This window comes from Schistocerca nitens, chromosome 2 (genome assembly GCF_023898315.1).
Source record: "Schistocerca nitens isolate TAMUIC-IGC-003100 chromosome 2, iqSchNite1.1, whole genome shotgun sequence".
In the NCBI taxonomy this organism is placed as follows: domain Eukaryota; kingdom Metazoa; phylum Arthropoda; class Insecta; order Orthoptera; family Acrididae; genus Schistocerca; species Schistocerca nitens.
The window spans coordinates 459,563,967-459,852,324 of NC_064615.1; the positions used below are offsets into that span (position 1 = coordinate 459,563,967).

At 39.5% G+C, this 288,358-nt stretch overlaps 1 protein-coding gene across 2 annotated transcripts; it reads right to left on the minus strand.

Annotated features, from left to right (window-relative positions):
• Positions 1–42,606: 42,606 nt before the first annotated feature.
• On the minus strand, positions 42,607–211,337 carry LOC126236348 (transcription elongation factor B polypeptide 3). 2 transcript variants are annotated; one of them, XR_007544898.1, is made up of 10 exons: positions 211,056–211,337; positions 205,185–206,484; positions 164,833–165,026; positions 160,248–160,438; positions 144,866–144,963; positions 130,557–130,756; positions 106,814–106,960; positions 67,191–67,335; positions 61,837–62,036; positions 42,607–43,644 (listed from the first exon to the last, which is right to left on the minus strand). XR_007544898.1 is itself a non-coding variant. In XM_049945580.1 (9 exons), exons 1-9 carry the CDS (start codon positions 211,122–211,124, stop codon positions 43,571–43,573), a joined length of 2,418 nt encoding a protein of 805 aa, XP_049801537.1. In that variant the 5' UTR covers positions 211,125–211,337; the 3' UTR covers positions 42,607–43,570. The 2 variants fall into 2 exon arrangements, 1 of the variants encoding a protein (XP_049801537.1); XM_049945580.1 differs by lacking the exon at positions 61,837–62,036.
• Between the last annotated feature and the right edge of the window lie 77,021 nt (positions 211,338–288,358).

Genomic DNA, 288,358 nt, shown 5'->3' on the forward strand with positions numbered 1-288,358 from the left:
ATGGGTCACATGGAGAATGACCTCCAACTATAACTCAGATTGCTCTGCGCATGCGCGAATCAGGCAGCTTGGGCGCGCCAGAAAAATTTTTCTGGGTAGCATCTGGCTACTTGCTGCTACTGCTCGTACTGCAAACAGCCAGATGTGGGAGAAGGCACTGCTCACACGTGAATTCAGCTCTGTGGATGCGCATGAGCCCGCTGGCAACTGCTCAAATGAAACTCTTGGCTTATTCAGTTCGATGTGTGACTTGCTGTAATGTGGATGTTTGTACTTACTGATATGAAATATATCGAGTCTTACAGTATTAAGTGTGTTTTCATTGGGCTACAACCCAACCATATTCTCACAGTTTTGATCCCAAGTAAGAATTCAGGCACCATTTCCTCGTAGTGCAAGTATTTTCACGTCTACTATGCTGGCTTTGTTTATGCCTTCATTCGTTCCACTTGGAAATGTATCCTGCCACGCAGTGAGTGGATATCAAAGCTCCTGCATCTACAATGCAACATTTTGTCACTTCATCACCACCTAGATTCTACAGCAAGTTTCCTGCAGTTTTGTCACCTCAACGTGTTTGCCACTCAACAGTGCAACATGAGACTGTAGACGCAGACTTTGCCTCTCCAGCGAGTGTGCATCAACACGTGCATTTTGAAAATGATAATGAGGCAAGCAAATTTTCTGCATTTCATCATGCTAACATGCATTCTGCATTTCATGCACAAACTATGTATTCGATGCCGGCCTCCCAAGCAACTGTTACAACAGTGCCGTGTGCAACCTCTCCTTTGTTAGGACAGACGACATGTACCGATTGTGTTTCCATGATGCCAGAGTGCTTTACCACTTCATTGGTTTACAAAGTGGACAACACCCAGTGTATATCATGGACATTTCCAGGTATGTTTCCACGCCCAGTGATCGTTGAGCCCTTCAGTGCACTTTACAGGCCCCCACCTGATGTGAATAATGTGCCATGTACTGACACTAACTGTGGTTTCTGAACCTCCGAACAGCCTGGTGGGAACATTTAAGTGTGCTCTCTGCGTGCGTCCGCACCCCCCCCCCCCCCTCCCTTCCCCGCCGCCACAAGTAAACTTTCAGGGTTTTTGGCTACAGCTGTTCACCTGCTCACTTTTCACAAGGCGCTGGCCATGCCTTCTGCATCAGACATCTGCGCCACAAACGTTGCATTGGACAGCTCTACAGCATCATTTCCTAGTGGTTTGGTGCCGTTCTCATCCTCTCTGACAGACTGCTTGCTCGCACCCTATGCAGTGCCGTCTGTGTTGACCGTGCCTGTCCAGCATTCACATCATACAAGTGATATGAGGGACTCAGATACAGAACTAGCTGTGCCCTTGTTTCCACCACCAGGCTGCTTACCAACCCTGCCCCTGCTATCCAAGGACAACCTAGCAACATGGTTTGCAGTGGTGGAGAACTTGTTTGAAATGTACCACGTCTCTTATGATAATTCAAAATTCCTGAGTGTCATGACTCATCTGCACGGGTGCACAGACCTGATCTGTGACCTACTTCTGATGCTGCCGCTAACTTTGATTTCGCAAAACTATCACCAAGTGCCTCTCGCGTTCCCCAAGGTTATTCTGCGAATACTGTACAAGGAACATCTCAGCGAACGCACCCCTCCCGAGCTTTGGCACTGGCTACACTTCCTGGTCAGCGAGCAGATGATGCCAGACGAAACTCTGGTCGGTGTGATTGTGAATACTGCCTTCAGAACTCCCGGTTCATCTCCTTCCCCATGCCCTGGAATCCATCGGTTCGCATGTGCAGATGGCTGACCAGGTCTATTTGCTCAGACACCAGTGCCACAGCAGGAGCTCATGCAACAGGTTCGCACTCCTGTACAAGTACTTCACCTGGCCACTGGCAGGGGCAGGCCTGCTCCGCTCCTCAGACTGCTGCACCACCTGGCACCTAACGCATGCACTCTCCACCTGCCAAGCTGCTGCATATCGTGCCTGCACTGTACGCCCTGGCATATGAACCCGAACACATTGAGGATGATCAGCCACCTCCTCTCTCAACGTACCCACACTGTTGGTACCACACCATATTCGGTGCAGCCCTCTTTGCGAGCATCTGAAAAGCCAATTGTCCGATAAGCACCAACCCACACTACATTCCATCCACATCTATGTCCAATCAAACTGCTGCCTTTATGTCAAAGACTATTCTTCAAGCCGCAACTTCCTTGTGGACACCAGGGCTGACATCTCTATTGTACCTAAGTTAATGGTCACATGCCCTCTCACATGCACACGCTCTCTCCTGTGAGTCGTGAACTCATTTACACTCCAGACCTGCAGAACTGTCGAGCTTTATCTCCACCTCTCTAATGGCCTCTCTCTCCTGTGGATCTTCCACTTGGTGGACATCGCAGAACTGATCCTGGGAATCGACTTCTTATCACACCACCACCTGTCTCCAAATGTTGTGTCGAGGTTCTCTGTTTCACCACACCTCTAACTCTCACATCCTATGTGTACATGCTCCGCCACCTTCTCCAAGTGTAAATGCCTTTAACTATTTAGTGCATCAGTACGCAATTCTCATGAGCAGGACTCGTGCAACCATGGATCACATCCTGGCGGAAAGTATCAAGCATTCACCCTCCGATGTGAGAACGCCATTTTGGAATATCGTATTGCACACGCCAAGGACGAGCTTGCCATGATCACCACCCACATCAATTCACACCACTCGGCAGTGCGAACACCCGAGCCTTCATCTGCTGCACCTGACAGCTTCACCGTCAACTGCACACAGGTTAGCAACACCCAACCTATCTGGTGTGACTCCAGTCTCAACTGCACAGTGTTACCCCCACCTCTCCCACCACCATCAAGTGTGTTCCGCTCAATGTCTCTCTCACCTGCTTCGCAAACTGACACTCGCACACCTCATGACAATCCAGCTGTCTGGGCTCCGACCACGCCCCATGCCACCATGCATGCACCTGCCCATTGTGTTGATAAACATTCCTCCTTCTCGCGCCTTCTCGCATGGCTCACTCAAGAGCTCCACATGTGCCAGCAATGCCACCACCGTTGAGTGCACCTCTCTCTCACACTATAGACAATAGAGTCTCTACGCCCACGCACATGTCTGCCACGTGCTTGGCATTTGCAAACTGTGAATTTTTCGCTGCCATTCCCCTCTAAAGCAGACAAGTACACTGCTCCCAAGCCCAGTGTCCCTAAAAATTCAACCCACACTGTGCCCCACCCGGGTGCAGTCATCGGACATTCAGTTCCCACCGTCAAGAAAGAAACTGTTCACCCCATCGTCATGTCTGAAGACTCACCTATTTGCCACAAGGCTCACCGCCTTAACTGACTCAAGTTAGGCTTGGCTCAGCAGAAAATACAGGAACTTCTTGAGGTAGGAATTTACAGCCCTCCTATAGTAACTGGTCACCACCCATACACCTCAACCCTAAACAGAACGGCTCCTTTCGTATATGTGGCAACTACAGATGCTTGAACACTAGAACTGTGAAGGACAATTATTCTGTACTGAATATTTCTAACTTCACCCACCTTCTCGTGGGTGCTACAATTTTCAACATTGTTGTTGTTGTTATTGTGGTCTTCAGTCCAGAGGCTGGTTTGATGCAGCTCTCCATGCTACTCTATCCTGTGCAAGCTTCTTCATCTCCCAGTACCTACTGCAACCTACATCCTTCTGAATCTGTTTAGTGTATTCATATCTTGATCTCCCACTACTATTTTTACACTCCACGCTGCCCTCCAACACTAAATTGGTGATCCCTTGATGTCTCAGAATATGTCCTACCAACCTATCCCTTCTTATAGTCAAGTTGTGCCACAAATTTCTCTTCTCCCCAATTTTATTCAGTGCCTCCTCATTGGTTACGTGATCTATCCATCTAATCTTCAGCATTCTTCTGTAGCACCACATTTCGAAAGTCTCTATTCTTTTCTTGTCTAAACTATTTATCATCTACATTTCACTTCCATATATGGCTACACTCCATACAAATACTTTCAGAAAGGACTTCCTGACACTTAAATCTATACTCGATGTTAACAAATTTCTCTTCTTCAGAAACGCTTTCCTTGCCATTGCCAGTCTACATTTTATATCCTCTCTACTTTGACCATCATCAGTTATTTTGCTCCCCAAATAGCAAAACTCATTTACTACTTTAAGTGTCTCATTTCCTAATCTAATTCCCTCCGCATCACCCAACTTAATTCGACTACATTCCATTATCCTCATTTTGCTTTTGTTGATGTTCATCTTATATCCTCCTTTCAAGACACTGTCCATTCCATTCAACTGCTCTTCCAAGTCCTTTGCTGTCTCTGACAGAATTACAACATCATCAGCAAACCTCAAAGTTTTTATTTCTTCTCCAGTGATTTTAATTCCTATCCGAATTTTTCTTTTGTTTCCTTTACTGCTTGCTCAATATACAGATTGAATAACATTGGGGATAGGCTAAAAACCTGGCTCACTCCCTTCCCAACCACTGCTTCCCTTTCATGCCCCTCGACTCTTATAATGCCATCTGGTTTATGTACAAATTGTAAATAGCCCTTCGCTCTCTGTATTTTACCCCTGCCATCTTTAGAATTTGAAAGAGAGTATTCCAGTTAACATTGTCAAAAGCTTTCTCTAAGTCTACAAATGCTAGAAACATACGTTTGCCTTTCCTTAATCTATTTTCTAAGATAAGTCGTAGGATAAGTATTGCCTCACATGTTCCAACATTTCTACGGTATCCATACTGATCTTCCCCTAGGTCGGCTTCTACCAGTTTTTCCATTTGTCTCTAAAGAATTCGTGTTAGTATTTTGCAGCCGTGGCTTATTAAACTGATAGTTCGGTAATTTTCACATCTGTCAACACCTGCTTTCTTTGGGATTGTAATTATTATATTCTTCTTGAAGTCTGAGGGTATTTCGCCTGTCACATACATCTTGCTCAGTAGTTCTAATGGAATGTTGTCTACTCCCGGGGCCTTGTTTTGACTTAGGTGTCTCAGTGCTCTGTCAAACTCTTCACGCAATATCATATCTCCCATTTCATCCTCATCTACATCCTGTTCCATTTCCATAATATTGTCCTCAAGGACATCGCCCTTGTATAGATCCTCTATATACTCTTTCCACCTTTCTGCTTTCCCTTCTTTGCTTGGAACTGGGTTTCCATCTGAGCTCTTGATATTCATGCAAGTGGTTCTCTTTTCATCAAAGGTCTCTTTAATTTTCCTGTATGCAGTATCTATCTTACCCACAGTGATATACGCCTCTACATCCTTACATTTGTCCTCTAGCTATTCTTGCTTAGTCATTTTGCACTTCCTGTCGATGTCATTTTTGAGACATTTGTATTCCTTTTTGCCTGCTTCATTTAGGATTGCAAACACGCCTATCACCAAATACCAGTCGCACCTGAGGACATTCCGAAAATGACAATTATCACCCCTGTCGCGTTGTACGAGTACTATTTCATGCCATTTGTATTAAAAAACACTGCCCAGATTTGGCAACAGTTTATTGACTCTCTCTTCCTCCAGTTCGACTTCTGTTTTGTGTATCTAGACGATATCCTGATCTTTAGCAAGTCCACACAAGAACACGAATGCCACATCACAATAGTAAAGGACACTCTCTCATCTAATGGAGTTGAGATTAACACTGACAGACTGCAACTACACCAACAATCTGTCCAATTCTTAGTGTGAACAATTTTGGCTGCCAGTGTACACCTCCCTGAATCGAAGGTGCAATCAGTCTTATTTCCACTGCTTACCACATACAAAGAGCTCCGTCGGTTCCTGGGAACAATAAACTGCTACCATTGTCATTTGCCTGCAACAGCCGACATCCAGACCACCCTCACTAATGTCCCTGCCAGCAAGCAAACTTCAGGGATCAACCCTTTCCATGGACCGAACCATTGCGAGCAGCCTTCCAGGCCCTGAAAGACTTTCTTGCATGAGCTGTCACCCTCACTTATCCAAACTCGGATGCTGAACTCTTCATCACCATGGATGCCAGTGACTCCATGGCAGGCATGGTCCTACAACAGCATATTGACATGGTCATGCCACATAAGTTCTTTTCGAAGAAGCTCTCACGCGCCTAACAAAAATACTCTGCCTTCCACTGCGAACATTTAGCAGGTTATGAGGTGGTGAAACACTTCCATCCCCCACCTCGAGGGCAGACCTTTTCACATCCTGACTGACCAAAAACCAGTAACAGATGCCATATGCCACCCCCCTCTTGACCCTCCTTACCGTCGCTTTCGGCATTTTGATTTCATCTCTCAGTTCTCAAGTGACGTCCACCATATCAAAGGCACCAACAACATTGTTGCAATTACCTTTTCTGCATTGGCACCATGTCAACGGTCATTGACCTTTCCGACCTTGCATGCCTATAGAACAAGGACGAGGATACACAGCAGCTCCTTAACAGCACCTTCTCTTTGCTGTCTTTCACCAAAGCAAAATTTGCTGGCGTCCGAGAGGAGGTCTCGCGCGATTCCTCCACCAGCACCCTCTGCACCCTCATCCCTACCCCCCTACACCGTTTAGTGTTTGAAACACAACATTCTCTAGCAACCCCAGCATCAAGTCATTGACATGCCTCGTGTCCGTATAGTTTGTGTGGTGAGACATGAAGTGCAATTGTGAGACCTGGGCCCGAAATGGCATCATCTGCTAGGGCAACAAAGTCATCAGGCACGCTGTTCCACCTCTCCACAAATTCGAGATCCCATCTGGCCTCTTTCGCCACATACACCTGGACCTCATCGGATCCCTTCCCCCCTCAGAGGGCTTCCGTTCACTTAGGTTGCCCTGCTACCATCACCACCGACCATGGCCAGCAGTGTGAATCAGCACTCTTCGCCGAACTGTTCCAGATGTGTGGTATAAACAAATGTTGCACGACTGCCTAACACCCCAAATGAAATGGACTGGTAGAACGGTGGCATTGCACTTTCAAGACAGCACCGTGGTCTCATGACAGTCTTTGGAGTGAGGCCCTCCCGTGGGTACTACTTAGCCTACGGTTGTTGTACAAACCAGATATCAAGGGCACCATGAGTGAGTTCTTACAACTATATGGTGAAAACCCTGACCTCCATGGGGAGCTGTTACAACCTACCCCCTCTGATGCCCCCACCGCACTTCCCGACTTCGTAAGCTGTATCCAAATGCTGGACTGCAGACCACAACAACAATTCCTTGTTTTAAGAGAAAGGTTATACTGAAGATCCTTGGAATTCTTTGTACATTTTGTTTACTGTCAATATTATTTTACTGTCAGAAATCAGAGTTGTAAACTTAATAATGTTCTCCAGTGCTTGTTATCAGAGTTCGTTTAAAGTTTTCTGAACTGACCATCTGCTTGTTTAAAACTTTGAAGAGACTAACAATAAATCTGTTTTTAAGGTATGTTTATAAAGTGACTTGGCACCTTACCACTCCCCTCCCACTCCTATCGTTTGTGATAGGCTGAAATTATACCAAGGCCCATGGCATGAATGATTATAAACTACTACAGTCCTTCTCAATAGAAGAAACATTCAAGAAACACAGTATTATGTTTACTACAAAATAAACCAAATCTATTATGACACAAGGCACTAGTAGAGTTCTGTGGCAACTAAATTTCAAAATTATCTTTTTTATACCTTCTGACTGTCTGCATGAATTTAAAATTGCCTATGGACAACTCTGCTCCTATCTCTGTCAAAAGCAAATTAATCATTGTATGTCATGTTTCGTATCCATGTATCATGTTGTTGTTGTTGTGGTCTTTAGTCCAGAGACTGGTTTGATGCAGCTCTCCATGCTACTCTATCCTGTGCAAGGTTCTTCATCTCCCAGTACTTACTGCAATCTACATCCTTCTGAATCTGCTTAGTGTATTCATCTCTTGGTCTCCCTCTATGATTTTTACCCTCCACACTGCCCTCCAATGCTAAATTTGTGATCCCCTGATGCCTCAGAACATGTCCTACCAACCGCTCCCTTCTTCTTGTCAAGTTGTGCCACAAACTCCTCTTCTCCCCAATTCTGTTAAATACCCTCTCATTAGTTACGTGATCTACCCATCTACTCTTCAGCATTCTTCTTTAGCACCACATTTCGAAAGCTTCTATTCTCTTCTTGTCCAAACTATTTATCATCAATGTTTCACTTCCATATATGGCTACACTCCATACAAATACTTTCAAAAACGTCTTCCTGACACTTAAATCGATACTCGATGTTAGAAAATTTCTCTTCTTCAGAAACACTTTCCTTGCCATTACCTGTCTACATTTTATATCCTGTCTACTTCGACCATCATCATTTACTTTGCTCCCCAAATAGCAAAACTCGTTTACTACTTTAAGTGTCTCATTTCCTAATCTAATTCCCTCAGCATCACCTGACTTAATTTGACTACCTTCCATTATTCTCGTTATGCTTTTGTTGATGTTCATCTTATATCCTTCTTTCAAGACACTGTCCATTCCATTCAACTGCTCTTCCAAGTCCTTTGCTGTCTCTGACAGAATTGCAATGTCATTAGCGAACCTCAAAGTTTTTATTTCTTCTCCCTGGATTTTAATACCTACTCTGAATTTTCCTTTTGTTTCCTTTACTGCTTGTTCAATATACAGATTGAATAACATTGGGAAGAGGCTACAACCCCATCTCACTCCCTTCCCAACCACTGCTTCCTTTTTGTGCCCCTCGACTCTCATAACTGCCATCTGGTTACTGTACAAATTGTAAATAGCCTTTCACTCCCTGTATTTTACCCCTGCCACATTTAGAATTTGAAAGAGAGTATTCCAGTCAACATTTTCAAAAGCTTTCTCTATGTCTAAAAATGCTACAAATGTAGGTTTGCCTTTCCTTAATCTTTCTTCTAAGATAAGTCGTAAGGTCAGTATTGCCTCACGTGTTCCAACATTTCTACGGAATCCATACTGATCTTCCCCGAGGTCGGCTTCTACCAGTTTTTCCATTTGTCTGTAAAGAATTCATGTTAGTATTTTGCAGCCATGGCTTATTAAACTGATAGTTCGGTAATTTTCACATCTATCATCAACTGCTTTCTTTGGGATTGTAATTATTATATTCTTCTTGAAGTCTGAGGGTATTTCGCCTGTCTCATACATCTTGCTCATCAGATGGTAGAGTTTTGTCAGGACTGGCTCTCCCAAGGCCGTCAGTAGTTCTAATGGAATGTTGTCTACTCCTGGGGCCTTGTTTTGACTCAGGACTTTCTGTGCTTTGTCAAACTCTTCACGCAGTATTGTATCTCCCATTTAATCTTCATCTACATCCCCTTCCATTTCCATAATATTGTCTTCAAGTACATCACCCTTGTATAGACCCTCTATATACTCCTTCCACCTTTCTGCTTTCCTTTCTTTGCTTAGAATTGGGTTTCCATCTGAGCTCTTGACATTCATACAAGTGGCTCTCTTCTCTCCAAAGGTCTCTTTAATTTTCCTGTAGGCAGTATCTATCTTACCCCTAGTGAGACAAGCCTCTACATCCTTACATTTGTCCTCTAGCCATCCCTGCTTAGCCATTTTGCACTTCCTGTCGATGTCATTTTTGAGACGTTTGTATTCCTTTTTGCCTGCCCCATTTACTGCATTTTTATATTTTCTCCTTTCATCAATTAAATTCAATATTTCTTCTGTTACCCAAGGATTTCTACTAGCCCTTGTCTTTTTACCTACTTGATCCTCTGCTGCCTTCACTACTTCATCCCTCAGAGCTACCCATTCTTCTTCTATTGTATTTCTTTCCCCCATTCCTGTCAATTGTTCCCTGATGCTGTCCCTGAACCTCTGTACAACCTCTGGTTTAGTCAGTTTATCCAGGTCCCATCTCCTTAAATTCCCACCATTTTGCAGTTTCTTCAGTTTTAATTTACAGTTCATAACCAATAGATTGTGGTCAGAGTCCACATCTGCCCCTGGAAATGTCTTACAATTTAAAACCTGATTCCTAAATCTCTGTCTTACCATTATATAATCTATCCAATACCTTCTAGTATCTCCAGGATTCTTCCATGTATACAACCTTCTTTTATGATTCTTGAACCAAGTATTAGCTATGATTAAGTTATGCTCTGTGCAAAATTCTACCAGACGGCTTCCTCTTTCATTTCTTTCCCCCAATCCATGTTCACCTACTATGTTTCCTTCTCTCCCTTTTCCTACTCTCGAATTCCAGTCACCTATGACTATTAAATTTTTGTCTCCCTTCACTACCTGAGTAATTTCTTTTATCTCATCATACATTTCATTAATTTCTTCATCATCTGCAAAGCTAGTTGTCATATAAACTTGTACTACTGTAGTAGGCATGGGCTTCGTGTCTATCTTGGTCACAATAATGCGTTCACTATGCTGTTTGTAGTAGCTTACCCGCACTCCTATTTTTTTATTCATTATTAAACCTACTCCTGCATTACCCCTATTTGATTTTCTATTTATAACCCTGTATTCACCTGACCAAAAGTCTTGTTCCTCCTGCCACCGAACTTCACTAATTCCCACTATATTTAACTTTAACCTATCCATTTCTCTTTTTAAATTTTCTAACCTACCTGCCCGATTAAGGGATCTGACATTCCACACTCCGATCCGTAGAACGCCAGTTTTCTTTCTCGTGGTAACAACGTCCTCTTGAGTAGTCCACACCCGGAGATCCGAATGGGGGACTATTTTACCTCCGGAATATTTTACCCAAGAGGACGCCATCATTATTTAACCATACAGTAAAGTTGCATGCCCTCAGGAAAAATTACGGCTGTAGTTTCCTCCTGCATTCACCCGTTCGCAGTACCAGCACAGCAAGGACGTTTTGGTTAGTGTTACAAGGCCAGATCAGTCAATCATTCAGACTGTTGTCCCTGCAACTACTGAAAAGGCTGCTGCCCCTCTTCAACCTCCCCACCAACAGCAAGATCCATGGTTCATGTATCATAGATTCCACATTTGCATAGGAAATACTTTACAATACAGAGCTATTTCATCCATATGCTGAGTGCAAGATCTAAAAATTTTTTCAACTAGTTTTATCATGGAAAAAGGATAAGAGAATTTCTGAATTAGATTTTCAAGCATTCCCATAAATCATATCAGATAAAGATTGAAATTGTACCTTAAATATTTCACGGTTAATTATCTCACCATCATTGAGGCGTTAACTAACATGTCATATCTATTGAGGTGGATGTCAACAGGACCTTCTAAGCTTTCATCCATCTTCAGCATAAAAAATATTAATGGTTATAATGGAAGGAGATAACTAATTAGTTTATAGTTAAAGATGTTGTGCAATTGCAAGCACATAAACAGGACTGAAAATGTTGTTAAGATTTCATACAATGTTCTCCTTCAGAACTAAATAACAAAAAATACAAACAATGGAAAGTCCAGGATGGAGTAACAACAATATGAAGAGGATAGATTGCTATTCACCAGCAGAGGATTTGTTGAGTCGCAAAGAGGAACAATGCAGAAGATGGTTAAACACTTAAGCATTACTGAAAAAGTAGAAAAGCAAAATTATTTTGGAAGATTTGATTGATTTGATTTGATTTGATTTATTTCGTGTTCCATAGGTCCAACTGTGTTGGATACACAAGGACGTGGAACGAGTCAGTTTTTTACAAATACAATCTGATAATCTAATAGCATATACAGAAATTTGAGTACATAATTATATAAAAATTTATACAGTAAATTCTTTGGGCAGCAATACAGAAAAAGAAAATACATATTTTCTTAGAATCATTAAAACACTACAGAACACAGATACGGAGAACACACAGTTACAGAGCTCAGGTTAAATAAAATTCATAGTGGCATTATGTCAACTTGTATTATATAATATTAAAATATTAACAATTTATTTAGTTAAAAATTCATCTAGACTGTAAAAAGCTTTTTCTAGCAAAAATATTTTTAGTGCTTTCTTAAACTCACTCTTGTTATGAATCTCTGTCTTTATTTTGGGAGGAAGAGCATTGAAGAGTTTTGCTCCAGTGTAGTGGACACCCTTTTGTGCCAAGCTCAAATTTCTGAGTTCACTGTGTATGTCATTCTTCCTCCGTGTATTATGCTCGTGATAATTACTGTTTGGTTGAAATATCTCTATATTTTTACAAACAAAACACATGAGAGAAAAAATATATTGGCATGTAGTTGTGTATATTTTAAGATTACGAAAACTATTTCTACAAGAGTCTCTTGGGCGCAATCCACATATAATTCTTAAAGCTCGCTTCTGTGCAATGAACACTTTCCTTGCTAATGGCTGGTTGCCCCAAAAAATAATTCCGTACTCAATGAGACAATGAAAATAGCCATAATATGCCACTTTTGCAGTGTTAGGTTCAACACATGTAGTGACAACCCGTAAAGCATAGGTAGCAGAGCTAAGCCTCTTACAGAGGTCAATAATATGTGAAGACCAGTTCATTTTCTTGTCAATGTGCACTCCAAGAAATTTTGTTGTTTCCATTCTAACTATTGGTTGATTACCACATGTCACACTTATCTCTCTCTCTTTTTCTGTTTTTGTACAGAATTGAATAAAGCTGGTCTTACTGGAATTTAATGAGAGACCATTCACCTTGAACCAATTAACTATATCTGAGAGTATGTGATTAATGAGTTCCTCAAGATTGTTGTCTGTTCTACTGCTCATAAAAATTGTGGTATCATCAGCAAATAATGTAAATTTACACGGCAGGCTTGTACATGATGGTAGATCATTTATAAAAATCAGGAATAATAGTGGCCCAAGAATTGAGCCCTGGGGCACTCCACATGTAATGGAACTCCATTCAGAATCTGAGGAAGTGTCACATACTCCACCCGAGCTATTCAACACAACTTTTTGTTTCCTGTCTTGGAGGTACGATTGTAGCCAATTGCCTGCAACACCACTTATTCCTACTAATTTTGCTTTTTGCAAGAGAATCTGGTGATCAACACAGTCAAACGCTTTGGATAAATCACAGAAGACACCAAGTGCTAGCATTTTTTCATTAAGAGTTTCTAGGACTTCATTTGCAAGTGCGTAGACTGCATCTTCTGTTGAACGGCCCTTTTGAAAGCCAAACTGGCTCTTACTGAGAACTTCGTTCTTCATGAGATGAACAGTAATTCTTACATGTATTAGCTTTTCTAGAATTTTGGAGAAAGCTGTCAGCAAAGAGATAGGTCGATAGTTAGTTAGTTCAGCTTTATCACCCTTTTTGTACAGGGGCTTCACAATGGCATACTTAAGTCTACTGGGAACAACACCTTTCTGAAGGGAAGCATTGAAAATATGACAGAGAATGTCCCTTATCCACACACAGGAATATTTCAATAAATTACTAGATATATTATCAACCCCTGCAGAATTCGTACTTTTTAGAGACATGATGATTTTTTGAATTTCTTCTACAGTAACAGGATTAAGGTGCATTTCTGAAATTTTGTTTGAATATACGGCTTGACAAAGAGTTACAGCTTCGTCAACATCGGGCTTGCAACCAATCTGTTGAGTTACTGATAGGAAGTGTTTATTAAAAATCTCAGCCACCGTTTTGGGGTTATCTACTAGGATACCTTCATATCTGATATTATTTATATCTTCTTTACTTGTTGTATCTCTTCCTGTCTCTTTTTTTACAATGTTCCAAATTGCTTTTATTTTATTATTAGAATTATCTATTTTCTTCTCATAATAAAGGGCTTTTGATTTCTGTATTAGTTTCTTCAAAATTTTACAGTATATTCTATAGTGTTCCCATTTTTCTACATCTTTACAGAATCTTATTGCAGCATAAGTTTCCCTTTTGGTTTTACATGACTGTTTTATACCTTTTGTAATCCAAGGCTTGCTTACAGAATTGGAGGCCCTGTTTCTGACCCATTTCTTGGGAAATATTTCTTCAAAAAGAGCACAGAATTCATTTATAAAACAGTTAAATTTAGTATCAACATCATCATGGCTATATACTAAAGACCAATCCATTTGCTGCAACCTGTGGTTGAAAGTTTCTTTCGCCTCTTCATTAATTACTCTTATGAATTTCCATCGAGGAAATTCTTTTTTGAACAGATTAACGTCATAAATAGTGAGAATTTGTCCATCATGATCTGAAAGCCCACTTATAACCTGCCTGACAATATAATTCTGATGTCTATTTACATCTAAAAAAATGTTGTCTATCATAGTTTGGCACTCGGATGTAATTCTTGTTGGGAAGTTTATTACTGATGTCAGATTGTGTAAGGTCATCACAATCTCAAAGTCTATTTTATTCTTATTTTCTGTCAAAAAGTTTATATTGAAATCACCTAATACTACAATATCCTTCGCTTTTGAATGTAACCATGACAGTAGTAGTTCCATTGAATGCAGAAAAGTTTTTATGTCACCTGAAGGAGCCCTGTAGACAGCCAACACTATTATTGGGTAGAATTTAGTTGTTATTTCTGTGGCACATGCCTCAAATTGTTGTTCCGCACAATATTCCTTAATATCTATAGCTTTGTATGCTACACTATCCTTAACATAAATTGCTACTCCACCTTTATCTTTACTTTCCCTACAATAGTATGTTACTAAAGTATAACTTACTATAGATGGCAAGGCACATTTATCAGTAACATGGTGCTCAGTTAAGCACAAAATCTGGGCATTATTTATACTGTCCTTTTCACTAATGTTAATAAGGAGTTGGTCTGTTTTGTTTAAGAGGCCCCTTATGTTTTGATGAAAGAAAGAGATGCCTTCCTCTTGCTTTTTTATTCTATTAGTGCTGTTACCTGACTGAGAATCCATTGGAGTCTGCCTTGAGACAGGAGAGAGGAGACACCTGACACTACCTACTGTTGTCCCTTCTTTTTCTTCAGGCCCACACATAAAAAATCGTTGAGATGAGAAGGAGGCTCAGCATTTCTTCTGTCCAACAGCCTTCTATTTGTTGTTGTTGATGGTGGTGCTGTTTCTGACACTTCAAATGTTGGTTCTACCACTGCTGCTGTGTTTCCTTGTGAACTTGGAGTCTTCTCGTTTTTGTTATTTTCGTCTAAAATAATACTTGGCTGATGAGGAACAGTAGTTCCTTTGTTGTTGAAATCGATGTCCACTGTTATTTCTGTTAAAATTTGATCTTTTTTTACATGTTTTGCTGCTGCTGATGAAGTTTCTAATGAATTTTTTTGAGGCGTCTTCGTTGTGGAGTCAGGCGATGGCAATGCAATTATCGTTTTGGTTTTGAATTTATTTTGATGGTTTTTTATTACCCTGGTTATCAGGCTTGTCAGATATTCTTTCCCCAAGCCATTCAGGTGAAGTCCGTGTTGGGTGTGGAATCTACGTCCAATACTGCTTATATCAACGCATTCCACGTTTTTAAAATGTCTGCAGATTTTTGCAAACTGACTGTTGGCACTTTCTATTTCTCTGTTAACACATGACCATCTTACAAGATCATAGCGATGCGGAATATTGACAAGTATTACGTTAGTGTGAGTGAGGTTCCTCAGACACTGTTTAAGATCGCGCGTTGCACTCGCTGTCTCATTTTTGTAGACATCGTTTGCGCCTCCCATAAGTACAACGAAGTCTTTATCATGCAGATTTTTTGCCTCTGCGGATTCGGTCATTTTTTTAATTTCGCTAAGTGGGGCTCCCGGTTTCACTATACCACACGAAAATGTTTTAGTTGTTTCTTTTAGTTTACTCGGAAGTCCACGACCATGGCTGTCAGAAAACACAAACAGTTTCCTGTTATTGGAGTTCACAATTTGCGAATCGTTATGTATTGTTTTACTACACACTTCGACACAATTTTTGGTCGGCACATTTATATTGACCTCCTTCACAGTTGTTTGCTTCAGTAAATTTTCTTCTCTTACCTTATTCCCCAAAGTGCCTTTTTGCTTTTCCCATCGTTCATGCGAACTGAAAGTTGCATTTTCACTATCGGCGATCGAAAGTACTTGAAATGTGTTTTCGTGCACAAAGCTTGCGTAACTTTCGCAGGTTTTCCGAATTTGCACTTTGGACTTACTGTTCTTGCACTTTACATTAGACCACTTTTCCGTAACGGACGAACTATCTCGCACAAGTTTTAGCGTGTTCAGTTCACTATTTTCTTGTTGTATTTTCGAAACGTCCGTTTTCAAACTGCCGATTATGAACTGTAAGCTCGTTATGCGTTCGTTCAGTTTCTTGATTTCGTCTTTGCAATTTTCACACGATTTCTTTTTTACGGCAAAATTTAAGTTTTTCTGGAAGGACACTTGCTTAACTTTTACTGTAGCCGCCATCTTGTTGGATTTTTTCATCTGAAGGTTTAAATACACACACACACACACACACACACACACACGAACATGCATAGCTGCATTGCCCAAGCCAACTACATTTTCCTGGTGTTGCAGCTATGTACATATGATTTTTGTTTGTTAGCTGTCAATCACCATATCCACAGAAGACGAAGAAGAAGAATATTTGAAATATGCTTCTACTGAAGAACGTTAAAAATAAATGGACACATAAAGTACACAAACAGGGGTTTCCATAAGTTAATTTATCTCCAGCTTTGCTGTCTTGTAGCAGCTATCTCCATGGAACTACATAGGTGCCACATTGTTCCTAGTGACTGTTAATGCTGCTAGTACAAGGAATTATTGCTGGGTGGCAGATATCTCACATTTTTTGTTACACCAACATATTAATAACTAAAATATTAACCAAATCATCATTAGTCAATCTGGATAGCATTAAAAATCCAGTGACTACTATTGCTCAAATTCTTTACATAACCGTTACTCAAATAATTTCATTTACTGACATTATTTCATATGAAATTAGCACCTGGAAAAATGTAGAATTATAATGACTTCTTTTGCAGCAACAAAAATGGTAATTTATGATAGATATTTCCCACATGCAATAAACAATATTCAACATGTTTTCAATAAAGAGCTCTGTGTTATTTGTACGCCCATTACTTCAATATGAAGCACTTCCTTAAACACGGTTACCGTTTATTATTCTCTCACATTTGACAGTTTCCTGTCATTATCTGACTCTAGCCAATGAGTTGCAGAACTTGTCACTAGAAACAGTGCCCAGAGAATGTGAATGACTTACCAAATAAATTATGTAAATAATGCAGAGGGAACTGATGAAATGTGCATTCATTTTTAATTATTGTGACAACAAATCATGAAATAATGCTTTATAGGAAACTGAAAGAAAATTATGCAGTGGGGGCCACTAACCAACTGACACACAAGTGCCACTGCATTAGAGGCATCTGTTGTGTTGGTGAGGAGGAGCACCACAGTGGCCTGTCATGGACTAGGATGTCATGGGACCTTGTACTGGCTGTTTAGCACAGAGCGAGCAAAATTTGCAGTATCAGCTAATTTGGTCACAGCTGGATTGGGTGTTCTAGATTTGGACTCTCCATCTCTGAAATTTGAGATCATTCAACATTTTTATATGCGTATCAAGAAGGTAATGTGAGCCTCTTTTTGGAGGAAACTGTGTCACTAAAGAAAATTGATGTGCACAATGGTCTGTTGATTTCTGGCATTACCATTGATTATCAAAACTTCCATTGATGGATAGACAGAGCTACAGTGTAGCAAATCACTCACTAATTCAGTCCTGGAGAGCAACAACTGATAAGCAGCCAAACAATTCATAACAACATTTTTGCTGTAATTACACTGGTCAACAAATTGAAATTTTTTTCTGCACTTGATTTCTAGATCGGAAGATTTATGTAATTCTGGGATGCTGGATTCAGAGATGGAATTTTCTGCATTGTGTTGTATTTCCAATCAATAATAATAATAATAATAATAATAATAATAAAATAACATCAGTTTTAATGGTGAACACAGATAAAACAAATGTATGACACACATAATACAAAAATTATTCCAACACTTACATTAACTTCCAAACAATAATAATATTACACAGAAAGTCACATATAGCACCAAAACAGCAATCATAATCAAAAATGATACTGTATTACTTAATTTAAGGTCAGTTTATTTGGAGAAATGGGATGAGGATGTTTTTCTTTTGTAAGATGTCTGCCTCTGCACCAAACTATACTCAAACCAGGACCAGCAGGATAATGAACAGCTTCTTACTGGCCATAGCCACACTCACTAACTGGGCATATGCTTCCCAGTGAAATCCTGGCCTGAAAGTGATATAAGCCCATTTTATTTAGTGCAGATCAGCTGAAGCTGTCTCAGTATTTTTCAAGGAACATTACTTTTCTGTCAGGAACCAAATGGTCACCTAATCATATATACAGTGATTCACAGAATTGTATAGCCTAGGCAAGCAGTACCAGTACCAGATCAAATCAGAACAGTGGACTGCAAAATGACATATGCAAATAGCATAATTCAGCATGGAATAATATTCAGCACTTCCCAAATGAAGCTTTCCACAGGAGAGTGCTAATACTTGCTAACCTGTTACTGTTGGAGGTGCTGGCAGCAAGAAACATATTCAAAGCTGCCATCCAGGCTGACATAAAACTGAATTGATCTTGGAAGTAGCAGTTTTTTACAAGCAGAAATCATTAGCAGAGCCCAGAACACCCTGTGCAGTGGGATTAAATACAAAAACAGTGTTAACTCATGTTGCAACTATTATTCATTCACAGTCACGATGACTGCTTATATTGGAAGGCATTTTATATATTTTGTGCCATAGAGAGCACTAGTTGTCTGTCAGCATAAGGAAACACCACAGGCAGGGTTGGTCAAATAACATCAAACCAACTGTGATGAATATGGTTGATGACATAAACACTGTTTTTCAGCTTCAAGCTACATATTCACATTTCTCTGTATTCAGTGAAAGAGTAAGTGTGTGTGTGGTTTAAGGATCTTATGGGTGCCAAATGGCAAGGTTATCAGTGCCCTAACAATGATTAAAATAAACAAATGTGGATAAGAATGAAAACTGTCATACACACATGCACACGAAATGAACACACAGTTACTCTATCACACAGGCACTCTCACATGCACTAAAACCAATGAGGAGACAAGATAGCTAATCAATAAATTAAAACAGAGGGTACACAAGACACAGAAGAGCTAAAAGAATAGCACAGGGAAATGTGGCTGGCTGACCACTTACAAAAAACTTGGGTGAGCCAGCCACCCTGTTAACACATTAAAAACATCTCCCCAAAATCTTGTTAAAAATGTGGGACAATTCACAAAACTTTAAAATGTGAACCACATTTGTTTGATCATCGCATAAAATAGACTGCAGATCCACCGGCAAATCCGCTGCAGTTTTCTGGTCAGAAAATAAAATGTGGTCCAATAAAATGTGGTGCACCATGATCTGCACGCCACAAGCACCACACATCGGAGGGTCCTCTCACCGGAGTAAAAATCCATGCGTCATAGGGCTGGGGCCAATGCGAAGATGAGAATGGAACCTCATCCCAGCAATGTGGCTGGAAGGAAGTATGCCACGGCCAAGTTGTGGGCTCTTGATGACACAGAGCTTGTTGTCAGTCACTTCTAGCGACACAGGACTTTATACCACAACGGCAAGGTGAGGGCATGCAGGGGGATAGCACACTAAAAGACCTGTTGGTCATGACATGCCTCCTTGGTCAGCCCTTTCATTCCCCACAATTCCCATATGCCCTGGTACCTAGCAGAAAGACATCCCCTTCCCCAGTCACTGTAGTTGGAGGAGGGTGTCCTGGATAGTCTGGGTTACTTTATCTGCTGCATACAAACGCTGGAGAGAGTAAAAGGCACTCAAAGAATCTGTACAGATGAGAAATCTCACACTGGGAGATATGTCTCATCTGTGCCAGTGCCCGCAAGATTGCATATAATTTTGCGTCAAAGATGGTAAATTCGGGAGGCAGTTTGACCTTGAGGACATGATCCGGGAAGACGACAGAGCAACCAACAGAGTCACCCTGCTTAGACCCATCCATAAAAACAACTGCATGGTTGTGGTGCTCAGATAAAATGGCAGAAAGGACCGCATTAAAAACAGAAGTGGGAGTGCTCTCTCTCTCTCTCCTGTACTGCACCAAATCTAAAATCACTTTTGGCCACTCCTGTAACCAGGGTGACAGACGGTTAAAACCCTGGACTTGGGGTCACACTGGCACCACACTGAGTGACTCCATCATATGCTGCACATGGATCCCAAATGGCATCGTGGCTTGTGGACAGCTGGAAAAAAAGTGCTCTGTCAGGTTTATATGGGTGCCACCACTTCATTTGTAAACCTCTCCGCATGTCTACCAATGACCATTGCCAGGCAAGCTTTGTGTTGTCCTCAGTGTTGCCAAATGATAAGAGGTTCACAGACATGAGGGTACTTGGGTAGCCCCCACTCCCACTACCCCTTCCAACTATAACCCTATAGATGCACACGAATCAAAGCCACTCTGACCAAACTCTTTGTGTTGTGAATGGCAGTCAGCTGAGCAGATGGCTACCCAGCATTTGTGCAAAGACTCATGGAATACTTCATCTATACACCACAAGCCACCTTACTGCATGTCGTGGAGTGTTCTTTGTGTACCACTGTCACTTCCCCGTTTCCCTGTTCCAGTCATGGATGGTTCCCAGGAAGAATGATTGCTGATAAACCTCTGTATGATCTTTAATCTCTCTGATTTACCTTCATGGGCTTTTCACAAGATATACGTAAAAGGAAGCAATATATTGCTTGACTCTTCTAGAAATGAATGCTCTCAAAACTTTAACATTAACCAACACCATGATGCAGAAAGCATCTCTTGCAGCATCTGCCACTGGAGTTTGATAAGCATCTTTGTGACACTGTCATGCTTACTAAATGAATCCGTAGGGAAATACACTGCTTTACTTTGGATCTTCCTTATTTTCTCTGTCAGTCCTATCTGATACAGATCCCACACTGACGATCAACGTTCAAATACTAGTATAGTGCCCGCTACTTCACTCACATAAAAGACAGTATTGTCTGGATGGATTTAAAAAAAAAAAAAAATTAATCGAATTTTTATGTTCATAATTGCAGCATCATCTAAACTTTTCACACTGATTAAGGCTGTAGAACATGGTCTTTTCAGAACTTACTTCTGACCAAAAAGTAATTCTGGTAACTGGAGTCCGTTTTTGTTAATCATGCTTTTAGCGCTCCTATGGTGATATTTCCACAGATAGTTTCATCTCCTAACACATACTTTTTTATATTTAACCGGGAAGTGAAATACCATTTCCATTGATTTAGCTTTACAATTTTTTTTTTTTTAATATAATGAAATAGTTTCTTAAAAATTTTCATCCCTTATTTCACCCACCTTAAGGGCTGAATTTTCAAAAACAGTGATCACATATTTTTTTATTTCTAATAGAGAATCCAAATTCAAATTTTGATAGATTAGCTTTTAAAATGCTTTCATAATTAACTATTTCATAAAACATTTCATTCCCTATTTCACCCTCTTGGGGCTTGAACTTGCAACAACTCTGAAATAAGTTGTTGTTTAGGGCCTACTTATTTATTTTTTAATTTGTAGACAAGAAGTCAAACACCAATTTTCATAGTAGTTCTTTAATAATGATTCTTTTTAAGAGAAACATTCACTCACTATTTCATCCCCATAGGTTTTAAATTAAAAAAAAAAAAAAAAAATGCCGAAACACACAATTCTTCAGTTCTGATGGAGAAACCAAATACCAATTTTTGTTGGTCTAGTTTCTAAATTGCATTAATAGTGACATATTTTGAAAAAAAACTTTTTATCCCCTACACACTCCCTCCTCCCTCCGTCTCAGGAGGGAATTTCAAAAAGTTCATTTCTTAAATGACACCTATAGCACAATATCAACACCCTCTCCAAGTATGAAGTTGCTGTGCTTAGTGGTTTGGGTTGGGCGATAATGAGTTCAATGTGTCAGGACATGGGCTTTTATATATAAATTAGTTTAGCACCCATTTCCTTGCTCATGTAGACTGTGCAACCTGCACAGATTTCCCTTGTTATTCTTTAATCAAATTTTTACACTGTCACAAACTGAAATACATTTTAAACTTTTCATGTGAATTAAGGCTATAGATGTCTAGTCTTTTCTAAATGCATTTTTGACCAAAAAAGTGATTCTGGTAGCTGGAGTCAAAGGTTTTTGTTAATTACACTTTTTGTGTTGATAATCAGTGGAAACTTTCATCCCACAACATACATTTCTTTATATCTAAGCTAGAAGTGAGATTAAGCTTTAAAAAAAAATTTAATTTAACAAAATATTTTCTTAAAGATTTTTGTCCACTGTTTCTCCTCGTTATTGGTTGCGTTTCCAAAAACAATGAAACACAAATTTTTTATTTCTAACAGAGAAGCCAAATACAAATTTCATAGATTTCACTTTTAAAATGCTTTCATAATGAAATTATTTCATAAAACTATTTATACCCTTTTGTAACAGATGTAGCTGTAAAAATGCTTAGTAGTTGCTTAATAATGATTTTATTTTCAAATCAAACTTTCACCTTATATCTTATCACCTTAGTGGCTGAATTTCCAAAAATGCTGACACATGAATTTATATCTGACTGAGAAACCAAGTACCAATTTTTGTACTTCTAGATTCAAATTTGCATAATAGCAACATGTTTTTAAAAAGCATTCCATCCCCTATTTCACTCCTCTAGGAATGGAACTTCTAACAATCTCTACTTAAACGATGCATACAGTATAAGTTCTACACCCTCTCCAAATTTCTATCTGTAACTGTTTGGGCTGGCCCTAATTGCTCCCCTTAGGAACTGAATTTCCAAAGACAGGGAAACATGTATTTTTTTAAATTTCCAACTGAGAAGCCAAACTGAAATTTTCATAGATTTAGTTTTAAAAATGTTTTCATAATGAAATATTTCATAAAATATTTGATCTCCCATTCGAACTCCTTGAGGGTTGAATTTCCAAAATCATGGAAACATGTAATATATATATATATATATATATATATATATATATATATATATATATATATATATATATATATATATATATTTTAACCGAGACATCAAATACCAGTTTTCATAGATGTAGCTTTAAAAATACTTAAGTAGTTCTTTAACAAGTATTAAAGAAAACTGTCACCCACTATTTCATCCCCATAGGGGGTAAATTTCCAAAAGTGCCGAAAAATATATATCTTTATTTCTGACTCAGGAAACAAACACCAGTCCACCTTCAAAATTGCCATAATAGTGACATAATTAAAAAACACCTCTCATTTGATACCACAATGCCAGGTCTTGTAGGCGATGACATCTCAATCAGCAAAGGATTCAAGCCCTGGAAGTGAGGCATTTTCACATTGAACAATGGCTAGGGTAAACCATCCACTACCAGAATTACCAGTATCGACGTCGAGCATAAAATTAACCCTGGAGCCACGGAAAAATATAGGTCCATTTAATATAATTGTTTGGGCTGTTCCATTTACAGCAAGCTGCGTTACGTAACAAAGGTCGTTCGCTCCATATATAAGCGGGCAGTGCACGCCAGCAGAACCATTCCACTGTGAGCTCTATCTGCAACAGCATTGAAGCACTATGCCCCATCGACGTGTGTATCATCAACGCCGCCACCGCATGCTTGTCTACAAGACTCTGCAGGCACCCACAGGAGAGAGTTATCCCGTACAGGTGCTGTAGTAACACTCGCAGCACGCGTACCCTGGTGAGCCGCGCCAAGTCGTGCAGGTTGCATCACTGACTCGCTAGGCGCTCACTTTATTAATAATTGTAGTACAAAGTAATATCTTCAGTTACAGTTACATTTTCAGCAAGTACACCAAGTCCTTTCATCCATACATGTATTTTTTTGTCATTACTAACTTTTCTACAGGAGCGTATATACAATGTAAATGGCATATTACTATAGGTCCATTTAATATAATTGTTTGGGTTGTTCCATTTACACCAAGTTTATACACTGCCCGCTTATATAGGGAGCAAACGACCTCATTCAACCCAGAGGTCACTCATTCACAGAAGGGTGCATACCTGCAAGAAAATCATATGAACATTGCTGAGTGTAGTATGATTCATGTGGATCCTAGGGTCGTTGCTACTCAACAGCCTTAGGGGTGGAATATTGAGAAACCCCTTCTTAAATGAAGCCTACAGTGCAAGATCAATATACTCTCCAAATTTCAAGTTTCTAGCCTTTGGTCCTTTTGTGAATGGACTACACTTCCTGAGGATTCTTCCACTGAATCTCGATCTGGCGTCTGTCTTGCCTGCAATTAGTTTTATGTGGTTATTCCGCTGTATATTGCTCCAAATGCACACTTCTACATATTTTATGGAAGTGACTGCATCCAGTGATTGTTCTGAAGTCACAATATACAATAATTGGCCTTTCTGCTTATTAATGCACAATATCTTACAACTGTTTATGTTTAGATTCAAATACTAATCCCCCAACAAGCTTCTATCCTCTGCATGTCTTCAGCACTTTGGTACAGTTTTCTAGTGTTGCAACTTTTATGTATCAAACATCACAGTCAGCAAGAAGTTTCAGTGAACTTCCTATTGCATTTTGTTACAGTTTCTACTGCTGGAACTTCTCTGTATACAGCATCATAATCAACAAAAAGTCTCATTGAACTTCCAATATTATCAATATACATCTTCATACATACTCCACTAGCCACTGTGTGGTGCACGGTGGAGGATACATTATACCACTACTAGCGATTTCCTTACCTCTTCCACTCCCAACTGGAGCAAGGGAAAAATGACCATGCTTCTGTGCAAGCCCTAATTTCTCTTATCTTATCTTTGTGGTCCATGTACGGAACGTACATTTGTGGCAGTAAAATCATTCTGCAGTCAGCCTCAATTACCGGTTCTCTAAATTTTCTCAATAGTGCCTCATGAAAAGAACGTTGTTTTCCTCCAGGATTCCCATTTGAGTTCACAAACTACAGGGTTATTACAAATGATTGAAGCGATTTCACAGCTCTACAATAACTTTATTATTTGAGATATTTTCACAATGCTTTGCACACATATACAAAAACTCAAAAAGTTGTTTTAGGCATTCACAAATGTTCGATATGTGCCCCTTTAGTGATTCGGCAGACATCAAGCCCATAATCAAGTTCCTCCCACACTCCGCACAGCATGTCCCCATCAATGAGTTCGAAAGCATCGTTCATGCGAGCTCGCAGTTCTGGCACGTTTCTTGGTAGAGGAGGTTTAAACACTGAATCTTTCACATAACCCCACAGAAAGAAATCGCATGGGGTTAAGTCGGGAGAGCGTGGAGGCCATGACATGAATTGCTGATCGTGATCTCCACCACGACCGATCCATCGGTTTTCCAAACTCCTGTTTAAGAAATGCCGAACATCATGATGGAATGCGGTGGAGCACCATCCTGTTGAAAGATGAAGTCGGCGCTGTCGGTCTCCAGTTGTGGCATGAGCCAATTTTCCAGCATGTCCAGATACACGTGTCCTGTAACGTTTTTTTCACAGAAGAAAAAGGGGCCGTAAACTTTAAACTGTGAGATTGCACAAAACACGTTAACTTTTGGTGAATTGCAAATTTGCTGCACGAATGCGTGAGGATTCTCTACCGCCCAGATTCGCACAATGTGTCTGTTCACTTCACCATTAAGAAAAAATGTTGCTTCATCACTGAAAACAAGTTTCGTACTGAATGCATCCTCTTCCATGAGCTGTTGCAACCGCGCCGAAAATTCAAAGCGTTTGACTTTGTCATCGGGTGTCAGGGCTTGTAGCAATTGTAAACGGTAAGGCTTCTGCTTTAGCCTTTTCCGTACGATTTTCCAAACCGTCGGCTGTGTTACGTTTAGCTCCCTGCTTGCTTTATTCGTCGACTTCCGCGGACTACGCGTGAAACTTGCCCGCACGCGTTCAACTGTTTCTTCGCTCACTGCAGGCCAACACATTGATTTCCCCTTACAGAGGCATCCAGAAGCTTTAAACTGCGCATACCATCGCCGAATGGAGTTAGCAGTTGGTGGATCTTTGTTGAACTTCATCCTGAAGGGTCGTTGCACTGTTATGACTGACTGATGTGAGTGCATCTCAAGCACGACATACGCTTTCTTGGCTCCTGTCGCCATTTTGTCTCACTGCGCTCTCGAGTACTCTGGCGGCAGAAACCTGAAGTGCGGCTTCAGCCGAACAAAACTTTATGACTTTTTCTACGTATCTGTTGTGTGTCGTGACCATATGTCAATGAATGGAGCTACAGTGAATTTATGAAATCGCTTCAATCATTTGTAATAGCCCTGTATATCTGTAATACTTGCTGCATGTTGATCAAACCTACCGATAACAAATCTAGCAGCAAGCCTTTGAATTGCTTCAATGTCTTCAGTTAATCCGGCCTGGTGGGAATTCCACAAACTTGAGCAGTACTCAAGAATGGGTCCCACTAGTGTTCTGTACACTGCCTCCTTTATAGATGAACCACACTTCCCTAAAATTCTCCCAATAAAATGAAGTCTACCATTCACCTTTCCAACTACTGTCCTTACATGCATGTTCCATTTAATGTTGTGCTCCAAGTTATGCCTAGTATTTAATTATGCAGCATTCTACTCATGATGTATTTGAATATCAAGGGATTGTTTTCCTATGCACCTGCATTAACTTAAATTTTTCTATATTTAGAACAAGCTGCACTCATAACACCAACTAGAAATTTTGTCTACGTGATCTTGTATCCTCCTACAGACACTCAACAATGATCCCTTTCTGTACACCACAGAATCATTAGCAAACAGCACAGATTGCTACTAGTCCTGCCCATCAGATCATTTATGTATATAGAGAATAAGCAGTCCTGTAACACTTCCCTGGGGCACTCCTGACGATATCCTTGTCTCTGATGAATACTTGCCATCAAGGAAAACATACTGAGTTCTATTACATAAGAAGTCTTTGAGCCAATCTCATATCTAGGAGCCTATTCCATATGCTCATACCTTTGTTAACAATCTGCAATGGGACACCATGTCAAATGCTTTCTGGAAATCAAGGAATATGGAATATGACTGTTGCCCTTCATCAATAGTTTGTAGGATGTCATGCGAGAAAAGGACAAGTTGAGTTTTGCATGAGCAATGCTTCCTAAATCCATGCTGATATGTGAACAGAAGCTTCTCTGTCTCGAGGAAATTTATATTTGAATTTAAAATATGTAAAAAAACTCTGCAGTAAACTGATGTTAATGACACCTGTCCATTCTTTTACCCTTCTTATACCTGGGAGTCTATCGTGCTTTTTCCAATCATTCGTGACTTTGCACTAATTTGTGATAAATGCAAGCTAAATAAGGGACCAATGCTACAGCATATACTCTGTAAAATGGAACTGGTATTCCATCTGGACCTGACAACTTATTTGTTTTCAATTCCTTCAGTTGCTTCTTTACACCAGGGATGCCTACTATTATGTCCTCCATATGGGAATCTGTGCAACGGTAAGTTTATTCAATCCTCCTGTGTGAATTCTTTCTTAAACATGAAATTTAAAACTTAAACTTTCTTTTTTGTTGCCTTCTACTAACACATCAGACTGGTTTATGAGTAACTGGATAAAAGCCTTCAATCTGCTGAGCAATTTTATGTATGACCAGAATTTTCTTGGGTTCCTGGCAAGATCTTTCACTAACGTATGACAATGGAAGTAGTTGCATGCTTCACGCATTGATCTTCTTAGACGCACAAATTTTTGCTAACTTCTGCCTGTTGAAATTAGCGTGTTCTTTTTTTAAACTGAGAATGCAACAAACGCTGCTACCTCAGCAGTTTTCAAATTTTATTTTTAACCACAGTGGGTATTTACCACCCTCATTCCATTTACTCAGTACAATAAGTCCATGGCACAATTTATAATCAGTTTAAACTTTTCCCATAATTCACCTACGTCCATCGTACTTGAACTAAATGATGGCAATTTGTTTTCTAAGTGGGATGCAAACAACTGCTTATCTGCTCTTCCTAGTAAAATTACTCTCCTGTCCTTTCTGATGAATTACTTAACTTTAGCAACCATTGTCACTACAATGGTATCATTACCACTAATTCCTGTCTCTATACTTTCAATATGCTCAGACCAGTTTGTAGCTACAGGGTCTAAAATAAATCAATTGCAAGTAGGTTGTATAACTAGCTGTTCAAGGTAGTTTTCAGAAAAATCTGTTCAAAAAAACTTCCACACAGCTCTCTACCTGTACCTGCAATAGACAGCCCAATAAGTAGTGGGTATTTTTGTGCTACTGACTGTAGACTCTCTTTGAATGATTCTACATCTGTTATGGGAGCATTGGATAGCCAGTCAAAAGTTCTGATAATTACCTTCAGTACATCTATGCCTGCTACTCGCTTCCATAACTTTGCAGTCAGACTCAATTTTGACCTCAGTACACACAATATTTTTGTCAACAGCAATGAATGCCTTCCTGTGGCATCCAATCTGTCCTTTTGATAAATCTTCCATGTCTTGCTAAATATTTCAGTAGTAGTGGTAGTAGTAGCTTTATTCATCTATAGATCTCTTTTTACAAGGATATAGGACATGTCAAAGTATTTACAAAGTTAGATCGATTTAAAATAAGCTAATTCGTATACACATTTATTTACAGACTTCTAGTTAGAGACAATCATTAGATTTTCTCCTGGTATACAATACTTTCTTTACAAATAACTTATTAAATAATGTAATGCCATACTGTTCACTCATATCTCACTATCAGTCACTGCACACACATTGTTTCAGAACACTTCACTCACCACACACACACACACACTCTGGGCCATTTTCTGTACCACAACTTCCCATTTGCTATGCTGAAAAACTGAGTCAGCATCCCTCCATAATGAGTGTGATTGTTGGGCTCAGAGAGAGAGGAAGGCGTTAGTATTGTGATATGCATAGCTTGGGGGTAAGTATTTCTAGAAAGGAAAAAAAAAAAAAAGAAACATAAAGCGAAGGTGTTATGTGGAGTGTTGGATATTTTATAATCATTATTATTTATTTGTATAACATTTTTTATCAAATCCCTACTTTGTTTTAGCTAAGTAATCCTTCAATGTATTACATGCATTGCGTAACAGGTACTTTTTAGCTGCCTTTTTTTAATAAGTGTATTTTTGCTATTTCTTTAATCTCTTTTGGTAATTTATTGGACAGTTTTATTCCTTGGTAGAAAATGCTGTTTTGAGTTTTTGTTTATTTTTTCTTGGTAAATGTAAGCTGAGTCTATCTCTTGTTGCATGGTCATGGACAGAGCTGTTTGTGCAGTAATTACCAATGTCATTTTTGATGTGTACAACTGACTGGTAAATGTATTCACATACAGCAGTTAAAATCCCCAGTGTTTTGAACAAATCTTTACAATGAGCTCGACTAGTATTTTTGGTTATTATTCTTATGGCTCTTTTCTGGAGTTTGAAAATTGTGTTCATATTTTGTGCATTTGTTCCCCAAAAAAGAATGCCATAGCTAAGAATTGAGTGTACATATGAATAATATGTAACTAAAAGACACTGCATGTCACACACTAATGATGACATTCTGTTTGCAAGTACCCTTGTGTTTTCACACCACTTCAACTGAGAATAAATATTCATTCCTAGAAATTTTCCATTTGTTACATAGACTATAGAGGTGCCATCTACATTTAATTTAACATTGTCATTTTTCCTCTTCAAACTGAAATTCATGGCATTAGTTTTGTTTATGTTCAATGTCACTTTATTGCTTATTGACCAATCATAAACTTCCTTGAGAGTTTCATTTGCTTTCTCGGCAAGGAGTTCTCTTGTTTTCTCAGTGACTATAATATTGCTGTCATCAGCGTAGAGAATTTTTTCACCATGAGTGACACTACTGGGAAAGTCATTGGTGTATATCAGGAACAGTATTGTTTATAATATGCTACCTTGCGGAACTCCTATATTAATGTATTTTGGTTCTGATAAATGTTTTACTAAATTTGTAGGGAGCACATTGTGCTCATGTGGGAGTGATCTAAATGCTTGTAAAACAATAAACTGGTAGCCAAGATTGCAGGAATTCTTTTTATTCCATGATTACCGGTTTCCGCGAAACTAAAGCCGTCATCATCGGATCTTAGGACACATACAGGTTACAACATCAAGGCAAACAATGGTGATATTAATAGTTGCCTATAACACACGGGTCTTACAAAATTGTCATAAGTAGCACATAGGCATCCAAGAGAGATGACATTATGTCCTAAGATCCGATGATGGCGGCTTTAGTTTTGCCAAAACCGGTAATCATGGAATAAAAAGAATTCTTGCAATCTTGGCTACCAGTTTATTGTTTTACTAAATGTTTAGATCTATTTTAAGTATGTGTTATCTCTACTCTTTGTACCCTATCTGTTAGGTATGATTGAAACCAGTCATTACCTACCCCTCTTATTCCTAATGCTTCTAATTTATTTAATAGTATCTTGTGGTCGACTGTCTCAAACACCTTAGAAAGGTCCAAAAATGTGCTCGCAAGACACTCATTTTATCAAGGGCATCAAGTACAACTTTTGTGAATTCTACTATGGCTGACTCCGTATTTTTGCCATTTTGGAAAACAAACTGTGATTCGCTTAAAAGATTGTATTTATTCAGGTAATTCATCAACCTGTCTTTCGTAATTGCTTCTATTATTTTTGAGAATGGCGACAGCAGGGAAATAGGCCGGTAATTTTCTATGTCTTCTGCATTACCTTTCTTAAGCAAAGGTACAACTCTTGCCTGTTTTAACTGCTCTGGAAATGTCCCTGATGTGAAGGATTCATTTATTATATTTGTTAAGGGGCCTTGTATAATCCCTATGCATTGTTTCAGTACACACATTGGTACTTAATCTAAGCCTACTGACTTTTTATTTTTTGAACAGTTTTATTGGCTTCATTCTCTGTGGTTGGAAGAGGAAATGGGCGTTTGGCGTCATTGGCTGGGAGGCTCCTTGTGGGGCACGTCCGGGCGCCTTGGTGCAGGTCTTATTACATTCGATGCCACATTGGTCAACCTGTGCACCAGAGGGGTGAAATGGTGATGAAGACAGCACAACACCCAGTTCCTGAGCGGAGAAAATTTCTGGCGCAGCCGGGAATCGAACCTGGGCCCTTAGGACAGCAATCTGTCATGCTGACAACTCAACTATCAGACAGACTGGTTGGAAGTAACACCATTGTATTTAGTGCAACATTATTTACAGGTGTTATATTTGTTTGGGGGAATTTTTGCTGTAACTTCTCTGCAATACTTGAAAAATGCTCGTTTACATAGTTTGTTAAGTGTTGTGGGTCATTTATTACCTTATCCCCCTCTTTTAGCATTATGTTATTCTGCATTTGTTTGCCTCTCCCCATTTCCTTCTTTATAACATCCCAGACTGCTTTGCTTTTATTCTCTGCATTATATATTATTTTGGCATTAAATGACTTTTTGCAGCAATCAGCACCTTCCTATAGATCTTTTTGTGTCTATGATAGAAATTTAAGAATTCTGGATCAGTGTGAATCTTTTTCATGGAACTGAGGTGTTTAAGTGTTTGAAAGGACTTTTTAATACCTGCTGTTATCCATCTGTTTTTGTGAGATGTTGACACAGGCATGCATACTTTTGGAAATGCCTTTCCATAGTTCAATTTAAACAATGTGGAGAATTTCATATTCACTTTAGTTTCCTTACACCATTCATCCCAGTTTTGTTTTTCTAGTTCTTTTTAAAAATCTGTTATTTCGATTTCTGACAGATGACAGATGTCATGACAGATGTGGTTGTAGTTTAGGGAATGATTCAATGCCTGATTTTACTGTTGTTATTTGACTGAGATGGTCTAATAGTCCAAGATCTTTCACAGCTACATCTCATTTTTCCCTGTCCATATGGCCAATTACTGATGAAGTCGTCATAGTAACCCTAGTTGCACTATTGACCAATAGGGACATGAAGGTGCTGCTGGATTCATTTATGATATTAGTGTGGATTTTAATGCCCCCACACAGAATTATGTTGACTTTTGTATTTGAGAATTTATCTACAACTTCTGTTAACTTATTGAAAAAAGTGTCCACACTACCACTAGGAGCTCTATACATACAAAATGATTAAGTGGTGATATCAAGCCCTGTTAATTCAATAGGTGATATTTCAAAGTGTTTGTCTTCACTTAGAGGTCATGTCTTGATTTGAACTGTGTTCCTTTTCTGATATAAATGCATGATTCTCCACCCCTAGAAGTAGTTCTGCAGTAAGAGTTTGCCTTTTCATACAATGATAATACTAATGTGCAATTCAAAGATTAGAGCTTAACTTCTAATAGTTGTATTTTATTTTTTATTGATTGCATGTTTTGATGGAGGATTGTTAAGTGTGTGAAATGCCCCATGTTACTCCTTCCCATGGTTTGTTTTTCTTTGTGACATTTGAGGTGTTTAAATCTGTCTTGTGAGTGATTATTTCAGTATTTTTTAAAGTGCTGGAGATACTGTTTAGGCAGGGGAACCTGTTGTCTTGATTTATCCTAAAAAAAGATCTACTTTTCCTACCTATGACAAGAGGTATTTGACCATGTGTGGCCCAAGATCCACCCCATATACTTTCATGAATCAGCTGTACCAATCTTCCCTTCTCAGTCCTGCTTAGGTGTAGGCCATGCCTAGTGAAACCCCATCTGTTGACAGTCCTGACGGACGCCAGCGAAACATGAGCAAAGTTAACTTCCTCAGAGCCATCCATAACCCCACATTGATTTGCCTCACAGCTCCATCAAGGTGTGGTCAATCATGATGCCGGAACAGATCAACAAAGTGTACGTTGGTGCTATGAGTCGGGAAGCTATCTTGTCCAGGTCATCACTTATGTCATCTGCCTCATCCCTGTCCAAACTGTTGTTGCCGCACCAGCTATCACTACATGCTCCTCTTTTGTAAAGTCCTTACATAAAGACCCTAGGTCCTCTCACACGACTTGGCCCTGCATTTGGCTTGAAGATATTGGTGGCCTGGTACACTGCCCCTAAACTTTCCAGTAACTGAGGGCCTACACCTCGCCTATGTCTACTACCTAGCAGCAGCACTTTCTTCTTCCTAAGATTTTGTACATTCCTAGGCTTCTTGGTCTTGGTTGAAGAATGCTGCACATGTCCTGCTCCTCGTTCTACCTGAGGCTCTTTTCCACTTAGCTCTGGCAGTGGTAGATAACTGTTTTTGGTGTTGATGATGAAACTGTCAGATTGTGTTCTCTTTCTTCCTATCCTCCTACCAGCTGCCAGTTCCCAACCACCTTCCTCCCCCCTATCTCCCTTGATCGTTAAGAGTTCCTTCCTTGCTTCCTCCAACTGTGCCCCAATCAATATGTTCCTACTGCATATTCTGCAGTTCCTGGAGAGAGCCTCTTCTGTTCTCCCAACATTCTCCCCACTGCATCCTCCCCAGTGAAAATATTTCCTACAACATTGGCAACAAATCCTTCTACTCACTACCCTATAACAGCTCCCACATTTCTCACTCATGGTCAGTTTCGAAAGAATAATTAAGTTTAAAGAATGTTTTAAATTTGTCAAGGATGCGAGATTGGCTGTGTGTAAGCAAAAAAGACTCAAAGGTTTTATGTATGGTGGTTGTTGTTTTTGTACTGATTTAGAGATACAATGACAGAAGAAGAGCTTTCTACTTTGGGTTTCAGTCAGCTCTTGGTTCAGAGAATAATTTGAGCATGACATGACCACTTTCCTGGAGGGCAGTAACTTTGTTATAGATACTTCAACAATTAACTGTTACTATTTTGACAATCGATGTGTCTTTACTCCATATGCAATTGGATTTGGCTCTATGGATATTGACTGCCAAGCACTCCCCTGAGTATCTCAAACTGCCACCTAGTCTAAAAAAAAGCCAATGTACACTTTAGAAGTACTCTGTTACCCAAGTAGCTGCTTTCTATGTTTAGTGCGTCCATGACCTATCAAGGGGAGTCCTACAATTCTCCACCCCAAAACCCAAGTCTAGAAATTTGCAGCCAAGACCATCACAGGATCAACGGAGCCTTTGGTTAAGACCCTTCACTCGGCTCCAAATCAAAGGTCCCCAATCAATTCTAGGAACGTTGCTGCAAATTGTGAGCTCTGCTTGAACCCCACATGTGAGGCCAACAGTCTTCAATACACCTGCCAGTAAATCGTACGAATTGAGGAGAGCATCAGAATCCACATACAGATACGAATTGAGGAGAGCATCAGAATCCACATACAGACATCATTGGTGCCAACATGAGCCACAACTTGCTGATGACAGCAGCCTGCACAATCAACAGCCGCATGTAAGTGCTCCCCCCCCCCTCCCCCCCCGCCCCCACCCCAACAGACATACCGAGTTTTCTTTCCATCACCGAATGCAATTTCCCTAAGGGGCTCTTTAACATGCCCAGTATTGGGGCTCACGATAACTAGTAAACTTCTCCATCCCATGTGCCTGCTCAGACCCTGCTGAAGAAGCAGCCACCAGTACACTCACAAGGTGAATGGGCGAGGTCAGGTGTCCAGCCCGCAGTTTGACTTTCTGCCAGAGTGCTGCGAGCATATGTCACAACCTGACATTCACCCTGTGGTAAGTGTGAATTCCCTGCAACAGGTACACGGCAAGGTGCCACAGCAGCTGAGCCCGTGGGTGCAACAAGCGACACCTGAAGTGCCCCGTGTGCAGCGCTAGATACTTTGCCATCGTTACACCCTGCAGACAGCTGACCATGGCCGTAATTGTCTTCAGTTGCTTGTGACATGCAGCCAATTCCTTCTGCATCCACACACAGCATGCACACGCCCTATCCCTCCTACGGTTACTAACTTAATAATTAAAATATGAAAACAAAAAGAAAAAACTAAATATGTAACTTGCTACTCTCCTGGTGTGTCACCAGCAGAGGTTGGTGGTTGAATGCTGTGATCAATGGGCACTTACCCTTCAAAACAAATGACAAATGCACTACAGATTGCCCAAATGTACACTATACAGATGCTAAATCACGAGACTACCTTCTCAAATACAGAAACATACAACGAATTTAAGAATTAAACTATACAAGCAAACAAAAACATGCCAGGAATTTAAAAATTAAACTCTGTAAACATACAACAGTAGCTAAATATGTGACTTGCAACCCTCCTGGCAAGTCACCAAAAGAGGATGGCCATGTCCTTTACATATATTGTGAAAAGTAGTGGTCCTATCACACTCCATTTGGGTATGTTTGATGTTACTTTTACGCCTGAGGCATCATGCTATGATGTGTGTCTGTCATTATGGTGATGTGCAGTATTGCAAACTACCGATCGTAAGATGAGGTTTTTCCCAAAATCATCATTTGAAAAATACGGTCATCTTGTATTTGCAGATTAAACTATTTCTGCTGAGGTTAACATTTTTACATTGTTTAATGGATTACTTAGTGGTCATCTTTCCTTTACAGATGAAACTTCAGATATTGGTGTCACACGCAGGTTTATTTTGAATAATTCAGTATGGCAGTACTAGGCAAACGATACTCGTTCGGACAGGTTTATGGTTTCTTGAAACACTGGAGTGCTTGATACAGAATCAACATTGCTCAAACTATCACATGATCTCTGACTTGGGTGGCCCTAGAGCAAGGGATATGCAAAAAAATTATGAACTACCCACTACAACAATCTAATGCTCTGCTTAAAATTTGACAATTTTGTGAAACTTACAAAATGTCTGCTTGTGTCTCTGTATGTGTGGATGGATATGTGTGTGTGTGCGAGTGTATACCCGTCCTTTTTTCCCCCTAAGGTAAGTCTTTCCACTCCCGGGATTGGAATGACTCCTTACCCTCTCCCTTAAAACCCACATCCTTTCGTCTTTCCCTCTCCTTCCCTCTTTCCTGACGAAGCAACCGTTGGTTGCGAAAGCTAGAATTTCGTGTGTATGTTTGTTTGTGTGTCTATCGACGTTGCCAGCACTTTCGTTCGGTAAGTCACATCATCTTTGTTTTTAGATATATTTTTCCCACGTGGAATGTTTCCCTCTATTATAACCTAAGGATATCACACACAGCCATGCCCGAGGCAGGATTCGAACCTGTGACCGCAGCGGTCGCGCGGTTCCAGACTGTAGCGCCTAGAACCGCTCGGCCACCCTGGCCGGCAAAGGTTCTCATAAATCTATGGATACCGAGTACAAAAATTAATGTTCCTTTTTATGTAAAGATAACATTCAAAAATGGAAACATTGTCCTTCAAAAAACATTACTTGATCCTGAATCCAGATCAATATTTTACTGATTATTAGAGACTGTAAGGACTTACTACGTGGATTGCAAATGAGAAACTCAGTCACTGTTCACATATTAGAATATCAGATAAACATGATGATGACATTCAGATGAAACAAGAAGGAAAATTGATCCAGACAGAAATGTCTAACAAACAACATCCCTCGTATTAAAATGACTATAATTGCTGTGGGAATAAATTAAAGCGGAAAGATCCATTGTCGAGATAGTACCAACAGATGTCAGTATCATGGGAGGGGTGAAAGTTCAAGAATTGAACTGCGATCTTTTATTTATGTATTAGTTGCTCTTCCTACATGACTTACACTGTAGAATATATAGCAGTCCTTGTTTCACCAACATGGATAATTGGCAGGGCTAACTGGGTGCAGCTCAGCCAGTTGGTTGTGTTTGAACACCATGGCAGCCCCCAGGAATGGGTGGACCACATAATGTGTGAGATCCATCATGCCACAGACCTGTCCCTACCACAGTCCTCTCAGGAGGTGATCTGTATCACGATGGACAGAAGACTACCACTTGTCACTGGACAACCTCACAGCCTTTTGAGTTGCAAGAGCCAAGGAGAGCAAGAAAATGGTCATAGCAAGCATTCCTAGACTCCATAAACCATTCCATCAGTTCGACAAAAGTATGGGAAGCTATCTGGAGGATTTATGGTAAAGTCGTTTACCAATAGCTACAGTGCTGAATCAGAGGAGGAAAAGGAGGAGGAGATTAGCATTTAACGTCCCGTCGACAATGAGGTCATTAGAGATGGAGCACAAGTTCGGATTAGGGAAAGAAATCGGCCATGTCTTTTCAAAGGAACCATCTTGGCATTTGCCTGAAGCGATTTAGGTAAATCAAGGAAAACTTAAATCTGGATGGCGGATGCGGGTTTGAACTGTCGTCCTCTCGAATGTGAGTACAGTGTGCTAACCACTGTCCCACCTTGCTCGATCAGTGCTGAAACAGGGATGTCTCTAAACAATGCCCAGAGACATTGCTCAGATGATGGCCGAATGGCCAAAAGTTTTGCCAAAACTACAGCTGATGCAAGCTAGGGCCCGGCATTTTGTTGCTACTGTGCAACAGCAGAGAGAAGAAAGTTGGACTTTAGACCCAATGATTCTGAAACATACAACTACCCTTTCTACATGTGGGAGCTGGAATCAGCTCTGTCTGAGACTTGTGATACTACACCGTGTCATGACCAGATCCAGTACTGCATGCTTAGATATTTCGCAGCAGCGTCAACATAAATCCTCCTTCAATGTTTTATATGGCAGACAGGCAACTTCATCACTCGTGGAGGGAGCCAGCTCTGATACCTTTCCTGAAACCGGGAAAGTACACTAGTTGCAGGAGTATTGCCTTAATGAGCTTTGTAGGAAAGACCCACGAACGAATGGTTAACTATCATCTGTTCTAGTTGTGAGAGGCCAGACAACTGCTTAGCCACTCTCAGTGTGGATTATGGAGATTTCAGGCCACTGTCGACAACCTGAACCTGCTAGAGGCAGCTATTCAGCAGTCTTTTCTATGCAACCATCACTGTATTGGTATATTCTTCGATATCAGTAAGGCATACGATACTACTTGGAGACTATGTATTCTTGCACAACTGCATCAATGGGGCTTTTGTGACTACATCCCCATCTTCATACAAGTCTTTCCTGTCTTAACAGTTTTTTCAGGCCTGAGTTGGTGACACGCTGTCAGCTCATTTTGAGCAGGGTAGTGTTTTAAGTGTTATCCTCTTTGCGATAACCACAAACTGTATCACTTCTATGACAAGGAGTCTCTTAAAGTGCTCCTTATTTGTGGATGATTTTGCTGTTTTCTGTTCCTCCTCCAGTGTTGCAACAGCAAGCCGTCAATTGCAACTTACAATGTGGAGGTTGGAGTGGGCTGCAATGACGAGTTTTCAGTTTTCTGCAGATGAGTGTGTGTCTGTCTTCAGTTTAATCGTTCTTGTTGTATTTTTATTTTTCCTGTTTTGTCTATGGGGGACACCATCCTACATTTTAGAAACTTAGAGCAGTTTGTGGGCCTCATTTTTGACTCAAAAATGCTGTAGTTGCCAACCTGAGAGACCTGAAAGCCTGAATCATAAAGACACTGCAACTCTTAAAGTACCTTAGCCCAAGTCTTGGGGAGCAGACAGGACATGTCTCCTTCAGTTTTATATGGCTCTTGTGTGTTTTTGACTGGACTATGGTTGAACAGTATATGGATCAGTGAGGCCTTCTTATTTGAAGATCACTGACACTGTCCACCATGGGGGGATTCAGCTGATCACGGGTGCTTACAGGACCAATTCCCATACCCAGCCTCTGCGCTGAGGCCAGTAAACTGCCACTTACCATCTGGCAGCAGCTCCTCATGGTGCATGAGGCATGTAGGATCCTTGCAGCTCCGACTTCATCCACACAGCATACTGCTGCTTGTCTGCTTCCAGAACACCTCTTCTCCAACCATCTACGAGCCACAATGCTGTATGGGATCCACATGCAGCATATGCTGGTGTCTCTTGGTGTTGAGCAAGTACAACCCCAGATCCAGGGATCTAACCATCTGCCACCCTTGTTACTGCAGAGGCCCAGCGCCATTTTAGATTTAGTGCAGTACGGGAGAAGTTGTCCTCCTGCTTCTGTTTTTAGTGCCACATTTTCAGACATTTTGTATCATCACCAGATTTATGTTGCTGTCTTTACGGACAGGTTTAAGCAGGGGGCTTCACTGGTTGCTCTGTCATTTTTCCGGATCTTGTCCTCAAGGTCCAGTTGCCTGTCCTCAAGGTCCAATTGCCTCACGAATTTACTATCTTCAACACAGAATTGTATGCGATCTTGTCTGTTCAGATTCTCTGAGTGCTATTCACTCTGTCCAACGTTTGTACCCAGCAGATAGTCATCCAGGATGTCCTCCTCCAACTACAACGACTAGGGAAGGAGGTGTCTTTCTGCTGGGTACCAGGGCACATAGGAATGGTGGGGACTGAAAGGGTGGATTGAGAAGCCAAGGAGACATGTCGTGACCCTTTGGTATTTCAGTGTGTCATCCCCTTCACGCTATCGCGCCACACTGTTGAGGTACAAAGTCCTGCGTCAATGGGAAAACGAGTGACTGGAAGTGACTGACAACAAGCTCCATGTAGTAAAGCCCACAATTAAGCCATGGCATACTTCTTTCCAGCCACATCGATGGGACAACATCCTTCTTACTCGTCTTCACATAGGCCACAGCTCCATGACACATGGATTCTTACTCCAGTAAGAGGACCCACCAAAGTGTCATGCTTGTGGTGTACAGATCACTTTGTGTAACATTTTGCTGGACTGTGCTTTATTTTCCAACCAGCAGACTGTGGCAGATCTCCCATCTATTTTAAGCAACGTTCAAACGAATATCATTCAAGTTTTAAAGTTTTGTGAATCACCCAACATTTTTAACATGATTTTTAGGGAGATGTTTTTAATGTGTCAACATGGTGGCTGGATCACCCAAGTTTTTTGTAAGTGGTCAGCCATCACATTTCCTTGCACTTTTCTTTTAGCTCTTCAGTGTTTTGTTTTCTCTGTGCTTTAATTTCATGTATAGCTACTAATTGGTTTCAGGGCACATGAGAGAGAGTGACTTTGTGGTCATTTCGAATGCATGAGTGTACAACGATTTTAGTTTCTCCCCACATTCGTTTGTATTGTTAAGTGTAAGGGCACTGATGACATCGCCATTGGGCACCCATAAGATCCACGCACATACACATGTTTCATAGTTGCACAAACACGGCACTACAGAAAGAACTAGATCAGTGCTAGAAGCGGAACAGTGAGCGCGCAGCAAATAATGTTATGTTGTTAACCATGTGAAAGTATACTGCATACTTTGGCTGTTCTGCATAAACAGTAAAAGTCGAGGTAGGGGCCAGTGGCTTACTTAGGTTTTTCGTGCTACAAAGTCGTTGACACTCGCTGTGATGTATGGCTGGAATGAAAGGAGGTGTGTCAGCTACTAGTTTTACGCAGCCAATGAGAGAGTGGCAGGCAGATGATATGTTTGGAAGCAAGTGACTTTGTAATATTCTCACGTCAGCACAGACAAAAAATCCGATATGAATTCAGATACAAATAGTTGTGTTCTTAGGTTCCCGAGTAACCACAACTTTAGAAATTGCAACATATTCACAAGAAACAGCCAAATATTGTGACAACAAAGACATAAATTTCACAGCTGTGCCATTATGATTATGATGATGACAATTATTATTATTATTATTATTATTATTAATATTATTATTAAAAATAGTGACACCACAGATGGCAGGGCTGGTAAGTGCAGAAGTAGAAAAGAAAACAGCCTGCAAATTAATGCAAACCATTTTTTTTCATTTATTTTATTCCTGCTTGGTTTATCAAAATGTGGAAAACCATAAATTTAGAATAGGTATAATGTTAACCTTTAGGCAGATATTTTATGTCAATAAAACAGATTGTTATTCTGATTAGTCAGAATATATTAAAAACAAATTTATTTCAGTAAGTCTCTTGGAGAGAGGGGGGGGGGGAGGAAGGGGTGGGGGGAAAAAGAGGGATCATTTTATAATTAGGGTCATTTTATAGTCGGGTAAATATGATACTAGATAGGTGTCTAATACAGCATAGTTTTAAAGTTATATTCGTATCTCAAGGAACTCTTCCTCCTAGTTGAAGTGCATACCCTCAAATCACTACATGGAGAATGGAAGTTCTGTAAAATGAAACCTTGGGAAATTTGTTTGGGATCCCTTTGAAGGTGGAGGCAGTCACATGCAAAGACTCGTTTAAGCATGGGGCCAAAACTGAATATACTGTGCATGCAAATGTGTATGAAATGAGGATTCTTCATAAAATATTTTTGATTTATCACCTAGTGAGTAAGTGTTTTGTCACAATGGAGCAAGGTGCTTCCTACGTTAACATAATATGTCCATGGTTCTTGCTTTCTTGGTCTCTTTCAGTCAAACACAACTGGAAAATATTCAAACACATGATCAGCATCAGTACTAAAGGCCTCAGTATTGTGCACTCAAATTCATCATTCGTTCAAATGTATTACCTTAAACCACGATAAAATTAGTTCTGCCATGTTTTGTGGTTAGTATTAGTTACAGTACTGAATACTGCTTTTGACCTGCTGTAAAAAAAAATATATATATATATATATATATATATATATATATATTAATACATTACCAAATATGCTACTCAATTAATGGGTTGGTATTCACAGTCTGGAAACCATTCTTTTATGAGGTAAGCAATTACACAAGACAATGAAAAAATCTAGAGTAAATTTAATGCATTTAAAGGTGCACTAAGCATCTTTTTCAGTCATTTTGTGAGCACAAAATATCTTCTTCAGTAAAAGAACCAAGTTCCATTTTTGTGTGTGAGACCACAGAAGAGGGCTAACCTCCAGACACCAATATATTCTCAAAAGGCACTGAGTCTCACACAAATTAAATCTGAAATTATGTAAAATTATTACACACAAATGTTGGTGTTTCAGCTTGATTGTTAGCTGATTGATTACTGTACAGAGCACTATAAAGCTCCTTCCACACGGCTAACAGATGTATCGTTGAAACTTGCAACAACTGCCTGATTACATGTTATCATCATGAATGATTCTTTAAAGTGAACAGTGGACTGGAAATCAGTCTTTGTCAGAAATTTAAATGTAATGCTACTGTACACTTTTTTTTAAATAAACTAAGACTCCAACTATAATAAAATGTCTATAACAGCTAGAGTGACTATTACAATGAACAATGTTAAAATATATTAGGATACAAGCTGGTATATGAAAAATGAGTTTTTTCCTTAAACGTGGTGTTCCAATTGACCATTCTTACTTAGTTTACCAGTCAATAAGCAATCCAATGGTTGTGGAGATCTGAAGATATGAACTGATTGAGAAACAAATAAGTTCTGACATGCCATGTCTCCTCAGTTTTTATCCTCCTGGTCATTACATTAACCAACAATTAAAATTACTTTTTTCTGTTTACTTTTGTTAACAGCTGTAACATTAGAAAATTTCAGAATGTATACATATGACAATATTAAAGGGACCAGTAAAAGCCATCATTCTTTTGAGTACACACACAGGATATTACCATTAAAAATTACAGTTGGCTGAGGCTTTTATTTTTCTCACACATTTTTTTCTTTGCATTTATCAACACAATAGCAATCACAACGGTAGTCTCTCCTAGAAGTGACTATTAAAAATAAATTATCCAACAAGTACGCATTGGAAGAAAACAAGGTAATATTTTTAGATGTCCATTCTGTTCATTTCCTGACTTTCAGTCAATGCATGAGATGATTGTGAGTACTCACATCACAAAAGTATCTTTATTTTAAACAACACTAAAATTACATAATGGTTATATTTATTTCATTGGTCAAATAAAGATAGCTCAGCATAAGCAAGATACTGACAGAAGTCATCAACAACAAACCCAACGACTCTTTTGTTTCAGCAAAAGAGATAACTGATAAATCCATTAGCAACAGAATACATCTGGGTGCTTTATAAATTAAAATAATAAAATTTTAACAATAAGAACACATCACAACTTGATACCAATTGTGCAGGCTATCTATTTTTTATAGGAACTAAATAACTTGCTAAAAATGCAAAATTCATTGTTCTTAGAGTTCAGTTCACCTACTCAACTGAAAAATAGTCCTGCTATACAATACACAGCTTTTTCCAGATGCTTCACAAACACAGTAAGTCACATACTTATTCCTCCTATAAATATATATCTAATATATATATATCCTCCATAAGTCATTTACTTTTGATTATTTCACATTTAAAAAGATTAAAATTATATGCACATCATTGGAGTCCGGATCAGATTGCATCCCGCTGTCAAAGAAGTGGAGATGTAAAGGAAAGAGGTCATAATTTCTTTGTATAACACATCACAGAAGCACATTACTCTTCCACACTGGTTCAACGTATTTAGAATATTTTCTTTGTAAAACTCAATTAGAATCATCGATAAAACTCACAGATGCTAAACGAAAATAACAATGATCAGCCATCCATGAAATATTCTCTAAATACAAGAATCATCATCTTTTGAAGCTCTTCACAAGTTTCATTGTCTTCTGCATCAAAGGTGCCATCCGAGGTTTGACTTTGGCAGCTGCAAACAAAACAAGGTACAAAAAGATTGGTAAGATAGTACAGTGTAAAAATTTGTGCTATACCACTAATAATGGTAATATTAACGTACTTCTGTAACAAAAAATATAAATTTAAAGTTACAAAATATTAAGATATCATGAGGTTACCATCTTGTTGAATTTTTGGCAGAATGAATTACTGCTAAATTCTAAGGTTTCCAGTACTTTGCAAATGGCAAAGGTTATCTGCTGTTTTCTTAAGAATGAAATAATGAAAATTCTATGCTTTTTTAGATAAATGTAAGACTCAAAACCTGTTATTGTTATATTAACTTTACTTCCACCCTCTATTTTTCTTTCTGTAAGCTGGCACTATGCTAACTGTTTAGAAAGCAAACTACTTTAACTTAAATGCCATATCACAACTATCGTGAAAGATTACAGGCTTTCTGAGTTGCTGCTGTCATTTCCAAGAAATAAGGTCAGTTGCGACTTTGACTACTATAATTCACACTAGTTTCAGCTTGCTGGTGCTACTGAGTGGCCCCCTAGTATTTTTCATTCTGTCACATCAGCTGAACTGTCTCTAGAAACCCTCTCCATGGATGAAGCATACCTACAGAACTCCTTAGGAGAAGTCTTTAGCAAGTTATCTGAATGGTTGCTTGGGCGCACAGAACTTTTGGGAGAGTAAGTCTTTTCAAAAGGACTTAAACATTTGATTTCAAAACATGATGAAACAGTTTCAAGCCTTGTCCCTTGTATTTTTAGTTTTATGCTTTATCGGGACTCAAATGTTTCTATAAATGAGTTGCTTCTTCCTAGGTTACACAACTGTTGTAATCCTACAGATGGTAACTTTTTTCTTCACTTACATTCAATAAAATTCCATAAAGTGATGGTCAGAAGGCTAGTTACCGAAGATGAACGATATGGCAACTAGTAGTAGCATCAGCCAACATTATATGAGAACAACATGTCCTAACTAGAATATGTATAATCATATGAGAAAAGGAAACTACTCACGGTATAGAAGTGCCAAGTAGGAAATACATAGATCAATTAAGTGTTGGAACTGTATCTACATCTACATCTACATCTACATTTATACTCCGCAAGCCACCCAACGGTGTGTGGCGGAGGGCACTTTACGTGCCACTGTCATTACCTCCCTTTTTGTTCCAGTCGCGTATGGTTCGCGGGAAGAACGACTGTCTGAAAGCCTCCATGTGCGCTCTAATCTCTCTAATTTTACATTCGTGATCTCCTCGGGAGGTATAAGTAGAGGGAAGCAATATATTCGATACTTCATCCAGAAACGCACCCTCTCGAAACCTGGCGAGCAAGCTACACCGCGATGCAGAGCGCCTCTCTTGCAGAGTCTGCCACTTGAGTTTATTAAACATCTCCGTAACGCTATCACGGTTACCAAATAACCCTGTGATGAAACGCGCCGCTCTTCTTTGGATCTTCTCTATCTCCTCCGTCAACCCGATCTGGTAAGGATCCCACACTGATGAGCAATACTCAAGTATAGGTCGAACGAGTGTTTTGTAAGCCACCTCCTTTGTTGATGGACTAAATTTTCTAAGCACTCTCCCAATGAATCTCAACCTGGTACCCGCCTTACCAACAATTAATTTTATATGATCATTCCACTTCAAATCGTTCCGCACGCATACTCCCAGATATTTTACAGAAGTAACTGCTACCAGTGTTTGTTCTGCTATCATATAATCATACAATAAAGGATCCTTCTTTCTATGTATTCACAATACATTACATTTGTCTATGTTAAGGGACAGTTGCCACTCCCTGCACCAAGTGCCTATCCGCTGCAGATCTTCCTGCATTTCGCTGCAATTTTCTAATGCTGCAACTTCTCTGTATACTACAGCATCATCCGCGAAAAGCCGCATGGAACTTCCGACACTATCTACTAGGTCATTTATATATATTGTGAAAAGCAATGGTCCCATAACACTCCCCTGTGGCACGCCAGAAGTTACTTTAACGTCTGTAGACGTCTCTCCATTGATAACAACATGCTGTGTTCTGTTTGCTAAAAACTCTTCAATCCAGCCACACAGCTGGTCTGATATTCCGTAGGCTCTTACTTTGTTTATCAGGCGACAGTGCGGAACTGTATCGAACGCCTTCCGGAAGTCAAGAAAAATAGCATCTACCTGGGAGCCTGTATCTAATATTTTCTGGGTCTCATGAACAAATAACGCGAGTTGGGTCTCACATGATCGCTGTTTCTGGAATCCATGTTGATTCCTACATAGTAGATTCTGGGTTTCCAAAAACGACATGATACTCGAGCAAAAAACATGTTCTAAAATTCTACAACAGATCGACGTCAGAGATATAGGTCTATAGTTTTGCGCATCTGCTCGATGACCCTTCTTGAAGACTGGAACTACCTGTGCTCTTTTCCAATCATTTGGAACCCTCCGTTCGTCTAGAGACTTGCGGTACACGGCTGTTAGAAGGGGGGCAAGTTCTTTCGCGTACTCTGTGTAGAATCGAATTGGTATCCCGTCAGGTCCAGTGGACTTTCCTCTGTTGAGTGATTCCAGTTGATTTTCTATTCCTTGGACACTTATTTCGATGTCAGCCATTTTTTCGTTTGTGCGAGGATTTAGAGAAGGAACTGCAGTGCGGTCTTCCTCTGTGAAACAGCTTTGGAAAAAGGTGTTTAGTACTTCAGCTTTACGCGTGTCATCCTCTGTTTCAATGCCATCATCATCCCGGAGTGTCTGGATACGCTGTTTCGAGCCAATTACTGATTTAACGTAAGACCAGAACTTCCTAGGATTTTCTGTCAAGTCGGTACATAGAATTTTACTTTCGATCTCAGTCTGGTTAAAAAAGAATGTGTGTTTGAAAGCTGAGCTAAAGCTTTCAGCATCCTTTTTACACTCATATCTGGAACTCCAACTATTTTCATATAATAAATGGTTTTCTACTCTCATACAACAGTTAGAACTAAAAGTAAGTCATCATGCAACAGTGAAATACCCTCAGCATGACTGAATGTGATCAACATATAACATTATCATTTACTAGGACTGCTTACAAATGAAGTGAATGAACAGCAATTCAATTGTCATGACATTTTCATACGCATGACACTATGATGAATCTGTCTGGGATTTGACTGGTTCCTACTTGAATCATATATTTTGGTCCACTGGTTCTGCTTCACAATACAGCGCAGTGACGATTGTCATTTTTTATTCAATATATATATTTTCCAAAAGATTAAGGCAACAGAACAGGTGAGAGGAACCAGGTATTATTTTTCTGTTTTTGTAAGGGGATACGCAGGGTATCACTCTCAACAACCTGCTATCCATACACAAAGTTTTGAAAGAATTCTGAAATTGCAATACAGTGGTTTGGCTTCTGAAGCTGCACAGGATCATATTTCTGGAAAGGAAACTACAAACAGAACAAATTGCAGTACCTCGTCGTGGTCATAATGCAACTTCATTATGGAACAAACTTTTTCAATACATAAATGGCTTTCTCCATCCACCTTTCAAGATGCATCCATGAGATGGTTCTTTGAGATAAGAATTTGCAGTTCATTCAGAAACTATCAATATAATCTGCAACATAAATATAAGAGATCTTTTTCCAAAATGTTTTCAATCAAAACACATGCCTGCCTAAAAACAGTCATATTTTATGGAGTTGTGATGGAAAAGAATGATTTAACTAAAAAGCCATTCAGTGAGAGTTTCATGGGCAACTTTTTCCTACCCTATTCCATATTAAGTTCAATAACCGAAAAGGCATAAAATTATCAGCCCTGAACTAGCAGTGAATTTCTCTTTTGTTTTCAAACACTTTCGAGTGTGAAATTTATATTTTAAGTACATTAGTACAAATTTATTCAATTGCTGAATTTCTTATTCATTTCACTGTCATCTGGTAATGGCTACCTGTGCCAGCTCAGTTCTCTTCACAGCTAACAGATGATTGACTCCATGCATGAACCTTGGGGGCTCTTTCTGTTTATGACTGATGAAAAATTGGTATTCTTTTTTGACTATAAAGCTATTCAAAGCAATGACGTGTGCTATATCATCGAGGTTTTGAAAAAAAACTTGTTTCTTTTCAGTTAAGATGATCTCTCAGAATTTTTATGTAGCTGCCCCCATTGCTGATACAAAGTTTCTGATATTAGTAAACAATTTCTCAGCTGCCTTGTCGAAAATCATGGTCCCCCCCCCCCCCCCCCCCCTCCTCAAAGAAATCTTGACTTGCCAGACTGATAGTATGGCACCTTGATGTTTGGTTAATTTACATACATACATATTTTAAAAGAAACTATTAATGTTGGTTTGACACATGACAGTTCACTTCCAGCTGTTTCATGCTAATTATTCAAATGCAAATATATCTTATTTCCTGTAAATCAACTGAAAATGAAGACGTTGTACTTGCTATGACTATGAGCTTCCCTTGAAAGTGAATAGCAACATCAGTGGTCTGTGCCAGGTTGTAAACACGTTCTGTAATCCATACTTCTGTTCAGCCTGTCGCTGTCTGTCACATTAGCCAAAAATTTGATGTTTTCTAAGGATGCATTCAGCTAAGAAAATAAAAGTAAACATTGTGTCTACATACAGTAATCAATGAATGCGTGTGTGTGTGTGTGTGTGTGTGTGTGTGTGTGTGTGTGTGTGTGTGTGCATACATGCATGCGCGCAAGTGCACACTCAACGTTGAGGTCATCAGCACCCTTACACAAATTAAAAGAAACAAATGTACATAAAAGATCAAAAATGTTAACTTATGCACTAAGACAACTAAGAAACCCTAAAATGTGCTATACAGCAGATTAAAACACAAGTAAATTGACAGAGGAGCTAAAAGAAAGACAGACAAAGGAAATATTGTCGCACTGTGGTGTAGTGGTTATTGATGCTAAACTGTTGCATGGAGGGTCGAGAGTTCAAAACTCACCTGGACTGTACAATTTTAATTTCTATATTCGGTTCAAGTACATTCTAGAAGTATCCACAAATATTATTAATCATTGTGCTGAAATGTTCTGTAGCTGTATATATACTGTATGTGTTCTGGCCAGAGGCAGTTAGCTCCACGCTCTTGTATGTGCAAGTGCTGAATAAACCTTCGTTAAGTGAAGTTAGTGTTCGTCATTCATCTAATTACACCTTCTTCTACATGACAATATGACTGGCTGACCACTTACAAAAAGCACGGGTGAGCCAGTCACACTGTCAACATTCCCCTAAAATCTTGGGAAAAATATTGGAAAATTCACAAACGTTTAAAACTTGGATCACATTCATTTAAAATATACTTAAAATACAGGGCAGATACATTGAAAAATAAGCCGTGGCCTGCTGGTCAGAAAATAAAACATAGTCCAATAAAATATGGCACTCAGTGATCTGTACGCCAAAAGCTCCAAACAATGGAGGGTCCTCTCGCCGGAGCAAGAAGTCCTGCATTAGAGGGCTGTGGCCTATGAGGAGATGAGTAAGGAGGACCTCAACCTGCTGACACGGCTGGGAGAGGTACGCCACGGCTGCACTGCGGGATTTACTAGATGGAGCTTATTGTCCATCACTTCCAGCCACGCATCCTCACACTGATGCAAGACTTTAGATCTCAAGAGCAAGGCTATAGCATGCAGGGGGATGGCACACTGAAATAACTAAGGATCACAACATGCCTCCTTGGCTTCTAGATCTACCCTTTCATTCCCTGTGATACTCGCGTGCCCTTGTATCCAGGGAAAAAACACCTCCTTAACTAGTCATTGCACCTTGAAGAGAGCACCCTGGATATTCTAGACTACTTTATCAGCTGTCTACAAACACTGTATTCAGCAAAAGGCACTCAGAGAATAAGAAGAGACAAGACATTTAGCACTGGAAGAAAGTCTAATCTTCTTCAGTGCCTGCAAGGTCACATGTAATTCTGAATTGAACACAGTAATGTCTTCAGGCAGTCAGACCTATAGGACATGATATGAGAAATCAAAAGAGCAACCAACTGAGACCCCTGTTTGGACTCATCTGTAAAGACTGCTACATAGTTGTGGTGCTCAGACAAAATGTCAGAAAACATCACATCAAAAACAGAAGCAGGTGTATAATCTCTTCTTTACTATACGAAATCTAAAATTAATCTGGGCCTCTCCAGTAACCACAGCAGCAGGTGGTTAAAACCCTGGACTTGAGATTGTACTTCCTCCACACCAAGTGACTTCAGCACACACTGCACACGGATTCCAAATGGCATCGTAGCTTATTGACGGTTGGAGAAAAGACGTTCCAGTGGTGGACGAGCAACAGTATGGTATGCGGGCGAAGTTGGGGCTGCAAAGAACTTGCATGGCTGACACACCATGAGGACCTGCTGCCGGGTGGTGAGCAGTAGTTCCCTGGCCTCAGCACAGAGACTGGGTATGGGTCTGGTCCTATAAGCACTCAGGGCCAGCCGAAGCCCCTCATGGTGGACAGCATCAATGATCAATTAAGAAGGCTTCACAGGTCCATACACCATGAAACTATAGTCCAGCCGCGAAAGCATGAAAGCCCTATAAAACTGGAGCAGACGTGCCCTGCCTGCTCCCCACGACCTGTGGCTAAGGCACTTTTTGATGTTAAGTGCCTTGAGGGTTCTGGCTTTCAGGTCTCTCGGGTACGGCAGCCACGACAATCTGGAGTCAAAAATGAGGCCCAAAACCTCAATGAGTCTCTAAACTGTAAGATGGTGTCCACAAGTCGGGCAGATTAAAAATACGATGAGATTGATTAAAATGCATGCATGCCCATGCGCACGTGCACACACACACACTTATGTGCAGGAAACTGAAAACCCATATTTGCTGTACACTCCTCAAACCTCCACACTGTAAGCTGCAACTGACAGGTCGCTGTTGCAACACTGGAGGAGCAACAGAGAACAACAAAATCATCCACAAATAAGAAGCACTGTACAGGACTCCTCCCGTAGATGTGATACTCTTTACGGCTATGGCAAACAGGTAACAATTAAAACACAGCCCTGAGGGACACCATTATCCTGCTCAAAACAATCCGACAGCCTGTCACCAGCTTGGGTCCTAAAAAACTGCTGAGACAGGAAAGACCTTATGAAGATGGGAAGGTGGCCACAAAAGCCCCATTGATGGAGTTGTGTGAGAATACTATGTCTCCAAGTAGTATTGTATGCCTTACTGATATCGAAGAATATGCTGATACAGTGATGTTTACAGAGGAAAGCCTGCTGAATAGTTGCCTCTAGCAGGGTCAGGTTGTTGACAGTTGACCTAAATCTCTGGAATCCACACTGAGGGTGGCTAAGGAGTTGTCTGATCTGTAACAACCAGATGACGGATAACAATTCGCTCCAAGGTCTTTCCTACACAGTTCATTAAGGTGATATTCCTGTAACTTTCCTGGTTTGAGGAGAGATATCAGAATTGCCTCCCTCCACAAGTTGAGGAAGTTGCCTGTGTGCCATTTAAGATTAAAAGAGTTGACGAGGATTTTCTTTGATACTGGTGGCAAATGTCGAAGCATGCAGTACTTGATTTGATCATGACTGGGTGCAGTGTTACACATCTCAGACAGGACCAATTCCAGCTTCCACATGGAGAAAAGGTAGTTGTAGAGCCCAGATAACTGTTGGCTCCAAAGTCTAATTTGCCCCTTGCTACAAATGCACAGTAGTGATGGAACGCCAGATACTGGTTGGAATGGGTAGTAGCTTTGCAAAATGCTCTGCCAGCATCTCAGCAATGTCTCTGAGCATCGTTTGGAGACTGCTGCTATTGGTAAACGCCTGTGTTTACTGGAAATCTTCCAGATGGTTTTCCATACTTATGTAGAACAAGTGGAATGGGTGACAGAGTCTAGGAACGTTTTCCACGACCTTTCCTACTCTCCTTAATTACGCTTCAACCCTTGGCTGTGAGGCTGTCTGGAGTTGGGTGGTATTTAAATCGTCAAAGAGCTGCATGCCTATCCTGGATCACTAAAAAGCACTCCTCAGACCACCAAGGTAGAGGTTGCCTCCTAAGGTGACCTGTAGACTATTGGATAGATAAGTCAGCGGCATGATGGATTACTTGTGTGATGTGGTCCACCCATTCCTGGTGGGATCAATGAACTTAACATGTAGAAGTAATACTTTGTGCATACTTGATATTTTTTCTGGAAATTGATCTAAAATACATGTAGCTTGCTGAATTAGATACAAAATGAATGTGTAAAAATGAACGGTTCCAAAAAGGAACGATCACCAATGAATTAATTCCCAAAGATGAACAAGTTGGCCCATCTCTAAGGTGGACATTTGTTTAAATATCTGGGGATTCCTCAATTTCTCTCTTATATTTCTAGTCACCTTGTTAATGATTTTGGCATCAGAATACATAATTCAGTTTTGAACTGGGGAAAATAATGCAATGTGAGTATAGATATTGTTTACTTATTATTTTATTTCAGTAATTATCTTTACAAGATACGACAAAGACAGCGGCAGCAGGGGGGGGGGGGGGGGGGGGGTAGTGGTAGAGGTAGAGGTAGTGGTAGTGGTGGCAACAACAAGGAAAGAAAACCTGCCAATATATTTACCTACCTCATGTACTTAGGAAAAGGAGGAATCCATCTTTCCCAAGTCAAATAAAACGATGGGTGAAAGAGAAACAATATCACTTAAGTCTTGATCTAAGTGACTTGACTGCTAGCACTATGTGAGGACCCTGGTGTTGCACTCAAAATGGGATATAGTTCTGCAAGTAGAAGAGGATTTTTGGACCCAAATGATAGATAAGGTGGAGCACCTATTGTCATCCAGCAGCATCTATACTTCATTTAGAAAGCTGCAAAAGTAATCCGTATTCCAGAAGAGCGGCATGAATTAAGGAACTTTCTTAAGATAGTGGTCTAAATTTCATAGGGTGGAAATGAATGCTTCTGGATTTGGTTTAAACAACTACCAGATTTGGAAGTTCCAGTCCTCATGATCACACTGTCAAGAAAGCTGGGCACTTTAATATGGAAGAGAAGTGTCAAAGTGCAACTGAGCAATCAGAGGGCCTTAGAACCCTACAAAACACACAAACACTATTACTGTGTAACAAAGGAACCTTAAATATAAACTGAATCTTGAGAATAGCCAGACTAATAGATGAAAACAAACTGAAGAGCTGCTTATACAATAGACAATGTATTTTTAACGAGGATGCAGCGCAAGCAAACACACATGATATTTGCAACAGTGAGTCAGAAAAAATGAAGGAAGAAATGGCTTGATACTAAGACACTTTAAAATCATACCTGTACATGTAAAATACATAGGTTATTATTTTCTGTTGCCATGCCCTCAAAAATTATAACAACAGGTGGAAATGAGTCAAAGAAATGTAGGCTAGCTTATGTGATGAACTACTACATATTTTTTTTGATTGACCATAAAAATTCAAACATGAGGGGGTAGGTTTCTGATTATTTAATTCCTCAATACTTTCAATGCTGCTGACATTCCCTGATAATTGGAAACACGCTTACATGGCAAACAATACTTTTCCTTCTTAATTCAGGGTGTATATGGGGACAAGGAAAAAAATTCCCAGATTTCCTGGTTAAAAATACACTTTCTCCTGGGTGAAAATACACCTTTTCTGTGTTAAGTGACAGTATACTTTTCCTCAGAACTGTAAAACTTATCAATCCTTTGAATGGTTATGGTTTTATGCATCTGCATAGAATATCCCAGCACTTTAGAAAACGAAACTCAGGGAAAAAATATGGTTTCAAAAGATCTACAATGTCCAGCAACATCTACACTGCCTATTTTTGTATTACAAAAGTATAAATTTGAATTCCACCAAACACCGCATGTTACTTTCCGAGACATTGAAATCGAGACTGCGATGTGCTTTTGTAAGCCAGTCATAGCTCATGTCACGTGATCTCACCACCCGATGACAACGGATAGTCAGAGCATAGAACATGTGATGTAGTCAGCCAATAGCAACATCACTGTTAAGCAGTGTGAACACAGAAACAGGAAAAGTTAATGGTTTAAATTAATATACATAGTGTTGCTACAAGAAAAAAAACTTTCACATATAATGTTGGTCTCTAAGACTAATAAGCTGCAAGAGAAGCTAAACTTTCACAAATAATGTTGATCTTTGTGTGTGTTACACTATAAGATACATCACACAAATGTGCCAGTAAAATTTTCTAGCAACATCATAAATGTCTGATCTTCTGGGTTCAAAATTATTCTAAATGGTCATCCCCAAGAGTTGATTTTTAAATGAGAGTCACACCCTCTGTGACTTAAGAAATTCATCATACATTTTTGCAATAGTTCCTCTTGCGTAAGAGGAAATTTACTTTGAAGGTAACACTTTTCAAACAACCATTCGCAATATTTTCCCGCAAAATGTTGGAAATAGATTTGTTTCAGCACATGCCAGAGAGAGCTAGGTAACAGATGTCTCCGTACTTGTGCAGCTATGATGACACAGGAAGCCCGTATGTTCGTACGTGTGAAACATTAAAAGACCTTACATTATGTCATAAAAGAAACAAGACATTGGAGGATACTCAAAGAGCATCAAAATTTTGTGAACTACTAAAATGCATAATTCGGCATAAAGTGCACATTTGTATGTCCAGATTCTGACAAATTTTCTTGGAGTACCAGTACTGTATTATCTCATGTATGGATCTTTATTATGGCATAATGCCATACCTGCTAGAAGATGAAAACATGCAGTTGCAACGCAGTGAACAGTTGAAAGTAGCCAATAGTGTGGAATTAAAATTTCAAATAAATTGATTGCTTCAGTGGAAAGAATAATAAAAGCCAAATTTCTTTAGCAAACCGACAAAAATACCTTCATTGTTCTGCAAGGCAATTAATGACTGTCAGAAAGGTGGAAATAAAATAAAATCTGAAACTAACAACATATTTTAGCCTTCCGTAACTATGTGAATGTATTTTGAATATAATAGGGAAACATTCCACGTGGGAAAAATATATCTAAAAACAAAGATGATGTGACTTACCAAATGAAAGCGCTGGCAGGTCGATAGACACACAAACAAACACAAACATACACACAAAATTCAAGCTTTCGCAACCAACGGTTGCTTCGTCAGGAAAGAAGGAAGGCGAGGGAAAGACGAAAGGATGTGGGTTTTAAGGGAGAGGGTAAGGAGTCATTCCAATCCTGGGAGCAGAAAGACTTACCTTAGGGGGAAAAAAGGACGGGTATACACTCGCACACACACACATATCCATCCACACATATACAGACACAAGCAGACATATTCAAAGGCAAAGAGTTTGGGCAGAGATCTTTGTTTTTAGATATGTGAATGTATTTTAATTCACTTGGTAGCTGGGGCCACAGAAATCAGTTTTGTTTTCATCTGACATGAGAGCAATAAACAAAAAGGAAAATGCAGAATCACTAAACTTAAACACGAGATCCGGCGGAGGCTACCCACCTCCCTACTACAACACAGTCTGCTCTGTGCATCAGCCCTGGATCTACGATATTTCCAAATTTGAGCAATTCTAGATAGAGACACCACCCCCACCCCCCACCACCACCATTTCGCCCCAAAGCATTTGCCGTTGTTGTTGTTGTTGTGGTCTTCAGTCCTGAGACTGGTTTGATGCAGCTCTCCATGCTACTCTATCCTGTGCAAGCTTCTTCATCTCCGAGTACCTACTGCAGCCTACATCCTTCTGAACCTGCTTAAGTGTATTCATCTCTTGGTCTCCCTCTATGATTTTTACCCTCCACGCTGCCCTCCAGTACCAAATTGGTGATCCCTTGATGCCTCAGAACATGTCCTACCAACCGATCCCTTCTTCTAGTCAAGTTGTGCCACAAACTCCTCTTCTACCCAATTCTACTCAATACTTCCTCATTAGTTATGTGATCTACCCATCTAATCTTCAGCAGTCTTCTGTAGCACCACATTTCGAAAGCTTCTATTCTCTTCCTGTCTAAACTATTTATTGTCCATGTTTCACTTCCATACATGGCTACACTCCATACAAATACCTTCAGAAACGACTTCCAGACACTTACATCAATACTCTATGTTAACAAATTTCTCTTCTTCAGAAACGCTTTCCTTGCCATTGCCAGCCTACATTTCATATCCTCTATACTTCGACCACCATCAGTTATTTTGCTCCCCAAATAGCAAAACTCCTTTACTACTTTAAGTGTCTCATTTCCTAATCTAATTCCCTCAGCATCACCCGATTTAATTCGACTACATTCCATTATCCTCGATTTGCTTTTGTTGATGTTCATCTTATACCCTCCTTTCAAGACACTGTCCATTCCATTCAACGGCTCTTCCAATTCCTTTGCTGTCTCTGACAGAATTACAATGTCATCGGCAAACCTCAAAGTTTCTATTTCTTCTCCATGGATTTTAATACCTACTCCGAACTTTTCTTTTGTTTCCTTTACTGCTTGCTCAATATATAGATTGAACAGCATCGGGGAGAGGCTACAACCCTGTCTCACCCTTCCCAACCACTGCTTCCCTTTCATGTCCCTCGACTCGTCTGTAAAGAATTCGCATTAGTATTTTGCAGCTGTGACTTATTAAACTGATAGTTCGGTAATTTTCACATCTGTCAACACCTGCTTTCTTTGGGATTGGAATTACTATATTCTGCTTGAAGTTTGAGGGAATTTCGCCTGTCTCATGTATCTTGCTCACCAGATGGTAGAGTTTTGTGAGGACTGGCTCTCCCAAGGCTGTCAGTAGTTCTAATGGAATGTTGTCTACTCCTGGGGCCTTGTTTCGACTTAGGTATTTCAGTGCTCTGTCAAACTCTTCACGCAGTATCATATCTCCCATTTCATCTTCATCTACCTCCTCTTCCATTTCCATAATATTGTCCTCAAGAACATCGCCCATGTATAGACCCTCTATATACTCCTTCCACCTTTCTGCTTTCCCTTCTTTACTTAGAACTGGGTTTCCATCTGAGCTCTTGATATTCATACAAGTGGTTCTCTTTTCTCCAAAGGTCTTTTTAATTTTCCTGTAGGCTGTATCTATCTTACCCCTCGTGAGATAAGCCTCTACATCCTTACATTTGTCCTCTAGCCATCCCTGCTTAGCCATTTTGCACTTCCTATCGATCTCATTTTTGAGATGTTTGTATTCCTTTTTGCCTGCTTCACTAACTGCATTTTTTTTGTTTTCTTCTTTCAACAATTAAATTCAGTATGTGTTCTGTTACCCAAGGATTTCTACTTGCCCTCGTCTATTTACCTACTTGATCCTCTGCTGCTGTCACTACTTCATTCCTCAAAGCTACCCATTCTTCTTCTACTGTATTTCTTTCCCCCATTCCTGTCAATTGTTCTCTTATGCTCTCCCCGAAACTCTGTACAACCTCTGGTTTAGTCAGTTTATCCAGGTTCCATCTCCTTAAATTACCACCTTTTTGCAGTTTCTTCAGTTTTATTCTACAGTTCATAACCAATAGATTGTGGTCAGAGTCCACATCTGCCCCTGGAAATGTCTTACAATTTAAAATCTGGTTCCTAAATCTCTGTCTTACCATTATATAATCCATCTGAAACCTTTTAGTATCTCCAGGGTTCTTCCATGTATACAACCTTCTTTCATGATTCTTGAACCAAGTGTTAGCTATGATTAAGTTATGCTCTGTGCAAAATTCTACCAGATGGCTTCCTCTACGTTTTCTTCTCTTCCTTTTCCTACTTCCGAATTCCAGTCACCCATGACTTAAATTTTCATCTCCCTTCACTACCTGAATAATTTCTTTTATCTCATCATACATTTCATCAATTTCTTCATCATCTGCAGAGCTAGTTGGCATATAAACTTGCACTACTGTAGTAGGTGTGGGCTTCGTATCTATCTTGGCCACAATAATGCGTTCACTATGCTGTTTGTAGTAGATTACCCGCACTCCTATTTTTTATTCATTATATAAACCTACTCCTGCATTACCCCTATTTGATTTTGTGTTTATAACCCTGTATTCACCTGACCAAAAGTCTTGTTCCTCCTGCCACCGAACTTCACTAATTCCCACTATATCTAACTTTAACCTATCCATTTCCCTTTTTAAATTTTCTAACCTACCTGCCCGATTAAGGGATCTGACATTCCACACTCCGATCCGTAGAACACCAGTTTTCTTTCTCTTGATAACGACGTCCTCTTGATTAGTCCCCGCCCGGAGATCCGAATGGGGGACTATTTTACCTCCGGAATATTTTACGTAAGAGGACGCCATCATCATTTAATCATAAAGTAAAGCTGCATCCCCTTGGGAAAAATTACGGCTGTAGTTTCCCCTTGCTTTCAGCCATTCGCAGTACCACAACAGCAAGGCCGTTTTGGTTAGTGTTACAGGGCCAGATCAGTCAATCATCCAGACTGTTACCCCTGCAACTACTGAAAAGGCTGCTGCCCCTCTTCAGGAAACACACGTTTGTCTGGCCTCTCAACAGATACCCCTCCGTTGTGGTTGCACCTACGGTATGGCTATCTGTGTCGTTGAGGCACGCAAGCCTCCCCACCAATATACGTAGAACGCAAAAAAATTAAAAAACCAATTTTTCAAAAAGATGTTCATTTTGTAGCGCACATCTTTCTGAAGAGTCTCATACATAAAACGTACGTGTTTGAGGAAATGTAAGACATGTTATTTGGTCTTAAGTGTGCCACTCCTCTTCACACAGCATTCATTTATCACACGTCACCGTATTTCTCTCTGTGGAATTCAAACGTGTAATATTTTATAATGGATGCCATCGAACTATGTTCAGGACAGTGGCAATTAAACTGACCTGTTCTGCCTTTCCTGCTCCCAGTCAGCTGGTTTGACATCTCTTAAGAAAAACTTGCAATTAATACTGAATGGGAATTTTTGTAACCAGAAGAACAAGAACTCTTCCGAAAATTTGCACTCTTTATTGTCGATTAGCTAATAGCTTCTGTTTTGTGTGACATAAAATTAAATATAGGATACATAAAACCAGTAAAGACAAGAGACAAGCACGACAGTACACATTTCTTCAATCCTTCAGTCTTGGAATTTTTTTTCTCGCTAATGTTGCTACAGCTTTACATGACATGCTTTCCTTTCTGTGAAAGAATCTATTACCTTATCAAAGTTCATCAAACGTTTTGCTACATGAAAAAACAAAATGTCACTGTCTAATACTGAAACAGCCGTTAATAAAAATAGTACCCAAGACTGGCGTCATTTCTCGATCTGATTACGTGTATTTTGTCACTGACTGCTAGATAAAATGAAATAGGCATGCCTAATATTGCAGCAATTGTAACACAAGCCAAATAAATGAGACTGTTTTAGCACAAATGGTCATTTTTAAACATGACGGAATATAATTCCCGAAGTACCAATATCAAATGCCTATTAGCCGACTACAAGCAAAAAGCTTTATTTTAGGAAATAGTTTCACATTTCATTCATGCACTTCAACTTCTCAGTACAGAATTTTTATACAATTTTGAATCTCATATTCTTCCATAGTTTGTGTGATGTCTCCATTTCTTCCCCTTCCTCAGTCTAATAAACAATCTTGTCATCACCAATTCTGTAATTATTCCTGCCAGTGTCAAAACTTATTCTCTGATTAACTTCACTAACCCTGTCACAATCACCAGTTTAGTTGTCCCGCGTTTATTCTCCGGTTAGGCGTTATTAAGAGTTCGTACAGCTCCTTTTCCGCACTATTCTGAGAATAGAACTTAAAGCGGCAGCAAATCAGGGACGGTACAACTGGCCCTCAATAGTGTAGCAATCAGGCAAAAATTTTCTGTCAAAATTTCACTTTCTTGGATACACCGAGAATATAATATGTACTCTTTCTTACCTGTTATTCCTGTTACTCGTTAATTTCCGCTCTAGTAGCCTGAATCTATGGATTTCACTAGTAATTATAACAACAATGATCATTCACAAAACCAGTCAACCATATAAACAGCAATTGGCATTCACCCATTCGGCTTTATTCCACTCAGCTCGTATAGCACCGTCCCCTTTTGTCTGCAGAAAAGTTTAATTCTAGATGCGACGGCATTTCCCTTGCAGAGACATCACGTACACTATGTAAGAATCCAATAATCAACTTACGATTCATTCACAAATCAACTCAAAATGTGTTAAAAATGTTCTAAAACCAACAAGGATGCATTTCAATATTACATGAATAATCGATAAACCAACGTGCGCTGGATGCTAGGCGCTTTGTGAAACAAGGCTTTTTCCTCAAGAATATGAATTTGGCGCGTGCCCCCCTCCCCCGACAATGCCGCCCTGGGTAGATACACCAGTTTGCCCCCCCACCCCCTAGATCCGGAACTGTTGCATACGCCTAAATCTGGCAGCTTGGGCACGGCAGTAAAATTTTTCTGGGTAGCATATGGCTGTTTGTTTCTTGCTGCTTATACAGCTAACAGCCTAACTTTTGTAGCCATAAACGGCAGAAGGTACAACCCATATGTGACCCTACTGCGCATGCGCATGAGCTCGCTCACAACTGCTTAAATGAATCTAATGTAAACAGTTGTGACGTCACGCTCATCAGAGGCAATTGGTTGTTATGAAGCATTGCATAGTCTTTCTAAAACCTTTGACACATTTTGCTGTTGGCAGACACTTGTATAAGCACTGTATTTTGTCATTGTATATGGCACATTTCCTTTGCAACTTAAGTTTTTGTTATAACCTTTAATCAAATGGTTCAAATGGCTCTGAGCACTATGGGACTCAACTGCTGAGGTCATTAGTCCCCTAGAACTTAGAACTAGTTAAACCTAACTAACCTAAGGACATCACAAACATCTATGCCCGAGGCAGGATTCGAACCTGCGACCGTAGCGGTCCTGCGGTTCCAGACTGCAGCGCCTTTAACCGCACGGCCACTTCGGCCGGCTAACCTTTAATCACTAATAAATTGCGTGGATATACAAACATAGAACACTAGCAGGTTACATGCTACCTACTCCGAATCTGTCATTAGACTGCCGTGCTGTGACATGCGGCCGGCGCCATTCATAGCTAGGTGGCGCTCCCGCGCTCAGCCGAGTTGCGGAGCGCCTCTATCGCCGTGTTCGCATACTGACGTAGCAGCACTTTTAAATATCGTGGCACTGTCACAAGTTTTATTTTGTTTTTTTCCTCTCGTTTGTGTTTTATTGCTGCAGTATTATTCTTTAGTAGTGAGATACAGTAACATCCATTGTTTTGAGTATTGGTTCTTAGCAGTCAAATTCACAAAAATTTAACTGAAAACTAAAATAATGAAAAATTCCCGGAATTCTAAAAGATTCCCGGGTTTTTCCCAGTTTTCTCCCGGATGAAAAAATTCCAGGGTTTTTCCAGGATCTCCCAGTTGTCCCAGGTCACATACATCCTGTAATTACACTACTGTAGTATGTAGTCACTGAAGCAAAATAAAATCATGACTGTATCAATAATGATGAGAGTGGCCCTGTTAAAACCTATCAGTATTTGAAAAAGAAACCCCTCAAAAAAGTCTGCATATTTCACTGTACAGCAGGTTGGGACTGCGTAAGAATGGCATGTATCACAAGTTTTCAGTAATGTATGTGAGATCTGAAGATTATCAGTACACTAAATATGCAGAGGGATTAAAGGTGAAAGAGAGCACACTCACTATTTAATTTTGTATTCACTGTATCATCCATTTTTAGTGAAGGTACAATTTTTCCAGTGTAAGTCTCATCATTGGTATCTGGCCTGAAGTAAACTACATGAAGCAGATTAATGTATTCAAACATCTGCCAAAACTACAGCTCAATTTCATCCTGGGTTTTGCATTATTCAATGGAAGTGTTATGGTGGCTTCCTGCCAGAGAGGGCTGTTTTTTTTTGCGCTTAAGCAATTTTTTCACAGTAGTATTTAAAAATCTTAAAAGGGTGATGGCATCAAATCAGCATATTGAGTGTCAAAGTACTGAATCCTCACTATGGCAGATGGTGAAGTTTTTTGGTGATGGTTATAGTAAAGTTTGTCATCTTGTTCAAGCAAGTTATCAACATTCTAAGGTTTGTGGACAGTTAGTCACATTTCCATTTCACTATTAAATTATAAACAGATCGTCTAGGTATTAAATACAGACACTTACTTTCCATACCACAGGCCTCCTGTAACAAACGCTGGACATCTGAGAACTCTACAAAATGTTTCTTTCTGGGTGCTTGCACTATGCTCCTCCTGTGGGGGACAAGATGGAAATTCTTGTGGGGGCAGTGAAAGACAATATGTGCCTTTTCAAATGTTTTCCCACTGCGGAGAATCCATACCTGAAATGTGATTCTGGAAAGTCTGCAAAATACCCAGCAAAGGATGTCATAATCTCTTCAATGGATTCAACATATTTATCAGCATGAAATTACTTTCCATGTGGGAATAGGTAGAAGTCAGAGGGTTCAACTCTAGGAAATAGGCAGGACCCTCTTTTTCACCCATACAGTCAAGACGACTTATGTATTATTCATCAGTTAAAAGCTTTGCCCTTTCCAAGGTAATCAATAACAATCTTCCCAGAAATCACAGGCCACAGCTTTAATTTTTCAAGGAACTCCTCAACAGAATAGAAGGAGTGATCCATGAGGAAACTCTTCAGTTTTGATTTGAAAGTGTGTGGTTTACTGCTAAGATTTTTTAATTCTAGTGTTAGCTTATTGAAAATGGGTGCAGCAGTATACTGCACATGTTTCTGCACAAGAGTTAAGGAAGTCAGATCCAAATGCAGGTTTGATTTTGCCGAGTATTAACTGAGTGAAAGCTGCTTATTCTTGGGCATAAGCTAATATTGTTAACAAGAAATGACAGTAAGGAAAATATATGTAAATATATTGAGAGGCCAATGTCAAAATACCCAGACTTGTGAACAGGGGTCAACAAGAGGTTCGTGAATTTACACCACTTATTGCCCAAACTGCCCATTTCCGAGCCAAAAATATCCTTTTAGAATGGGAAGAGAGGTCCCAAAATACAATACCATATGACATAAGCAAAGTAGACCAATTTTTATGTCAAATGATCACTCACTTCAGATACTGTTTGAATAGTCAAAATGGCAGCATTAAGTCTTTCAACAAGATCCCGAACGTGGGCTTTCCACGACAGTTTACTTCCTATCTGAATACTTAGAAATTTGAACTGTTCAGCTACACTAATCAAATGCCTATTCTGTGAAATTAAAATGCCAGGTTTTGTTGAACTGTATGATAGACACTGTAAAAACTGAGTCTTACCGTGATTCAGCGTTAGTTTATTTTCTACTAGCCATGAACTTATGTCATGAACTGCACTATTTGAAACTGAGCCAATGTTGCACACAACATCCTTTACTACCACACTAGTGTCATCAGCAAACAGAAATATCTTAGAGTTACCTCTAATACCAGAGGGTATACCATTTACATAAATAAGGAACAGGAGTGGTCCAAACACTGGTCCCTGGGGCACCCCCTGACCGTACCCCATTCAGACCCCACATCACAGCCATTCTCAATACCGTGAATAATGACCTTTTGCTGTCTGTTGCTAAAGTAAGAGGTGAACCAATTGTGAGCTACTCCCCGTATTCCGTAATGGTTCAACTTCTGGAGCAATATTTTGTGATCAACACAATCAAACGCCTTAGTTAAATAAAAAAATACTCCCAGCTTTCAAAACCTTATGTTTCACCCATCCAGTACCTCACAAGGGAAAGAGAATACAGCATTTTCAGTTGATAAACGGCTTCTAAAGCCAAACTGTACATTTGATAGCAAATCGTGTGATATAAAATGATCAATTATCTTTACATACACAGCCTTTTCAATAACTTTAGCAAACACTGATGGCATAGAAATAGGTCTAAAATTGTCTACATTATCCCTTTCTCCCTTTTTATAAAGCGGCTTTTCTACTGAGTACTTTAATCATTCAGGAAATTGACCATTCCTAAAGGAAAAATTACAAATATGGTTAAATACTGGGCTAACATGTGCAGCACAGCACTTTTATTCTGCTAGGCACCCCATCATATCCATAAGAATCCTTAGTCTTCAATGATTTAATTATTGACTAAATCTCCCCCTTGTCTGTATCACAGATGAGTATTTCAGACATCAACCTCGGAAAGGCATTTTCCCAAGAGAGTTATATGGTTCCCTGTAGAAACTAAATTTTTATTTTATTCACCAGAAATGCTCAGAAAACGATTGTTAAATACTGTTCATATATCTGATTTAACAGTAACAAAAATATTTTTACTATGAACTGACTTTATATTGTCGGCTTTGTGCTGCTGACCAGACACTTCCTTCACAACGGACAATATGGTTTTAATTTTATCCTGTGAATTAGCTATTCTATTTGCATACCACATACTTTTTGTCTTCCTAGTAACATTTTTAAGCACCTTACAGTACTGTTTGTAATGGGCTATTGTAGCTTGATTGTGACTACTTCTAACATTTTGATATACGAGGTGCACAATAAAGTACTGAGACTGATTTTCATTGCAAGATGTGGCAACCCTGCAGGCTTGCGTAGGCACAATACCTTTGACCTTGGTCTATAAGCTGCTTCTAGTCCAAGCGGCACATCGATGCAACTCCTCAGTCATGAGTTGTGCTGTAATAAGTTAACACATGTTTGTGTCTCTCGTTACAGAAATGGAACTGCATAATATTGCGCAACCGTATGCCATTTCTTTTTGCGTTAAACTGGGTGGAAATGCGACGACAGCTTAAGGTAAGCTTCAGAAGGCTTTTGGAGAGGAGGTTATGTCAAGAGCTCAAGTTTTTCGTTGGCATAAAATGTTTAGTGAAGGCAGAATGAATGTTGAAGATGAAGACCACAGTGGACGACCATCAACCTCACGGACGGATGTCAATTTGGCCAGGGTGTGTGATCTCGTACAATCTGATCAAAGGTAATCTGTGAAAATGATTGCAGAAGAACTGAACATCAATCGAGAAACAGTTTGTCTAATAATAGCTGGAGATCTTGGTATGAGAAAGAATTGTGCAAAAATCACGATAATGCGCCATCACATACTGCTCTGCCAGAACAGCAATTTTTAACCTCAAAACAAATTTCAGTACTACCACAGCCACTTTATTCACCAGATATTGCTCTGTGCGACTTTTTTCTATTTCCTAGAGTCAAAACGGTGGTCAAGGGACACCATTTTCAAACAACACAAGATGTCCAAAAAGCTGTGACAAGGGTCTTGGAGGATATTACCGAAGATGAGTTCCAGAAATGTTACCACCAATGGCAGAAGCACTGGAAAAAGTGTGTACAATCAGAAGGGAACTACTTTGAAGGAGACAACACTAAACTTGACTAAAACGGTAAGCAACATTTTCTTTCACATCAGTCTCATTGTTTTATTGTCGCACCTCGTAATTCCCGTTTTGTTCTACATACTAGCACAGGAGACTGGTTGGATTCTTTATAAAATAGTTGCAACATTTCTGAGAAATATGTTTTCACTTCTTTTTTTGTCAGACTACAACAGATACAGCACCCATATTACACACAACTTTCTTGCAGATAATTCTTTACATAAAATGTCTGATACTCTTTCTCCTGATATATCTATGGCATTCACCCTATCAGCAATGCCATACGGTATACGAGGGGCATTTAAAAAGTCCATGCAAAAATAAAAACTACTTACGTCTTTGGGGTAAACCTTTTCATTTTTTGATTTAGTCTCCTTTTAGACTTATAAACTTCGTCCAATGCTGTTCTAATTTGTTGATCCCTTCCGAATAATAGGAATTGTCCAAGCCTGCAAAATAGCTATTAGTTGCTGCAATCACCTCCTCGTCTTTATCCCACCAGCCATTTCTTCAAATTGGGGAACAACAGGAGTCCAAGGGAGCCAAGTCTGGGGAATGGGGGGAATGTGAAATGAGTTGTAATCCTATTTCCATTAATTTTGCTACGACAACTGCTGAGGTGTGCGCTGGTGCATTGTCGTGGTGGAAAAGGACATTTTGCAGTCCAATCGTTGGCGTTTTTCTTGTAGCTCGGTTTTCAAATGGTCCAATAACGATGAATAACATGCGCTTGCAATAGTTTTACCCTTTTCCAGATAGTAGATGAGGATTATCCCCTGCAAATCCCAAAAGACAGTTGCCATAACCATTCCGGCCGAAGGAATGGTCTTCACCTTTTTTGGTGCAGATTCTCCCTTGGTAACCCATTATTAAGATTGTTCTTTGGTCTCAGGAGGATAGTAATGTATCCATGTTTCATCCACAGTGCAGAAATAATGCTTAAAGCCCTCTGGATTCTTCCTGCACAGCTGAAAACCATCCTTGCAACACTTCACATGATTCCGTTTTTGGTCAAGCATGAGCAATCGCGGAACCCATCTTGTGGATAGCTTTCTCATGTCCAAATGTTTATGCAAAATATTATGTACCCGTTCATTCGAGATGCCCACAGCACTAGCAATATCATGGATTTTATCAATAATTTTTGGAGTCGTAACCTCCACAGGGCGTCCAGAACGTTCAGCATCACTTGTGTCCATATGGCCACTCCAAAAATTTTGAAACCACTTATAAACTGTTCTAATTGAAGGTGCAGAGCCACCGTAATGTTTATCAAGCTTCTCTTTAGTCTCCTGAGGCGTTTTGCCTTTCATAAAATAAAGTGTAATTATCACATGAAATTCTTTTTCGTTCATTTTTTGACAATCACTCAACTTCCTTGATTCACACAAAAGCCAAACACAAAGAAATAGACCAATATGGCTGAAATTGGTGTGCGTTCTTTCCAAAGATGCTACTAACTAAACATGACATCGATACACGCCGGTGGAGCTATCTCTCAGACTTTGCATGGACTTTTCATACGCCCCTCGTACTTAATCAATATTTTCAAAAGTGGTTGCAACTCTAGCCTGTTATTCATATGGATCATCTTTGGGACAAGTAACACTAAACTTGAACTCAATCATCCATTTTTAACTACTGAAAATATACAGGATACCTTATGAGTCTCCACCAACTTTGCATGAATTCTAGTTGGCAATAAGCCATAAATGACAGTTTTTCAACATGATATTATTCATTTGCATCTACTTGAACACAAAATGAACAACACTATTCCTTTAAAAAGCTGCACAAATAAAAGCTGCTCCATATATCAGTTTTACACCTGAATTACATTACAGTACAACTTTATGATAACTGATATCAACATTCTTTCTATGCCAGGACAAGAACTTTATATTGTCCCCTTCACAGTGTAAATGTTATCCAAATTTTCCTAGGTACTGGCTTTATCATTGCATCTGCAACATCCCTCTCAGTTAATGTGTAGATGCTTTTATTCACAGACTGTGGCTAACTTGCTTCAATCAATCAATAGCTAGAGTTATACATATATCATTTGTGTTCCCTCCAAATGAGTAGCTATTTTGAAACAAGTGATTTGTTTTATATGGCTATGATACTCAACCTGATTGCACACTCCTTGGTGGGGGAACAGGTACAGGAGCCGCTGATGTGCTAGGACCAGAATTCTGTCTCCCCATGCCTGTCTTTGCTCCTTTAACTGGGCTTCCTTTGCTAATGACAACAGGTCCAGCAGTGCCATATTTTGCCTGAAAGGAAAGATAACAGTTCAAAACAGTTTTAGCAACATTTGTAAATTCTTACGTATCTTAAATCTTTTAATGGAAAGTCTTGGTGGAATGTAAATAACTGAAGGAGTAAAGGTAAGAGCTCACTGAATACTGTAAATGCTGAGTAATTGAGAGGCATGTAAACCAAACTGAGAACTTTGCTAACTTTTGGATGCCTTTTTTTTTCCTAACTATAGAGAATACACACACACACACACACACACACACACACACACACACACACACACATATATATATATATATATATATACACACACACATTGTGCCCCCTGCTTATATCATTCTGGCACAGCAGCTCAACAGGGGTGACGGGTTATGCTGGTTATAGTGGGTTAGTGAAGAATAGGTAGGTAGTGGGAGGGAAAGTTGGTGTAGGACTGTTGACAGTTGGGACACGAATGTGGGAGGAAGAGAGAATAACTGCACAGGAGATAAATGCAGCACTGGGAATGGTGATTCAGTCTGGCTCCAGGTAGGTTACAGTATGAGTGAAACTGAGGTCCTGGGGCAGCCGTTGAGCTGTGTGTGAGGCACGGAGCTAGTAGAGTGTTACGACCTGAGCCATGGACGTGTTGTTATCAGGAGGTAACAAAGAGCAGAGATGAATGATTCTGTGGAACATGGAGTGCTAATGAAACATCATTCAATTAACAATCCTTAATTGGCAAACATTTTACAATCACACTGTCTTCTTCCCAGCAATGCTTAGCAGCAACTATGTTACTTGAAAGTGTGAGGAACTTGCTGAGCACAGGTCCTGACAGTGTCTGTAGTCATTGCTGTGGCTAGTGAGAGGGTGCAGTGTTACTCATCTTCACAGCCTAGTGTGACTGTGAATGCCTGCCAGAGCCTCAGCACTCTCGATGAATGAAGCTGTGCTTACACTTGATCCCAGACTACTGCATATCCCTGTAGTTGGTTATTGACATGATGTGAAGACAGAAGACTCAGCAGCAACATGAAAGTCAGCCTGAGTGGTGGTCCCAGCATATACCTGGTAAGGTAGTATTTGTAATGCACCAGTAGTCACAACACAGACACCCAGCACCCAAGCTGAACAGCTTTGAGATGGACAGATCAGTTTGTCATCTGCAGAAGATCACCCCGCTTCCATCCTCAGTCCATCACCATAATGACTGGCAGTACTGTGCCTTGCAGATCATAAGTCCCATCCACGGTTGATGGACTTAAAGCCGTGGGCTCCAAATTGACAGCAGATCTTGTAGTCAATTATTTAATTCACCAGAGCATCCTGCAACTTAATAGAGCTGGTCTGCCTTTGGTATCCGTGATGTAGCTGGAACAGTCTCACTCTGAGAATGAATAGGAGGGGGAGGTGGAGGGTGTGGAGGTTTTACAGCAGGCCATGACATGATTCCCCCCACCCACTAGTGACTGAATGTGTTCTCACTTCTGAGCCTGTCAGCACTCTTGACTGCTTTGACTTCAGGGTTTCAGAGCATTCCTTTATGTTTGCATCCCAAAAGGCATTCTTGTGACATCGCAAGATGAAGTTAATACATTTAGCCTCGTTACAGTAGAGCATTTGTCTGCCCTGCACTGTTGTAAAAGTGCTGACTCAACTGTTCTTGGCTTCTCGCACACACAGTTTCATAGTCTGATAAAAGAAGCTGCCAGCTTGTTGGTACTTTGTTCCCCTCATGTTAGTATTTGGTTACAAAACTATGTGTAGCCGGCAGATGTGCCTCACTTAACAACATCTCAGTTGGTTTCCAATAAAATTTTACTTCTGCACTTACTTACTATTCTACTGAGCAACATTCCCCAATCCTTTATCAGATACGTCCCAAATTTTCACACCTTTCTACTATTCTGTATGTCTTATTAATCTGTCCTTCATGGAATATCCCTGTTACAAAAATCAAAGTAAATCTCACAAATCTTAATGCTCTTGAAATACAGCACTATTTCATAATCACTTCCTTACTCCTACTTCCTGGTGATTAGATTTATGATTCACTCTTAACTACTCGGTAGTATTTTCTGTCACATTGTCAAACCAAGCAATGGGTAATCCATGCACAGATAATTCTGGGTGTTCTATTGTTTTTCCTAGTAGAAAGTGTAAATTACACAAATGACAACTAGAACCCCTATAGTACTTATGTTCCTAACCTAATTATGCTGCCTCTCACAGTACTGTTGGATGTGTTGTAACATCTGTTCTGTGGAAATCTCTCTCTTCTGTAATGCTATTAGCTGCTGAGTGAAGATATCTGGGTTCAGGGTATCATTTAAAAATAGTAGGTTTTGGCAGTGTCTCTAATGACTTCTCTGGCCAAAACAGCAATGGGTGTTTCAAGTCTGTTGTATTTGTAACACTTGCTGGTAAGCAAAAAGTTGTTCCAGGTGTATCACAAACTGTTCCAGTTCTTAAGATTCCACTATTTTTTACCTCCATTTTGGACATACCCGGTGCTTTCCTTTTTTGTAACAATTCTTTTTTATGATTTCTGGAGTACATAACAAATATATCCACTGTGCGGCCATTCTTTGGAAATGCAGATAAGGTGTTAATACTTCCCTCTGAAACTCTGTTTCTTCACATTTCACCAGGAACAATTGTTACTTACAGGCATGCATGTCAGTTCGGACCACTCTGGTTGGACACAGCGTATTACTCTCCAACTGGGAATCCCATAACTTCTTCGTCATCATAAGCACATATGTTTCCCTGTTTTTTGAAATTATCAGTACTTCACTAGTGTGTACTTGTGGCCATTTTCCTACTGTGTCCCATTTCACAGAATAAGCATGTATAATAAAACACTGATATTGGCTGTTTAAACCTACTACAAGAAAAGTATTGACACATGTAGTTGCGCTCCATCTGTTCTCACAACTACTGACATGTGGAAAAATAATGCTAAGTTGTCCTGAGTTGGTTACACTATATGCCGCAACTCAGTTATAAAATCCTTTTGCGCTTTTCATATTCCTGCGACGAACTGCTGAAGTGGCAACAGTGTAGCACTTAGCTGCCCAAGTATGGCATGAAAAAATAGATTCCTGCAATGTTACTGCCTCCAGTCTCACGTCACCGACACTATCCATTAAAATCCGTAACAGTCTGGCTACAGCTATTTGCCCATCTACTGTGTTTTACGGACTATAAGACACACTTTTTTCTTTGAAAAATTGCCTCCAAAATTCAGGTGTGTCTTATATTTGAAATTAATATAAAAATTTCAGTGTTTGATTTAAAATTCATGACAGTCTTAAAAATGACCATACATTCGAAGTTGCGGGAAACCTATCTCTATCTGACAACACCAGATTTAACTGGTAGCAACAGTGCATTGATGTCATGAATGTAAGTTGTGAGTATTCATAAGCTTGCTAACACTGCTTGCCTCCTGCCCCACCATCACAAACCCAGACTACGATGCGTCACTGCACTCAACAGTGCTGGTGAACTTGAAATGAAAATGATTTGTGTTTCGGTAACAGTACAATATTCTTGTTAGTAGCTATTTTTCTAGTGAAAAAATAAATAAATAAATAAATAAAAGGTATTCATATGATGCACGCTGTAAATGGAAAGTAATAGCAAATTTATAACAACATGGAAACAGAGAAGCTGAATAGCATTTCAGCACTCCACAACAGAAAAAACCATTCACGATTGGCAGGCTAGTAATGAACTGAAAAAAGTCAGGAAGACTGCATGAGCAAATACAGGACTGAATGCAAAATGGCCAACTAGAAGATGACATTTTTCAGGGATTTTAAGGTCAGTTCAGTTTTATAAACTGGCTTTGCAATCTAATAATAAAAATGGTAAAAATATCATTAAAAATGCTTAAAAATTAAGGTGCATCTTACAGTCTTTAAAATATAGTATTTCATGTAGTTATTTCTGGACCCTTTTAAGATCTTCATTTATAATCTACTTATTGCTTTTAGTGTACTGCATCAAATCCATTGCCAGTTCCCATACCACTCTTGTGTTATTTAGTACAGCATGTTCCATTTTCATCATCTGGCTGGTATGCCATTCCGGCTTACACCTCAAAGTCTGCTGCTGCTTGTACCTGACCTTGAATGTTATTTATATTTTGAGATCTTCATCATCTGCTTTTCCAAACAATGTCTTCAAAATTTTGCACCTGTGTTTATCCATCCTCTCTTCTTTGAATCAATGTCTTTGGCAGCAGGTTGATTACCTGCTTCAAATGTTCTATTGAGTGTTCTTGTAAGAGTGTTGCAATCCACGTATTTCCCTCTATTCTACTGGAATTCCCTCTTTTCCTGCTTCTTCCTGCAATTCCCCAAAGGTAACTTCTACCCCATGCACCTCATTTCTTATCTTCCAAACATTCAGCGTTACATCAAGTGTCCACCGATGACTGGTTAACAGGACACTGGATTGTTTTATGAACACAACTCCAGATTCAAGAGGCTGATGCCATAATTCGCTTATGTATGAGGCAGCAGCAAAATTACAGTATTATTTCTGGCTGCCCATATTGGCATGCTTCCTGAGAGAAAGGAATTTCTCATCATTTTCCCTCCGGAAAAGTTTCAATGCACAACAAAATACACAAATCAAAAAAAGTTTTGCATCACCCTGGTTTTCCACAACTCCTGAAGATAGACGTTGACTGTGGATATTGTATTACAGAGAAAGTCTCTTTGATTGTTCAGAGATGTCACTAAACCCACGCAAAGATATAAACATCCATGCATGAGCAGTGCCTATTAGGCAGAAGGGGTCCGACAGCCGATCAGTTCCAGTTGTTCCACCAAGGAGGAGATACACAGCCAGTGTTTCTGTAGTTCAACCATGCCTGGACGGTCAATACCGCGGTTCGATTGTGTCCGCATTATTACTTTGTGCCAGGAAGGGTTCTCAACAAGGGAAGTGTCCAGGCATCTCGGAGTGAACCAAAGTGATGTTGTTTGGACATGGAGGAGATAGAGAGAGAAAGGAACTGTCGATGACATGCCTCACTCAGACCACCCAAGGGCTACTACTGCAGTGGATGACCACTACCTACAGATTATGGTTCGGAGGAACCCTGACAGCAACGCCATAATGTTGAATAATGCTTTTCGTGTAGCCACAGGACGTCGTGTTACAAATCAAACTGTCCGCAATAGGCTGCATGATGCGCAACTTCACTCCCAACGTCCATGGCGAGGTGCACCTTTGCAACCATGACATCATGCAGTGTGGTATAAATGGGCCCAATAACATGCCGAATGGACCGCTCAGTACTGGCATCACGTTCTCATCACTGATGAGTGTTGCATATGGATACAACCAGACAATAGTCAGAGACATGTTTGGAGGTAACCCAGTCAGGCTGAACAACTTAGGCACATTGTCCAGCGAGTGTAGTAAGGTGGAGGTCCCCTTCTGGTTTGGGGTGGCATTACGTGGGGCTGACGTATGCTGCTGTTGGTCATGGAAGGCACAGTAATGGCTGTACGATATGTGAATGCCATCCTCCGCCCGATAGTGCAACCATATCGGCAGCATATTGGCGAGACATTCGTCTTCATGGACGACCATTCATGACCCATTGTGCATATCTTGTGAATGACTTCCTTCAACATAATGACATCGCTCGACTAGAATGACCAGCCATGCTCTTCCGACATGAACACTAAAGAACATGCTTGAATTTTGAAAATGATGATGGTGTTCCTCATACTATAACAACAAATCAGGGTACAAATTTTATGTTAGACATTTTTGAAGCAGTTGTGTCGGCTGCTTGTGTCTGGAAACTTCACATTAGTCCTTTCTGCTCACAAGCCAACGCTCATACTGGATGGATTCACTGTACAATTTCGAAGATCTTAAGCTGTCAGGGTTCCTCCAAGCCATAATCCATAAGTAGTGGTCATCCACTGCAGTAGTAGCCCTTGGGCAGTCTGAGCAATGCATGTCATGGACAGTTACTGTGTCTCTGTATCTCCTCCATGTCCGAACAGCATTGAAAAGGGCTGTTTATGGATGACGTGACCCGCCAACCACTCTGAGGAATCACTCTACGCTGAATCGCCATTGAGGAGTGGGACAATCTGGACCAACAATGCATTGATGAACTTGTGGATAGTATGCCCACAATGAATACAGGCATGTATCAATGCAAGAGGATGTGCTACTGGGTGTAAGAGGTACCAGTGTGTACAGCAATCTGGACCACCACCTCTTAAGGCCTCGCTGTACGATGGTACAACATGCAATGTGTGGTTTTCATGAGCAATAAAAAGGGTGGAAATGATGTTTATGTTGATCTTTATTCCAGTTTTCGGTGCAGGATCCGGAACTCTTGGAACCAAGGTGACGCAAAACTTTTTTTGATGTGTGTACTACTGAATACTATGCAATACAAACTCATTTAACCACCCAGAACTAAATCCCCAAAACGAAACAAAAAAACCCTAGTGGTTGAGTGGGAAAAAAGTACATAATTAACAAAAGGAAACTAAACACTTGTTTTTAATGTGTAGGTTATGCTACGTGAATTGCGAAAAAATTCTAACTACTGGCTTCTTTGTCTTCCTAGAGTTTTTATTCTGTACCACCTCTGTTGTTGGAATCTGCAGCAAAGTGTCTACCACTCTAGTGATATTTCTAACTAAGCTTGCATGAATAATTGATGTTTTCATTGGAAACTATACCTTCACCTTCACTAGCAATGTCACATCTTTCACCTGATATGGATCCTGATACGTAGTTAAAGAGTTGTTAGTTTTTTGTGTTGGTGTGTATGGGTTAGTTACCTAGACTCACAAACCTACTCGATATTGCAGCAATTATCCCATACACTAACCCTTCTTTTCTTGGAGTTCAAGTGCTTTTGAATTTGTTCGTTTGACCTTCCACCAAACTTTTCTTATCTGTACCACGAACTTTTTCATTGACTCTTCATTAATTTCAGAACCTCGAAAGGAAGTGGAACATTTCCACCATATACGACATTGCATACTGAAAGACCTGTAATCTGTGTATTTTTTAATTATATACTAAGACAAATATTGTACATATATATTCCAGTTATTATAATGGTTTAACATCTTCGAAATTGTATGGTGAATCCATCCAGTATGACCGTTGGCTTGTGAGCAGAAAGGACTAGTGCAAAGTTTCCGGACACAAGCAGCCAACACAATTGCTTCAAAAATGTCTGACATAAAATTTGTACCCTGATTTGTTGTTATAGTATGAGGAACACCAAATGTTAGCATTCATGACTGTGCTTACTCACTGGTCCGGAATTGCTATCATTGCTATGAACCAGGAAAAATGAACCATTATCATTACCAGCTGCTGTCCAATGAAAAGGTCCAAGAATATCTCAACCAAACATTTCAAAAGGTTTTGTCACTTCTGATAATCTTTGCAATGGCACACATCACACAATCTGCACATGTCACACAGTCTTTCATGTCTTGGTCAACATCTTCCTTTTTGTTTCTCCACCAAAACTTTTGTGCTATGTGTCTATCTGTCATTCTACATCCTCCATGACCAACCAATAAGTGATCATGAGCCTGTTGCAACACTTCACTTCTAAATATTGCACAAACCACCATGAGTGGTCCATACTTCAAATTTCTGTACAGCAAAACATGATGTGATACCAACTGTGGCTTTGACCTAGAAGCACAAGTCCGTTGTCTGCACTTTCTGTCATTCTGACAGCTTTTGCCTAGTTCTTGCAGAGCTCTCAATTTTTCTACTTGGCATGTCTGCATTAGTATGTGCTTTCTCAGGTTTATGCACTACCTCATAATTAAACTCATTTAATTTAAGTGCCCCCCATATTAATCTACTAGATGGATCTTTCGATCCCAACAGCCACTTAAGCAAAGCAAAAGTCACTGCCTTAAATTATGTCTGTACAAACAACAGCAAAAGGGTGTAACACAATAAATAACAGTTAACGTCCTTTGTACTTTTGGTGAATAATTGCATCCCCCTCTACTTACCTGTCTCAGTGCATAAGCCCATGATTCGGCTCAAAACACAACCAATTGTGATCCTGCTTGTGTTGCAGGATAGGATGAACTCTAAAGTTTGGAGTTACCAACACAGGACTGGATGCTAAAGCATGCTTCAGTTTCTTGAATGTGGCTTGACACACTACTGACCGCTCATATTTTACTCCTTTTCTTAAAAGGCAATTCAAGGGCTCACCAATTTGTGCAAAAACAATTATGTATTTCCTATAATAATTACAGAAGCCTAAAGCAAATTGTGTATTGCCATCTGTGGTGGTACAAATCATGAACTGTTGATATTAAATGTGGATCAATCTTTACTCCTTCCTGGCTAATTATGAGGTCCCAAACAGTTTACTTCTGTTTGAGCATAATGGCATTTATTGGCACTGAGTGTTAAGTGTACTGTCCATAGTCATTTAAAGACATCTTCCAATCATTTCACGTATTGTTCTGTATCCTTTGCAAATAGAATTATGTCATCAAGATAAACCATGCATTTATTAGGTTTTAATCTGTGAAGCACTCCATTTAAGTCTCTGAAAAGTAGCAAGTATATTTTTTAGTCCAAACAGCATTGTAAAATACTGGTTATGTCCCCTTGGTGTGAAAAAAGCTGTCTCTGGCTGGTCTTCTGGAACTACTTAAAGCTGGTGGTAACCACTCTTCAAATTCATAGATAAGAAGTATTTACACTGACACAGACTGTAGTGTGTGTGTGATGTTCAGGATGGGATACACATCAGTGACACTTTTTGCATTTCAAAAGCGATAATTGCAACAGAACCTATATTTTTCAGCTAAGATTTGATGAATTTTTGGCCACAATGGAATGTTCGCACTCCCTCTAAGGACTATAATTATCCTCAATGATTCAATCAGCCAGCTGCTGGTCAATGAATTCATCTATTAGCTCTTGTAATTGCTTTGGGACTCGGTATGGTTTCTTATACATCGGAGCATTATTGCCTGTTAGTATTTTCTACTGTATAATCAGTGTCACTGGTGTCCGTCCCGGGTAGCTGAGTGGTCAGCGCAACAGAATGTCAATGCTAAGGGCCTGGGTTCGATTCCCGGCTGGGTCAGAGATTTTTTTTCTGATCAGGGTCTGGGTGTTGTGTTGTCGTAATCATCATTTCATCCCCATCGAAGCGCAAGTTGTCGAAGTGGCATCAAATTTAAAGACTTGCACCCGGCGAATGGTCTACCTGACAGGAGACCCTAGTCACACGACAGCTGTAGTAGTAATAGTAGTAGTAGTAGTGGTGTCACTAGTAACGGATCCACTAAACTGAACAAATCGGCAAACCTAACCAATAAAGCTTTCATTACTTCCCTATCTTTCCCTAGCAGGTGTTGAACTTTATCATGTAATGCAGAACTGTTAATGGTGTACTTGTGGCTGTGGTCATCACCCGACCTGTCAATACTGTCTTCCTCCAATACACTCAAACTGGCTACCATTACGTCCTTTGGCAAACTCATCTCATCCATGCCAAATTGTCTAAATTCATGGGAACCATAAATTCTCCGTCTACATCTGCAATGCATACTAAACTCCTGTGCACCACACAAAGCAACTTATGTAATTCTCTGCGGCATGTCATTGGTTCTACCATGCATAACAATTCTCTCAGTAAGTCTATACCTACACTAACCCAGATCAGTTTTCCTGTATCTGCTGGTACATTAGCCTACAAATTAACCATTAATGTATGTGCACACATTTCATGACAGGCACACCTTGCGATATTGTTTCACTAGCCGCTATCTCCCATAATGGATACAAAGTTGCATCAAGTTTGATTATACACTGTGCAAGATCAATTAGTGCACAATGTTAGGCAGAAAATCAAGTTCCATAACTGCACAGTACCCTTCACTAATGTGTGGCAACACCTCCATGTACTGCTTAAAATTTTCAGGCCCAACTCTAACAGTGAGCAGCATTGTCCTCAACGATTCTGTCTAATTGTTACCCTAACAATGTAACCTGTACTGTGGAGACTGAAGTATCCTCTTGCTTAAGAGTTCCAGATTAACAACTGACACATGTGCCTCCAATATCCACCAAGAATTTAGGCTCCTTGTTCCCTACTGTGCCAAACAAGCAACAAGCTGTCTCTGCACTTGTAATTGCTGTTTACTGTTATATTGGGAATGACTTCCTATGGCCAAGGAACCTCTGCTTGCAATTAACAAACACTACTTATTATTGCTCTTTTCCTGGTTACTATTTCTGCAGCCAACACCTAATGTACAACCCTACCACATTCAAATCATTGTGGCTGGCAACACTGCCTCTTCATGTGGCCCATTTGTCCATATCTATAACATTAATATCAGAGAAGACACCTTGGCATTCTGTATGGCAATTCTCATAGCACAGGACAAATAACTAAGATTCTCCATTCTTACCCTTCACGACAGTTCCACTGGAGTAGCTCTCATGAATACGTCCAAGGGCCTATTCTCTGCTTTCCACAAGAACTTTCTGTCTGCCTCTGCCTTGTGTGTTAATTCTGTAAGTTCGGCTTACAAATCCTATCAGAGAATGCCTCTTCTGATTCACTATGTTTCTGAATTAAACACATGAGCTTTTCTCTGAAAAATCTAGCACTATTGTGCTTAAAATAGTATTGGGTTAGTTCTTCAGCTAGCTGCTTACACATCTGTGCCTCACCAAGTGTTTCATTGTATGTGACATATTTTAGTGTAACTTGTTAACCATAACTTAACCACAGAATGACATACTGCATCAGGTGAGTTCCCTAACCAGGCTGCTTCGTTAACATCATCCAGAAAAGCTGACACATCCTAATATGTTTTCCCATGAAAAGTTGTTATGAGATTAGCTGGCATAGTACCAACAGATATAACAAGTACATTAACTATCGCATTAGTAGCCCCTCCTTGTTCTTGCATCAGCTCAGTTGCTGCATGTAATGCTTCTAGTTGCTTTGCATTTCTTTGCTAGCTTGGCTCCATTTTGTTTCATCCTGGAGCAATGTGGCTACCTGCTTTTTCAAAACTTCAACAGTTTCACTTAAAGTTACCGAATGCATTTCTTGTCACAGTGTAACCTCCATTTTGAACTTCACTTCAGAACAAGTGGACTTCCTTTACACTAACACAACATTAAACAGAAATAACTATACTAATCTTTTCTCCATATCATAGGCCAGTGGGACTCAGGGCACTGCTGTGCTTCATAGCCAAATCATCTACAAGTTATGCACATGTTACGTACTCGAAAAGTTGTTATTGTGTTTTGTGGAAGAAATCCTCTTTTCAAGGTGCCCCACTCACTTTTAATTACATGTAGTCCTGCAATTGTAATAATTTATTTGCGTGGCAAAAAATGTTCCACATAATTGATTAGATTATTCCATCTGTTTTGCTTAATTACTATCGCTTACTTTTGTTTTGTATGGTCGCACTGATATTTTATTTTAATGTACTATTATTATCATATTTAAATGAAAATCAAGCACACAAACTTTAACCAGTAAATGTACATACTCACCAAACATTAGGGGCTCTTGAGTCACTGAAAGACACTTAAGCAAAACTGTGAACTTTTCTAGCTTTTGGACAGATCCTTTTTTGGAGCTATAGTGTACACACCCATATCTGCACGCGCGCACACACACACACACACACACACACACACACACACACACACAAAACTGTGAGGCCAGAATTATCACAGGATTGAAGGACTCATTCTCTTGTTGCGCAGTAGAATAGTAAATAAATGCAGCAATAAAATTTTGTTAGAAACCAGAATTATCACAGGATTGAAGGACTCACACTCTTGTTGCACAGTAGAATAGTCAATTAATGCAGCAATAAAATTTTGTTAGAAACCAACCGAGATGTCATTGCTGCTAAGTGGGGCATGTCTGCCAGCTACACAACAGTGTATTAACGTAATGTTAACACAGGACACCCGAAGTACAAACAAGCTGAACCAGGATGCAAACTTCACATTAAGAAATGTTCTGAAAACCTGAACTTAAACATCAGAGCAGCTGAGAGAGCTGACAGGCCCAAAAAAATGAGAGCACATCAATACCAGCAGGAGGTGATCACATTATCGCCTGCTATAAAACCTCTGCATTCCTCAAACTCATTCTCAGAGTGAGGCCATTCCATCTTAATCACGGATGCCAATGAAAGACCAGCTCTATGAAGCTGCAGGATGCTCTAGCGAATTCAACAAGTGTCTTCATGCTCCCACCAATTTGGAGTTCATTGCTACAAGTCTACACCCATCCAGAATTGGAGGGAACTTATCTCATGGAAGCTGGAGTCCTGCCGATTGCAATGGTGACTGACTGAGGATGGGGGCTGGGCATCTTCCATGGATGAAGAACCAATCTGCCCACCTACAAGCTGTTCCATCTTCAACACTGGGCATCCGTTTCACCATTAGAGGGCAGTATAAGTATCATGTTACCGGCAGTATGTTGGGACTGCCGCTCATGCTGTCCTTCATGTTACTGCTGAGTCTTCCGCCTTCATGCCATCTCAGCAACTGATTACAGGGGTACGCAGTATTCTGGAATCAAGCCTACACACAGCTTCACTCAATGAAAGGGCTGAGGCTCCGACAGATGTCCACAGCCACGCTGGGTTGCAGCGATGCGTGGCTGCCATACCATCCTATGGGCCGTGACACTGAATGCCACCTCGCGCTTTCAAGCAGAGTGGACTCAGCACAGCTCCAAGAAGAAGACAGAGTGACTGCAAACTCTCACCAATAAATGATTGCTCATTAAATGATGTTTCAGTAGTGCCCCAGCACTCCACAGGATCACTCACCCACACACTTTGCCTGACCTCCTGATAACAACATGGCCCTGGTTCGGATCATAATATTGGTGTCAAACAGTGGAGCTAACATGTAACATTAGTGTCAGCAGTGGTTCTGACACATTACATTCACATTAAAGAGTTGTTCTGAAATGCTGTGTGGTGCCAGCAGAACTTGCATTCCTCCATGTTGGGCACCTAATGTGCCGATGTTGGCTTTTCACCACTATTGGTGAGCCACACCTGCGCATCAGCAGCTGTTGGCATCTATCAGCATGTGGTGCATTGTGTGACCAATTTTGTTGCCTATTTCCTTTTGTTTTGGGGCCATATGGAGTTGAAACGATATGCATGGTAACTTGAAAGTGATATTCTATAAGCCACAAGAGCCTTCAGACCTGTCTTAGTTCTGAGGTAGCTGTAGGTAAGAGTATTTACACCCGACCTGGTGCCAGTTTTGTAATTAATCAGGCCACGCATACATAACCAAACTCTCCCAAAACTCAGTGTTTAATTCAAGGAATACTGAATGTAGCAAGAAACTGTATATTGTCGAATCATAGGACATGTAAATGAGAGGATCCTACTATGAGAAACAAGTCATTACAAAGATGCTACTGGTCACATTGACAGAACATATAGTCATGTTTATTGTTAGTGTTTATATCTTACCATCTAATCTTTTTAAAAATCTTAAGAAAGTACTGAAATAATCCCAACAATATCCGTTATGTAGAAGGAAAACTAATTTTAAATTGAATTGTTGCCTTTAATCCAAACTCTCTCAGGTTTTCAGGCTTCATTACAATAACAACAGTTATTTAGGAACAATTAGCATAAGCATCACAATTAGCTTTAAGATACATAATATATTACTAACATATAAAAAACTGATCACAGCTGGGTCAATTCATATGAAGTGGTCCAGTGATAGTTGCTCGACAATTTTTAAATATGAAATATTTACAGTACGTTGCTACCATACAGGTGTACAAACTGTGCAAAAATCATATTTTTGTATTCAGTCCCATCTGAGATACAGTACGTTGCTATCATACTGGTGTACAAACTGTGCAAAAATCATATTTTTATAGTCAGCCCCACCTGACATAACTAACCCCAAACTTAACAAAAAATGAAAATTTCAAACTTCAAAAATTCATACAAAATTAAGTGTTCTTGTTCTATATGAGGCTAGTAGTGTATGATATCTAACTATAGGAAAAAATAGACTCTCATAAATCACTCCTTATTTGTTATTTTTGGGCCCACAAAGTGGATTTTAGAAAATCTGGATACCAAACTTGGGAGGTCATTTTTACTGGTTATTTTTGAATTTAGGGTATTTTGTGTGATAGACAATGTTGTAGAAGACACTTTAACTAAACCCAGTGAAGAGATATTCATATTTTTTCTAATGTCTCTAAACTGAAACACTGTTGTGTGCTTACAAACAAAGATTGCCGCCATTCAGTGAAGGTGAAAGGTAAAATTATTAAAAAAAAAAACTGTTTTGAACTTCTTAATATAGGGTAACCACATATAAAAAATTAAAATATTTAAAAATGGTCAAGCAACCAACTTAATTTTTATTGGACCACTCCATTTGGACTGACCCAACTTCTTCTTCTTCCCCTCCTCTCTCTCTCTCTCTCTCTCTCTCTCTCTCTCTCTACCTTCAGCTATGTCCTTTCTACATCTACATTTATACTCCGCAAGCCACCCAACGGTGTGTGGCGGAGGGCACTTTACGTGCCACTGTCATTACCTCCCTTTTCTGTTCCAGTCACGTATGGTTCGCGGGAAGAACGACTGTCTGAAAGCCTCCGTGCGCGCTCGAATCTCTCTAATTTTACATTCGAGATCTCCTCGGGAGGTATAAGTAGGGGGAAGCAATATATTCGATACCTCATCCAGAAACGCACCCTCTCAAAACCTGGCGAGCAAGCTACACTGCGATGCAGAGTGCCTCTCTTGCAGAGTCTGCCACTTGAGTTGGCTAAACATCTCCGTTTAACGCTATCACGCTTACCAAATAACCCTGTGACGAAACGCGCCGCTCTTCTTTGGATCTTCTCTATCTCCTCCGTCAATGCGATCTGGTACTGATCCCACACTGATGAGCAGTACTCAAGTATAGATTGAACGAGTGTTCTGTAAGCCACCTCCTTTGTTGATGGACTATGTTTTCTAAGGACTCTCCCAATGAATCTCAACCTGGCACCCACCTTACCGACAATTAATTTTATATGATCATTCCACTTCAAATCGTTCCGCACGCATACTCCCAGATATTTTACAGAAGTTACTGCTACCAGTGTTTGTTCCACTATCATATAATCATACAATAAAGGATCCTTCTTTCTATGTACTCTCAATACATTACATTTGTCTATGTCAGTTGCCACTCCCTGCACCAAGTGCCTATCCGCTACAGATCTTCCTGCATTTCACTACAATTTTCTAATGCTGCAACTTCTCTGTATACTACAGCATCATCCGCGAAAAGCCGCATGGAACTTCCAACACTATCTACTAGGTCATTTATATATATTGTGAAAAGCAATGGTCCCATAACACTCCCCTGTGGCACGCCAGAGGTAACTTTAATGTCTGTAGACGTTTCTCCATTGATAACAACATGCTGTGTTCTGTTTGCTAAAAACTCTTCAATCCAGCCACACAGCTAGTCCGATACTCCGTAGGCTCTTACTTTATCAGGTGACAGTGCGGAACTGTTTCGAACACCTTCCAGAAGTCAAGGAAAATAGCATCTACCTGGGAGCCTGTATCTAATATTTTCTGGGTCTCATGAACAAATAAAGCGAGTTGGGTCTCATACGATCACTGTTTCCGGAATCCATGTTGATTCCTACAGAGTAGATTCTGGGTTTCCAAAAACGACATGATACTCGAGTAAAAAACATGTCCTAAAATTCTTCAACAGATCGACGTCAGAGATATAGGTCTATTAGTTTTGCGCATCTGCTCGACGACCCTTCTTGAAGACTGGGACTACCTGTGCTCTTTTCCAATCATTTGGAAACTTCCGTTCCTCTAGAGCAGGGCTTAACAACTGGCCGGTTTTGAGCGCGAGTACTCGCGTCTGCTCAGGAACGTGCTTGCGAGCAGCTGCAAGGTCGTGGAGTAGGGAGGGAGGGGAGGGAGGGGAAATGCGCGCGCACGTTTGAATAGGGCGGCAGCGTGCCTATTGAATTCGCGCCGGCTGTGTAACGTTTAAAGTACTACGATCAGCTCTTAACAGTCACTTCGCTGGTTAAGAATCATCTGAAGTCGTCGTTGTGTAACCCCAACCATGCTTTCGCAGTTCAACCCCCATTGGGGGGAATTGTATCTGTTTACAGAAAAAGATGGTGTTGCAAAATGTTTAGTATGTCACAAAACGCTGAATTCTTTTACGAAATTTAATTTGCAGCGACATTATATGTCGTACCACGCGAAAGACTACGGACGTGGAAAATGTGATTGACCAGATCGTGCACAGGAAGTTATTAAACTTAAAAGGAAGCTATCCGAAGAAGATCTGGACGACGAAGAAAAATCAACTGAGGCAGCTCTCAGAGTGGGTTACAAAATTGCTTTGCTTTTAGCAAAATCCCTGCGCCCCTTACCTGATGGCGATTTAATAAAGGAATGTTTGGTAGTTGCAGCGGAACATTTGTGTGCATCTCAAGTTGAACAGTTTCGGATTGTGCCATTATCTAACATGACCATTATGCGTCGCATACAGGACATGGCAGACGACGTCCAGAGCCAGCTTGCAAATATCGGTAAAGATTTTATGGCGTATTCTCTAGCTCTGGACGAAAGTGTTGATATCACTGGAACAGCGCAGCTTGCCATATTTATTAGAGGTGTTAATAGAGATCTTCAGGTGAGGGAGGAGCTCCTCGATGTAGTAGCCATGAAGAACACTACAACCGGAGGTGATATTTTAAGTAGTGTTGAAGAAAGTGTTGAAAATATAGGATTGTCGTGGAATTCTTTAGTTTCAGTGTCTACAGATGGTAGAGGCATACACTTTGCTCATAAAATTATGTGGCAGTGTACATTCTCCTTTATTTGTTTCATTTGTCGCAGTAATAATTCATGAGAGATATCCCTGCAGGTGGCCACGGATTTACATTGACTGGCGGCAGCTGTTGTGTACCCCATGTGACTCTCCCCACTCTCCGCTCTGGTCCGGTAGTGGGGGTAGCGTGCTCGCGCTGCTCCGTGCTCGCGCCTTGCTGCTCACAGCTTGCTCCGCGAGCACGTATGTTGTGATGCCCTGCTCTAGAGACTTGCGGTACACGGCTGTTGGAAGGGGGGAAAGTTCTTTCGCGTACTCTGTGTAGAATCGAATTGGTGTCCCGTCAGGTCCAGTGGACTTTCCGCTGTTGAGTGATTCCAGTTGCTTTTCTATTCCTTGGACACTTATTTCGATGTCAGCCATTTTTTCGTTTGTGCGAGGATTTAGAGAAGGAACTGCAGTGCGGTCTTCCTCTGTGAAACAGCTTTGGAAAAATGTATTTAGTATTTCAGCTTTACGCGTGTCATCCTCTGTTTCAATGCCATCATCATCCCGGAGTGTCTGGATATGCTGTTTTGAGCCACTTACTGATTTAACATAAGGCCAGAACTTCCTAGGATTTTCTGTCAAGTCGGTACATAGAATTTTACTTTCGAATTCACTGAACGCTTCACGCATAGCCCTCCTTACGCTAACTTTGACATCGTTTAGCTTCTGTTTGTCTGAGAGGTTTTTGTTGCATTTACACTTGGAGTGAAGCTCTCTCTGCTTTCACAGTAGTTTCCTAACTTTGTTGTTGAACCACGGTGGGTTTTTCCCGTCCCTCACAGTTTTACTCGGCACGTACCAGTCTAAAACGCATTTTACGATTGCCTTGAACTTTTTCCATAAACACTCAACATTGTCAGTGTCGGAACAGAAATTTTTGTTTTGATCTGTTAGGTAGTCTGAAATCTGCCTTCTATTACTCTTGCTAAACAGATAAACCTTCCTCCCTTTTTTATATTCCTATTAACTTCCATATTCAGGGATGCTGCAACGGCCTTATGATCACTGGTTCCCTGTTCTGCACTTACAGAGTCGAAAAGTTCAGGTCTGTTTGTTATCAGTAGGTCCAAGAGTCGGTTCTCTGTTTAATTGCTCGAGGTAATTTTGGGATAGTGCACTCAGTATAATGTCACTCGATGCTCTGTCCCTACCACCCATCCTAAACATCTGAGTGTCCCAGTCTATATCTGGTAAATTGAAATCTCCCCCTAAGACTATAACATGCTGAGAAAATTTATGTGAAATGTATTCCAAATTTTCTCTCAGCTGTTCTGCCACTAATGCTGCTGGGTCGGGAGGTTGGTAAAAGGAGCCAATTATCAACCTAGCTCGGTTGTTGAGTGTAACCTCCACCCATAATAATTCACAGGAACTATCCAATTCTACTTCACTACAGGATAAACTACTACTAACAGCGACAAACGCACCACCACCGGTTGCATGCAATCTATCCCTTCTAAACACCGTCTGTGCCTTTGTAAAAATTTTGGCAGAATTTATCTCTGGCTTCAGCCAGCTTTCTGTACCTATAACGATTTCAGCTGCGGTGCTTTCTATCAGCGCTTGGAGTTTCGGTACTTTACTAATGCAGCTTCGACAGTTTACAATTACAATAACAATTGCTGCTTGGTCCCCGCATGTCCTGACTTTGCCCCGCACCCTTTGAGGCTGTTGCCCTTTCTGCACTTGCCCGAGGCCATCTAACCTAAAAAACCGCCCAGTCCAAGCCCTACAACCCCTGCTACCCGTGTAGCCGCTTGCAGCATGTGGTGGACTCCTGACCTATCCAGCGGAACCTGAAACCCCACCACCCTGTGGCGCAAGTCGAGGAATCTGCAGCCCACATGGTCGCAGAACCATCTCAGCCTCTGATTCAGACTCTCCACTTGGCTCTGTACCAAAGGTCTGCAGTCAGTCCTGTCGCCGATGCTGCAGATGGTGAGCTCTGCTTTCATCCCGCTAGCGAGACTGGCAGTCTTCACCAAATCAGATAGCCGCCGGAAGCCAGAGAGGATTTCCTCCAATCCATAGCGACACACATCATTGGTGCCGACATGAGCGATGACCTGCAGATGGGTGCACCCTGTACCCTTCATGGCATCCGGAAGGACCCTTTCCCCCCGGTATGCACACGGAGTGCACATTGGTTTTCTTCCCCTCTCTTGCTGCCATATCCCTAAGGGGCCCCATTACGTGCCTGGCATTGGAGCTCCCAACTACCAGTAAGCCCACCCTCTGCGACCGCCCGGATCTTGCAGACTGAGGGGCAACCTCTGGAACAGGACAAGCAGCCATGTCCAGCCGAAGATCAGTATCAGCCGGAGACAGAGCCTGAAACCGGTTCGTCAGACAAACTGGAGAGGCCTTCCGTTCAGCCCTCCGGAATGTCTTTCGCCCCCTGCCACACCTCGAGACGACCTCCCACTCTACCACAGGTGAGGGATCAGCCTCAATGTGGGCAGTATCCCGGGCAGCCACAGTCGTAGTCTGATCGGGGGATGCGTGGGACGAGCTGGCCATCCCCGACAAACCCCCATCCGGACCCCCACAGTGATGCCCATTGGCAACAGCCTCAAGCTGTGTGACCGAAGCCAACACTGCCTGAAGCTGGGAGCGAAGGGATGCCAACTCAGCCTGCATCCAAACACAGCAGTTGCAGTCTCTATCCGTGCTAAAAACTGTTGTGCAAAGAACGTCTGAACTAATCTACAGAGAGCACAAACAATTCGACACAAAATTTAAATGGTTATTAAAATACAAGACTGCCTAGTAAATGCAGTAATGCTGCTACTTGCGCACTGCTGACACACTGCTCGGCGGCAGAAGGAGACTACGCGATTTTACACTATTCAGGTACTAAAACGCGATGCTACAACTCTCAAATACTATATTACGCCCGAAATTTATGAATTAAACAATGCAAGTACCAAAAACATGCAAAGAAATTAAGAATTAAACTATGTAACAAATAAGTAAGCTACAGGTATACGACTGTGTGATTTTCGTTAAAATCAATTACCAAAATGTCAGTGCATGAGCAGTTTTCTACAAATGAGTTATTATACTTCACTGAAAAATGTCCTGTATGAGGTATGACACAAAAGAAACCAGAATGAAGTTATAAATTTATATGGTTACTGAAGAATATAAATACAAATAACTGCAACCAGCTACAGATGCATGTATTTTTTATTCAATTAATAGACAGTCACATGTTCTACAGTATGAGCTTAATCTTACAAAGTATGTTCAATAAGAGTACAGATAATTTGAGTCAAAACACACTACTTTCATCCCTTATTCTACTAAAAAACCACACACACACACACACACACACACACACACAGAGAGAGAGAGAGAGAGCAGCAACACATGTGAGAATTGGAGGTAGAGAGGACCGACATTCCCCTCACCATTGCAGTCCAAACTGTCATGTATGAGATTTTTTGTCTAAGCCTTCCATAGATAACAATGTTTGGACTAAGTTACAAAACTAAATCAAGTATCACTTAATTAGACTCTAGACCTAATAACAAAATTTACTTTAAATCAAGCAGGGAAAATTGAGTTCTGATAGAAGCACTTCCAAACTGAACTTTCACTGTTTAGAAATCACTTGCATTATAACCATAAAAATTGTCCATGGTGTACTTTTGTTGTCTATTTCTTGTGTCTGTTGTACAATTAGCTGTCAAGGAAATTATATAGTAGGTAAAGTAATGACAATTATGAGAATAGCATATGCACAAGAATAAACTATTCAGGGAGTTTAGGATATCGTAAATATGAATTTTGGGATGCAGACTGAGTCACGGCCCAGTGACATATTTTATGACTCCATCTTGATAGTGTGAAGCTCTATAGTACCTTCATTTATTCCCATATAACAGGGCCATACTGAAATAAGAATACAACTCTTGTTTTTGGTAGTGAGACTAACCATTCAAACTAATTATATATTCAATGAGCATCAAATCACATGATCTGAACATGAAAGAATGATTATGAGTTTTGGTGGACACCAATAGAAATGTGGAACTGTGCTCTTATTTAAGTATCATAATTCCAAAAATTATGCAACACTGAGTGTGAGAGACGTGATGATTATGTCACTTCTCATACACTTAGTATCTTACATCATACCATTACTAACAGGCTGCTAAAGCCACAAAGTAGCAGTTCCCAGCTTGGCACCTCGCTCAGCTGCTAACCTTGCACGTCTCCTACGTCGTCTCTGTACAAGAGCAGTGATGTACTCTTATTTATGAACAGTACTTTTAGTTGAGCACTCTTAATTTCATAAATAATACAAGACAAAATAAATGTTTCACACCATAAGAAAACAGAAAATAAGAAGAAAAAAAAGGAAGAAATATACACACACAATAATAATTTGTTGAATTTGGTTCTGCAATAAATTTGGAAGACTAGGTGAGAAAAGTATTGGTCCCAAGAAAATGTTTGTGTCAACAAAATTTTGATCAATAACTGAATATGATACATGTTCAAATTTTCAGGTTCAATACCAGTATAAAAATTAGTAATGAAATGAAATAAAAATTGAGGAATATGTGACTAAATAAGATGACGTTTAACTCTGTGAATGAACCAATAGCAGACAGACCAAGATGTTGAATTAAAATGCCTTTCCTCTAAAATATAAAAGAAACAATAGGTTGCATGGAAGTATACCCACAATTCCATGGGTAAAGATTCTGTTTCATTAACTTATTCCTTAGTCCTTTCACTTTTCGCTGCAGTCCACTCTTCCCATTATCTCCTGTTACAAGATCTTTATACAGATCCTGCTGAATTAGTATAATGTAAGAAAACAAATGCAGAAATTCTTGTAATGTAACCTGCATGCACAGATAAGTACAGTACAATAAACATTTTTCTTGCTTTGACAAACATTTTACTCAGCAACTGTTGGTAAGAATCTTTCCTTCTTTTAAAAATGTAATCTAAGAATAAACCCCCCCCCCCCCTGTAGTAAAAGATTCCCCCACAGTCAATTTCCAGCTTCAATCCTAGCATCTCCTGCCCAACTACCCCCTAGTAACTTTCCAGCATTTCCTCACTTTCAATCTTCCTGACCTTGCTCTCTGGTCAATTCCTGCCCAATAAACTCCTCATAACCTTCCATGAATGCCTCACCATGCCCTTGCTGCATCTGGAATCTTTGCCCTTCCACAAAATTTTTTCCCCCCTATTCTGCTCCCCCAAATGCAGATTTGACTATCCAATGGCTCTTTGCTCCAAAATAATAGAAACAAAAAATTAACTCAAGCACGGCTGATCCTGCAATAGTAGTAATGAGGCATCAATCCAGTAGTTCCTTCTTCATTAGTAACATGCTGTTTCATAACATGGCTAAAATGAAGCACAGAAAATACACTGATGGAAAAGAAAATTGCAACACCAAAAAAATAATTAATGTAGAACCATGAAATTTTAGGAATATATTTGTCTAGGTAACCTTGATTAACATTGCAACATTACAGGTTTATGTAAGTGCAATGCAAGCCACTGCAAATGTGAAATGCTGGTACATTAATAACCCGTGTAATCACCAGAATGTTGAATGCAAGGATGTAAAAGTGCATGCATTGTGTTGCACAAGGCCAAATGTCAGTTTGTGGGATGGAGTTCCATATCTGTTACACTTGGTCAGTCAATACAGGGTGGTTAATGCTGGCTGTGGATGATGCTGGAGTTGTCATCTGATGATTGGAGGCAGATCTGTTGATCAAGTAGGCCAAGGCAACATGTCCAAATACTGTAGAGCATGTTACGTTGTAATAGCAATATGTGGGTGGGAGTTATCCTATCACAAAACACTCCTTGGTATGCTGTTCATGAAAGGCAGCACAACAGGTCAGTTCATCAGACTGACAAACAAATTTGTAGTCAGTGTGCATGAGATAACAACGAGAGTGCTCCTGCTGTCATATGTAATTGTACCCTAGACCATAGCTCCAGGGGTAGATCCAGTATGTCTCCCATGCAGACAAGTTGGTTGCAGACCCTGAACTGGCCCCCTTCTAACCAACACACAGTAGTCACTGACATTGAGGCAGAACCACCTTTCATCAGAAAAACCAATAGTCCTCCACCTTGCCCTCCAATGAGCTCTCGCTTGACACCACTGAGGTCGCAAATGGTGGTGGTTTGCGGTCAGTGGAATGCATGCTACAGGGCGTCTGGCTCAGAGCTGTCCTTCAACTAACCAATTTGCAACAGTTTGTCATGTCACTGTGGTTCCAACTGTCGCTCAAATTGCTGCTGCAGATGCAGTACATACCATACCACATGCTAAACATGACGGTCTTTCCTCTCGGTAGTGGCATGTGACTGTCCAGAGCCCAGTCTTCTTGTGACAGTATATTCTCATGACCACCTGTGCCAGCAATCTTGTGCAGTGGCTACATTCCTGCCAAGTCTTTCTGCAGTATCGCAGAAGGAACACCCAGCGTTTCATAGCTCTACTAAATGACCTCATTAAAACTCAGTGAATTATTGTCACATTAAAGGCACTCTTGACTAACATCAATTCATCACAGCCAGTATCAAAGGTAACTAACACTCACAGTTGTTACAGTGTGTACTTGAAGTAAACTTGATTTGCTTCCTCATAGTGGTGCTACTACCATCATTCTTATGTGATTGGTGCAAAATCTGAATAGGCATCATCTTTCAGATGTAGAAATTCCTACCAACTTTCGTTTATGTCCCACAACTCTTTCTTGGTATTGTGATTTTTTTTTCTGTCAGTGTAGTTGACACTCCACTATTCTTTATATTTGTTCACAGATTGTTTTGTGGCACTGTATCATAGGCCTTTCACGAATCCATGAAGACTAAATGGGTCTCTATCCCCAGGTCTCTATCCCACTGACAGTTCTCTTCCCTATTAGATTCCGTGATGTGAATATTCCATTGATGCACGAGCCCTCTGGTCTAGAACCATTCTGTTCTTCAGATATAATGGCCTACATCTCCATTCTTTCTTTTGAGATTAAACTGCATAACTGCACTAGTGAGGCATCACACTTATGCCTCATTAATTTCCGCAGCCCTTTTTGTTTTCCTTCTGATACACTGAAGTATAACTGATTTCTCCTATTCCTAGAGGTATCTGGTCCCCTTCCAAACACTTATTATACAAGTATGCCAAGATATCATATATGACCACAGAAGCTGCCTTTATGTTTATTTCACCCAGACCCAGTGATTTATCATTTTTCATATGCTTCACAGCTTTGCAAATTTCTCACGAGCTTGTGGGTCATGCACATGGATGTTTATCTTCTTCCATCAAATTTAACATTCCTTTTATACATATCTTTCTCTTCTCAGTGAGTAGGGCTAGGTAATACTTTAACCACTACTCCATGCTTATTAGAGTAATCGCAGCACTATCTTTGTTTTCAGTTCTCATCGTCATAAGTATTTTCCACACTCTCTTGTAACCACAAAAGGGAACTGTATCTAACAACAAGAAAGAGTAATGACTCAGAAACAAACAAATATTATAAAAACTACTGTGCTACATTAAGAAAGGTTATTAAAAAGTCCAGAAGCGTGTGCATCATGTCTGAGATTAATACCTCTGATAACAAAATCAAAACAATTTGGAATATTATTACAAGGGAGACAGGACAACCAAGAGTACAGGATGACGGCATCACCATCAAAGCGAATGGAAACTAGATAAACAACAAGCCGGAAGTCGAAAACATTTTCAATAATCATTTTTTAAATGTTGTAGAGAAAATAGGATCTAAATGTACATTAGAAGAAGCAAGGCAGTTAATGGAAGAGGCCTTACCCATACCATTGATACAATTGAAATTCCAGCCACCTCTCCATCTGAAATTAGGAAGATAATAGACTCTCTCGAGAATAAAAGCTCACATGGGATTGATGGCATTTCCAGCAGGATAGTAAAAGCTTGTTCCCAAGAAGTAAGTGGGATTCTTAGCCACATATGTAATAGCTCTCTGAAGCAGAATATTTTCCCAGGTAGACTGAAGTATGCCATTGTTATACCACTGCATAAAAAAGGGGATACGTCTGATGTCAACAACTACTGCCCAATCTCTCTTCTGACTGCCTTATCCAAAATTCTTGAAAAAGTAATGTATTGTAGAGTAGCTTCACACCTTTGTAAAAACAAAGTTTTAACAAAATGTCAGTTTGGTTACCAGAAGGGTTTTTCAACAGAAAATGCTATATATACTTTCACTAATGAAATATTAAATGCTCTGAGTAACCGGAAGTCACCCATTGGGATTTTTTGTGATCTATTAAAGGCTTTTGATTGTGTAAATCATGGAATACTTCTAGATAAGCTCAAGTACTGTGGTATGAATGGAACAGTGCTCAAATGGTTTAAATCATACCTAACTGGAAGAGTGCAGAAAGTTGAAATAAACAGTTCACATAATATGCAAAAAACTGGTGATTTCTCAAACTGGGGAACAATCAAGAATGGGGTGCTGCAAGGTCCGGTCTTGGGTCCTCTGCTGTTCTTAATATATATTAATGACTTGCCATTCTATATTCACGAAGATGCAAAGCTGGTACTTTTTGCCGATGATACAAGTATAGCTATCACACCCGACAGACAAGAATTAACTGGTGAAATTGTAAACGATGTTTTTCAGAAAATCATTAAGTGGTTCTTTGCAAATGGGCTCTCATTAAACTATGACAAAACACAGTATCTACAGTTCCACACAGTAAATGGAATGACCCCATTAATAAATATAGACTTCGATCAGAAATCGGTAGCTAAGGTAGAATATTCAAAATTTCTAGGTGTATGCATTGATGAGGGGTTAAACTGGAAAAAAACACACTGAGGATCTGCTGAAACGTTTGAGTTCAGCTACTTATGCTATTAGGGTCTTTGCAAATTTTGGCGATATACATCTGAGTAAATTACCTTACCATGCCTATTTTCATTCTCTGCTTTTGTATGGCATCATATTCTGGGGTAACTCATCATTGGGTAAAAGAGTGTTCATTGCACAAAAGCGTGTAATCAGAAAAATTGCTGGAGCTCATCCAAAATCATCCTGCAGACACTTATTTAAAGAGCTAGAAATCTTCACTGTAGCCTCACAATATATATATTCACTTATGAAATTTGTTATTAACAATCCGAACGAATTCAAAAGTAATAGCAGTGTACATGGCTACAACACTAGGAAAAAGGATGATCTTCACTACTCAAGGTTAAATCTAACTTTGGCTCAGAAGGGGGTAAATTATGCTGCCACAAAAGTCTTTGGTCACTTACCTAATAGCATCAAAAGTCTGACAAGATAGCCATATAGCATTTAAAAGGAAATTAAAAGAATTTCTTAATGGCAACTCCTTCTACTCATTAGATGAATTTTTGGATATAGTAAGTGGGTAATTTCCCAACCTCCACAAAAAAAATTATTGAGTGTCATGTAATATGTTGTCTAATGTAATATCTTGTATAGACACATTTTATTAACCTGACATGTTCCACATCATTACAAAGTGTCGTATTTGTGATCTATGGAACAAGTACTAATCTAATATAATCTAAACTCTCCTTACACTAGTACTAGCAAAGTATTTTTTTTTCTATTTATTAATCAGACTTTTTCTTACACCTCATATTTAACTCTAGTAATGACCCTTTGTGCTGCTTTCTGTTTAGATCCATATGCTATGGTTTTCATCCACCTGAGTGCTCAACCATTTATTATAGGCCTCCCCTTTCGTCTTCACAAGTTTCTCTACTTCCTCATTCTACCATGCAATCCTCCTCTCTTTTTTTTCAGTTTGTTTTCCCCTGCTTTAACAGACTGAAACATATCCTCTACAGTTTCATTTCTGATATGTAATGCCTTGGCTGCCAGTAGAGGATGTGTGTTGAATCCTCCTGCAAACTTAACAGATTCTACTGGACCTCCGAAGACTTCAAACTGCCAACTCTCTGTCTTCGCAACCAGCATATTACTGCCTCTGATGCAAAAGGTTGTGGGTTCAAACTTCTTCAGGGACTTTATTTTTATTTTTTTAAAATCTTTATCAAAGTAACACTGGTCTTTACTTTTATTCAGTTAATTGATTTAAATGTGTTCTTTATTTCTATTGCTTTGTCATATTATTTTAATCACCATGTTAATTTTTCATTTCTTATCATTTCTCTTCCTATTGTTCCTTTTCCATGTGCAATCTTTGTTCATGCGATTTCAATTCATTTTATTTATTAACTTCGATTTAACTTCTTTCATTTTATCATCCTATATTTTTGTCCATATTACTGCATTCATTATTTCCATACCTCATATTGCTTGAATGTCATTTTATTTATAATCACTTCTTTCATTTAAATGTTCATTTGTGTTACTTTGCCCATTGTGCAATAAGAGTTTATGTTTTAAATTTTTGTATGATGATTACCATCCAAAACAATGGACATCTTGCAATGAAAAATACATTTTTGACACCATTGCACAGACAGTATAAATAGATTTTGTATTTTGTTTTTTAATCCATACATTATCATTCAAATGTTAACATATTACAATAGATAAATAAAAAGAATTAAACTCACATGCACATATATTCCAAGTGAAAAGGGAATGACAGGAAGAAGAAATGAGAGAGAAAGTTATTAAAATGATGATGTCGATGATGAGTTCGGTTTGTGGGGTGCTCAACTCTGCAGTCATCAGTGCCCATAATTGAAATGATGTGACAAAGGAACAGGAATAAAAAAATTACACTTCCTGGCAGATTAAAACTGTGTGCCAGACCGAGCCTCGAACTTGGGACCTTTGCCTTTCGCGGGCAAGTACTCTACCAACTGAGCTACCCAAGCACGACTCACGACCCTTCCTCACAGCTTTAATTCCACCAGTGCCTCATCTCCTACCTTCCAAACTTCACAGAAGCTATTCTGTGAACCTTGCAGAACTAGCACTCCTGGAAGAAAGGATATCGCGGAGACATGGCTTAGCCACAGCCTGGGGGAGTTTCCAGAATGAGATTTTTCACTTTGCAGTGGAGTGTGCGTTGATATGAAACTTCCTGGCAGATTAAAACTGTGTGCCGGACTGAGACCCGAACTCGGAACTACCAGGAGTACTAGTTCTGGAAGGTTTGAGAAGAGCTTTTGTGATGTTTGGAAGGTGGAAGATGAAGTACTGGCAGAATTAAAGCTGTGAGGATGGGTCGTGAGTCGTGCTTGGGTAGCTCAGTTGGTAGAGCACTTGCCCGTGAAAGGCAAAAGTCCCGAGTTGAAGTCTTGGTTCGGCACACAGTTTTAATTTGCCAGGAAGTTTCATATCAGCGCACACTCGACTGCAGAGTGAAAATCTCACTCTGGAAACATTCCCCAGGCTGTCGCTAAGCCATGTTTCCGCAATATCCTTTCTTCCACGTGTGTGAGTTCTGCAAGGTTCGCAGAAGAGCTTCTGTGAAGTTTGGAAGGTGGAAGATGAAGTACTGGCAGAATTAAAGCTGTGAGGATGGGTCGTGAGTCGTGCTTGGGTAGCTCAGTTGGTAGAGCACTTGCCTGCGAAAGGCAAAGGTCCCGAGTTCACACCTCGGTCCGGCATACAGTTTTAATCTGCCAGGAAGTTTCATATAAGTGCACACTCCGCTGCAGAGTGAAAGTCTCATTCTGGAAACATCCCCCAGGCTGTGGCTAAGCCATGTCTCAGCAATATCCTTTCTTCCAGGAGTGCTAGTTCTGCAAGGTTTGCAGAAGAGCTTCTGTGAAGTTTGGAAGGTAGGAGATGAGGTACTGGCAGAATTAAAGCTGTGAGGATGGGTCGTGAGTCATGCTTGGGTAGCTCAGTTGGTAGAGCACTTGCCTGTGAAAGGCAAAGGTCCTGAGTTCGAGTCTCGGTCCAGCATACAGTTTTAGTCTGCCACAGCGCACACTCCTCTGCAGAGTGAAAATCTAATTCTAAAAATATTACATTTAACCCAAGTAACTGAATAAAAATAATAACCATAGTTACTTCAATAAAGATTTAAAAATATAAAAATTTGAAGAAACTGACGAGATCTGCACACAAAGCCTTTTGCGTGTACGGCATGTACCTTAACCGTTACACTGAATGAGCAATCAGTTACACATCTCTTTTCAAGTATCACACAAAATTTTGAAACTTTTTTCATTGATTACTCACAAATGAAGGCACACCAGGGTGAATGGCTGCAAGGTGTGATAACTGGGATCCTAAACCTACATCACTGTACAGATAGTTTCAGAAAGTTGATCCTACTGCTGGGGACCTCTCTTTGTAAGTTACAATTGGCTGTGTCACCTTTGATCATGGAGTTACATTCTGAGATTTTTAAAAAATATGACTTAGTGACAAATACAGTTTATAAAAAAATTAGAGATGGAAATACAGATATAAAATAGATTAGAGATTTAATTGAACAGGAATTTACAAAGGTACATTAACAAAATTCAGACGGTAATGCCAGTGTTGATATTCCAAAACAAGATACAGATTTAAGTACAGTAGACATTTTCTTTTCCACTTTGGCAACTTTGTAGTAGTGTAGTACTTGATTTATTTGAACTACAGTGTCAAGAGCATGCTGTGTTCACTATTAACACTCACCAGGTATGGTAACTAGTCAAACTATTTGGGAAAGATTAATTGATTTTAATGCATGGTCACAATTAAACTGATGGAACACTTACGGTATCTGACCGATCTTAGTCAACAATTATGAAATAATTGCAGATTTGAATCAGAAATTAGCTTTTGGTGTTCATGTACATGATGTGCAAGATATTTTATAAGATTTAGTACAAGTGACTTACTTACGAATAGTTCAGATTGAAGTTCAGTATTCATTTAAGTTTGAAGCTTATGTGATGTGAAATAGTGAAACTAAGTATTTTAGGAGAATTAAAAAAAAGGGAGATTTCAGGTGGAATTGAGACAGCCTTGTGCCTATATTAAGCAAACTGAGGTGTGTGGGTTGATGGATGTATTCAGAAATATATCTTGTGATACATTTTTTGACACTACATGTATGCACATATGATAGTTGTGTGATTTCATCTCAGGAGAGTTCACTGCCTGCGTCAATTTTGGAGGATGACAACTACAAGACCTCAGTTGTCTGTTACAGTACTTCTTTAACATAATGCGCATACAATGTGTTAAATGTTATATAGTTGTGATTCCCTTGTAACCTTCAGCATGGGAAATTTTGAAAGAAACTCAACCACAAAGTGACTTGTTTTCCCTCTTATAAGAGAACCATACTTATATGAAAGACATATATGTAAATAAAGGATGCTGTTGTGTCTTTACTATCAACTTAGCTATGTAATACTCACAGGTAACAATTTTCTGCATATCATCTCACTAGCTATACTTAAGTAGCCATATGATACAGTATTTCACTTACAACTGAGAGACTACTAGTTCCTTTTGGACATTCTCATAATTAATCTTAGCATAAACAGTTGCAGAATGCTTATGTTTACGATAAGCATTTGGTTGAAAGGGCTGAAATGTATGGACAGGTAATGCTACTATGAAATCAGAGGAAATGTACATTACATAAGCAATCTTTTTTGTCCAAATTCCCATATATGGATGCTGGATGTTAGTGTCTTCAGGCCAAAGAGGGGAAGAGCAGAAAGAATGAAAGGCACCCTTACACAGAAGCTGACTGACATGCTGACACCTAAGTGAGATCCACATAGGGTCATTAAGATCCACAGCAACACAATTAGCTTTAAATAACCAAAAATATGGCATGGTCATCCTTTTTGAAAATGTAGGTGTAGGGTAGGTGTACCAAGGAGAGACCTGCACCTAAATGGAAGAAAATAGTACTATGAAAATCTGCGTAGTTGCTATGCAGTATTCTTCTGATGAAGGAAAAGATGAACATCAGTAAAAGAAAAACAAGGATAATGGAATGCAATTGAGTTACATCACATGATACTAAGGGAATTAGATTAGGAAATGAGATACTTAAAGTGGTAGATGAGTTCTACTATTTGGGCAGCAAAATAAATAATGATGGCCAAAGTAGAGAGGATATAAAATGTAGACTGGCAATGGCAAGAAAAGTGTTTCTGAAGAAGAGAAATTTGTTAACATCAAATACAGATTTAAGTGTTAGGAAATTATTTCTGAATGTATTTGAATGTATCTGTATGGAGTGTAGCCATATATGAAAATGAAAAATTATCGATAAACAGCTTAGACAAGAAGAAAATAGAAGCTTTTGAGATGTGGTGCCACAGAAGAATGCTGAAGATTAGATGGGTAGATCACGTAACTAATGGGGAGGTATTGAACAGAACTGGGGAGAAGAGAACTTTGTGGTACAGCCTGACTAGAAGAAGAGACCAGTTGGCAGGACACATTCTGAGGCATCAAGGGAACTCCAATTTAGTACTGGAGGGAAGTGTGGGGGGTAAAAATCGTAGAGGCAGACCAAGAGATAAATGCAGTAAGCAGATTCAGAAGGATGGAGCTTACAGTAGTTATTCAGAGATGAAGACGCTTGCACAGGATAGAGGAGCATGGAGAACTGCATCAAACCTATCTTCGGACTGAAGACCACAACAACAACTTGAAGACCACGACAACAACACCCTTTAGAGACAGGAGGTTTAATTGATAACTTCTAACGAAATAGAATAGGGTTGGTTTTGAGGTTTACTCCGAAGTTGCCAAGTAGGGGAACCTCCCTAAGTTGTAGTGGTCCAGTTAATATACCAGATTAATAAGTGAATAATAAGAAAGCAGCTGTCTGAGCTTTGTCTGCTGTTTTTAATGTAGGCAATGTCCGACCCCGGCAGCTGAGTGGTTAGCGCGACAGACTGTCAATCCAAAGGGCCCGAGTTTGATTCCCGGCTGGGTCAGAGATTTTCTTCACTCAGGGACTGGGTGTTGTGTTGTCCTAATCATCATCATTTCATCCCCATTGGCGCGCAAGTCGACGAAGTGGCGTCAAATCGAAAGACTTGCACCCAGCAAACGGTCTACCCTACGGGAGGCCCTAGTCACATGATATTTACATTTTAATGTATGCAATAATAAGAAAGTATAGTAGGCTACAAAAAGTCATCCTTGGCCTTAAGAATGTAATTCCTCTTGCTAAATTATGACAATGAATAAGTATGTGTTGTAATCATTATGGTGGCATAATTTGCAAGTATACCATGGATTATTTTGTAAGGATAGCTTGGTTTAAATTAGTGTCAGTAATCAAGCTAATAGCTTACTCTGATTTGCCAAAAGGATTTACGATGAAGAGAGAGGTGCACCTGACTAATCTGCTCTCTCTGTAGCGTAGTCCCCATGTGTGGACAAAATGAAACAATAAATAGGTAACTTCCAGAAGAAGTAAAGCAGTGCACATTCAGGACAGGAAATGATCATTACTCGATGTTCCTTAGAATAATTATGCAAGAAATGCTTATTCTTAGTTAAATATGAAACTACAGAGTAAGCTAGAGGTATAAACTGGCTTGCCAGATCTTGTTGTGGTAATGATTATGGATGAGCCAAGTTAGAGCTGTGAAATATTTAGTGATTCAAAGTTTGATTATATGAGTTGATACTTGGTGGAGAGATTCCACTTAACGTAGCTTAAAATTTGAAAATGTAACAACAACTAGTTACTCTGCACTTTTTTACAATACGAATGGGATTTCATACTTACAAATACTATCCATGTACACTATATTATAGTGGCAACATCATTTGTCTAATGGTGGAGATACATGGAGTAAAGTGATGTGTTACCCAACGTCCGCCTAAGTGACAAACGATGATTGCAACAGTTAAAAACTATTTTATTAGTTAAGTAAATTAGAATCATAAACTGCCTGGAAGTTTTGTTACTGTTTACGCATGTAAATGGGTACGGATGGCTCTCAAGTGCCTTCAAGGTGGGATGATGAGGACAGTTTTACTACACTTCACAGTGCCTGTTGGCTTGGCAGTTATTCCATGCTACGATACCCTGTCTTGGATAAACAGGGCACACTATCAAATAAATGACAATGGCGCTGATATCACAGAAGACAGGTGGTGCTTAGTTAGCTGTCAGACCATAAAGAACTGTCATCTGTTAATGCCAAACAGAATTAATGCAGTGTCATATCACATGTACGAACATTAACAGAATATGAAGTGTTAACTTACATATTCCAACTGTAATGGAAGGAGCAATATAACAGAATTTTAGAAGAAGTACTTTCTATTCTTTAGTATGAAGTTGAAAATTTATGAAAGCTCCCAGATTCCAGTTTCCTATTGCAACAGTGAAGCAGTCCAAGTTAACCCTTTACACTCCATAATGCAGACACAGGGCATCTCCATGCAATCTTATTTACAAGGGTGAAGCAAATATAAACCATTTTTTTTTAATTAAGCTTCAGAAAAATTCATACATAGGAACTTATTTTTCTATATAGTCTCTTGAACAGGAAATACATTTTGCCCAGCAGATAAGCTGTTTCTTGATCTTGTTTTCATAAAATGAGTGTGGCTGTGGCAGCAGCCAGTTTTCCACAAACACCTCTGAAAGCACCATCATCATCAAATCTATGTCCTCTGACTGCTTCCTTTAGTAGTTCAAACAAGTGATATTTGCAAGGCGATACGTCTGAACTGTAGGGAGGATGAAAGCACCATCATCATCAAATCTATGTCCTTGGACTGCTTCCTTTAGTAGTTCGAACAAGTGAAAATTGCAGGGCGATACATCCGAACTGTAGGGAGGATGTTCTAGCGTGGTCCGGAACAAGTCCTGAATTTTCTGTTGAGCTCAGGCAGCTGTGTGGATCTGTGTGCTATCATGAAGGACTGTCCCATCCCAGATTCAAAATGCACACCTTTTCTGATGATATGCATATTTTATATCTAAAAACGAAGATGATGTGACTTACCATACGAAAGCGCTGGCAGGTCGATAGACACACAAACAAACACAATCATACACACAAAATTCTAGCTTTTGCAACCAATGGTTGCTTCATCAGGAAAGAGGGAAGGAGAGGGAAAGACAAAAGGATGTGGGTTTTAAGGGAGAGGGTAAGGAGTCATTCCAATCCCAGGTGCAGAAAGACTTACCTTAGGGGGAAAAAAGGACAGGTATACACTCGCACACACACCCATATCCAACCACACATACACAGACACAAGCAGACATTTGTAAAGGCAAAGAGATTCGGCAGAGATGTCAGTCGAGGCAGAAGTACAGAGGCAAAGATGTTGTTGAAAGACAGGTGAGGTATGAGCGGCGGCAACTTGAAATTAGCGGAGGTTGAGGCCTGGCGGATAACGAGAAGAGAGGATATACTGAAGGGCAAGTTCCCATCTCCGGAGTTCTGACAGGTTGGTGTTAGTGGGAAGTATCCAGATAACCCGGACGGTGTAACACTGTGCCAAGATGTGCTGGCCGTGCACCAAGGCATGTTTAGCCACAGGGTGATCCTCATTACCAACAAACACTGTCTGCCTGTGTCCATTCATGAGAATGGACAGTTTGTTGCTGGTCATTCCCACATAGAAAGCTTCACAGTGTAGGCAGGTCAGTTGGTAAATCACGTGGGTGCTTTCACACGTGGCTCTGCCTTTGACTGTGTACACCTTCCGGGTTACAGGACTGGAGTAGGTGGTGGTGGGAGGGTGCATGGGACAGGTTTTACACCGGGGGCGGTTACAAGGGTAGGAGCCAGAGGGTAGCGAAGGTGGTTTGGGGATTTCATTGGGATGAACTAAGAGGTTACGAAGGTTAGGTGGACGGCGGAAAGACACTCTTGGTGGAGTGGGGAGGATTTCATTAAGGATGGATCTCATTTCAAGGCAGGATTTGGGGAAGTCGTATCCCTGCTGTAGAGCCACATTCAGAGTCTGATCCAGTCCCGGAAAGTATCCTGTCACAAGTGGGGCACTTTTGTGGTTCTTCTGTCGCAGATTCTGGGTTTGAGGGGATGAGGAAGTGGCTCTGGTTATTTGCTTCTGTACCAGGTCGGGAGGGTAGTTGTGGGATGCGAAAGCTGTTTTCAGGTTGTTGGTGTAATGGTTCAGGGATTCCAGACTGGAGCAGATTCGTTTGGTTGCGAAAGCTAGAATTTTGTGTGTATGATTGTGTTTGTTTGTGTGTCTATCGACCTGCCAGCGCTTTCGTATGGTAAGTCACATCATCTTTGTTTTTAGATATATTTTTCCTGTGTGGAAAGTTTCCCTCTATTATATTCATATCATTGATATGCATATTTTGTTTGACCTAAAAGCTGACAATAGTATGCGGTGTTCTCACTATACAACGTTCATGAAGAAAATCAATGAGAGGAACTCCTTTAAAATAAAAAATCAGTCACGCTTGTCCTCAAGCGACATCAGATAGCTACGTTCTTACCTGTTTCCTGTCCTTAAAAAAATTGATTGTGCCATATGTAGCACAAGTATTTTCAAAATTCTGAATAGTTTCATGCCCTCTATTGTGAGAAACTTGATTATAATGCACTGTGCAACAATGATGATTCCTATTGCTCTGACATTGCGATTATGACTAAAGAAACAGTACAACAACATTCTAGCTATCAAGAACAATCACTGGAAACGAAAGCAACAATTAGCAAGTATTACACTGCTCTCCATTTACAAAAGGGCACATAAACGAAAATTATGGTTTATATTTGATTGACCCTTTAAAAGTAACAATCCTCCCAATCTGGACACACAGATTTCTCACAGACTACAGTGTATAACACTTCAATATGCACTGTTCATTAGTTCCTCTATTTGGTGACTTTCCTTAAACAAAGTTTTAGTCTCTTGCTTGTTCTTGTGTTTGAACTGTACTTTATTCTACACTCTCTCAGTTGATGAATCAATGGTGTTTTATCTATTGAGACTTTGTACAAAACATTTAGACATTCACTTGGAAATAGTTTATAACATTGTCATGCACATAATTTACACAGTGGCTGACCCTGACATGTCAGTGTGAACATTTTATAAGGGCGCCAGGTAACAGCATATGTGAAAGATTAAGGAAGAGTATTTGCTAATGAAATTGTCCAGAAAGTAACTTCAATAGAGATTCTGCACATGCAAATTGTAATGTAATCGAGATGTATTGAATGAAGATAAACTAAGTGACTACCTATGTAATTATATCCATTGCAGATATTGAACTGTGACTGTAAATAGTGGATTATGTAGATTATATGCAACCATTTGTTTTTTGAATTCGATATGATTTATTGCACCATTTACGATAACATAATTTTCAAGCCACTGCAGGCTCATTCATCAGACGGAGGTGTTCAAGCAACATTATTTTCAGAACCATGTGTAACTACTAACTTATGGTATCGACTACAAAATAATCCCAATATGATATTTCACCCAGCTTACACACACACACACACACAGTACTATCTGGACTCAATATTATTGCACTTGGCCTCCCACAGATATTACCAGGAACACATGGTGACCTTACAATAAGCATGTACAGTGATGACTAAAAAAATTGTATCGCACTGTCAATTATGTCAAGATAGTTATGCATATACTATCAAGTGGTTCAGTGTGTCCCCATGGAATATCAAATTAAAAACTCATGATAAACCACACAAAGCGCCCTCACTCCCACACACAATAGAAGTGTGATCATCTAATACTTAGGTGCACTTGGTTCCACAGTAAACAACCACTGTGCTTTTGTTTACATTCACAATCTTGTCTTCTACTCCTATCTACTCCCTGATTTATTTGTTTTACTGTCTCTCTTTTACAATAAATGCAAATATAGATGCAAATTCTACCTTCAAAATGTGAAATTACCTACCAAATGCTAGCGCATTTTCATAGCGCAATTGTATCTGGATGAATTGCTTTATCAATAGCTTTATTTTCTGCATATAAACGTAATCCATTTTTGGTTACCTGTATTGTGTGTCAACTGGCAAAACCCAATTTGGAAAGATAATGTGTATAAGAGTGTGTTTGAAAAACAAAAAGTGGATGACTGCAATGATGTGTTAGTGTGTTCAATGCTCTGGTGCCATGCCAACAGTGGACAATCAAATGGTGTGTCCAAGATAAACCCCACGTAATGCAACATACGACTTAGCCATGGAACCTAGTAACATAGGACAAAGAAATGCATACATTTGTCTGGTAGCTAAAGTTGAAAAGTTGATCTAACGCAGGTACTTTTAACATGACAGTTTTAGGTTGCAGGTGGTTTGAATTGTGATTCGTAAAATACTGGTAGAGGTCAGGCCTAAACTATCTCATTTACAACATTGCCAAGATCAGCAACATCTGCCTTATAGTCACTGCCCAATCATTTGGGTTGCATGTTAATCATCATTCCTGCATTTTGAAACGAGTGAAGAGACTAATGCTAGTCAATCACGAAGTTCAATTATGAAGCTCACAACACCAGGAGGTATTGGTAATCCCTATGACCATGCACAAGTTCTGCTTTCACAGGAACATAGAACACCGGTGTAGAATCGTTACCCTGAGAGGAGGCGGCACCACTCCTATGTCCTCTGTCAGTCACAATTTTAGTTTATTTACGCTCGTGGCCAACTAGCAGCTACAGAAACTGGTTGGAAAAGGAAAAACAAAACCAGAGAATGTATTTCTACTACACCAAAACTCTTCCTCTAACATGCAAATAGAGTTATTTTCAGTTCTACTTCTATGCTAAATTCCTTGTCAGTTCTCTCTATTGTGCTGTGAAGTATCTGGTCAAATGGCTATGAATGCTCATAGAATTTTGAAACCATGCAGCAAAATTAGAAGAACACACAGATGTAAAATTTCCTTTTCAACCCACTGGATGCTTAGTTTAGGACACCCTACTTTCTTTACCAAAGGAGGCCGAAGTGGCCGTGCGGTTAAAGGCGCTGCAGTCTGGAACCACAGGACCGCTACGGTCGCAGGTTCGAATCCTGCCTCGGGCATGGATGTTTGTGTTGTCCTTAGGTTAGTTAGGTTTAACTAGTTCTAAGTTCTAGGGGACTAATGACCTCAGAAGTTGAGTCCCATAGTGCTCAGAGCCATTTTACCAAAGGCATACCAGTTTGTTTTTACTTTTCTGTTTATTTCTTTTCCTGTTCATCCTGTATTTGTCTTTAATTCTTCTAAATTCAAAAATTTGACTCATTGTATGATGCTATTATAGTCTTATTACACGAGGAGACTTCAACAAGTCACACATTATTGTAGCAGGCAAAGTGACTTTTATTGAAAGCTGTGGTACACTACAGAGTGACTCAGATGTGTGACACTACTTTTCAACATAATCAGCAAGTCTTTGTAAACACCCATCAGAATGTTCTACCAATAATTCAGTTCCTTAACAACAGAAATCCTTAGTGACAGAACCACTCATGAACTGTTGTTTGAACTTCCTCATTGTTAAAAAAATTCTTATCCCTAAGATTTTCTCGCAGCTTGCAGGAAAGACAGAAGTCACTTGATGCAAGATACGCACTTCCCTATCAGCATCACCCATGTCTGTGTAGACTTCTTCAAACTGTTGGCACCATTTCACTATGGCTGGACATGACATTGCATCTGATTCATATATCGCCTCAATTTAAGAGTGACTCAGTGTACAATTTAGATGTTATTCCCATGAGGATAATACTGTCCTGCATACATCAACTTTGCAGTACGTTTTCTGTTGCCATGTCCTCTGACTCTGACACTATGATGCACCTATTATTTATACTGTAGCAAAAATGTGTCTGCTGGAAGCCTGGAACATGTACTCTTTTCCGACAATGTGCCACTCTTGTTGCACAATGGTCTTAATGTGGGACGATGTGTGTAACTTACTTTCTGAAGTTTCTACATAGTTTTATTAGAAGACACGTGAAAAAGTTTCTGAATATTGGCAAGAGAATTAAAGTTTTCTGAGATGGTAATGCTCACTTCCTCACGAGTTACAAAATCAACATGCCAAACCTTCACACTCTTTTATAAAAGAAAGTCTTAAAGCTTTTCTAAAATTTCAATAACAATCATTATATGTGGCTGTTACAGTCACACACGTCATATAATCCCTACTGTCTTATAAAACAGATCACTGATTTCCAGTGTCACAAGGTCTTATTCCCATTACTCCCTATCTACTTATTACACCAATCGCTCCCCAAGTGGTGTTAAGTTCCATACCAAATACAGATATAAACCCTTTTCACCAAGTGTACTGTTTATTAACAAATAACATATTAGCATAATGATTATGTACAGCAGTGCACAGTGATGTCTCTCAAAACAATCCACTACTTTTGTGTGAGCTGAGGTTTCAATGGCTATTTCAATAAAACTGTTTTGAGTATGCAACCATGACATTCTGTTCTTGTACAGACCTACGTTTCAGCCACATGCAACCACGGCCAAAAGATTGATCTATACAATATATGACCGCACTCACCTATGCTGAATAGTTTTACCAAATAACCCACTATTTATTAACTTATTTCACTATAGATAAAAAGCAAACAAAAAACAGTAATATTCTTACCTGTTGCTTTGCCACATTCCGTGGCGGTTTGGCAATACTGTCAACATATGCCAACTTTGTTTGTCGAATTGGTGTTGATTTTGCAATAGACTGTTGTATGTTGGATGTCAATGCCTTCAGTTTAGCCTCTTGTTCCTCTACACAGCGCTGTAAAGAGAAAATAAGGAATACAGATATTTAATAACATAACAAAATATGTTACATCAAACCACTGTCTGTAAACTTTTGCTAGGGTACTCTGCACACTCATTTGAACTTGACTGGGGTTGAAAGACATGGCACATTACAGGTGTTTTGTATCCACAGTCAGCTTTCACAATACAACAATAACACGTGTAATAACACTATAGTGACCACTGCTAAAGACATTGTACTATGTCTGGCCGGTTTCTTGCAAAAGTAATCTCACAACCTCTTGAAGGTAGATACTTGACATGAGGCATAAAGCATAGGTATAGCAACTGCACAGCATGAGCAATGCTGGGCCTCTTCCATCTGCATTCTATTTTCACCTTGTAGTCTACATATTAAGCATACATCACTTCTGCGTGCCCTGCATCTCCCTCTATTATTGTTGAAGGTTAAAATTTACAAGCAGTATGAGGCTGTTCTTATTTTACATGATAAAATATGTACAGCTGTATTCAAAATCCTTATTAATTTTTCAGTTGCTGTGAAACAGAATATTTGCAACATAGTTAGAAGTATATCTCCTAGCAGACATTTTTAATAATGTGTAATGCTGCATATATTCAGTCACAAAACGTCTTGATGTATGTACTAACTACACAAAAGTTCCCACACAGGTGAGTGTATTCATGTTGTTGGAGCCAATCTGAATCATGCTTTCACCTGCACAGCTTCCTCCATTCACTCCCCAGAGGTAAAAAGAAATATGAATTACACATTTTACCATGCCCACATAGTTCAAGGAACAGAAATGGTATTGGTCCACCTGTGTGTGTACCGATAACCTATTTTTATTACTGGACATAGAAAACTCACATGGTTGAGGATTAGTCTCTTCACTCACTTCAAAATACAAAAACAATGATTAATGAGCAACCTAAATCAATGGGCAATGGCTATAAGGCAATTACTAGCTGATGTTGAAAATTCTGTAAATGAATAGTTTAGGTCTGACCTCTACCAGTATTTGTTGCAATTTCATGAAAGCTGCTTCAAAAGTGAGGTTAATTTTGGCCAACTTTGCTGATAGGTCTACATGTTTGTTTGACAATGCCATACATAGAAAACAGAGAATTTGATAAATAAGTTTGATCAATCACAGGACCTTTTTATAGAGCAATTCAAAATTCCTATTATGGGCTTCTAGAGGCTTTAGAGGCTATAGCAAATGAAGTTCTGATAAGGAACCCATGTCCAGAAATGTATCGTTTGGATATAAAATGGGTTTGAAAAGCATATCAGTTTCAAATCTCCCAGTTCACAGTACAGACACAAGCTGAGAAGAGGACATTGTTGTCAGCCACTGTTTTAATTATGACATCACATAACACGTTCACCCTACCACAATAACAGCTGCAAGAAAATGGTACATTTGAAACTATGAGGGTTGGGTATCATGCTCTGTGGACATGCTGCACTGTAGACCTTGAAGAGGACATCCGTTGTCACACAGAAGAGGACCTGAGAACATGTACTCAAAACATTGTACATGCCGTGTGCTTCTACAGCATACAGGTCAGATCAGATCTCATTGTCTCTGGTGTGTGTGTACCATGGAGCAGGAGATTTGAAAGTGATTACGTTATACAGTAACATACTGTGATATTTCTGTTCACCTGCAAGACATTTTGGCACCCAGTTTGCACACAATTATATATGGGGTTCCAGCATAGTTGCTAAGAAAAATATTTATTTGTTCTTTCCTCTAATCATTGTAATGCTCCATCTGTGAGATGACATGCTCAAGCATTTCTTTCTTCCTGGACAACTACGTTCACTACAATTAGACCTTTGTGGCTGAATTTATTTGTCTATTTAAAACCTTTATCTACTACAGCAATAGACATGTATGTGCACATTATTTGCACGGTTTCAATTTTTACTTTTAACCACACAGGGTCCCCCCTGCAAGAAGTTGGTGCATAATGAAACACCAAATTATTTATGCTTTATACCTGGAAATGTATTACTTTCGTTTTTCAGCCAAACCATGTTCAGTTCCTGTCTTCATCTTTTCTCACTTCTTTTTCCCATGACATACAAGTAAATGACAACAATTTACATTAATACCTTGCTTCTACAAGACACAATTCTGCACAACTGGATGCTTGTAAATGTTCAAAGATAATGAAATTAACACAACAACAAAGCATCCTAACAATATGCCATTGGTAACACTGTGTCTATGACAAGGGCTCAAAAAACATCCCATTGTGTCACACTGATATCTTGTTCAGTTCATCAGAAACTGTTATTTGAGTGAAATGTGGTACAGCATTCATGGTAATTTTTGCAATGCCTCATTTATGGGAGCAAAATGCAATGTGAAATCTTACCTGATAATTGAGAAAACATTTATAGGATAGTCAGGATAGTCCACATGTGAGCTTACAGTATCTAACAAGTTTGACTTGTAACCTGAAGGAGGAGGGGAAAAATCTCCTCCAGCTGTAGGTCACAGGAGGGTACATCAGACTTCTAGCAAAGAAACTAATTGTAAGTTGGCACAAAAAGGGAGTAGGAACACGAGGGTAATCCCAAAAGTAAGGTCTCCTATTTTTTTTATAAGAACATAGACCTGTTTATTTCTACAATGGTTTACATCAGTTTACAGCTTGAACATTTAGCTATTTTGTGACATAATCACCATTTCTGTCTGTGCATTTTTGTATACGCTGTGGCAGTTTTTGTATGCCCATGTCATACAGGCTCGCTCCCATGCTGTTCAGAAAGTTATGAACCTCTTCTTTCACCTCATCGTCGGAGCTGAATCGCTGGGACCACAATTAATGCTGACAGGTACTGTGAGACTCCGAAAAAACTCAAATAGGGAATTCAGAACTGGGGAAGAGGAGTGTTGAGCAAGGGCGTACACGTTCTCCATGACAACGCTTGCCCACACATCACTCAGCGAACCGTTGCTCTCCTGCAACAGTTTCAGTGGAACATAATCACCCACCCACCCTATTGTCCTAACTTGGCGCCCAGTGACTATCACCTGTTCCCTAGGTTAAAAGAACATTTGACCAGAAAGCGATTCAGCTCTGACGACGAGACGAAAGAAGAGTTTCATAACTTTCTGAACAGCATGCCGGCGAGCTCGTACGACATGGACGTACAAAAACTGCCACAGTGTCTACAAAAATGCATCGACAGAAATGGTGAATATGTCAAAAAATAGCTAAATGTTCAAGCTGTAAACTGATGTAAACCATTGGAGAAATAAACAGGTATATGTACTTATAAAAAAATAAGAGACCTTCTTTTTAGGATTACCATCGTAAAAGATTGTTGCTGCTAGATGGTAAAGGATAAATTAGGAACAGGGTAACAGGTCACAAGTATTGTGAAGGCAAATGCTAGCCTCAGCCAGGTGACATCAGACGTAGGGAATTTGTGAAAAGATTTTGAAAAAGAGGATTAGGTCATTGTTGTAGGTGAAGCAGGAAACAGCCAGAGTAAGAAAATTAATTATCACATTAGGGGTGATCCGTATGAAGCAATAGTAGCAACTACACACACAAATGTGAGTTCCGTGAAGGTCCTGCAGTGCCATGACCAGCCCTGAGTTGACACTGTTGTGAGCCTTGTCAACACTTGAGTTGAAAAGGCTGCCACTGACTGAAATGAAACCTGACATTTTGTAGTGAATAATTTAGGGTAAGCTGTAAATGATTTAATTAGTAATCGTCGTCCTTTACCACAAGCTTGTTTCGGCTACAGCACCACACTCAAGAAAACCTGTAGATGTCACATTTGGTGAATATACTTACATTTATAAATGTTGCACAGAAAGCTCACATTGCAAACATACTTACATCTAGTTGGAATAGATGCCCATACTGCATCAATGATTAAACCGATGACTGTTTATATGCTAGAGCGTAAGTTTTGTCTGTATAGAATATTTCACAAAATACTTTCGACATTTGGGATGGCAGCTTATTCTTGTTGATGCTGTATCTACACAGTGCAATCTTTGCTAGTCAGTGATGTTAGTAGTGTTTCATTAATATTATAATTTTGTTATCATTTGTAACTACAACAATCTTTGGTTTTCTGTTTAGTGTGATTTTTATTTATTCTTGTGTTTCAAAATGTCAGTAAAATTTTTAGATAATTTCTGTGTTTCTACATCTACATCTACATGACTACTCTGCAATTCACATTTAAGTGCTTGGCAGAGGGTTCGTCAAACCACAATCATACTATCTCTCTACCATTCCACTCCCGAACAGTGCGCGGGAAAAAGGAACACCTAAACCTTTCTGTTCGAGCTCTGATTTCTCTTATTTTATTTTGATGATCATTCCTACCTATGTAGGTTGGGCTCAACAAAATATTTTCGCATTCGGAAGAGAAAGTTGGTGACAGAAATTTCGGAAGTAGACCTCGCCGCGACGAAAAATGTTGAGGTTGATCTGTTCATTAAGGAGATCATTTGGATAATTTTTTGTGTGGGTATATATTTCCAATTCTTCCAAGCTGCCCATGGTATGTCCATTTGGTATTCTGTGTAGAACCTGTTATGCATTTTTTATATGTTCTGCTTTGTGGTTTTGGTTTCTGAGAAGCTGGAAAAAGCTTCATAGACTGCTGTTGGAATTTTTTTGTGTGTTCTTTGAAACCAATGTTAAAATTTCTTCCTCTTTGACAGATACAGAATTTTGCACAGTAGTAGTAGTAATAGTAGTAGTAGTAGTAGTAGTAATAGTAGTAGTAGTAGTTGTTGTTGTTGTCTTCAGTCCAGAGACTGGTTTTATGCAGCTCTCCATGCTACCCTATCCTGTACAAGCTTATTCATCTGTGAGTAACTACTGCAACCTACATCCTTCTGAATCTTCTTAGTGTATTCATCTCTTGGTCTCCCTCTATGATTTTTACCTCCCATGCTAAATTGGTTATCCCTTAATGCCCGGAACGTATCCTACCAACCAATCCGTTCATCTAGTCAAGTTGTGCCACAAATTTCTCCTCTCCCCAATTCTATTCAGTACCTCCTCATTAGTTATCTGATTTACCCATCTAATCTTCAGCATTCTTCTATAGCACCACATTTCAAAAGCTTCTATTCTCTTCTTGTCCAAACTATTTATCGTCCACTCTATACTCAATGTTAACAAATTTCTCTCCTTCAGAAACACTTTCATTGCCATAGCCAGTCAACATTTTATATCCTCTCTACTTCGGCTATCATCAGTTATTTTGCTCCCCAAACAGCAAAACTCATCTACCAGTTTAAGTGTCTCAGTTCCTAATCTAATGTCTCATTTCCTAATCTAATTCCCTTACCATTACCTGATTTAATTTGACTACACTCCATTATTCTTATTTTGCTTTTATTGAGGTTCATCTTATATCCTCTTTTCAAGACACTGTCCACTCTGTTCAATTGCTCTTCTAGCTCCATTGCTGTCTCTGACAGAATTACAATGTCGTCGACAAACCTCAATGTTTTTATTTCTTCTCTGTGGATTTTAATTCTGACTCCAAATTTTTCTTTTGTTTTCTTCACTGCTTGCTCAATATACAGATTGAATAACATCAGAGATACGCTGCAACCCTGTCCCACTCCCTTCTCAGTCACTGCTTCCCTTCCATGCCCCTAGGCTCTTATAACTGCTATCTCGTTTCTGTACAAGTTGTAAATAGCCTTTCACTCCCTGTATTTTACCCCTGACACCATCAGAATTTGAAAGAGAGTATTCAAGTCAATATCGTCAAAAGCTTTTTTTAAGTCTACAAATGCGATAAATGTAGGTTTGCCTTTCCTTAATCTATCTTCTAAGATAAGTTGTAGGGGAATTATTGCATCGCGTGTTCTAATATTTCTATGGTACCCAAACTGATCTTCCTCGAGGTCAGCTTCTACCAGTTTTTCCATTCGTCTGTAAAGAATTCATGTTAGTATTTTGCATCCATGACTTATTAAACTGATAGTTTGGTAATTTTCACACCTGTCAACATCTGCTTTCTTTGGGATTTGAATTACTATATTCTTCTTGAAGTATGAGGGTATTTTGTCTGTCTCATACATCTTGCTCACCAGATGGAAGAGTTTTGTCGTGACTAGCTCTCCCAAGGCTATCAGTAGTTCTAATGGAATGTTGTCTACTCCCAGGGCCTTATTTCGACTTAGGTATTTCAGTGCTCTGTCAAATTCTTCATGCAGTATCACATCTCCCATTTCATCTTCATCTACATCCTCTTCCATTTCCACAATCTAGCCCTCGAGTACATCACCCTTGTATATGAGGGGGGACCCATAAGAAACCGGACTCTGAGCGCGCTGCCACTCGTAGACGTAGTGCAGGGTTCTCACGCTAGATGGTGTTAGTAGAGACCTTCATGAAACAGCTGTACAGACGGCGTCAGTGTAGAGCTGAACGTGCAAGTGTGGTATTGTGTTTCTCTGACTGTTGGCGGGTTACCTCTGCGGTCGTTATGGCAACTTTAAAAGAACAAAGAGTGAGTGTGAAATTTTGTTTCCTGCTTAAAAAAAATGCAACGGAAACACACCAAATGCTTCAGGAAGCTATCCAGGAGGATGCTATGAGCCGCACACAGGTTTTCGAGTGATTTGGGCACTTAAAACGTGGTGAGATGTGTGCTGAAGACCAAGCTCGTTCTGGACACCCTTCAACATCGCAAAATGAGGAGAACATTGAAAAGGTCCACCAAAAGACCAACGAGAATCGTCGCCAAATGATCGACCAAATTTCAGCAGAGACAGGAATCATTTGGAGATTGTGCCAGCGGATTTTGGGTGAGGATTTGCACATGAGCCGTGTTGCTGCTAAATTTGTTCCGCACCTTCTCACACAGGAGCAAAAAACCGTCCGCATGAATGTGTGTCAGGACTTGAAAACAAAGATTGCATGTGATCCAAACTTCTTGAACAAAGTGATTACAGGGGATAAGAGTTGGTGTTACGGGTATGACCCAGAAACCAAGCAATCGTCAAGCCAGTGGAGGACTCCCAACTCTCCCAGATCAAAAAAAGCAAGGAAAGTGAGGTCAAATGTGAAGACTATGATCATTGTCCTTTTTGATGTTCGTGGAATTGTGCATCGGGAATTCATACCCCTGGCCAGACTGTTAACCAGAACTTTTACTTGGATGTTTTAAGGTGTCTGCGAGAGGATGTGAGGAGGAAACGCCCGGAACTTTGGCAATCAGGTGACTGGTTTCTGCATCACGACAAAACTCCAGCACACATGGCCTTAAGAGTGACCCACTGTTTGGCATCTCAGATGTGGTCTGTCGTTCCCCACGCTCCATATTCGCCGGACCTAGCCCCGTGCGACTTTTTCCTATTTCCACGAATGAAAAAAAACGCTAAAAGGGGAGCATTATGATGCTGTGGAGGTGGTAAAAACAGCTTCGCAAAGGGCACTGTACAATATCAAACTTGAAGAGTTCCAAACATGCTTCCAACAGTGGGAAAAGAGACTTGACAAGTGCATCGCATGTAATGGAGAGTATTCTGAAGGTGACTGAAGTAATTTTGTAAAAAGGTTCATCAATAAATTTTTTATGACAACAATCCAGTTTCTTTTGGGTCCCCTCTCGTAGAATCCTCTATATGCTCCTTCCACCTTTCTGCTTTCTGCTTTCCCTTCTTTGCTTAGGACTGGTTTTCCATCTGAGCTCTTGATATTCATACAGGTGGTTCTCCTTTCTCCAAAGGTCTCTTTAATTATCCTGTAGGCAGTATCTATCTTACCACTAGTTATACACGCCTCTACATCCTTACATTTGTCCTCTAGCCATCCCTGCTTAGCCATTTTGCACTTGCTTCCACTCTCATTTTTGAGACATTTTTACTCCCTTTCGCCTGCTTCATTCACTGCATTTTTATATTTTCTCTTTTCATCAATTACATTCAATGTATCCTCTATTACCCAAGGATTTCTACTAGCCCTCATCTTTTTATCTACTTGATCCTCTGCTGCCTTCAATATCATCTCTCAAAGCTACCCATTCTTCTTCTATCTTCTGCTGTATTTCTTTCCCCTATTCTTGTCAATCGTTCCGTAATGCTCTCACTGAAACATCCTACAGCCTTTAGTTCTTTCAGTTTATCCAAGTCCCTTCTCCTTAAATTCCTACCTTTCTGCAGTTTCTTCAACTTTAATCTACAGTTCATAACCAATAAATTGTGGTCAGAATCCACACCTGCCCCTGGAAATGTCTTATAATTTAAAACCTGGTACCTAAATCTCTGTCTTACCGTCCTATAATCTATCTGAAACCTTCCAGTGCCTCCAGGCCTCTTCCATGTATACAACATTCTTTCACGATTCTTGAACCAAGTGTTAGCTATGATTAAGTTATGCTCTGTGCAAAATTCTACCAGGTAGCTTCCTCTTTCATTCCTTACCCCCGTTCCATATTCACCTACCACTTTTCCTTCTCTTACTTTTCCTACTATCGAATTTCAGTACCCTACGACAATTAAATTTTTGTCTCCATTAACTGTCTGAATAATTTCTTTTATTGCATCATACATTTCTTCAGTCCCTTCATCATCTATGAAATCAGTTGGCATATAAACTTGTACTATTGTGGTAGATGTGGACTGCGTGTTTATCTTGCCTACAATTATGCATTCACTATGCTGTTGGTAGTGGCGTATCCATGCTCCTATTTTTTCATTCATTATTAAACCTACTCCTGCATTACCCCTATTTGATTTTGTAATTATAACCCTGCATTCACCTAACCAGAAGTCTTGTTCCTCCCATCACCGAACTTCGCTAATTCTCACTATATCTGACGTTAACCTATTTATTTACCTTTTTAAATTTTCTAACCTACCTTACCTATTAAGTGATCTGACACTTCATGCTCCGATTCGTAGAACCCCAGTTTAGTTTCTCCTGATAGTGACATACTCCTGAGTAGTCCCCACCCGGAGATCCAAATGGGGGACTATTTTACCTCCAGAATATTTTAACCAAGAGAACGCCATCATCATTTAACCGTACAGTAAAACTGCATGCCATCAGCAAAAATTACAGCAGTAGTTTCCCCTTGCTTCAGCCATTTGCAGTACCAGCACAGCAAGGCTGTCTTGGTTAATGTTATAAGGCCAGATCAGTCAATCATCCACACTGAAAAGGAATCACACATTTGTCTGGCCTCTCAACAGATACCCCTCCACTGTGGCTGCTCCTACGGTATGGCTATCTTATCACTGAGGCGCATGCCTCCCCACCAAAGACAAGGTCTATGGTTCATGGGGGTGAGGGTTATGCAGTTATTATACAAAATTTTGTATATGCCTGGGATGGCAAAAGCTTGGATTTTGTTTTTTCCAGATTGAATTTTCTTTTTTAGATTGTTGTTTGTTCAGACAGTTTATTTTATGGTTTTATTGTTTAAGATTTGGTTTATTTTATTCCAGTATTTGTACTGAGTATATCATTTGCTTTCTGTTTAGTTTTTTCTCTTATTAATGTTATGTCTCTGTGAATGATTTGTGTTTTAGGTTTCGTGTGTTTTTTCCTCCGTACAGTTAGTGCATTATACTCAGACAGAAATTATTTTGTTGGACTATATATTGGAGTATTGTAAGCTCATTTTGTATCGTAATGTAATGTATGTCTTGTTACGATATAACATATGCTGCAGGCCCAACTGAAAAGTAGAAATTATATTTCATATAAGTGCTGTTGCTACAACTGGGAGACATGGCCTACACCTGAATAGGAGAGGAACAGATAGGTTGGTTAAGGTTCTCACACATAATATAACAGGGGCCACCATCACAAAAAGCAGGGTGTCTGTGGTTATGGTGTCAGAGAGAAACCTTTTTTACGTTAAAATTGGGATTCAGGTACCCTGTTTTGAAACAAGCCCCACAAAATACTTAAGAAGACACAGAAAAGTAAGGTTAGCTTATTTCACTAAAATGTTGTAGGACTGAGTAATAAGGTAGAAGAGTTTTTTGTCTGTCTGGTGGAAACTTTAGAAAGCTCCAAAAAGTCAGACATCCTCTGTACGCCTGAGCACCGCATAACCACAGGGTTAGATAAGTTACATGTAAAAGATTAAACTCTTAGTAGGTTAATTAAGCAGAACTAATAAAGAAAAAGGAAGAGTTTTCACATGTATTAAGACAGAATACAAGTTCAAAAACATTAAGACAAGTAGATTTTGTAGCGATCAGCACAAAGAAAATGTGTGCTTGTGAATTATTACTGAAAATATTTCACTTTTAACTGTAACTGTATGTTGTCTCCACTGGGAAATTTTGAACTTTTTATGAGGATTCCGAATTCTTTACTGTGCTATCTGTCAGAAAGTAGCATGCAGTTTTGTCTGTGGTGACTTCAATGTAGATTTTCTGAAGGAGTCTGACAGGAAAAATGATCTGGAAACCTTACTTGAATCCTAAAGTTTGATTCTGGTATTCAGCTGTCTAACATGTGTGGGTAGAGACAGAAGAGCACTAATCGATAATGTTTTCTTTGGTGAAGCTCAAAGCAAGAAAGTAACTGTTAACCAAGCAGCAAATGCTCTCTCTCATCATGATGGACAGTTAGCCAAGATAAATAATTTAGTGCCTTACAGTATGGATACTCCTCAGAGGAAATTTGTTAGAACAATTAATAACTCCAGGACAAATGTTTTTTTAAGAATAGTTTACAAGAAATGACCTGAAATGAAATTTATAAGGAACCAAATGGTAACAGAAAATTTAATCTATTCTACGATAAATTCATATAACTGTTTGAAAATAGCTTTGTGCATGACCTAAAAAGCCATGGATTACTACAGGGGTATCTTGTGAAGGGAAAAGAAAAATGTGTATGTTGTAAAGAACAAGTAAAGATTCTTCTGTAGTTGCACACTACAAAAAATACTCAAAATTACTAAGAAAGGTTATTAAAAAAACAAGGATCATACACACAATGTCAGAAATGTGTAATTCTTACAACAGTCATGAGGCTATATGGAATGTAGTGAAATGAGACACAGGACAGCCGGTCACAAAACAGAATAACATCACAACTGAATTGCATGGACAGGTAATAAATGTAGAGTCACAGGTAGCAAATGAATTTAATAATAATTGCTTAAATACATTAGAATGCATAGTGAGAAAAAGTTCAGGAGAGTTACTCTACTGAGAATGCCATTTACATGTTCACTAATCAGGTTTTACAACCATTAAATAATAAAATAGTGTCAGTTGGTATTTTCTGTGAAATATCTCAGGCACTTGACTGTGTGATTCACATTACCCTCCTAGATAAACGGAACTTTTATGGGATTTATGGTATAGCCAACCATTTGATAATGTCATATCTAACACAACAAATGCAGAAACTTGTACTTACTAATTCAAACAATATATTCAGGGGATATAATTCTGACTGGGGAGAAATCAAAACGGGTTCCCAAAGGCTCAATCTTAGATCCACCACTCCTCTTCATAAATGGAAATGAATAGACAACAAGCAGATTTAGTTCTTCTTGCAGACAACAGTAGTATTGTAATCAATCCAGCCATACATACAGAAACAGAAAAAATGGTATACAAAGTTCATAAATGTATCATTAATTGGTTTTCTGCAAATTTTGAAAAGACACAACATATCCAGTCCTGCAAATCCAGGTGTACTACACTAACAATAAGTGTAACACGTGGTAAGGAAATAATAAAAAGCGTGGAGACTTCAAAATTCTTAGGTGACCCTATTGATGAGAATTTAAACTGGAGAAAACATATTATGGAACTCCTAAAACAACTTAGTTCAGCCACATTTGCACTTAGAATCATTGGAAATCTTGGGGAGAGACAAATCAGTAAGATGGCATATTTTAATTCAGTAATGTCATATGGAACAATGTTCAGGGGTAACTCATCTTTAAGAATGAAAGTCTTTGTTGCTCAAAAACATGTTCAAGTCCGGCTATCAATTCTTTGTTCGAAGTGAACCTTCGTCCACCACAAAAAATTTTCAGTTTTGGTCGAGATGGAAGTCTGACAGCCGTATCAGGTGAATAAGGTGGGTGTGGCAAAAATTCATTCCTTAGTTCACGTAATTTTTCCATGGTGACAGCACGAGTGCGGGCACGCACTGTCTTGATGGAAGATGACTTTCTTCTTAGCTAAACCCGGCCTTTTTTCATGTATCTCTTGTTGAAATTGGTCCAGGAGGTTAGCATAATATTCTCCAGTAATTGTTTGCCAAGTGGAGAGATAATTTACAAACAGAATCGCCTTCGGCTCCCAGAGAACTGATGCCATGACCTTTCCTGTCAGATCAGCATGTTTCCACTGCTCTGACTGTTGTTTTGTCTCTGGGGTATAGTAGTGCACCCAAGTTTCACCTGTGGTCACAAACTGGCACAAAAAATCTTGTTCGTTTCTCCTAAAACAATCCAAACATTGTTCCAATTTGTCCATTCTCATGTGTTTTTGATCCAGCGTCAAGAGTCGCAGCACCCATCTTGGAGATAATTTTTTCATTTCTATTTCTTCAGTTAAAATGTGATGTACCCTTTCTGATGCCATCTGGCAAGAGTAAGCAATTTGACACACTTTCAATCAGCAATCCTCCATGACCATTTTGTGCACTTTTGTAATGATTTCTGGAGTAGAGACATGTCTTGGCTGACCATTGCGCGGATCATCAAATTTAAATTCATTTGTCCACTTGGCAACACTTGAATATGAAGGAACAGAGTCCCCCAGCGTATTCTGGAAATCAGCATGAATCTCCTTTGCTTTCATACTTTCCTTACAAAGTACTTAAACCCTGCTCGAATCTCTATTTTTTTCCATCTTCGCAAATCACTACATGGGAACAATAACAGAGTCACATCACCGCCACAACTCCCTTCCAAGAGCACTGATGTGGCATGTATTTACAGGCAACAGTCCAATGAATATCACAAGAACAACTCGTTGCGCTAGCACTGACCTCTCGTGGTTGTTCCGAGAACTTTTCAAACCACCCTCGTACAATACCACAAGGAAAAATGACATTCATTACTCCACACTACGGTTGTCTTTTGGACAAAAATGGGTGTACACTGCTGCAACAAAAAAATTTTGATCGCTTTTCCACTGATATAAAATGTGTGACAGTCAGCACAGTAAAATTTGACAACAAACTGAGAAAGTTTCTCCTTGACAACTTCTCCAATTCCGTGGAAGAATTTCTATTATTGTAATTGAAAAAGGTGGTGGTAGGAACCACTAACACACATCTATAAATCTTTTTGCTTTCTTCTTTCTAGAAATGTTCAGCATGTAACCATGCATACGAATTAATTTGTGATTTGAACGCAAAATTATTCATTCCACATCATTACGATTTATTGTGTAAAATGCAATAACAAAAAGAGAGCACTGTTTCAGAAAAACAACTTGTGATTCTTAGGTTATATAAAAATGCTCCTGCACACTTGCCTTTGCCAAGTGAAGAAGTTTGTGCCAAAAAAAAAACAAATGGCTGTCTTCAGCCAGTATACTTCTCAGGCTTCTTTCCATGAAGTTTAACTTGTTCCAAAAATTAAAATACATACTGAAAACATACCATTTTGACACTACTGATGACATTAAGGAGAATTTGTCATACATACTACAGCATAATCAAAAGGGACTTTTCCAGGATTTCTGGGCAAAATGGAAAACTGCTGGGACAAGCATTTGAATACAGGCAGTGTGTAGTTTGAAGAGACAAAGACTACAACATCTGTAAGTTAAATAAAAATATTTTTATGTATGTTCAGTTGTTTCCTGAATAGATTTTGTAACAAGCAACACTATTATTTGCAATTTACAGTCTCCCAATGTCTGCACTTGCAAACACAGGAAGTAACAACATATAAATGGAAGATTAACTCTATAGGCTGTGGAGGTGGTACAGTAATGGGAAGACTCTTCTGGGTTACCTGTGGTGCTCCCATTTAATGTCAGTTACTATCACTAACTGGGCAGTCTACCTCTATAATTTCATAGATTGAATGTTTTACAACAATAATTATTTTGTGATGGTGGCAGCAAACATTCGTACCTACATAAAATTCAGTGTGCTTTTATTCCCAACTGAAAAGCAACTGTGTGGTACACATCAATAATGAGAACTAAAACAAAAACTAAGCAGCTGACCCATACATTCCAATAATTTTAAATTCAGTTGGTGATTGCAATTTCTGGACAACCTCTTAATTACACATTAATTTCTCTGGGTCTTCTGACAAAAGTATGAGAAGAATAAGGACCTTTAAATGCAAACCACTTATGATAATACCACAAGAACAGAATTCGAGATAAAGGGGAACATGGGACACATTTCTCAGGTATTTTATTTGTAACTTTCAGTCTAAATTATTATAAATAAAGTCTGTTAAACTGACTGCAGACTCATTTACTGGCTTTATACCTTTCATTGATAACTTCGCGGGAAGCAATGGATCACTTGTCCAGTGTTTTCATTTTAAGCTGTGTGCTAGCAGAAACTTATCACTGATTACAGGGGGAATGACGCTCTTGAGATTCATTGTCTATTGTATACTGGTAATAACTGGTGAATAGTTGGTGCACTGTACCCTAATTTGGATGTGAGGCCTGTATACATTCCAGAAAGAAAATATGGCATTCATTATGGCCCTGAATCAACACACATTTTACTGTCTTACTTTTATTGAACTGCATATCCATGTCAATGATCAACATCACAGATTATATTATACCATGACATGCATGTATTAAAAGAAACAAAATGCAGGATGTCTGGGCTAGAGGTATAGAAAAACATTTGTTTGTGTTTCATTGTCTATTCAGGTTTACTATAACTATTTGTCCAACATTGTACATGGGGGCTCAAACATTTTTGTGCATGTTGGCATAGTTTAATGTTGGCACTGCTTGTAGCTCTACTTCTTGCCACGTGTTCATAAGCATGACACATGTTATGGCCTCTACTGTGGCGTAGATCCATTTTCTTGAATTTACCAGATCTTGAACCTTTGTGCTGTAAATAATGTCCTTGATAAATCCCCATGCACTGAAATCCAGTGGAATCAGATTGGGAGATGGAAGGGGCCAGGTTATGGCACCCTCCCTTCTGATCCAACACTCAGGAAACATTTCAAGGGGAAAATGTGGTAATGCCCCCATGATAGTGGGGTGGGACACCATCCTGTTGGAATGGCATAGTTTGTCAACTGTCAAGATTTTGAGATAGTTAAAAAGTTAAAATAATAATTAAAAAACAACTTTTGGTGTCTCTCTTTCGTACTCAAGCACTTCTCCTGGTACCTCACTTCCCCATATTCGACAGTGCACCATGGAGCAAGGGAATGAGGTATGACTAGTTCTCTACTAACTTGTCTAATGAATTTACACAGGCTTCTAGTGAATGCTTTGTGTCCACAGTCTCGTAACACATATGCATTTTAAAATTTTTCCAGCATTTGAAATCAAACTTCCCTTTCACAAAGAAATCAAGCCCACAGATAAATGGATTTACATGTGAGAGAATCCACATTCCACACTTTTTGCACGCTGCTAGACATATGCTAAGGATTTAACTCTGTTAAGGATTTATCTCTGTTAACTACAGCACATACTGCACCTTTCATTGTGGCATTCACATGTTGGCTGTCATGAGTACGTCTGCCAATTGCACAGTAAACATTTGTGCACATGCACCATACGACTCAGCACTGTTTATGAAACGGTGAGAATCACATCTTGGAGAGTGTCTCTGCATATTTACCCAACAACATAAAATGTCGAGTTCTTTCATTAGAAACATTTGTTAATGTATAGCTCTAGCCTGGACACCCTGCAGATTAATTAAACATGAAACTACAAAAATCCATAAAGAAAACAGGAATGAAAACATCAATAAATGAGGACATTATTTCTCATCTCTTATTAGTAACAGGTATGCTGAAATTTACCTGGAAAAATTTAGAAAATTATATAAAATGCTCATATACGTTAAAAAAAATCTGAAGCCTTTTTGCATGAACTTTTTGCACTTTCTACTGAATGTAAGTGGTTACCAATTCCAAAAACTTAATCAAGCAGATTTAAATAAACAGTACTGTCTCTATTAAATTCATTTTATTGAGTTGCATCCCAAAACATAATTAACAGAAACTAAACCATTCTTATGTGCAACAGAATGAGATTGGTAGTAGTAAAGCCTTTGAATTCTATTTCAAAACCCATGGTCAGTTATCAACGATACCTCTCGACTCTTGTAAATGTCAAGTGAAAACGCATTTTACAGAGTACTGGATACTTTTTTAAATTGTAGATAAGGATGTGTCCACAACATTAAAACTTTTTCTTTGACTGATATTCTGTGAAAGGAAAATGATGTACTTTTAAAGCTGTTCATGTTGATAACTACAAACCCTGAAACCAGTAGAGGTACTGTACTGTCAGTAAAAAAACACCAGACTCATTAAATACATGATTACAGGGGCTTAGTGAATTAACATGACGCATGGTCCAGATGGCTTGCTTTTGGGCTAAAAACTTTAAGGGAATGTGTGAGTCTGATTGTAGCCACGATCCCCAGTCTGTAGTAGTACAAGTTATAGGGTAGTTAATGAATACTTCGATACCAATAAAAATTTACCAGATTGTATATAACCCAATCCACAATATGTAATGGACCAAAGTTACAAAAGCCTGGTTTTTCTTAGTTTCTATCAGCAAATTAAACTGTATGGTTCACTTATATACTGGATCAACCTCATTAACATTATTTCAGATCACATAATTGTAATTAACAGGAAGTTATAATTAATTATAAAACCTGATAATGTGAATTAACATAGTGTCATAAATTTCAGCAAAATTTATAGTTTCATTCTCATAATTGCATTATTATACTCCCCTAGAAATGTTAGGAGAATTCGTAAATTTCAACTTACCTAAAAACAGACTTTTGGAACATTTATCAGTCATCTGATGTATTTAATGTGACTTGTGCACATTATGTATCATTACACTAATGAAAAATCAATTAAATCAGTTGTAATTAACTTTTTCATTAACAATTCTCCAACATTCTGATGCAAACACTATTGATTTTCAGTCATTTTGATACTATGAATTATCATCCCGAACTTTAACATGAAATTCCATTTTGGAATTTTGTACCATACCTCAATTAATGTCAAGAATAAAATTCAACATGAAATCAAAATGTAATTAATGGTTTTACAGTAGGTAGTAGTGTAAATCGGAGAAAGACGAAGGTAATGAGAAGTAGTAGAAATGAGAACAGAGAAAAACTTACATCAGGATTGATGTTCACGAAGTCAATGAAGTTAAGGAATTCTGCTACCTAGGCAGTAAAATAACTAATGACGGATGGAGCAAGGAGGACATCAAAAGCAGACTCGCTATGGCAAAAAAGGCATTTCTGGCCAAGAGAAGTCTACTAATATCAAATACCGGCCTTAATTTGAGGAATAAATTTCTGAGGATGTATGTCTGGAGTACAGCATTGTATGGTAGTGAAACATGGACTGTGGGAAAACCGGAACAGAAGAGAATCAAAGCATTTGAGATGTGGTGCTATAGACGAATGTTGAAAATTAGGTGGACTGATAAGGTAAGGAATGAGGAGGTTCTACGCAGAATCGGAGAGGAAAGGAATATGTGGAAAACACTGATAAGGAGAACGGACAGGATGATAGGACATCTGCTAAGACATGAGGGAATGACTTCCATGGTACTAGAGGGAGCTGTAGAGGGCAAAAACTGTAGAGGAAGACAGAGATTGGAATACGTCAAGCAAATAATTGAGGACATAGGTTGCAAGTGCTACTCTGAGATGAAGAGGTTAGCACAGGAAAGGAATTCGTGGCGGGCCGCATCAAACCAGTCAGTAGACTGACGGGAAAAAAAAAAAAAAAAAAGTGTTACAGTAACTTCATAACCAAATTTCCATACAAAAGTCAAGAGAACAATATTTAAAAATGTATTGACAGAATGAATCATCATTTATTGCCTTAAAAACTGTACTAACAGTTTGCTGTAAATCATTACCTTTTCATTCTAAATAGTAAATGTAATTTTTTTTGACAATAGGCCAAAGAACATACATTGTTAAGGTAGGGTACATATTGAGTGGTGCAAAGCACTTGAAGTCAATGACAGTTTGGCCAAAGTAATGACAGCTGTTTTGTCAGTCATGTCGGTAGAAAACAATCTATGTGTGAACATCTTTGTAAATGCTTACGGAAAATACATATGCTGTTAAAAGGATTCATCATTGTTTTGGAAAATATTATTTTTACATCCAAGTTTTCATCACATTCAAAATCCAGGTAAATTTGCAATATACATACCGTAATGGACTTTACTGGTGGAGGAGACTGGACGATTTGAAGCTAAGTATACCACTGCAAAAATTACACCACTCTCATACTATGATGAATCTCTCCTACAAGGAGAGGTTCCCAGCCATTGGATCAACTTTTTGAAACTATCTATATGGTGATGTGGGTTAAGATCCCAGGTATCATACACTGCAACCATTCACCCTGGTGGGCCCTTGTTTGCAAGTAATTGAAGGAAAAAAATTCAGAATTTTGTGTGATATTCAACAGCATTAAGAGTTGCATTATATAGCCTGGTTGCATGGTATAATGGATTGGATAACAACTTCACAAGTACAATGTTAGGCGTTCGAATCCCATCAGGTGCATAATTTTTTTTTTATTTTTAAATCCTTATGAAAATTACTTTGATCAATATTTTTATTCAATTAATTGGTTTAAATATATTTTTTATTCCTATTTCTTTGTCATGTCATTTTAATCACCATATGAACTTTTTCATCTGTTTCATTTTTTCTTTATATCATTCTTTTTCCAATCAGAATTTTTATGTCTATGAATTTCATTATATTTATCTATTATAATATTCAATTATTTGAAAATACCAATCTATCAGTTAAAAGACAAAATAATGTATTTATGTTTGTGCTGTGTTGTCAAGAATGTATTTTTGTTACCAGATGTGCAATGTTCTTTGCAAGGTAATAGTCATACAAACATGTAAAACATAACCTAAATACTTATTGCACTATCCCCCCCCCATGAACCATGGACCTTGCCGTTGGTGGGGAGGCTTGCGTGCCTCAGCGATACAGATAGCCGTACCGTAGGTACAACCACAACGGAGGGGTATCTGTTGAGAGGCCAGACAAACGTGTGGTTCCTGAAGAGGGGCAGCAGCCTTTTCAGTAGTTGCAAGGGCAACAGTCTGGATGATTGACTGATCTGGCCTTGTAACAATAACCAAAACGGCCTTGCTGTGCTGGTACTGCGAACGGCTGAAAGCAAGGGGAAACTACGGCCGTAATTTTTCCCGAGGGCATGCAGCTTTACTGTATGATTAAATGATGATGGCGTCCTCTTGGGTAAAATATTCCGGAGGTAAAATAGTCCCCCATTCGGATCTCCGGGCGGGGACTACTCAAGAGGATGTCGTTATCAGGAGAAAGAAAACTGGCGTTCTACGGATCGGAGCGTGGAATGTCAGGTCCCTTAATCGGGCAGGTAGGTTAGAAAATTTGAAAAGGGAAATGGATAGGTTAAAGTTAGATATAGTGGGAATTAGTGAAGTTCGGTGGAAGGAGGAACAAGACTTCTGGTCAGGTGACTACAGGGTTATAAACACAAAGTCAAATAGGGGTAATGCAGGAGTAGGTTTAATAATGAATAGGAAAATAGGAACGCGGGTAAGCTACTACAAACAGCTTAGTGAACGCATTATTGTGGCCAAGATAGATACGAAGCCCACACCTACTACAGTAGTACAAGTTTATATGCCAACTAGCTCTGCAGATGACGAAGAAATTGAAGAAATGTATGATGAAATAAAAGAAATTATTCAGATAGTGAAGGGAGACGAAAATTTAATAGTCATGGGTGACTGGAATTCGAGTGTAGGGAAAGGGAGAGAAGGAAACATAGTAGGTGAATATGGATTGGGGCTAAGAAATGAAAGAGGAAGCCGCCTGGTAGAATTTTGCACAGAGCACAACTTAATCATAGCTAATACTTGGTTTAAGAATCATAAAAGAAGGTTGTATACATGGAAGAACCCTGGAGATACTAAAAGGTATCAGATAGATTATATAATGGTAAGACAGAGATTTAGGAACCAGGTTTTAAATTGCAAGACATTTCCAGGGGCAGATGTGGACTCTGACCACAATCTATTGGTTATGACCTGTAGATTAAAACTGAAGAAACTGCAAAAAGGTGGGAATTTAAGGAGATGGGACCTGGATAAACTGAAAGAACCAGAGGTTGTACAGAGTTTCAGGGAGAGCATAAGGGAACAATTGACGGGAATGGGGGAAAGAAATACAGTAGAAGAAGAATGGGTAGCTTTGAGGGATGAAGTAGTGAAGGCAGCAGAGGATCAAGTAGGTAAAAAAACGAGGGCTAGTAGAAATCCTTGGGTAACAGAAGAAATATTGAATTTAATTGATGAAAGGAGAAAATATAAAAATGCAGTAAATGAAGCAGGCAAAAAGGAATACAAACGTCTCAAAAATGAGATCGACAGGAAATGCAAAATGGCTAAGCAGGGATGGCTAGAGGACAAATGTAAGGATGTAGAGGCTTATCTCACTAGGGGTAAGATAGATACTGCCTACAGGAAAATTAAAGAGACCTTTGGAGATAAGAGAACCACTTGTATGAACATCAAGAGCTCAGATGGAAACCCAGTTCTAAGCAAAGAAGGGAAAGCAGAAAGGTGGAAGGAGTATATAGAGGGACTATACAAGGGCGATGTACTTGAGGACAATATTATGGAAATGGAAGAGGATGTAGATGAAGATGAAATGGGAGATACGATACTGCGTGAAGAATTTGACAGAGCACTGAAAGACCTGAGTCGAAACAAGGCCCCCGGAGTAGACAACATTCCATTGGAACTACTGACGGCTTTGGGAGAGCCAGCCCTGACGAAACTCTACCATCTGGTAAGCAAGATGTATGAGACAGGCGAAATACCCTCAGACTTCAAGAAGAATATAATAATTCCAATTCCAAAGAAAGCAGGTGTTGACAGATGTGAGAATTACCGGACAATCAGTTTAATAAGCCACAGCTGCAAAATACTAACACGAATTCTTTACAGACGAATGGAAAAACTAGTAGAAGCCGACCTCGGGGAAGATCAGTTTGGATTCCGTAGAAATACTGGAACACGTGAGGCAATACTGACCTTACGACTTATCTTAGAAGAAAGATTAAGGAAAGGCAAACCTACGTTTCTAGCATTTGTAGACTTAGAGAAAGCTTTTGACAATGTTGACTGGAATACTCTCTTTCAAATTCTAAAGGTGGCAGGGGTAAAATACAGGGAGCGAAAGGCTATTTACAATTTGTACAGAAACCAGATGGCAGTTATAAGAGTCGAGGGGCATGAAAGGGAAGCAGTGGTTGGGAAGGGAGTAAGACAGGGTTGTAGCCTCTCCCCGATGTTATTCAATCTGTATATTGAGCAAGCAGTAAAGGAAACAAAAGAAAAATTCGGAGTAGGTATTAAAATCCATGGAGAAGAAATAAAAACTTTGAGGTTCGCCGATGACATTGTAATTCTGTCAGAGACAGCAAAGGACTTGGAAGAGCAGTTGAACGGAATGGACAGTGTCTTGAAAGGAGGGTATAAGATGAACATCAACAAAAGCAAAACGAGGATAATGGAATGTAGTCGAATTAAGTCGGGTGATGTTGAAGGTATTAGATTAGGAAATGAGACACTTAAAGTAGTAAAGGAGTTTTGCTATTTGGGGAGCAAAATAACTGATGATGGTCGAAGTAGAGAGGATATAAAATGTAGACTGGCAATGGCAAGGAAAGCATTTCTGAATAAGAGAAATTTGTTAACATCGAGTATAGATTTAAGTGTCAGGAAGTCTTTTCTGAAAGTATTTGTATGGAGTGTAGCCATGTATGGAAGTGAAACATGGACGATAAATAGTTTGGACAAGAAGAGAATAGAAGCTTTCGAAATGTGGTGCTACAGAAGAATGCTGAAGATTAGATGGGTAGATCACATAACTAATGAGGAGGTACTGAATAGGATTGGGGAGAAGAGGAGTTTGTGGCACAACTTGACCAGAAGAAGGGATCGGTTGGTAGGACATGTTCTGAGGCATCAAGGGATCACCAATTTAGTATTGGAGGGCAGCGTGGAAGGTAAAAATCGTAGGGGGAGACCAAGAGATGCATACACTAAGCAGATTCAGAAGGATGTAGGTTGCAGTAGGTACTGGGAGATGAAGAAGCTTGCACAGGATAGAGTAGCATGGAGAGCTGCATCAAACCAGTCTCAGGACTGAAGACCACAACAACAACAACAACAATGAGCAAAATGACACACATGAAAACTTCAAAGGAAAATGGGGTTATAAGTAAAATGAAATTCAGGCAAAATTTGAAACAAATAATGAATGCAATAATGCGGACAAAAAATAAAAAAAAATAAATAAATTAAATTGAAATTAATACATAAAAGTAATTAAAAACACATGAAAAAGATTTCAAGTGGAGAAAGAATGACAGGAAGAAAAATGAGAGCAAATGAAGAAGTTGATATTATAATTATAAGGACGTGACAGAAGAATGGAATTAAAAAATTACATTTAAATCACTTTGAAAAAGCGCGCAGGCGTGCGCGCGCGCGCACACACACACACACACACACACACACACACACACACACACACACACACACTCTTTACACCACCTTCCAAGATTCAAACCCATAACTTCCTGCACATGAAACTGATATCCTAACCATTACACCACACAACCAGACTACATAATAGGACTTTTTTAACGCTATTGAGAGACATAGAAATTCCGAATTTTTTTTTCATCAATTACTCGTAAATGAGGACCCACAAAGGTGAGTGGCTGCAGTGTGTGATACATGGGACCTTAACCTACATCACTGCACAGATAGTTTTAAACGTCAATAGCACCACTGGAGACATCTCCTTGTTAATGAGAAGTATTTTAGCCAAAACTGCAGTGGGAGTAACACTAGTCTTCCAAACACTCAGGTTTGAAAGTAAAACTCCCACTCAATGGATATATTTGTGTGATAGCCCAGTTGGACCACCTGCTCACCTAATTTGATTGTGACCAATATATTTTCCTCTGAGGATTTCTGTAAGTCCGATGCACATCATCCTGGAAATACCAAACAGTCAGGAGAAACAAAATTATAATAAAGACAGTTGTTCCACCTGCAATCACTTGAAAAGCTGTGGAATGTTTCTGGGTATAGTTTCAACACTGGCATCAATAATGCCCACCACATCATCAATTTTATATTTAAAATCAATGGGTCACATATGTTTTTTATGAATGAAATAACATGGATGCTCATTCCTTTATAGGTTTTTAAAAAAAATTTAAAAAAGGGGGAGAATTCCATGAAAAAAGTGATGGGCACAATTATTTATTTCCCACTTATATGTAGAGATATCCACTTTACATTACTTTTATCACCATTATATGAACTCACCATATACATTTCTCGCCACGTCTCCATCTCTTCCCGCTCTTTTGTGCGGAATGATTTCTTACAATGGAATTCCCACAGTTCATCAGTTTCTTCAATAAGGTAGGGGTTGTAATGCTCTAGCATGAATAACTGATCTGGTGTAGCAATAATGAGGACTGGTTTAAGCAAGTCATATGGTACACCTCCTGTGTACTCAATTGCTGAAATCAAGAACAATAAACATTATAAAAATTAGTGTGAGATTATCAAATGTATAAAAGCAGCTAACGTCACAATAACTAATATGAACAGTCTGCTACAAAAGCATGGCTCAACGATATGCGAATGTAAAAATGTTTCTATGTGGTGGTGTTATTTTTTTATTGGTTTGGCCTACTACAGACCACATGAAATAATTTGTTTTCTTTATTTTGTCCTTTCTTTCTTTTCAGTAGTTTTTCATTCTTCGTCAGTGTTTTTGTCTTCTTTCTTCTGTCCATACTGCACCTGTACCTCTCTTTGTTTTCTGCTGGAAGCCCTTGAAACTTTTTACTTTTCCTCTGAACTTTTCTCTTCCTCCTATTTCTTCCTTCTTTATTTCCATTTCTCTCTGGTCTGCTTTAATTTCTTTCATTCATGTGATTGATATTTTTAGGTTTCTGTCAGGAACATTAAAAAATTCTTTTGTTATCCTCTTTTGATCTGGCCTTTTTAGGTGCCCTTAGAATACAAGTCTTCTATTGTTCATTGTGTCTGATACTGGTTCTATTTTTACATAAATTTCTTTACTACTCCTTAGTTTAATAAATAAGAATAAGAAGAAGAAGAAGAAGAAGAAGAAGATGGCAGCATATCCCTACACAAAACTGCCTTTGTTCAGTTCACACCACATTTGAATAGAGATTCAAACTTAATTTATCAGTACCAATTTCATCTGCCAGACAATGAATAATGTGCAAATTTCTGCAACCTCTAGTTTGTACATGTGACTTTAAACACCAGAAGCATTTCATAAATTATTTTTAATAATTTAGAAAAAGAATGAAAATCATAACTAATCATAATTCATTTCAAGGTATAATTTCTTATGTTTATATATGCATTATGTTTTCACTTTTTCCTAAATCTTGTATGCTCTCTTTCTTTGGATGGCAGAGCTGTTTCGGAAGCAAAAGAATTGGGTTATTGAATGACAATATGCAAAGGATGCCAACTTACTTATTTAACTCTCTCCACAATCTGCAATGATTCTAACAGCAAATATGACTGAACTAACTTTTTTATTTTTATTTATTTATTTTTTGGGTGTTCCGAAATGTGCTTTCTCCAGTTTAAATTCTCATCAATATGGACGCCTGAACATTATGAAGTTTCCATCCTATGTATTATTTCCTCACCATGTGTTACACTTATCACTGGTATAGTACCTCTAAATGTGCAGAATTGAATATGTTGTGCCTTTTTAAAATTGAGAATGAGACCATTTACAGAAAACCAATCAATGGCACTTTTAAGAGTATTGTTTATCATTTCTTCTGATGCTGTATGTATGCTTGGATTGATTACAGCACTAGTGTCATCCATAAAAAGAACTAATTCTGCTGGCTGTATATTACTCTGAAGATCATTTACATATATGAGGAACAACGGTGGACCTAACAATGAGCCTTGGGGAAGCCACATATGTAATTTCACTCCAGTGAGAAGTATCTCTCTCAATTACATTTGTTGAATTACTGAGTACCCTTTTGATTAGAAACAACATAATCCATTGGTTGGCTATACCATCAATTAATTCCACAAAACCTCAGTTTATCTATGAGACTATTGTGATTCACATAGTCAAATGCATTAGACAGGTCACCAAAAAATACCAAAGGTTCTATTTTGTTACCTAAGGCTTGCAAAATTTTCTGAATGAATGTGTAAATGGTATTCACAGTTGAGCAACTCTTCTGAAATCCAACTGTGAATTACTGAGGATATTATTGTTGGTCAAGTGGAATACTATTCTAGAATGCATCACTCTATCAAAAATGTTGGAAAATGTTCTCAGCAGTGAAACACATCAGTAGTTATTGACATCTCTTCTTTTATCACCTTTCTTATAAAGGGGTTTAACAATGGTGTATATCAACCTCGCTGGAGAATGCCTTAAGTTAGTGGTGCACAACATAATTCAGGTAAGACAGGGCTTATTATATGCGAACAAGTCTTCAGAAAAATCATCAAATGCAGATGAGCCTTTACTGTTGAGAGAATATATAATTTTCTTAATTTCAGAGGGAGAAGTGTGTGATACCTTCATATGATGAAATTTTATGAGAGTTGCTTTTTCAACAGAATCCTTTAATTTCTCTCTTCAACTTTTTGTCACCATATTTTCTACTATATTTAAGAAATGGTTAGTGAACACATTTGCTTCCTATGAGTGATCACTTGTAGCCCTTCCATTTAATTCAGCAGAGATGTTACCCTGTTCTTGGCCAGAAGTCCTGTCTCTTGTTTGGCAACATTCCATATGGCCTTATGTCGGTTGCTGAAATAACTGATTCCTGACATAATGTACATGTTTCTTAAGTTTTAATGAGTTTTCTTAGTAATTTTGAGTATTTTTGTAATGTGCAACTACTGCAGAATCTATGCTTGTTCTTTCCAACAGATACACTTTTCTTTTCCCTTCAGAAGATACTTTAATCCCTCTAGTGATCCCTAGCTTTTTAGCTTGTGCACAAAGCTATTTTCGAAAATTACACGAATTTATCATAGAATAGATTAAATTTTATATTACCATTTGGTTCCTTATAAATTTAATTCCAGGTCATTTCTTGTAAACCATTCTTTAAAAAATTGTCCTGGAGTTATTAATTATTCTAACAAATTTCCACTGAGGAGTATCCATGCTGTAAGGTACTACATTATTTATCCTAGCTAACTGTCCATCATGATGAGAGAGAGCATTTGCTGCTTGGTTAACAGTTACTTTCATGCTCCGAGCTTCATCAAAGGAAATATTATCAATAAGTGTCCTACTATCTTTACCCACCTGTGTTGGAAAGCTGAATACCAAGATCAAACTGTAGGATCCAAGTAAGGTTTCCAGATCAGTTTTCTTACCATATTCCTTCCGAAAATCTACAATGAAATCATCACAGACTATTAACTGCTTGCTGCTTTCTGACAGATAGCACAATAAAGAATTCGGAATCCTCAAAAAATGTTCAAAATTTTCCTTTGGGGACCAATATACAGTTACAACTGAAAGTGAAATGTTTTCAGTATTAATTCACAAGCACACACTTCTATCTGCTGATCACTACAAAATCTACTTGTCTCAATGTTCTTGAACTTGTGTTGTGTTTTAATACATGTAACAAGTTCCCTTTTTCAATATTAGGAGTAAGCTGCTAGAGCAGGGGGACCCAACCTTTTAGCCTACCTGGGTCACACTGGAAGAAGACATGTATTTTTGGACTGTACTTAATAGAATTCAGAGTTTCAGATTGAACGTATTCAATTTATCATAATTTTACATTAACAGAATTTCGTGGAAAGTTATTTCTTTTCTTACCAATCATGTGTTCGATGCTCACTTCTTGGGCCGCACTGATACTTGCTTTGTGCTGCATGTGGCTAACAGAATTTTATGGAAAGATTTTCTTTTCTTACCAATTGGGTGTTAAATGCTCACTTCTTGGGTCACATTGAAGCTGACTTTGAGCTACATGCGGCACACAGATTGAACACCCCAGTGCTAGAGTGTAACCTTTTATATAACTTTCCAACCCCTGTGGTTATGTGGTGCTCAGATCATTGTCTATCTTTTTAGAGCGTTCTAATTTTTCCAAACACACAAGAACCTCTTCCACCTTATTACTCAATCTTCTAATATTTTGATGAAATAATTAACCTAACTTTTCTGTGCATTCTTAATCATTTAGTAGGGCTCTTCTGTTATTTTGACTTCTTTCAAACATGGTACCTGAATCCCGATTCTAAGGAAAAAAAGGTTTCTCTCTGACACCATAACAACAGGCACCCTGCTTTGTGTGATGGTGGCCCCCTGTATATTATGTGCAAGAAGCTCAGCCAACCTACCTTTCCCTCTCCTATTCAGATGTATTTCATTTCTAGGATATTCCCATCTTCCAATTGCAGCAAAAAGCACTGCACTCATGTGCTTTTTCATTTCAGTCAGGAACAGCTTGCTCTATCATATGGCTCACAGCAGTGTTAACTCAGGCTCATTATGGTGCTGTAGGATCTCCACAAAACTCGCACAGGTGTGTGTAGTTGCTACTCCTATTTCATCCAGGTCACCCCTAAATTTACAATCTCTGTCTTTGGCCAGGCTGTTCCCTGCTCCACTTTCTACAATAAACTAATCCTCTTTTTCAAAACCTTTTCACAAATTCCCTATGACCTCGGTCACCTGGCAAACACTAGCACTTGGCTTCATAGCACTTATGACCTGGTACACTGTTCCTAATTTGTCCTGTACCATCTGGCCTACACCCCTCCCATGGCTACTGCAAAGCAGCAAGAATCTTTTCTCCTACTCTCTTTTGGTACTGGTCTACACTGAGTTTCTTTGCTAGAAGTCTGATGTACCTTACTGTGACCTACAGCTGCATGACACACTTCCCCTCCTACTTCACGTAACAAGTCAAACATATTACATACTGTAACATCAAATGTAGATTAAGTTGAAGAGCTGTTCCCATTTTGCCCATTACTTGTTACTGTTACCCATTTACCAGGATCTTTGTCCCCTTTAACCCATGTAGTTCAAATTTTGTGTAACTAATTCAGCCTGAAGGGCACAAAGTTTTGTTTCCATGGGAGGAGCAACCTTGAGTTCCCCATTTAATTCCAAACTACTGTCATCCCAGTGGATTTCCAGCCCTCAATCTACACATACCACTCCTTGTTTGACTACCCTATGGCAACATCCACACTCATCATGCATTGCAACACTGACGAAACACTTAAAAATAAATCACTTAAAGCACTTTATATTACACAAGTTTTTGTAATTTATGAGCCTCAAAAATGGGGCCTACACGTACAAAAATCCAGGTGTGTGTGTGTTGTGACAGTGCCACGACATTTAACAGTGCCGCCACGTCAGTACGCGCAAACGGCAATAGAGGCGCTCCGCAACTCGGCTGAGCGCGGGAGCGCCACCTACCTACGAACGGCGCCGGCCGCATGTCAGGGCACGGCAGTCGAATGACAGATACGGAGTTGGTAGCATGTAACCAGCTATTGTTTCTACGTTTGTATATCCACGCAATTTATTGGTGATTAAAGATTATAACACTTTTTGGCGACGAGGTCGGATATTTTTTTTTACTGCGTTGTGGATTTGTGTGTTCGTGTCGGGGCAGACATGGAACAGCTGTGCTCATTGAACAACAAACGCAGCTGACGGCTGCTATTCAGGCGTTGTCGACGTCGCTTACTCATCGTCTGTCTTTCTCTTCTCCGCCTCCATTCCCTCCTTACAACGAGGCCGCTGAAGACTAGGAGGATTATGAGAAGCGTTTGCGGCAACACTTCTTGGCTTTCGGCGTTGTCGACGCTCCTATGTGTAAGTCGTTATTTCTATCTTGGATTGCCCCACGGATCTATCAGCTGCTATCTCAGTTAGCCCCTCTGCGGGAACCTGCCTCTCTGTCCTTCCAAGAAATGTGTGACTTATTGTCTTAACTATTACCGAAAAACCACCCACATTGTTGCCGCCCGCGTGGCGTTCTACCGGTGTAGTAAACAGCCCCATCAATCTTACCGGGCTTGGGCGGCGGAACTACACGGTCTGAGTAGAAAATGTGAGTTTGTCACGGACACTCATCATGAGTCTTATGCTGATTCAATGGTTAGGGACGCTATTCTACGGCTTGCTCCTGAAAAAGAAGTTTGGCAACGTGCCTTACAACTGCCAAACCCGTCGTTTTCGGAAGTTCTAAGCATCGCTCAATTTTTTGAAGTGTCTCACGCTGCTGGCGCGCAAATAGATGCGTGGTGTGATGTAGGCGCTGTATAGACAACTTTCGACACGGACAATTTGCCTGTTTCCCAGGGGAACGACGATGTGGTGGCGGTTCACTCGCATCAACAATGTCGCGTTGGGCCGCCACGCTCGCAGCGAAAACAGCAACCACAGAAGCAGGTTCCTTCTGCACTTCCTTCTTGTCCACGTTGTTTCGTACAGCATGACAGGGCCGCGTGTCCAAAATGTTGGGCCACGTGTAATTCATGTAGGAAAAAAGGCCACATTGCTTCTGTGTGTCAGTCCCCTAAAGTTCCTGTCGACGAGGACGAGGCTTCGGACATGGATGTTAACTGTGTGCTTTCTCAAACAAATAAGTTGTTTGTTACTGTTCGTGTTCTGGATAAAGACATTCGCATGCAAGTGGACACTGGCTCTGCAGTAACTCTCATTAATTCTCGCACGTATTTGGAGTTGGGCTCCCCTCCCTTGTCTCCAGTTACGCGAAATCTGAGAACTTATAATAAGCAGAAAATTCCTATCGTTGGCCAGTTTGATGCTTCCACTGCCTACAAATCTGTTATTAGGCCCCTCACGTTTTATGTGGTGGATAATGCGGGCACTGAAAACCTGTTCGGTTATGATGCTTTCCAGTTGTTCGGGTTCTCCATTGATGATGATGTGCACCTCATATCTGAGGATATTCCGTATCAACAGCTGGAGGGATTGTGTTCTGAATTCTCGTCCGTGTTCTCTGCTGGTCTGGGTTGTGCCAAGGATTTTGAAGCCCACATTACTCTTAAACCTACAGCTCGCCCTAAGTTTTTCCGGGCACGCCCTATTCCGATGGCGTTGCGTGCACCTGTCAAGGCTGAGATAGACAGGTTAACAGCTTCAGGGATTCTCCTTCCTGTTACCTCCAGCGAATGGGCATCGCCAATCGTGGTGGTTTCTAAACCAAATGGGAGTCTGCGATTGTGTGGTGATTTTAAAGCCACTGTCAACGCTCAGAGCCTCATTGACACTTATCCTCTTCCCCGTCCTGAGGAGTTATTTACCAAGCTCGCTGGGGGCCAGTTCTTTTCCAAACTTGACTTATCGGAGGCATACCATCAGTTGCCGGTGGATGCGTCTTCCAAGGAATTTCTCGTCATCAACACTCCTTGTGGGTTGTATCAGTACCAGCGGTTACCATTTGGCATCACTAACGCGCCGGCCATTTTTAGCGGTTTTTGCAACAGCTCACAGCTTCCGTTCCCGGCTGCATCAACTATCTGGATGACATTGTTGTCACGGGGGCCTCCACTGAGGAGCACCTTCGCAATTTGCGTTCACTGTTTCGGGTTCTGCATTCAGCTGGGTTGAAGTGCAATCTGGACAAGTCACCATTGTGTATCTTGGTTTCCACTTGTCCCGTGAGGGTATACGTCCTCTACATCAGCACGTTGCGGCCATTACCGCTCTACCCCGGCCGTCTACGGTCAAAGAACTTCAGGTGTTCCTAGGCAAGATTGCTTATTATCACAAATTCATTCCATCCGCGGCGGCGGTAGCTCATCCTCTGCATCAGCTGTTATGCAAAAACGTTCCTTTCTGTTGGTCCGACGAGTGCGAGCAGGCTTTTGTCCGCCTGAAGGCTCATTTGCAGTCGGCGCCTTGTCTTGCCACATTCCGTCCGGGTCAGCACTTGGTTCTGGCGACTGACGCATCACAGTATGGCCTAGGGGCTGTTCTCGCCCATCGGTATGAGGATGGGTTGGAACGACCCATCGCCTATGCTTCCAAGACCCTCAACGATGCCCAACGGCCTTACTCTCAAATCGAAAAGGAGGCGCTCGCTACCATTTATGCTCTAAAAAAGTTCAGCGTTTTTTTGTATGGTTCTAAGTTTCACCTCATCACCGACCACAAGCTGCTGGTCTCTCTGTTCAGCCCATCGGCGTCGCTTCCGGATAAGGCAGCTCACCGCCTGCAACGTTGGGCCTTATACTTGTCTCGTTTTCACTATGAGATTCACTATTGCCCCACGGCTCAGCACGCCAAATTGATGAGGAAGAACGTCGTGCGGTCGAGGGTTTTCCACTTACAGGTTCGCAGGTCGCGTCAGCTACTGCACGGGACCCGGTCCTGCGTCAGGTGATCGGTTTTGTTCAACGGGGTTGGCCGGACAGGACCAAGGGCCGGGCATCGGATCCGCTTCGCAACTACCATGCCTTGCGCCTTCGTCCGTCTGTTCGTGAGGGTGTTGTTCTTCTGGCCACGGATGGCGCATCTCCACGGGTCGTGGTGCCAGCCTCTCTTCGCAAAGATGTTCTCAAACTGTTGCATGGAGGCCATTGGGGGATTTCTCGGACTAAGTCCCTGGCTCGCAGGCACGTTTATTGGCCCGGTATTGATTCGGACATCGCCCACATGGTCGCTGCGTGTGGTCAGTGTGCTCAACAACTGGCTGCACCCCGTACAATGCCCTCTCCGTGGCCTGATCCGGCACAGCCATGGGAACGGGTGCACGCTGACTTGGCCGGCCCCTTCCTCGGCACTTATTGGCTACTGTTGATTGACGCCTTCTCAAAGTTTCCGTTTGTTGTTCGATGTCCGTCGCCCACCACTGCGGCGACGATGCTGGCTTTGTCCAAAATTTTTGCGCTAGAAGGTCTTCCATCCATGATCGTCACGGACAATGGCCCTCAGTTCTCTTCGCAGGCCTTCCGTGATTTTTGTACTGGACACGGGATTCATCATGTTACAGCACCGCCCTTCCATCCGCAATCGAATGGGGAGGTCGAGCGCCTTGTCCGCACTTTCAAAAGCCAGATGAAAAAATTCCTTAGTGATTTTTCCACAGATGACGCTCTGTTGCAATTTCTGAGTTCTTATCGCTTCACGCCTCTGGGTGATCGCAGCCCTGCTGAACTCTTGCATGGCCGCCAACTGCGCACTCTACTGCACCTGCTTCACCCTGTCAGGCCTTGTACTGTGTCCCTTAGTGCGGGAAAATACTTGGTGGGTCTCGCCCTAAATGGATTCCAGGGGTGGTCAAGGCTCTTCGCGGCCGCCGGCTTTGTGAAATACGTACGGACGACGGCATGGTTGTTCGCCATTTCGACCAGATGCACCCATGAGTGGTGGCCACGCCGGTGCCACCGCCCCTTCTTTCGCCTCCACCAGCCCAAGAAGCCAGTCCTGTCGCTGCTGCTGATCTCCCGTGCGTGTTGCTGCAGCCGACGTCACTACCGCTTCCGAGTACGCCGGAACCGGCGCCAGTCGCGACGCTGCCTTCTCCGGGACCCATCTCGCTGGAGCACACCCCCAGGTCCACGACACCTATGGATGCGGCTCCGGAGTTTTCACCCATCATCTCGTCCAGGAGGCACGTTCCACGCACGAGCTTCCGTCCTGGACATTTTCGACCATACTCTCGTGTTTCTCAGCGGGATCTTCTCGGGGCCTCCCAAGAGGCCATGGATGTCTCCGCACTGTCCGTGTCTCGAAGGAAGTGTTTTTTTTTTTTTCAAGGGGGGAAAAGTGTTGTGACAGTGCCACGACATTTAGCAGTGCCGCCACGTCAGTACGCGCAAACTGCAATCCACCTAGCTACGAACGGCGCCGGCCGCATGTCACGGCACGGCAGTCGAATGACAGATACGGAGTTGGTAGCATGTAACCAGCTATTGTTTCTACGTTTGTATATCCACGCAATTTATTGGTGATTAAAGGTTATAACACTTTTGTAACATAAAACGGTAATTATTTTCACTTAAAGAATGAACTCAGTACCCACTTAACTGTTAATTAACTTGTTCACAAAAAATGTAACTTTAATCTCCACTTATCCTGAGTATTACTTGAAATTAGACAATGTTTACAACTGACAGTACGTGGTCTGCTATGCATGATGTGGGTTTGTGTGACAGTATAAAAACAAAGCCTCAGATCATGAAATCTTCAATTGCCTATAAGAAGGAGATATAAAGGAATGAATTTATGTACAAAATATGCTTCAGGAATCATTTTACTCTATGAAAATGGACTATTTTTAACCAGCAACACAAACACAGCTTCAGTCGGACACCAGTGCTGACGACCTTGAAGTCTGAAGTAGTAACCAAACAGAATAATTTTAACATCTGTGTTTGTAGAAAAATCACCAGAATATTTTTCCACTTACATTTTAATTCACTGTATAGTATTGTTACAGCATCAGAATCCTTGAGCACTGAGAAGTAAAATTAATCAACAACTTATATGCACTAATTAAGCTGAGTCATCAAACCCATCTGACATAATCTGCCTCTTGAACATCTAACCACCATTGTACAGATATATTAAATGTCACAGGATTTAGGTTAGTATCTCATTTATGTAGAAGGAAATGGAGAACTGAAGAGCTGCCACATTCATCAAGAATAGTCATGCATTTAAGAACATAGACGCTAACAAAATTTTTCTACGAATAGCACCTGGAAGCATGTGCTACTGAAGCAGAATTTCATAATAAATCCTTTGTAATGGTTAGTGTAAATTAGGCACCTACAGAAAACTTTAATACATTTGTAAATCAACTCAAAGCTCTACTGACCTATTTAAAAGACAGAAAAAAGCTAAACACATTGGTCGCCGGTGATTTTAATACATATTTTCTTAAAAATTCTTCAACTACGAATATGCTGCATTATAAGCTAACTTAATTCATACAGTGAACTTTGCAACTAGGGAAGCTAATAATTCCAAAACACCCACTGATAATATCTTTATACACAGGACCAAGGGGAAAAAAGTTTGAAAAGATAATATATTTTCACATTTGTGATTTATATGAGAATCATTAATTTAGGATCTGAGATCGGAATATCCGCATATCTTTTACTTTGTAGATATTTTGATAAGATTCTCTCGCTCTTCCAACCACATCAAGTGGTTTAAAATCCACATGCTTACAACCGAGTACTCCTCAGCCATTGTTAAGTGAGGACTGTCTCATGGTTGCTGCTATCATCCTTAGATAGGTGTGCTGACTTCTGTGACATCACTGGTGCATAATGTAATGCTTTTGTTGTGTGCCCACTTCAACTTTCCAATGACTGGGTCTCGAACTGTGCTCAGCTGCAGGCCGCTATCTTTATTGAGGGTGGTTTTACAAATTTTTTTTTCAATCACTTCCTTCATGGCACTGTCCCAGAAACTATTAGTCCATGTAACACAGGTTGTATACATGGACAAGGAAAAAAAAATTCCCGGATTTTTTCCGGTTAAAAATACACTTCCTCCCGGATGAAAACACACTTTTTCCGTGTCATTAAATGACTGTATATCTTCCCTCGGAACTATAAAACTTATCAATCCTTTGAATGGTTATGTTTTTAATACACGGGCGTAGAAATTCCCGGCACTTTAGAAAAATCATGCATTCATTTGTTTTTTTAATTTTTTATATGTTCTTTATTGCTGAGAACATCCTCACTGTAGCTCATTGGAAGGAATGTATCTACCTATATAAATGGATCAGTAACCACTGCAAATAAAACATGTTTCGTGTTCAGAAAATTGTTCAGGAATGTACCAAGTACACCAATAGGTTTCCAGTATGTCAAAATCAGTATTCAACACCATAATTGGTGAGAAAACTGTAGTCGCAACTATTCTACACATAAATAAGGTATGAGTCATGTGTCTAGATCTTCCTGATTATGCCCATACAAAAAAAGTAAAGAGAACAAGAAGTCTGGCAGAAAATGGTGAGCAATTTTTTCAGTGTATGCAGGTACGTGCACGCACGCACGCACGCTCGGTCTCTCTCTCTCTCTCTCTCTCTCTCTCTCTCTCTCTCTCTCTCTCTCAGAAAGACAGAACAGTAATTGTGGATAGGAACAAATAGTTCAGAATACCAAAACTGTTGAAATAAATGGAAAATGGAAGTGGGATAATGGTTTAACATTCCACTTTTGATGTCTTTAGAGAAATCAGCTGACAGCATCCTATTCAAAAGCACCACCTTGTCTACATCTACATCTACATTTATACTCCGCAAGCCACCCAACGGTGTGTGGCGGAGGGCACTTTACGTGCCACTGTCATTACCTCCCTTTTTGTTCCAGTCACGTATGGTTCGCTGGAAGAACGACTATCTGAAAGCCTCCGTGCGCGCTCTAATCTCTCTAATTTTACATTCGTGATCTCCTCGGGTGGTATAAGTAGGGGGAAGCAATATATTCGATACCTCATCCAGAAACGCACCCTCTCGAAACCTGGCGAGCAAGCTACACCGCGATGCAGAGCGCCTCTCTTGCAGAGTCTGCCACTTGAGTTTGCTAAACATCTCCGTAACGCTATCACGGTTACCAAATAACCCCGTGACGAAACGCGCCACTCTTCTTTTGATCTTCTCTATCTGCTCCGTCAACCCGATCTGGTACGGATCCCACGCTGATGAGCAATACACAAGTATAGGTCGAACGAGTGTTTTGTAAGCCACCTCGTTTGTTGAAGGACTACATTTTCTAAGGACTCTCCCAATGAATCTCAACCTGGTACCCGCCTTACCAACAATTAATTTTATATGATCATTCCACTTGAAATCGTTCCGCACGCATACTCCCAGATGTTTTACAGAAGTAACTGCTACCAGTGTTTGTTCCGCTATCATGTAATCATACAATAAAGGATCCTTCTTTCTATGTATTCGCAATACATTACATTTGTCTATGTTAAGGGTCAGTTGCCACTCCCTGCACCAATTGCCTATTCGCTGCAGATCTTCCTGCATTTCGCTACAATTTTCTAATGCTGCAACTTCTTTGTATACTACAGCATCATCCGCAAAAAGCCGCATGGAACTTCCGACACTATCTACTAGGTCAGTGAGTGGACAGGGATAATTATAAAACTAGTAACTGCAGCACGCTGTGGTTTCAGGCTAAATTTAATTTCGAAAGTGTAAGCTCATTTACAGGCTCAGCCTCATGCTTACTAACTGGTCAATGGGTAACAAGCCAGTTTGTTAAAATTTCCTCCAGATACAAAAATAAGAGGCACACACATCGTTTTAAATTCATCATGGTACTTACCGTATAATTAACTCCATCAATCCTCCCATTTCTCCGCTCTTCCCACACTATCTCATTTACTCTTCGGTTACGTTAATATTTATTTGTAACAGGAAGTGAAACTATTTAGACTTATCCTGTCCAACCACGAATCCTTTCCTTCAACAATTACTCAACTTTTTATTTTAATGTTTTTCTACTGTATGCTGCTTGTGTTATCACATAGGCCTTTCGTGATGTGCGTTTTTCAAGACACCACCGATAAGTCAAATCTTTCACGAAGTGTTCCACTAAAAGGTATAGTCTATGACATTTGCTTTACCTGGCAGTCGCCTTCAAAGCAGAAACCCAACTCACGCAACAAATAAAGACGAAAGAAAATCCACAGTTTGTGCTTTCTAGTTTATAAACAGAGACTAATATATTTATACATACACATACAAATGAATCCCAAGTGTGACTAAAGGGTGCCGGTAAACTTCAAAGGGCTGTAGACTCTGTTTTCTGTAACAAACTGAAGGTGGAACCCAAATCTAGAAATGTCATCCAATGACGCTACAAAGCGCCGAATTTATAGGGGCCATTCCCAACCGCTAGGTCACATATTCGGCAGCAGTCTTCAGATTGGACATTGATGGACTGATAGCGGGACATTTCAGAGCGTTGGACGGCGACAATAGAGTACACAAAAATCACAACCATAGTGTAGAGCCCGTTAAACACAGTGGCAACGGAGGAGAGGGCGTTCCACCTCAGGTGTGCCGGTAAATTAGTGGCCCAGTGTGGGGCCCTGTCTGCTGATGTCGTTGTCTGTCATTTCTGTGCATGGGATATCCATTCTCAGTTTATTCCCAAGACACAGCCTACAATCTATCACTATCTTGAAGTTAGTCCATATATTTTTGTTGCGCCCTGCGTGAGTTTTGGAAGGCGCGGAGGCGTTCCATTGTTGCCTGTTAGTGCAGGAAGCTGTTTGGAGCCGCGCGGGGTAACCATGTGGTCCCAGGCATCTTGTCACGGAGCGAGTGGCTCACCCCGCCTGAGGTTGGAGTCCTCCCTCGGTCATGGGTGTGTGTGTCGCCCCCTTAACTGATTTATGGAAACCATGAAAACCTACACCTGGATGGTCATATGCAGACTTGAACATCTTTCATTACTGTTCACATTGTGCACAAAAAGAACACTTCCTTTTTTCTCACAGCAGCAGCAACAGTACTTTACCTAACAGCTTGGCTCTGAAGTGGTTTCTCAGGTCACTACCTATAATTTTTCATACTATTAAAAATTGCACTTACCCTCTATATTTTCCTGCAGAACTCTAACACAAATATCAAAGAGCGTTGGCACTTTAGTCCAGCTTTTGCCACTCTTCAGCCCAGAGTACACCTTTGTCCTGTGAAAATAAAATAAGTTTTTGTGCAGTTTACATTGTTAGACAAATTCATTGTTTTCTGATTCAATATCATACTGTCATAAATGAAGAAAATCTACCAAGTAAACTACAAACAAGGCACATGTTATGTCAGGACATTCTCGTCACTGTCACTATTTTTATAAGTACAAATCTTCACAAAAGAAAACAGATGAAGTACTTAACCTTCAAAGCATGAAGCCGCAATGTAAGAAATGCACTTAAAGAGCCACATTCAAAACATATTCCGAAATGTTGATAACATGTACATCACACAGCTGCAGATCGTCTGTCTGATACGCTCCACTCTTGGCTCCTCATGTTTATATGCTTTGTAAATTTGTAACGCAAGGTGAAGATAAAGAAAATTTGAATGTTACTAGAAAACAATAGAAACTGTACATATATCTATCATCATGCAGGACCACATCCATAGTCATCTTGATATTTAAGCACCTAGCTGACCAGAATACAGCATTAGTAGTGTACTGCTTGACACAGTCAAGTCAATTAAATATCTAGGGGTAATGTTGCAAAGTAATATGAAATGGAACAGGCACATAAGGATTGTAGTAGGGAAGGCGAATGGTAAACTCTGATTCATTTGGAGAATTTTTGGAACATGTGGTTCATCTGTAAAGAAGGCCACATATCTACAGAGGCGACAAAAGTCATAGGATAGCTATATGCACATATATGGATGGTGACAGTATCGCATACACAACAAGGTACAAAAGGGCAGTGCATTGGCAGAGCTGTCGTTTGTATTCATGTGAGTCATGCGAAAATGTGTCTGACATAATTATGACTGCACAACAGAATTAACAGACTTTGAACAAGGAATGGTAGTTGGAGCTAGATGCAGAGTACATTCAATTTCAGAAACTGTTAGGGAATTCAATATTTCAAGATCCACAGTGTTGAGTGTGGAATGACTATCAGATTTCAAGAATTACCTGTCACCAGTAACAACACAGTAGCTGATGGCCTTCACGTAACGAATGACACTAGCGACATTTGCATAGAGCTGTCAATCAACACTGAAATCAAGATGGGACATACAACAAATGTATCCATTAGGACAGTGTGATGAAATCTGGCATTAATGGTAGCAGACGACAGAAGGGAATTCCTTTGTTAACAGCACATCATCATCTGCACTGCCCCTCCTGGGCTCGTTACCATATTGGTTGGATCTCTGATGACTGGAAAACTGTGGTCTAGTCAGATGAGTTCTGATTTCAGTTGGTAAGAGCTGATGGTACAGTTCACGTGTGGCACGGATTCCATGAAGCTGTGGACCCAAGTTGTCAACAATGCACTGTGCAAGATGGTGATGGCTCCATAATGCTGTGGACTGTGTTTACAAGGAATGGACTGGGTGTCCTCTGCTCCAACTGAACCAGTCATGGAGTGGAAATGCTTACGTTGATCTACTTGGAGACCATTTGCAGTCATTCATGGCCTTCATGTTTCCAAACACTAGTGTCATGTCACCGGGGCACAATTGTCCATGATTGATTTGAAAATTCTGGACGGGTTCGAGTGAATGATTTGGCCACCCAGATCGCCAGACATGCAACCCATCGAACATTTATGGGACATAATCGAGAAATCAGTTGCTGCACAACATACTGCACTTGCAACACTTTCGGAATTATGGATGGCTATAGAGGCTCCATGGCTCAATATTTCTGCAGGAAACTTCCACAGACTTATTGAGTCCATGGCACGTCAACATGCTGCACTACGCTCTCTCGTCACCTCAGTTTAGAACACTAGTGCAACCGATTCTTGAGTACCGGTCTTATGTTTGGGATCCCCATCAGGTTGGATTAAAAGAAGATATCATAACAATTCAGAGGTAGGCTACTAGATTTGTTACTAGTAACATCAATCCACTCATAAGTATTATGGACATGCTTCAAGAACTCAATTGGGAATCACTGTACAGAAAACAATGTTCTTTTCGCAGAACACTATTGAAAACATTTTGAGAACTGGCATTTGAAGTTGACTGCAGAACAATTCTACTGCTGCCAGTGCATACTTCGCATAAGGACCACAAAGATAAAATAAGAGAAATTAGGACTCATATGGAGGAATATAGACAGCTGTTTTTCCCTTGCACTATTTGTGAGTGGAACAGGAAAGGATGTGACTGGTAGCAGTACAAGGTACCCTCCACCACATACTGTATTGTGCCTTGCGGAGTATATACCTAGATGTGGATGTTGATGAAGGTTTCCCCTGGAAACAAAGTCCGCTCCACACAAGCATCTCACTGTGTGACACGAAAAATAAAGTACAATTCTGTAGAAGGTATTCACAGTCATAGATCAGAGTACATGACCAAGCATCAAAGAATAACATTCCAAGATTCCATTAAAATGTACAAAAACTTATTTAATTATGGTTATAATATCAAATTAAATATCATACTTAGAAAACACCAATGAAGTTGGGGTAGAGAGATAGAAACTATGGCAAGAAGCCTCAAGCTTCTAGAAATTTAAGTTTCTTGATTGGGAGTCAATGGTGGGGGGAGAAAATTAATACACAATTGGCAACTGATTTTATTTTATGGGCTTTAAGCCACTGTCCAAGGTATATTTTCCTACCTAATGCTTCGTCTCTCAGTGCTAGACACATCATCAGAAGACTCAGAAAGCAGTATAAAGCTCAACAAGCTGAACTGTTGATACATAGCCATGCAGCAGTTGGCTCGTGATATGATAGGACTGTTGCCTATGATCACAGAGTCGCACAAACATGAGCTTGTAGTAGGAAAGAGTTGTGTAGATACGTTTACCTTGTACAAATCAGCTTGCTGAGTTTGTTTAAGTCTGATACTGCTTTCCCCTGCTTTCTGTGTCTTTATCGCCTCTGATGATGTCTCTTGCACTGACACCCAAACCTGCAGATGTCAGACACTCAGTTCATTACCAAATATTGTGAGTCGATAGAGTATTAACCAAAACACTGATTTAGTTCACGCTGTGTGCTGTCGTACAGTAGAACATGTATAAACAGCAATTACGAGTATCACCAAAGCTATGGAGCACAGGAAAAGCATATCTGTGAGTGATTATATTGTTGATCTCATGTGGGTGAGGTGATAGAGTGTTCAAATCCCCCTGATGACAATTTTTTTTGTGTGTTTACACATGAAACTGTTATATGGGAAATCATTTTCCTGAGATGCAAAAGGACTTTATGCAGTTTGTAGCAATGTTCGTTTGGCAGTCTGCTTTCGCCTTGTTAGTTGAATTTTATGCACTTATTATTGATCTTATTATTTTGTTAATTATAATAATAATAATTATTATTATTACAATTACTTTCATACATGTGATGCAATTGTTTCTTTATTTGTATATTTTGTCAAATTACAAATGTACTCTATAGGCTTACTACTTTCAAACAAAAGAAGCAAAAGCAGATTGCCAAGAGAAGATTGCTGTACAACTCTAAACAGTTCTTTTAAATGTCATAAACACATTGTCCCATGCAACACTTTCATGCGTAATACAGAAGCAAATTTGTCACCATTGGTGTTTGACCCCATGCCCCATAGTATCAGGATCTAGCACTTTACCAACTTCCCTGTGGATGCAACATGTGTTCGTTAGTTCCAATTATGCTTTTCATGTACTCTGTAGTTCTGATGTTACTTTTAATTAATGTTTATGCCCATTCTGCTGGACAACAGCACATAGTATGAATTAAATCGGAGTTTTAGTTGATACTCTATCAACATACAATGTTTGGTACCAATCTGAGTGTCTGACATCTGGAGGTCTGAGTATGAGAGATGTAAAATTAGGCAGAGAAACTGAGCTTGCACCACACTCTAAAGCCCAAAAAACAAAAAATCACCTGGTATGCAAATACTGGCCATCAAAGCCTGCGTATGATGATGTAAAGTGTGTCTAGAGAAGGGCGTAATAATAATGAAACTCCATGTGTAAAATTAGGCAGAGAAACTGAGCTTGCACCACACTCTAAAGCCCAAAAAACAAAAATCACCTGGTATGCAAATACTGGCCATCAAAGCCTGCGTATGATGATGTAAAGTGTGTCTAGAGAAGGGCGTAATAATAATGAAACTCCACAACGAATTTCCACACTGCAGAGGAGTACATGCTGACTTGAGACTTCCTGGTAAATCAAAACTTCATGATGGACTGGGAGTTGAACCTGACGCCTTGTCTTCACACTGCTCTATCAACTGAGCTCTCCACGCAAACTCATTACCTGCCCTTACAGTTAAGAACTGCTTTACCTCCATCCGTATCTGTATCTCATCTCCTATCTTCCAAGATTCTGGCAGAAGTAAAGCTGTGAGGATGGGTCATGAGTCACACTTGGATAGCTCAGTCAGTTGAGCACCAGGAAAGGCAAAGGTTAATTTTAATTTTAAAAATCAACAGCCTCAGTTGCGCTGCAACTGAGGCTGTTGGTTTTTAAAATTAAAATTAATATTTATACTGTTGCTGACAGGGCTGCGAAATGTTGAAAATATTAAAGGCAAAGGTCCCAGGTTTGAGTCCTGGCCTGGCACACAGTTTTAATCTGCCAGAGAGTTTCAGTAATTAAATTTCCTGAAAGAGAAAAAGTGTATGCCATATCAAATTGGGCCCCAATTTTTGCATTTCAGGCACAACTTTGAACCAACTGAGCTGTTTGAACAGCTTCACAGCCAGACTCAAAACTGTAGTCTGCCAGTTCCTCTCCTCTACTTTTTATATACAGAACTTCTATTCCATAGTGAAATGTACACTATAATCCAGCAAATAATTTTAATCATGTCAAAGTTCAATAATTCCACAATTATGTCCAATTCTGTGAGTTTTATGCTTCTTGGAATGTGAAGGATTTGACAGATTTTTCAATACATCTCTGACCTCTGATCACTTTTCTTTTTCTTATTATATATTTTGCCCACACTACACGATCAATTGTTTTATATAAATCTTAAGCATTGCCATCTCTGAATTCTACATCTTTGAAGTTATAACTATAGTAGACACAGAATTTACTTCATAGTTCCAATCTGTTAGTTTCACATTCAGACTTTACAATTCATTCCTCTATTCTCAAGTCTTATCTGCTTCACACGACTCTTAGATAATTTTAATGCATCATTGCCACAAATGAAACTGTTATCTGGCAAAAGAGGAACATTTGTCAAAACAAGAGAATTAGTTTTAGCTTTTAATCAACAAAAGAACAACAATGTTATAAGATTGAGCATAGAATGGTAATTTACAAAATCTTACTATCCAGCTGAAATGTTATGCCCTCCCAACAACACAGTGTTGACAGGCATCATGGAATTCTCTGAATGCTCCAATATCCAAAATTTTTCATTTCAAACTCTTCCTCGACTTCACAAATCCCATTAACACACATAATTCCTTACACAATTCTATGGGCTGACTATCATTTCTCATCAAATTTTTTTAAAAAATTTTTGTTTGTTATTAATATTTTATTTTGGTCTTTGATAACACACTTCTCTTAAATAACAGCTGTACTTAAAATGATACCTTTTTCCTTTATTTGAACTCTTTCATGCTTATCAACCCACTACTAGCAGTAAGTAATCAATTACAGGCTTCCTTACTATAATCCCCTAAAGTAAACAATTGTTCACTACCAGAGAAACTGCTGCACAATTAATACACTGCTGGCTGTTAAATTTGCAACACCATGAATACAGTATGCAACATTAAATCACAATGGCAAACCAAAGACAGTGATTTATCGGCACAACATTTACAAAGTCAACAGGTCTGTTGAAGAGACTGCTTACACTACACCTGCCCACCCTCTTCTGGAGTACTGCTGTGTGATGTGGAACCCGCATCAGATGGAACTGATGGAAGGCACTGATAAAATTCAAAGATGGGCAGCTCACTTTGTACTACTGCGAAACAGGGGAGAGAGCATCACGGATATGATATGTGAAATGGGTTGGCAATCATTAAAACAAAGGCATTTTTCATTTAGGCAAGTTCTTCTCGTGAAAATTTCGATCACCAACTTTCTCATCAGAGTGTGAAAATATTTTGTTGGTGTCATCCTAAACAGGGAGGAACGATCATTGTAATACAATATGAGAAATCAGAGCTCACACAGAAAGGTTTAAGTGCTCGGTTTTTTCCTGTGCACTGTTTGAAAGGGAAACAGCAGAGAAATAGCTTGAAGGTGGTTCAATGAACCCTCTGCCAGGTACTTAATTGTGAATTAGCAATCATGTAGATGTAAATGTAGATGTAGAATTGCAGTACATGCTTGGGTATGCAAATCAGAATTTCAGAGCAGCCTCATGAAGTGTGTAAAATTAACACCATGTACATTCTGCATATAAAAGGGAAGATTATGTAGCAGGTTTCTTAATCAGAAATTGCATTTCAATGTTGTTTGTTTGTGTTATGTCTCTGTAAGAAGCAGAAACATATACCAGGACTTCAGAACTTGATAGCAGCAGGATCTTGGCCTAATCAGCAGGATCTTGGTCTAATAGAAACTATGATTTTCCTTTCTGCAAAACTGCTACTCGCATTAATCAAGATCCCACACTTGTCCTGCAAATATGGAACTGATGGGTTCAGGAGGGCCATGGTCAATACCATGCAGGTTCTCTGTGAGCCTTCACGACTAGCACCCAACCGAACAAACACACTGTTCATTTGACCATGCAGGTACACCTTATTGTTCAATTGTTGCCCTGCCAACATGTTCTCCAGATCTCTCATCCACTGAAAATATTTAGTCGTAAGTTACTGAGTGTGTGGCACACCACTACTCACTCGCCAGTCATTAGGACTGATGAACTCTGCCACAGAATTGAAGAAGTTGTAGCGGGACTTTGAATTTCGACGCGCTACACTCGTTCCCTCAGATAAAAAATATCCCGTTGCAGCAGTATGAGCGCTCGACGGCAGAGAAACTACTAAAATTGTAACTCTTTTTTTGTTTTCTATTCGTTTCTTGTTTGTCTCTTGATAGCCGAAGCTTAAGGCAGACGTGATCTGATGCTGACGTAAAAAACTTAATAGCTAGTCTTGATCCGATTTTAATGAGTAGACATTGTGGAAGTTGTTATGAAATTCGGAGGATGGAGAGAAGCAACTAAAATAAATTGCATTTAATATCAAGACGGTTTTGGATACATTAGAGATTCCTGGACAATGAAACTTATCGCAAGATTTCGGAGCAGACTTTTCACACAGAAATGAAGGAGATTTTTGAAGACCTGGACGCCGCATGAAAGAAGACATTTACCTGGTAAAGGATGAACTCTTATCTACGTCATTTCCCCCTGTCAGTTACATTTTGTTATTCTCTGTTCTTTTTCAATACTTTTTGTAGTGGAAATTGGTTTAACTTTTGCTCAAAAACGCCACAAGGACCACCCCAACAATAGCTTTTCTGTAATACGAAGTCCGATTTGCTTTTCATTCTTTCCCTTTTTTCACGGTCATTTACGATTTTAAAACCCCCTTTTTATTCACCATTTCTTCCCTCATTTCCGAATCATTTCTTTTCTCTTCTCTTTTTTCTTTTTTATTAACCACTACAACTGGCGACCGTGACAGGACGCAATTTTCGGATGTGTCGTTTTTGAGCAAATTTGAAACTTTAATTTGTATTTTTTCCCAACAGAGAATAACCAAAAATCCTGAAGTTTAAAGGGTAACTAAAACACCAACTTTATTGTACCTAAGCAAATGATTATACAACAATATTGTAAAGAATTTTTGTAACTAATTCAACCTGTTTTCTTTTCATGGCATATATTGATGCAAAACTGTTATTTTGAGACCTTTTGGTGATTATCCGATGGAGATGTATTAAGAAAATCCATATTTTGGCGGATACGAATTACGCAGAAGTGTTTGACCAGCCGCTGCAGGACAGAAAATTTAATGGTGAGTCACACAATTATGTTTCATTCAAACATTCAATAGCCAACTGCCGAATCCATTTTTCCCTTTCCACGCATCCTGTAGTTTTCTTTTAGATTTTTCCAAAATTATCTATCTCTATTGTAGTTTGTGGTAATTATAGTATTGTTGTAGCATATGAAGATCATGAATTTGACCGCCAAACAGTCATTTGTTATGAAAAATTTTGTCCGCCCTGCTGCATCTTTCTCAACCATTGTTTGCAATAGAGCAATCATTTACATTGACGAGAAAATATTTCATCCTAAATTTGAGTCAAATCTTTATTAATCAGACTTATATTATTCCCTTTTTGACTTACGATTATACATCCTATTACAATGGAACGCGGTAAGGTAGAGAGAGTTTAGGCAGATGAGTTAAGTGAAGTAGATTCATCTTTCAACCAACAAGAAAGTCCGTGTTTCCCTTCATGGACGAGTTCACAGATCAATGCAATGATTTTGCCTCAAACTCGCAACATTTGTGATAATACACAGATGGCGACTTTAAATGACGAAATGTGGAATGGACGCGAGACTAGACTGTCAGCTCCATTAACATCAATGTCAAAACCGAATATGAGACAAATTCAGCAATGTGACACAAATCGGACACAGGAAACTGACAAACTGGACCGACTATTAGAGTTATTTGCAAACATGAAACGAGACGTTAGTCAGAAAATTGACATATTAAACCATACTATGACCGAAAATTTTGAACGAACGACAAAACAGATGACAGAATTAAATAACACCACTCAACAGCTCAGCCAGCGATTTGAGACATTGTCCGACCGAGTCACTAAACAGGAAGACACTTTGGTTACATTCACACATGAAACAAAAAACAATATCACCCGATGTGAGAATCAGTTAACTCAAATAGTTAATGTGAAGCAGGAAGTGAACACCCGTGTGGAAGAGTTAGCTCAGGCCCACACTTCAGCTGGCTCCACCCAAGAAAAGCTGACTGAAGAAGTGGGAAATATTTCCCAACAACTCACAATGGTAGTTCTTGAACAAACCCACCTCAAAGAAAAGATAGAAAAATTAGAAGATCGAGCGGACCTCGCGTCACTAAACAACGACACCAACATGGCCGAAAGAATTTTACACGAATGTAAATTGTGTGACGACTATCTGGACAAAAAACTTGAAACAATTACACAGGACATACTTTCAAAAACAAAGACACATGTTAAAGACGAGACAAAACACATAGAAGACGAAGTGACAAAATTATGAGACAATGTTGTGCCGTGTTTGGCGATTGGTGCAAACGCATTGTCAGGGAACGACAGAACAGCTAAAACCATGGCTAATGACACAGACAGAACACCTATTGTGGAATCACCTATTTCCAATCAAAATTACAATGTGCCGCTTTCTTTTCCACCAAACGAACAATATTACGGCACGACACCTAGAGTAGCAAGTGACACAAACTACGTCAATACAGTTATGCCAACCGGCATGGCCGATGACACGTTTGTAAGACATGGGCATTTCCAGACATTTTCCAGTGAGGACAAGCACGAAGTCCACCCTATTGTGTTTATTAGATCATTTGACGGTGTTTTTCCACGTAGTTGGTCAGAAGTCGATAAAATCAGATACGTCACCAATCTCATGAAAGGACGAGCAGCTAAGTGAGGTGCCGCTATGAAACGGCGGTGCCTTACGTTTGAACAGTTCGAACAAGCCTTCTTGGACGAATCCTGGTCCGAGAATGAACAACAGAGTCTAAGGAGAGAAGTGTGCAACCCCGAGACCTATGACCCTAAAAAAGAGACATTAAGACAATACTTTGAGAGGTACCTAGACAAGACACTACTGGTCCATACCAGCCGACTTGCCAGCGATAATTGACACTTTAAAGAGCCACTTACCCTTTCCATACCGAGACAGATTAATAGGAGTGCAAGGAACCGTAGTGATGGTGGTTGGTGGAACCATCCGTCTGCGCTGCGACACAGTACGATGCCTGCGCGCGAAACATATTCAAATGGAAACGTGTATGACGGTAGGAACAACCGCAGAAATTCGTGGAATAATAATAACAATAATAATTATCACCCATATCAAAATGGTAACTACATGCAAAATAAAAATCACAGACAGTACAACAACCGCAATGGGAGACGTGAGAATAACCGGTACAACCCGGGCTACTTTGACAGGAACATGCCATATAACAAACAGTCGACGACCGAGCTAAGCGCTCGTGCTTCGGTCGTGAGGTGTTGTAAGAGCGCAACGGCTGAGACGATTTGTTTCCTCAGGTATGACGACAAAATGACAGCAGAACAGGAATTAACCAACCTATCAGGTTGATGACCTTGTTCTTTTGCGTTCACATCCCAAGTCTACAAAATTAAAACTAAACAGAAAATGGCAGCTATTATATTCAGGTACTTTCAGAATAGCAAGCATACCTCACCCAGGTTGTTACTCCCTAGAAAACCCGTTATCTCACAAGCCGAGGAGGCTGCATCTCCACAGACATTTGAAACCCTTTGTGCACTAAAACAACATAATATAATGATAACTAAGTTGAACATGAGCAAGTTGCTGTGAAAACGAGATCACAAATATTTGTATTGAATACACGAACATTAAGTTATACAGCCTAAGAACACAAACATTCATTTATGGAAATTATATACTGCAGTTACACTTGTACACATAATTATGAAGAGAATGTAAACCCGGGTGAGTACACTTACTGAATGAGAAAAGATATTCATATAGGAATGAAGTCTAGGCAGGTTACATTGGTTGTTAATTGTAAATTATAAGGTGAATCAACAACTAGTTAGTTATTTCAAGGCACTATAATGACAGGAAATAATAGCTATTGAGATCAGTAATGACATAGGTATATAGCAGAATGAATGAGGATGTAAGAATGAATGATCAGTATGAATGAGTTAATATTTAAGTTAATATAAGAAGGTAAGTTACTGTGAAGTAGTTGATGGAGACAAGAGATTATTTGAGGAAAATATTATTGGAAGTTTATGAGAATGGAAGTGCCCCACGTATGTGATACATTAATGTTTGATGAGGAATGTGTTTAATGTATAAGGATATATATATTATGATGAATATGTGAGTAAGGAATGAGTGAGAATGTTTGGTAATATTGTGCTACATAGAGAAGTGAGTAAACAGTCTACATCTTTAAGACTACATAAGAATTTCAGTTTGAAAGAAAACATTTGTGATGACATAAAACACGTGAGTACAAGGCGTTAAAGGTGAATCTATTTACAGTGCCCTTGAAAATGAACGAATGCAAGAAAAGCAGAGTGAACATAATGATGATTACAGCTGTGGAAAGAAGTGTAATAAGAATGTAACCTGGAAACACATTAGCTTTAATTTATTTCAGAAGTGTAACTTAGTAACCTTCTGTTAAGTTTTTTTAAGCCATTGTGTGGAAGAAAACATTTATAGTTCGTGTTCAGACAGGAGAATGATATTTTAAGGAACTTAAGTTGAAAGAAATATAGTTTTTACACAGCACTCATGCGAATATATATATATATATATATATATATATATATATATATATATATATATATATATAATACGAAAGTGAAATTTAGTGCCATGTTACCCTTTATTATGCTTACACACAACAGAAAACCCTGAGGAAGCAAAAGATAGGAGAGTTATTAAGGCCATTTTGCGACTCGTGCAATACCTCCACCTAAGCGAACAGATGACAAAATTACATGTATGTTGAAGACAACATTTGACTTTTCAGGCAATGCAAGGTAAGGTAAGTGCAAAGGAGCAGTGACCACCCGTGCAACCAACGTCGAGCAACGGACACTGAGAAAGAGACATTTTACTGTCAATTATAATACTATGTTCTTTATTTATGTTTTATAGAAAGAAATGATATATATACACCACATACATGATGTTTAACCTTCACTAAAGTAGAAGAAAGTTCATGGTTGAACTCTTGAGAGGGAATTTGATATGTTATTATATAATACACATTATGAGAGAGAGAATCTCTGTGAGACATATTTTCCATTTGTATAGATGGTATCCACAAGAAGTGGAGATATTAAGGAAGAACTGAGCAGATATGCGATTTACTCATGCAAGGATTTGTTAAGGTATAATACACTAAGCCATATGAACAATCACAACACAAACAGAGAATCTGTCATGATGTTACACTACACAGACTTGATGTAAGGACACTTACATTTACCCATGATTTGGTAAATTGTAAGCACCTCCTTTCACATACCCCTTGAAGGTGATGAAAATGTTATAATGTATTGTGTTCTCTTTTTATGTATTAGCTGTAGGATTTGGTAATTTTTAGGTAGTGAATAGTTTCTTCCAGTCTATCTTTCTTTCTTTCTGCATTATCCTACCACCTCCTGCAGCTGGGTATTGTTTGTTTATGGAATGTAAGAATATATTGTGTGACAGTAAACTTTCAGGTATGAATAAAAAGACATGAAGAAAACTGAGTATGGCATTACAAGCCCGGTCAACCACTAGCCAAGATATGGAATCAAAAGAAAGAGATAAATAATAAATGAAGGAAAGCCCGTGCTTTAAATGTTAAGTCTGATATCCCTTGGGACGCCCAAAGCTGGAAAAAAAAAAAAAAAAAAAAAAAAAACCAATAAAAGAAAGCCAATAGGACTTAGTATAATTTTTAGTGTAAATATTTTACATGCAGATACTTGTAAATTTATATGTATTTGTGTATGTGTTAAAACTTTGCATATTGTCAACATATTTTGAAATGTGACCATGAAATGTAAGCTTTCATAATTAACGATGTAAACATGCTGGGACACAGTGAACTTTGTTAAAAAGTAAATATTGCAAAAAAGTGTTGCAAACTGTGAACATTATAAACGACGAATTTTGTGTTGTTTGTGAAACTTATGGTGCATAAACCAAATAACTGTTTGTAAACCGATATAAACTGCAATTTACTTCGACGATAATGAGGATTTTCACACTGCAAATGAACATTTGTTGGAAGTGTAAACAACGTGGTGAAACACCTACCTTTGCGAACATCGCCGCTGTTGTTCCTGGCTGGCCTTCAGATGCTTTGGAGACAATAAACTCAGCACCTGTCGTAGGCGATGTGGAGGCTAAAAACTACATCGACCATATATGCCCCGGGAACAATAGTCATGAAAACGCACAAGGACCTGGAGTGTTGTGTCATAACAGAAGACATGGACGTTGCTTCAGATCATGCACACGCTGGGAGCACACAATATTAATTGCGCTGGCGAGCAGCTTGTTCAAACAAACTGTATATATATATATATATATATATATATATATATATATATATATATATATATATATATATATATTAATTGTCTACAAAGGATCCAAACTGTAATAATTGTATTTAGTATATAGGTTTAGAAAGTAAGTGTTGGGAAAGATTATCCCCTATGGATGCACGAGGCCTTTCCAATGAAAATATGTATATATTGACTTTCAGGTTTGCTAGCCTGCCACACTAAATGTTTTAGCGTGACAGTCGAGGGGGCGATGTAGCGGGACTTTGAATTTCGCCGCGCTACACTCGTTCCCTCAGATAAAAAATATCCCGTTGCAGCAGTATGAGCGCTCGACGGCAGAGAAACTACTAAAATTGTAACTCTTTTTTTGTTTTCTATTAGTTTCTTGTTTGTCTCTTGATAGCCGAAGCTTAAGGCAGACGTGATCTGATGCTGACATAAAAAACTTAATAGCTAGTCTTGATCTGATTTTAATGTGTAGACATTGTGGAAGTTGTTATGAAATTCGGAGGATGGAGAGAAGCAACTAAAATAAATTGCATTTAATATCAAGACGGTTTTGGATACATTAGAGATTCCTGGACAATGAAACTTATCGCAAGATTTCGGAGCAGACTTTTCACACAGAAATGAAGGAGATTTTTGAAGACCTGGACGCCGCATGAAAGAAGACATTTACCTGGTAAAGGATGAACTCTTATCTACGTCATTTCCCCCTGTCAGTTACATTTTGTTATTCTCTGTTCTTTTTCAATACTTTTTGTAGTGGAAATTGGTTTAACTTTTGCTCAAAAATGCCACAAGGACCACCCCAACAATAGCTTTTCTGTAATACGAAGTCCGATTTGCTTTTCATTCTTTCCCTTTTTTCACGGTCATTTACGATTTTAAAACCCCCTTTTTATTCGCCATTTCTTCCCTCATTTCCGAATCATTTCTTTTCTCTTCTCTTTTTTCTTTTTTATTAACCACTACCAAGTGTGGAATGAGATACCTATATCTGTCATCCATGCTCAGTTCAACTTGATGCTCCACAAGATTAAAGCTATTACTGCTGTTAGTGGTGGCAGGCCTGCACTCTGTAGACCCCCAAATTATTTACAAATCTAATGATGTATAGTTGCTACTACATTGTATTCACACAGTAAGTAAAATTTCATTATTTTTAGACCATCCTGGAGTTGCAATTTGAATGGCCAGCAGCACACACAAAATGTAATGTCATAAATACAATATTCTATCCAAAACTAAATAAACCTCTTTGGATTTCAACTTGAGGAAGACACTGAAATTTTAACAGAATGTAAGTTAGTCATCAGTAGACCTATAATTTATAAATCTCTGTAACCCTATTTCACTGTACTAATATAATATTTTAAATATAGATAGAGGAACAGATATCCAACATTTACTGCTTCCAAACTACTAAAGATAAAAACATAATTAAAATGTTCCTGGAAAGAGAAAAGTTCAAATTTTTATGCATTCAATGTGAGCACTACATGTTACCACGTGTTACAGAAATTCTCTAATCTCTACGCACATCTGATGTTACCCGAATGACACTATTCCGGGGCGATGTATTGGAAGAGGAGGGGCAGAAGATGAGCTTCATCAGCACTGGCCTCCCAGGTCTCCAGACCTCACACCTTGTAAATTATCAGTGAGGTTACGTAAAAGACAATTTTTATCGCCCCCCCCCCCCTCCCCCTCATGAAAGTCTGCGATGTCACATTGTTGAAGCTGTGAATTCGACAACAAGAGACCATCTGCTTCGTGTGTGGCAGGAAATGAGCCACTGTTTTGATATTTGTTGTTAACACAAGGAGCTCACACTGAATGCATAAAAATTTAACTTTTCTCTTTCCAGAAACATTTTAATTGTGTTTCTATCTTTAGTAGTTTGGAAGCAATAAATGTCTGAAATCTGTTCCTTTTAATAGCCCTGTATATCCATATCAGCTTTACAAATTCTAAATGAAAACTGAAAACAATACCTCTGGTTCTTTTGGGACATTAATTGAGCAAGTTCTTCTTCTTCTGACAAGACTTTTATTTTTTTATGTGGCATTGCATCAAGAGTTGGATGAGGCAATGGCCTATAGTTTGGACTAATTTCTGGTAGAGTTGCATCCAAATCCACCTTGAGCGGCTCCAGCTTCACTGATGAAGAAAGGAGTGGCACTGGCTGTAAGAAAGGTAGAAAAGATCAAAAATTTTTCCACAGTTATATGCGTGTTCTGGCATGTTCATCACCACATTAATTACTTTCTGCAATTACAATTGAAATTTCCCTTTTCTCTTTTCAAAAGTATGTGTTGGTACACAGAACTATAACAACATTTAGGCAGACAAATGAAATGTAGTGTCCACATATTACACAAGAATAGATACCTATAAATCCTTGGGTGACAAATTCAAAATAGTGAATTTGGATAGTTACTGCCATGCCAGTTTTTCTTTTGTTCCTTTCATTCTGCTGTTAGGGTGAATAATTTGCACCATAAACAGAAAAATACATCACTCTGCAGGAACAACTGGAAAGGCTGTTGGGACCATGCCACATAGGAAGCTGTCAAGAGGGTGATTTGCTCCACCACAATGACCCAGCTCATTTAGCACAGGACACAGTCACACATGCTGCTATTCGCCTCTCATGGTACCCAGCAACTTCATCCTCTTTCTTTGGATGAAAAACCATTGTGTGAAGAGCATGGGCAGAATGAGGTGGTGATTTTTGAGGTGGAACATTTCCTGCAGAGTCAAAATGCAGGGTTCTACAATAAATGCCTCCACTAAGCAACCCGTCATTGGGAAAAAATGTGTTCCATTGAAGGATGAATATGAAGAGAAGGAATAACACCATCAAGTTTCATGATCACTGTTTGATTTTTCAAAGTGAAAATTTAAACTTTATGACTACTACTCATACAAGCAACTTAAAAGTCAGGCAATATCTCCGAGGTGAGTTTCTAGTAATACTGTGCGGCTAATTCAAAAGTAGGTGCAATCTAAGTGGATTTTGCAAACCTGTTGTGAAACTGCCTTTAAAAAAAGACATTATTAAGCTCAAGTGACTGTTTGAATGAACAAGATCTGTTTTTCTCCAAAATACTTAGGTGTGACCCTAGACAGGTCTTTGACATTTAAGATCTATTTCCAGAATGTGGTAATGAAGATCAAAACTCAAAACAATATGCTCCAGAAGTTAACAGGAACTATTTGGGTTGCCACTGCAACAGTCCTCAGAACATCAGCTTTTGCTCTTTCATACTTAGTCGTAGAATGCTGTTCCACCTGGCTAAACAGTGCTCAATGTGGTAATGAAGATCAAAACTCAAAACAATATGCTCCAGAAGTTAACAGGAACTATTTGGGTTGCCACTGCAACAGTCCTCAGAACATCAGCTTTTGCTCTTTCATACTTAGTCGTAGAATGCTGTTCCACCTGGCTAAACAGTGCTCACACTAAAATAATTGACACACATCTCAATCAATCAATAAATCAATCTCCCTCATCACAGGGTGTATTCGACCCACAAACAAGCACTTGCTACTGCTCCTTAGAAACATTCCACCACCATGCATAAGATTACCACAATCACTGTTGAACATATGGACAAGAATATTAAATGACCCACAATTACCAATTCATTCAGAAATTTCATCATTAGAACCCCAATGACTGAGGTATGGGTAACCATCGTGGTGCACAACAAACAGCCTGCAGGACAGTAACTCCAACATGCAAGAAGCCTGGGATGATCAATGGCAGGAGCAATCTTCCCTGAAGCCATCACCAACTTATGAAAACTCCCTGGGAGTGACCAGTATGTTTCATCTACCCAGATGGCAAAAGCGCATACTGAATCAGATAAAAACTGATCAGGACACACATAGAGCATTGCTGCACCAGTGACGATGGCACTCCTCTTCTGAATGTGACTGGCGAGGAGCCGCAAACAGTACTTTGTATAATATTTGAATGTTCCCTAAGAGCATTCAAAGGGACAACAGGGAACCTTCATGAGTTGTCTGTAAGAGCTCCTTACTGGATCTCAAGCCTGGACTTACTTAGAGCTATGAACCTGTCATGAACTTGAAATTGCATGTATCTGTGTAGAAACAAATTTCTCCTGTTATCATACGATAAATAAATAAATAAATCTGTTTTCTTTTTTAAAAAAGCATCACCTGAGAAGCACAGACATCCAAAATATTTTCAATGGAAATAGAAATCAGTTCCTGAAAGCATATTAAACCTTGATCTATTCTCACAAGATAATGGTCATGTAGAAACCAGTTTTGATTTTTTTTCCCCACTGTTGGTTAATTTTACTGAAAATACTTATGCAGAATTTTAACTCTCAACATGAACTAGAAGTTACTCCAAAAGAATTCTGAATACTGTAACATTATTTTTTACATGGTTTCTGAACTTGTAAATTATTGAATTCTAGAGCTGCATGATGAAGGGTACTCTTGTCACTGCCTCCATTGGTTTGCTACACATTCACTATACAACTAATACTGGGTGATTATAATTAAAGTTCCAGTTTCCAAATGTTGTGCAGAGCCAATATCTGACAAGTGAAATGGTAGCATGGGAGCTGAGGACCAGCAAAACTGTTGACACTATTTTGTATGACACTTCCGAGGAAGTGAAAATTGTGTGAAAAATATGTACTGCATCCCTCTCGCATGAACATAAAAAACTGTGGCTAAATACATGTGTAAATTTCACTGTGTGAAAGAGGATAATCCATGTTGCTAAAGGGCAACATCACTGTTTATGAAACATAGTGCTTTGTGTCCAATCCATCCACAAAGCACAAAACCAGTGAACAAATTCTGCACAAATAAAAGTCAACAAAGGTGAGTACTGTAAAATCAACCAAGACATCATGATCATGGCATTCTTTGCCTGTCATACAAAAATTTACAGAAAAATTATGCTGTAAGGATAGTCCATTATTGGCAAGTACTAAAAAGACCACCTCAAAAGAGTCAAATGCATGCTAACCAACCTTTAGCAAAGCAAGAGCGGTTTCACAGCTCAATGATGCTCCAGTGCACACCTCGTAGCTCGTCAGTCAGTTTCTACCAAAAAATTTAGTGATAAATCTCACCTTAACTAAACACTAATCCAGTTTGACACTGACGACTGTTTTCATAAAAACTGAAGAAGCCTTTGAAGTGGAAATTACTGATGCTCAAAAAGCAACCATCAACTACTAGGAAAGTGACCCTAAGAAACTTCTCATTGTGGAAACTTCTCATACATATTCCGAAGACTCCTCAAGTAGAACACAGCATGTTCTGACATTGTCCTGGACATCTAAAAAAAATTTTTTTTATACATCAAAATGTGTATTTTTACTCATCTAATCTGATCCTTTCCATACCAGCTGCGTAGATTCCTTCCTAGCCCATTTAATGCCAGCTTGCCAGGTCCATACCAATCCACCTTCACCAACTACAGTGCAAATGTAAACTACTTTATTCTAAATTATAGTAAGTGAAAGAATGGTACTTCTTGTGTTCAACATCAGCTTTATTTTGTATTTTCTGTTTCTACCACTAGTAACTGATGCAGAAATAATTAAACTGGTGGGAAATATTACCTAAGAAGACATCAATACATATTCCAAGCTATTATTTATCATTCTAACAAATGGAATTAGACCTGTGCTGACTCACTTTGTCATTCTGAGTTATCATACTGTGCAAGATATATTATAATAAGGGGTCTCCTGTGCCCTTAAGTGTGATGAAATGTTACAAAAATCAATTGAGAGAAGAAACCCTTTGCACAAAAACTGTTAAGCGGAATGCAATTAGACAAAGGATGGAACATCTACAACTAAATAGTAGCACCATTTAATATTTAAAGGAATGAGTAATGAACCATAATCCAAGTAAAAACTTATTAGTTGCTCTCTTACAATGTTTTTCATAATTTGTATACAAGGATTTAATTTTTTTGTGAATCTCAAACTGCCACAGCTATATATAATCATCATTACTGCTCAATGGCTCTCATGCTGAACATATATTCCGAGCAATACACTTTCGCCTCATCTAAAAACGACTACTATTTTACTAAATTTCAACTCCATTTGTTTCTCCAACCACACCTACTAAAGGAAGTTTTTTTTCTAATAATCTAAATATGCGTCTTCTGTTGCTTTATTATAGCTTAGCCATGCTCTTTTGCTCAACTTCATTATATATGAACTTTCATCGACACAAATAGAGATGAAAGCAATCATTTCATCTTTTATATTTCATAAAAACTTACCAGCATGACACTACTGTTATTGTTATTATTATTATTATTATTATTATTATTATTATTATTATACACAGTAAAGTCCACAGCCACACAGTAAATTCCAGCACTGGCATGTAAAATCCAAGTCGCAGCTTCATCTGAACACACCTGAACTACTTATGCAATTGCACTGTATACACTTATTTAAACAGTGACATCCAATGAATATGAAAGCCACTACTTCACTTAACTTTATGGTCCACACAGCATTAAATCACCAATAGAATAAATATTTACATTCAAATTACCTCATCTTTGGCAGATGGAATAACTTTGGGTGGCTTCATTTCTTTGCTCTTAGAGCTGCTTTTCTCTACTACTGCAGATGTCTTACTGCTAGAGCTTCGTGCTGTTTTTGAATTTGAGCTAGATCCAGAAGAGTTTGTTGACTTCTTCTTAATCATGGGGTCAACCATACCTAGGGCTTCTGCAAAGCTTGCTCCTGTAAAAATCATCACATCGTTATAAGTGTGAACACGGGTATACAATATATTGTTCTTGAGGGTGGCTACACTGAGAAAAACATCATTCAACAGACAAAGAGCTCCAAATGGCACACCTACGAAAATTTACTACAGTAAAAATAAACAAATAAATAAAAATCTAATTGTAATATCACAATACACTCACTTCAACTACTAAATAATCATATATAGTGTGTGTGACTGACATTACAGTCAGCTAAACAATTAAAAGTTACCAGAAATTTCTGCTCTGCTCTCTCTTGTTTGCTCTCAAACATAAAATAAGAAAGAAGACAAACTTCAACGTAATACGCTTCCTGATAAATACTTTACTACACAATATTTTCAGACTCTGAAAATGCCCATTTTCCCATCTAAATAGCACAGAGACATTCAGAATATAATAAGATTATTGCAGACAATAATAAACATAACATACCAAGCAGACCAACTACAAAAAAGAAATAGCATAAACAACCACCTAGTCCTAGGCTACAATGACAGTCCTTGAATTAGAGTAACTTGGAATATAAAGTTTTTCATATGGTGTACAATTCAAAGCAGTTTTTCAATGCATGAAGTGAAAGAGGAAGTAGCTTTTGGCACCAATATTTTGTTTTTTATGATGAAACATATAATATGAAAAAGAACTTGCCATGATGGGTGTGAAATACAAATGAACTACAGCAACATATTTACACAACATCCATCTGAAAAGACGGCAATGATTACTTGCAACAAATAATAGTTACTGATGTAACACCCACTGCTTGATAATGGCTTCGTATCTACTTTTTCATGTAATCTGGTAATCAGCTACAAACTTATATACTGTTCCCAAGTGTTTCCTAATATCACTTACAGATCTTCAATTAGGTCACTTTCTTGGTCTTCTCTTATCTATTGGAATCCAGCAAAAAACTTCCCTGGTCTCTCGGCCATCCATTCAGTTTACTACAAATCCCGTCCACCTTCGTTTCATCTTCATCAGTCAAAATTAAATCTTCCACTCAAGTCCACTCCCTGATGCATATATTAGTTTTCCTGTCTCTCCTGCTACAAGGTGTACAGTTTTGGTTCCGCCGTTTGCCGATAAATAGCGACAACGGTAAGTAGTAGTCGAAAGAAACAGATTGCAGACGTCAGGCAGTTAGCTTGGACCTCATTCAAACATTAGTCGATTTGTGTCTGCATCATAAACTTGTTCTTGATTGAAAATGTCAGTTTACGAGCCTAATTCTCGTCATTTGCGAGAGGTGTTACTGTTTTGTTCCAATATGAAGAAAACAGTGGCTGAGTCTCATCAAATGCTCTCAAGTATGTACGGTAAGGACGCTATTAGTGAAAGAACATGTCGTGAGTGGTTTCAACGCTTCAAGAACGGTGATTTTAACATCGTAAACCAGCACAGTGTTGGAAGAGAGAATGTTTTCAAAGATGCAGAATTGGAGACATTGCTGAGTGACGACTTGCGTCAAACTCAAGAAGAAGTAGCACAATTAGTGGGAGTGACACAGCAAGCAAATTTCAAAATGTCTCAAGGCTATGGGCATGATTCAGAAAGAAGGAACTTGGGTACCGTATGAGCGGAAACCAAGAGACATTGAATGGTGTTTGTGAACAGTAGCTTCAGAGGCAAAAACGGAAGGGATTTCTGCATCGCATTGTGACGGGGGATGAAAAATGGGTTCATTACGATAACACTAAATGCAAAAAATCATGGGGATATCCCAGCCATGCTTCCACGTCGAAGGCCAAACCGAATACTCATGGCTCCAAGATCATGCTCTAAATTTGGTGGGACTAGCTCGGTGTCGTGTACTATGGGGTGTTAAAACCAAGTGAAACAATAACAGGTGCTCATTAATAAACACAATTAATGTGTTTGAGCAGAGCACTATTAAAGGCAAACAGCCGAAATACAGCAAGAGGCACAATAAAGTGATTTTGCAGCACGATAAGGCTCGACCCCACGTTGCAAAAGAGGTCAAAACATACTTGGAAACGTTAAAATGCGAAGTCCTACCCCACCCGCAGTATTCTCCAGACATTGCTCCCTCTATCACCTGTTTAGATCAATGGCGCATGGCCTGGTTGACCAACACTTCCAATCTGTTGAAGAAGTCACAAATTGGATCGATTCGTGGACCGCTTCAAAAGACGAACAATTTTTTCAACATGGGATTCATACACTGCCCGAAAGATGGGAGAATGGAAAATACTTTGAATGATACATGTGTAACCAATTTGTTTCATTAAAGCCTCAAATGTTGGGGGAAGAAATGGCAGAAGCAAAGTTGTACACATTATCATTACCAACATTCATCTCTCCGTTGCTTGCTGTATAACACTCAGTTATGAATGTTTTTACAGTTAAAGTCCATAACTCACAGTTATAAGTCAAAACTGGCAATACATACTGTTTACATATTTTCTTCTTGGAAACATTAAATGCTCAGTTTTGAAAACAAAATTTAGTTTACCAAAACCCATCCAAGCCATTTTACTCTTCTACCTACTTCTTTTGCTGCCCATCCTCTCGCTGTGTTAAGACTGTACCACATACAAAAGCTTATCAACTGTTTTTATGACTTTATTGTTAATTTGCAATACTTTCTTAATTGATACATTCATTGTAATTATTTTAGTCTTATTATAGTTTATTTTCTGGTCCTGTTTTTAACTTGCTGTACTATGTTCTTCATTTTATTATTTTAGATTCTCTGTACTAGGGGAAAAACTAAGAAAAGTCTTTGCTTTGTTAGTTGAAATTTCTCAGTATTACTACTAGTACTGCTGAGAACAGTTTTAGCGGTGTGGAATCTCCCTGTCAGATTCTTCTTTCACAAAAAATTAAAATATGTTCCTTTTTATTTAGGAGACTTTGAAAAGTCAGGCACCAGCTGCCTCATTCTACATACCTCAGCACCTTTAAAAATTTTCCCAAAAATTTTGGGTGCGAACATATTCACGCTTTTTTTAACATGCAACTCACCTCAAACTTTCACACGTTTCCCTAACTGTAGCTCACTCACACCACCTGGTCTACTGCTGCAAGTCACTAATATCCACCCACTCCCCGTTGCCCTTTCTCACTCCCTCATTCAGCGCAACTCATTGTTATTACCTCTTCGTGTCTCTCATATCATTGTCTTCTGTGACACAGCTACAATCCCCTTCATTCTGTCCGACTATACAATCTCCTCTCACTGTCACTGTCTCCCTCTTGCTTACTACTAATATATCTTTCCTTCCTTCCTATTGCTGCTGTCTCTTTTCACCATCAATATCTCACTCTTACTTGTTGTCACTGTCATACACTCTGTCTCTTGCCCACTTCTCCTTTCTCTTTATTCCCCCCCCCCCCCCCCCCGGCACTTTCTCCTTCAGTCCTTTCCTAGTACTGTTTCAGTGTCACTGTGTCTATCACTTTCTCTCCACACTGCCATTGTTGTATCCTTTGCTCATTATATACCAAAACCAAGTTCTACTATCTTCCAGTATTTATTACTTTTCCATCTCTTTGCCACTGCCAATGCCTTCTTCTCTCTCAGCATAAAACACACGAATATGTTTGCCAGTCAAAATTTTTTGGAAAATTTTTAAAGGTGCTGAGCCAGCTAAAATGAGGCAGCTGGTAACTGAGTTTTCAGATTATTTTAAATAAAAAGGAACATATTTTAATTTTTTGGGCTCAAATAGGAGCAATTTTTCAATGGTTTAAAGTTGAAAGAACATAGTAACAGGGAGATTCCACAGCACCCAAATTGTTCTCAGCAGCACTAGTAGTAATATTGAGAAATTTCAAACAACAAAACAAAGACTTTCCTTAATTTTTCCTCTAGTACAGATAATCTGAAATAATAAAATGAAGAACTTAATACAGTAAGTTAAAAACCAGACCTGAAAAAAACTATAATAAGACTAAAATAATGTAGAATGAACATATCAAAAAGAAAGTATTGCAAATTAACAATAAAGTCATAAAACCAGTTGATAAGCTTTTATATGTAGAACAGTTTTAATGCAGCAACAGGATGGACTGCAAAAGAAATAAGCAGAAGACTAAAAATGGCTTTGGTGTGCTTTAATGAGCTAAATAGGGTTTCCTGAACTGAAAATTTAATGTTTCTGAGAAGAAAATACGTAAACAGTGTATATCGCCTGTTTTGACTTATAATTGTGAGATATGGGCTTTAAATGTAAAAACTTCATAACTGAGAGTTATTCGGCAAGCAACTGAGAGATGCATATTGGTACTTAGTAGGAGAGACGGGAAAACTAGCATACGCATCTGGGAATGGACTTCGAGTCAACAACGTAATTTTGATTGATGAAAATGAAATGGGAGAAAAGGCGGACAGGACATGTAGGAATCTGAGTGGATGGCTGAGAGATCAAGAAATAAGAGAAGACCAAGAAAGTGACCTAATGGAAGATGTGTAGATGACATTAGGAAACATTCAGGAACAATAAGGAAGTGTGTAGCTGATTACCACAATACATGAAAAAGTATACAAGAAGCCATTATCCAGCAGTACATGTTAAATCAATAATGGTTATTTGTGCCAAACAAGCACTGCCTTCTTTTCAGTCAGGTCTTGCTATAGTTCATTTGCATTTTACACATATCATAGCAAAATTTTTCTGCATTATATGTTTCATTATAAAAAACAAAAAACTGGTTCCCTCCCCCAGCAGGAGACATGCCACTCATATGAAAAGAAATGCATTGATTAGTAAAATTTAGACAGTTTACTTATGCAAAATTGAAATAATGCAAAACTAATTTTAAACCTCTGACCGGATTTTACAAGAAAAAAAATTCTGCATGTGCTTCAGTACAAGAACATGGGGTTCCCAAATAATAATGGGGATACTTTGCAGCAAACTTATTTGTGCTAAGTCACTTTCACTCTATAAACTACGTTTTTGCATTGCACTGGATTTTATGAGAGTGTTTTATGTGTACAAGACGGTAACTTTGAATCTCTTTATCTTCAGAATGGATAAAGATATCAAGAAATTTTTCACCATTTTTTGAGACCAGGATATTAGGAATATATCATAAAAAATTCAGTCATTTACTGTGCATAGCCATCTTGGAGTCCTCAGCTGGGTTTTGGCCCACTGGTGAGGGTGAAAATACAGTAAAAAAAAGCCCTTTTTTGGGGTTTTTCTGAGGAGCCACCCTTGAACTAATGGAGCCTCCTTAAGGCCCATAAAGCCCACTGTAGACCACATCAAATGTAAAAAAAAGAACCAACCAATTTCCTCCATTTGCCTTATCAGTATGAAGTGTGCAATATTCATACTTTGACCCCATACAATAAGGCAGTGACAGTAAGATGATCCTTCTGTTGGGTATACATATTGTCCCTAACCCAAGGGCTATTTAAAACACTTGACCCTACCTTTTTATTACCAACAGAACCAAAGGTATGAGCACTGGAAAATCTCATTTTTATGTGCAGTATTTGGAACATATTAGGTATGCATGCTGTTGTATGCATACCAATTTCTCATTGACCTCATGGAGTGCAAAGGAAGCAAAAACTAAACTAAACATTAAAATTAAACTAATACCATTGACACATACATCGTCCCTGGAGGAATGGTCAATATTCAGGGATATGACAGGATTGAAGCACAAAATATCATATGGACATATGCTTATTCTGATTGTTTTCTGAGATAGAAAACATTTAATGTACACTTGTTCTAGAGCTGGTAGCATGCATGTATGTGTCTTACTACCCACGCTCTTTGACAGTTTCTTCTATCTCAACCTACGTCACTGCTTTCAACGTCTTTGCTTGGGATGTCTCTCCCATTGAACTAACTGACTGAACGCACACTTGTCCATGGTAGGTTGTGAGTGAAGTACTGTGGGGGACTGAGATTGTCTCAGAGAGGAACATTGGTTAACTGTGTTTATACAGGTGTTGGTAAAATGCCACACATCTACACTAATGAGGAATATGCATTTATGGTGTATGTTTATGGCTTCTGTGATAGCAGTGCTTCTGCTGTTGTCAAAGAATACTTTCAGCACTGTCCAACACGCTGAACATCTGATTGTAGTGTTTAGCAGAATTTTTAGCACACTGCTTTAAAAGCTATTCTTCCAAGTTTGATTTTCTTTCTGAATGTGTAGTTCAACAACCTACACAGGGACAGCAACACATTGTCTAAATGGTGAAGCGTAGTTCTACTACAAGTACACATTGACTTTCTGCACATATCAATGCCTACGAACATTTATACAGTGAACAGTACATGTGATGGGTTGAGGAACTAAACAGCAAGGTTATCAATTCCTAAATCAAGGTATAGTTCATCCAGAATTAGTATCGTCCGCGAAGTACATGCTCTAAAGATCAAAGTATGAAGGAGAGGTAATACCAAGGCATTGAAGGCAATACTGGTGCCACAGCGGAGAAAGAATTTACGGAGAAGCATAAGGATCGGACCAGTACGTATTTCAGAGTAGATGAGGAGTCTCACAGGCTCATCCAATGGCAAAAAAAAAGCCCCACCCTCACGAGACACCTAACATCCCCATGAAAGGCAAAGACAATTAGATAGCAAAGAATGTCTTCTATTCTGTAGATGCAGAACAGTAAAAGTAAGATGGCTAAAAATGTAATGGATATTACCTCGACCATGAAAGCAAGGGGCATAAAATACGAGCAACTGCATCTAAAAATAATTAAAACAAAGTAAGGGAGGGTTGAAAGAGTGATCTGGTCAAGGAGGCAGGGTCAGGTTTCCCCCAAACCCACTTGGCAGGTGGTGACACTAATAAGCCCAGTCACTCCATCCCCGCACCAAAGGTAACTTAAAACTTTATATATCTCATGGAGAAAGTGGAAACCAGTTCAATGGTCCATGAATCATCTGTCAATATATGAAGTAAGGAATTCAGAAGGCCTTGTTTAGCATGGAGGGCCAGAAGAACGGGGCATTCCACCAGGATATCAGCTACTGTCTGTAAGCCTCCTCAAATACAGTGTGAGGATGTGCATTATATAAAATGAAACTATGTGTGTCCTTGGTATGACCAATGTGGAGGCAACATGGGATAGTGAATTCCTTCTGAGAGAAACAGTAGAAAAGCACCAGGCAGGCGTAGTCTTCTTGATATGCAGAGTTTATTAGCAGCCAACCAGATGTCATTCCATCTCCATGTGAGCAAATGTCTTATTTTGCACCAGGAATCCACATCTGATGTCGGTAAAATCAGTGGAGTGGGAGGGGGACAGGGGATGGGGGACGGGGCAGGGGGGGGGGGGGGGGTCAGTAATCGCTCCTCTAGACAAATGGTCAACCAATTCATTCCCTGGGATAACCACATGACTTAGTAATCAGAGAAAGTCAACCAAGTAGTCAGTACAACTAAGTTCGGCGAGAAGGTCATCAATAGCAGAGATTGAAAGCTGACAGGAGTGACATCAGTCAATGGGCTGGAGATTATTCGTTGAGTTGCTACATATTAAAACATGGTCAAGGGAGGCCTGTTTAACGAAATGGAGGCCTCCATTAATGCCTATCAGCTCCACTGTAAAAACACGAACATATTCTTGGCAACAAATGGTGTTCCTGACTGGTAGGGGAATAAAAGCATAGCCCATCTTATCCAGTTTTAGAGCCATCAGTGTAAAGGATGGTAGCACCTTGAAACTCCTGAAGAACTTATTGTAACAGATACTGAAAGATCAAGGGGGTGACAGATTTTAGTACCTTAAAATAGATCTGTCCTAATTTGTGGCCTGGGCACCAACCTTTGAGGATGATGATGAAGTCCCATGCTACTTGACAGAGCGTAGGGGAACAACGTGGTAGACCCGCACCGCCATACTAGGCAAGGTCCTAATGGAGGTGGTTTGCCGTTGTCTTCCTCAAATTGTAATGAGGATGAATGATGATGATGATGATGATGATGATGATGATGATGATGATGACAACACACAACACCCAGTCATCTGGGGGCAGGTGAAAATCCCTGACACCATCGGGAATCGAACCCGGGACCCTGTGCTCGGGAAGTGAGAATGCTACCGCAAGACCACAAGCGGCGGACTACCTGTGAGGAGGGTGCAGGTGCACAAAAAAAAATGGGGGCACAGTACAGGGAGGAAATGCAGAGATCCTGGCAGAGGGCTGGGAGGTGCATTTCAACTGGTAATCCCACCCGAGAGTGGGTATCAGGAGGTTTGACACACCTCATACGCAAAAAGAATGAGACGCACTGGATGATGAGGGAATTGTTGAATGGCACCCACATACAAGGCCAAGAGTTGCTACTGAAGAGGTAATATTCCTGCTTCACCAAAGGGCTAATCCCAAAGGTACAGTTGCCAGAAAGGTACAGTTGCCAGACAAACTCCACAATTTTGGAGGCTAAGGTACTGCTAAGCCATAAAGCTGGCAACCATAGTCCAGTCGGGATATGACAGCTAAGGGACACAGGATATGACAGCTAAGGCACACAATTGTCAGTTGGCTCCTTGAAGCACCCAATGTGGTATTTGGTCCATCTGGTAGTGGGAACAAAGCAACAGGAACACTGGAAAGTAGTCCCTATCACAAAGACTGTCATGTAGTGATTAACGCAGTGAAGCCACAAGAAGAGGTTATTAGATCAACGGGGGTAAGAATAGCATCATTGAGGAGGCAAAGATCATGGTCGGTAAGAAGGTGGGCAAGTAGAAGGCCCCAACCAGATAAAGAAGTACTGCATCACAGAGTGTGATGAGTATTGAAAGCCCCAACTAGGAGAAAAGGGAGGGGAAGATGTTGGAATTCGATAGTCAGAATGTAAATGTTGCAAATAGTGATTGCTGAGGTCATCTGCACTCCCACTCCTATTGCTTCCAATGTGATACAAAGGAGAATCCACTCACTGGCCACCTATGTGTGAACCAATGTACAGACTCCTCCAGATGTCCGAGGGACATTATGGTTCCAACAGAATGCATGATAACCAAGGAGGATTGGGGAATGATCATACGTGTGTATTTCATGCATACAATGCAAATTGCAGAAGAGGAGGAAATAAGGTGATGTAGTTCAATCATGTGGCAGTAATATCCATTACAGTTCCACTCCCAATCCCAACCCATTGCCACAAGGATCATGTCCCTGTGGAAGACCCAGGTGCAAACCTGCCCAATCCACCCACTGAGCACTTGCTATTCCAGTCCTAACCCATCAGGTGCAGGGCCACGTGTGAAAGCATCCATGTTATTTACCAGCTTTGCTGCAATCATTCCACAGCTTTTTATATTGGTATGACTACCAACCAGCTATGTCCACCAGGATGAACGGTCCCCACCAAACTGTGGCCAAAGTAGACCACCCTGTGGCACAACATGTAGCGGAACATAACACACTTGATTTCAATGGCTGCTTCACTATCCAAGCCATCTGGATCCTTCCCTGCACCACTGGCTTTTCTGAGGTGCAACTCATGACACATTCTCTGCTCCCATAATTATCCTGGCCTCAATCTACGGTGTCCCCACACCCCCCACCCAACAGTTTCCACCCCATACGTCCTATCTGCTTCCCATTTTAGTCTCCCACCATGTTTATTTGCAGCCCTCTGCTGATGCATCCTCCCCCCCCCCCCCCCTCTTTCCTTGCTCCTCTAATTTTTTTTATTTATTTATTTATTTATTTTTTTGTTCCTTTTTCCCCACCTCCCTGCCCCACAACCTCCTGACACTGTGCCTGTTGGAGTTCAGTCTCTGCACACTCCACAAGAGAGTGTTCATCTCTTTCCCCACCCGTACACTACTATCCCTTCTCCTTCTCCTTCCCCACCCCCTCCAGATTGCTGTTTGCATCCCACGTGATGTTGAATTCCGGCCCGAGATGCTGGAGTTAGTGGTCATGTGTGTGAGATGTTATTTCAGATGTTATCCATACGGACATAAGTTCACAGTGATTATTGATCGTGCACCTTTAAAATGGCTACTGGAGCTAAAAGACCCTTCAAGTTGTCTAACTAAGTGGGCTTTGAAACTATGTGAATTTCAAATGGTTCAAATGGCTCAAAGCACTATGGGACTTAACATCTGGGGTCATCAGTCCCCTAGACTTAGAACTACTTAAACCTAACTAATCTAAGGACATCACACACATCCATGCCCAAGGCAGGATTCGAACCTGTGACCTTAGCAGCAGCGTTGTTCCGGACTGAAGCGCCTAGAATCGCTCAGCCACAGCAGCCGGCAAACTGTGTGAATTTCATTAAGATGTAATCCACAAACCAGGTGATAAACACACAAATGCTGATACAATTAGTAGGAAGATTTGGGCATTGCAAGTCTCTGGGTTTGATCTCAAAGCTCTGCAGAAAGTGCAAGCCGGTGATAAAACATATCAGGTGTATTATTCAGTCATAGTTTGTCGTACAATATGGCATATTGTGTAGGTCAACCAAGCGTGGACCATGTTTTGTAGTTCCAGCAGTTTTGTGAACAGAAGCATTATGGCAAGCACATGATCATATATTATTGGGTCATGGGGGTAAGAGAACAACAGATGGAAGAGTAGCAGAAAGATTCTGCTGGAAAACAAGATGTGCTGATGTTCAGCAGTATCTTAAGAACTGTATTACATGTAAACAACAAGCTGATTTATGCCATCAAAAGATACAATTACAAAGGCTACCATAGTCAATCAGGTAACAGGCGTGTATTAACAATTATCCATCACTTCTCAAGGTATTTAGTAATGGTAGCAATAATGGATCAAGAAAGTGAGTACAGTAGCTCTAACTATGGTAAATCACAGGATACTTATATGATTATTACAGACCAAGGGACAATTTTCATGTCTGATCTCATTAAGCAGTCATTGCTTACTGAAAGTTACGAAATTACATATGAGTCCATTCCACTCAGAAGCAAATGGTCATACAGAAAAAATTCTTAGAACTGTATCAAAGATGCTAAGCCATTATGTGAATTCTCAGCATATAGGCTGGGATGTATATTTAGATTTTGCTGTTAGTACCTACAATTTGAATACTCATACGAGAACAGGGTTATCACCGTATGATGTCGTACATGGATGCAAAATTCCATCTGTGTTTGATGTGTTTCAAGCGAAGTTGAGAAAAGGTACTTGCAAAACCTTTAAGTGTTTCAACTGAAGTTGATAAAAGGTACTTGCAAAACCTTTAAAGGAAGTCTAACAAAAGGCAAAACAGGCCAACATGAATGCACTTGGACATCAAGAGCATCTGGGTTTAAGTAAGAGGAATTTACCTCAGTATTGGTTAAGTCAATGGGTATTACTTGTGAACTCTTACACTCCAAATGGCAAGACAAACAAGGATCTGACGAGGATTTAGGGTCCTTACCAAGTGGTTGATATAAAGTCTCCTGTAAATATGAAGTTACAGTTACCAGTAGGAACATAAGCAGTTCATATCACTGCAATTAAATCTTTTCAAGGACTATAGATTACTTTTGTCAAGTACCAATGGAATTTCCAAGCACTAGAACTAAGAAGCAAAACAGCAAAGAAATGCCACAGAACAGGCCATACAAATTGAGACCAAGGAATACGTAGACTGTTATGTGAAGATACATGGGTAATAGTATGACTTTTTTTGTTTGTTTTTATTGATTCATGTAATGTACTTACAAGCATAGGTATTTTTTGTTGTATTCTCACCTTCTACTAAGGAAGGAGGTAATACATATAAATTATTTTCTCTAGGTGACGGCAAGGATGATGGTCAGATGGAGGTTAGTAAGTGTCATGATGCTGGTCATCTCCAGAGCAGAAGGAATAGTCAATCAGCCTTTGCAGAACGGAATTTTGTTCATTCAGAAACCACAAGTAGTCCTCACATATCATAGTCAGTCATTGAGACTGACCTTCAACATCTTGCAGATAAGGAATGAAGTGAGAAGATTGCAGGTTATGTTTTTAGAAGTGCTAAAGGAAGCAAAATGGGGCAACATGATAGGGCATACATGGAGTGAATATTATGAACTTAAATTTTCTTATGATAAGCTGAGATAGCTGTTGCAGCAAGTAACAGGGACAATTCCATATTCTCTAGTCAGGAGGACAAGAGGATGGCTGAATGTGGGTGGTAAATTACCAAAAACCATTTGGCACAGCAGATAATGATGGTATTTCAAGTTTGAACAGTACAATATGCTCACCATGCTACGCACAAACAATTAAGCACCATGCTGTTAACACCACAAGGATTTTTGCAAGGGTTACTGCAAGCAGAAAAGGAATCTCCCACAGACCTGCAGCATGTAGTTTCCATAAATGAGAGCAACACAGCAATTTATTAACATGCTTTGATAGTTAAAGTTTCCTCTGATAACGCACTTTATTAAAGTACAATTCTCAGTAACTAACTTTGAGTGACAATTTGAATGATATATGATTCATGCATATCGAATTAGATAGAGTCTTACTGAAGGAAGGATTAAATTATTGCTTAATGAAGTACTACGAGGGTGATTCAAAAAGTAACAGAAAACTATTTTTTGTAAAGCGTATATTTTACTTACAGACACAAACAAGTAGTCATTTTTCAACATACTTAACTACCCTATTTTTTGATACACTTCTCATACCATTGCATCAAGTTTTCTATTCCATTCAAATAAAAGATTTTCAGTTGTGCTTGCAACCAAGAGCATACTGCTTCTTTAACCTTAACATCACTTTCAAATCACTGTCCTCAGAGCATCCTTCAGGGGTTCAAATACATGGTAATCTGAAGGAGCAAGATCACTCTCCGAATGATGGCAAGAGCTGTTGCAGTGGTGTGGGGATACACATTGGTGTGAAGGATAAGAATGCCTCTAGACACAAGTCCTCTGCAATGGCTCCGTATTGCTGACTTCAGCTCATTCCCTAACATAGCGCTGTACCGGACACTGTTAATTGTTTCATCTCTTTGCTGATAGCGCTCCAAAAATCAGCCTATTCATACCTCAGACAACAGTGAAGAGGACATGTCAGGCAGAGGGCTGAGACTTGAATCTCTTCTTGGCTGAAGAAGATGTGTGTTGCCATTCTGAAGACTGTCTTTTGCTTTCTGGTTCATAGTGATGCACCCACATCGGTTTTGTCTCCTGTGGCAATTCATGTCAGAAGGTTGTGTCCTTCAGCATTATATTGCACCAGAAAGGTTGTGACAGCCTGAACACGCATCGTCTTCTGCCCACCAGTGAGCATCCTAGGCAGCCAACATGCTCACAAAAAACGGTACTTGAGAACCTCACTAACAATGGTATGAGGGCATCCAACATTGATACTCAATTCCCTGCCTAAAGCTTCTACAGAAATATTTTGGTTCTCACAAATCATGGCATGATCGCATCCCACATTCTCTTTAGTAATGGCTGTGCTGGGATGACCGGAATATTGCTCATCTGTAACTGAGGTATATCCACTTTTAAATGCATCAACCCACTCATGCAGCTATTTCCACACCTTTCCAACATCCTTGTGTGGATTTGTCGACGATTTATGGCCTCTGACCGCAAAAATCATATTATTGCTTACTGCTGTTTGTAGTGCACACAGTTAGGGACCTCACCTGCCTTTCTTATTCAGCTTGTCATGCCATCTGTTGGCATATGCCAGAACTTCCTCAAACCATGCATCTCCACTTCCCACGAGTTTCAAATGTCTGACGAGTTAGCTGCATTTAATACTGGCAGTTTGCTGTGCTTTTTGTATTGCACCTAAATGATGGGAGATGCACACAGTTCTAACAGTAGCATATCTTGGTAAGTGCATTAATAAAATTATTACTATTTGTCCTGCACGAATAGTCCAAAAGGATAACTGACCAAGTGAAGTACAGCTATATGGTTGCACCAGAGTTTAAGAAGGTAGTTATGAAGCAATGAACAGATTTCCCGTGAGCTGAAAGTCATTATATTTATTCTGTATACAAGCCACAAATGGCAATAGTGGACTATTACAAAAACAAAATTTTTACACAAATGACAGGAACTGGAGCTTAGTGGTACATTAATCAGCACAACAGAATGTGATATAATGGGAGTAGACTTTCATCTAACACAACCACCACAGATACTACAGTAATTCCTAGTGTACAACCGACAGTTTATTGGCTAGAAAATCCCTTCAGCATTTTACCTATGCAGAATATTTCCTTTCTAAATTATACATTAGATGCTACTGTACCACAGGGAAAATCCATATTAAATAATGTAGAAAATGGGCAAATTGCTGTTGAACAAATGTTAAAACACATTCAGGAATATTACCATGAGTGAAAGCAGAACTCGATTACCATTAGTGTAACTGCTAGGAATTAAAAACCACATGATATCCCACTGGAATGGGTTGTACCAAAAAGAAAAATAGAAATTGTAACAAAGGTTAAGTTGGTAAAAAATTCTGTAGGTAAAGCAAGATTTTTATGGAAAAGCATAAGATCTTTTTTGATTTTCCTAAAATTTGGGACAATTTTTTTAGAGGAGAGGGGTATGTCACATGCCAACCTTGCGCAAGGCAGCAAACAGTTAAAATTTTCCAGATCCCAAGAGTGAAACTATCTCACTTACATTATGGCAGCCGTATCAACCGCGGATAGGCATAAAGAACAACATTTCTCCACCAAGAGTGGTGCAGGGGAAAACACAACATCGGTGCTTCTGGTGAGCCACGCAGTAGGCCTCAGCAGAAATGTAGCGGGGCAGAGCAGCTGTACAGCATTGAGCACTAAGAACTTTTAAGAACCAATCCTATACTATAACAAATTCGTTAAGTAAGTGTGGTAAAGAGAGAACCATTGACGCCTTCATAATAGCAAGACCTATCTGGTCATGACAAGTGACATTGGGTAAATATTAGCCACTACTTCACTCCATAAATACCGAGTATTTTAGCTCGTAAGGCAGTCAGCCAGACAGATTGCTGGCATACATAATGTTCACATTCGATTCTCTGATTATAGTAAATTGACATCTTGTCCAAGTCTGTTTGGATATCCTGCACACTACTGGGAGAGAGAGACCTACCTCATCATAGTCACCAACTGCACAGTTCAACACCACATCCAGCTGCTGTCGCAGATGGGTGGACCCTGCTGTCTACCCTATTGTCCTATGTCAGGACACCAATGTCCCTGATACTTCAGCGGACTGACCATAGCCTACCTCAATGCCTGGACAAGATTGTCGTACTACACAGCAACTGTCATCGCAGTTCAACAGATGAAGAAGAACGGTAATGTGTGTGATGGAATGGAGTACATCCCAAATCAGTGCGTTCAAGTCCAACAGACGTACGCCACCTTCACTCACTGCCACGGCATCATGGTATGGCCAGTACCAGAGTCACCGCAGGCAGTGACACATCACAGCAGTAGCTTGTCAGGAACAATGAGTGCTTTGTCAGCTATCTCCGACAGGTTGAAGGCCACTTAAGACATTCATCCTCAAGAGGCATTGATGTCAACAGTGAATCCAGGCATTGATTCTAACTTACGGAAATTTAATTAATTCTGAATCTTCTTTCACTGCACCTACCAGCAATAACAGGTCACCACCATCCTTCCATAGAAAATTGCCAATGAGAGAAATGGGAGAATACTCCCGACACAGAACCACCTCTACTTCCTCCCTCCCAACGATCCACTCTTGAAAGACAATGCAAACACACTCTCTCTCTCTCTCTCACACACACACACACACACGCACACACGCACACACGCACACACACACACACACACACACACACACACACACACACACACACACATTTCTAGCATTCTTCTTTCCTTGATGTCTCATACTTGGACACCACCTTCACAAGTATCTTCTGCATTCCCAACTCTTGAATTATAATATCATGCACTGTTGCAAGGTTAAATGAAATTTACTGCTGGATATTTTAAAAGACTTACATATATTTGGACTCTGTGTGTATTTGTGACAGGTCATGAAATTTACAAAGAGATGAACTTCCTCCAATTCAAATTCAGTACCAATATACCCTGAACACTCTACAATCAACATTTGCCATATTAAAAATTTGAGATCATATTTTCACCAACTTTACACAAAACTTTATCATATAATTCCTATTGTGATGGAAAGTACCAAAGAGGGTGTGGTATACCCAGAAACTGCAGTGGCACACAAAAGTCGGCAATGCGAATTATGCCACAGACATTTGCGACGGCTCGCTGCAAGCTGCAACAACCAATGAGAGATGCTCCAGAAGACACATTCTCCCTCCCAGCATAGCAGTGCGCTCACTCTGAGTCCAGTATAGTACTGAGCATACAAGAGCTCAGCCCAGTTTGAGACTTCAGTTACAGCAGTCAATATCATAATGTAGGACAGTGACTCATAAAGTTTCAGATGAACTTGTACTGTTGTAAATTACGAACATTGTACCTCAAGAGAACAGTTTGTTAATCATGCATCAAGTGATGCTTTAAAAGTCAATGACAATAGTAAGTTATCCAGTAATCCTGTGGCAAAGAATTATGTCCAAGTTAAGTACATCTTTTACTCATTTATGTAATAAGTTAACCAATATTTCATGTGTTCTAGTTGCTATCAAAGAACCCGCAGTTATCACCAGACGAAAGTAGTTTCATCTGGTCACAACAAATGGTGACGATGATTGAGGCTTAACCTACTTACCTTTCACACCGGCTACCTATCTGTGCACAAGTTGCACACGTTTTTCTTACTATTGACCCATTTTTGTTCTGTTGGAATAATGTGCTCTACTAACTTTCACTATGTCTGAGCTGACACAGGAAACATCTCTAACAGAAACTGCACAGTTCCATATGCAGCAGACTGAACGCCTGCTGCTCACTGTCAGCCAACTGATCTCTTTACTGAACAAGCATCAGCACCACTGCCAGTATCTGCTCCACGATTTCACCCATACCACAGCCAAAACAATGAATGGTCAGACAACAGGGTGCAACTAGAGGTACACTTCACCACCCACAAAATAACAGGTATTGAGCACAATGCTTACTTTTTGTCCACCACTGGTCCTGCAATGAAACAGTGTGCTGAAACTGTTTCTGAGAAAGTCATGTACGTCCATCTTGTGAAACTGCTAGGTGAACATTATGACAGTCAATCCCATATAGCAGCAGCATGGTTTAAATTTTTTTCTTCAGAAGCAGCAGTCTGGCCAGACAGTCAAACATTAGATAGCTGAACTCAGAGGTCTTATCAAGCACTGCAAGTCTGTATGTTCGCGTGGGAATTCACTAGCGTGACATCATGTTATATAATGCCACTACTCAGAATATATCAGACCCACACATTTGCTCTGAAATTCGTAAACTGATTTAAAAAAACAGTTCTGTCTATAGTGGATTCTCAAACAACTGTGTAGGTACAGAATTGTGTTCAAGTAGTTCAGAAAAGAACTCAAACAGTAAGAACAGTACAAGTAAAAACTTCAATTTCAAAGCACATGGGGTGTGTTACAAAACTTTGGGAGAAAATCATGTCCTAAGGGTTTTTCAAGGCATGATCAGAAAGACTGTCCTTGTTGTAATGCTAGTTGCTTCCAACGTGGAACAGAAGGCCACATTCAAATTGTGCACTTATGTGGCAGGCAGGCTAAAGGCAACAGCCACCATTGTGCTAGCATGTGGCAGCAACAGCTTCGCTGTCAACAAGTGTTCATGGTGCAAGTGATGCAACTCACTTGGGTACAAAGCAAACCAAGTACTTCTGCACCGCAGAAAGCTTCCGCTGCAATATATCGGCAGGTGAACAAACTTTTTGTTCATTTCAAACTGGAACATAAGACGATCAAGTTGCAGTTGCTCACTGGTGCTGTTGTTTCCCTAATAAATAGAGAGAGTTGTGCCAGAACTGGTAGTCCACCACTACAGAAGCCAACTTCTATTTCGTCTGCCTACAGTGGACAAGAACTTCCACTTCCCGGTGCACATAGTTTGCCAGCAACTTTACAGAGAGTGACATGGTGTCTTATCATGTACTCAATTCGAAAAACAGTGCAAACATATTTGGGTTAGATTCATTTGATTTGTTCAATCTGTGCATTCAGAGCAGTCTGTTACAAATTAGTGTTTCCGTTCCTCACAATAACGTTTCTGATAGTGTAGTAAGTTCAAGGAACTATTTGACTCAGGAATAGGAATGGCTAAAGACTTTGAAGCTCATGTCACTGTGAAAGACTACGCACAGCCACAAGTTTTTCACGTGAGAGCAGTCCCCCATGCATTACATGAGCAATTTGCTCAGGAATTGCAAATGTGGCTAGACAGTGGGGTTATTCAACCCATTTCTGCAAGCCAAGGGGCATCACCCTTGGTCATTCTGAAGCAGCTTTCAGGTGGTTTACGTTGGTGTATGGACTTTAAGGCAACGGTAAACCCACAAACAGTAGTGGAGTGTTTTCCCCTTCCACATCCAGAGAAATTGACAGACAGACCGGGAAAAAGCAAATACTTCTCAAAATCAAGTTTGCGAGAGATACACATACAGTTACTGCTGGACAAACAGTCGACACAATAATTTGTGATAAACACTCACTTAGGTTTCCAGAATGAGATTTTCACTCTGCAGCGGAGTGAGCGCTGATACGAAACTTCCTGGCAAATTAAAACTGTGTGCCCGACCGAGACTCGAACTCGGGACCTTTGCCTTTCGCGGGCAAGTGCTCTACCATCTGAGCTACCGAAGCACGACTCACGCCCAGTACTCACAGCTTTACTTCTGCCAGTACCTCGTCTCCTACCTTCCAAACTTAACAGAAGCTCTCCTGCGAACCTTGCAGAACTAGCACTCCTGAAAGAAAGGATATTGCGGAGACATGGCTTAGCCACAGCCTGGGGGATGTTTCCAGAACGAGATTTTCACTCTGCAGCGGAGTAGAGCACTTGCCCACGAAAGGCAAAGGTCCCGAGTTCGAGTCTCGGTCGGGCACACAGTTTTAATCTGCCAGGAAGTTTCACTCACTTAGGTTTGTTCCCGATTCAGAAACTACTGTTTCAAAGTGCTTCAGCTCCTGCAATTTTTCAGTGGTTCCTGGAATAGTTAATAGCAAAAGTCCCCTCTTGTACTAACTATTTGGATGACAATGTCGTCGATGTCATACAGCTGCCGAACATTTAGCAAATTTGGACTATTTGTTTCAAGTTCCTTCTGCACCTGGCTTAAAATGCAAAGAAAAGTGCTCCTTCTTCCAAGGAAAACTGAACCACTTAGGTCACGTAATAAATGTGTCGAAGTTGGGGAGGAATTCCTGAAGACAATGGGAGAGTGGGACCTGAAACTGTATACAAGGTTTTTATAGGTTGCTGTCGGGGTAATCGACACAGTACAGAGGCAACTGGCCCCTTCAGTCACCTTCTAGGACAGGAAGTGGACATGGCACTGAGCCAGGAACCCTACTTAATAAAAGGCACACATCAGGCACTGGAGGAAATGGACGTAAACTGATTTACACAAAAAACCAAAACATGCATTTATGTAAAGAATGGGATTTCATTCACACCAACAGTGAACTTCTGCTCCAGGGACCCAAAAACCATCAGAATGAAAGAGCATAAGGAAGGAAGCACGAGGGAATATGTTTTGACCTCAGTTTATTTTCCTTACGAGGAAAGTGCTCCTCCCCCCGAGGAAGTGATGTGACAGGTCGATAGCTGTTTGCAGCTGAAAAACTGTTCATTGGCTGTGATGTCAATGCCCACAATCTGTTGTAGGGAAGCAGTGACACCAATAGCTGAGGTGAGTACCACCTGGATTACCTATTGGAGAGTAATTTCTGACAACGGTCTGAAAAGTCTTCAGCCTGATAGTAAAAAAGACAATTTATGCTTTCAAAGAAGTTTTATTTTTCAACATAATCTCCTCTAATATCAATAAATTTCATCCAGCAAAGTCTCAAAACCATTATCTTCTATCTGGGGTGTTCTCCCAGAAGTGCTGCAAATTACCCATCTACAGCCACAATGGCTTCTTGTTTGGAGGATCATCGAGGAATTTCTTCAGTTTTGAAAACAAATGGAAGTCAGGGACAGCCAAATCTGGATGAAAGGGTGGATATTCCAGCACTTATGCAAGTCCCTCAATTTCCCCACTGTCAAGACACTTTTGTGGGCAGATGCATTGTCCTGATGGGAGATGATTTTTTTCCTTCTTTAAGCCAGGTATGTTTTTACGAATACTTGCATCCAGTTTCATTAGATGATGCTCGTAGCATTCTCCAGTTATGGTTTCACCTTTTTCAAGACAGTCAATCAACGAAACTACTTTTGCATAAAAAAAGACCAATGCCATGATCTTTCCCACAGATTGACCTGCCCTTGCCTTCTTTGGAGCTGAAGAACCAGCTTCTATTCACTGCACAGACTGCTATTTGGATTTGTGTGTGTAGTGGTGAATCCATGTTTCATCCATTGTCATGTATCAATGCAAAAAGTCACTTCTGATTTTCTTAAAATGTATCAAGCACTTTTCGGAGTGTCATTTGAATGCATTTATGAGCTGTAGCGAGCACATGCGGCAGCAATTTTGCGCAAAGCTTTCTCATGTTCAATTCCTGGAGCAAGATGTGTCCTTTGATATCCATGGAGCATTAGCAATCTCACTCACCTTTATGCACCTATCTTCCTAAATCATATAAATCACTTTGTCAATGATTTTCGGTGTGCTTGCATGTTTTGGACATCCTTCAGCTGCACCACCTTGTACGTTTTCACGGCCACTACATTTAAACTCCGCCTCCCATTTTTTATGGTACAAATTGAAGGTGAAGAGCTGCCATACACATTTACAAGATGCAAATGAATTTCGGTTGGTAGTAAAGCTTCTTTAATGAAGAATTTAATCACTGCAAGAAAATCAATTTCTTCCATTTTCAACACCATGCTGCTTCAAATGCCTTTCTACAGTCAATTGCTGTCTGGAGCGATTTGCAATTTTACGAGACGTGTACTAACATAAGGGGAAAAAAAACACAAGTGGTGGTGTAATCTATGAGAGGCCGAGAACTTTTCACACATCCTTCATCCTTGATCTTGCATATAGATAGGGAACCTAGTAGTAGTATGGTACTCTGCCTTACAGCAGGTCTTGTTATGGGTTAAGCCTCTTCCACTTTTGTCTGTCCATAGCCAGTCTTTTCATTTCTGAATATTTGTCTCCTTTGATATTGTCCAGCATTTGATATCTTCTTTTTCCTCTTCCACTTTTTCCCTCCACCATTCCTTCTATTCCTTCCTTCAATAAACAGCCTTACAGCAGGTCTTGTTATGGGTTAAGCCTCTTCCACTTTTGTCTGTCCATAGCCAGTCTTTTCATTTCTGAATATTTGTCTCCTTTGATATTGTCCAGCATTTGATATCTTCTTTTTCCTCTTCCACTTTTTCCCTCCACCATTCCTTCTATTCCTTCCTTCAATAAACAGTCCCTCCTCAAACAATGTCCAATCCAGTTCCATTTTCTCTTTCTGAAGACATTCAGCATGTTTTTTCTTCACCAACTCTTCTTAATACTTCTTCATTCCTTACTCCGTCTTCCCATTTCACTTTTTCCATTCTTCACCATATCCACACCTCTAGTGCCTCCAATCTTCTTTCATCGTCCTTCCTCAATGTCCAGGTTTCCACACCATACAGTGCAACACTCCAGATGTACCATTTGGCAAGTCTTTTCCTCAGATTTTTGTTTAGTGATCCACAAAGTAATTTCTGTTTCCTTTTGAATCCTTCTTTTGCCACTGCAATTCTTTTCCTAACTTCTGTTGAGCAATACATATCATCCATTATTACACTTCCCAAGTAACTGAAGTTATTCGATTTCTCTATTTTCTCTCCTCCTATTTTCATACAGCATTTTCTCCCCTTTTCTCCTATTACCATGTTTTTCGTTTTCTTCTTGTTAATATTCATTCCATATTCTTCTAATTTTGTGTTTAGATCATCTAATATTTGTTCCATCTCTCTTGCACTCTCTGCCATCACAACCATATCGTCTGCAAATTTTACACACTCCACTCTCCGACCCCATATACAAACTCCTCTCCTTCCATCAAAACTTTTATTAATAATTTCCTCCAGATAGATATTGAACACTGTTGGTGATAAACAACAACTTTGTCTTACACCTTTTCCCAGTTCAATTTCTTCTCTCACCACATCTCCTATTCTTACTCTTGCTCTCTGGTTCAAATATAAATTTCTAATTAGCCATCTATCCCTGCAGTTAATTCCTTGCTTCCTTAGGATTTCCATTAGTTTGTCCCATATGACACAGTCATAAGCCTTCTGAAGATCAATAAACACAACATACACCTTCCTTTTCTTCTCCATGTACCTCTCCCCTATCACTCCCAGTAGCCCCATGGCATCTCTAGTTCCCTCTCCTCACCTGAAACCAAATTGTTCATCTCCTATTAGGCAATTCAGCTTTCCATATAGCCTTCTGTTGAGCAAGACCTAGGCTGCATGCGATCTCAGGCTCACTGTTCTATGTTCCTCACACTTTTTGCTGTTCTTTTTCTTTTCTATAGGTATTAAGATACTTTCTGTAAAGTCCTTTGACCATTTTACTGTCACGTATATTTGGTTACACAATTCAATCAACTCCCTTTTCCCTTATTTCTCCAATGACTTTAACAGTTCTGCTGGAATCTCATCAATTCCCATTTTTCATCTCCTTTATAGAAGCTTCGATCTCACTAGTTAGTATTGCATTTCCTTTGTCATCATCTGCAACTTTATCTTCTTCTTCTTCTTCTTCTTCTATCCCAAGGTCTTCTTCACTTGGTCAGTTATCTGCAGCGTATAGCCATTCTATATATTCTTATCTTCTCATTATTTCTTGGGGTTCACTCACCACTTTACCATCTGCTGCCTCTACTTCCTTTAGTCCATTGTTGTTTCTCTTTTCCCTCAATGTCAAATCCATTCCTTCTTTGTACATCAAATCATAGTTTCCTTCTTTCTCTAATTTCTCTATCCTGTCACACTTTTCTGTCATCTATTTCTCCTTTGCTTTTACTGTCTCCCTTCTTACTTCATTATTTATCCTCCTGTAGTTGCACTTCCCTTCTTCTGTGTTTACAGTTTTCCATTTCCTTCGATCACCCATCTTGGTTATCACTATCGGTTCACTATAGGGAACCTACCTTCAGGAATAGAAGAAGGTGAACAGTTGATACTTTTGGGTCCACCTTAATGGATAGTTACGTCAAACAATGGCACAATGACATATGGCAATGGAGCCACTCTTACATGACCCCCAAGTGTATCAAGTTTGCGGTTGAAATGGGTGTTTAACAGAGCTGGCCTAAAGGAAACCTAGGCAAACAGACTCACATTCCAAAACATCTAAACTCATGCTTATCTGTCATAAAAACTTTGATAAGAAATCCAGTACAACTTTCACAGATGAATTGACATCTGCCATTATGACCCCATACTTGGAAAACTGATTTTCTACAAGAAATGCACAAACAGAAACATATCTTAGTGGAACACTAATCAGGATTTGCAAAGGAAGCGAGCAAGGAGACTGTACAACTTTGCAAAGAGGAAAGGACAAATGGCAAAATATCAGGAGAATACAACCTTGTAAGTTTTGCCAAAATCATGGATACACTCGAATGTTACTCAGAGTAAAAGACAAGTTAGCATTCAGAAGTACATACATATGCAGAGAAAGACTATTCTCTGCAACTTAAGGGAAATATACTCTTGTTTTAAGTGGGAGAAACCAAACATTAACATTGGTTTTTCTAGACATTGTTTAATCTCTGAAACCTAAGGGAACTATACTCTCGTTTTAAATGTAAGAACACAGAAATTAACATTGGTTTTTCTAAATACTGTTCACTAACACCGAAGTGGTGTGTTTTAACAAGCTCATTTGGCATGGGCCTGCGGTTTCCACCAAAATTTAAAACTACTTTTGGATGGTGAACATGCTGAAGAAACACATAAAACACTTACCCAATTTCTTGTATGTCACTCAGAAAACTATGATTGCATGCTTAATCACTGTGATAATGTCCCTGTGATGACACAATGTCAGAATTTTTTAAAGAAAAATTGGCTTGAAAACATTTTGGTGATGAAATTGGGTACAGCAAGTGGATTAACACAGACAGAGCTGGTGAAGCAGTCTGCAACTGTTGATGAATATACTGACTTGTTGGTAACAAAACTACAGGCACTTAAACAGTACTCCTTTATACCCAAGCGTCATGCAAGATCCCTAATAAATTTGAAAGAAAATCTAACCTATGAAAAAGAAATTCTGTAAATGGACTTAGCTGAGAACAACAGTTTTATAATTCAGAATGAAATTGAGAGTTTTGCTGGACAAGAAGTAGGTGTTCAGTCCATCCTGTTTGTGTTTATGTGATATATGAGGAAAATAAACTGATGATAGTGAACAGTGGGTTATAAGCAATGATATGGAGCATGAAAGAAATGGTTGGCTGAACTACATTATTTCACAGATGGATGTGCTAAGCAACAAAAAATTAGAAAAAGCTAAATTTGCGTGACCGTGAAAATGATTTTCCTGTTGATGCTGAACATTCGTTTTCTGCCACTTGCTGCAGTAAATCTGTTTATGATAGATTGGGAGAAACTGTAAAATGTGTACTGAGAAAAGCTAGTCTTCAACTAGACAATGATGTGCAAATAACAAATGCACCTGGTGATTACACTTTCTACAAGGCAAATACTAACAAATGTTTTTGCCACTTCTTAGAGAAAATCAATACTGATTTCTCACCCAAGGACCTCCAGAAGAGGTTTCTGATAACCTGCACAATACCTGGTATTAGGAATTTTCACTTATGCAAACCACTTTCCTGTGTTTAATAAGAAATTAGAAGATTTAACTCATTCTGAAAAGCCTTCCTTGGTTTTCTGACTCAATGAAAATGCCTTGCAATGGACGCACATCTGTCCTCAACAAAACTCTTTTGTGGCAGCTGTATATGACAAGTGCTACTTTACCTTCATCAAGAATATATGTGATGAAGGAGATGTTGAACAACATTTTCACCATGCATCTGGCCAGCAATGTCACTCCTTTGGCCTGAGAAGGAAGACTCTTTTGCCTCTGTAAAACATTTTATGTACTGTTGGTGTACTCAAATTAAGCACATTAGGAAGAATGTATTATTTTAAAGAAAACAATATCAAGTTAACAGAATATAATTTGTCACAAGGAATTAAAAACAGAGGCACTATTAAAACTTTCACTCGAGAACTCAAGGATCTTCACTGCTGAACATGTACACTTTAAATTTAAACATTTGTCTACCTGCAGTAACTGTTATTGAAATGTGCTCATTTGTTTCCCCTAAATAAAGTTAATATTATTAATTAAAATATTTCAGTCAAAATTATAACTTTTGGCTCTGTACTTTTATTAGTTTAACAGAACATGAGACGTGTGTACTAAAACTTATCAGTCTACATAATGTGTTTTAAATGATCTCCTGGACAATGGTATGGAATACTTTAATATATACATGGAAATCCCAAGTCTGTCAAAATATAAGCTATTTTTTGTTTGGAATCATATCATGTTTGAGTCTCAAAAAAAGGGATGGGGGCCAGATAACAGCTCTGCCTGAAAGTATTTTGCCTATTTAAGAAATCATTTTTGGGCCACAACAGCTTACATCAATTTTCTATATTCCCAGGAGGTGGGCAGAATTATTAAAAACTTTTTTCTCATTAAGATACATCCTATTTCTACTATCTGGAAAAATATGAAAGTGATGTGTTGAAACTAAGTTACAGCTTTTTGAAAACTTCATCATTTGTCCCCCATCATAAACTACATGAAATATGAGGAAAAAATTTACACTGGCTAATACCATGGAGAAAGTAACAAATACAAAACATTTCATGAAATCTATGGCTGTGTTGTCACGCTTTTAAGTGGTGTAAGGCTTGTATGAACTTACTTGGAATGACCCTTTTTTAATCACAGCAAAAAGGATTTTGATTTCAGTTTTAACTGTATGTTCATCATTCATGGAAAACCCATAAACATTTTTATTTTAATAGAAGCCTTACTATCATGGGAATTATTTAAGACCAAAGCTAGATTTCCAGAAGGTTGGAGAAATGTGATACAAGCGTTTTTTTAATGCCCTTGTAGCTTTTCCAGAAATTTAAAAATGACACACATTAATATTTTTTGTAATTTGCTTTGTGACTTTACTGCTTAAATAATTGCACTTCTGTTAACTACAAGCCTATCTTAACTTCGGAAAAAAAAATCAGAAGCTTCATAAAGACCTGAGTTATGAGTATTTCTGTACATTTAGTACCACAGAATGCAGATATGAGTAATTAATAACACTAATGCAGACAATACATATGGACAGAATCAATGTAAATCTCTACGCAGCGTTCTACACTACTAGATGAGAAATGGATTTTTAGTCGTCATGTACGACAGCTGTAGTGTTCTTCCGGGGAAGGCAACTTGCCCCCTCATTAGTGCTGCTCACTTTTCAGTTCCTGTTCATTTTTCTCATGTGAGTAGACAAAATAACTTCATTAAGCTGGTGTTTGTAGAGTAGAGTTATTTTCAGTATATTGAGTACTTACTTGCAGCTGCAAAGTGAGATTTTATATAAAATGTGTTTCTAAAAGAAATGGCTAGGATGTGTATTACTTGTAAATGTGACATTGTCAGTGACCTTTGTAGAGTTGGTGGGAAACAAATTGAATTGGTAAATGTGGCACCTAGCTGGTATCTATCAGTAACAGTGTGTTGTAAAGCCATGTAATTCTGTCGGTACTCAGTGGTGGTGAGTTAATGAATGATAAGAAAGTAACTGCACTTCTCCCACCATTCATTGCACCAGTTGTAGTCTGCACAAACTTTTTCATTCAGGAATTGCTCACAGTTGCACAGTAGGCTGTACTGAGTGGAGCCACAGTATACCTTCCAAGTGGATGAGAATGTGCTTGAAGGAATGGGACCGATCATGATCAATTCTAAAGCAGTATCTCCTATAAGGCATTGCTTGAGTATGTTGAAATACGTATATGAAGTTCCATAAAATCTAGGAGACCTACTTCTGTTGCAGGAGGAGGCAGTTTAATCCTATGGGCCTTTTCAGATGTAGGGAAAGCGGAGGCTTGTCACCCCACATGCTGTAAAATGTTTCCCAGCCAGTGACATTGTCGGATATATACTGGCAGCATGTTACTCTGAGCACAGGCTCTCTTAAATTTAGTGTGAACACATTTTGTGCGAAATAAACACTCCCTCGGCATGTCTGTGCACTGCACCACCAGTGTGAATAGAGAAAAATTGAATAAGATCTTTTCTTTATGACATTTCATGCAGTTTAATTTTGCACTGTGAACATTTCTGCTACAAGCCACAGATTTCAGGTCATATAAGAAAAACAAAGAAAAGTGTCTTTTAATTTCCCAACCACCCCAACACTCACACCCCACCAGTCAGAATATTTAGTATGTCGTTCATGACACTCCCCCCTATCACTGTGCAAAACTTTGTGACCACACGATTTTCTCCTCTAATTTTCCTTTGTTGACTGGACAATTAAGTGTGCTGGCTGGCTCTACTAGAAAGACAGGGAGAGAAACCACACAATAAACACAGTTCTGATACAGGAAACAGCAGGCTAATGCTGCTGTTTTGCTCCCTGTGTAAATGAAATCAAATCATATCATGGCTGGTAGTGACAGAGGGAACACTCATAGCACAATGGTATGCCACGGACATCCTGAATCCTCTAGTTTTACTCTTGTGACAGTGTCATGGTGCCCTTTTTCCAAAAAGGCAATGCTCGTCCACGTATGGCCCATGACCCTATGAGCTGTCTACTTGATGATGGCCAGTAAGATCTCCTGATCTGCTCTGATAGAACATATGTGGGTCCAGTTTGGACGTCAACTCCATTTTAGTGCCAGTACCGATACGGGCCATCATCATCATCATCATCATCCTGTATATCAAGGACCAGTTACAACACATGTGAGCCAGCTAGCCTCAAGGGAGGATTCAATGGCTCCATGACACTCTTCCCCACCAAATTAATACTTGCATCTAGACCAGAGAGGGTGCAACATCATATTGACAACTGGGCTCATACTGTGAAGTTCTTTGTAAATTTGAGTCAATTTTGTAAACACTGAAACAATATTTTATACCCACTCAACCCATGAAGTTTTATTTCGTTTCCTCCTCCTCTCCTGGTGTTTCACTTTTTTGTCAGTCTCCCCCCCCCCCCCCCTCCCCTGTGTGTGAGTGTGTGTGTGATTGTGATTGTGTGTGTGTGTGTGTGTGTGTGTGTGTGTGTGTGTGTGTGTGTGTTTTCAGCAGTACTAAATATTTTGTCTCTTGAAGACAAGTACCGGCCAATAACTATTATATTATCATTTGTTTTGTATATTATATAATCTTTTTCGATTCATTTGAATAAATGAACAAATATTTTCGCAAATGAATACTATTACTAGCTACAGTAACACTGTGACACATGAAACATAACATTGCTCTGAAGAATGCAACTGGACATTGCTAAGTAAATAGCTAAAACACTTAGAATGGAAGGAAAATAATATTGTACCTCTTGAAGCCTCATTTGCAGATTGGTATGGGAAACTGTGTGTCCAAGTAACATTGATAGCTTTCTTAAGGATCTCCAATGCTGCTCACACAAAGATATGCTGTTTCACAGATCCAGCAGAGTTGAACTATCAATGTAGAATGATATCTCCCAACATACGCTGCAAGACTACAAGGTATTATTTGGTTTCCTTATAATTTTAAATCCATTTGTTAGTCACCAAATCCAAGAGTTTTCCTAGATTTACAAGAGTACAGTGTAACACTTACTGGGGGAAGATGATCCTTCCCTGGTTCGAGGAAGGAAATCACACATACATGTTTTGAGTGACTGATAATCAAGATTCCGTCTTAAAGGCCTGGAAGGAATTTTGTCTTTATCAGACACGTTTCCTGGTTAAGACCTGATGCAAGTGGTAATGCAATGCAGTACTGGATAAAGACCCAAATATTCACACACATTTCTTTATTACCCTGCATGTTCTGTTGGATGTCCATTCTGGTTGTTTCCTTCTGGGAATTATCCTATGTGGTCAATGTATTGGAAGAAATTAATCAGTTGAGAAGACCTCTACCACATTTCCCCGGTGTATCTGACTCCATACGTTTCTTGAAAAACTGTCCTTGTGGTAGGTTGATGTAGACCTTCATCACATGTTACACCATTACACATCACATTCAAGGAGGTGAAGTAAATAGGGCAATGGCATTCTGAGATAAGTGAAAGTTTTTTTGTGAATTCCTGGAAAAGTTAAAAAAGGAAAACATTCTGTTGCCACAAACATTATACACACTTTATTGCCATCTACTACATTATCTGAGAGACTGACATTCCAACTTTAAGCCATCCTCGTAATGGACTTGTTTCTACTTGCAAAGCACACCAGACACAGTATCCATTGTTGTTGCTGTGTGCTCTGGAATGACTTGCTGCATCTCATGTAGCATGCTACTCATTCTGATTTGTGACTGCAGAGCTCTTCACTGGCACCTGCCAGCTACAACTGGTGTGCAGATCAGTCAGTTTGTTTACAAAAAAGGATGCACATAAAACAGCTGCTAGCAATTGTCGATGGATGAGGGAATCATCCAGTGACATAGACAGCAGACTTGCAATATAACATAGAGTATTGCTGATCATACTTCTATTAAGGTAATAGGAAAGTCTCCAAATCTTCTACAAAATTCAAAGAAAACAAGGGGGGGGGGGGGGGGGGGTGGAAGGAACTCAAACACAAACCAACTACCTTCAATTCACAGTTCATGAGTATCAACTACAGTACAGTTTAAAGTAACAACAGTCTCTAAGTTATGAGGTATACAATTTATACGAATGTCTAAAGGCTACAACTGTTGTTGTTGTGGTCTTCAGTCTAAACACTAGTTTGATGCACCTCTCCATGCTACTCTGTCCTGTGCAAGCCCCATCATCTCCAAGAAACTACTGCAACCTAGATCCTTATGAATCCACTCACTGTACTCATCTCTTTATCTCCCTCTATGATTTTTATCCTCCATGCTTCCCTCCAACACTAAATTGGTGTTCCCTTGATGCCTCCAAATGTGTCCTACCAACCGATCCTGTCTTCTAGTCAAGTTGTGACACTAATTCCTCTTCTCCCCAATTCTATTCAGTGTCTCCCATTAGTTACATGGTCTACCTTCTAATCTTCAGCATTTTTCTGTAGCACCACATTTCAAAAGCTTCTATTCTCTTCATGTCTAAACTTTATCGTCCATATTTCACTTCCATACATGGTTACACTGCATTCAGAAGAGACTTGCTGACACTTAAATCTATACTCAATGTTAACAAATTTCTCTTTTTCAGAAAAGCTCTCCTTGCCGTCACCAGTCTACATTTTATATCCTCTCTACTTTGACCAGTATCAGTTAATTTGTTGCCCAAACAGCAAGTGTCTCATTTCCTAATCTAATTCCCTCAGCATCAACTGCTTTGGTTCGACTACATTCCATTATCCTCATTTTGCTTTTGATGATGTTCATCTTATACTTTCCTTTCGAGACACTGTCAATTATGTTCAACTGCTCTTCCAAGCCATTTACTGTTGCTCACAGAATTACAATATCAACAGCAAACCTCCAAATTTTTATTTTTTCTTCCTGAACTTTAATTCCTACTTCAAAGTTTTCTTTTGTTACCTTTACTGCTTGCTCAATGTACAGACTAAATAACATTGAGGATAGGCTACAGCCCTGTCTCACTCCCTTCTCAACCACTGCTTCCCTTTCATGTCCCTCGACTCTTATAACTGCCATCTGGCTTCTGTACAAATTGTAAATAGCCTTTCACTCCCTGTATCTTAGCCCTGCCACCTTCAGTATTTGAAAGAGAGTATTCCAGTCAACATCATCAAAAGCTTTCTCTAAGTCTACAAATGCTATAAATGTAGGTTTGCCTTTCCTTAACATATCTTCTAAGGTATTCCTACATTTCAACGGAACCCAAACTGACATTCCCCAAGGTCGGCTTACATCAGTTTTTCCATTCATCTGTATGGAATTCAAATTAGTACTTTGCAGCTGTGACTTATTAAACTGGCAGTTTGGTAATTTTCAGTGCTCTGTCAAATTCTTCATGCAAAATAATATCTCCTATCTCATCTTCATTTACGTCCTCTTCCATTTCCATAATATTGCCCTCAAGTACATCCCCCTTTTATAGAGCCTCTATAAATTCCTTCCACTTTTCTGCTTTCCCTTCTTTGCTTAGGACTGGTTTTCCATCAGAGTTTTTGATATTCCAAAGGTCTCTTTAAATTTTTCTGTAGGCGGCATCTGTCTTACACCTAGTGATATATGCTTCTACATCCTTACACCATCCTCTAGCCACTCCTGCTTAGCTATTTTGCACTTCCTGTCGATCTCATTTCTGACACATTTGTGTACCTTTTTGCCTGTTTCATTTCCACATTTTTATATTTTCTCCATTCATCAATTAAATTCAATATCTCTTATGTTACCCAAGGATTTCTACCAGCTCTCATCTTTTTACCTACTTGATCCACTGCTGCCTTCACTATTTCATCTCTCAAAGCTACCCATTCCTCTTCTACCATATTCCTTTCCCCTTTCCTTGCTAATTGTTCCCTCTAAAACTCTCTACAACCTCTTGTTCTTTCAGTTTATCCAGATCCCATATCCTTAAATTCCTACCTTTTTGTAGTTTCTTCAGTTTTAACCAACAATTCATAACCAATAAATTGTGGTTAGAGACCATATCTGTCCCTGGAAATGTCTTACAGTGTAAAACCTACTGGTGTCTACAGGCCTCTTCCACGTGTACAACCTTCTTTTATGATTCTTAAACCAGGTGTTAGCTATGATTAAGTTATGTTCTGTGCAAAATTCTGCCAGGTGGCTTCCTCTTGCATTCCTTACCCCCAGCCCGTATTCACCTAGAGCTTTTCCTACTATTGCTTTTCCTACTATTGAATTCCAGTCCCCCATGACTATTAAATTTTCATCTCCCTTAACTATCTGAATATTTTTTTTTAATTCATTATTAAACCAACTCCTGCATTATCAACATTTGATTTAGTATTTATAACCCTGTATTCATCTGACCAGAAGTCTTGTTCCTCCTGGCACCAAACTTCACTAATTCCCAATATATATATCGTTAACCTACCCATTTCCCTATTTAAATTTTCTAAGCCACCAGCACGATAAAGGGATCTGGCATTCCACGTTCCAATCTGTAGAATGCGCTTTTTGTTTCTTTGGAAGATTATGTCCTCCTGAGTGCTCCCAACCTGCAGTTCCAAATGGGAGATTATTTTACCACCAGAGTACTTTACCCAAGAGGACGCCATCATCATTTACCCATACAGTAAAGGTGCATGCCCTCAGGAAAAATTATGGTTGTAGTTTCCCCTTGCTTTCAGCCATTCACAGTACCAGTACAGCAATGCTGTTTTGATTGATGTTTCAAGGCCAGTTCAGTCAATCATCCAGACTTGCCCCTACAACTACTGAAAAGGCTGCTGATCCTCTTCAGGAACCACACATTTGTCTGGCCTATCAGTTGAGAAGACCTCTACCACATTTCCCCGGTGTATCTGACTCCATATATTTCTTGAAAAACTGTCCTTGTGGTAGGTTGATGTAGACCTTCATCACATGTTACACCATTACAAATCACATTCAAGGAGGTGAAATAAATAGGGCAATGGCATTCTGAGATAAGTGAAAGTTTTTCTGTGAATTCCTGGAAAAGTTAAAAAAGGAAAACATCCTGTTGCCACAAACATTATACACACTTTATTGCCATCTACTACATTATCTGAGAGACTGACATTCCAGCTTTAAGCCATCCTCGTAATGGACTTGTTTCTACTTGCAAAGCACACCAGACACAGTATCCATTGTTGTTGCTGTGTGCTCTGGAATGACTTGCTGCATTCTACTACAAATTTTTGCACAGATACCTCTCCATTGTGATTGCACCTATGGTACAGCTATCAGAATCAGTTACACCAAAAATCACATGCTTTTGATAAATCATCAATGCGCCATAGCATAGAAATGGAATACTTTCATGATATGCAAGTTATAATACAAAAAGCAACAAATACATGGAACCTTTAACTACCAATAAGTTGTTTCCCATTCTTTTATTACAGAAAACTGTACAAAAAAGGGGCACATTTTTGATAATCTTCAATTTGTCAGTACTCTGAAACAGCTTGTATTCATACCATGCATGTTATAATATAAAACCCACAGAATACCCCACTTGATTTAATTCATTATTGTGTCTCCTGAGGTCTGCTAGTTAGTACCACATTCCATAGATCATTTGAATGATTCTTCTGTCAAAATGATGTGGAATGAGTCAGTTTGCAGGTATATATGATCAGTGTTAACATTAATGAAGACATTATTTTGTAGTCCTTGCAGTACACTTAAAGACTAGTTTTCTTTCAAGCTAACAATTTTTAAATAGAAATTCATCCATGGAATAGAACAAGTTGTCCAGGAGAAATGATTTTAGGTCAGATTTAAAACTTGCTTTGCTATGTGTCAGACTTTTATGGTGTTGGACAAAAGATAAACACTTTTTGTTGCTGCATATTGAACTTCTTTCTGAGCCACTGATAGCTTTAATAATGGGCAATAAGGTCATTTTTTCCACTACTGTTGTCAGTTTGGATATCACTACTCTTCTCAAATTGTGATGGATTATTTATAACGAATTCCATTGGCGAATATTTGTACTGTGATGGTGCAGTTTAAATGTCCAAGACCTACCCATACGACCACCAAATATTATTCTTACAGCTCAGTTTCGTGCAATCAATGCTTCTTTCTATGTGATGAGTTATCCCAGAAAATTATTCCATAAGGCATTAATGTGTGGAAATATGGAAAATATGTCAGGAAATTAATTCATTTGTTTTCAAGACCAGCAATTATACAAGAGCAAAGTAGATGAGCTTACTTGTTTGTGAAGCTTAGTAATAAGCTTCTTCCAGTTCCAGTTTTCATCACTATGTACACTAAAACATTTGGATCATTCCACACTATTTATTGACTACTGTTCATATATTACATCAACTGTTGGTATAACTTTTATTTGTGGAACATAACTGATTATAGTGTTTTTTTCTCAAAATTTAGGGATAGTCTACTTCCAGAGAACCACTTAATAATTCTTTGTAAAACATCATGCATGATACATTAGCAATGTTACATCTTACTGGCCACATTTCTCTTCCTAATTCAAAAATCTGACCTGGGAGATTCTTCCTTTCATACTTCACAATGTGGGAGAATGTGAAATTCCAAGCTGTGACGTAACTAAACTTGACAGCTCTTAGACCACACTCATTCACATTCCATGGTAGGACACCTTTAGTTGATTGGCTGGTTGGTTGGTTTAGGGTACAAAGGGACCAGACTACAGGGTCATTAGTCTCTCTCTCTCTCTCTCTCTCTCTCTCTCTCTTTTTCCAAGGCTCAAGGTACAAAAGCACCCAATAACACACGTATAAAGAAAATGAATGGAACAAATAAAAAACAGGGAAAACATACATCACAAGGAAAAGTAGAAGAAGGTATTAAAACCATAGAGCATATGGTCTAGGTTGGCTGATCACAAAAATAAAACAGGATGAGCCAGCCACCCTGCAACACATTAAAATGTCCACCCCAAAGAGACAAGGTGAGATGAACAACATATAGGGAAAAGACGACCACCAAGACAAACAAAGGCAAAGAAAGTGCGACGGAGTTAAAATGGAGGGAGGGTGGCGACCTCAGAGAGAAGGCTAAATGCCCACCCTTAGATGGTAGGGGAGGGGGGGGGGGGGGGGGGGGGAACACCCTCACAAATAAAACGTAAAACTAAATCTGCTGTTGAGGCATTGTCACCCCAACATCAAAGGTAGGGTGCTGGACATTTAAAAGTCTGCCGCAGAGCAGCTAAAAGTGGGCAGTCCAGCAAGATGCAAACGACAGTCATACGTGAGCCACAGTGACATCAAGGTGGGTCCTCGTGACAGAGGAGGTTGCTATGTGTTAGCCACGTAAGGCCAATGCGGAGCCGGCAGAGAACCACAGAGCCCCGGCAAGAGGCGTGCACGGAGGTCTTCTGCACATTCACAGTCTCCTTAAGGGCACGCAGTTTGTTGTACATACTGAGATTATGCCATTCCATCTCCTAATGCTGAAAAACCTTGCAGCATAATAATGATCGCAGGTCAGTGACAGGGATGGCCGATCTCCAGAAGTGGTGTCGGTGTAGCCTGTTTGGCCAGTATGTCGGCAAGTTCATTTCCCAGGATTCCGACATGGCCTGGCGTCCACACAAGCACCATGGAATGACTGGACTGTTCCAGGGCATAGACGGACTCCTGGATGGTCGCTACCAAAGGATGGTGGGGGTAGCACTGGTCAACAGCTTGTAGACTGCTCAAGAAGTCAGTACAGAGAAAAAACTACTCGCCAGGGCATGAGTTGATGCACTGAAGAGCATGAGAAATGGCCGTCAGCTCTGAAGTGAAAACACTGGCAAGGAGTGCTGTTCAATATGTCCTCTACGATTATACGGGAAGCCAACGTGACCATCAGCCATCAAGCTGTCAGTGTAAACCACTTCATGGTGCCGATACATGTCAAGAATCGAGAGGAAGTGACAGCAGAGAGCTGCGGGGTTGACCAAATCCATAGGACCATGTGAAAGGTCCAGGCAAATCTTCAGCCTAGGTGTACACCATGGAGGGGACACCTTTAGTAACTTTTCTTTTGAAGTTTTAATATCCTTTAGCCTGAGGACATCTGTGAAGTAATAATTTGTATACCCAAAAAATAAACACAAGTCTACCCTCTGACAATACTTCAAAATCTTCCATACGTCCTGGATTCTTTGTGATTCTTTGCATTATTTGACCTTTTGTAGTGAGACATTACCTACCGTTCAACAGCCAAGAGAACAAAGACATTGTAATGGGCAGGGGATGGAGAGGGGAATACCAATGAGACTGCTGAGTCAGTTAATTAGGAATACTTTAATTTACATGATAAAGTCACTACCTTTAGAATCTTTTGGTATTTCACTGTTAACAGGTTCAGAAACCATTTTCCAATCAATTGCTTCATTCACGTTTGCTTCAGCTGGTTGAGAATAGGATTATGGCTCTCAATGATTAAGTTATTAGAATCCATACATAATTTCCCTGGCAAGTGTGGCCAAGGAACACAAAATATATCAGGATACATGTGAAAATAAACAGTACATATTCTCATGCCATCTCTCTCTCTCTCTCTCTCTCTCTCTCTCTCTCTCTCTCTCTGCATCCCTTCTTTCCTATCCCTGAACAAAAATTATATGTAAGCATAAATAAGAATAAAAGTATAATTATTTTGGAACAAAATGCTTTTTAAAGCAAATATGTTACAACTGGTATGTCAGTTTCCAGAGATGGATGTACATTGTAATTTAACTCAGCCCTGGATGGGAAACCAACATTAAAACAGCAGATATACAGCACATTGTCAAATATGTTGCACATCCATTCTGGGTACTTTCTTTACAGAGTTATTCCACACAGTAAGAGGACTAAGAATGGAAATCAGATCGTGCTGAGGAGAAAAAGCAGTGAGTGCTCACAAGTAAATTACATACACCTCAGTCTGTGTGATATGATGTCACTTTTGTGTGTGTGTGTGTGTGTGTGTGTGTGTGTGTGCGCGCGCGCGCGCGCGCGCGCGCGCTCGCGTGTGTGGGAGGGGGGCACACTCTTGCGCGCGCGCGAGCACACACATTTTACTGTCTGAAAACAAATATAACTGGAGAGTAAGGCTCACATTGCAATTTTTGAGCAGAGGATGGGAAGATGATGATACATAAAAAATCAGCTTAACTCAAACAACTGGAACAGTTTCAACCAAACTTAGTAAATTTATGTAAGTCTTGCTAGCCATAAAAAAATAATAAATCCCTGTAGGAATAAGCCATACATTGCAATTCTCAAGGTGGTGGTGCAGGAGATGAATAGGACAATCCTCTCATAATCAGTTAAAAATAGAAGGCAAGCCCTCTATCAAATCAAAGATGACTTTGCTAATAAAGAGCAAAATACTAAAAATAGTAAGTGAGAGTTTAGCCTTCTCATCTGAGAAGAAAGTGTTGAGTTAAAGGACAGTGCCTTATATGAAGGCAGATCAAAGCAACTTTAACTAGCCTCTGTGGATAGACCAAGATATGTCACAGTTTCTCAAGGCCCTTTTCACATCTCATCTGCTCCATTGCCTTCCGAATACTGGGTTGTACACAATGCTTTTGTTATACTTGGATCAGAACAACAATGCTCCTGACAGGTGTTTATAAGGCCAACTACCCCAGCAACAACAGCCAGAGCATGAGTTTGATCATACCATCTGCCTTTCGCCCAACTATTATATCACTCTGCTATCTCTATTCTTCCATGATTTATTTCTCAAGTGGCGCATTTCTCCCGGGGTATTTGGTAGCCAACTGTGAAATCCCTTGGGAAAGTGATAAGGCTGTTATGACCCAGCAAAGTGAACTCAATACTGCATGTTAATGCGGAACATACAACGTACACAGTACAGAACCACAGAGTTGTTGCTACCAGAGCCAGGTAGTCCTTTCGTTTAACAACAAAACAACCACCCCTCATCAATGCTCAACTGTTGTTATTCTGATCCAGGTAAAGGTATACATACCCTCATATCATCGACGGAGAAACAAAGACAGAAGACTAAAGAATCTCCTAGCCAAGATCCATCAGTGCAGAGAGTCTTAAATTTCTTTTATTTCTTTTATTTCCTTTCATCATCATCATCATCATCCTCGCCCTCGTCCTCCTCCTCCAGCAATGTGGGGAAGTAGTAGTATACGAGATCATATTACTCTTGTACATATGTGTTAGGGAAACAATTTTTTTAAAGCAGAGATAGTCTTTAAGACAACACTAGCATCAACGATTCACAACTTAAGCTGGTGATTCATGAGCATATAATCATGTTTACCTCCCACATCCGAGTGAGTATGTTTAACCACCTATCTCAAGGGATATGCTGTAAGCATTAAGACAGGAGAGTCTGGTTACAATTGCAGCAGATCTGTGCTTTGGTACCTTAATTTCTGTTTTCATTTCAAGGATAAAAGGCTTTCACAAAGCCATTGATTATGTGAATAGGTTTTGAAGGCAGAAGGAGAATGAATTTTGAGACATTTCTGGGGGCCATGCCACAATCCTCACAATGTGTTTGACCTTTTTATATCACTTAGCATCAAAGACGACAATTAAAAAGGATTGAGGCAAATATTTCCAATTTTTTAAGTAAGACAAACCTATACTAGCACAATCAAAGAACATTGGAACATCAAAAAACTATGTGAATTAGAACGCAGTGGTATGGGCATTGTTGATTCATAATATTGCATATTTTGTGGCGTTTTCACCTTCCCACCTGCTTAGTGTCCTACTGAGTACACACAGAGTTTGTTGATGATGATATTATGTTGGTTGCCCAGAAAGTAACGCACCGCATTTTTTTTCTCAGCTGAAAACAATGTACAACATTACATATGTATTATTTGAAGTCTCCTGAGAGAGCGCGCCAGGTTTCCGTCACTTCCGACAAATAGCGTACCAGCAGAACAGTTTCAAAATGGCGTCTGTAGATGATGTACGTTACAAGCAACATGCTGTCACTGAATTTATCACTGCAGAGAAAGAAACTGTGGCGAATATTCAAAACGCTTGTGCAAAGTCTGTGGAGCATCTGCTGTCAACAGAAGTACAGTCAGTCACTGGGCATGGAGGGTAAGGTCATAAGAGGGCAGTCTGGCAGAACTCCACAATTTGCAGCCGTCAGGGAGACCATCCATAGCTGTCATAGCTGTCACACCTGACAGCCCTGACTTAGCCCCCTCAGACTTCCACCTGTTTGGGGCATTAAAGGTCGCCATTTGTGGATGACATTTTGAGGACAATGAGGAGGTGATTCAAACAGTGAAACACTGGCTCCGCCACCAGGACAAGGACTGGTACCAACAGGGCATACACGCCCTTGTTTTGCGCTGGAAGAATGCCACAGAACATAATGGAGATAACGTGAAAAAATGGGGTGTGTAGATAAAACATCATTTTTTCGTGTGTCAAACAATGGAAAATCCAGTATGGAATGTAACAATACCAGAGAAGGAAAGTTGCTACTCACCATATAGCGGAGATACTGAGTCGCGATAGGCACATCAAAAAGATTCACACAATTATAGCTTTCGGCCATTGAGGCCTTTGTCAGCAGTAGACACACACACACACACACACACACACACACACACACACACACACACACACACACACACAGATATATATATACACCAGCAGTAGACACACACACACACACAGATATATATATACACTCAGTGTGGTTTCAGATCTGAGACTGCAGACGTTTATGCGCGTGTGTGTGTGTGTGGGGGGGGGGGGGGGGGGGCGCGTTTTGTCTACTGCTGACAAAGGCCTCAATGGCCGAAAGCTATAATTGTGTGAATATTTTTGTTGTGCCTATCACGACTCAGCATCTCCGCTATATGCTGAGTAGCAACTTTCCTTCTCTGGTATTGTTACATTTTTTCATGTGTGTAATTCTCATTATGTTCCATAAAGAACTGTTGAATAAAAAATATGGTGCATTACTTTCTGGGCAACCCTTGTAAAATAAATAACTAAAACACACACCACTCCCACTCCTCTACAGCACAGTCAGCAAACGAAGATCCCTGATAACTGCAGAGGACATGGTGCAGCTGCTTCTTGCGTCTACCTCAGTCATGTCACGTGATTTTGTATATCTCTCTGTGACAACGTCTCAGTGTTGTCACAGCTTTATTGTTTTTGCTTGCAGCTATTTGCACTTTGCAGTTGAAAGCTGGTGACAGTGCTGTCTGCTGTCAGGGATCTTCTTTCACTGTCTCTACTAGAGCTGAAAAATATACAAGTTTCCTACCTGACATGGAACTAATACCACCAACATCATCATCCTCATCATTGACATGTTCAGATTTTTTTATCTTTTTCTCTTTCACTTCCTTTGGTTTAGAATCAGACGATTTATGGTGCTTGTGTGAAGTGTTGGTTTTTGATGCACTATCTGTTTTCTCCTTTGGCTTTTTTTTGGAATCTGTTTTTGATGAATTGCTGTCCTTTAAAACACTATCAGTTTTTTGTTTCACATTTTCACTTTTTTCCTTCCTCAGTTCACCTGTATTATTACTGACTTTATGTTTGTTATTTTTATGTTCTTGTTTATGATCTTTATGCTTTGAATGTTTTTCTTTGCTGTCACTAGCACCTGTCCTTTCATTTACCTTGTCACTATCACTCTTTCTACTATGTTTATCACTACTGTGGACCTTCTTTTCTTTATGTTTATCATGTTTTCGGTGTGACTCTTTGTGATGTTTGTGATGGTGGCTACTACTTGAACTGCTGCTGTGCTGCTTTGAATGTGACCCATGCTCTGGAGCCAATAACGTGCTGTCACGGTCGCTGACATCATTACTGTCATCGTCGTCATCATTATCACCATCACCTTCTTCCCCTTCCTGTTCTTCATCTGTGTAACGTTCTGCATTAATTGCTTCAGTCACTCGCTCATCAATTAGCATTTCTTGTGATTCTGAGCCTTCATCCGAAAGGTTTTCATTCTCACTATCATACTTTTTTCTTTTTTCATCACGTCTGTGATTTTTGCTTGAGTCTCTCTTCCTCTTGTGTGAATGTCTCTCTCGTGTGTTGTTTGAATCTTGAGTTTTATGACTGTCCTTATGTTTTTTTTCGCTGCTGTTTACATCCCTGTGTGTTTTGTCCTTGAGTGACTTATATTCATGTCTACTACTGTCTGTCTTGTGGTTCTCATCCTTCCTGCTTTTACTGTGAGTCTCTTTGTGACTATGCCTACTGTTCTCCTTTACCAAAACAGTGTAACCTCCACTATCACCATCATCCTCCTCCTCTTCTTCCTCTTCCTCTTCTTCTTCTTCTTCTTCTTCATCTATAGCATTTGTTTCATCAATTTCTTCAGTGTGCATCTCAGTTCCAGTTTCATCTCCAGCTTCTTCTCCATCATCATCACTGGACTCTTCTTCAGCAACCATCTGCTTCCATTTCATCACAGTATACTTTGCAGCTTCTCCAACCTGCCCCTCATATTTCCTTAATGCATTTACAGTACGGCCAACACCAGTTTCCTTAAGAAGCTGAACCGTTATTGGTAGGCGACATAGTTTATTGATGCAGTGCAACATCTGTAACAAAACATATATTGCATAAAATACTTTTTAACAGAAGTTGAATGATAAGATTACACCTCAAGAAAATATATGTGTAAAGTAAAATGCTACACGTGTGTGTGTTTTAAACTTTATATTTCCATAAAGCTGAAAGAATCACATGTAACAGTAATCAGAAACAAATGGTTCAAAATAACTTAGGGAAAGACATACATCTCAAAAGGCATCTATGCAACTCAGATCTTTAACTGAATTTTGGGATAAAAAAAAAATGTTAATGGGTTAATTTCCCATTGAGGATGTGGTCATTACATAAGGAACACTTGGTGCATAGAACAAAGATGAGAAAGGCAACTGGTAGAGGCCTATTTGACAGAAACCATTTGGTAAACATCTGTACTGATGGGTCAACGGAAGCGTCTGATTCCACACATCTGCTTTGACCCATGACATAAGTGTGTGTGTGTGTGTGTGTGTGTGTGTGTGTGTGTGTGTGTGTGTGATGGTACTTTGGATTTTGTTATTCATAGTTTTAGGTGTTAGTTTTTTCGTATGAGCAGTTATAGTTGACCTATATAGTTCAAGGGAAGTGTCTGATTCCTGTAGATTTTGTAATTATCTTTTTTGTTTGTCATCTTGTGTGTTTTGGGATTGTGGTTCTTTTTTTATTGTTATATTTAGCTTGTCCCCTCCCTAAAACCCCCAATTTCCCACAGTTGTCCCGTTAGTTTGATTGTATTTTTGGAGGGAGATGTTATTGTCTTATTTATATGTATTTTCGCGTTTGTTGCTGTGTGTATGTAGTGATATCATAGGCGTCATATTGTAGGCGCTTAGAATAGCCATTTCCGCCATACTGATGACATCATGGATCAAAGCAGATGGGTGGAATCTGACACTTCAGTATTCCCGTAATGATTTATAGACATTATATACATAAGCCCACATATCCAATTCACACATACCTCTATAAGACTTCCCATCATATACATCCAACAACATATTTGTGTGTTGGAGTTACTGATAAATGGAAGTAAGTACCACTACAAGATAACAGTCAGAGATGCTAATATGAAAGTAAGACAAAAACTACAAAATGATGCTTTGATGTGAAACTTCAGTTTTGATATCAAAAACAACAAGAGCTCTTACATTAGTGGAATATATTTGCCTGCAACACAGTTTTTCATTAAAAAAAGAAATCAAAAATGAGCCTGTCAAAGGCAAAATAACTAAATTAAAATTATTCACATCTCATTAAACAACAGCTAAATTATACAGGATGTAGCATTCCTAAACCACTTTTGAGCTGTAATCAGTCATAGACTCACAAGATGCACAGTAAAAATGGATACTAAGCTAGAAATAAAGCATCCCACAGACAGGCTGTCAGAAATGTGGATTATGACAATTATCTAACAGAACAGTTTGCTAGATTAAATTAAGCAAAGAGTTCAAATTCTTTGAAATATGAGATGGTAGAGGCATGGGGGAAAGGGGGGGGGGGATATTATTTAACAAAACTACTTACATTGACAGTAAAATACTTTGCAGGTATGAAGAAAGCAAACAGAAAAGAAAATCTGAAATAGATTAAAGAATGGGCCACGAAAATAGGAAAACAATAGAATACACTGAATTAATGTGATCTAAGTGACTTCAAGAGCATATGAGAAATAAAATTAAAAAAATAGGTGACAGAAACAGCAAAAACAAAAGAGGTACAAAGAAAATAAGAAAGTAACCTGCAATGGGCAAACACCACACTTCCATCAGTTAAGACAGCAAACAGTATGGTAAACAACCACAAAGAAAAAACTGTACAAGCATTTATATAAATGATTTGTCCAATATTATGACAAATACTGTAGTTCCATATTAAATGCAGATGACACCACCTTTGTTACAGTTGATAGGGCCTTGGACACACTCAAACAGAAAAAAAAGTGCAGAACAATGCTGAATATCCTGTATATGGTTTCGAGCAAATGAATTACAAACTAACCACTCTAAAACTATAAATATTCTTTTCAGCCTACATAACAACTGTAGTGCCTCAACTAAGGTTCTTGGCATTCATATTGATCAAAAATTAATTTGAGAAACTGACACTAAATATGTATGCAAAAAGTTAGCCTGAGTTACCTATATGCTAATTAATTAAACTTAGGACTTGAGTGACAGACCAGATACTGCTGAACTCCTATTATGACTTTTTTCACAGCACTCTCACATAAGCAGTACTGTTTTAGCACAATTCCTCTGGAATAAAAAGAATTTTTATTTGGTAAATAAAGGTCATTACAGGCACTGCTGGAGTAAGAAACCATGTATCATGTAGATAATACATTGAAGAGCTCAAAATACTGACAGTTGCATCGCTGTTTATTCTCAGCTGCTTGGTGCATATGATAGAAAACAAAGATAGCCATAAACTTCAAGAGTCTATACATAACATGTCAAAAGCAGATGATGGACATACCAGTTACTAAACTTTTAAAAAAATAGTTACACATGCATAGGGATACAGTTATTTAAAATGTTACCATTTACAGCAAAGTGTATCACTGAACGTCTTCAGAAATATTACGGAAAGGTGGCTTGAACAAAAATCCTTCTACACAATAGAATAATTTAAAATACATAATAAAAATGATGTACACTTCTAAAGGTGCTGTATGATATGACAACTATATCACTTTAGCTTTTCCAAAAATGTTATTGTATCATACTGTTTTGCTTTATTTTCACAATACATTTATATTCACTGATTAACATATATCAAGCATATCTCATTTATATTTGTTAAAATGTTTCTCATCATGTATACTGTGTTATACATACTGTTTCTCTTTTTGTCATTCAGCGTGACACATTTATACTCAATGATTACTAAACTTGTCCAATATGATGTTAAAAATATACGACTTATTAGACACCTATGCACTGTATGTAATCAACCAAAGAATTCTTTAATGTCTGAACAGTTCAAGAGATGCATTATGACAACAAACAGTGAATAGTGAGAGCAACAGCAGATGACGCGCATAAAGCCAACACAAGTAAGAAGAATGGAAAGGCACCTAAGGTATTGTTTCAATAGATATGCTGGAAGATAAGTACTATTAAATGAGCTTGTAAAGTACCTCACAGAATGGCAGGGAAAGGAGACAATTTCCCAAAATGGAACAACGGTGTACCTGTTCTACTTCACAAGAAAGGGGAATTGCCAGACATAAAAGTAAAAAACATCCATCAGCCTTCTTTCCACAATGTACAAAATATTTGCTCAACTCACCACCAACTGCATAAAAAACAGCATTGGATTTTAATCAACTGAAGAAAATGTATACTTTAAAAGTGAATACAACACAATGGATCACTTGCAAGCCACACTGAAATTATGGAATGAAGTAATGAACGTCAATTAAACGCTTGTTGAACTTCATGTACTAGATTTCAACAAAATCTAGTAATAGTACTTCATAAACAAGGCACTGGTTGAACCGAAGTCATTATTGTGAAGATTTTACATGTGAATGATATACCTTCTGTTATACTTTATTAGGTTAATAAGATGTGCAGGACTGAAAGAGACCCGCAAATAGATTTCAGATCATCAGAACTACTTTCCACAGGAAGTATACAGATCCTGAAACTGGGTAAATGAACAGCAAATGTGTGTTAATGGAGCATGTTGATCTATCTATGTTTTGTTGATGACCATCATTCTGCTTGCCCAAAGATGGTGAAAAGACGTTAAAAATAACACAGGAGTAACAGGGAAATGTATAGACGCAGTCCATAACATACAGTAATGCGTACAGGAGACCTTTATCCAAAAGTGACAGTTACGGGGCTACTGGTCGTGGTTGTGGTGTTGGCTTTGTTTATCATTTCCACTACACTACAGTCAACAACTACAGGAAAAATTTGAATGCTGGGAGGATGGTGAGTTAACAAAGTACACATTTGTATTGCTTGAAATTCTGTGTAACATGCATGCAATGTCAAATAATTTTTTTTAACTGAAGCGTTTATATGCTTTTCGCATTACCAGCCTAAATGAAACAATTACGTGAAAAACTTTAAAGATGTAGTACAGATGGGCAAAATAAAATGTACACAAAATTAAATTCAAATACAACACCATGTGCGATACACTATACTAGAAAAACAATCCTCCTACATGACAGTGTTTATATTTTTTTATTTTTTCTCTGAGGTAAAGAGGGTGAACATAATTTCAGGAAATAGGTTTGAGGCTATGGTTTAATTTTTGTGTTAGTAAAGTGTACATTATTCCACGGCTACAAATGATTTGACATTGCACGATTCCGGACGTGTCTTATTTTAACATTGTGCTGGTTCATTTATGTAACAACGAAAAAAAAAGTCACGGATCTTGAGTAAATGGTATCAAGGAAAACATTGGGCACCTACTACGAGAAACTCTTACTGCAAGCAGTGTCTGTTACCAACGCATATTAAACGTGAAAGTAACATAACTTCCGAAATGTTTTTTCAACAGGAGATATGATATACAAAGTTTGCGTCCTGCAGTTCTTAATATGTGTTATTCTCACCCTTTCCTCATCTTCCTGGCATTTTTCTATGCTGCGTTGGTAATGTCGAATGACATCGACAACCGACATTTTGTTGTAACATCTGTTTCCTTACGAGGTCAAAGTTAACTGTTTTTTGTTTCCAAGTACGACTTGACAGTCATACATTCGTCATTCTCGCGGTATAGATCGTGACCATCTACTCCATTAGGGATACATGAGAGTATATATATTTTTATGACGACGGTATTTTCCTCTACTTTTCTGCCATAACCTTATCAAATAAGACCACGGCACAGATTTCTCCAAACATAGTTGATTCCATAGACGCTCCAATGCATAGTCAAAGGTGATCTTACCTCATAGATGTTCACATTTTCCACCCCGCTCACACGCAGTAGAACAGGAAATAAATACTGCCCACAGTTTGGTGCCGCAGTTATCGTACTCATCGAGTCTCAGTTCATTATTAGTTACCAACACCATTAAGCCGGCGACTCTTTAAAGAGTCGAAGTCTCACATTTATGAAAGGTTTGAAATTATGTTTAAAGTTTGTTGGAAGTCGCTAACTGTTCTCACTATGAAACTCTGGATGACCAGAATGAGTGTAATTTGCGATCCATTTTAAGCAAAGGATATTTTTTCACGCATTTGAGTATTATGACGTCCCATCTTCTGAACTTGCTGTCGCAAGAGTCTTGTCTGTGTATCGTACAATGATATAAATTTCCAAGTACATTCAGATGTATATGTGGATACAATATTTAAAAAGTGTTGTGAAGTGCATTGGTAGCTGCAACAAGCAGAAGACGTGCTTTGTTGGTGCTGCACATTTTAGCGATTTTGATCGGGATAAACTTTCGCTGCAGCGTTCCTCGTCGGCACGCCAGTGTACAAGTGTGTACAGAATCACCTAATTTAAAAAACGCGTGAAATATGCACGTTTATTTATATATAAAACATGACTTAGGAATTTTCCGTTGGGCGAGACCGCGTGTACAAAATGGTGTGCCGATTTAAAATTCTAAATTTGCATACCGGCATGTATGTGATTTACTGTGAAATTTCGCACATTCACGAGTGCCGCAATAACCGAGGACTATTATCGTCAATCTTATTCTTAAACTAAATTGTGCTCTTTCAAAATATTTAGGTACAGTAGGCCTTTCCTCATTCAAAAGAAAATTTCATTGTACAATTATGTGAGAAACAAGTTAACTTGAGAATTTTCGGACGCTTACAAAACTATTTTCATAAGTTACTGGTATGAGTGTTTTAGATATGTAATTTGTTTCGTAGCAAATCATCAGTTCAGACAAAGAATACACCACCCAAGAATTTCATTGTGTATCAACGCAAACAAACATGTGTTTTTAGAATTCTGAGAAGCTACCATTCTCCTTTGCATAATCTATGCATAACTTGTAGCAAATCACCATTTGTGATTTAGTTACTGTAGCAGATGTTCTAACTAACATATTATGTTACATCTAGTTTTCCCTTAAGCAGGAGTAGACCTATATACTGTCTGCATTTATCGTAAATTAACTCTGTCTTCGAGTTTGCCAACAACTATAATTAACATCAAAACGTTTTTGGAAACTAGTCATTTTTACTACAGGTTTTTGTGTTGCCTGTAATAGAAATCTCGTTTTATGTATCTGCTTCAATTCTTACAGGGAATTAGTAACTTTTATCTCAGCAGATTAAAATATAAGCAGCGGGATTTATTTAAAGTTATTTGTTCACTCTTTTTTAATACATCGCATCAGCCAAAATGCAGTCGCAATGCAAATCCGGTACACAGAATGACATGGGTGACGTTTGTAAGCAGCTGGAAATCACACTTGCTACCGTCAAACGACTGGCAGCTGCTGCAAATCAGTGTGTTGAAAGAGCTCCTGAGAGTCATATACCTCACGTATCTATACCAGAGACACTTCATGTACTATCCTCTCCAGTGGATACTGTTTCCCCTGCATAAAGTACAAGATCTATCATTACTCATCCATTTGACTCCGAGTGGCATGTCGGTGGTAGATCTAGGCGTCCTGAACAATGTGGACGGGGACCAGGGAGGACTCAGGGTTGTGTACTGATCCCCCTAACCAACAAGTCTGAGGTGCTGTCTTTCACTGAAACTGAAAATGTGCCAATGAGACTCACTGCACCTATTTTGGGGAAACCTGTTTTGTCCAGTGTAAGGAGGAGGCAAACGCAAAACAGTAGGGGTCTATTAATTGCCAGGAGTTCAAACATTCAGCAATTGATGGTACCTCTTAGGAAAATGGCAGCAATTGCAGGAAAGAACACCAGGTGCACTCTGTATGTTTGCCTTGGGGTCCCATTCAACATGTTGAAGAGGCTGTTCCAGCAGCCATTGAGGGAACAGGATGCAACAAAGTGTGATTGTGGCCCTTTGGTTGTGTGTCGAGTAGAGTGACTGAACCACAGATTTTGTCCATCTTGTGCGCAGCTAGGCTGCGACTTCGTGGACTTGCACCGTAGGGTTGAGAACTGTAGGGTCCTCCTAAATAGGCCAGATGTGCACTAGACATCAGAGGTTGCTATTCAGGTGGCTGACTGTGTGTGGGATGAACACACGTGCTTTTTGGATTAGATGACTCTCCATCCAATCCATATAACCATAGTTGTAGGAAACCAAGAAGTACCACAAGTGAGAGTATTACAATTATAATGACAATCTACCGAAGCATTTGCAACATAGTGCCAGAGTTTGAAGTGTTCGTGAAGAGCGGTGAAGTTCACATAATACTAGGTACAGAAAGTTGGTTGAAACCTGAAATTGACAATAGTGAGATTTTTGTGGGAAGTTTAAGTGTACACCAGAAGGATAAGCAAAAGGGAAATAGAAGTGGTGTGTTTGTTCCTGTAGACAAGAAACTCAGATCCACCAAGATAGAAACTGAAGCTGCATGTGAGATTGTTTGGGAAAGACTCAGTATCAGGGGTGGGCATTAAATGATAATTGGATCCTTCTGTCACCCACCAGAGTCATCGCTTGATGTAACAGAAAACATTAGAGGAAACCTCAGTTCGCTTATACATAAGTTCGCCAATCATACTGTGATGATCAGTGAAGACTTTAATCATCCAACAATTAATTGGGAAAATTACAGTTTTGTTAATGGTGGGCATGATAAGACATCTGAAAACTACCTAGAACAGATAGTTAGGAACCATACCCATGCTGCAAATATATTGGATCTAGTGGCAACAAACAGACCTGACCTCTCTGTGGATGTTCACATCGCAACTGGTATCAGTGACCATGATGTGGTTGTGGCAACAATGATTACCAAAGTACAAAAGAAAACTGTAAACTAAATAAAGAATCAGCAGTCTAATATCTCAATGAGGAACTTGAAATTTTCAGCACTGGGCAGGGCATGTAGAGGAACTCTGGCTCAGGTTTAAAAGAATAGTTGACCATGCACTGGATAGATATGTACCCAGTTGAACAGTTCATAATGGGAGGAAACCTCCATGGTATACAGTAACTGTAAGGAAACTTCTAAAGAAACAAAGATAACTGCATAATAAGTGGAAAACAAAGCTAGGGCTATAGATAGAGATATGCTGAATGAAATGCGTTTGGCTGTCAAGAGAGCAATGCACGATGCCTTCAATGACTGCTGTAGCCGAATATTGTAAAGTTATCTTTCACAGAACCCAAAGAAATTGTGGTCATATATAAAGACTATTAGTGGCACCAAAGTTAGGTGTCCAGTCCCTAGCAAACGAGGCAGGAAATTGAGGGTGGGAAAGCAAAACCTGAAATATTTAACTCCATTTTCAAACGAACTCCATTTACAAACGAAAATCCAAAATAACTGCCCCAGTTTAATTCTGGTAGCACTGAAAAGATACATGAAATAAGTATTAGTGGCAGTGGCGCTGAGAAACAGCTGAAATCGTTAAGACTGAATAATGTTCCAGGGCCCCATCGAATCCCTGTCAAATTCTATATTTAATTTGCGGTTGAGTCAGTCCCACTTCTAACAATAATCTATCGTAGATCCCTTGAACAAAAGACTGTGCCCAGTTCTTGGAAAGAGACACATATCATGTCAGTCTACAAGAAGTGTAGTAGAAGTGATCCACAAAACTACTGTTGAGTATCCATGATACTGATTTGTTGTAGAATCGTAGAACATATTTGAGCTCAAACATAATGAGGTATCTCGAACAGAAATACCTAATCAATGCCAACCAGCTTTAATTTCGAAAACATCGATCATGTGGAACCCAACTCACTTACTTCTCACATGACATACTGAAAGCTTTGGATCAAGGCAATCAGGTGTACACAGTATTTCTTGCTTCCGGAAAGCATTTGACACAGTACCACCCCTACAGTCATTTTCAAATGTATGATCCTAGAGGGTATCAAGTGAAATTTGTAACTGGATTGAGGACAGTTGGATAGGGAGAACACAGCATGTTATGTTGTATAGAGGGTCACGGTCAGATGTAGAAGAAACTTCCAGTGTGCCCCAGGGAAGTATGTTGGGACCCTTGCTGTTCATGTTGTATATTAATCACCTTGCAGACAAGATTAAGAGTAAAATCAGGCTTCTTACAGATGATGCATTTATCTATAATGACATAGTACCTGAAAGAAGCTGCATAAGTATTCAGTCAGATCTTCATAAGACTTCAAAGTGGTACAGAAACTGGGAACTTACTCTAAATGTTCAGAGAAGTATATTTTTGCATTTCAAAAAAACGAAGAAAACGTAGTTTCCTATGACAGTAACATCAATGAGTCACTGCTGGAATCGGCCAACACATACAAATACCTGAGTGTAACAGTTTATAGGGATATGAAATGGAATGTTCGCATAGGTTAAGTTGTGGGTAAAGCAGGTGGTAGACTTCCGTTTATTGGTGAAATACTGGGGAAGTGCAGTCAATCTTCAAATAAGATAGCTTACAAATCACTTGTGTGATCGGTTCTAGTATATTGCTCAAGTGTTTGAAACATGTACCACATAGGACTAATGGGGGATATTGAACATATACAGAAGAGGGCAACACGAATGGTCACAGGTCTGTTTCAGCCATGGGAGAGTGTCACAGAGATGCTGAAGGAAGTGAACTGGAAAATTCTTGAAGATAAATGTAAACTATCCTTAGAAAGTCCATTAACAAAGTTACCAGAACCGGCTTTAAGTAATTACTCCAGGAATATACTACAAAACCCTACATATCACTCATATAAGGATCAGGAACATGAGATTAGAATTATTACTGCATGGGTAGAGGCATTTAAACAATCATTCTTCCCTCGCTCTGTACCTGAATGGAACAGGAAGAAACCCTGAAACTGGTACAATGGGACATACCATCTGTGATGTACCTCATGGTGGTAAGCAGAGTATAGATCTAGATGTGATAGATGTGGGTAGGAATTAAGTTATAATTTAAAACGTCAAGCCTTATGCCGGAGTTTTACTGCAAGAGGATCCAACATGTAGTAAGCAATGAACTTTTTTCCTTTCATCTTTTTTTTGGTGAGAGGATTCCAGCGAGAAAAAGTTTGTTAAAGGTTTTAAAATATGTATAAAGTTTGTACGAAGTCGCTAAGTGCTCTCATTCTCAAATACTGGATGAATGTAATTTGAATAATTGTCACATTGACTTTGCTAACTGTAAGACTTGACTGTGTTAAACCTTTAACACACAATTATATCTCTTCATGATTAGTTTATGACAGACTTTTAAGTTCAGTAAATAATTATATGAAAATCAGATTGCGTTTGCCCCTGGAAGTCGTTAGATAGGCAAATTGCAACTGAGACTGTGAATCATGAACGATGAACCAGATTGGCTAGTTTGTAAAATAGATACTTATGTTACAGGGTTTTGTTCATTAAGCACTGTATATACATTACAAAATAGAATCTTTGAAGCCGCATAATGACTTAAAGCGTTAACTAACAGATATAACTAGCTATCATTAACTATTTGTGTTGCCTGAATTTACAATAAAGTGTCATCAGTTTGCTATAGTTGGGCCAACTACACTAACGGAAAATGGAAATGGCGCATTCCTAGCTGTCGACAAGAAAATTTCTAATCCACAGAGATAGACACTGAAGTTGCATGTGAAATCATCTGTGGAAAGCTCAGTGTCAAGGGCAGACATAAACTTATAACTCGGTCCTCGTATAGCCAACCAGATTCATCCACAGATGTAACAAAAAATTTTAGAGCGAACTTCAGCTTGCTAGTGGCACAATTTTCATCCCAACCAAAGACCATCAACTCTCTTGCCACAATAGTCAACACAGGAGCTCATTCAAGATCATCCTGCAGACACTTATTTAAAGAGCTATGAATCTTCACTGTAGCCTCACAGTATATAAATTCGCTTATGCACTTTGTTAATAACAATCCGAACTAATTCAAAAGTAATAGCAGTGTACATGGCTACAACACTGGGAGAAAGGAGGATCTTCACTACTCAAGGTTAAATCTAACTTTGGCTCAGAAGGGGGTAAATTATGCTGCCACAAAAGTCTTTGATCTTTTACCTAATAGCATCAAAAGTCTGACAGACAGCCATATAGCATTTAAAAGGAAATTAAAAGAATTTCTGAATGGCAACTCCTTCCACACATTAGATGAATTTTTGGATATAATAACTGAGTAATTTCCCCAACCCCACACAAAAAAATTAAAAATATTAAGTGTCACGTAATATTTTGTGTAATGTAATATCTTGTATAAACACCTTTTATTAACATGACACGTTCCACGTCATTACAAAGTGTCGTATTCATGATCTATGGAACAAGTACTAATCTAATCTACAGCTTTCGCTAGAAAAAACTCCCATAGGATTCTGTTTTTTTTAATATTTTTATAGCCTAACAAATGCTTAGTTTCAAGAAACATAGCCCTGGTTAATTATATTCCTAAGAACTACAGCCAAAAATTTAGACACAAGGAATGTACGCTTTGTGATAGGTTTAAGTTATCAGGTGTCTACTGCATCCCTTGTTAACAACGTGATGCCATGTATTACCTGATCATGAGATTATCACACTTGGTCTCCTGTGGCCATTGTCTGAAACATACAGTGATATTACAATAAACTAGTGCAGTGGTGAGTAAGGAAAACGCATTATACTGTGAATGATTTCAACATTGTTGTGAGTATACCATTAAGTGTTTCATCATGTGCTCGTGAAATACAGCGATAAATCTCATGATAAGCCAATTGAAGTGCCTCATTCCCATGTGCAATAATACTGTGGTCAACTAACATACAGAGCTTTTCAACTCGGTTTAAAGAGCAAACCAATTTCATGAATTCAGGACCAGCAATAAGTCCGCATTTACATAACAGATCACACACATACACAGAAGTATGCAAATTATATAATTGGAGAATAAGTGCAACAATTTAATATTTTAGAAGAGATAGCGATTTTCAGAGCCTTGCAAAAATCTCCTGAGCTCACCTTACATGCACAGACAGAACTGAAACACAGTAATATTTCAGGAAATGTTGACCACCTAATCATATAGCACATTTTCATAGTTTTCGACAGGGAACTTTGCTGCATGTAAAAACGTTATATACTTATAAATTCTCCACTGGTTTTCAAATTGCATACAATAATATTCATTATAAAAATTAAATACTCTGCATCATACAAAATTTACTGTATTAATTTTCCATCCATGCACCATCCATATTTTATATCACCTGTTGACTTGAACTGTAATCTATTTTTATGTACAACGCCTCTCCCTCTTTCACACTTCACCACTTGGTGCACTATGCTCTGTTCATCATAAGAATAAGTGTGATATAAACAAACATAAATGCGAAGATTGGTAGAAGCAGTACACTGGTGTTGTTATGTTCTAGGAAGTAGGTCCTACTTATATATTGGATATCTTATTACTAAGTTGCGTTAAATGAAACTTTAAGATATTATAATGTATTAACAGCCATCTACGCTTTTCTTAATCACACTTTAGTTATGTAGTTTGTATTTCAAACATCATGTACAGTCACTGTCTCTGTATTGATGTAATTTGATTGTCGCGCTGTTAATAGGCGGTATGAAAATGGTTGAGTCTGCTTCCTGCTCCGTAGTGAAACACACACGTTGAACCCAGTTACAAATTGCCGAGATACGGGTTGCTCTTAACGTTTTTCATAAATTTATAAAAAAAATCGGCCATGAAGTTTTCTAAAGACTGCGTTTGATGCAGTTGACATACAAATGCTCGTTTGATGCATAGCGGAATCAGTAGCCTAGTAGACTAATAATCTGGAGGAGTTCGTGGATTGCTGGTTCAAGTCTTGGCTTGGTCATCCTTTTCCTTTCGCTCGATGCGAAATACCTACATCTCGTAACTGTGAAATTCATCACCGTTTTTTATGAATAATGCATGTGTTCTTCTATCTAATTAAATATTGCACATGAAATTCCTATGTTTATTTCAAATATAAATTCTTAATAGCGATATTTTATGAAAGATTGTTAATAAAGGTTACTTAAACTAAGAAAATATAACAATTTAATTTTTAGGATAAAAATGAAAAAACCAAATACTCTTTATTTGGATTATGTCCATTGTTTTATACCACAGATATAGTCTCACAAGAACCAGAGCGATAAGAGTAGTAGAAACATGAAAAACAATCGTTTTCATGTCATCGAGCTCACCATGTAAACGTTGCATTTTTTACATTTGCCGCTGTATCAGTACAATATGAATCCAACAGAACTGATCTGCAGTCAAGTTGAGGTATTTGGCGCCAGAATTAACAAGCCCATTAAGCTGCCAGACGTAATGGAACTAATGCACACAGCTTTTCCACATTTCACTGCCGAACACTGGCAGGATATGCTCGTAGAACGGCACGCCATAAAAGAAGAGGAGAAAATGCGGCGCATGGGTGGCTATGTGGTCTCTGTTGTTGATCTACTCCTTATCTACATAGCAGGTGACAGTTCCATAGCTGAAATGTATTTCTCGGATTCGGATACGATAAGACCTAAGAGATTTCCAGGCGACTGACTGTATATAATACCTTCAGTGGCTTCAGTAACCAGTAGGTTGAAATCCCTGCAGTATGATTTGCATCACACATAGCTCGCTCAGAAAACTTACCCTGTGTTTAAATTAGGAATTTTCATCATTCTTGTTTGTAATTGGAATACTACGCTAAGTGAGAACGAGAGAATTATATGCTTTCCGTCTGGTCACTCAAGAAGCACGCAGTAGTGCTGGGTTTTGCCGAATATTATTTCATTCTCTTTAAAAATTAAATGACCTTGGAAGCTATATTGTTTCTCTGCTCATCTCTTTTTTCATCTGAACTGCAACTGCTCACATCATTGCAGATTAACTGGACCAGCTAGCTGGCCAATGCTGTCCAAGTTAAATGCGTGAGTAAAGCTGTTGTCCCGCATTATCGCTCAGTTCATGTGCGTGTAACACAGCATAAACGTATCTTTATTATCGTACTTGACTACCGGACACAGTTTGGCTTCTGGTCCACGTGAAACGAAATCCAGTGAGATTTAGGCAAACGTGGAACAATACGTGGAGTAATGTTTACATTTGGTTTATTCTTATGATGAACTCGGTACACTTTCTCTAGCGCCGTCTCGCTGGGTTTTCGGACTCCACGGACAGTGTACTTTTCCTCATGGCTGTTTGCATAGGGCTCTAGCTAGTTCAGTGTTCCTTATGGCTCTGCCCACATCGCCTCCAGCTTATAATATGGTATTTTTTTTGGGCAGCCATGTATATATTTATTGGAGCTATTATCGTAACAGATAATTTGCATTAAGGTGACGACCAAAAGAGCAGTTTTCATTTTTTGTCGATTTCAGTCAGAATTCGCCGGCCGCTGTGGCCGATCGGTTCTAGGCGCTTCAGTCTGGAACCGCGCCACTGCTACGGTAGCAAGTTCGAATTCTGCCTCGGGCATGGATGTGTGTGATGTCCTTAGGTTAGTTTAGTTTAAGTAGTTCTAAGTTCTAGAGGACTGATGACCTCAGATGTTAAGTCCTATAGTGCTTAGAGCCATCAGTCAGAATTCTATTGAAAACTGTTGTGTCTCCTCTGCTCTTTTAGCCATTTCTTGTCCTAATTAATGATCCAAGGCAGATCAAAGTTGACAACGCATTTGTCAGGATGGTGATTAACGATTACCAGGCTTTATCAGAAGTTGAGGTAACCGGTTTCTAAAATTTCGTACATCTGTTGGATACTTAGTACAATATTCTGATGAGGAAGAGGCTCCATCAAATGATTGATGAAGCATATGAGCACAACAAAACGATGTCAAGGCCAAGATATCTGCTGCTCAGCACATATCGTTGACAACAGACATGTGGACGTCTTTGACCACTGAACTGTACATAGTAGTGATGTGTCATTTCATAGATGATAACTGACCTTACAAAGCCTGTCGTTGAATACAGTACGTTTCGTGGATGCTAACACATCCTCTCAAATCGCAATATCATTTTTGGAAACCACAAATGAAAGGAATCTAAATGGTAGAGTGACAAATACGGTAACTGACAATGCTGGAAACATGAAAGCTGCCACCACGTCATCGAAGGCATTCAGCATTTGTCTTGTTTCGACCATACAGTAAATCTCGTGGTACGCTTTATCTGACATTCGTGATGTACAAAAATATCGATTTGTTAGCTTTTTTAAATCTAGTCTTTAGCAAGGGAGTAGCTAGAGATAGTAGAGTGGCAGTTGCAAAAACCATGTCACAAATTGGTTGAAGAAGCACCTCTGCAATGCTTACTCACGTATATGAACAGAGATAGTGTGTTGCTGCTACATTAGCTTGTTTCTGGAACATCTCAGAATTACTAGTTATAATTTTACTGATATTTAAAAAATAGTGTTATTAAACTTTTAAAACAATTCTGCTGCAATGCAGCATGGAAAATTTTAACTTCCTTAGTAATTTATTATCATTCCGCCATCCAGCATCAGATTCCCATCAGACCCAGGAGAAAGTTGACTAACCGCATTGTTTAGAGGCCAGTGACCGATCTAAAAATCACCCACTTTGGATAATTACCTTGCCCAGATACTGATAGAAAAGACTGATAAATGAGACCTCAGGGACGCTGAAATAAAAGTTTGATAAAGTAAATGCCTATTGAACATTACTAGCATTCAGCTGCGCCACCAAACAATTCGCCGGCAACCCCCCTCGCTGCAGCCTGAAAAAGTCCTAAAATGCGACATAATAAATTGAGAAATGGCATTAATCGAAGAGAAAAGAAGGTTCTTAATTCAAACAGGCTTTTATAATAAAATTAACGTTATTATTTAACCATAAGTTACAGGTATGAGAGCGATACTTACATTTTATGAAACAGCCAACGAAAACAACGAGACACAGAGAGAGAGAGAGAGAGACAGCTCATAAGCTCCTGCTTTTATATAGTCAAAAACAAATTACAGCGACTCCCTTCAACTTGTTTTACAGAGCAATATGTAAACATTTTTCTGGAACATTCTTTATCAGAACAGAACAAAAATACATTCCCTACATTAAATCATGACCTTTTCTTCTTACTTTACAGATTTATTTACACAGAGAAAATGTATTCTTCCTTAATTAACATTTGGAGCATATTCTACTATTTAATCAGAAAGTAACATTTCATAGTGCTTCTTGTGACCCAGTTGAAAATTTGAGGCATAATCTTGTTCAACAGGTTGTAGTAATCCAGCTACATACAGACAACAAAATTTTAGGACCTAACCTGCTGTGTTATCTAGTTCAGTTGTGAATCAAGTCATATGTAGTGATCATGACTCAGCCCTACCACTAAATTTTCGCCAAACTACCATAAAACACTGAGTCAGTCCTGCCCGTTGCAAATCTGATGTGGTGTAAAAGAAAGCACTCTCTGATTTCTACTAACAAAAGTTTTACCATTTTGCCTACCATTTATCTCTGCATACATAGTTAAGTACACTACAACTCCATGCATATATGATTATGATGATGTGGCAACAGGACATTTACTTCTAAGTGAAGACAGAGTGTTCAGTCAGACGCTTGTTATTGTGTTTGATTTGATTTAATTTTAGCAGGGGAGCTGTGCTGTTCAAAAAAGTTGCATTAAAGGATCCATGGCTCTTGCTGTGTAACTAGCTTGAAAATCCTCTTCTTAGCGTTGGATTTTCGTAGTGCAGAGCCAATCAAAGTGTGCCATCCACATCTGAGGCCATATTATATAATCTTGCACTTCCTCTTGCATCGTCCGGTTCACAAGATGTGTGCATTATGCCTTCTAGCCACCCATTGACTTATGCCACTTAGGAGCCTTACAGTTCGACCACCAGATCCATCTTTTCTATTCCCATCTAGCTAGTTCTGTCCAAGTCTTACATGATTCCAAACCTACTTTCACAATGCATGAACCGTTATTACAAGTAAGGTTTTAACATTTCCATTCTTTTACACTATGTTGCTTTTGACATTACATCCATAGGCTAATTACATTGACATAAATAGTCCTAAATAATGAATAAAACATTCACACAGATATTATATCAAAGAGCTTGGTGATACAGAAGTCACATTAAACAAAAACAGACGAAGTTAAATACGATAGGCATAGGTCACGTCGATAATCGTGGTTCAGTCTGATTTTAAGACCTTCATTTTTATTACTGAATAGTTATGCACAAAAATATTCATGCAATAGATGTGTCACAATTTATATGTTTCTTATTGAAAGAGTACACCAGAAGTGCTTCATGGTAGTTTGTTAATTGTTTTACCCTGGAGTTTCTAATGCCACTCTAATTTCATTTAAAGGACAATGTTTTTGCAGTTACAATTGCAGTATCTTTTTCAGAGGGCACATTTCTTACTTAAGTACATGCCAAAAAATGTCATTCTATGTAAGAAATAGTAAAATTATACATTTTGTTTAAAACTTTGTAAATATGGCCTGTCTAACGTCATCATAGTATGTGATCTATGGTAAAAAACACTTCTGATACTAACAACAGTAATATTGCAACATTTGTGGTGATTTTTAACGAAACTCAAACGTCCTTCGACATATATTACGTGTCTCTGAACTCAACTTAGGAAGAAAACACTTCTATTTTGTTACTAGAGATGACTTACGAAAAAGGTTGCAAATGAGAATTTTGTTTCTTGATCATGTACTAGAACAAACAGGCAAAAAATTAACAGCTTTTAATCACCTTGAAATCAAGACCGAATGCATCACGTGAAATAAGGATAAAAATAGTTAGAAATTAAATGCTTAGTAAACAAAATGAATCACATTAAATAAACTATAATTACGGAGGAAAACATGAAAGGAGATCAGGGTTTAACATTCCTTCGACACTGAGGTTGTGGGGCGGCTGGTGGAATTAATTGTTGTTAAAATGTTTTGTAAAATGTAGAAATTATGCAATTTCCCTGCCGTTTAACCATATGTGGGGCGGCGGGTGGAAAATTTTGTTGTTTAACATGTTCCTATTATTTATGCTGTTGTTTTGCTGTTCTCAACACTGGCTCTCTAACTACAATTTTGGCAACCAGAAAGTGATTAGCAAAATGTGAAGCCTGTAATTAGAATTCCTAGTGCCCACTTCATCTGAGAAATACACTTATAGCTACAACTTATAGCTCTGAGGAATTAGGAAATTGTCTGGGATTCATAATCAAAAACGATCGTGAAAAAACTTTCGCTATATTCTGAAATTCACAGATGAAAAAAAAAAAAAGTATCCACACAATCTGACTAACAGAGCAGTTCAGAGTCTAATGCGCTGATGCAACTATAACTGTCCAAATTAAATGTTTAAGTGAATGCTCGCCATAATTTGATGATAATGTTCATCAAACACCACGCTAAATAATGGTAGAATGTCTGTCCTGCGGCGGCACGTGAAAATAAAGTTATCCCAGAATTAACACTTCTCTCGAAAATGATTTCATGGTTACGCGTATCCCGAGTAACTTAATACGGCATCCGAGGCTGTTTATAGCAATGATGCCAACGTGACGCGACTCCCAACACAGATGGTGTGCTATCCAGCGTCTGGAGAGAACTGGGGCTTTGCTTCCTCGCGCAGCGTTCTTATATATAAAGCCACGGTGCGGACGGCTAAGGGAACGCCTGATCAAATCTGCTCTCCCGACTAGCCGCTGGGCTAGTGATGCACCACTTTAAGTTACCGAATAAATCATAGCTTCTTTTGCTGATGGCCGATGAAGCTCTCAATTTAAATGTGCATTCAGCACCCAGGTACGTAATCATAATAAAAATCTGACGTGGCTAAGTCAATTATTTTGGGCGAGAGAATTAATTTAATTACTCTATACGCCGTAGACGAGCCCTGAACCTGCCCTTTGGAGATACGCTATCGCTATATTTTTATAGTTATTCAATTGAAACTTCTCACATCTTTATGGTTATAGCGGATCTCCATTCTACTTCAATATAAACATCCTAGCCTTATTTATTAGCCTACTTAATCTATCTTGCTTCCTTAATTTTTAAGACAAAAACCAGAAAATCATGAATTTCCACTAAAATTTTAATTTGTGAAATTCAAAGTACTGTTTCTATTAAATTATTATGAAAAAGGAATCTAAATATAAATTGTTAAGTCTCTAGCTCTTTCCTGTTGCGCCAATGATTTTTACAGAAAAACGTCAAAATTTCGAAAATGGTCAAAGTTATTGAACTTATATTCAACACATATTAATTTAATATTACTCCTGACATGCTAGAACCGTTTCAGGTTATTTACTTGATTTTAAAAGTATTGCGCAACATTTATGACGTCAGAGCTAGTTACAGCGGACTAGGCTGGCACACAATGGAAGGACTGATGAGAATTTTATACAGCGTGAGTAGGCTGCTTCCCTACAAGGTCATTAGGATCGAAGCACAATCTCAGTTTCTTTTGTTAAGGATGTGGAAGGAAAGTGGAGGGCGTTTCAAAGGAACTATCTTATCATTTGCCTACAGTAGTTTAGGGGAATCACAGAAAACCTAAATCTGGATGGCCACAGGTGGATTGGAACCATCATCCTCCTGTCCAGTGTGCTGATCACTGTGCAGCCTCATTCACTCTGTAACGGGAATAAATTACAGTGGGGAGAGCTGTGTGTAGATAGAACCAACAAACGTCGGTCGCTATTTCATGGGAGCATGAATTAATTTAAGTATAAAATTCACCTTCCATTCTTTGAAGTAATGATTGTGTAATGCAGGAAATGCATATCCTCCTATTTCCATCTATTGTACCGTAACTTTTTCCTTATTTTGTTACCTGAAGATATAACATTTCTGTGTCTTTATATATTGTAATTGTTTTAATATTTGTATATATATGCATTTATGTCGATGTATAATTGGTTTGTTTTGTAAATATTATTTGTATTTGACGCTGGGTCTTGCCTAGGGAAAACTATGCTATCGAACGAATACATCGATAGGTCGTGTGAAGAACGAAAGTGTGTAGGATCTTTGGTAGTGTTAACTCTGCCGCGTGGAGCGCGGGCAGCGAGAGAGGGTCTGGTTGGAGTAGTGCGATTGAGCAGGTGTGTTGTGTGACGCTCCCGCAAGTTGCCGGGCTATCGGGGTTTGGCAGCAAGTAATTGCGATCGACTGGCTATGGTAGTTTCTAGCACGGTGTCGCGGACGGGAAGCATTAGCTGGCACACATCAAGAGCCCGTTTCGCCTGGTGACCGTGTCGAGAAGAAGGCGCGCCAGCATCCAGCTTCTGCAACAGCGACGGCCGACAATGAGTGACTGTCGCCACCTCCTCGATCGGCGACTTCAGACCTTCAATCAACCAACAAGGAAGACTAAAAGCACGTAAAGTTTCAGAACTGTATGGCAGATCTCAGCTTTTCAAACTGTTCAAATCACAAAATTACAGCAATGTAGCATGAACCTTTGTTGCTCATTGTCCCAATTGCATTGCCAAGCAGGGTCCCTTCCTTTTCCGAAATGAACCCGAGTGTCGTTGAAATTCAAACGCTAGCATTAAAATAATATAATTCAATTTCACTGCCTTAATTTCAAAGTTCAGTTAAAGTATTCATAGCTGGCTACAATATTTAGATTACACGAGCACAAATTAAGAGTGCGAGTTTTGTTAGCATATTTTAGCTTACCTGTGACTGCAGCTCAGCTTGGTACGTACTAAATTTTACTATTGTTAATTGTTCAGAATCATTTAATTCAAGTTCGAAGTTAAATCTCTTATTTCTAAATTGCGTAGATTCAAGTAGCTTTTGAAATGATTGTTGAGGTAGTCCAAGACTAACTGTATTTTACTGAATTTCGATGTGCTTCAGAAAGAAAGCTCACTATTAACTTCAGTCACTAAATTAACTTTCGATTTTCCGGTTTTATTAATTCTTTTGCTAAATTAAGTCAGAGTGTAGCGAAATTTATTACTTCTGACAAACTTTCAGTTTTCACACTACACGTGTCAAGCTTCAGTTGCCACACTTCTAGTGCTAATTATATGTGTAATAACCTTTTTTTTCAGTTACTATAGTAATTGTCCTTAGGACTGGCGACCGTAATTTCCCCCAAATCTCAAATATCTAATTACCGGTAGTTAATTGTTAACATAACGGCCGCACATTTGCTTTCTTTATTAACTTTACCCCTTTTCAAAATTAATTTCCACCAGTTTCATTTGCATTTTTCCTTTCATTTAGATGTAACCCTTTCCTCCCTCTTTAGCGACAGATTAACTTTGGTGACGATTGCTTTCCCAAATTTCCATTAGGTACACGTGGTTTAATTTTTCACTGTCATTAAGGTCGATAAGTGAGGGGGAGGTTACAATTGGAGTAAATATTTCAACAGGTTATTTACTCTGGAAGACATTACGAAAATAGATTATGTAAATTTCCACGTCCATAAAGTACAATTTGTTCGGAAATCGAAAATAGAGATCGATGGCACACATACGATATAAACTGTGTACACCATGACTTGTGTGTTCAACATAGTGGTACTGTGTTTTGTTTACCCATGTTTTTTAAAGAAAATTTCAAGAGTTATTTGTAGAACTATTGAGTGTAAGCGTAAGATGGTAGAAGGTAGAGAAACACTCTTTAATTTTGAAAAGTTGACTGATACAGTGAATTACAATTTCTGGAAATTTATCACTGAAGTGTATCTAAAACGTGAGATACTGGAGAAGCGACTTATATTCTGAAAGGTTATTTGAACTTCAGTAAAACTGCAATAGCTGTTAATCGACGATTATTCACATAACTGGTTTCACTGCATTAAACAGCATCTTCAAGTGATAAGTAGTGTCCCATAAGGTTCGTTTGGGATACAGTTGCAACTGTTGGAGCACGCGAATGCGATCGACACTGGCGTTCTCCCAGTTCCTGTGATTTGTAACTGGGTGTCAGCTGTTCGGGTAACGGCCATTGGACGGTTGAAACTAATTTCAACTGATCAGAGGAAACTTTTTTGACTGGCTCCAAAATCCTTAATAAGCCTGCTCCAAATAGATCAACACGAGCATGCTATTGCTTTTTGTGTTCAGTCTCGTAGCATTCTCATTGAAGAAAACAAATACTAGGTTTCTTCTAGCCTTACAAAGGAACTGTATATAAACAAACCTTGTGAAAATTTAGGTCATGCTAGTGTAATTTTATTCCCTTGAGCTATTTTTCTGTAGAAATGTGTTGCATATATAAAGTGTGATGCATTAAAATAAACAGGATCTCACTATCCTCTGTCAACATAACTTTCTCTTCCATACAAGGATCCAATCATAGGAACCGATAATTGGGTAGGGGTGCAGGTAGACGGGGTAGGTGGCAGATGGCTGGGCACGCGATTTCATAGACTAGGGGGTGAGATAACAGCACAAAACTAGGTAATGTCAGGACACAACTGGGTGGGGGGAGGGGGTACTGGGACTGGTGATGGTGTGGGCACACACACACACACACACACACACACACACACACACACACACACACACACAACACACACACACACACACACACACACACACACACTATTGAGTGGGGGGGTGGGAGCAATGAGTTACTTTAGGTTGAAGCCAGGAAGGTTAGGGGAGTGAAAGATGTGCTGTTATGATAACTCTCATCTGTGCAGCTCGGAAAAGCTGGTAGTGGTGGGGAGGGTACAGATGCCAGGGATTGTGCTCTGCTGCATGTTGTGCCACTGGGTGGTCCACACTGTTATCGGAAACAGTTTGGCGGTCGCCTTTCATTCTAGTTGACAGCTGGTTGTTTTGCATACTAACGTAAAATGCTGTGTATTGGTTGCAGCACAGCTTGTATATATCATTGCTGCTTTCACGGTGGCTTATCCTCTGATGGGGTAGGATAAGCTTCTAATAGGACTGGATTTTATAGTGTTGGGTGGGTGAATTGGGCCGCGATTGCATCTGGGTGTCCCACAGGGGTGTGATTCCTTTGGCAGGGGACTGAGGGAGGGAGTGGCATAGGGATGGACTAAGAACTTGTGAAGGTTGGGTGAGTAGCGTAACACTACTTTCAGATGGGTCAGAAGCATCGGTGGCATTGGGTGACAAGGGGAGCTCTTCTTTGTGGTTAGTTCTTTAGTTGGATGTGAGTATCAGGCGTGTGTGAGGATATGGCATGAGAGGTCTGGCTGTGAATTAGGTCTGTAAGGTGTTGCCTGTCTGTGAAGACCTTTATGAGGCCTTCAGCATACTGGGCGTGGGAGTTCTCATCACTGAAGAAACGTCTGTCATGTGTGGCCAGGCTATATAGGTGATATTTGTTGGTGTGGAAGAGGTGGGTTTGGAATTTTCATGGCGCTGGGTGATGTAGTGTTTAATTATGGCGAGGCCATGGGCATGTGGGATATTGGTATAGTCGACAAACCAGAATAACTCGATAAATAAGCTTCACACGAAAAAACGTGTAGAATCCAAAGTTCATTACTTTCGAGGGGGACATGTGCTGGTGCTAAAATTAGCCCGCCACCCCAGCCCCCTGGGGGTGGGGCAGGAAGCAGCTTTAAAATTTCAAATGGGAACCCGCATTTTTTTTTTTTTTGCAGAATCAGATTCTACATAAAAAGCTACGTACATTTTGTCGTAAACATTTTTTTTTATTCTTGTTAGTTGGCGCTGTAATTCAAGAAAATCCATTTTCTAATTTTTGCATGGAAAATGGTTGTGGATAAATAAAACATACTCACTTATTTTGTAAATTCTGATTCGCTAAAACTAAAACTCTCTCACTCTCTCTCCCTATAGGGTGGTTTTGAGAGAGAGTAATTAGAGTCTTACAAATTTTAAATTTTTCCTCGTATTCGGATAAGTTTTGTTTGTTTTGTGGTCATGAGGCCCCACAACTTTTAATTATCAAACAAATAATCTGACTAGCTAATTAACTAACCAAACATCCTACTTACTAACGAATGTACTCATTAACTAAAAGAGTAAAGAAAGTAAAAGACTAACTGAAGAAAAGACTAACCCATTCCCTGACTAGAGATGGACGCATTCCTGTTTAAGATTTGGTGGTCCTATAAAGAAATGATTGGTTTCGTTTTATTGTTGATTATTTGCAAATACTTGCAAGTAAATGAATTTCTGGGTGCTAGTTTCCAGTGAGTCCCATCGCCTCTCACTTTCGGTCTACTTGTTGTCTGTAAATCCCCTCCCACGCCCAGTATGCTGAAGGCCTCATAAAGGTCTTCACAGACAGGCAATACCTTACAGACCTAATTCACAAACAGACCTCTCATGCCATATCCTCACACATGCCTGATACATCCAACTAAAGAACTAACCACAAAGAAGAGCTCCCCTTGTCACCCAATGCCACCGATGCTTCTGACCCGTCTCAAAGTAGTGTTATGCTACTCACCCAACCTTCACAAGTTCTTAGTCCATCCCTATGCCACTCCCTCCCTCAGTCCCCTGCCAAAGGAATCACACCCCTGTGGGACACCCAGATGCAATCGCTGCCCAATTCACCCACCCAACACTATAAAATCCAGTCCTATTAGAAGCTTATCCTACCCCATCAGAGGATAAGCCACCGTGAAAGCAGCAATGATATATACAAGCTGTGCTGCAACCAATACACAGCATTTTACGTTAGTATGCAAAACAACCAGCTGTCAACTAGAATGAAAGGCGACCGCCAAACTGTTTCCGATAACAGTGTGGACCACCCAGTGGCACAACATGCAGCAGAGCACAATCCCTGGCATCTGTACCCTCCCCATGAGCCAGTAGCACTTCACCCAACCCTCTCCCTGCCTCCCACCACTCTCCATCCCTCACCCCATCCCATCCCACACCCCCACCTCAACCTAGTACACTCACTGTGGACCAGGGAGATGTGTGTCGATGTAAGTTAGTGTGTGCGTTTTTGTGCATGTTTGCCCCACAAACGTGAAAAAGAAAGCGTATTCCAAAAGCCAGCCAATCTCTATACCTTTTGTTTATGTGCCTATCAACGAGGCAGCACTTCTGCCTTTCAATGAGACGTCTCCGTTATTCCTAAATAATTCGTAATTCTCAATCAGAACTTTCCATAAATTATCAGTCTATAGGTTCACTCGAGTAAAGCTGTCACAACGGAGTCAAACAGTTTTCAAACTGTCTTTATTGTGCATGTGCAGCTTTGTGATAGTTCAGCTGTCGGAACCCTTTGGATTTATTTGGACAGATGTTTCATGTGTTTCGTTGTCTCACTACCAGCAATGCTAGTTCACACTTCTGTTCTCTTCCCATTGCTCAAATGTTCCTGACTTAAATAATAAAACAGTGCAACTCGTACATGTTTTTCTCATTCTTAGCTCTAAGCATGTCAAGACTGTCAAGTGCTAATATTGATGTAGACATTTTGTGTTCTGTTTGTATGTGTGTTGTGCCCCTCATGCACTTTGCTGTGTCGTCTTTTTGAGGTTAAGGTACCGCTGTGCATGGAGGTAGAAATAGAAGAGGGGTGTCATTATGTCACAGACTTGAAGCCAACATCCGCCATTTTAAGTAGCCAAGAACATTAGGTTCACAGCATTCATACCCCCATGGTTCACAGTGGTGATACTTCCCCGTGACGGCATTTTGCAATGCCTATGACCAGTTTTGGTTGTGTTGGGCGCTTTGATTATGTGGAGACGTAATCGTCTCATCAAAATGCCAGCTTGCATTGTTTATGGGTGTACTAATCGTTCCGATTGTATTCGAAACTTTAAAGGAATCTCATTTCATTCATTAGTGCAGCTGTTCAAGCAATATTTTCTTTTGTATTCATGAATTATGGTTGTGCTGTTTGCATTAATTGTAGTGGTTTTATTTCTATCATTGAATGTTAGATTCACTTTTCTTTACTCAGTGTCTGTCCTTTTTCTTCTTTCCTGTGTTTTTCATGCCTTCCAAATCGCAAATGCTCTGACATCCAAGTATCGGCAGTCTCATTCCTGCACAACACATGGCTATGTAACCATGATAACTGTTGGGGTCTAATCTCATGCCCTAAATTTCTCCCACCATAATGATTTATTGTTCATATTTCCTCCCTCATTGAAAAGGATTCTAGCTAGAACAGCTGGAGACAGTGGTCATGTGTGCATGCTTTACTTTCCTTTCTCAAGAAGGCTTTGGCTGAAAACTTCTGTGAACACTCTTTTCATCATACCTGTCTGCTGTTTGGTGTGTGAGTAACACTCTATCCATTTAACAATATAATTATTTCCTCATGAAATTTGTTGTAAATAATCCACTGCACTTCAAGAGGAAGAATGAATTATGTACATAATGACAACACCAGAAGAAAAAATGACACTCATTACATTAAACTTGTCTGTAGCACAAACAGAGATTCACAATGCTGCAACGAAAATTTTTGTTCACTTACCCATTGATATAAAATGCCTGACAGAAAGTAACGTAAAATTTGAAAATAAACTGGAAACATTTCTGTTCGACAACTCCTCCTATTCTGCCGATTGTCTGTTACTTTAATAGTTAACTGGTGAATTACTAACATCTATCTGTGTTTTATTCTAAACCAAAGAACTAATAAATGATCAGAATGGAGGCAAATATACAAAAATATGATGTCAGTATATAATATGATTTATCATGCAAATGATGTGTGGTATGCGAATTTAACTAACTAACTATTGGTGTATCACAAATTATGGTAGAGGGTTATAAGCTTTGAAAACCTCTAATGAAATTCAGAAGTAAAACCAAGCAGATGATCAAAGTAAACGTACATTCCAGTTGTGCTGTTTTTGGTTATACCTGAAAACTGACAAGAGTTACTCGAAAGAAATATTCCAGGAAAAGAAGCAAATAGACTACTGTTGGAAAGGTAAGCCTACGTATTACTAAAAACTTAGTTATATACATGTTAAAGCAAAATATTCATTTTATGGGATCTTAAGGGTTTGAGACCATTCCCTTAATCATATTTATAACATTCACAATGCTAGAAGATGTTTTAAAAATTATATCTTTTTTTTACCCTCTAATTTGCTATTATTGGCCACACTATGAATCACATGTCATATGTAAGATTTGAAAGTGAGAAGATGATTAGCCTACAGTGAAACCAGTGTATGGGCTATCTAATAAAGCAAGAACTCTGTTATGCTTTGAAGTATATCTCTGTGCAGTTCAGTTTCTTTGAAATTTCACTAATCATTTACTTCGTTGCCATGCGCAAGATACGATAGCATGCCTTGCTTCTTTCCTCACTGCACACGTTTATGGGCTAGCAAACCATGGCCAACTATTATAGAAAGCGAGCCTATGCAACCCCATCAATTCATAGTCATTAATCCAACAGAAACCATTCTTATATGAGCAACAGAAGAGGTTGGGTTGGGTTGTTTGGGGGAGGAGACCAGACAGTGAGGTCATCAGTCTCATCGGATTAGAGAAGGATGGGGAAGGACGTCAGCCGTGGCCTTTCAAAGGAACCATCCCGGCATTTGCCTGGAGCGATTTAGGGAAATCACAGAAAACCTAAATCAGACATGCGATTGAACCGTCGTTCTCCCAAAAGCGACAGAAGAATAAGCAATTAAAGACTTTAAATCAACCTGACAAAAACCAATAAATCTGACAATAACTCCACCAGATAAACCCAAAGACAACCAGAAATAATTAAACTTCAACCCCAAATAAGAAATAACTTTTATTACACGAAAAATTCCATAACCACCTAGCTTCAATAAAACACCAGCAAGACTTATTCTACCAGAAATAGGAGCGTCTACATGGGCCTTAGGAATTCATAAATGAACCAAAAATATTGGAACCTTAACTAAAAAGGCCAAAATCATAAAAACATAAAATATAAAATTATAAGAACCAAAATGAACCAATAAAGGAAAATATAAAATATTAGAAAATCATAAACCCTAAATAAAACTAACAACAAAGGCAATCTAGCAACCAAAGTATAAAAAATTCGATAAACACCAGCCTGCAAATGCTCTGGTTGATAACCCCAAGATAGCCGGTGTGGCTGAGCGGTTCTAGGCGCTTCTGTCTGGAACCGCGCGACCACTATGGTCGCAGGTTCGAATCCTACCTTGGGCATGGATGTGTGTGATGTCCTTAGGTTAGTTAGGTTTAAGTAGTTCTAAGTTCAAGGGGAGTGATGACTTCAGATGTTAAGCCCCATAGTGCTCAGAGTCATTTGAACCATTTTATAACCCCAACCTAAAATCAAAAGCAAAGTAGGTACCAATCTAGCCTCAAAAAAAAAAAAAGGAAGAAGGCTTAGTCTAGCAAATGAACAATAAAGTGAAACGAACAGAGAAATAAATATCTTGTTGCCTCATGTTGTACCTGAAGCAGTCGATCAGAATTTAAGGCAAACTTCCGTTTTTTAAAAATTATTTGGCGATCACTACAACTAACACAAAGGAGAAATTTACAAAGACTGTTATATAGAATTAAAGACACACATCCAAATTGTGAAGAAATGTTAACTGTGATCCTAACTTAATAAATATGTAGCAGAGATTGAAAGAAAATTTGAATGTTACTTGTTGGCACAATTATTTTAATATCTTAGATAACTACACAAAAGAACACTTAATTAATGAAACCATTAGTCTTAATTAGATTGAATTAATATAAAAACTAGACCATTTTTCAATAAAAGGAGGATCCAATTACTTTTTTCATAATTTAAGTTTATATAACATGCAGAACGATTTTTGCAAACAGTTAATAAAGTGTATGTACTAAATCGATCAAGCATCTAAAGTTTAAAATTGTCAAGTAATTCTCACCTTATGCCATTCTTATTAACTTTTAGAATAATATCACAATACACTCTCCTTCTTTAATACCATAATCAGCAAAAATTATACTATAATCAATACTAAACAACTTTAAATATTCAATAATGAATTCAATTTATATACAAAAAATTTTAAAGGTTTAATATTTTATTTATTTACCCAACTATTACAGGATTCATCAAAACGTATCCCCTTCACATAGCCGTTATCAGCTTTGTTCCTCAATACTTTTTCAAAAGGTATATATCTCGATAATAAGTTTTCTGTAAATCATGGTCATGAAAGTTTCCTTTGACTTCTTCTCCATACAATGTCTTCAGCTTATATGTAATTGGATTAGAATGGACAATGTGAACAATAATAAAAATTTCTATTGACCAGTTGGCTGAGAGTCCTTTTCTGGAAATTCCTTTCAACTTGCTGAGCCTAACTTTATATTTGGGCTTGACATCACTCACATAAACTGTCTTCACCTGCAGTTCTTTTCCATTATCCTTACTCACATCCTTTAACTTCAATTTTATTGTCAAAAGCTTTGTATTATTGCATTCATTAATGTAGTTTTCAAGGACATCACTGGATTTACCATTTCCTTGAAGAGCAAAGGTTCCTATTTATTCCTTCAATGTTCTGTTAAATCTTCCAACAGATGCTTTTAATTCTGTAACTAAGCTGAGTAATGAATAATGCAGTACTTCTTTGAAAACTATTCGAATCCTTTATAATAGTGTTTTTTTTCCATTTGCAGATCTCTTGGAGTTCTTGACCAAAATTTTTTCAAAACGATCCAAAACATTTTTACCTGTTTTGCTTTTGTCAAAGCGAATTTTGAAAAACATCAATTACATTTAATAAATATATACATCATTTGTTTATTTCTGAAATTCCTTTCAAGTTGCCTGAATTAATTTCTACAAAATCTGCTTGGCATAAATTATCTACACAAATGGAAATGACATTACATCTTTTAAAATTTTTTCTCATTGATCTATGTTATTTGGTAATAACTTTATCTGGACATTTACCAACTTTTTAACAAATTTACTTTTTTTTAGTTTTATAAATTGTACAAATACTTTTAATCCTCTGTCTTCCAGTTTTAATTATTAGCCTGTGAGGAAGACGAGTTTCTGTATTTTTTTTTTTTTTGCATTTCAAGTAGCAGAAATGATTATTATCCATTTAAAAAGATAAAATTTAATAAAATAAAATTATTTTTAAATCTACCAATAAGTTTTAACTGCTTCTTTTAATTTTATGGGCATAACATTTATTTTTGCACTAATTTTGTCGACTGGTTGTCAGGCGTTATCTAGCAAAGATTAGCACAGACACTTATTGAGAAATCAACATAATTTAGTGATAGGTTCTTATCTATATTTCTGCCAATAAAAACGACTTTTGAAGGATAACAAGATACTTAAAATGAATAATTTTTGTTCATTTCCTTTCATACATGTAAATTCAAGCACTTTTCTACCATATGCCATCATCTCTAGCATATTAGGCCTGTATAGTTCATGATTAAGGGCTGTGGAAGCATTAATTATCATTTTGTGGTAGTCTTCTATGACACCATCGCAAATTGCATTTCTTGTGTCGAATTGTAAGAGAATACTTATAGATTCAGTTTTTAATTCTTTTTATAAATATTGTTTAGTAACATAGTTACTGACTTGTGTTAGAATACCTCTCTATTCTGCCTTGGTAACAAGATCGTTTAACTCATTTTTTAAATATTGTTTTGTAACTGTATGATTGGCATATACACTGAAGTGCCAAAGAAACTGGTATAGCATGCATATTCAAATAGAGAGATATGAAAACAGGCAGAATACGGGGCCTGTGTAGGACAAGTGTCTGGCACAGTTGGTGGATCGGTTACTGTTGCAACAACTGCAGATTATCAAGATTTAAGCGAGTTTAGACGTGGTGTTATAGTCGGCGCATGAGCGATGGGACACAGCATCTCTGAAGTGGCGATGAAGTTGGTTTTTTACCGTATGACCATTTCATGAGTGCACCGTGAATATCAGGAATCCAGTAAAACATCAAATCTTGGACACTGCAGAGGCAGGAAAAAGATCCTGCAAGAACGGTATCTACGATGACTGAAGAGAAACGTTCTTCGAGACGCAAGCTACAGATATCATTGCTGGACAATCAAAAAGTGTCAGCTTGGTAACCATTCAGCAAAACATCATTGATACTGGTTTTCAGAGCTGAAGGCCCACTTGTGTACCCTTGATGACTGCATGGCACAAAGCTTTACGCTTCGCCTGGGTCTGTCAACACAGACACTGGACTGTTAGTGCCTGGAAACATATTGCCTGGTCGGACGAGTCTCGTTTCAAATTTCAACGGATGGACGTGTACAGGTATGGAGATATCAATTCAGTTTATATATAAATGTTGCATACCACCCTGAAGTCAGTTTAGTACGCAGCAGTATGTCGGTAAAACTCACAGTTATCGACGCTCACACACGAAGGATGGAGACAGAAGAAGGGATTAAGAAGAAGAAGAGTGATATACTGTTACCGACTACATTAGTTTCACAGCGCTGGCAAAATACACTCCTGGAAATGGAAAAAAGAACACATTGACACCGGTGTGTCAGACCCACCATACTTGCTCCGGACACTGCGAGAGGGCTGTACAAGCAATGATCACACGCACGGCACAGCGGACACACCTGGAACCGCGGTGTTGGCCGTCGAATGGCGCTAGCTGCGCAGCGTTTGTGCACCGCCGCCGTCAGTGTCAGCCAGTTTGCCGTTGCATACGGAGCTCCATCGCAGTCTTTAACACTGGTAGCATGCCGCGACAGCGTGGACGTGAACCGTATGTGCAGTTGACGGACTTTGAGCGAGGGCGTATAGTGGGCATGCGGGAGGCCAGGTGGACGTACCGCCGAATTGCTCAACACGTGGGGCGTGAGGTCTCCACAGTACATCGATGTTGTCGCCAGTGGTCGGCGGAAGGTGCACGTGCCCGTCGACCTGGGACTGGACCGCAGCGACGCACGGATGCACGCCAAGACCGTAGGATCCTACGCAGTGCCGTAGGGGACCGCACCGCCACTTCCCAGCAAATTAGGGACACTGTTGCTCCTGGGGTATCGGCGAGGACCATTCGCAACCGTCTCCATGAAGCTGGGCTACTGTCCCGCACACCGTTAGGCCGTCTTCCGCTCACGCCCCAACATCGTGCAGCCCGCCTCCAGTGGTGTCGCGACAGGCGTGAATGGAGGGACGAATGGAGACGTGTCGTCTTCAGCGATGAGAGTCGCTTCTGCCTTGGTGCCAATGATGGTCGTATACGTGTTTGGCGCCGTGCAGGTGAGCGCCACAATCAGGACTGCATACGACCGAGGCACACAGGGCCAACACCCGGCATCATGGTGTGGGGAGCGATCTCCTACACTGGCCGTACACCACTGGTGATCGTCGAGGGGACACTGAATAGTGCACGGTACATCCAAACCGTCATCGAACCCATCGTTCTACCATTCCTAGACCGGCAAGGGAACTTGCTGTTCCAACAGAACAATGCACGTCCGCATGTATCCCGTGCCACCCAACGTGCTCTAGAAGGTGTAAGTCAACTACCCTGGCCAGCAAGATCTCCGGATCTGTCCCCCATTGAGCATGTTTGGGACTGGATGAAGCGTCGTCTCACGCGGTCTGCACGTCCAGCACGAACGCTGGTCCAACTGAGGCGCCAGGTGGAAATGGCATGGCAAGCCGTTCCACAGGACTACATCCAGCATCTCTACGATCGTCTCCATGGGAGAATAGCAGCCTGCATTGCTGCGAAAGGTGGATATACACTGTACTAGTGCCGACATTGTGCATGCTCTGTTGCCTGTGTCTATGTGCCTGTGGTTCTGTCAGTGTGATCATGTGATGTATCTGACCCCAGGAATGTGTCAATAAAGTTTCCCCTTCCTGGGACAATGAATTCACGGTGTTCTTATTTCAATTTCCAGGAGTGTAGATAGAACATACGGGGTCACCAGCGATAAACCTTATATGTTGGAAAAGCATCCAATATGCTTAACCAGATACTTAATACACATTGGAGAGGAGGAGTTTGAGTGAACACTTGGTTTAGTGAATCAGATATTCTTCAAAACTTCGAAGCCTGGAGCGTATTTTCCCAAAGAGATAAGATCGTATGCTGAAATATTACTTGTGATTTACGCACACAGGCTAAACGTCACGCCACATAGACGAATAAAACCTAAGAAATATGTGATTACTATTGGACATGCATTAGAAGCTGTACATGGTGCAGATAAAAGTATAGACATGGAGCATAACAGAACGAACAAACAAACTATGGAATACATTACATGTACTATGCCGACAGTGACAGAATCATGGAACGATTACGCCTGCTCACAGCATCGCCCGTCACGGGAAATAAAGAGCACAAGCATGAAATTATACCACTTTATCTCTAACATATTATTGAATGATTATGGAAACTGTTGCCCGACAGCTCTAAAAGCCAGCGAGAAAGACATTTGAAAGCAGATGTATTATTATACTTGATTTAGATGATTTATAGCAGTCAGACCTCGTGGATATGAGACAATATTAAAGTGAAAACAGAAGTTTCAAGTATATTTTAATGGTTATACATACATATTCGAGATTTGATTTAAAAGGAAGGTCAACATTGGCCGTAATATTGATGTTTTATTGGGATCGCTTCTCAGTATTGGTTATTGATAACTTGATACCAGTGTCTGAGTTTAATTTGTACACCACAGTACTTAAGATGATCACTATGTGATCGAAAATCGATTCTGCTATCAATAAAACATCAATAAAACATCAATATTACAACCAGTGCTGACCTTCCTTTTAATTTAACATATATGGTCGTTGTGCACACAGCACTCCATTGGAGTCGCCAATCAATATTCGAGATTTGGCCCTATCTATGAAGGTGAGGGCTGCTAAGCAAGCAATGGATGGCTTTTAACAACTACCCCAGACAGGGGCGAATCCATGGATGCCCTGACAATCTTCAAACTGATCATTGAGATGAATTCTACAGTCGCTGTTTCAGTCTAGTAATGGATCGTTAGAGAATACATCACTCACATGAAAGCGAGTATTGTGTGGCATTTACATAATCATTCAATAATGTGTATTCCTCTTAGCTCCGAGATAAACTGGTATAAAAAGCCTTATGTAGGTTCAGTTGAAACTTTGAGGATAATATCAGTGGCTCGATGTTCTCCCACAAACAACTGCACAGTATAATTGTTCTAGACATAACACCATTAAAATGCGCTCTATACTAGATTCCGTGCTAATGAGCTTCTAAATACACTATATAATCGCATTAATATGCTGGATCCACAGAGACGGAAATTTAACATAGGCGATTTACTGTGTGTTTCAGAATACAAGACAGTGTTTGAGGAATCATACCTACCAAACTGATCAACGGAAATATTTACTGTTTCCAAAGTGCGGCGTATAAACCCAAGGACTTACATCTTAAAAGACAGTGAAGGTGAAGAAATTTCGGATAATTATTTCTACACAGAGGAATTACAGATTAGCTCTAAACCCAATGCGTTGCTCAAGAGTGGGCATAGCAATACTGAAATGGTTGGGATACCCTTCAAAGCATAACAGCTGGGTTGTTGCGAAAGACACGATATATAATAATGTGCGCAAACCTTCCGAGCGTACTGCAAGAGGCGACTATTGGGAGGGTGTAAGTACAGATGGCTCTGCGTCAGGAGGCAGTCTCCCTGTACGCTCCTTGCTAGTTTTCGTCAGAAGGATGTTAGTGACCTATGATCGCCAGTAGGCCCAGTGAAAGAAGTTTCAGAATTAGTTATTTATTTCCATAAAAACACAGGTAGTGTTTTGAATCGCGGTTGGCATTGTCTTGTCAATGCCTGCTGAAGAATCGCGTCATAAGCGGCCTCCAGCCCGCTCAAGGCTACTGATTCCGCACACTCCGTTCCAGGTGGCTGCTGCAATGGCGGCTCTGCACTTTCGGAGACCCCGGCTTCGACTGCACTATGATGCCACGGCAGTGAGTGATGGTATGTGTATTGGACTTACACACGCTGTCTTGGCAGGTGCTCTGTCCCCTCCCAATAACCACCCTTCTTCGTCGTCCATTGTACTGCGACGACGGTTGGCGTTTAGCTGTGAAATTCGAGAACATTGACCTGCCTTCGAGATAGACCTATTGTACGATTCAAACTTGAAATACCATCATTATCTGCTGTGCCAAACACGGTTTCTAGTAGTGTGCCACCCACATTCAGCCATCCTCTGTTCCTCCATACTACAGAATATGTGATTGTCCCTGTTACTTGCTGCAACTGCTCTCTCAGCTTATCATAGGAAAATTTAAGTTCATAATACTCACTCCATGTATCCCTTGTAGTATTGCTCCGTTTTGCTTCGTTTAGCACTTCTAGGGAAATAACCTGCAACTTTCTCACTTCGTTCCTTACCTCCCATATGTTGAAGGTCAGTCTCAGTGACCGTCTGCAATATGTGAGGTCTGCCTCTGGCTACTGAATGCACAAAACCCCATTCCGCAAAGGCTGGTTGACTATTCCTTCCGCTCTGGAGAAAGAGCAACAGCATAACACTCGCTAAACTCCATCTAAGCATCATCCTAGCCATCACCTAGAGAAAATAATTTATATGTGCTACCTCCTTCCTTAGACAGAAGTGAGAATAAAACAAAAAATATCCATACTCCTAAATACATTACGCGAATAAATAAAAAACAAACAAAAGAATCGTTCTATTACTCATGTATTTTAATCTCAGACTATGTATTATTCTATCAACCTGCATGGCTTGTTCTGTGGCAATTCAACTGGTACTTGGGGAAAGGAATCTATGACTCCTGAAAAGGTTTAATTCAACTGACATGAACTGCTTAAGTTCCTCCTGGTAATTGTAACTTTAAGTTTACAGGTGACTTTACATCAAACACTTGGTAAGGACCCTAGAACGTCGTAAAAACCTTTTTTGTCTTACCTTTTGGAGCGTAAGTGCTCACAAGTAATACCTATTTACTTATCTGATACTGTGCTAAATTTCTCTTTCTTAACCCCACATTCTCTTGATTATCTCATGCATTCATTTTGGCCTGTTTTGCCTTTTTTCAGACTTCCTTTAAGGTTTTTGCAAATACTTTTTCTCAACTTTGGTTGAAACACATCAAACAGAGATGGAATTTTGCATCCATATGCAACATTGTAAGATGATAACCCTGTTCCTGTATGAGTTTTCAAATTATTGGCATTAACTACAAAACCTGAACATACATTCCTGTCTAGATGTTGAGAATTCACGTAATGGATTAGCATCTTTGATATAGTCCCTTGAACTATTTCCATATGACCATTTGCCTGTGGATGAAATGGACTTATATGTAATTTCTTAAGTTACAATAAGTGATAACTACTTAATGAGATCAGAAATTTAGTTTATCCCTTGGTGTGCAATAATCATTTGCGGTTTTCCAGATTTAAGTATACTGTGATTTACCATAGTGTGAGCTACTGTACTTGCTTTGTTGATCTGTTGTTGCTACCATTACTAAACATCTTGAGAAGTGATGGGTGATTGTTAATACATGGTTGTTGCCCAATTGACTATGGTAGTCTTTGTAATTGTAGCTTTTGATGGCATAAATCAGCATGTTGTTCACATGGAGTACAGTTCTTGAGATTTTGTAGGACATCAGCGTATCTTGTTCTCTACCAGAATATTTCTGTTACTCTTTTACCTGGTGTTCTCTTATCTCCAAGACCCAATAATAAATAATTACACATAGTAAACACTTGCTTGATCTACACTAAACCCCATCTTCTGTGACAAACTGTGGCTGTTTTCAATACTCCTGACACTCTTTATAATTTTATCATGCTTTATTCAGATCTTTTAGATCAAATCCAGATACTTGCAATGCCTCAACCTTCCCACTAAATGTGTCTGCGTTTGTGTGTTTAACTTCCGGTTTGTGACTTATATCATATTGAAATTCACTTAGTTTCCAAGTCCACTTCGTTAGACGACATGAAGGATCTTTTAGCCCTAGTAGCCATTTTAAAGCTGCATAATCAGTAATCACCATGAACTTACATCCACACGGATAATATCTAAAATAAGAAACATTGTATATTAATGCTAACATTTCCTTTTCAGTGGTTGAATAATTTTGTTCGGACTTATTAAGGGGGATGTAACGGAAAATGTAAACATTTTTTTTAAAAATCATTAAAACCATATTTATTGATGTACAGATCTAAAATTTTGCATGTGTAAAGCAAAAGATCTTTATTTTAATGGAAAAATATAGTAAAATATGCAGGATTAATATTTTGCTAGAAAATTGAATTTTTAATTTTTTATTGCCATGTTCATAAAAAGCAATAACACAAATTTTAATCATGCAATTAATCTGAAAATTTTATTGTAGTGTCCTGAGAAGATTATAAGACCACTGAATTATAGTTATGAATTTATGGTACAAATTGTAACATTAACAGATGTTTTAATTTTGTATATCCAACATTAACTATTTTTCTATATACAGTCATTTAAAAATCAGAATGTAATTTCGTATTTTTTAGTTCCAGAAAGGTATCAACAAGTTGCGAACAGTTGCTAAAAATTTCATAGCATTTGTGCATACACTTATTGAGAACAGGCTTCTAATAATGTAAAAAATGTAAAACAGAGAAAATGAGGTTCAAAGATTTTCTTCTCATACTTCTTCATGTTATAAGCTTACCTCAATTTTAAAATCCTCCATACTGGTACTCCTAATTCTCCAGGTTTCTCTTCTCTCCTCTTCGAATCTGCCTGGCCTATATTTGCAGGTAAGACACTGATCTGTAAGCTTTCTTGACCCTCCTCTCGTCGAAGGTGTAAAATGCTTTTGTTGCAAACACACCAGGATCTATACCAACTCTCTTCAGCACTTCAATTCTGCCGTTACTGTAACATAAAACTGCTTATAGACACCTATTTTGAGTACTTCAAGTCCACAGAATGTCCATTTTGAGCATCCTATCCAAATTAAATTACTGAGACTTTCGTTTGCATTTTGTGTCTTTCCGTGAAGACACTTCCTCAGTAAATCAGGGTTTGCAAGAAACCTGAATGTGGGCTTAATTGCATTCATAACAGGTCCTGGTAATGAGTGTTTATGTGAGTTCATCTCATTTTTGTTGTTGAACTTACGCCAGTTGTCTTTCGGACACAGATTGTGCGTTGACGTTTAGTCAGCGGATAGTTTGTGGAAAAAAAATTGCCCCCACAGCACACCTCTTTGCCTCTAAATAATTTGTGTTTTTCCTAATAGCTCTCCCATAAAATAACTGAAGAAAACAGTTTTCTTTCAGAGTAAATCTATCTTTTCCTCCTAATCGTTTTCCATCCTCAAGTACGAAACCTTACTTCTCTTTCAGCAACCGACGAAGACTACCACCAAGCGTCTTTTGGATGTGGCCAACACATTCCAAATTTTCTATTGTTGTATTGTAAGAATTTTTATCTATTACAGCTTTGAACGAAGCGGAGTCCTCAACACCAAGGTATTTAAATTATCTAACACCATACTGGTCTTCAGATCTGGAGAACATCCTCACAACTGCAGCAGCCTCCATGCCCCCACTTGAGCCACTATAATTTTTAGAGCATGTTACCGCATGCTTTTCTTGCCACAGTTTCTCACTGTCTTCATTGTTGGACATTTTCCTTGTTGCACACTGGTGGCAGTATTTAGACATAATTTCTACATTTAAAACTTTACCTGAGTGAATACCAATAACAGATGCAACTACATACAGAGATGTGTGGCCCCTTTTCATCCAGGTCCCATCTACAGATACACACAGGTCAGTAACATTTGTAGGAGATTCACTGTCATGAATATCTACCCAAGGATTTATTTTTTTGGTTTATTTCCACCAATTCTTCCATTGCTTTCTTCAAGGAAACTTTGGCACTATCGTATACAGCATCAGACATTTCTTTATTTATTTTTTCTAACGTTGCACAAGGTGGAGGCATGTTCAGAAAACCACACAATAAATTACCGCCTTCCCTGCCCTGTCCAAGGTATCTCAGAGCATGTGATAAGCTAAAATTGCTTTCATAGGTATCAGTACCAGTTTTTTTGGAGGAGGAAAATGAAAATTCATAGCCACACGAATTACAAATTAATTTAAAATCACAAGCTGTTCCTTCAACAATAATCATGAATTCTGTATTTTTACAGCTAACACATGGACATGAAAGTTTTATACCCTGGCAGAGAAGCTTTAAATCAATAAGCCTGAATCCAGTGGAATCCATATCAACATCATTCGCACACCTGTACAATTTTCCTGTCCCAAGTTTCGATGCTGAAGCTGAGAGCTTCTGTTCTTCATTTCGAGTTGCTTCCCCTTTTTTGTTGGTAGATCGATTTCCATGTAACCTCCGTTTCCTAAACACAGTTTTTCCTTCACCCATTATACCTAAATTTTGACTTCCACATAAAGGTCTGTGAATTCAGCCTTCCACTTACTAATATGTGTGAGTATTGTCAAAACGCAAATAGACCACATGCAAGAAAGTTTTCAGGCAAAGATATAGATCTCAGCCAAAGATATCGAAAGAAAATAGCCTTCACACTGACAAAAATTCCGCTGAAGCAACCAGTTTCCAAAATGTTGGAAAAGGTGGGAGTGGCCATCAGTGCAGAGTTAATCAGTTTAACAATGAAAGGCATTTCTAAAGCTGCTATCACGATAAAATTCATACACAACTGTAGATTAAACTGTGTAGATCAAGAAGATAATATTTTTGAAAAATCGATTTTTTGGACCAAAATCCATAACATCCCCTTAAGCTGACAAGATGCATAGGGAACTAGGTGTTCTCTCCCTTTAGTGATCTGCCTAGATACGCTCCTAAAGCGGTACCACTTGTATCACATGATAATATGAATTCTTATGTGAAATATGGAAAAATTAAAACTGTATCTGAAATTAATATATCCTTGAAATTTTGAAATATTGTCTTACACAGAGGTGTTCAGCTAAACATAATACCTTTTTGCAATAATTTTATTAGTGTTTGTGGCACTTAAGCGAACCTGTTCACGAATTTTCTATAGTGCTTCGCTAATACGAGGAAAGATTGTAATTGCTTAATTATCTGAGAGACTGGGACGTCATGTACTACTGATGCAAGGTGTGGATCTGTCCTTAGTCCATCTTGGCCAATTATATGCCCCAGATAGTTTACTTGTGATTGTGCTAAGAGACACTTATCTATGTTAAGCGTAACTCGAGCCTTTCCCAACCTGACAAATACCATCTCCGTATGATGAACGTCGTCTAACAGGCTTTTTGTGAATGTAATTGTATTATCGAGATACACCAAGCATTTGTTTGGTTTTAAACCTCTGAGGACTCCATGTAATAAGTGTTGAAATGTAGCTGGTGCGTTTTTGAGCTCAAAAGGCCACCTACAATACTCTTAGTGACCAAAAGCATGGAAAATGCTATTTTAGGTGTATCCTCAGGGTGTACCTCAATCTGATGATACCCACTTCTTAAATCCAGCCTGGAAATAACATGAACTGACCCAGATTACCTAATGTGTGAGTAATATTAGGGATCAGATATGCATCTGTTACTTTTTTTTCATTTAAGAATATGTAGTCGCAACAATACCGATCTTTCTTTGTTACAGCTGATTACTTCTTACCCACAATCACGATACTCGCTGACCATGGACTGTCACTATGTGCTATAATCCCATATGAAAACTGCTGATTAACCATTTCCTCTACTAAACGCTGTAAATGCTTAGGTAGTCGATACTGGTATCTGAATATTGACAGATGATTGCCTGTTGGTATTCTATATTGTGTGATTGGTGTTGCAGGTAACACTCCTAGTGAACTGAACAAATCCTTATACCATATTAACACTGATTCCATTAACGACCTATGTTCACCCTGAAAGTGTGTAACTTTTTCTTGCCGTATAAGTACATCGACAGTTCGCTCTGTTCTGCCTTGTACCCTAGAATCCTCAATATCTTTCTCTTTGACAACCTCTAAAGTGGCTACCAGTAATCCCGTTGGAAGATTTGTAAGGCGTCTTGATTTTATGGACCTTACGTCCAGTCCATAACAACAGTATGATACAGTATGAGATCCTCTGAAAACTATATTATCGACAAAAAGCAATGGCAGTAATCTCATGTACCGAAAACTAACAAAACAATAGCTACCAATATAAGGACAGGGGCATGCATAAATAAGTTTAAGTGAAATGCATTTTGGAGACGAACCGAGCAGGTGGTTAATGGCATTGGAAAGCCCCGTCGCGCATTAGGCCACAGTAAATGTTGAGTCAATATTTTGCTCACTCCAACCTGCATACGCTTTGACCATTGAATGTGAAAAGCTAGGAGACTAACCTACCCTCACATTGAGTACATGAGAGTTTTTTGATTGGTTTAAAAGCTAAATTTATTCTCCACCAACTTAGTTCATTGAGCAGCTACAATATCGTAGAAGTAAATTTCATAGATGAAGATTTTTGATCACTCTTACCTATGATAACATTTTCATTTGTAGAGATAACGATTTCATAATTGCCAATTCAATATGTCTAAGAGTTAAATATTTTATTATTGAGTGTTGAAATTAACTGAACATGATTGTTGTGTATCACTTGACCCCTGAAAGCACAGATGATAAATTATACTTAGAATGAAAAAGGGAACAGCTGTTTTGTCTTTCTAGAATAGATCCCAAACTTTCACTTTTATTAATTCATGCATTCTAGTTACATGACAGCAGCATTTCTAATGCCCTTACAGGGCCAGATTCATATTTATATAGAGTGTCTGTTAGAAAATCTGTTTAACATCGTGGACTTGAGAAGACAGTCCAGGTGCATTATCCATTAGCGCATATAGCTTGCAAATGGCGACCCTGTGATAGATTGATAGTTTGCTTTTGATAGGTACAAAATACATAATCCTCCCAAATAATAGGCCGACGCAAATTGGAGAAAAAACATGTAAATGTAAATGTGACTCAACTGTGTAGGAATCGTAGATAGAATTGTATTCATGTATTTCTTATTTGCTGGGGCATCACATCGTTGAATTGGGTTGTGTTGAGTTCTGTCTCAACTCCAGTAACCAAAAGGCTATAAAAGACGAGGAAACAGATTGAATATAGGACCGTGGATGATATTTTGGGGTAGAATCAAGTCTTATGATCAGATGTTAACGCATAGTCAGACTCGAAAAATTCGCGAACAGCAACGCAGAGAGGAACGCTCAAAACGGCAGAAAATAATAGATTAAGAAAAATAGAAGTCACGGAAAATCCTGATAGGATGGAGTTGGATATGCAACTGGTAGATCAGAGTGAACAACACAAGACAGAATACGTAGAAATACCGAATGAGGCCGAAAAAGCTACACATGATGTTCAATATGGTCGAAAGAATGGTCATGAGAAAGGGGTTGCTAATGAATCAGTCGCTGAGTCTATAGATAGTGATCCACAGCATATTGAACCAAACGTAATCATATTGAATCAGTCAGGCTTGCAGTTGCATGAAAGAACGAGTTTTAGGGCTTCTACACTATGCTCGGAAATGAAGGAAATGGTTCACGAAAAATGAGTTAGGGAACAGTTACATCATATGGCAACAGGGGTAAATGGTGTAGATGAAAACGCCAACGTGTATGGAATGTTTCAGCGTCTATTACAACAATCTCAGGAATCAGAAAGGTGTGTTGAAGGGCCCATAACACAAGGCCAAAAAAATTAGAAGGGCGCAAACACAAGGGCAAAAAGATTTAGACAGGCGCATAACATCGGGGCTGAATGAAACTAACAAGGAAATACAAAAAAACGCGTGAAAACGTGAAAATATTCAAGGCAAATTAGATCAAATACGAACTGAAGCTAAGGAAGCACAAATCACGCTTCAAACGCTCGTTACAGGGCACAAACAATTGAGAACAGACATTGACACTGTCCAAACAGACATGATTACGTTACGTGATGTTACGCAACAAAGTGTTAAAACGTTTAAACAACAGATCGAAGCTTTTGCCATCAAAGCGACGACGAAAGCGAAACATGTTATTGCTGAGACGACGTCTCACAAAATAACGACAAAAGCAGCAGTGAAGAAATGCTCATATTTTAAAAATACAGGAGAAAAACGAACATTAATTTCAATGGCTGAGATCGGAAGTTTTACGTTCGATCGAAAGTCGAGGTGACGTAGAATGCGTTAGTGAGGAGTCGCAGACGACGACAGAATGCACTTTAGTGGCGGTAGATACTACTGTGAATACTGCAGAATCAGCAGTTGTAGTTAATTCTACTGAAAGGGTACGCGAAATTACGTGTGACGTAAGACGGAAAGGCACATGTGGATGTCAGTCCAAAACCAGCGTATGACAGAACATCACGATAACTGTAGGGAACAGTGTGGATTGCGACCACTTGTTCAAAAAAAAATAACAGGTCAATCTGGAATACAAGAGTGTGATTTGCAGCAAGGTTGAATACGTCAAGCCCAAAGCGTGACATTCGCTGATTAAACCATAGAGACGCGTTACGCAATGCCAAAACCTGTAGGACGAATATCGACGGGTTACAGTACGGCGTCTAACGAGCCAGAATTACTTACACTTCAAGATATAGAGCCGGTAGCATGCGTTATGCACGCATGTTGCGCAATCTGTAAGTGATTCTACGGCACAAATGACACAGAATGAACCAAGCTACACACGTTTGCGTAGTTTAGATACAAACCAAGGACAGAATTCCAGTCTTCAAAACCCAGAAGGTACATCACAGAGAGAAGCAAGAGGTTTTGATGACAACCACTTTCTTACAGTGCGGAAATACCAGCACTATAAGGAAGATGCACATATTCTCTATCCCCGCACATTAATTGAACAATTTGAAGTAGGAATATCGACATATTGCCCATTGAAACATATGTTAGATTTCAAACATATCCCAGGACTGGTAAACACCTTAGCAGATTTTCTTTACCAGTGTCCACATGGTACTACCCCAAAGTATTGGAACAAGGAGATTTTGGAGCAAAGTACCGTTATCCAAGATGGCGGCGATGACGACATCCAAGATGGTGGCCGTGACTTCATTCAAGATGGCGAATTTTGGCGGGAAGTTTGAATTTTGGCAGGAAAGTGCAATGCACCCCTCGCCCAGAAAAATGGAGCGAATTTCAAATTCCAACATGCTAATGTATCACATCCCAGTTATCTCTACTAAGCAAAGAAACTGGCAGGATAAAAGGACTTGTCTTTATTATTTAACCAGTTTCAAACATGCGTGTTCGCCACATGGTCTGGACTCCAATTGGCTTAGTTCTTATCATCGCCATCAGAGAGCGCCACAGTGATGTCATCCAAGATGGTGGATTTTGGTGAGAAGATACGACACTTGGGCTACCTCCACTAACCTAACCCCCCTCCCCCCAAGAAATCGCGTTAAGTTCAAATTCCAACATGATAATGCGTCACATCTAAGAAAATTGTGGGAAGATAGGTCACTTGTGCTTTCGCTATCAACCTAAGAAAATTGGGGGAAAGAAAGGACACTTGTACTAACCTCCGCCACCCGACTGCCACTTCTGTCTAAGAACCAGCGCCAAGTTCGGATTCTGCCATTAAACAAAGCTCACTTGGGCTTTCGCTAACAATGTGAGAAAATTGTTGCAAATGAAGCTCACCACCACCACTAGCCAAAGTCACCAGGCTGCCACCTCTTGCTGGGGGTGGGTGGTAAAATGGCTAAGCGTGCACTAGGCTGATGGAGAGAGGAAGGAGTGTGCTTTATTTATTTGAGAGCAATTTATTTAGGGGTGGAGTATATGTATCACAGAACACACGCTCTGACATGCCCCACAGCATACAGACCTGCAAACTACTTCTACATAACTCATGTATAAGGTCTATAGACATGCTTCCTAATTGTAAACCGTCAAAAACAGCACACTGCTCAGCCTACAGACATGTGAACCACTCATAAATAATGCAATACATTTAAGACTGTAGAGCCAAAAAACTCTTAAATAATAATAATAATAACCCAGCACACAATTGCATACTGCTCCTAAATAATTCTTCACACTGATGTGTAGGCACGCTCAGTACTCATAAACTGACCAAATAGCGCACAGCAGGGCCAACAAAGCCGCACACGAAATAGTGCAATCAACGCGTGCAAGCACAGTCCACCACCCCCAGTCCAGTAGAGTACACAGGAGGTAGCGGTAAGTGACGCATTCGTTAGATGTCAAACAGCGCGCAGCCCCTGCTCAGCTTGCGCAAGCATGAGGTGGCGACACCCCCATTCATACGTATCATCTGAGAAATTACTATCCGCTAGACACCGATGATGATGTGATCGCAGGTACGGTCGATGCGGCCATCAGCTGTCATAGCACTCACAGACCTCCATTTAGGGCTGCGCTTCACAACACCCGTGAAGTGAGGTAGCCGCAGCTCAGGTCCCACGCTCTCCGTCACAGACCCCGAGCTGGCGTTGTCGAACACCGGTGAAAGTTGCATGCCTCTATACAGTCGCCCTTATACTGTCATAGATTCCAAAGCGCGTTCACGCCAGTCTCAAATTCGAGGCATCTCCAGGCGCCACTTGTCTTTACCATTGAAGGCAGAATAGCACAGAGCGTATTGACACACGCATTCAACCACACATACCCGCCCCAGCTGGACTGAAGCATCACTATCTAAAACACTCTCCATTCTTACGTCACATGGCTTTGTGAAAAAAAAAAAAAAAATCAGCCAAGTCCAGCTCGCCGTAATTTTATAGTGCCACAGAAATAGTTAACGGCTGCTTTCTTGTTGTCTCAGCATGTATGCACCAAAATTCCTGCCCTAACAGAACCTGTTCACCAAAATATCGCCGAATCCAGTCTTCCTCCCGGATAAACGTGATAGCCTTCCTGCTCTCAACATACGGAAATGTTCTCAACACTCCTATAGCCTATATCAATCGAGCATTTTCTTTCTGGGGCTTTTTGTCGTTATTTTGCCTAGATTGCTAAATTGTACCGACAGTTCCCTCAATCTATACAACCCCAACCTATTCTTTCTTTCTGCAGATGCTACACTCATTGGCAATAAACTATTTTACACTGATCACCTTTTGCAACGACTACTAAACATCGCATTGTTGCCTACAGGTCATCAAATATAAACGATACTCGCCAGAATATTGGAGCGTCAAACCGATCTCCAGCCAGAGAATATATCACCGAGTACCATCTCGATCTAGTAAACACGCAATTCATATCCCCCACCATTCCATTCACACCCTTTACATCAGCGAACCGAAGTCACTTTCAGAACTGAAGTGCAATGACAGGATCGTTTCACCCTGGCACAAATGCGTTACCGTTTCCGCTTTCTTGCTCACATTTCTACAGACATCTCCAGACTCGTCGATTACAAGAACACCCGTATTTTCGCCACAATATTATACAGTTTTCGTCGTACATCTCCATATCAAGTACACAGCAGTAGCCTCCCGGTCAATAACGCAACACAATACACAAGATATGAACTGTAAATTATTTCTCCACAAACACCAAACTTCAGCGAAGTGCAGAGTTCTGTAAACCATTGACTAAGTAGAAACAAGTAGAGTGAACTGATATTTGCACTTTAGAATACCGAAGTCGATGATGTAACAGATTCCAGATGATCAATATTCTTTACAAACCAATTAGGGTCTTTCCCAGGTCTAGAGAACAGGCAAACGTGTGTCCAACACACAAGAATCGATCTTCCCACCAACTAAATAAAGGCACCAAATGTGCAGAAGCAGTCGACCAAACAATTTACATGGGAGGCAATAACGCTCCACCGCAAACGTACCATCTTCTCAAAGTTACACTTGATCACGAAAGCCGCCCAGCACATACTAAGTATTATTTCGCTATTCGGTCGCCTAGGAGATGGTAAAGTTAACTATGATACATTCCTACACTCCAACAGGTCTCTGCATTCGGAACACTGCTACCATTAACATGGGAACGTGAATCATTACCACCACTGACTTTCCATACACGGATTCATTCCGGAAAACCGGTCACGTATATGTTTATCATTAATCATTAAATGTTACGATCGCGCTCTCACTTGAACAGCATCAGTGTGGATCTTTTGTATCGGTGTGATAGATATACTCTATTGTTAAATAAGTTGTTTGAAAATAAATAGAGTGCAGTCGATCCTTACTCTCCCCAGCAGCCCAGTGCAGGCTGAGTCGTTTTGCCACCATTTTCCCTCACCATCTTGGCTTACGTCACGAAAGGACGACAGCGTCCTCTGCTGGTGGTACTGAGTACTAGACACACTGTTTGACGCCATCAGGGATAACTGTACATGCGTCATCAGCTGGTGTCATGGAGGCGTCCTCTGGGGGCGACGAAATGTACTAAGACAGTTGGGGTCTGGAGCTCGCAGTGAACGCACTAGGTGGCGCCATCTTAGATTACGGTACTTGCATCATCACCTGACGTCGCTACAGTGTCTTCTAGTGGCATCGATATCAACTAAGTCATTTGGGCTATGGGCTCAGTGACGAATACATTTGGTGGTGATGGTGCCTCTAATTGTTTAAATAAAAGCTGGTGTATGATTTCGACAGTTGACAATTAGCAAGCAGAGTCTTTTGGATTGATTATTATTATTACCGTCGTTTAAGAGTTGTTTGGCTCTATGGTCGTAAATGTATTGCATTATTTATGAGTGGTTCTCATGTCTGTAGGTTGTGCAATGTGTTATTTTTGACGGTTTACAATCAGCAAGAGTAGCCGACCGGAGTGGACGAGCGGTTCTAGGCGCTACAGTCTGGGACCGCGCGACCGCTGCGGTCGCAGGTTCGAATCCTGCCTTGGGCATGGATGTGTGTGATGTCCTTAGGTTAGTTAGGTTTAAGTAGTTCTACGTTCTAGCGGACTGATGACCTCAGAAGTTAAGTCCCATAGTGCTCAGAGCCATTTGAACCAATTAGCAAGAGTGTGTGTAGAGCCTTAAACATGAGTTATGTAGGAGTAGTTTGCAGGTCTGTATGCTGTGGGGCATGTCGGAGTGTGTGTTCTGTGATACATATACTCTATTCCTAAATAAATTGCTCCCAAATAATTAAAGTACACTCCTTCCTCTCTCCATAAGCGTGCTGCGGGCTGAGTCCTTTTACCACCCGCCCCTAGGAAGAGGTGGCGGTCTGGCGACTTAGGTTAGTGGTGGTGATGAGCTTCATTTGCAGCAATTTTCTTACGTTGGTAGCGAAAACGCAAGTGAGCTTTGTTTACTGACAAAATTCAAACTTGGCGCCGGTTCCTAGGAGGAAGTGGCGGTGGGGTGGCTGAGGTTAGTACAAGTGTCCTTTCTTTCCCCCAATTTCCTTAGGTTGATAGCGAAAGCGCCAGTGACGTTTCCTTACTGCCAGAATTCAAACTCGTCGCCGGTTACTAGGAGAAGGTGGTGATCTGGACCTTGAAAAGTAGTTGAAACTAGATAGTTCAAAGTATAGTGAACACCTTTTCATACCTATATGAAGTCGAATTAAGTGACTAATGCAGTAGGCAATAGGAGTGCGGCTTTCTAAGGGTAGGGGGTGCTAGGTCGTGAATGAACACTGCGCTGATAGTGGCAAATGTGGAACTTCTCATTTGATCATTGAATATTGAAACTGTAATTTGAATTATTGAATATGATTAAAATTGAAATGGTATTAATTACTTAGGTAATTGATAGGTTAGATGCGCAATGTGGGTGTTACTTTAGTTAGCGTATTTACAGCAGACTATGTCCGACGTGTGTGTGGAGGTGGCAACTGGGGGTGTGTGACGTAAGCAGTCAAATGCCCGTGGGCTGGTGGCGCAGTGCGTGTCCGGTTATAACATACACAGACGATCTTGCATCATCACCCGATGTCGTGGTGGCGTCCTCTGGTGTTGACGATTTGAACTACACAACTTGAGCTCTGGAGCTCGTGGTGGATACATTGGGTGCAGCCATCTAGAATAACGGTACTTGCGTCATGATCTTATGTCAGGAAAGCGCACTCTGGTGGTACCAATACGAACTAAGCCAGTTGGAGTCCAGACCCAGTGGATAACGCACATGCTTGCAACTGGTTAAATAATAAAGACAAGTCCTTTTTCCCGCTATTTTCCTAGTTCTGATGCATTATCTTGTTGGAATTTGAACTTTCCACCATTTTCTGGGGGGAGGTGGGTTGGGTTAGTGGTGGTAGCCCAAGTGTCGTACCTTCCCTCCAAAATCCACCATCTTTAATGACATCACAGTGGCGCTCTGGTGGCGATGAAATGAACTAAGCCAGTTGGAGTCCAGACCCCGTGGCGAACACACATACTTGAAACTAGTTAAATAATAAATACTAGTCCCTTTTTCCCGCCAGTTTCTTTGCTTAGTCGAGATAACTGGAGATTGATGCATTATCATGTTGGAATTTGAAATTCGCTCCATTTTTCTGTGCGAGGGGGAGTGGCACTTTCCCGCCAAAATGCAAACTTCCCGCCAAAATCCGCCATTTTGAATGACTTCACGGCCGCCATCTTGGATGACGTCATCGCCTCCATCTTGGATAACAGTACTTTGCGCCAAAAACCCCCTTGTTCCAATACTCCCCAAGCAACACAAAGTTCAGAGCAGATGAATACCAAATTGGTATATATTAAATAAGTGGAGTTCTGTCTGAAAACTGTATAACAATAGCTTTCTCAAACATTTCAAATGAACAGAACAAAGTTCCAGAAGTGTTAAGGGTCAAACATAAGTGGAAAGACAAGAACTCGGTTGACATTCATCAGTATTATTTGCTGATGAATGATGTGCTGTTCTACAGACGAGACCCAAGTACAAGTTTATGGACAATTTGTGTTCCTGATGAACTCGAAAGCAAGTGTATATGGTACACTCATTTAAGTAATGGGCAATTTGGGGCGACGAAATGTTTTATGAAACTTAAAGAAATCGCCTATTTCCGCAACATGGGAAGACGTATTCGGGAAGTACTCAAAAAATGTTAGAATTGCCAACGAGACAAACATGTTACACTTCACACTAGACCACCCTTATAATACCAAAAAAACTAAAACATCTAGCAGCAACAGATTTGATGGGACCATTACAAAGGACAAGGAATGGGAACACATTTATCTTTGTAGTTTTAGAGTTTGACCCCTTTGAAACGTGCAACTGGTATTATGATCAGTAAGGTACTACAACATGATTTCTCAAGTAGGTAGGTCATGTAGAAAGATTGATTTCATATAATGGGCCCCAATATATATCTAAACCTTGGTTGGCAACTTTAAAGACATAAAAATAAACCCATCTTCATATCCAGGTAGAAACCAAGCGCCAATTTTGCACAACGAACAATGAAGGGTATTGGGACATGGTGTCGCCTATACTGTAGTTCACGACATACCACATGGGATGCCAATTTATATCATTTACATACTATTATTAACGAAATGCTGCACGATACGAAACGCTTATCACCAGTCACAGTGCTAAAAAGAAAAGACCAGTGGATAGAGTAAGATTAGTTGTACAGTTCCCTCCCATCCAGAAGACCATCACACCAGCAGATAGTAAAATTAGCACTTGAAAATATCGAACGAGCATCTGTGGAAAGGAAGCTCAGAGCAGACAGAGATGCATCCACACAGGTGTTCACAGAGGGACAGTTGGTTCTTGTTAGAACTCACTTGTTATCTAATAAAGGAAAACAGGTTTGTCATAAATTTTATCCCGTTTATAAGGGAGCCACGTTAATTAGTAAAGTGGTTCAAGCAAATGCAGTAGAATTGGGGATCCGATGAATGGGAAAAAATATAGGTCTACATCACGACAGCCACCTACAGGCTTATAATGAGTGATAATTCTTGCAGTGGTCATACAGCAGTTAGCCATGAAAACAAAAATATAAATGGATCATAGATAATACAAAAAAATGTAGATATGTTTCAGGTAACAGCAGATCTCTAGAGGCAGACAGGACGAGCGACAGAAACGTAATTATTCAAAAATAAGTACAATAATACTAATCATTTAAATCGTTAAAGTGGGTCAAAAAATAAAAAAAAACTAATTGCATGAAGTATGTACTAACTAATCTACATATCATCAATCCATGCTCATTCACAAAGTAAAGGAACCATTATAAAATAAAATAACTTAAGTTGTAAATGATAAATTTTGTGTTAAGTACTGAGACACACATATAGAAATATTAATTGTGTTCTTCATGTAATTACTTGATGTAAAATTCATTGTAAATTTAGATAAAGAAACTTGTAAGTAGTGGTAGGTGGAATAGAGAACACACACATAGCCACGCCACTACAATCGTCTGGGGAAGAAAGACAAGCTGGTGATAGAAGCGGAAAGTCGATGAGAAGAGATCCTCAGAAAACTATATTACCAACAAAAAGCAATTGCAGTAACCTCATATACCGAAAACTAACGAAACAATAGCTGCCACTATAAGGACAGGGGCATGCATAAATAAGTTAATGTGAAACGCATTTTGGAGGTAAACCGAGAAGGTGGTTAATGGCATTGGAAAACCACACTTAACAAAAGAACGCTAAGCTTCAGCGCAGAAAGGGACAAGGCCAGAACACTACATTATTCCTTTTAGTGTAAATAAGACGAGGACTGAGGGTAAGTAGCTGCTTGGCTTTAGCAGGGCTAGTGGCGACCCGGCAAGAAAAATAAAAATTCACCTATAACGGGACAGCAGTTGGCTGAAGCCTTACTGGATGATGCAAACGTGACATGGTATGGAGATCTCCATTATATAAGAGCATTTGAGAACTAAAAAATTCTAGATCTCTCTCATCTCATGGAGGACCGCACAAGTGTGTGGAAAATAGCGAGGGCATTGAGAGCTTTGCATCTGCGAAGTCTGGACAATATGCTTCACATATCATGGCAACAGATGGCAAAGAGGTAGTTAATTATTCCTGCGAGAATTTTTGTGGGCAATAAAATTGTGCACATCGCTCCAACCCTTAGAAAGTGTGCAATAGCCATTATTTCGACTAGGGAAACATCAACGTTCTACAGAACGCAGGAAAGTTGACACTGCATGAATTCAGTCAAGGCCAGAGTAGGGAATTAGCATTTCAGATCCAGTATGGACACAACGCCATTGCAGATCCCGGTTGGTAAAGTTCCATCGTGCATAAGGCCACAGTAAATGTTGAGTCGAGATTTTGCTCACTCCAACCTGCATATGCTTTGACCATTGAATATGAAAAGCTAGGATACTAACCTACCCTCACATTGAGTATATGAGGGTTTTTCATTGGTTTAAAAGCTAAATTTATTCTCTACCAACTTAGTTCATTGAGCAGCTACAATATCATAGAAGTAAATTTAATGCACGTAAATTTCCGATCATTCTTCCCTGTAATGACATTTCATTTGTAGAGATATCGATTTAATAATTGTCAGTTCAATATGTCCAAGAGTTAAATATTTTGTTATTGATTGTTGAAATTAATTGAACACGATTGTTGTGTATCAAATGACTCCTGAAAGCACAGTTGATAAAGTATACTTAGAATGAAAAAGAGAACAGCTGTTTTGTCTTTCTAGAATAGATCCCCAACTTTCACTTTTATTAATTCATGCATTCTAGTTACGTGACAGTAGCATTTCTAATTAATTTGTTATGATCCATACCTAATAGTAGCTGCCTTACAGGGCCAGATTCATTTTTATATAGAATGTCTGTTAGAATGTCTGTTTAACACCCTGGGCTTGAGAAGACAGTCCAGATGCATTATCGGTTAGTGCATATTGTTTACAGATTCACTTCATCTCTCCATATATTATCCAGACTTATTGGCACCATAAGCTGACCATTAATATCCCTTGTACACATTATACTCCTACATAGAAAACAATATTGCTCATCCAAACACACTGCACTCTGTGGAAAGTTACCCTCTACTGGTACCCAGATTAGTTTACCTGTACCTACTGATACTCTTGTCATACAAAACAACTTTTAATGTACTTATTCACAATTTAATCGGTGCCACCTTTTCCGTGGGTGCATCTTGAGATATAGAAACATTTGCAACTCTTGTACCCAATGAAAATAACTTACCATATAGTTCAATCGTTCATTGCCAAAAGTTGATTCTAGCACAATGTCTAAGCAGAAAATCTGAACTAAGTATGACAGTGACACCTTGTCCCACAGTTGGCAACCATTTGGTCATGAAACTTGGTGTTTCCTATTTCAAACCAGACCTGTATTTTCCCAACTGAATCAACAGCAATATCGTTTATTGTGTGCAACTTACATCTTGGCTCTTATAGTCTGTTCTTATCCATGAGGTGCAGACTGACAACTGATACAATTACCCATGTATCTACCAAAAATTCATACTGTTTCCCTTTCAACGAAGCTACCAACAAACAATATATCTATGCATGCACATTGAATGCATTTCTGTTTAATGGTAATACTTCTCGATGGAAGGAAGATTCCCATTGTCATTTAACGATTTTTTCTCTCATAATAGTTATCCTGTTTTTTTGACCTACACTCCTGTGCCTTATTCCTCATCCGTTGACAATTAAAACTTGCAGTTGACGACACCGTACTTTAAAATGACCCTTTCTTCCAAAGCGATAATATTCTTTGATCGACGCAAACATTTTCTCTTCATTCCGAGACTTGATAGCACTATCTGTCTCTTGCAGATAATTAGCTACCTGCAGCAATGCTACTACATCTTTTGAATTTTCCATTCTCCCTCTGCAAGAAAATTCTGGAAAAATTCCCCTTAGGAACACATCCAGCGCCCCATCCTCAGCCTCTTTTAATAACACTGCATCGATGTTCCGTTTGTTAGTCAACTCATAAGTTTGGGCGTTAAACTTTTGTATCCTATCCCAGAGTGCTTCGACAGTCTCATTTGGCAATTGTCTCAAATTACTTAACTTTTCTCCACGGAAACGAGCATTATTTGCTGTAAATGATTTGCCAACTCTGTGAACGTGGTTTCTTTACTCAAAACCTCATGGTACATGATGTACATCTTTGCCTCACCTGACAAGCGCAGTCTAGCCAACTACAATGATGTTTGATCTGACCAGTTGCAGAAGCTGACTGCGGATAACGCGTCCTGGATGAAAATAGTGACATCCTCCTATGTTTTGCCAGAAAAGAGGACAATAAGGTTACTGGCTACAGGATCCACTGGTGAGGAAGTTACTAGCAGCATTGGCTTTACGTCACAAGATCTGATTGTGAAGTGTCTTCCATTTGATTATGTAAGTACTGTGTCATTTGCTCATTCTGTACTTTTAATAATTTAGCCTGTTCTGATAGACCTGATACCATGTCTGTTGTCGTAGCTGCTCGCATTTGTGCCACATTTGTGCAGTTTTTTTCTGTTGTAACGTAGCAAATTATTACGAGTTGTCATCTTGCATTGAAAGCGTAGTTTGAAATGGAGCTGGAGGAGAGCAGATTTTGGTTCTCACGCTGACTACTGGGCTGGGCGAGCGGTACACTTGACTAATGTTGTGTGCAATACGTTTCACATGCTCCCTATGAACTTGGAGAAGTACTATTAGATATTCATTGAACTTTTTCATACTTACTATATCAAATTCTATGGATGACAATAATACTGCTAAAATTTCAAATCAATATCTTCAATACTCTGAGATACAGATTTTTGCCCAATACACGTAATAACCATGCTGGCATTGTGAAACTTGAGTTAGGGACTGTAATGTGTTCATCTATAGTATCAACTGAAACTACAGCCAAAAGGACAGGTTTACATAACCTAATTTTCTGGTTTTTTTTTTTTTTTTTTTTTTTTGTTTCACTGCCACAGATTTCTGACATGATTAAAAATACTTCGGAAAATTATTACAGCAGCGGCTGTACCGTTACGTCACGGCAGTGGGTGGTGGTGGCATATGTACTGAAATTACACATGCCTCCTGCACACCACTCTTATTCGTCATCCGTCGTACCACGATGACGATTGCCGTTTAGCTGTGACGTTCGACAATATTGGGCTACCATCCAGGCAGGCCCTGTTCAGTCCTCCAGAATGTCAGGAATGCTGATGTCCTCATCCTGATGGAACGGAAAGACCTCCAGGTCCTCTCATCTGCGACCGCGGCAGACTGTGGTGCTGAACTCTGCGACTGGTGATTATGGCGCCGTAGCCATCTCTCCAGTAACATCTGTTGTTGTCCGTGGCATGCAGGGAATTTATAACAGACTTGTGCCAGATGTCACTTCACTGTAATCATGGAATCGATTGCGAATGTTGCGTATGCCACGAATTCGTCTGACCGACTTCCTTACAAGTTAAATCGCTGGGGTATTTACGAAGCGAAGTAGCGGTAATATTTACCTGACGTCATTCATCGTGACTACATAGTGCCTGCTGTTTCGACGGTTATCAGCTGTTTCTCTCCTGCAGAGTTTATTACAATATAGAGCTGGTTTGTAGAAGCTCTTGGAACCGTCCGTTGCATTCGCCTTAACCTTTCTTTCGTTACATAACGAAGGTGACATGACTCTGTTTGGCTGCTCTGACCCACTACATTCTGCTCAGGTCTGCCATCTGGTTCGCCAGCAGAGCTGAGTTGTGTTTTGCTCTGATTTAGTCTCGGTGGCGAAATGCTTTCACTGTTACCGCCTTGTGTTGACATTGCTGTAATGTAGCGAGACAGCTTCGCTCTGGGACTTCGAAAATTTTACGCACATTACTGCCCTATACAAGGTTGGCATGAAACAATACAGTATTGTAACGCATGTCATAGGATGCACATGGTGCACAGTAAAAGTAGAATTCTTGACAGTTTGCCAATACATACTAGGGTATATCAATATTGTGGATCAGGAACAAAATTATAAAAGAGTCTGGTGTGCTCTGATAAGGGGATTAATCCACTAGACAAAGCATGTAAGGAGCATAATTTAGCCTACTCTGCAAATATAGGTTTAGAAGAACGTCACATTGCAGATCGAATTTTAGCCACTAAAGCTAAACAAGTACGTGGAAGAAGGGCTCAGGCATAGGTCAATGTATTGCAGCATTTGAAGTTGGTAATGCAATCCTTGCCAAACTTAAATTGCATGCTGGGATAAATTTCAAACATGTCATTAATGCTATTCCTTGGGCACTTCACATGAGGAGACCTGAGCAATGTCTAAAAAATTGCATTCAGTCATCACTGTCGGTGGCTAAAAGTGTTCTGAAGTGGAAAGGGATAAGAAGAAGAAGATGCGTTATCTCCTCCTCTGATTCTACCATTACCTAAGGCAGAGGTGGAATCATTCGATTTTCAGTCCTCAGCCCTTCTGCCTTGTCAACTGCTGGGTCTCTGGATGGTGGCGCTGCAGCCATACTACAGACAGCGAAGAATGCATAAAGTGCAGAACAACAACTTCATGAATTGCAAAGATGAATCAAGCTTATGGGAATCTGTTGCTATTGGGAAAGACTCTGCTTAAAGCCATGATGGGAAAAAAAAAGTTCATAGCAGTAGCGGAGCCAAGAGACTTATGGCGCAGCTTGCGTTTTTGCCAAATGTATCCAAGACAGCGGATGCAAGGTGGTGGCCATAAATGTGGCAACAGTGCACTGACGTCATGGCACTAAGATCAGATTTTGGCAGGCAATTGGGCTACCTCCACTATCCTCACTCCCCACACCCCTTCCACACTCCTATGACGTCATCCACCCCCACCACCGCACCACCCCTGGAAATGGTGGGAAAAGACTCAGCTGGAAACTATCGCCCAGGACACTTAGTCAATTATACTGCTCTGCTACTGTCGAGGATGGCTTGAATTTTTCGGCGTGAAACCATTCTTCAACCAGACTATATCACTACTAACGGTTCTACTACCATACCATATCGTTATAGTAAACACACAATTCATATCTTGCAATAAACAGAAATCATCACTTCTGCACTCTGAATATAGTTATCGACCACCAGACACTCATACATATGCCATGAGGACACGCAGATCTCAAAAACAGAAGCACATGGACTGCATATAGTTGCAGCAGTAGATAGCCCTGCAAGATCTGTTGTCCACTGCAGCCAATGGCCACAAGGAAGCTACCTCCCCCCCCCCCTCACCCCCCCACACACACTGGCCTAATGGGCGATCAGGACGGCGTTCTCCGAGAGTGGCCACTCTCTGAACTGGTGTACAAAGGCTGGGCTGGTTCCTCCGGCACAAAGGCGTCCACTCACGGTATTATTTTCAGCCGGATCTGCTTGCTGCCGTGGTTTTTGCAACGAGCTGCAACCATCACCAGACTCTGGGATTACAAGAATATTTTCTCTCTAACCTCTGTTGGTGAGAAACACTTGATCAATCGTGAATTAATTTACCAGAATCAGCTGCATATCCAATTTTACGCGCCAAAAGACAAAGATATTTATTGCACTTTTATGCAGAAATCGTCGAGCAGCACATGAAAATTTTCAGAATTTCTTGTACTTTCACGTGGTTTGCCAGCATGTCATACCATTTACGCAATTGTTCTCGATATCAACCACATAGCAATATGCTACTGATCGCTTGCACAGCATAATTGTGAAGATAAAGAGCGGAAATTATACCTCTCGAGAATCGAAACTTTAGCGTGGTTATTATGTGTGATGTGTTGCAAACCGCTGAGTAACTAGAAACTTATCTCATCTGTGAGGATTTTTACGTGAAACCTCGAAAATAGAGGAAACTGGTACTTCCACTTGTATTTTTTAACGAAGACTTATGTCAATGATACAACAGATTCCAAGTCATCCTCGTACTTCACAAAGTCAACTAAGCTCTTAATACTCATAATCGTATGTGCTTCTCATATCGAGAGAACCAGCAAATGTCCCTTCCACCTGTTTTTCAAAATTTAGATCCAAACAACACATCATAATCGACGTTATCTGAACCAAACAAAGACGGAGAAATGTGTATAATGTCAGTACAAGCAATCAACCAGTCAATTCACGTGGGACGGGGGAATAATTACCCAGCACAAAAACTCGCCATATGGAATCTTCTCAAATTTCCACAAAAATAATCGGGGAATACTCGCAACACACGCGACAGCATAGGCTGTCCAACACATACTGATTAATAGTTCGCTGTTCGCCCACCCAGAGTGTGACATTTAAGTCACAAAGAAGCTATACACTCGTACCCTGCCTGTCCAGTTTGGGAGCTAGTGGCTGCTCCTGCCTTAATCTGGAAATGTCTATTAATTCCGATCACCAGCTACCTCTGCCACTCGCTTGTACACCAGGCACAGTCGTCCTAAGAAACCAGTCACATATTTATCAGTGTAATTACAATTAAATATTACGATCGTAGCGCCAATCTGGTGGCATTCGACAATGAGTGAAGTATCAGGAATACCTCCTCCTGACGACTGTGGCTCTGGAAATATCAATTTCCCACGTAAATCTAGTTCCTTCGTATTAGTGGACATAATTTTCCATGTAAAATCTCTCATCCTTCTTAAGGCTATCTATCCAATGAAATCGCAATTTTCCATGTTAAATCTATACCTCTCCTACGACCAGGCATAGCCATTTTCTTTGCACATTTCTGAACACTGACCACAGTAGTGTTATGTTCTGCCAGCATAACATTCCTGATAAGTAGTTATCATTTACAAGTTATTATCATTTATAGGTATATCATCCGAAAAATTATGGTATGTCCACACTCACACCCGCCGGGTGTCGTTTTGCATAGTCTTTCATACGAGGGTTGGAACTTAACTAGTGGCAACTATTTATTCAAAACCGACACAAAAGGCTTACATGTTTTCACCTGTTACTGTCCTTCAGAGTAGTCACCAGCGTTGCGTAGAACCCGTTGCCAGCGATGTGGAAGGCGTAGTATACCATTAGCAGAGCCTGTTCTGTTGATGGTGCGAATAGAGCGGTCTACTGCCTGTCGAATCTCTAGAACAGTTCTGAAGCGAATGCCACGAAGTGGTTCCTTCATCTTTGGAATCAAATCAAAGTCACGTGGACTTAAGTCCGGGGAGTATGGTCAGTACTTGCCAGGCCCATCAACCGAACAGAGCAGCCACAGCTTGCGCTGTATGCGTCCGACCATTGTCGTGTAAGATGATGGGTGGGTTGCGCAGGAAGTGTTGCCGCTTCTTTCGCAAAGCTGGTCGCAGGTGATGCTCCAAAAACGAACAGTAATACTGCGCATTAACGGTCTGCCGTGGAGGAACGTAATGCATTAGGATAACACCATCACACTGGTACATGAGAATCACCATAACTTTAGACAGCTCCATTTGCACAATCACTAGAACAGGCTCTGCTAACGATACACTACGCCTTCCACATCCCTGGCAACGGGTTCTACACAACGCTGGTGACTACTTTGAAGGACAGCAACAGGTACAAACATGTAACTCTTTTGTATCAGTTGTGAATAAATAGTTGCCACTATTTAAGTTCCAACCCTCGTAACTCCCAGTAGCAAAACCCTCGCACTACATTGTGCGTATCACATATCTGTCAAGAACAAAGGATGAAATTACAATTAAAAAGCCCTCACGTCTTATATTTATGTTATGCACGTTCTTACATGATAGCCGGCGTTTGCTGGAGCAGGAAGAGCTGATACACTCAGCCAAGTCACAGACCTCTGACAGTTCTCGTGAAATCTCATCACGTTCTGACATCACTGATCCATAGTTAGAATGCTGTCTAGCCCTCCATCTACCACTTACTAGGTAGAGAGCTATCACAAAGGGAAAAATAGCAGACCAACTTGCAGGAGGAAATTCACAGCCGTGCAGAGTATACACAAATTGCACAAAGGAATTTGGAAGCGCAACACCCACAATTCATCAGTACTGACTGATGGTATATAAATATCACCCTCTACATGTCCTGATCTCTTTCATCGTATTCCTATGATTACTAAATTAGAAATACGACAGTGTAATGGTGTCAGAGACTTTGTTGACAGCATAGTCTCTCTCTCTCTCTCTCTCCTCGTTATTTTTATAACACCGAACGGAGTAAAACTATCTGAACTATAAAAACTTTGCTAACGTCACCTGGTAGAGAACTCGATAAGATATTACCACGTCTCTCGCTTCTGATATGCCGAAAACAAATACTGTCTGCGCGTTGACGTGAAGCATATGTGGTGATACTATTAAATATACACGCATTGGTCCATCAGAGAATGTGACCAGCGATTGAAGTCACTTGTACAGACCTGTGTAAAGATTTCTCGCCTGTACTGTAGGAGGGCCATATCCCACAGACTATCAGTCACAAGAGAGGGTTCCTGTGTTGTTCTTTCATAAGCAGTTTGATACATTGTTTTTCTCCTGTAACACATCGAAGCTGTGAATGACTACAGCTTTGTACACTGCCATAACTTTGTTTTTTTACCACGACTTTGAGGTCTGTGACAAGCGCTAAACTGGGATTAACACATTTCGATCTATTGGCTCTCACAGAAAGCTGGACATCGCATGGTGTAAATTAAGCTGCTGCCACAACACAAAATGGTTGAAATAAAGGACAGAGGCAGTTTTCCATATTGACAAACATGTGGAAGACATCGCAACATAAAGTGGAAGAGTTTGCAGCATTGTGGAGCATTTCAAAACAGCTCTCTGAAGGTGATGACCTCTACATTTAAATTCATGTTTCACAGTGATGGGATAGCAGATGTCTCAGTGTTCCATTTCCGAAGAGACCAAGAGCATTGATCACTTGCATATTATACACAGGTATATGATCACTGTTTAGATGTCCCAAATGGTAGTCATTATGACCCCTATTCATCAACATTTTTGTCGTGTGTACCTCAGTTTTAGGAATTTTTCATCAATTTTCTTGATTTTACCAGGTTTCCCTATAACTAAAATGAGTTTTAGCCAATTACTCGAGCTCTAAACCACCATTCTCGACGATTTCAACAAAAGTCTCATCGTGTATATCTCGTCATGCTCTCAGCCAATGACACTGCAGCATGATTTTCAATTTCTGTATCACTGCTAAACCACTGTCTGCTCCAAGATGTATCGCGAACCCTGTTACATCACATGACAAAAATATTGTTTCTTAGTGTAGGAAATAGCCATGGTACAAAAACTACACTCACAAATTAAGGATAATTACAGAATGTGGTGCCACGCAACGTGGCACTACACAAAACTGGCGCTAATAGCATAGGCACATAGGGAACACACACGACACAGATCTATAAGTCCACGGTATTAGTGATAAGTTGAGAAAACTGTCCCGAAACACATGTGCTACAAAACGCCACTGTTTCCTTCGCATGTACCCCATATGGGATATGGGATATGGCATACTCTGGATCAGATGGTCGAGCAGCTGCTGGGGCAAAGACTCCCATTCTTGCACCCATGCCTGTCAGAGCTCCTGAAGTGTCATAGTGATTTTAAGACCTGCAGCAATACATCGACCAAAAGCATCCCTGACATGCTCGATGGGGTTTAGGTCTGGAGAACAGGCAGGCCACACCATTCACCTGATATCTTCTGTTTCAAGGTACTCCTCCACGATGGCAGCTCGGTGGGACCGTGCGTTATCATCCATCAGGCGGACGGTGGGACCCACTGCACCCCTGGAAAGGCGGACGTACTGGTGCAAAGTGTCGTCCCGATACACCTGACCTGTTACAGCTCCTCTGTCAAAGACATGCAGTGGTGTGCGTGCACCAATCATAATCCTACCTCACACCATCAAACCACAACCTCCATACAGGTTCCTTTCAAGGACATTAAGGGGTTGTTATCTGGTTCCTGGTTCACGCCAGGTAAAAACCCGGCGAGAATCACTGTGCAGACTATACCTGGGCTCGTCCATGAACATAACCTGGGACCACTGTTCCAATGACCTGTACTGTGCTTTTTGAAACCAGGCTTTACGGGATTTCCTGTGACCAGGGGTCAGTGGAATGAACCTTACAGGTCTCCAGGCGTATAAATCATGTCTGTTCAGTCGTCTGCAGACTGTGTGTCTGGAGACATTTGTTCCAGTGGCTGCAGTAAGGTCCCAAGCAAGGCTACCTGCAGCACTCTGTGGCTGTCTGCGGGCACTGATGGTGAGATATCTATCTTATTGTGGTGTTGTTCACTGTGGACGTCCTGTACTGTAGCGCGTGGACACGTTTCGTGTCTGCTGGAATCGTTTTCATAATCTTGAGATCACATTCTGTGGCACATGGAGGGCCCGTGCTACGACCTGCTGTGTTTGACCAGCCTCCAGTCGCCCTAGTATTCTACCCCTCATGACGTCATCAATATGTGTTCTTTGAGTCATTTTCAACACACAATCACCATTAGCATGTCTGAAAACGTATGCACACTTACTCGCTGCACCTACTCTGAGCTGCACCTACACACCTCTGCGTGTGTGGACTGAGGCCAGCACCACCGTGCGATGACCGCAGGTCAGATGCACTGCATGGTCATACACTGGGGTGATTTAAACCCGCAAACCGCCCACCAGAGCGTTGTTTCACCATGTATCAGCAATATCCTTAATTTATGAACATGATTGTACATTCCTTAGCTGAAACACTTTATAAATTCGGTAAGATTTTGTTATGATTTGTCATCCCCCCCAGTGTGGATAGGAGTCACAAAGTATTCTTCATTTGTCGACCCTGAACAAAACTTCAGATGACCTACCTTTGTCTTTAACCAACCCCCCCCCCCCCTGCAACATTGTTTCCAGTTTAATTTGGAACTGACTGGAAGTGGGAGGGTACTAGAAACACTACATTCGATATCTTATGAAGAAACAGAACGAGCTGAGTTCCATGTAAATCAATACACGTGGATATTTTGCTTCTACAAGGAGTATAGCATGTCCTGCAAACTTGTACTGACCGGTACTGGTGATATGGTGATATAGACCAGTATTCTCATTCCAACACTGTAACTGCCATTCTGCGAAGATTGTTCCAGAAAAATCTTACTCACTTCACCCGTCCAATGAAACACTATCTCTCTGGATACACTAAGTGATCAAAAGTATCCGGACATCTGGCTGAAAATGGCTTACAAGTCCATGGCGCTCTCCATCGGTAATGCTGGAATTCAATATGGTGTTGGCCCACCCTTAACCTTGATGACAGCTTCCACTCTCGCAGGCATACGTTCAGTCAGGTGCTGGAAGGTTTTTTGGGACATGGCAGCCCGTTCTTCGTGGAGTGCTGCACTGAGGAGAGGTATTGATGTCAGCTGGTGAAGCCTGGAACGAAGTCGGCGTTCCAAAACATCCTAAAGGTGTTCTATAGGGTTCAGGCCAGGACTCTGTGCAGACCAGTCCATTACTGGGATGTTATTGTCGTGTAACCACTCCACCACAGGCCGTGCATTATGAACAGGTGCTCTATCGTGTTGAAAGATGCAATCGCCTTCCCTGAATTGCTTTTCAACAGTGGGAAGCTTAAAGCAGCAATGTACATCTACATCTATCTACATTTATACTCCGCAAGCCACCCAACGGTGTGTGGCGGAGGGCACTTTACGTGCCACTGTCATTACCTCCCTTTCCTGTTCCAGTCGCGTATGGTTCGCGGGAAGAACGACTGTCTGAAAGCCTTCGTGCGCGCTCTAATCTCTCTAATTTTACATTCGTGATCTCCTCGGGAGGCCTGCGCTGTGGTAGTGCCACGCAAAACAACAAGGAGTGCAAGCCCCCTCCGCGAGAAACACGACCACACAATAACACCACCACCTCCAAATTTTACTGTTCGCACTACACACGCTGGCAGGTGACGTTCACCGGGCATTCGCCATACCTACACCCTGCCATCGGATCGCCACATTGTGCACCGTGATTCATCACTCCACAAAAAGTTTTTACACTATTCAGTCGTCCAATGTTTACGCTCCTTCCACCAAGCGAGGCGTCGTTTGGAGTTTACCGGCATAATGTGTGGCTTATGAGCAGACGCTCGACCATGAAATCAAATTTGTCTCACTTCCCGCCTAACTGTCATAGTACTTGCAGTGGATCCTGATGCACTTTGGAATTCCTGTGTGATGGTCTGTATAGATGTCTACTTACATTACGACCCTCTTCAACAATCGGCGTCTCTGTCAGTCAACAGACAAGATCGGCCTGTACGCTTTTGTGCTGTGCATGTCCCTTCACGTTTCCAGTTCACTATTACATCGGAAACAGTGGACCTAGGGATGTTTAGAAGCGTGGAAATCTCGCATACAGACGTATGACGCAAGTGACACCCAATAACCTGATCACGTTCAAGTCCATGAGTTCCATGGAGCGTCCTATTCTGCTCTCCCACGATGTCTAATGACTACTGAGGTCGCTGGTTTACCTGGCAGTAGGTGGCAGCACAATGCACCTAATATGAAAAACGTATGTTTTTGGGGGTGTCCGGATACTTTTGATCACATAGTGTACTACCATGCCGACAGATTAGCACTGCTTATTGGTGTAAAGCAGATACGAGCCTGACGCATTTGAGAGTATTGTAGTGATATGGCAGACGACTCAGAAGAAGAAGAAACGTATGACTTATGCATAATGAAGCTCCAGAGGGAAGGTGTTTGAAATGTTTTACGTAAATCACTTGTGATGTCAATTCTATAGAACTGTTGTAGTGTTTGGATTCCTTAGCGAGAAGGTTCTGGGAAGAGAGAAACGATCATAAAACATAAACACACACTCTTGAGACTACATGGTTCTGCACGTAACCTTGTTAAACAATGAGGTTTCTGATATATTACTCGTGTGGAATGAAACTATGTTAATACTCCAATGCACAAAATATATTTCCAACACTTGACATACATTCAGCCTGCAAGTTTTCTGTACCACTCATTATGGTGAGACTTTTTAAGATGATAAAACTATTACCTCCTACATCAAAGGGAAAGACGAACATAGATTCCTTGTGATCCATGTACCATATAGTTTTCCAGGGGTATATAGCGCCCACTTTCACATACGATTGCAGATCATAAATTATACTATGCTTGCATCAGTCCCATAAATTATCGTTAGCAACGGAAAATATATGAAGCAACGACATCTCATGGTGAAACAGAAGTGCGAAATTACACGCCATGCTGCTCAAATTCTGTGAACAGAACCTGGACTCTTCCATGCATGACATCTGTCAAGCAGACATGTACACATAGATTGCAGTACCTCATGAACCTATCTCACTAAATTATAATCACTGCAGTTATGAAACTGAGGACTCGATTTATGTTCAAGATGTGGCAGGGAAATGGAGTATTTTACATATTTCTTCATTCATCTGGAGGAGGGTGCTGAAATAGGTTTTCCATAGGTTTGCTGGACATGGTTCATCACAAAGTCCTCTGCTGACTGTGTATGGAGAGGTTAACTAATGCAGGTAGATAGTGCTCTAAGCCAGATGAAGAATATACCACACAACTGATACACCCTGAGAGAACAATAGAAAAAATGGTTAAATGTGTGATAAATAACGCACCGAAACATCTCCTTCTCTCTAGAATGCGTCATCAATCTACCATCAAATCATACCTTGCTACAATCCCTCTCAACCGATTACTCTACTTTCTATCGTCCTTTAATACAGATCCATGTCAGTTTAGAGGCAAGTGCTTCTTTTCTCCAGGAAAGCACCAAAGATTGCAGTCAGATGCCTATTACCTCAGTAGACATACAGCAGCATGTTGTTAAAATCCATGCAGCAGCTGTTCTGTAAGGTATTTGTTAGCTGACATCGCTTGGTTGTAATTGGGAGAGAGAACAGAGGTGCTCATTGTAAATACTGTTTGTTATAGTTTAAAACACGTAACAAGTCTTGAGCAGGATCAAACATGTGATCCATTCTGTAGTTGTATACTGCAGCTCCTGAGCTGGTAATATAATGCTCTTTAGCTAAGGACATTTTACAAAAATCTGTAAGATGGTTGCTGATAACTTTGAGATCACACCCAAGCTTGTGATCCAATATATATTAATTATTACTCCATACTTTGTTGTCATCAATGTTAAACAATACATTCCAGCTGTCTTATCACTTACACGAAAAATAACTGTTTCCCTGTTTCTGGTACTTCCATGTCAACTTTTTCTCGTATTCATTTTGCATACTCGTTTCCATATACAAGAATTTTCCTGCACCAAGCAGACATAAATACTCCTTCATTCTCCCTCAATTTCCCCACCATTTTGAAGTATTTTCGGTCAATTTTTGTAATTTTACCTATTTTATGCCACTTCTGCTCATGTGATCATGATATCACTTCTCGCCATGTATTCTATAATTATTTGTAAATCTAGTACAGTTGCAACACCTATCGCAACGGCGCTACTTTTCTGTATATGCGTGTGTGCCTTTATAGGTTCCACATGGGAGGCCACTGTGGCACAGGGTACCACAGTATCTCTACAAACTGGTTTGAACAAGACTGGGGACAGAACAAGGCATCTACTGAAAGTTCCACAACGTCAAAGAGTCATGTAATATCTTCCTTGTTCGAGTGTTCAGAGAGGAGTCCAGGGTGCCCAGCATCCTCTGGTTCAGACAGATGTGATGCTGTCCCCAAATCACCATTGTGGGTTTAGAGTATCTGCAGACCAACAGTTGTAGAACATCGAAAATTCACCGAATATTCCAGCCAATTTTCTCGATGTGGGACAGTACTTCGAATTCTAGGATAATCTTTTAGACATCCAATCTGCTGTGTGTTTATGTTTTATTCGCAATCTGTTGTGGGTTTTGAAATATGTCATGAACTTTTAGATATGTAATTGATCTGATTTCCGCAACTGCGCTTAGACACCAGTTTGGGTATCCCATTGTAGAAATGTGCTTCCTAAAAAGCGAGGAAAATAAAAAATTACTGTCTTAACAGCCCTGTCTCCAGCAGGAAATATATGAGCGCTTCATTTATTTCGACTGATAGGTGAAGTGAGCATCCTATTTATAAATACAGAAATATTTATTTATTTATTTAGAGTTGTAGATGAAGGGGCTCTATGTAGAGTTGCTATTTATTTTGAGTCCGCCTGCTACTAGTTTAGTGTGGTACTGCGAATTTTTTCCAGTGCAATAATACTAGTTACATATAACATCCTCAACTTTGAGCTGTGTTGCGATTTTAGGCTCATGTTGTGTAGCACTATGCATGTAGATGAGTAATTAAGACCGATCTTTATGATGAATTGCGTAATTAGGACCAATCTTTACTTCAGATTGCCCCTAAAAATAAATAAATACACTAACCTAACCTTCCTTACCTGCAGCTGGAGAGAGTGACAGTTACCCATCATTTCCAGGGGTGTAGGGGGCTGGAAAGGGGTCACGTCATAGCAGTGGGGGGAGGTGTAAGGGGGGGGGTGTCAGGTTAGTGGAGGTAGCCCAGTTGCTCTACTTTCCTCTCAAAATTTAAATTTCCCACCATGATGTCAGTATGATGCTGCCACATCCACAGGCGCCATCTTGGATACGCCATCTTGAATTCATCTGGCAACAATGCAAACTATACCAGAAGTCTCTTAGACCAACTACTCATAGCCATACTACCTGACAGCCTACTTAACAATACAGATCTGCTTGAATTTGTCAAAAAATCTCACATGTATGATTTTGTGGGGTGTTTGTGAGAGGTGGACTCCAGAAGAAGATGTAGAAAAGTAGCGAATGCGACATAGTGAGCCTCAGTGTGCAGGAGGTTCTGGAAATCACTGGATTGCATATGTTAAGGAGAACAGGAATAATGTGTACTAGCTTCATTTGTACAATGATTTACGCCCACCAGAAGAATTGTTCCGTTTACCGACAGCAACCATGTGTTCTACAATTTCTGACGCTACCAGCACTTTGATTATATCTTCGTGGACATTTCTGTCTAATGTTTCTTCTGACAAATGCGTAAATACAAACCACACTTACATCAGTAAGTCAGTCGATATCCAGATGTCATGTCATACAATTAACTTTGAAAGAACGACCCTCGGTAATGAAAGCGAATTACTTTCCGCCAGTTGAGCTTACCAAGGGAGAATGGTGTACTGGGTTGGTTGGTCTTGAAACATCCAATAGCATTCCGAACATCACAGAGGTGAACAATATGCTTCATTTAACAGGTGGCGAACGTGTGAAAATACCCCATGGCTCATACGATATTGACGGTCTTAATGCGTATATAAAACGATTTGTAAAATAGTCCGAGCTATGCACCTACATTAGCACGTTTAAAACAGAAATAAAATCATCGAAGCAGACAGCAAATTTTACCCAGAAAGGTTCAATAGGGCCAGTACTTGGATTCTGAAGGAGGCAAGTTTAACAGTTGAACTCTGATAAATTTTACGATTCAACAGAACTTGTGAATATGTTACTGGTAACACAATCCATGCCAATGGTAATATTGCGACGAATTCATAGTTGAATGACTGGCTAAACATAGTATCCACGGATTCTACTCAAAAGTAGTCCCAGGATACGTGATTGTACAGGCCCAACACCACCTGATATATCTTCCTGTGCCTCTCCGGCTTTCCAGCGTTAGACCACCTCAAAGTCAATATTCCAGATCAAGACAGAAATTTAGTTTATCTTCGTTGTGAAGAGATAGTTGTACACCTGCATCTAAAGTAATGTGGCTATCAGATGTAAACATAACTCTCACAGTCACCGCAAATCACTTTGCAATGGAAACCCGGCGTGATAACATAGGATAATTTGAAGTTTCTCAAAGCCATAGGTTTGAAACCGCACAGTGATGTCGTTTGATACAACAGCTCCATTTCAGTATGGCGAACGAATCACCTGTCAGGATTATCTTTCCCATAAACTGTTTGCTTCAGCTACCTTTAACAGTAACGACGCAATACAAATTTTGATTCAACAGCAGAATTCGTTGACACTTCCAAGGAGCAGTTTCCTTGATCTAAAAGGGCGGATTTAAGGAAGGATGGAGAACTCACATCGACTTCGCGACTCACGCATAACACATTCGCCTTTCTATTTCAAGAAATGAGATATGAACTGAACAGAATCGAAATCGACCGCACTTGCAATGTGGGTATCACATCAGCCCTTAAGATATACGTTTCTGCATCAAGTTTAGATGAGAATTGTCTGCAGAATGCAGGATGGTTCATAGACGGATCGATAAGCGAATATGACCGCTTTAGTGTATGCTTACTGCTTAAGATGCTTATTGGATCCTTTGAAGGTATGAAATGTGTTATTTTACACTTGAAACAAGAACTGATTTTAGTGAGAAGTGCGACAGATAACCACTGCGAATCTTATAAGTTTAAATGGGCATCAGTCACAATTGGGTGATTTTCAGTTTATTATTGCTTCAAATACTTCGTATATAGCTGCACCAACTGACATTAAAAGGTCTGCAGTCCGCCAGTTATTGTGTATTTTATGAGATACTGAAAAACAGTATTGTTTTTATAATGGCATCAGTCGATGACCCCTGCCCTTTTAAAAAGATCAACCACGAGTTTTGACATATGCCCCTTTTGAAAATGCAGCTTAGGTGACAGCACAATCTGATGTGACATATCTGAAATGCTTTGTAATCGCACCAATACATGGCGTAACTGGCAGTGTTGACAATCAAACAGTATGCTGCAACTGTTTGGACTGCTGTTGATTGATGTCCTTGTTTTCCATGCTGTTAAACGAGACTTGCAGTATATGCTGCCATTAGTGTCTAGCGAGTATTTTATCATACAATGATAGTGATATTACCCTTGGAGAGCAAGGCTATAACTAGAAAAAGCGAAAAAAATTAATCAGCTGGAATAAGTCCAATAAAATATGCTGGTGTGTGACTTGGGTATGAGATGAAGTCTATGTTGATCACCGAGGGAAAGGTGTTGCAGCAAAAAGCCAGCACTCACTTGCAAGTAAGTAGCAACTTTTAATTGTCTTAGTAAATGAATAATATATTATGCCACCTAGATCCTAGACATGACTTCTAGCTTTCCTATAATCTTATTCTGTAACCATATCACAAGGTAGCAGCATTATTTGATGATTGTTTGTTCACTGAAACAGTGTGCAGTGTATAGAGAAGGTGAATAATTTGATGTTTCTTTGTTATCAGCATGTGCCCTTTATTTTTGTGTGTGCCAAGCTTTTAGTTAGAAGACATGAATGTTTAATGTACAATACATTTTGAAGTTCCATGCTTCTGTGCTGGTTCTGAGCTATTGTTAATTCAGACCATTCTTAAACCAGTAGCATTTACTCCAACATATCTCAGTAATATTGTATCAAAGGAGTATACAACACCTTTAGATAATAAAATGCGTTCATTTTATATATGAAGAGGTGTACAATCTGTATTTTTATGTACATATTACACTATCTGAAGTTGATATTAACAAAAGTACTTGTCTTATTACAGATGTGCACAAAATTGCTTGGGAAAAAATGAAGAAGTTAGCTGCCTGGATACATTTACACAGTTTCACGATATTACAACAAAAAATGATCAAGATATCTATCTTCAAGGGCCAGTTGAAATGTATGATGTGAAACAGAGACGCTCAAGGAACAATACTCCAAGGACTAATTCTGCCAGCTTTAAGTAACACATACTTAATAGAACAATAGGAAAGAGAGTTTGTTTCGATACATATACAGGAGTTTTCAGCGTCAGCGTGAAGAGGATAAGAAGTCTATGAACACTGAAAATTGCTCGCAGAACGCTTGAAAACGAGAGAGAAACGCCTATTTCCCACAGCCTACCAAAAGTAGTGCATGATTTAGTGTGACATCATATATAATTCTTTCCGCAAAAGGAATGCCATTATGTAGGGGGCCAACATGATATTACTCAAGTGATGATCTCAGCATCAAACTGATGTGGAAATTATTCATTGAGAAACACCCTCAAGAAAAAGTAAGTTGTTGCTTTTACTGGACATCCTTCAGGGACAATTTTAATTATAAATTTGGAAGATCACAAATAGACACTTGTTGCACGTGCGAGGAGCTAAATGTTCAACTGAAACCTCCTCGACTAAATGATACAGCAAAGTGCAAAGCTGTGATTCAGCTGCTTCTTCATAAGCAGAGAAGCAGAAAATTTTACACTGCTCTTCAACATGAGAAAATCGGATGCAGGAATATTGGAAGACCACGTTCTTTCTTTGTCTTTCGATTTGATGCAGAATGTCTTCCTACCAAAACTTCTAGTGCAAGATGTGCTTCATTTCAGACAAATTACTGTTAATATGTTTTGCATACACAATATAAATACTGACTAGAGCACAGTATATGTCCTCCAAGAAGATGAAGATAAGAAAAGTCTAAATGAAGTGTGGTCATTTATAAATGATAAAGGATATACTACAAAAATACACCGAACTTGATCTCTTTTCAGAAAGCTGCTCAGCTCAAAATAAGAACCACACCTTCAACAGATCTCTGTTGTACCTAACTGATACTTCGGAAATTCAGCAATACATTCCAGTGAGGGGGCACAGTTTTCTACCCTGTGACATAGATTTTGGCGTTATAAAAAAGAAAACCAAGGAATCATGACAGATTGTCTACTGTGTGTGATGTTATAGAGGTGATTCTTACAAGTACGAAGAAAGGTAAATATCTTGCTAAAGAAACTGGTGCTACTGATGTATTAGACTTCAAGTCATGGTCGCCGCCTTATTACAGGAAAAGCAGAATTTCTAAAAAAAACTCAAAAGAGTGGAATACAAGGAAAGGTAAGTTACTCTATCAGCACTTTTCCATATTTTATTTTCCACCGTACTGGATTGGGTTGTGTTAGAGCTTCTTCAACGGTCAACAGAGTTATTAGTCACACTTTTCTTCTAGGATTCCATCATGGTCCATTGACTGCGCCAGATAAACTAGCTTACCCATCAGGAAAGGTTCCAATTAAGTCCAGTGCAATAAAAGGCTTGGAAAAACTGCGAAGGTATCCTCCTGACGAACACACACCTTTATATGATAAAATTCTAAAGTGGCCTGTAACGAATAATAACGAAGACAACGAGTAAATGGACTCTGAAATGTCGTTTTGTTTTTGTAGAATTATGTGTAGCTATTGCAAAATGTAGAACTGTAGATTTTATATTTTTTGCTTTAAAGGTAACGATAACATGAATAAAATGGAGCATATGGTATCAGAATTTTTTTGTTTTTTTTTAAAATGCATCAGTTTTCAACTTTTAACAATTAATTACTTTACTTTTATGTTACATTAGAAATCCAGTCTTTTGTAAAGAATCACACAAGAATATTACACAAAAAAGTGAAAAACTATGTCTAAAAGTAGTTATTTCAAGATTTAAGCAGTTTTTGTCGATTTGCCACATATGTGTGTCGGTTCAATTAAGCCCATTTAAAAATATGCAGTCTGTTATGTTCAGAGAAAGCCAAATCTGGAGGAAATAAATCAGTGTTGGAGAATATAATCTGTAAAATACAGCACATTACAGTATCAGAAGAAGAGCATCTGCGATTTCTGGAGGTATTGAGTTCCACTGCAGTACTGCCATTATCTTTCTACTCATGGGAATTATTTGAGTACCCAGCTCTTCCGACCACTCAATACCAGTCTTGAGCAGTTAAAACTGATATTCATCTGGGGAATATGTGGTTCATTATACTGGCGTTTCAGACCAAACGGAAAGTGAACTTAAAGAAAGACAACTGCGAAGGTCTTTCTAAATAGCGAATCCTACCCATACGACAACTTACAGCTGAGCTGGAATAATGCAGTGTACAGCCTATTACATGACATGTATTAAAAGCTTAGTCCATCCCATTATGAGTCAGATGATGGCTTTGGATGCATACTGAGCCAAAGAAGTTTAAGGAATTAGCGCCGATTCTTTTTATAGACACATAGAAGCAGAATGAGCTCATCAAAGGTGTGCCTGTTGATACTCGTGTAGAATTTGACAGGATAGTAAATTATTGTCCACTGGCCAGAATGGTGCAGCCGGCGGTATAAATTAACGAGTAACACTTCACATTAGTACCATTTCTTGATGCAGTCCCAGAGCGTGAATATTGCTGTTGACGTCCAAGGCTTCATGGATGAATTCGGCGAGTTTGTGTATAAATATCTGTCGTTTCTGGTGTTTACGAACTCTGGACATATAATACGAACTCTGAACAATATAATACCAACATTCTCCGCAACTTTTCAGGCTCCTAAGCCATTCAGGAGTATTAGATGTGCGAAAACTCTGAGGAAAACATTATGGCTGAGGTGAAATCACCATTCAAAGCACTGGGACTAACTCAGTGTGTCTCTGGAACATGTGCTGATGACGTTTCGGTGTTTTGAGCACATCAGTAGAGTAATTTACGTCGTACGTAGTGACAATGTACTTCGGATGAGGAAAATATTCAAGAATGCTTTAGTACATGTTCTTGAGTCATATGGTTGTCCACCGATTCGACAACTCAGGAAGATGAATGGACAAGAAGAAGATGAAAAGAGCAGCGCTTTTATTTCAGCTTCAAATAATGTGAAATTACTTTTAAGTTGGGTTATCAATAAATGGCATTTTTTTTTGAAAAAACTAAGTTATCTCTTTGACTTATTTCTCTTACTGATAGATTTTTTTTTCAATGGCCAGCATGGAAATTCCCCCAAATAAGTTCTCTGGGTCTGCGTTCTAGAATTGGTGAAAGAACTTCAGACAGAGCCCAAATACGTTTATCAAACCGGTATTGGTCGGTTGCTGTTGTCACCCATTCCCCTGCATGAGCTGCCCAGTATGTGTAAGACCATACGTTCATTAGATGAAATTTATTACATCTTTCGTCAATATGCCCGGGCCCCCTATTCTCCGTGCGGTCCAGAACTGCAGCTGTCACAGCATAGACTCTGTGCAGGATACGGTGGCCGATGCGCAGTGGCCGATTTTCGTCCAATATGACGGGCGAGTTTATTTATTTGTTCAGAAGGGGAGGCTTGCAGTGTGTGCCACTTTTCATCCGGTCGGCGACGACAGAATCGAGATGCACGACCTACGACCTTCCTCAAATTATTTTACAGAAACTCTTCGGTAAAAAATTTCATTTTTGTGATACTCATTTCGTTAATGGTCAGAGTTATTGTGATTTTTACATGGAAATAAGACACTGCACGAAATTAGAAAAAGCTTTCAATAAAACGAAGGGGTTGCTATGATTTTGTGTTTGGTGTATATTACATAATATGTTGCTTTGTAAGAAATTTAACTAACATATCGAATTTTTCTTTAGACTTGGATCGAGGTCTCTATCTGTCATTAATCTCGAGACAGTTGATCTGATGTAGCAATCAAATTTCCGATTGCGCCACACCAGCTATAAAGCCACAACATACCTCATATTTCAAAAACAGTTTGAGAAATTGAAATGAGATTTTGGCAAATGATAACACGCAAAGAAAAGAGTATTTTTCTATCTGGCTATCATGTAGAACATCATTATCTACCGTGTTATTCCACTAACTATAGTTTTCCGCTGAAAGAATGTAATTTGTAGGGGCCTTGGATAGCTGGTGAAATTAGAAATGCTATGGCTTTTGGAACAACGTAAATGAAGAAATTACATGTTTATTTTGTACTGAGAGTGTGCTTTTTCATAAACTACTGTTATTACTTTTCCTCAGTTCCTCACTAAATAAATTTAATAAACCACTGTTTCAGAATTCTCTCTCAGTTGTGTCTGCACAACATGGGGCTCCATTTAATGTTTACAAAAAATGTGAGTGTAGGCATCAATATAGAATGGCACTTCAGTTCCAGTGCTCAGCATTTCCCCTACAGCACCTGTGTGTAGCCCTCACCACTGTCGCTCTCCCCATGTGTGCCCTGCCGACTGCACATCCATCAGCCATGGTATTGTGTGTGGACTCTTACACAATGGCTGGCAATCGCTATGGGCGCTGGTAGAGCGGCACTGCAGTGTTTGTGTAGAGAGCGTTCGCACTGCAGCTGGCAGGTTCGCCTGGAAGTCCACCACCTGTTTGTGGTGTGTCGTGTATTTTAAGACGTCGGAGAGAAGTACTGGACACTACTCTCTGTATGATGTGATGCATCTGCGTGTCTTTAAAGAGATGGAGAGAGACTTGATAACTCACAGCAGAGCTTGGTATATACCAAGCGCACTTGTTAAGATCACATGAATTGTGAAGAGCTTCTTTATGGCCTAGATGTGTACTTGTCTAAAGATGCAGCGAGTTCAGACAGTGAGAGTGCTTCTCAGCCTGCCTCAATACTAACGCTGTCCTGTGGTCAGAACTGTAGAGCACTGTCTTATCTGTCAGACTCTATATCAGCAGATGGTACAGAAATTTATTGCAGTACTATACTCAGGTCAATGTTTATTATATACAGCAGCATCCACTCCAACAAACGTTAATGTTTACTATATGTCGCACAGAACTTCACACAGAACTCTGCTGTACTATTGTGCTGTAAAAATTCATGATATTATGCACAAGGCTTCACTGTGGAACAGCGTCCGTCCACTGTGACCGAGTCAGCGATATCAGCTCTTACAGATAGTGTTTGTCTAGTACAGAAATTAATTACATCATCCAGAACCATGCTGGAGTCGTATCAATAACTGCTATATGAAACTGTATATTGCGTCATCTCTGACTCTCGTCGGGACAACAGGTCCAGTGAAGTCGGTGGTTTGGCTTACATACTGCATCAGATATATTCACACACCAGCTTGTCTGTGGCGCAGGTGTCATGCTGTTCTGGACGAGGGTGTTCTGATTGGTGGGGGGAAAATGCGGCGGCAGGGTTCTCGTCTCTGATTAGTTGAAGGTACTGTGGTTGGAAGGCTGTATCACTGTGATCGGACGCTTCCCCCAGCAGCGCGCTATCAATAGGCCGCTATGTGGTGCTGTAGGCCAATCGAAATCAGACAGCCAGCAGAACCACTTTGCGCATAAGGCAAACGCAGTCAGTGTGTCCTTCTTTGTCATTCTCTGATGCAGAGTGAGTTAAGTGAGCTTGCATTGAAGACGGTATATATCGCGAACGTTTTGTGCATGTTCCAATGCACTCGCTTTTCACTGTATAGCCCAAAAAATTTGGTTATGATTTTCTGTTGCATATGGTGGTTTATGCTCACCATTAGTGGGGGAGCGAAACGATCGATTTCTTGTTCGCCGATTGCTCTCATATTTGTGATATACGATTATCTAAGGTATTTATCTTTATTTGTATGAGTACTCATCTGTAGTGTAACAGGCCGTTTTATCAAATACCCCTATTCATATTCGTACCAGCTAAAGATGACTGTGGTAGCTGACGTATGTTAAGTAGTGTAGAAAAAAGGAGCAGATACTGTTCCCCAGTCTGTGTTTGTACAGAGGGTATGTGAGCACTAACAACGAGAGCAGTAGTGAGCCATCAGGGGATGACTGCCACCCACTTGCTGCACAAGGATACAGATATACCTTGACACTTTGAGTAGGCAGTGTCATGGATGGCTTAGAGTAATAGGGCCACTGACACTGTCAACAGGAACCCAAAACAAATGAATCACTTATTTGATATAAAAATATGGAACTTTGATGTATGGCCCATGGTTCACCTGTATAATGTTGTGTTGAAGATTTAGACTATTTTGAGTTGTAATTATGTGGATCTGTAGTTGTGAGACAGAAAAAAATTAAAATTTAAAGAAGTGAAACTTAAGAGTTAGAATTTTATTTCGTAGCTTGAAGTAGTCGTCGCCATCTCATATTTCAGCATAGCCCTGCAAAGGATCGAAGTCCAGAGGAAGAGAATGTTCGTACATGGTGGTGGGACAGAGTATCTGGACCACCAGAACAGTTCATAAAGGCGACCATACATAGTCAAAAATAATATAAAGGTGAGTGGCAGATCTCACATGGCGGAAGGTACCAAGCACAAGCAGCAGCTGAAGTATGCCACTATTTGGATTTATAACATTAAACGACAAAACAACCCATTTTTTCTCGTCGTATGTGGCAACCAATCAGCGAAACGAAGGAGTGATGTTGAGGAGATCGCAATTTGTTGGACAAATTTCAAACATTTTGACATAATATCCAGAAGATTATATTTGTTTCTCTTGGCGACTAAACATCAGCAACAGAGATCCTACAGCTGAATGAACAAACTGTCTCAAGTTTTCGACTGTATTGTTAACCGATTTCAATCGAAAAAAATTATTTGGATGCATGAGAATCAATTTCCACGTAAAAAAGAATAATCTTTTGCGAGTATAGAAATCTCCTAACAACGAGTTACGATGGCCCGTACCTACATTGTAAGTACAAGACAAGACACGAAGATTTGGGCTGCATACAATGTTATGGGAGAGTACACAAACAGGATACCCAACATTACTGCAGCCAGCAGACAACGTTTGGGTGACGGTCATGCAGTCATTGATTACGAGACTACCAAGGCGGAAAAAAGTAGATACAAAAACATGCATTGTTAAATTTGTACAAGAAAGTAAGAAAATGTTAAAAGATAGTAACAGAAAATTGATGGATGGGAATTAGTGACTGTTGGAGAATAATAATAAAAACATCTAGAAAGAAATAAAATATAACTTGAAATTATTAATAATAATATTGAGGATATTATTAATAATTAATTAGATTAGAATAATGGACTACTGGAAGAATCAATTCATGTCAATTTTCACATTACATGAAAGTAAACTAACAAAATTACCTGTCCATGGAAAAGTTAATGTGTTACAGAAAATGTAACACTTGAAGTACATTCATTAGTTTCTCATAATTTCAAAGAATATTTTAAAGACATAACTCAAAACTTTATGTTGATACATACCAAAACTTCAAACATGGAGAAAAGAGTAGAGTTATCAGAACAAGACATGGTTTAAGCCCAGAATCTACATTAACTAATACGCATTTGAACCAAGTAATAGTAAGACTAATTGTTAAATCAATTTCTCAAATTTATGCCAGAGGGGGAGATTTATCCTATAAACTTTTTAAGGGTATTTTCATGATCGTAACCAAGCAGGTGGGATGACCACAAGAAAATGGATTTCGCATTAGGTTATTTAACTGGAGATGCAACTGAATGGAGTAATGCTCATTCTGAAGATTTTAAATCTTGGCAAGATTTGCAAGTCAGTTTAAAGCGAAAGTACTGGTCTTCAAGCACAAAGTACAAGTTAAAACTTGAACTATTTTTGATCTAAAAATTATAGTAGTTCTCATAGTCCTTATAGGTACACTAGCTTAGGTCCTGCTGTTTTGCTCATGTAGTTTGTATGATCTGCATATTTTTTTGTTTTGCTGTCATCAAAATTTTATATTGCTAGCAAATTGTGGCACCTTCTAAATTTTTCACACTCATTAAGGCCATAGAAGCAGAATGTTTCCTGAATATACTTCTGACCTGAAAGTGAATCTGGTAGCTGGAGTCCAAGATTTTTGTTAATCATACTTTTTGCATTCTTGTGGTGCTTTTTTCATAGGAACTATCATTGCCTGTCACATACTTCTTTAGATCTAAATGAGAAGTGAAATACTAGTTGTTATAGATTCAGTTTTTCAAATTTTTGAATATAATGAAATACTTTATTAACAATTTTCATCCCCTAGTTCACTGTCTTATGTGTTGAATTTCACAAAACAGTGAAGCACGTATTTTTTAAATTTCTTATAGAGAAGTCACATACAAATTTTCATAGATTTAGTTTCAAAAATATGTTCATAATGAAATAGTTTCATAAAACTTTTCATCCCTAATTTCACTCCCTAAGGCGTTAGAATTTTCAAAAACACTGAAACACATTTTTTACAAATTCCTAACTGAGAAGTCAAAGACCAATTTTCAATGATGCAGTTTCAAAAATACTGGTACTGTAATAGTTGTTTAATAATGAATCATTTTCAAAAAACGTTCTCACACTATTTTACAGCCTTAACGTTTGAATTTCCAAAAATGCTGAAACGAGTATTTTTTATTTCTGACTGAGAAACCGAATACCCAAATACCGATGTTTTTAGTTGTGTCTTAGTATAGTAGTGACATATTTTCAAAAAGCGTTTCACCCTCTACTTCATCCCCTTTATGAGTGGAATTTCGAACAATCCCTTCCTTATCGATACCTACAGTATGTTTCTATTCTTAGCAGTTTCAACTGGTCACTGATGAGCCTGTGGATCAGTCTGGCTCTATTTCACTCTCTTAGGAATGAATTTCAGAAAGCAGTGAAACACGTATTTCTTTCATTTCAAATTGAGAAGTCAAATACCAGCTTTCATAGATTTAGTTTTAAAAATGCTGTCACAATGAAGTATTTTCTTATAACATTTCACCACATTAGGGCTTGAACTTCCAAAATCAATGATATGCAGCTTCAGAAATGCTTGCATAATGAAATATTTCCATAAAGAATTTCACCCCTTGGGGCGAATTTCTAAAAACAACTAAACACTTATTTATTTAATTTCTCATGGAGATGGTAGATACCAGTTTTTATAGATTTAACTTTAAAAATGCTTTCCCAGTAAAATGGTTTCATAAAACATGTCACTATATATTTCACCCCCCTTATGGATTGAATTTCCAAACACACTGAAACACGTATTTTTTATTGGAACTCAGAAGTCAATTACTAATGCAGCTATAAAAATACTTCAATACTTCTTTAATAATGAATTACTTTCACAAAAGGCTTTCACCCACTGTTTCACCTCACAGGGGTTAAATTTTCAAAACTGCTGAAACACATATTTCATTATTTCTGACCTAGAAACTATACACCAACCACTTAGCCCCCTTAGGGGTGAAATATCGAAAAATCTTTTCTTAAACGTCACCTACAGTATAAATACAACACCCTCTCCAAATTTTAAGTTTCTGTCCTTAGAGATTTCGGCTGGGTGATGATAGAGGAGTGACTGAGTGAGTCAGTCAGTCACTCAGAACATTGCCTTTTAGAAATGTAGATTGAGTGCCATGTTACGAAGGCCAAGTATTTAGATGATGCATTAGATGAAGCAAATTTGCTAAGGTACTAATACAACAGCTATCACACTATGTACAAAAAGAGATACGACATAGAGGATGTACTAATGTTAATGATTCACTCGCCTTCATAGAAGGCTTAGATATGATAAACATAGAGAGAAGTAAGAGTTTTCATGACAGTGAATGAGTGAACGAGAATAAAATTAAGCAACCTTTCTGGAGCCCATTTGTAAAGAAAGTAAAAGCTAATTACTGTAGAGTAAGTAACAATAGAAATAAGATATGAAGCCATGATGAAAACTATGTGCATTAACAAGTTTTTGTACCTCATAATGCACCTAACACAAACACTATTTCCAGGAATGGGGACACAACTAAGCCCAGTAAGGATGTAGTTCAGAACAATTATCCATGTATAATTATGGAAAATTAAGAGCATCCTGGGTTGCAGCCCAAAATCCAGGATGTAAATTATCAGTATTTGGCGATACATAGATTTATTTGTTGCTTACAATCGCAGGATACCAATGAGAGAATGGTTATTGGAGAAGATAAGGAATTAGAGGTAATTGTACCAAAAACTATAGTGAGTAGTGAAACAGGACATAGAAAAGTAGCAATTTATGCTGATTCAAGTTGCGAGATTATTTCCTCGATCTGAGAAGAACTAGTGACAACTTGTAAAAAGAAGGAATTATTTCTTATTTTACCAGTAAGTAGGAATTACAGGTACAAAAAGGAAATTAATCAGACAGGAAACCAGTACAACTATCAACATTCCATTTTCGTTTATTATAGTGCCTAATATAAATATGTTAATACTATTGGGTGTAGAATGGTTACTTAAGTAGAAAATCATTTTGGATTTTTGTACAACATCCTTAAAGTGCAATTTAGATAATTATAATGGCTTCAAATGCCTCTGAGCACTATGGGACTTAACTTCTAAGGTCATCAGTCCCCTAGAACTTAGAACTACTTAAAACTAACTAACCTAAGGACATCACACCCATCCATGCCCAAGGCAGGATTCGAACCTGCGACCATATCGGTCGCGCGGTTCCAGACTGTAGCGTCTAGAAGCGTAATTATAATGTCTCAGAGCCTTTTAAATCTAGCCCATTAGGAAGCTACAAAAACCAATTATTAACTAAGCTACATTTAGTGGTTGGTGCCAAAATATTAGATGAAGAAAATAAAAAAGCCTTACATCAACTATCTTGTGCTAATATATATCAAAAGCACATGAATTGGACCTATTAACAGATCAAAGAAAGAAGGATTTATAACGAATTCTATGTACTGATGAAGCACTAATTTTGGACATAGGTGACTACATATGTAGTTACAAGATAAAAAACTATTTTTTGTTAACCTTATCCAGTAACTATAAGTTAAAAAGCTGCAGTACAAAAAGAAATCAAGAAAATGAGGGACAACCAAGTATTAGAACGTAGTTGAATTATTTGAAGTAATCAATTACAAAAGGTTAAGAAAGCTACAGGTGTAGTTCAACTCATTTTGGCCACACATACATTAAATAGACGCATAGAAACGGAGTGTGATAGACCTATAAGTATCATTAAGCTATTGGCAAAGTTTGAACAAACAAAATACTTACGTTTGGTGGTTTTGATGGCTGGATACTGGCCGGTAAGATTACATTAAGATTCTGAACAGTATACAGCATTTTTATGTAACTAGAAGTTTTATTGATCTAAACTATTACGTTTCGATTAAATATTTCTGTTTCAGTATTTGTTAGAGCCCTTGATCAAGCTCTGGGAAGAGGATTGCTGCAAGAACTTTTA

What these genes read in the sequence shown, in the direction of transcription:
- LOC126236348 (XM_049945580.1), bottom strand. Translation starts at nt 211,124, where the DNA reads ATGTCGGTTGTCGATGTCATTCGACATTACCAACGCAGCATAGAAAAA. An exon ending in TGGTATTAGTTCCATGTCAG is followed by an intron (nt 165,027 to 205,184) that starts GTAGGAAACTTG and finishes TGATTTTTACAG; the next exon opens with GAGCAAGCTTTGCAGAAGCC. An exon ending in TTCCATCTGCCAAAGATGAG is followed by an intron (nt 160,439 to 164,832) that starts GTAATTTGAATG and finishes CCTTTCTTACAG; the next exon opens with CCAGTGCCACTCCTTTCTTC.